The sequence below is a fragment of the Emys orbicularis genome, chromosome 8 (assembly GCF_028017835.1).
Source record: "Emys orbicularis isolate rEmyOrb1 chromosome 8, rEmyOrb1.hap1, whole genome shotgun sequence".
Taxonomy (NCBI): domain Eukaryota; kingdom Metazoa; phylum Chordata; order Testudines; family Emydidae; genus Emys; species Emys orbicularis.
Genome location: NC_088690.1, coordinates 57472176 through 57759669, shown reverse-complemented (window position 1 = coordinate 57759669; position 287494 = coordinate 57472176). Strand labels below are relative to the sequence as shown.

At 49.2% G+C, this 287494-nt stretch overlaps 1 protein-coding gene across 3 annotated transcripts; it reads left to right on the top strand.

Moving 5' to 3' along the window:
- Positions 1–69010: 69010 nt before the first annotated feature.
- Positions 69011–279885, top strand: CACNA1E (calcium voltage-gated channel subunit alpha1 E). Of its 3 annotated transcripts, XM_065409006.1 has the most exons (48): positions 69011–69453; positions 88394–88499; positions 89082–89221; positions 118082–118185; positions 121121–121273; positions 124521–124702; positions 160956–161059; positions 196389–196504; positions 200344–200397; positions 200831–200920; positions 201310–201519; positions 203400–203512; positions 203865–203977; positions 204154–204285; positions 204670–204742; positions 206310–206427; positions 206930–206997; positions 210302–210399; positions 213638–213694; positions 218074–218697; positions 220264–220553; positions 223511–223670; positions 224358–224487; positions 226967–227026; positions 227792–227898; positions 232973–232984; positions 236999–237095; positions 238843–239003; positions 240172–240309; positions 241758–241959; positions 244133–244297; positions 245340–245450; positions 247324–247407; positions 247544–247669; positions 248386–248451; positions 250639–250730; positions 251382–251547; positions 253512–253639; positions 262880–262976; positions 264823–264928; positions 267577–267684; positions 268272–268372; positions 268787–268893; positions 270130–270238; positions 272652–272780; positions 274850–275030; positions 277316–277506; positions 279346–279885. In XM_065409006.1, the coding sequence occupies exons 1-48, from the start codon at positions 69188–69190 to the stop codon at positions 279883–279885; spliced, it is 6885 nt and encodes a 2294-aa protein (XP_065265078.1). In that variant the 5' UTR covers positions 69011–69187. The 3 variants fall into 3 exon arrangements, with proteins under 3 accessions (XP_065265078.1, XP_065265075.1, XP_065265077.1); XM_065409003.1 differs by lacking the exon at positions 272652–272780 and having other exon boundaries at positions 69188–69453; XM_065409005.1 differs by lacking the exons at positions 213638–213694; positions 272652–272780 and having other exon boundaries at positions 69188–69453.
- The last annotated feature ends 7609 nt before the right edge of the window (positions 279886–287494 follow it).

The following is a 287494-nucleotide window of genomic DNA, read 5'->3' as shown; positions in this document are numbered from 1 at the left end:
TTCTAGACAGTCATGTTCCTGCTTTTCTGTCTCTGGTAGCAGTGTAGCTGGATTAAGGGAGGGACAGATCTGTAGGGTGACTTCAGGATTCTCTAACAGCTTCACCTGGTACCGAGCAACCCGAGCCTGTGTGAGCCAAAGACCACCCTTAGTGTCCAGCAAGGCTCGGACCATATGGGGAACATACACTTGCACACTTCCTCCCAGTGTCAGTTTCTCAGCTTCCCCAAGCACTAGAGCAGTAGCTGTGACCGCCCTCAAACAGGCTGGCCATCCCTTTGAAACTTGATCAAGTTGTTTAGAAAAGTATGCCACAGGACGCTTCCAGGCACCTAATAGCTGGGTAAGCATTCCCAAAGCTACCCCTTTTCGTTCATGCACATACAGTTGGAACGGCTTAGATATATCGGGTAAGCCCAGGGCTGGAGCTTCCATTAGCTTCCTTTTCAAGATCTTAAATGCCCTGTCCGCTTCTGGGGACCAGTGAAAGGGGTCATGTTCCGCTCCCTTAACACATTCATACAGAGGTTTAGCCCACAGTCCAAACTCTGGAATCCATATTCTGCAAAAACCTGCCATGCCCAGGAATGCCCTAAGCCGTTTACGGTTGCTGGGGATGGGAACTTGGCAGATAGCCTCCTTTCTTTCGTTTGAGAGCTGTCTCTCTCCCTGCCTGATGTGAAATCCCAGATATTGAACCTCTGAAAGAGCAATTTGGGCTTTGCTTTGAGATACCCTGTATCCTCGCAATCCAATAAAGTTTAGGAGACTCACAGTAGCTCTGAGACAAGGGATTAGACCCACAGCAGCAATTAACAAGTCATCTACATATTGCAGCAGGAGGGCTCTGTCTGAATTATCCCACTTCTCCAAGTCTCTGGCCAAAGCCTGTCCGAACAGAGTGGGGGAATTTTTAAATCCTTGAGCCAATACTGTTCAGCAAAGCTGCTTTTTAACCCTTCTGTTGTCTTCATTATGCCTTGCAGTATTTTGCTGATCTCACAGTTGCTTGGGCACATTCAGGCCCCCCTTTCTCTTGGTTGTCAGCCAAGTCTTAGCTGTGTACACTGTCCTTGGATGAGCCTGCTAGCTGTATTTTCCTCTCAGTTAACTCATTCTGTGCTTTTTCCTCTTCTCCCTTTCTCAGCTTCTTCTAACTTCCAAAGGAACCTTCCACTCTTCACTTATACACCTTTCCTCCAACCATTAACACATACACATTGCCATCATACACCTTTCCAGTAACATAACTTCTATACAGAGCTTTGAAGCAACAAACCAGGATGAGCACACTCACTTCTGAGGATTCCACTCTGTACAACCTCTGGAGTCCAATAGCTTTCCCTTTTAAACCTTAAATGCCTTCTCTGTCTTCCTTCTTAGCCTTGGCTATAACCTGAATCCGCTCCACTTCAGACAACAGGGTTCTCATAAGTATATTGCAGTCATCCCAGTCAGGCTTATGGCTAGCTGGACAACCTTCAAAGATAGAAATGAACTTGCTTGGATTCGTTGAGAATTCTCCGGCCTCTGCCTTAAAAGCAGCCAAATGTACAGGGTTAAAAGGTACATGCGAATATACAGATACTATCTGTGCTGGCCGTTCTTGTGTTCCTGGACGGGCTACCACACTCTCAGTAATCAACGGATACAATCCCACGGGGGGGGGGAGGGTACTCTCTGAAGCCTGTGGGGGTGGAGGAGCCGAAGGGGACACCGATTCTGGCATTACAACAGTGGGAGGGTTCTGGGGTTTAGCAGCCAATACTACCGAGCCTGTCGGAGTCAAATGGCACTTGAGCAAAATATCAGTCCTATTTCTTAACACCATAAACGTATACGCATAGAGATGTTCATTCCATTTACCTGTTCTCTGACAAAACAAAAGCAACTGAAGGATCGTGTTGTAATTAAATGATCCTTCCGGTGGCCACCTTTCTTGGCACTCCAGCTGGTACTGAGGCCAATCAACTGTACAGAACCTTTTCAATTTACTTTTAATCAACTGATCAGATCCAAACACTTTCCAGTTCACCAGAATGCATTCTAAGGGTGTACACTGTACCCTGCCGGCTGTACTCTGTCCCTGCCCCATTCTGAGGGAGACTCTGGGCGTCCCCAGGTCACAACAGGCAGACACTGGGCGTCCCCAGGTCAAGACAGATAAAGTCCCCACTGGACTGTTCCTACCTTATCCAAGGGTCCGGTTCTGCACCGTCGCCCTATCCACGGGACCGGTTCCCCACCGTCGCCCGCAGCTGCTTCTCCACTGTCTGTGTGCGTTGCACCGTTGTGCCCTCCGGGGTCGAACAAACCATGTCTCTGCCGAGGCCCCCGATGAAGTCACCGGTGAGCGCTCTGGGCGTCGGTCGTCGTTGTAATCCGTCGGCCACCAGGAGGGATCCGGGCAAGGCTAAATTTCAGCCTCGAGCCCACCCAGGGACGCCAAAACTGTTGGCCGCTCAAGGGGCTCGAGGAGACATCAAAGGTCCGTGGCCCGGTGTGCTTAGCACCAATAAAGACACCGAGGGGAGAAAGCAAGCCAAGTTTATTTCAGAGCTCTGAAATGGCACTAGGAGACCAGCATGTCTCAAATCCAGTGCAACAAATACAAATAACTTTTACCTTTTATACCCCAAACTGTTTCTGTGTAAGCCTTTGTCTGGCTATTCCCCCACCCCTCCCTTCCAGACAACTGTTACAATAAGCTTGTGAGAAAACTTTCCCAGTCTCTGCGACCTTGAATTAGACATCTGCAAACTAACTACCCCTGCTCCTTATCTCTATTATTTCTGCTAGTGTGAGTGAAACTGCAGCCATCTGCTAGAAACGCTGACCAATACATTTCTGCTTCAGCCTACTTCAGAGCATGTAAAGCAGTAAACACAGAAGTAGGTGAGAGTTCACAAGATGGAGTTTGGGGGTTCAGATAGGCCCAGAGCAAGAGAGTTTCATCGACACTTTGGTCTTCCGCTCTCCCGAGTTACCTGGTAGCTATGCCTAGTGGACCCCAACAGAAGCGAGTTGCTTAGGGGTGACTGGGAGCAAGAGGTCAAGTTCCCAGCATGCAACTTTCTCCATCCCATAATGTCATCCATATCCTATTATTTTTATGCCTTTTTAAACAAATCCCATGAACCCGTGCGGTCCACCATTTCTGACAGAAGCATGGAGCCTGCACAGCTCTGCACCATTGTCATAAGCATTGCAAGCACAGGACTCATCGTTCTCTGGTATTTGCAGAGCTGCAAGAAGAATCGCATCAGCAGGGAACATGACTATTTCTTGGAGAATGATAGATTGCTGTAGGAGACAGTGAGAACCAATTCAAGGTGATTGGTGGCATTCACGGGGAAGCTGCAGATGGTGGAGAGCTGCTTCTGGGCCTGAGAAACGAGCACTGATTGGTGGGATTGCATTGTAATGCAGGTTGAGGACGATAAGCAGTGGCTGCAGAACTTTTGGATGTGGAAGGCCACATTCCTGGTTCTGTGTGCTGAGCTCACCCCAGCCCTCCAGTACTGGGACACCAGAATGACAGCTGCACTGACAATGGAGAAGCGAGTGGCGATCACACTGTGGAAACTTGCAACACTGGATTGCTATTGGTCCAGTGAGAAATCATTTTGGAGTTGGAAAATCCACTCTGGAGGCCGTTGTCATGCAAATATGCAGGGCCTTTAATCGTTTCTTGCAATGCAGGACTGTGACTCTCTGCAATATGCGGGACATAGTGGAGGGATTTGAAGCAATGGGGTTCCTGAACTGTGGTTGATTGATAGATGGCATGCATATCCCTATTTTGGCACCAGCCCACCTTGCCCAGAGTATGTCTGACAAACCTTGGATTCACAGAAGTAGTGAGATCAGAGGAGGGGTGGGTGCATCTCTAAGGTCTGTAACTCTCTAGTGCTTATTAAGAGTAAAGTGACTGTGGTTAAGAAACCCTTTTGCTAAGCTTATTGCTTTTCTTGCTTTCCTGCCATGTTAATGCTGAAGGGGTTAAAGTAGAAGCCAGAGTGCCCATGGCTGGGTGATGCTCTAGGGGCGCATGTGTAAGTGATTGGGGGGCTTGGGAGGCCTGAGGCACTGGTTTTGGGTTCTAGGACAGCTGGATGGTGGCGTTCCGTGTCCCGAGAGGTCTGAGCCTGAGCATGCACCCTAAAGTCCCAGAGCTAGGAGCAGTGACTACGCTCTATCCAGCCCCAGTTGGCTTAGAAGCACATGGGACCCACAGAAGCTGTTGGGTCCAATCTCAACAGACCGGTGTCTGTACAGTGCAGCACTGGGCCAGGTCGTGCCAGGAGGTGTCTCAGACATCCATAAAGAAGGGTTTGTAGATCAATGCCTAAGCCTGGATTTGTACCCAAAGCCAAATAGGAAGCCAAAGTAATTGCTGAGGACCATCAGGCAGCCACATTCTGCACAAGCTGGGGCTACCAAATGGTCCTGGAGGGTGGCCCTGGACAGAGCAGTAATACAGTCTAGGAGTCGCACAGACATGGAGAGCTGTGCTGAGATAGATACCTGCAGCTTCCTTGCCATGTGCCAATTAGCTCTTACAGCCAATAATGCCACCTAAGATTCCAGCGGCAGAAGGGGATTACAAGCTACCAACCTCTTAGACAAAGGGTGGACAGACCCCGTCCATTGCCAGGGCAGGAGCCGTCCTCAAAAACCTGCCTCAACCCCCTTCCTCTTGTCTGCATTCACCTTCAGCCGCATCCCAAGCATAGTCGGGCTGAGACACCTCACGATCCAGGCCTGAGGATAAGGAGTCCTTGAGCGGTGTGTCCTGCGCACAATCAGGACAATGCCACCCAGGCTGTCCCGCTGTCTCCTCCAACAGCCTCACAGGGCTCATTTCAACTCTGACTTGAGAAGGTGGCTGAGGGTTAATCTCCCTGCAGCCATCCCTTTCTGCTCCAGTAATTGCTTTTCTGGAGAGAAAGGCCTCCTTGCAGCCGCCTGCTCTCCCTGCGGTACTGTGCCTGAGATGAAGGGCTGATTTCCTTGACATACATTTGTATAAATAATAGTGGGGTTGTTTAACAGTTATTCTTAAAGGAAAGATGAGATAATTTCATGTTTTGATATTCTTAAAATTGATTCCCTTGAATCTGGAGCTTGGTATGTATTACAGAGAGAGCTCTCTTCTTTCCTCCCTCTCTGAGAGGGGGAGGGCAGAGTCCCAGATCACTTGGGGAAGGGCACTGGAGAGAAAGGGGGCAGTTGAGGAGGAGGGGACATGGGAATCTAGATGCTATTTGGGGTTGGTTTGGAGCAGCTGGAGAAGGGAGTATGGGGGAGCGGAGTGATCATGGAAAAGAGTTGGAGTAGTGAGCGGCCCAGGAAGGGCATGGGGGCAGAGGCCTGGGTTGGCCCAGGAGGAGGGTGGGGGAATAGCCTTGGGAAGGCATAAGGAATTGGCCTGGGAACGGTGTGTGGGAGCAGCCTGCGTGTGGCTCAGAAAGGGAGGAGGGTGGAATATTCGCATCATTTCCCAAAGCTGAGCAAAACTGACAGTGTGTCACAGAACGTCAACCTGGTGCCATTTTGTGTGTTCCACACCCCTTCTGCCTCTCCCACATCACATTTACTGTATTTGCAATTTGAACAAAATTAATGGATTCCAAGGCCAGACGGGACCATTGTGATCACAGAGTCTGACCTGCATAACACAGGCTGGAGATCTCCCCTAGGGATTCCCGCAGCAAACCCATCCCTTCTGTTTGAGCTACAGCATCTCTTTTCAAAAGTCATCCGGTCTGGATGCGTCTATCTTTGCTTTGGAAATGCAAACAGTCACACTGTTTGGATGAGAGCTTTCTCTGATTTCTATATAGGTTCTTAGGCCACACTCATCACCATAGTATCTGGGTACCTTCCAGTACCGCTTTAAGCATCGTGACTATCATCTGTCATGTGCTGTTTGTTCTCTCTCCCTCCCTCGGGGGAAAGTGTGTGCAGTGGAGTGTCTTCTTGTGGTAGAGTTTTTTTTAGCTACAGTGCTCTGTATTTATGTTAGAGAAGGTCAAGGTCAAGGAAATGTACCTTGCGCTTGGAGTGGAAGGTGATAAGGTTTGTGATAGTCCTTAGTTCCTGGGGGAGTTCATTCCACAGTCTAGGGCCAGCCCCCGAGAAGGACCTGTCTCTGACACAGATGAGATTTACCCTTATTGCACAGAGTTCCATTGTGCTAGAGGAGTGTAGTTGACCACTGTCTTCATCCCAGAGGTCTAAATGGTCTTTTAGATGCCCTGAGCCCAGGCCTTGAAGATAAGGACCGAGACCTTGAACTTGATTAGATTATTCTGTAGGAAGCCAGCGTAGGGAGCAGAGGACAGATCAGATGTGCTCACGGTAGCCAGTTGTTGAGGGGACATTCTGTTGTGTTCTGGACTAGTTGGAGTTTCTAGGCACTTCATGCCCATGAATATTGCATCACTGTAATCCAGCCAAGAGGTGATGAAAGTGTGAATCATTGAGGCCAGGTCTGTTGTCTGCCAGCATGGGACTGAGTCTCCTAGCTAACTAGAGATTACTTGCAGATGCTGCTGTCATACTTCCTAAGCAGGAGCTTAGCCTCAGTGAGGAATCCAGGCGTACATCTAAACTACAGATTGAATTGACCAACTGTACCTTCAACCATTAAGAAATTGGGCCTCTTTCCCCTTGGAAATAGCCTGAGTTCGTTCTCTCTCTCTCTCATAAACTTTCCCCCCCACTTCATGAGATTTCTGAGAAAGGAGGTTTGTAACTGACCTCCCAGTTTGTCTGGCTCTCCTCACACCTGGCCTCCTTGTTGCACTGTTTGCAGATGAACAAAGCAGCCTCTGACTCTTTTGTACTTCAGCCATTGTCCATTTTTGATTCTGCCTTCCCTGAGGTCAGTTTCCTTTGAGATGCCTGCCAGTAATTGTGCCATCCACAGTCCAGTTCCAGGGATCTAAAATAGAAACAGACTTTCCTGAGAAATAAGAAGAGTCAGGAAGTAAGATCGGTCAAACACACCTTCACCTGGCTGGATGCTTTGCAAAGTTCTGCTGTGCAGGCCCATGGTTTAAGTCAAAGCATTGTATAAGATACATGAGAAGTAATGTACAGTAGAACAAAGGCACTTGCCAAGACTAAAGGCTGTCTGGATGTCTAGTCCCAGAATATCTCATGTCCCAAGGAGAAATGTCAGGTAATCAGAGCTCCTTCTTCCTTTATCTGATCTATTTTAGTTGGTTATAGTGCAGGGGTCGGCAACGTTGGCACGCGGCTCGCCAGGGTAAGCACCCTGGCAGGCCGGGCCAGTTTTATTTACCTGCTGACGCGGCAGGTTCGGCCGATCGCGGCCCCCACTGGCCGCAGTTCGCCGTCCCGGGCCAATGGGGGCGGCGAGAAGCTGCGGCCAGCACATCGCTCACCCGCTCCGCTTCTCGCCACCCCCATTGGCCCAGGACGGCGAACCGCGGCCAGTGGGGACCGCGATCGGCCGAACCTGCCGCGTCAGCAGGTAAATAAAACTGGCCCGGCCCGCCAGGTGCTTACCCTGGCGAGCCACGTGCCAACGTTGCCGACCCCTGTTATAGTGCCTTTTATTGTGGAATCTAAGCACTGCCCAGCTTGGCTCAGCACCAAGTAATTTTTTACCTGAATGTTCATAGAAATATGAGCTGTCCCTTAAAAATCAGGTTTAATGGCCTCTCGTTTCGTTCTATGCAGTTCCTGATTCCAAAACGTGGTTGTATATTTGGCAACATCCTCTTTGAGGCCCCAGTTCAGCAAAGTGCCTAAGCATACACTGACATAACAGCCATACTCAATCAGACCAATGCTCCGTCTAGCCCAGCATCCTGTCTCTGAGTGGCCAATGCCAGGTGCTTCAGGTGGAATGAACAGAACAGGGTAATTTTGAATGATCCATCCTCTGTTGTCCAGTCTCAGCTTCTGGCAGTTGGAAGTTTAGGGACACCTGGAGAATGGGGTTGCATCCCTGCCCATCTTGGCTAATAGCCATTGATGGACCTATTCTCCATGAACTGATCTCATTCTTTTTTGAACCCAGTTATACTTTTGGCCTTCACAACATCCCCTGGCAAAGAATTCCATGGGTTGACTGCATTGTGTGAAGTAGTACTTCCTTTTGTTTTTGCCTTTAAATGGGCTGCTTATTAATTTCATTGGGTGACCCCTAGTTCTTGTGTTATGTTAAGGGGTAACACTTCCCTATTAACTTTCTCCACACCAGTCACGATTTTATAGACCTCTATTGTATCTCCCCTATCGTCTCTTTTCTATCCTGAACAGTCCCAGTCTTTTAAATCTCGCCTCATATGGAAGCTGTTCCATACCCCTCATCATTTTTGTTGACCTCCTCTATACCTTTCCCAATTCTAGTATATCTTTTTTGAAATGGGGCAACCAGAACTGTATGCAGTATTCAAGGTGTGGGTGTACCATGGATTTATATAACGGCATTATGATATTTTCTGTTTTATTATCTGTGCCTGTCCTAGTGGTTCCTAATGGTTCCCTTTGAAATGAGTGGGATTTAAGAACATGCTTAAGTGCTTTAGTGAATTAAAGTCTAAACCAGGTCTATGCTAGAAAACCTTTTCTGGCATAACAATGTCAGGGTGTGATTTATTTATTTATTGTTATATTTCTATGCCAGTAGAAAAGCCCTAGTGCGGATGCAGTTACGCTGGCATAAAAGTGCTTTTGTTGGTATGGCATAGGTCTGGTCTATACTAGAAAGCTTTGCTGGCATAGATATGACTAGGGCCCTACCAAATTCATGGTCCATTTTTTGTAAACTTCACCATCATATCATTTAAAAAAAATCTTGAATTTCATGGTTACAGATATTTAAATCTTAAATTTCATGGTGTTTTAACAACTATGAATATGTATTTTAAAACAGCAAAATATAAACATGTAAAGTCGTTAAGACTCAGCATTTCTCAAACTGAGGGTCCCAACTAAAAAGGGGGTTGCAAAACTATTGTAGGGGGGTTGTGGTATTGCCATCCTTATTTCTGCGCTGCCTTCAGAGCTGGGCAGCTGGAGAGCAGCGGCTGCTGGCCAGACGCCCGGCTCTGAAGGCCGCATCCCCACCAGCAGCAGTGCAGAGTTAAGGGTGGCATGGTATGGTGGCAGCAGTATTGCCACCCTTATTTCTGCACTGCTGGTGGCGCTGCCTTCAGAGCCGGGCGTCTGGCCAGCAGCCGCTGCTCTCCAGCTGCCCAGCTCTGAATTATAGGGTAAAAATACATAAAAGACCAGCTTTCACAGGGGAGACCAGATTTCACAGTCCATGACATGTTTTTCATGGCCGCAAATTTGGTAGGGCCCTAGATATGACTGTTAGGAGTGTGAAAAAAAATCACTGACTAATCAACATAGTTAGCATAGATGCTTTTGCTGGTGTAACCTATTCCGTTCATGGAACTAGCTTAAACTGTTCTGGCAAAAGAACTTTTTTGCAGGTAATAAGCTGCATCTCCACTAGGGAGGTTTGCTGGTATAACTCAAAAGGTATAGAAATACCAGTAAAGTAGAGAGACGACCTTATTTTGTTTACTGAATTGGTATAAGCTATAACAACAAAAGCAATTTTTGCTGGCATGAATTGCATCTATGCTAGTAAAGCTCTACAGGTATAGCTGCACCAGAAAAACTTGAGTCTACATGGAGGCCTGTTCTTCACACAGATTTTGTACCCATGTTGATTCGCGGTGTGATTTTCCTTTACTGAGATAGTGATACTGGTAGAATCCCTAATGTGAATGCAGTTATACTGGAACAAAGATGCCTTGTACTAGTGAAGCTTATTCCCCTTTCCCATATGGGAATAGCTATATTTATATAAAGCACCTTTATATTGGTGTTACTTCATCCATGCTAGGGGCTTGTATCTCTTTATCTCTACCAGTATAGTTAAAATGGTACAATTTTTGTAGACAAAGCCCTTAGGCCTAAATGCTCACTTCTGCTATCGCGTATAGAGCCTCAACAATCCCAAACACCGGTTGTGAGAGAGGCCCTTTGTTAACCAAAATCAAGCAGCTTTTGTTCAGGCTCAGGTAACAGCCATGTGACTCAAAATTGTATACATCATCAGCTGAAAGTGACACCCACATTTACCCGGAGGTCATAACTGCAGACACAGCTGTCTGCTACTTGGCCAGTTTTTGAGTTTGTTGTTAAATGAAACTAAACCTTGAATTTCAAGTAACTCTAGGTTTTGTTCACCCCCTGCTACATCGCTATTGTGAAACACAAGCGCAGACACAAGAGGAGTGAAAGGTAATTTACAACTAAACATATTAAGATGGTAAGAGACATAGTGAAGCAATGAGAATGAATCACTCATTTGAGAGTCCACTTGACTTTGCTCTGTGAGGCCCTGTATTTAATTTACTGTTATCATGCTAACCTTTTGTATTCTGCTTCTGAGCACTGCTTTGCATCATTAAATGAGTTCCCCCATTTTTCTCACATCTCTTTGACCAGGGACTAACATTCTGCAGCTCAGATAGAGTGAACACTGCTCAGGGAAGGAAAACAGGTGATAATTAAGTGGCCTGATGTTAAGATAGAGGGGGTGAGTTGGAGTGGGCAAGAGGGGGTGAAATGGGAGACTTAAGGGGGTGGTGGTCAGAGGGGTAGGCCAGAGAGAAAGAGAGCAGAAACTGGGAAGGAAGGTGATATGGGTGTGAAGTCTCGGGGTGGGGGGGAAGTGGGGTGGCTGGGTGAAAAGATGCAGAGGGAGCAGGAGGAGTGGGCGAAAAGGGGAAACACATCTCCAAAGCTGCCTTCATCAACTTTTAAATCTGCCCCCAAGCAAAGATCTCTCTTCCTCTGTGCCTTACCACCTTTGAGGTGACTGCCCCTTCCCCTGATTCTGTTTGGTTTCTGTGATTGACTGGAGTATGACTTCAGGGATGCAAAGTGTTTGAATATTTGCGTTCTTGCTCTGAGGCTGGATGAAACCTCTTCCCCACCACTTACCGTCTTCATCACCTGGTATGAAGAGGACTGTGCCTTGCAGTGTTGCCTCTGGAAGGGGTGCTGGTTGTAGTCATTCCGTGATGGACTCAGTCAAACCAAGGGGACCTGACAGATGTCTAGGAAAGCAATAATCTGGTGTTGCATGTGCACTAGATGAGACCCCACCTTAGCTCTCTCTACCGCTAGTGATAGGGTGAAGGGAGACAAGTGGCCCAGTTTTGCAGACTGTATTGCATTAACCTATGAGCCATGGCCAGTGGCAGCATGCAGTGCCCAAAAGAGAGAGAACTGATACAGAGTGGATTTTTCAGGATGGCATCAGCACGACTCAGCAGCGGTGAGGGTTATTCAGAGAATAGATGTAAAGTGCTTTGATCATTAAAAGTACTACCTAAGCGCTCAGTATTATCATGATGGTAATACATGGGTACTTGGATAAGAGATTGTATTGATGTCATTGCAGCACATGCACTGAGGCAGCAGAAAAACCTCTGACATGACCTCCTCTTTCTAGACCAGCAATAATGCATGCAGGCTAGAGTATGGCTCAGTGTGGTTTGCATTTATTATCTTGCTTTCTCCTCATTTTGTTTAATTCGGGTTCTAAAACTGTGAACAAAAGTTCTGCATATTATAGTCTCCCATCTTCGTAAGTTTCTGGATGTGTCTTGTATACAATCAAAACAATGGGCCAAGTTTTTTTGTGGGTGTTGATTGGCACAGCTCTTTTGAAGCCAATGGAGCTGCGCCAATATACACAGCAGAGTGTTTGGCCTTGTATCTCTAGTCAACTGGATGTGAGTCATCAGGTTGCATGTGGCTACTCTCCAAATCAGACTGACTACTTCTTCTTATGGGCTGTCTTTCAATGACTGTAACAAGTTGGGCTCCAAAAGAATTCCTGGTAATTTCTCTTCCATAACTTGTTCTCTGAGATCAACGTGTTGAGAGATTTCCAAACAGCCGTCTGCCCCCGTAAAAGATGTCTGGCATGCATGTTCATCTGGTGTCTTCTCTCATGAATCTGTGCATCCATTCTGCATGTACTTGAAGCAAGACCTTAATCTTTTTTCTTTTATGAGCAAGGATATGTTATTTAGTTTCTTGATGACTGTGTAATGTCCCACAAAATGGAATCAATTTAGGGTTTCCTCCAGTTCTGTCCAGTGATGTAGCCAAACTTTTCCCCCCCACTCCTGGCATTCTGACCCTGACTTGAACACTTACTATTCACCTGTTTCACTACCCACTAGAATGAACCTTGCACCTCAACCACCCCTGTGCTTCTTCCCAGGTCTGTTACCGCCTGATGTCTGTATGTCAAGTCACAGAAGTTTAGCTTTGAAAATCTCAACCAAGTTGCCTTCACCACCTCTTGTTCTTTACTGGCTAAGAGTCTGAGCAAGGAACTGATGGCAGGGTTAACCATCCTGCAGTGGAGCCAGGAGAAAGTAACATTTGGCTACCTGGTGTTTATGGTGAACCTTACTCAATGCTCTTGACTCATATTCCTTCCCCCAATCACTGCAAATGCAGGAGCAATAAACTTCAGCATCGTGTATTTTTAATCCTTTTATCTTTCAGGAACCGTACTATCACATATGTTGAGGCAATATCGTACACCATAAGCATTTCTGGTAGCAGTCCTCCTAAAGAAATGTGTATGATCATTTCCCCTAGGGGAGAGCTTTCTTCCTTCTGGTGCTTTCCTTTCCTGACATATAAGCCAAGTATGTACCCTATTAACAGAACCAACCACCTTCAGCCAAAAGAACATCTGACATTCGGATTATTTTTTTCAGAGTCCATATGACCTGCTACTTCATTATCCAGGGGCTAGTCCCGAGATGTTCTTTGTAAGCCTACTGGCAGGGAATCCTGCTACCCTGTAATAAGTGGGTCTACAAATTTACCCTAAGTGTAAGCTCAACTGTGAAAAGTGAGTACAAGTTCCTAAAATGTCACAATAACCCATAACAACAAATGTTGATGGGAAAAAGTGCTCCCCCCCCCCCCAAAAAAAGACAGACTGAATTAGTCCAAACAAGAAGGCCTACTGATAGAACGCGATGACTGCGTTAAGATCATGCCAGGTATACAAAAACTGTACTAAACTGAAAGTCAATGAACCAGAATTGGTGTGTCGGAAAATAGGCCTCTGGGAGTATAAAATAATAAGAGGATGGACTCTTCTTCCTGTCACTCCCTTTTGGGGGTCTTTAAAATGAAAGCGACTTTGGAAGAAAAGCTGGCTACTGTGCTGCTGGCTGGCTGAAAGAGAGAAGGGGAAGAAGTGAGCTTCACCACCATGGCTGCCACCCCCACCATTTCCTGGGACCCTCAAGCTTCTTCATCTTACTCCTAAGAAGTGTCCTGACTAGACTGGGCCAGAGAATGGGAGCCAGATAACAAACCACCTTCCCCAGCTCCAGCTCAACCCCAAATATCACCTGGGATGTGAGACATTGTCTGTTCCCCCTCCCGTGTGTTCTTTTCCTTCCCTACCTTATTTCTTTTCTTTCCTCTCTCTCTCCCCTTCTGTCTAAGGGTATGTCTACACTACGAGGGTATTTCGATTTCACTTAAATTGAATATGTGGAATCGATATTGCAAAGTCGAACTTGTGTGTCCACACTAAGGACAGTAATTCGACTTTGTGAGTCCACACTAACGGGGAAAGCGTCGACATTGGAAGCGGTGCACTGTGGGCAGCTATCCCACAGTTCCCGCAGTCCCCGCTGCCCATTGGAATTCTGGGTCGAGCCGCCAATGCCTTCTGGGTAAAAAAAAAGGGTCGAGGGTGGTTTTGGGTAATTGTCGTCATCCGTCTGTCACTACCGCCCTCCCTCCCTCCCTGAAAGCGCCGGCGGGAAATCAGTTCGCGCACTTTTCGGGTCAGTGACAGCGCGGACGCCACAGCACTGCGAGCATGGATCCCGCTGCGACCATCGCTGCAGTTGTGGCCCTTGTCAACGCCTCGCAGGTTATCATCCGCCTTTCCCAGAGGCAGATGCAGATAAACCAGGCGAGGAGGCTACGGCACCGCGGTGAGGGCCTGAACTCTGAGAGGGGCACAGACCTCTCACAAAGCACGGGACCCAGCTCCGAGGACATCACGGTGACAATGGGTCATGTGGATGTTGTGGAACGGCGATTCTGGGCACGGGAAACAAGCACGGACTGGTGGGACCGCATAGTGCTGCAGGTCTGGGACGAATCCCAGTGGCTGCGAAACTTTCGCATGCGGAAGGGGACTTTCATGGAACTTTGTGAGTTGCTGTCCCCTGCCCTGAAGCGCAATGACACCCGGATGCGAGCAGCCCTGACTGTCCAGAAGCGAGTGGCCATAGCCCTCTGGAAGCTTGCAACGCCGGACAGCTACCGGTCTGTCGCGAACCAGTTTGGCGTGGGCAAATCTACCGTGGGGGTTGTTGTGATGCAAGTAGCCAACGCAATCGTCAAGGTACTGCTCTCAAAGGTAGTGACCCTGGGAAACGTGGAGGTCATCATAGATGGCTTCGCCGCGATGGGATTCCCAAACTGCGGTGGGGCTATAGATGGAACTCACATCCCTATCCTGGGACCGGACCACCAGGCCAGCCAGTACATCAACCGAAAGGGCTACTTTTCAATGGTGCTGCAAGCACTGGTGGACCACAGGGGACGTTTTACCAACATCAACGTTGGATGGCCGGGCAAGGTTCATGACGCTCGCGTCTTCAGGAACTCTGGTCTGTTTAGACGGCTGCAGGAAGGTATTTACTTCCCGGACCACAAAATAACTCTTGGGGATGTGGAGATGCCTACAGTGATCCTTGGGGACCCAGCCTACCCGCTAATGCCCTGGCTCATAAACCCCTACACTGGCGCCCTGGACACTGAAAAAGAACTGTTCAACTACCGGCTGAGCAAGTGCAGAATGGTGGTGGAGTGTGCTTTTGGACGTCTCAAGGGGAGATGGAGAAGCTTACTCACTCGCTGTGATCTCAGCGATACCAATATCCCCATTGTTATAGCTGCTTGCTGTGTGCTCCACAATCTGTGTGAGAGCAAGGGGGAGACCTTTATGGCGGGGTGGGAGGTTGAGGCAAATAGCCTGGCATCTGATTACGCCCAGCCAGACAGCCGGGCGATTAGAAGAGCCCAGCGGGACGCGCTGTGCATCCGGGAGGCTTTGAAAGCCAGGTTCCACAGTGAGCAGGGTAACCAGTGACTTTTAAGTTTCTGTACAGAGAAGCTGAACCTGCCCCCGTTTCTTTACCCAGTTAAGGATGACTATCCTCTCCAGTTACAGACCCCCTCCACCCCCTTCCAAAAAAATAAAATCAGTTTTATTTTGTTATTGAACACCGTTGTCTTTAGTACTGTTTTCGCGGGAATCTTTGAAACCGGGGACGCAGACTGTGGTGGGGAGCGGGTGTAGTGTACTGATGCAAATGATTCTTCTAAACTCCAGGAATGACAGGATTCGCAGGGGCGGACTGGTTGTTTCAACGGAGCCTGCCAGCCCTCCTGAGCGGGACTGCGTGTATGTGGGGGCTATGTGACTTTATGGCAGGGGGAGGAGGGTTACAGATCCCCTGCTGCGTGGCTCTGTGATCCAGGACAAGGACCGCTGCATAAGATCTGTAACTGCCCTCCCCCGCCACAAAGTCACAGAGCAACCAACCCCCCCCCCGCCCCCCACAGAACATGAAAACCACCTCCCAGACTGACCAGGGTAACTAGTCACTGCACTGTGTATGTGCCCTGCTGCTGGACCTGCCCCCGCCTCTGTACCCTGCTAAAGGTGACTGTCCTGTCCAATTACCAAGCCCCTTCCCCCCCTGCAGACAGACTCTCCCTCAAAACAGCATGACTGAAACAGTAATGAACAGAAACGTATTTTTTATTAACAACCAGACTGGAAACTCGGGGGTGAAAGTTGGACGGGGGCTTGGGTGAGGCGGGCAGGAAAGGACTTTTCAAATTTTGGGGAATGACAGCCTTCTGGTGCTTGAGCAGTCTGCAGGGGTGGAGTGAGAGTTTTCCCGGACTCTGCCGCCCCTCCTTCTTTGGACTTTGGGCGAGGGGGGTATGGGACTTGGTGGCGGGGGAGGGCGGTTACTGATAGACTGCAGCGGGGCTCTGTCCTCCTGCCTCCGTTCCTGCAGAACATCAACAAGGCGCCGGAACGTGTCCGTTTGCTCCCTCAGAAGTCCAAGCAGCGTTTGAGTCGCCTGCTGGTCTTCCTGCCGCCACCTCTCCTCACGTTCCATGTGTGTCCGGTGCATTTGGGACAAATTCTCCCTCCACTGGTTCTGCTGTGCTGCCTGGGCTCGGGAGCAGCCCATTAGTTCTGAGAACATGTCCTCTCGCGTCTTCTTCTTCCTCCGCCTAATGTGCGCCAGCCTCTGGGAGCGTGATGCCAGGCTGGGTTGGGAGACAGTTGCAGATGTGGCTGTGGGAATGAGGAAAAGGCAGTGAATTCCTCCGAAAGATAAATGTAGTTGTGAATCAAGAACATAGTCTTTCTCTGTGAACAAGACCATGAACCACACCTATCACATGCGCACTCAGGACAAGGTCGAATTTTCGAACCTCGCCTTCAGTGCCTGGGCTTTTGCACTGCCGATCTGGGAAGCGGGGCAGGACACGGTACTCTCTGTAGCAGGCAAACATGGTAAGCCGTAGACTTGTGGCTGCTTAAAACTTTAGGAGTACCACTGGCCTCCTTTCACATTGAAAGCACTGCCAGTCTGTGCTGCCAGCAATCGGCCAAGCAGGAACTCTGGCCCTGTCCCACCCCCTCGCGGATGTGCCAGGGAAAGATCCCTGTATGCTGCCCCTCTCCCGCCCCCACCGCGTGGCTATAAACCAGCGGTCACAGTTCTGTAAAGGAACTTGTTGCAAGCAGTCCCAATACTAACAGTCCCCTACCTAATTCAAAGCAGGTCATCATGAGCGACATTACTCTCATGAGGATCCCGGACACCGAGATCCAACGGATGCTTCGAGAAAGCCTGCAGAGACCGGGGCCCTATGCCGCCATGCTATGCAAGGCAATGATACCAGAGTACCTGCTTGTCTCCTGGCGCGGGAATGTCTCGTACTTCGGAGGACCAAGTAAAGCCGCTCTCCCCAGGAACCTGATGAACAGGCTATCCCATTACCTGCAGGAGAGCTTTGTGGAGATGTCCGTGGAGGATTACTGCTCTATCCCCGGACATATAGACAGTATTCTAATATAGCTGCAGTAGCAGGGACTAAAGAGTGGAGCAGCTTGGGCAGCACAATCATGCACAACCGGACACTGTTTGATTTTTTTAAAATAGTTGTTACTGATTACTTAAGCGCCCAGGGGGAAGAAATCATGATTCACAGATTGTTCTTAGTCTTAATATTCAAGTTTTGTAAAAAATAAAGGTTTATATGTTTAAAGCACTTACCGCTTGATCCTTCCCCTGAATCTGTGTCCGGGTTAAATGCTGGGGAGGGTTGGTAGGGGATCTCTGTAAGGGTGATGAAGAACTCCTGGCTGTCGGGGAAATCAGCTTGGTAAGAGCTGTCGACTGCCTCGTCCTCCTCATTTCCTTCCTCATCTTCCCCGTCCGCTAACATGTCCGAGGAACCGGCCGTGGACAATATCCCATCCTCAGAGTCCACGGTCAGTGGTGGGGTAGTGGTGGCGGCCGCACCAAGGATGGAATGCAGTGCCTTGTAGAAACGGGATGTGTGGGGCTGGGATCCGGAGCGTTCGTTTGCCTGTTTGGTCTTCTGGTAGCCTTGCCTCAGCTCCTTGATTTTCACGCGGCACTGCGTTGCATCCCGGCTGTATCCTCTCTCTGCCATGGCTTTCGAGATCTTCTCATAGATCTTTGCGTTCCGTCTTTTGGAGCGCAGCTCGGAAAGCACGGACTCATCGCCCCACACAGCGATGAGATCCAAGACTTCCCGATCAGTCCATGCTGGGGCCCTCCTTCTATTAGATTGCACAGCCATCTCTGCTGGAGAGCTCTGCATCGTTGCCAGTGCTGCTGAGCTCGCCACGCTGTCCAAACAGGAAATGAGATTCTAACTGCCCAGACAGGAAAAGGAATTCAAATTTTCCCGGGGCTTTTCCTGTGTGGCTGGTCAGAGCATCCGAGCTCGGACTGCTGTCCAGAGCGTCAACAGAGTGGTGCACTGTGGGATAGCTCCCGGAGCTATTACCGTCGATTTCCATCCACACCTAGCCTAGTTCGACATGGCCATGTCGAATTTAGCGCTACTCCCCTCGTTGGGGAGGAGTACAGAAGTCGAATTTAAGAGCCCTCTATGTCAAACTAAATAGCCTCGTGGTGTGGACGGGTGCAGGGTTAATTCGATTTAACGGCGCTAAATTCGACATAAAAGCCTAGTGTAGACCAGGCCTAAGAGTCTGGCTTAGCTGGCCAAGACTGCATATTTTGCAACACTGCTGTGAGCCTGTTACCAGAGAGGCAGCTAAATGCAATGCTCTAAACAGCCTGATGCTGGTACAAGTTTGCCAGGTCTCAGAGTGGCTGATCCGACCCTGTGCTGGGCCTGTGTTTTTCCAGCAGTGCGGTTGCAAGTGAAAGTCAGTGCCAGAGACAGAAGCTGCATTTTCTATCTTTGCTGTTCTTTTCTCTCCCTTTTCGTGTGTGTGTATTTTTCATTTCTTTCTAGAAAATGGGATCAGACTTTAACTGCAACAATGACAGCCCCAGCCCATAGCAACTAATTTTTTCTCTTTTCCCCAAAAAAGGACATCACCTCCTACACAAGCAAATTGGTACCAGGATTGATGGATGCTGTGAGCTCTTCCCATTCTAGGTCTTCCTCCAGCAGATTTGCTGGGCTACTGAAAAGTAACTCAGGGTATTTAGGCTACTTTTCTAAGATGTCTGAACAAGACTAATTGGAGGCTAAGAATATATGCAACCACATGGCTAATCCATGTCCACAAGCGCAAGAACCTGCAGGGCTGGAACCTAGGTGTATGTGGGTTCTGTGCCACTGATGCCTCCGCATCTCCACTGTAGGCTTAGGCTGGGCTCCCACAGGAGGACCCTGTGAGATTGGGCTTGACAGGAAGTACCACCCAGCGGGACCTGAGTGTGGGCCTCTTACAGACCACTGATTGGCCAGTACCAGTACTTAAACCGGGAAGACATGAAAGGGAGCTGTCTGAGCAGCAACACAGAGTGCCTGCCTGTCTCTGCTCCAGACCCTGCTTGCAATGGGCCCTAGACTTCGGTTTCAGACCCTAGTTTGTCCTCAACTTCACTCCTCAATTGCTGTCTATAACCTGGCACCTGTCCCTGGTCTCCTGGTAACCTGACCCTGCCTGTCTCCTGACACCTGAAGCTTGGTCTGTCCTATCTCAGACTCTGGCCTCCTGGTATCTGACTCCTAACTCCTGCTCTGACTGCCCTCATCTCGGCCCTGACAAAAAGTGTCCCTCTGGATTGGAGCCCTGGTTGTGTATATGCTGTGAATTCTGCACCTAACAAATTTGCAAGTTGGGACTAAATAGCCAGATGTTCCAGTAGTTGAATACTTGATCTCTTTCTAATTCAATTTGCAGCCCCCAGAAACCTCTGGTCAGTGTTTATCAAGGTCATCAGTCTTCTCCAGCACAAATCCAACAGCAGACTGTCATGCATCTTGTTACCGTTAATGAATGAACTGGAGTCTAAAAGTTAAAAGCCTCCAAAGATCTTATTAGCTAATAATGAAACAATCCAGAGTGTGTCACAAAGGCAGCTTTTCCTTAATCTGCACTGTCTACATTGGCGCTTTACAGCGCTGAAACTTGCTGCGCTCGGGGGGGGGTGTTTTTTCATACCCCTCAGCGAGAAAGTTCCAGCGCTGTAAAATGCCAGTGTAGACGAGCCCTTAGATTCTCCACAGCTTTCCATTCTTTTTACAGGTGCATGATGACTTAGCTTCATAGCAACTTTACTCCAGGCCAGGAATGGTACAGGACAGTTGATTTGGTGATCCTGAGAAGGTTCTCTCTCCACCTGTTATGGTAGTGGGACCTCTAAGCTCCCAAGAGCTTCTTCCTGACCTCCTCACAGTGTGAGCACTTACTCCTACCAACATCCATCAGGAATACATGGATATTGTGCAGGGAATTGTGCTGAAGATGGGCTACCCTGGTAACTGTAACACATCGGCAACCTCCACTCTTCCTAACTCCTCTCCTCCTTTCCTTTGGGTTGGGCAGTTATTTCCAAATGGCCTTTACCTCCCCTGTAAATGTCATGTGGCCCAACTGGGGAAGAGTTAGCCACCCTCATCTGATCAAAGGGTGGCTTGTGAGCTGCGTGCATGTCTGCTTCCTCTAGTTGGGCGAGTCAAGCAAGGCACTCAGTGGCATTTCTCTGTTTGTTTATAGTGTGATAACTTGTAGATCACATCTGATCAATTCCAAACTCTCTCACTAAAACCAACACCTGGTGGGGAACAGTCACTCTGGATGCAGAGGTCAGACAGTGACCTCAGAGTTGAGGGTCAGGTTTAGTGGGTCTCTCGTCCAACTCCAGCTAGCCTCCCTACTCCACCCAAGGTTTCTCCTCCCTGCTCGCCACCTACCCCTCCCCGCCCCCCCCCCAAAAAACCAAAAACCGGGGGAGCCCTTTGCTGCCACTCCTGCTACCGGCCTCCTGGTTAGAACCCTCTTGATTTTGATGGGAAACTGGAAAAGCCTGGAACACGTGACCAGGGGCGCCAGTTTCGTACCTGAGATCTGCTCACTGCATGCGCCACCGTACAGCTTGAGTGTGATATATGAGGAGTTCAATGCTGTTCCCAACTTCTACCTTTGGGGCAAGGAGTTTGTTTATAAACAGAGGCAGGGTGATTAAGACAACAAAAGGCTTGTCATGATGGGGTCTAAATTAGCTGTTACCCATCAAGAAAGAGATCTTGAAGTCATTGTGGATAGTTCTCTGAAAACATCTGCTCAATGTGCAGCAGCAGTCAAAAAAGCAAACAGAATATTGGGAATCATTAGGAAAGGGATAGATAATGACAGTAAATATCATATTGCCTCGATATAAATCCATGGTATGCCCACATATTGAATACTGCATGCAGGTTTGGTCATCCCATCTCAAAAATGATATATTGGATTTGGAAAAGGCACAGAAAAGGGCAAAAGAAATGATTAGGGGTATGGAAGAGCATCTGTACGAGGAGAGATTAAAAACACTGGGACTTTTCAGCTTGGAAAAGAGATGACTAAGGGGGAAATGATAGAGGTCTATAAAATCATGACTGGTGTGGAAAAATTGAATAAGGAAATGTTATGTACTCCTTCACATAACACAAGAACAAGGGGTCACCAAATGAAATGAATAGGCAGCAGATTTAAAACAAACAAAAGAAAGTATTTCTTCACAGTCAACCTGTGGAACTCTTTGCCAGGGGATGTTGTGAAGGCCAAAACTATAACAGGGTTCCAATAAGAACTGGATAAATTCATGGAGGATAGGTCCATCAATGGCTATTAGCCAGGATGGGTAGGGATGGTGTCCCTAGTCTCTGTTTGCCAGAAGCTTGGAGTGGGTGACAGGGGATGAATCACTTGATGACTGCTTGTTCTATTCATTCCCTCTGAAGCACCTGGTATTGGCCACTGTTGGAAGACAGGATACTGGGCTAGATGGACCTTTGGTCTGACCCAGAATGGGCATTCTAATATAGAACTCAGATGTATCTGCCCCCTGCTGTAACCTACTAGACCCCACTCCTCTCCCAGAGCTGAGACAGAACCCAGGAGTCCTAATGGGGTCTTTCTCTCTCTCCACAGAGTTACAAAGTCAGACTATACATTAAAATTTTAAACTTAACCAGTGTCCCTTAAATGACTTGCCACAAGATGTCTGAACATGTTAGTATTGGAGTGGAGTGGGTCTAATATTTATTTAGATTTCTCTCTTTTATTTAGGAATTAGATAGCAGTGCTCCTGTCAGCTATTTGCTAAGTTATCTACCAAAAAACTAGAGTTTTCAAGTTCTTAAGTAGCCCCTGGAATAACAGTTAAAGTTGCCCCCCCTACCAAAATGGCGACCCTGATGCAACTGAAAACTAATAGCTAACAGGCTGGTCAGAATCAGTCTGTCTGCTTGCATGTTTGTAACCCTGCTTCTACTCTGACCCATCAGCTTATTCATGGGTACGTTATCTTCTTTCACCAGCAGATCGGGAAGTTTGCTTGTTAAGCCATTTATAACCTGACTTTCCTAACAGGGCTCCGTCATGGGCGGCCGGTGACCCAGCCTTTGGGGGAGGTTACCCCCCAGCCCCTCCATTTGTGCCCAAGGCCCCACTCCTCCCTCTTCCGTTCTGCTCCACCTCCCCTGCAGGAGCCCAGAGCACCCCCACCACAGCCCCCAGCCCCAGTGCTGGGCGGCTGGGCAGCACTGCCACAGTGCCCCCAACACCAGTGGGCTGGATGGCCAGCCCAGAATGCCAGGCAGCAGCACCCCCAGTCCTGGTGCTCTGGCCCGCTAGCCCCAGCCAGCCTGGGCCAGGGCAGAGCACAGGGAACTGCAGGAGGAGGTCTGGGGGTGGAGCTTGGGCGGGACCACGGCAGGCCGTTTGGGGAGGCACAGCCTCCCCCAGCCTATGATACCCACTGCCTGTGGGCACCGTCACTGCCTGCAGCATAGGATCTTTCTAGCTTGCTGGCTTCGACATTCAATGCAGCAGCTTCTGCTTCACCTGCATCATCTCCGATTTGGGTGTGAAGCTCTGTCAAAGCCTCTGTCAAGTGCACAGGTAGTTATCGAGGGGCTGCCTGCCTGGTGTATCCTGGCCTGCTATCACTTGTGGCATTTCGGAAGAGCTAGTCCTCCTTGATAGTGACTCTTTCCTTTGTTACTTATACTAGCTGTTTACTTATACTAGCTGTTTATGCAATCCCAGTCAGCAATGGGAGGCTGCTGACGAAAGGCCTTTGCATTGCCGGGGTGCTCTGATGCTTTCTTCCCGGACTGCTTGTTCACCCAGATGGAAAGTTATTCCACAGTTCTCTGCGTGGCCTTGTACTCTTAGCAGGCAGCAGTGTTGTAACTGCTGCCCCTTTCCTTTCTGTGACAACGCTGCAAATCGCCGCAACATGCACAGGTCAAAGAGGAAACCCCCAACAGGAGCCAGCAGCAAAGCCACATGCGCTGGGACTCGCGCTCTAGTTAGGGAGACATCACCACCTACTGTCACAGATGCTACTTGCATTTAGCATTGCAGCCTGAAGTTTTGTCAAACTCCCTCACCAGCCGCTAGAATGTGGGAGTGGGGGCAAGTTGACTACTTTCAGCCCTTGGAAGAGCAAGCGGTGGGGGACATTTGATTGTTCTTGGCCCAGGGCAAAAGAGGGTTAATTCATCACTGTTCGTGGAAGGTTTGGGCCTGTGATTAAGCTGGATTTAGACTAGAACTGGGAGTCCCTTTCCAGCCCAGGCAAAGGGACTTAGTAAAAAAATCAAGATGCGGAGAGATTCACCTGCTCAGGCAAAGGCCCTGAGAAATAGGGTGTTGCAGGTATGGAGTGAACAGCCATCTCCCACTTTGCAGCCCTCCTCCCCCCGTCACATCCAGGTACCTGGAGATGACTAGCTTTTTGTTAAACTCTTTGGTAGTGGCGGCACAACACACGGCCACCTGGGGATCACGGTTCCCGTTTCGTGCTCTCTTCCTCCCCGGGCTGGTTGAGCATGGGTGGGATGGCTGTGCTACGGGTGGGTAGGAGTCCTGCACATCTCCCTTGTACCCACCTGGTTTGGTGTTAATAGGCTGTAGGGGAAATCCTGCTCGGCCCTCGCTGTCTCGGAAGGATGGGGCCTATAAAAGTGAGGAGTAAAGGAAAATATCGGGGTGACTCTAAAGCACCCACGTTACTTCTCACTGATCAGGAGCTTGCTATTAATTTCCCGTCTGTCTTGTGCCCTCTCTAGAGTGATGTACCGCAACGGCGCCGAAGATGCTTGGACTCGGCACATGTTCTCTCAGCGCTCACACGCTCTCCGAGGCCAGCTCTTTCACGGCCAGTGGGGTTGCCGAGCTGGACTCCGACTCCCAGAGATACGTCCTGGCCCTTCCAGAGGAAGAGACATGGCGCAAGCACCAGCTTGGCCTGATGCAAGCCACCCAGTCCTGCAGCCTGCTGGAGCCCGAGGCCTTGGGGGACGCTCTGGTCTCACGCACGGCCAGCTTTGACATCCTCTATGAGCCAGGATCCCGGGAGGGGGAGGCCGGCTTGGGCTTTGAGGGGAGCAGTACTTTTGACCTGGGACTGAGCCAGTACATTCCGGTGAGCCCAGACGTGATTAAGCGCCGGAGGGGCGGGCTGATCGAACAGCGGGACATCATCAAGGCGCACGAGGCTCACAAGATGCAAAGCACGCCGCAGGCGAGGCGGAAGGAGTGGGAGTAAGTACCCAGCAGGCCCTGTGGTGGCTGCACAAGGCAGCTCTAGATAAGAGAAGATGTTACTTCTCACTGCTCATGGGTGATTGGAGCTCAGACCCCTGACTCCACTGGCCAGCAGGAGCTCACAAGGGTTCTGGAGGCAGCATGCCCAGCCTTGCGGGGAGGAAAAGCCTTACACAATTGCCCTCCCTCAATGACTCCAAAAGGGAGCCATCATCAGCCAGAAAGATAGGTCAACCCATTGCGCAGGCCCTTTGGGAAACAGAGAGGAAGAGCTGGAGGGATCATGGAGGCCTCATCTGCTAAACTACCAATGCCAATGTCTTCCCGTGCCCCACCCAGCCTGCTCTCCCCTCCTGCAGGGAGTGATTCTAAAATAGAATGAAAACATCCCTGTCTGGGGTCTTTTCTCTCCCGTTTCCCCTGGGAATGGGCCAGATCCTTAACCAGCTTTTTGAACCCAGGACATGGATTCCAACCTCCCTTTGTGTTGCCAAACAGTTTTGCTCACCGTTAGTTGCCATCCTTTCTTTGGTCCCTTCTCTGTGTCCTCCCCACTATTACTGCATTCAGTGCTCTCCCGGCTTCATGGCTGTTACCCTTGGCGCTACACTGACAGTGGGAATTTCTGGACATGTTGTTCTAAGGGCCTGGATTCCTTGTGCTTTGATGGGAGGAGGTTGGTATGTGTGCCATAGTGGACTGCACCATATTAGGGAGTTCAGTACTCATCAGTCAAGGCCAAACAGAATTCACCCCCCTCCCGCTCCTGCCTGCCCTTGTCTCTGGGTTGTAGCAAAGTGTCTGACTGTAACTACACTAGAGTGCCAGGAAAAAGCTCTCTACAGATTACCTTGGTGTAGCGAAGTGAGACACTCTGGTGCAGCGCCTCCTTCTGGTCATTTTGGGAATTAGCTCAATTCCAGCCCAGAGCACCCTCTGCAGGCCAGTGGCTCACCTGCCTCAGGCCCCATGCCCCTCCTGGACCCCGGTGCCCTTTACCTCAGGGTTCTGCCTCAGCAGTACTCCACAGTCTGGGTCTCCCCTCCCAGGGGAACCCCCAACCCTCTATCCCCACCTTGCCTCAGTGGCTACTGCTAGTCATCATCTAGCCTCCTCTCACTGGGGCAAACTACAGTCCATAATGGCCACTCATCATTGGCAAGGGGGTTGGACCAACTGCATCTGCCTAACCCCAGGCTGCACCTCTGTAGCCCCAGTACCTCTCTAGACCTTCACCAAAACCTGTAACCTGGGGGGTTACCAGGCTGGAGCTCCCCAGCTCCTCTTGCCTTTCCCCAGCACTGCTCTACTCCCGGTACCCTGAGCTCTCAAGCAGCCAGATCCTTCTCTTTCCACTGCTAGAGAGAGAGTCTTTAGCTCCTGGCTCACAGCCCTCTTATCAGGGCCAGCTGGGCCCTGATTGAGCTGGCCACACCTGTGGCTGCTTCCCCAATCAGCCTAGCTTGGCTGCTTTTAACCCCTGTTCTGCGGGAGTGAGACAGCTGCCCCATTACACTTGGTTTCCTTGGTGATGGGTATTTAGTTGTACTATGTAGTGGGGAAACCCTATTGGCATAAAATCCCTGGTGTAAGTTTGATCTCTAGACACAGTCTCCAGGGGCACAGGGCACAATCTAACCTAGTGACGCTGAAGGCACCAGAAGCTCTAAGACCAACCCTGAAAGGGTATGATTGTCTGGTAGGACAGACACAGGGAAGGAGCTAATATCTCTGGAACTGGGGACCTGAAAATGATGCTGCAGGCAGTGAGTTGGGGCAATGTGACCCTTCACCAAACAAGCAGATACAGTTTCCAGGTGAGCCTCGTTGCATCCTGGAAGTGATTTATTTTAAATGGATCAGGAATGGAGACGTTCCTGATGCTGATTGTCTGGCTTCAAGCTTTATTGCTTATGTAAATACCATGCAGCTTAAGTGTGTAGGTTATTAGCTTGTCAACCACATCTTCCTTATGCGGATTTTAGTCCCCATCCCACCCCGGTAGACTCATGCCAATAGGATTCTGTTTGCCAGCACTCATGCCTTGCCTGTTGTCACATGTAGCGTCTATTCTGGACTTTGAGCTCCTTTGAATTAAAATGGGGCTGTAATGAGAAAAGGGATTGTAACTACAAGTGATGCTGTAGGGGCCCACACTTACTGTCCTATGGAATGGGGTCAGTTTGCACATCCAAAGATAGCCTTTCTAATGGCCAGGTCATCACTGCAGAAATGGTACCTTGTGTTTGATACTACACCTGGAATCTCCACCTCTGTGGCCTGGGGCAAGTCTCTAACTTCTGTAAAATGGGGTAATAGTTACTCACCTCATATGGGTGTTGAGGGATAATTGGTCAGTGTTTGCACAGAGCTTTGGAAAGGAAAAGTGCAATATACATACTGAGCTGTTATAAATGCCTCACCCTGTCCACCCTCTGTGTATACCCACTCTAACCACTAGGCATTAGATGCATAACATCTCTGCAGGACATTTCTAAGGTACGGCGTTGCTAAAACTCTCATCGTCTTGATGACTGCAGTGTCCTCTTCTCTGGCCTGGACAAATGCAGTCTTGCCCTGCACATATCCAAGATCATTTTCCTAGCCTGTTGCTTTAACCATATCTTTGCATCCCTCCACGGGCTCCCCTTTCTCCACAGCATCAAATATAAGCTACTTGTCTTCACTTTCAGGACCCTTTACGGCTTATCCCCATCCTATCTTTCATATGCATCAGGTCCGTGATGCGCTTCATCGTCCATTTGTTACATTTTCAAACAAGCACCGTTGTCCTTTTTCCCATGCTGCCCCTGGTGCTTGGGAGGCACTCCCTGTAAATGTCTGCACCAGGGGCTGTGGAGTGCCATTGGAAGTGTGTGTGTGAGGGAGGGGGCGCATGAATTTCCCTGCACCCCCCCGATCCTTCTCTTCTCCTCTGACTGTGGGCTCTGGGGCCCAGGATTACAGCAGCTGCCAAGGCCAGGGGAGAGTAGTATCAGGCAAGACCTGGCTTGCTTGGGGAGCGGGGTGATACGTACCTCCCTGTTGTAGCTCCAGGGCCACGGGCATGTGCTTCCAGCATGCAGCCCAGCTGGCAGTGGGGGAGACCTGGCATGGTGTAGATCCGAGTGCCAGATCTGGCGGCAGCTCAGGTGGGGCCCAGCTTCTGGGACTGGGCTGGAGGCAGATTCCTCCACTGATATTCTCTGCTCCGCTCCCAGCCTCCTCTTCCTGGGCAGGCACTGTCCCCATGCCCCGGATGAGGGGCTGCGAGGTGATGCTTGGCAAAGGCAGTGGGTCTTGGGGAGAGGTGCCTCATCATAGGCCCTGACTCTACAGCTGCAAAGCACCATTACGAAGAACATTTCCCCAGTTATTGCCAGGCATAGAGTTTCCCGAAGGCCTTGTCCCCCCAGTGAAATTGAGCAGAATTGCTGCTTTGGAGGCTCAGTTTGAGATGCCTAGGACCTGACTGAGTCAATCACAAACTACTAGCCCTGCCTATAATAAAACTCACTAATAGCCGCACTCTTCTGTAATTGGCACCTGTGTCCCTATTAGACATGTCCATCCTTTTCCCACTTTGTGCCACCTATACCAAGAATGTGTACCCAGCGTTCACCGTGAGAGCAACTCATGAAACTGGGCACAGGAGATTGGAACTGACACGTGGGCTTTGCAAGTGCTGAGTGCCTCGTTATCTTTTGAGACCCACCTGGGACACCAAATTAATAAATAATGGACAAGCAGGAGCAGAGGGATGGAGCCCTTCATTGTCAGTGAGTGTGCTGAGTACCTAAAATAGTGAAACAGTAAAACTGACCTGATTGTTTGCAGTTTTATTTCAGGCCAGTGAAATGAGTCCCATTCCTCACTGCTTGTTCTGGTGCATGCATGTATGCACCAGGGTAAGAGTTGTGCCTTTCCCCCACATGGGTATTTGCTACTCAGTCTAGTAGTAAGTCTAGCATAATACAGATGGGCTTTCTCCCTTAGACCCACGTATGGGAAGTACACAGAAAAATCCTTCTTGTGTGTGCATCTTTTTTTGCTTAATCTGCTTGTTCCCCCTAGTGGCAGGTTTAGGTAATGCAACTACATAACTTCCCGGAGAGACCTGGTTCTAATCCCACTTCCACCACTGATCTGCTGTGTGATCTCAGGCAGCTCACTTCTCCTCTGTGCCTGGTTTCCCCTCTCACACTGCCTATTTTGCCTGTTCAGACTGTAAGCACTTAGGGGGAGTCGCTGTCTCTAACGCAACAGGCCTCTGACTTGCTTGTTGGGTCTGTAGACGCTGCTGTAATTACAGGCACGGCTGTGATGGACGGCTTGTACAGCAGGATCCTTCTGCTCATTCTTTCTCCAAATCCTCATGAGCTGGGCCCAAACAGCCTTTTGCTTAGTGCAGCTGCATCCTTAAGGGATCAGTCTCTTATGTGAAAAGGCCGGCTGATATTTTAAAGGTTGATAGTTGGATGTGGCTGGTTAATATCGTGGATTTTTTAAAACTTTAATTATTGAGGAGAGGGAATGATGCTTCTGGGCTAGTGGTAGTTGTGTTAGGAATCATCCTCATGGTTTGTTCGGGGTCTAAAAAGACCCCTTCCTCCCTCCACTGGCCCTCTGATCCTTCTCTTGTGCATGGTATGTGCTGATGTTACCCCACAGAATAGCAAATGGAAGTGGGACACTGCGGGAGTTAACGCAGCATGGGACCAGACACTTGGCTGGCAGTAGTAGTGAATGATGGACTTATGCAGACATGGGAATGAGAGGAACTCCCTCCTGGCTGGGAACCAACATGCACATACAGCTATTAAAAACAACGAGGAGTCTGGTGGCACCTTAAAGACTAACAGATTTATTTGGGCATAAGCTTTCGTGGGTAAAAACCTCACTTCTTCGGATGCAACAGCTATTAAACTACAACCAGCCCGCTGAGCTACAAACTAACCTTAGCTTTCCTGTGTAGACAAGGCATTGTTCATTGAAACCTAAGGCCTGGTCTACACTACGAGTTTAGGTCGAATTTAGCAGCGTTAAATCGAATTAAGCCTGGACACGTTCACACGGCTAAGTCCCTTTTTTCGACTTAAAGGGCCCTTTAAACCGGTTTCTTTACTCCACCTCCGATGAGGGGATTAGCGATAAAATCGGCCTTAGCGGGTCGGAATTGGGGTAGTGTGAACGGAATTCGACGTTATTGGCCTCCGGGAGCTATCCCACAGTGCTTCATTGTGACCACTCTGGACAGCACTCTCAACTCAGATGCACTGACCAGGTAGACAGGAAAAGCCCCGCGAACGTTTGAATTTCATTTCCTGTTTGCCCAGCGTGGAGAGCACAGGTGACCACGCAGAGCTCATCAGCACAGGTAACCGTGATGGAGTCCCAGGATCGCAAAAGAGCTCCAGCATGGACCGAACGGGAGGTACGGGATCTGCTCACCATATGGGGAGATGAATCAGTGCTAGCTGAACTCCGTAGCAGTAAACGAAATGGCAAAATATTAGAAAAGGTCTCCAAGGCCATGAAGGACAGAGGCCATAACAGGGTCGCACAGCAGTGCCGCGTGAAAATTAAGGAGCTAAGGCAAGCCTACAACAAAGCCAGAGAGGCAAACGGAAGGTCCGGGGCAGAGCCGCAAACATGCCGCTTCTACGCGGAGCTGCATGCCATGCTAGGGGGTGCAGCCACCACTACCCCAACCGTGTGCTTTGACTCCTTCAATGGAGAAACACACAGGGAAGCGGGTTCGGGGGACGAGGAAGATGAGGATAAAGATAATGTAGATAGCTCACAGCAGCAAGGAAGCAGAGAAACCGGTTTCCCCAAGAGCCAGGATATGTTTATCATCCTGGACCTGGAACCAGTAACCCCTGAACTCACCCAAGGCGTGCTCCCAGACCCTGAGGGCACACAGGGGACCTCTGGTGAGTGTACCTTTGTAAATATTACACATGGTTTAAAAGCAAGCGTGTTTAATGATTAATGATTAATTTGCCCTGGCAATCGCGGCTAGTACAGCTACTGGAAAAGTCTGGTAACGTGTATGGGGATGGAGCGGAAATCCTCCAGGGACATCTCCAGAAAGCTCTCCTTCATGTACTCCCAAAGCCTTTGCAAAAGGTTTCTGGGGAGGGCTGCCTTATCCCGTCTGCCATGGTAGGACACTTTACCACGCCAGGCCACTAGCACGTAGTCTGGAATCATTGCATAACAAAGCATGGCAGCATATGGTCCCGGTGTTTGCTGGCATGCAGACAACATCCATTCCTTATCGCTCTTTGTTATCCTCAGGAGAGTGATATCATTCACGGTCACCTGGTTGAAATGGGGCGATTTTATTAAGGGGACATTCAGAGGTGCCCGTTCCTGCTCTGCTGAACAGAAATGTTCCCCGCTGTTAGCCACGCGGTGGGGGGGAGGGGTGAAGTGATCATCCCCGAGAATTGGGTGGGGGGGAAGGGGGGTTAGTTGGGTTTGTGCTGCATGTTAACCCGGAAACTGCAGCCCCTCCTTTTACATTGCAAACCCATTTTAAATGGCCAACCCAACGGGTGCTTGGTATGGGAAATGAGGGCGCTACTGTTTGAAACCATTCCCACGTGTTAAGAAGGTTAAAAAAGCCAAAAGACTGTGGCTTACCATGGCTGCCTGCAAGCCGAAATCTGTTGCCTGGCACTGCGTGAGTGATCTCTCACACCAAACCGGCAGGCCCTCAATATAAGAGGGAAAATGCGACCTTGTAACGAAAGCACACGTGCTGTGTAATGTGAACAGCAAAATTTAACGTGAAAGAGTGTACCCATTGTTCTCTAAAATGTGTCTTTTTTAACCACCTCTCCCTTCTCCTCCACCAGCTGCAAATGTTTCTCCTTCACAGAGGCTAGTGAAGATTAGAAGGAGAAAACGGCGGACTCGGGATGATATGTTCTCGGAGCTCCAGATGTCCTCCCACGCTGACAGAGCACAGCAGAATGCGTGGAGGCAGTCAATGTCAGACTACAGAAAAGCACAATATGAACGAGAGGAGAGGTGGTGGGCTGAATCGCGGGATGAACAGAGCAAGTGGCGGGCTGAAGATAATAGGTGGCGTCAGCTTGCAGACAGAAGGCAAGAGTCAATGCTCCGGCTGCTGGAGCATCAAACTGATATGCTCCAGCGTATGGTTGAGCTGCAGGAAAGGCAGCAGGAGCAGAGACCGCCGCTACAGCCCCTGTGTAACCAACAGCCCTCCTCCCCAAGTTCCATAGCCTCCTCACCCAGACACCCAAGAACACGGTGGGGGGCCTCCGGCCACCCTGTCACTCCACCCCAGATGATTGCCCGAGCATCAGAAGGCTGGCCTTCAATAAGAGTTAAAGTTTTAAACTGCAGTGTGTCCTTTTCCTTCCCTCCTCCCCCACCCATCCCGGGCTACCTTGGCAATTATCCCCCTAGTTGTGTGATGAATTAATAAAGAATGCATGAATGTGAAGTAACAATGACTTTATTGCCTCTGCAAGCGGTGCTCGAAGGGGGGAGGGGAGGGTGGGGTGGTTGGTTTACAGGGAAGTAGAGTGAACCGGGTGGGGGGGGGGGGGCGGAGGGTTCATCAAGGAGAAACAAACAGAAGTTTCACACTGTAGCCTGGCCAGTCACAAAACTCGTTTTCAAAGCTTCTCTGATGCGCGCCGCGCCCTGCTGTGCTCTTCTAACCGCCCTGGTGTCTGGCTGCGCGTAATCAGCGGCCAGGCGATTTGCCTCAACCTCCCACCCCGCCATAAATGTCTCCCCCTTACTCTCACAGATATTGTGGAGCGCACAGCAAGCAGCAATAACAATGGGAATATTCTTTTCGCTGAGGTCTGAGCGAGTCAGTAAGCTGCGCCAGCGTGCTTTTAAACGTCCAAATGCACATTCCACCACCATTCGGCACTTGCTCAGCCTGTAGTTGAACAGGTCCTGACTACTGTCCAGGCTGCCTGTGTACGGCTTCATGAGCCATGGCATTAAGGGGTAGGCTGGGTCCCCAAGGATCACGATAGGCATTTCAACATCCCCAACGGTTAGTTTCTGGTCCGGGAAGAAAGTCCCTTCCTCCAGCTTTTGAACAGAGTGCCTGAAGACGCGAGCATCATGTACCTTTCCCGGCCATCCCACGTTGATGTTGGTGAAACGTCCCTTGTGATCCACCAGGGCTTGCAGCAGCATTGAAAAGTACCCCTTGTGGTTTATGTACTCGGTGGCTTGGTGCTCCGGTGACAAGATAGGGATATGGGTTCCGTCTATCGCCCCACCGCAGTTTGGGAATCCCATTGCAGCAAAGCCATCTACTATGGCCTGCACGTTTCCCAGAGTCACTACCCTTGATATCAGCAGGTCTTTGATTGCCCTGGCAACTTGGATCACAGCAGCCCCCACAGTAGATTTGCCCACTCCAAATTGATTCCAGACTGACTGGTAGCTGTCTGGCGTTGCAAGCTTCCACAGGGCTATCGCCACTCGCTTCTCAACTGTGAGGGCTGCTCTCATCCTGGTATTCTGGCGCTTCAGGGCAGGGGAAAGCAAGTCACAAAGTTCCATGAAAGTGCCCTTACGCATGCAAAAGTTTCGCAGCCACTGGGAATCGTCCCACACCCGCAACACGATGCGGTCCCACCAGTCTGTGCTTGTTTCCCGGGCCCAGAATCGGCGTTCCATGGCATGAACCTGCCCCAGTAACACCATGATTTGCACATTGCTGGGGCCTGTGCCTTGTGAGAGGTCTATGTCCATGTCAATTTCCTCATCACTCTCGTCGCCGCGCTGCAATCGCCTCCTCGGCTGGTCCTGGTTTTGCTTTGGCATGTCCTGGCTCTGCATATACTCCAGGACAATGCGCGTGGTGTTCATAGTGCTCATAATTGCCGCGGTGATCTGAGCGGGCTCCATGATCCCAGTGCTATGGCGTCTGGTCTGAAAAAAGGCGCGAAACTAGTATCTGACGGACGGAGGGAGGGAGGGAGGGGCGAGTGACGACATGGCGTACAGGTACAGGGAATTAATATCAACAAAGGTGGCTGTGCATCAGGGAGAAACACAAACAACTGTCACACAGAATGGCCCCCCCAAAGATTGAACTCAAAACCCTGGGTTTAGCAGGCCGTTGATTTCACGGAGGGAGGGGGAAGCAAATGAATACAGAACAAATCTATTTTTTACATCTTAAGCTGGCAGACGACGGTGCAGCATGACTGATAGCCCTCGGCATCTTCTGGGTGCTTGGCAGAAAATACTGGGCGCTTGGCAGAAAATAGCATACTACGACTGATAGCCATCATCGTCATTGGGAAGGCAGCAACTGGGGGACATACGGAGTTTCAGCCAGTGCAGTACGACGACGACGGATACCAGTCGTAATACACCATCTTCTACCAAAAGGCAAGGGGCTGCTGCTGTGTAGCAATGCAGCCCCACGTCTGCCAGCCCCACGTCTGCCAGCACCCAGATCGCCGATGAAGGCTTCCAGTCATACTGCACCGTCTACTGCCAAAAGGCAATTAGCTGCTGCTGTGTAGCAATGCAGTACCACGTCTGCCGGCACCCAGAGGACATATGGTGACGGTGAGCTGAGCTGAGCTGAGCGGGCTCCATGCTTGGCGTGGTATGTTGTCTGCACAGGTAACCCAGGTAAAAAGGCGCAAATCGATTGTCTGCCGTTGCTCTGACGGAGGGGGAGGTGCCTGACGACATGTACCCAGAACCCCCCGCGACACTGTTTTGCATCATTCAGGCATTGGGATCTCAACCCAGAATTCCAATGGGCGGCGGAGACTGCGGGAACTGTGGGATAGCTACCCATAGTGCAACGCTCCGGAAGTCGACGCTAGCCTCGGTACTGTGGACGCGGTCCGCCGACTTAATGCACTTAGAGCATTTTATGTGGGGACACACACAATCGGCTGTATACAATCGATTTCTATAAAACCGGCTTCTATAAATTCGACCTAATTTCGTAGTGTAGACTTAAACCAATCTAGTTATACTGGTATAACACCCTGTGTAGACACTTATTCCAGTATAAGAGCATGTCTGTAGTGCAATCAGAGGTGTGGCTGGAACATGTGTAGGCATGCCTGAGGTAGCTAACTTGGTACCAACAGCAGTGAAACCGTGGCAGTATGGGCTAGACGCTCTAGTACATATCCAGCATCACCGGTGAGGTGTAACCCGTCCTGCCGCAGCTTCACTGCTGCTGTTATTCAAACTGGATAGAACAGAGCTAGCTTGGGTATGTTGACATGTACTGCAGTCACACTTCTGATTGCAACATACATATATCCTTAGTGGTTTTTTTTTTTTTTAATTTAGCTTGTGTCCCTTGGGAAGGAGTTTAAGCTAACCCCTGAAAAGGTGCTCACATTGGAATAAGAGTGCTCATCCGGGTGGGGAGAGGGGGAGGAGGGTTGTACCATGTAATAATATTGGTGTAACAAGTAAACGTTCTTGCGTAGATAAGGCCTTACTATTTATTGGCCTTATGCTACAGTTTTGAGACAGTGCATTGAATAAACCCAATTTTCCTTGCATCCTTTGGATCTAAGGGATGCAGTCTGCATGTGGCCTTTGGTTGGTCACATAAATCCTCATTTGTTCATTAATTGTCTTCAGCAGTCAACATGTCTTGAGAGGAGGTGCCGTTATCATGCAGGTAGAGGTGGCCTCCATTGCAGGTGGCCTGATTTCTACAGAGAACGCTTAAAATATCCAGCCTTTCTACGCCGGGTACAATTCACATTATACAGGCTGGGTCTTGTTGGCCACAATTTCCTTGCCATCTAATTGTTACACTGTTGAGGCACTGTCATTACGGTGGTGATGACTGAGAGCGGTCAGTCATATGAAGGCTGTTGGCCATTTGGTCACATCTAGCGAAGTCCTTGTAACTGAGTTTAAGAAGTATAATTAAGCACAATTCAAAGTCCATTGCTGCCCACAGGGTTTTAATATGGCTTGGCTAGCCAATAAGGAGAGGGCTAAACTGTGTTCTAGGCTACAGGCAAGATTCCAGGTCCTATTCTGGCTGCTTTGTGCTGTTCCAGTAGCATAAATCTGGCAGATCAGGGTCTTCTCTCTGTTTCTCCTGGCTAGGGGAGTCCTTTGGTGGTGTAGAGCCATAGTTGTGGCCCCTGTGCCATCCCCTCTTGTGGCCCTCAGTGAAGAGGTGTTCCCAAGAGGAAGGGGGGTGGCTGGGGCATCCATGGGCCAGAATGGTTCACCGATGCCATGGACACCCTCAAGGTTGCACTAATTGACAGCAGGACTAGACCAGACCCAGGTCCGGGGGAGCACAAGAATGGCTTGAAAGCCACCTTTTGTAGGTTTTGCTCCAAACACAGTTTGGCCAGACAGGTGGATCCAAGTCTGTCTACCTAGGCTGGAGCATGGTGGTTCTGTCTGCATTGTTCACATGGCTAGCCAGTAAAACTGGACAAATGATGTCTGTGAGTAGCTTACTTGATGGGGTTTTCCTCTTGAGTTCTCCAATAATTTCCCTGCTGTTAGACCAGCTCAGTAAATGGTTGAAGACAATTAGTTGGATCATCTGCAATGTTTTTGTTATTTGTCCCCCTCTAGTGAAGAAATGGTGTTAGATCTCAACTTGGCTATGCTAAGGTTTGAACTAAGGTGTAAGCACTCCTTTTTATGTTGGGGTTGTGAGGCTGGTGTACTGGGGGCCTTTAATACACTTTCCTCCTGGCTGGATTCCAGGGCATACCTTCATTCAGGGGAGGAGTGTCCCATTTGTATGGAGACGCTCTCAGGCAAAAGAATTATTTTGCCCCAGGAGGGCAGCATGTATTCCGATCAGGAGGTTGCAGATGAGGGAAAGGTGCAGGGCTGCAGGCTTTCCCAGAACCAAGTGCCAGCTCCATCTTTTTAAAGTTTCCCTTTCTCAACTTCGTCAGATCTGGTGGGATGATTTGCACGATGGGAATGTTTAAAATCGATGGTTCAAACCTATTTTGGAAGGACTGAGTGGGCAAAAGGGGAGGAGAGAGGCACTGTGTGTCAAAAACAGCATTACCTGTTTCTGAGTCACTGAGAACTCTGAAGAAAATGATCTTGAATGCTTATGGATCAAAGTCCTAACAGATAAAACACAAGACAGGGAATTAGTTGGTGTCTGCTATAGGCTGCCAAAATCACACTAGGGATTAGGGTAAGTGACCATTTGTCCCGTTTTGGCCAGGACAATCCCCTTTTTAAGCCCCGTCCCAGCCGTCCTGACTTTTTTGGCAAAAGTGGGCATTTGTCCCATTTGCTCTTGCCAACTGTTTCGTTGTTATGTTGCTGATCAATTAGAGAACATGCTTGTTTAAAGTTGTGCAATGCTCCCTTATAATGTTGTTTGGTAGCTGCTTGCTTTGTTCACTGCTTGCAGAAAGAGCAGCCCATTGGAGCTACCTGGTGGGGGCTTGGAACCAGGGTGGACCTGCAGCCCCGCTATCATCTCCCCACTCTCCTAAGTTCCCTGTGCGGCAGTCACCCAGCAGGCTAGCAATTGCCTGCAGTTCAGCTGTCCCTCCCCCCCACTGCCATGTGCGGCTTCTGCCCTCTGCCTGGGAGCTGCTCCCGGGAGCCTCCTGCTTGCTGTGCAGGGAAGGGGGGAGGAGAGGGGCTAATGTCAGGGTGTCCCCCTCCCCCCTGCTTCTACCCCCCACTTACCCCATCTCCATAGAGCGGGGGTGGGGGTGGGGAGGACAGACACAACAGGGCTCAGGACCCAGCAGCTGCTGTCTCAACTTGCTGATCTACTTAAAAAGGCAATGTACTTAGAGTGGGGTCAGCACCCTTAAAGGGGCAATGTGCATTTCTCTCTCACACACAGGGTATGTGTCTCTGTCTGCCATGCTGTCTCCCCTCCCTCCATTTGTGCTGCCTTGTAGAGTGTGAGGCTACATCAGGCGTCGGCAACCTATGGCATGCGTGCCAAAGACGGCTCGCGAGCCGATTTTTAATGTCGGAGTCCCGGCAGGCAGCAGCGTGCCATTAGAAATCCGGCCCGGCCCGGCCCGGCCCAGCCCGCTCTTCTCCGCCCTCCACCCCCCCCTCCTGTGGGGGCAAGGGGCAGGGGGCAGAAGCTTGATCTTGCCGGCTCCCCTGCCTCTTCCCCTAGTGTGCTGGGTTCCTGCCCCTCCTCCTCCTCTCCGTCCCTCTCTCCCTGCCGGCCGATCAGCTGATGGCCCTTGTGAGGGAGGGAAGGAGCAGAGTCAGCGTGCTCGCTGCTCCCGGCGGAGGCAGAGAACAAGCGGGGGCAGGGCCTTGGGGAAGGGGGGGTGGAATAGGGGCATATCCCCTCCAGCCCCCTGTCCTGACCCCCCCTCACACACACCCAGCCCTCTGCCCTGAGCCCTGCGCCTCACCCCCCCAGACCCCTGCCCTGAGCCCTGACCCCCCCCCACACCCAGCCCTCTGCCCTGAGCCCCGCAGTCCCGCACACACCCCAGGCCCGTGCCCTGAGCCCTGTACCCCCCTCATACACACCCAGACCTCTGCTTGACTCCTTCACCCCCCCCACGACCCCAGCCCTGACTCTGGCACCCCCACACATACCCAGCCCCCCCACCCCATGCCCTGACACCTGCACCCCCCTCACATGCCCCCAGCCCTCTGCCCTGACTCTTGAACCCCCCCACATACCCAGCCCCCCCACGCCCCATGCACCCCCCACATCCCCACCCTGAGCACCAAACGGGAGCTCCTGCACCCCACCCCCATTCCCACCTGCACCCCTCGCACCAAATGGGAGCTGTCCAGGTAAGTGCCCCACACCCAAACCTCCTGACCCAACCCTGAGCCCCTTCCCTCATTCTAGCTCCTGGCCAGACCCTACATCCCAACCTGCAGCCTGCTCCTTCACCCCCAGCCCTGTGCTCAGTGCACTCCCACCCTCAGCTCAGTGCAGAGAGAAGAAGAGACTGGGTGAGAACCAGGGAGAAGGTAGGTACCACACTGTATGTGGGCAGGGCTGGGACCCCAGACCGGCAGCGGGCTGAGCGGGTCCGGCAGCTGGGATCCCGGCTGGCAGGAGCCAGTGGATGGAACCCCTGAGCGGCAGTGCCCTGAGCCGCTCAGCCCACTGCCGGTCTGGGGTCCCGGCCGCCGGCCCCGCACAGCCCGCTGCTGGTCTGGGGTTTTGGCTGCCGGACCCTTGCCAGCCGGGGTCCCAGCCGCAGGCCCCGCTCAGCCCGCTGCTGGCCTAGGTGAACAGAACCCCAGACCAGCAGCGGGCTGAGCGGGCCAGCAGCCTAAGATCAACATTTTAATTTAATTTTAAATGAAGCTTCTTAAACATTTTGAAAACCTTGTTTATTTTACAATACAACAATAGTTTAGTTATATAATATATAGACTTATAGAGAGAGACCTTCTAAAAATATTAAAATGTATTACTGGCACGTGAAACCTTCAATTAAAGTGAATAAATGAAGACTCGGCACACCACTTCTGAAAGGTTGCCGACCCGTGGGCTACATTAACAACAATGTGTTAACCCTTGAGGGCTCAGCCGAGTGCTAGATCATCATTTAGCAGTAAGGCATTCCCTGGGAAATATCCCACCCGCTTCCACCCTCTGACTTCACCACCTCAACCAAGCTTCACAATCATCATTGCTGTGTACAGTATTAAATTGTTTGTTTAAAACTTATACTGTGTGTGTGTGTGTGTGTGTATATATATATATACATATATATATTAGTCTTTTGTCTGGTGAAAAAAAAATTCCTGGAACCTAACCCCCCCTATTTACATTAATTCTTATGGGGAAATTGGATTCGCTTAACATCGTTTCGCTTAAAGTTGCATTTTTCAGGAACATAACTACAACGTTAAGCGAGGAGTTACTGTACATCCTGGAACAAAGAATGTAGGCCATACTTGTAAAATGGGGACTCTATCCTGGAAGCAGTGACTCTGAAAAAGATTTGGGGTCATGGTGGATAATCCGCTGAATGTGAGCTCCCAATGTGATGCTGAGGCCAAAAGAGCTAAAGCAATCCTGTGATGCATAAACAGTATGAATAGAGAGGTTGTTTTATCTCTGTATGTGGCAATAGTGTGACTGCTTCTGGAATCCTGTGTCCAGTTCTGGTGTCCACTATTCAAGAATGATGTTGATAAATCGGAGAGGGTTCAGAGAAGAGCTGTGAGAATGATTAAAGGATTAGAAAACTTGCCTGATAGCGATAGGCTCAAAGAGTTCAATCTTTTTAGCTTAACAAAGACATGGTTAAGGGGAGACTTGATCACAGTCTAGAAGTATCTACATGGGGAATAAATATTTAATAATGGGCTCTTCAATCTAATAGGGAAAGGTCTAACACAATCCGCTGGCTGGAAGTTGAAGCTAGACAAATTGAGACTGGAAAGAAAGCGTACATATTTGACAGCGAAGGTTATTAAGCATTGGAACAATTTACCCAGGGTCATGGTGGATTCTCCATCACTGGCAATTTTAAAATCAAGATTGGATGTTTTTCTAAAATATCTGCACTAGGAATTATTTGGGGGAAGCTCTGTGGCCTGTGTTATACAGGCGGTCAGACGAGATGATCACAATGTTCCCTTCTGGCCTTGGAATCTCTGATTTGTACCCTTTTCTGTCTCTTTATTAGCAAAATGTAAGGATTTATTGGGTCAGACCACGGATGTCCAAATTGCAGCCCCATGGATAATTTTGGATTGCAGCTGTCCTCTCCCTGTAGCTGCAGAGGACAAAGCTGATCAGCTGCAGGGTTTTCTACTTGGGGAATTTCAGACGACAATTTATATGTACTGTATCTATCAGGAAAGACAGGGGGACAGGCAAAGCACAAACGGTGTTAATACATTTAAATACATTTGTGCTGGGACCCTCAGGCTTCTGGCAAGTGGCCAGCAGGGCTGCTGCTTATGTTGTGGGAGAGGACCCTGGGTTGGAATGGTTTTGTTCGTTCCATGTTTAGTAGAGTCCAGTGTTGCCTTCTTCTGTGTATTAGACCCTTAATACTGTATTTAATCATTTAGGGCTAAATCCTACCCTGCCCAGAGCCAGGTACGCAATGGTTGAGGGGGTAATGGAGCCTTCCTCTTGCACAGCAACATAAGGTCTGGGTGAACTGCATTCCCTGTGCTCAGGAGAGTACAGTGTACGCAGGGGTGCCCTGTGCCCCAAAGGGGGGCAGGGAGGGGTGGAGAGTAGTGGAGCTGGCTCCACCTAGTCTCTGTTGGTGCTGCCCCTCTCCTTACTATCCCTTCCGATGGTGGTTCCGACCCTTTGCACCCAGCCTTCTCTAGTGTCTTTGTCCACTTGCACTGGTGGTCTGCAAGAGGAATCCTCACTACTAAGCTTCTGCCTGGCTGTCTTACTGCATGTGCTGCTTCCAAGTTCAGCAGCAGAGAGACAGGTGACTTCATGGCTTCTGCCAGTCACTTTCCTACCTCCTGGCACCAGGAAGAGCTTTCTGCCATGGGGGGAGAGGATTTGGCAGCTTTCCCCACTCTGCTGGTCCTCTGTTCTCCCATTCAGTGATGCCTGCTGCTTCCCTTCTGTTCAGGTGCTTCTACAGTATTCATCACACCTGTAGCTTCTCACTCCTCTCTCTCCCTACAGGCCAGTTAGACAGTGGGTGGAACATCTCGGGGGGCGGGGGGCTGATCCCATCTGCAACAGATGTCCCGGAATCATGGGCCACCACTCACTGCTGGAGTTGCTTGTGAGGCTGTGCTTTGATACAGTACAGTTAATGCAGTCATGTTTTGGTGGTGGAGGAGCCCATGTCATACTGGGAGGGTAATGCAACTGTGTCTCGCTGCTGGAGGATCTTGGGTGCTGCACTCTAATACTGTGGGGGAAAATGCCATTGTATTTCAGTTGCTGGAGGTTTCACGGCACTGTGACACAATACAGTGGTGATGCAGTTGTGGTCTCAGTGCCGGAGGGTCTCTGTTGCTACACTGTAGTTTAGAGAAGGAGGTGTGGTCATTGTTCAGTGCTGAAGGACCCTGCATTATGTACTATGATCTAGTGGAAAACAGAGGTAATGCAGCTGTGTCTCCCTGGTAAGTGCTGTATAATATAGTGGAGAGTGGAGGTAATGTGGTTGTCTTGGAGCAGGAGAACCCAGGATGCTCAAGCTATCATAAATGGCAGAATGCAGTCTTTTCTGTGTCCAGTACACAGTGCTGTATTCTGATCACGTTATAGTACAGCACTCCTGGATAGGGCTATTATAAATGATCTAATTAATACAGCAGACCACTGTTTCATTATTTAGACTGTGTTCTCCTCTGCTCATGCAGCTAAGAATTATTGCAGCCATTTCTTCCCTTTTCTGGTATTCATGTCACTAATGCACTACTTATGGCTTCCAAGACTTAATTAAATCACCAGAATCCTGTGTTAAAGTGATGTGTAATCTGGCTTGAATTCCCCAAAATGGAAAATTCATGGTTAAATAGAGCAACCTATTCAGAAACAGCACTCGGCTTGCTCCATGTTGCACCTCAGTAAGTTCTGCAACATGTGAGATATCCCTGCTCTTCAGTGACCCCTCGAGTGGGATTTTGGGAAGAACATCTTAGAGCTGAGAGCAGTTTATAACTAGCTCTCCTTTCACTTGCCTGTTAGAGCCACTGTCCCTACAGGGCCACCAGACCTGTGTGTCTGTGTGTGTTAGTCATGCACTCACCATTCCAAGCAGTTTGGAGGATGGGTGAGAATAGTTTGGAATTGCTTATGAATTGACCAAGTCAGCTTAGACTCTTTTCAGGCTCTAGGTTGCAAAAGATGAAGATGAATTTTACCCCTGTGCATCACTGAAGTCCCACATATGCCCTGCTTTTAGCTTGTGGGCGTTGTGCTCTGCACCGGTGTGAATTTCACCCTGTGTGGAAAGCAGTGCCATGAAAGACTTAGTGGGTTTAATATCTTGACTTTGCTCGTTCTCCCTTCCGTCATCTGGTTAGTGATGGCCGATGAAATCCCAGTGGAACATCATGATGCCTCTGGTACGTGGAGTAGGCCTGCAGGAGAACATTCCACTTCCCAACCCAGTACAGCATCTGGCGTATTAACCAGCATTCAAATGATTACAATTTAACATTTGTGTGTTTGTGGGTTTACTAGGAACAATAAGGGAATAAAACAGCTTGAAAAATGCATGAGATGTATCCAGTGGCTCTTTTGGAACTGGGACAGTCTGCTTGGCATGTGTACACTGCGCACACTGGTATAAATACAGTTCAGCACCAGGAAATCAATCATTTTTAAAAGAGTCTTTGATGTTTATTGATCAGTCAACTCCAGCCGCAGAGTCTTTTTTTAAAAGCAGACATCTAGTCTGGCCTTGATCAGGCATGACTTGGTTAACTGACATACAAGGGTCTATTGTCTAGTATATCATAGGATTAGAGGTGGAAAGTTAATAGAGCCTTCTGACCATGCCCTAGAGGCCGGTCTAGAATGGTTGCCTGCAGCTTATTCCCCAGGGCTTTGTACTGTCTAGCTTTAACTGGTGCGAGCGACTGACAGGTCATTGGGTTGAGACAGGATGTCTCAGCAATTTAGTGGGTTCTTGCACTGCTGCACATGAAGGGCTGCACTGCTAGCATCAGCTCATTTGCTCCAGGGCCCAGCCCCCTTTCCCTTCTGATTTCAGCTGTTGAGCATCTTCAGGAAGGATTTCAGCTGTTGCTGCTGGCCGTTGGTGAGAGGGGACAGGCAGGGACGGCCGGCTGTAAAACTCCCTGTCACAGATGCCCATACTTGTCAGATGTGATTCTGCGAGACATCGGGTCAAGAGGACACTGTCAGTTTAATAAACGTGTATTTAAAAATTGGTGACCCCTCTTACTGATAAACAAATCCTTGCTGAGAGTGTTGTGTCTGGTGCCACTTCTCTCTGATTGGATGGCCCAAGTCACTGTGGCATCTCACAAACGTGAATGAGTTCCTCCTTTACAACACCCCCATGAAATAGGGTAGCATTGTCCCCATGTTATGCTTGGGGACCTGAGACACCAGAGAGATAAGGGCAAGATTTTCAGCAAAGCTCAGCCGGGGGGGGGGGGGGGGGGGGAGATACACCAGATCCACAAAACAGCTTGGCTCCTATTTAAGAACCAGAATAAGGGGGCAGATTTTCAAAACACATCAGTATATTGCGCATGAGGCTCTTTTAAAAATTTCACCATGATCCAGGGAATCTGTGGTAGATGTGAGAATTGAGCCCAGATCTCCTCAGTCTTGGACTGCTGCCTTAGCTCTACAAAACTAACCTTCCTTTTAGTCACTTTCCAGCTTTGGCTTTCATGCACTAGCCCCATGCTCTAAGTTTCTGGTAATGTTTTAAAATGCAAACAAGCCTTTGTTTTCATTGATACTTTTTATTTTAATTTCTGTTCACGTTAATTTTGAACAATAGTCTTCACAAACCCAACATTTTGGGTCCAAATTACCTGACAGGTCCCTTTAAATTGAGCTCCTTCAGTGCCTTTCTCTGTGCAAACTTACCGTTGCCCTTCATACTTTTCCTTTATGGTTTTTTTTTTTTGGTAAATTTTCTTTGGGATTTGAATTTGTTTGGTTTCTCCATTGCTCATTTCTGGTTTAAAGCTTCACATTGGGGAACCTGAATTAATGACAGAAAGAATACAGTATGTTGGCAATTTCAGATCCACTTTATAGCTATGTAATTTACCCACCAGGTAGCACATTACTAGAAAGCAGTCAGTAGGCCTAGCTATCTCTATATTTATCAATAGTGTAAACAGTTTTATTTCTGCTTTAATATCTTTGTTTGTTTGGCATGATATGGTGACAGACTGCCACTGTGAATGTGATGCCTTGCCCTTTGATTAGCCCAGAATCTGATTTAACAGGATTTCAGGTTGTTTACTTGGTTTCCAAGCGCTGGCTTCTGGGAATTTAACAGCAGCCCTGGTTCTGCTTTTCCCAGCTGGCCCTGCTGCTGTAGGGAATGTCAGACCCTCATTATCCGAGAGAGATGGCAGTTTTATCTTTGGTGTCCTGGTGCTGTCCATTCTCTGAGTCAGAGAGGCTGCAGTTTGCTTCTTGGTGCCCTCTTGTGCTGGGCCCTACACAATTGAGGGAGGCTATAATGTATGTTTTAGCACAGCAATGTGTCGGAATCAGGACAGCATGAGGGTCAGTGCCTGTCTCTTTCTAGCCCTGGACCATCCACAACTGATCGAGACAGGGGCTCAAGCCTGGTGCATCAGATCCTCCATTATCAGGAGAGGCTGTGGTTAAGTGGCGAGAATCAAACCACGTCCTTTCTGTCATTCAGGGTCCAAAACACCAGCGCTCTGGGAATCAAACTGCAGTTTCTCCCAATTGCAGAGGGTTTCTCTAGCGCAGGGCTTCTCAGATTTCTTCATCGTGTGGACCATGTCTCCACAGTGAGAGGGTCTCGAGGCCATCTCCCAGCCTCTCAGTCATGAGCGCTTTCACAATCATACAACATCCCTTTGGCAAGTACAGCAATCGCCTTCTCAGGAAGGTATTGACTAACTGTCTTAAACGTGAATGATGAAAAGCGCTATAGAAGGGTTGCTGTTTATTATGAGAGTATTGAAGTACAGAACTGAGTGCCCTAAACTTGGCATCTGCGTTTGAAAATTAATCTGATGGCGTGACTCCCTTTACCTCTGGCAGCGCTGCCTTCTGTTTTCCTTGCCATGTGAGGTAAGGATAAATGCTGTTCGGGAGTGTTTCTCTCTCATCCTTCTAGCTGATGCAGGAGTGAAATCATAACTCTGAATCGGTGACTTCCTGTTCAGTATGGCAGATGATGGTACCGTAAACATCCTAAACCAGGGGTGGGCAAACTTTTTGGCCTGAGGGCCACATCGGGATGCGAAACTGTATGGAGGGCCGGGTAGGGAAGGCTGTGCCCCCCAAACAGCCTGGCCCCCGCCCCCTATCCGACCCCTCCCACTTTCCATCCCCTGACTGCCCCCCTCAGAATCCCCCCCATCCACCCCTCCCCGCTCCTTGTCTCCTGACCTCCCCCTCCCGGGATCCCCGCCCCTATCCAACCCCCCCTGCTCCCTGTCCCCTGACTGCCCCGACCCCTATCCACACCCCTGCCCCCTGACAGGCCCCCCAGGACCCTACTTCCTATCCAATCCCCCCTGTTCCCCATCCCCTGCCCCCAAAACCTCTGCCCCATCCAACCGCCCCCTGCTCCCTGCCCCTGACTGCCCCCAGGACCCCCTGCCCAAAACCAACCCCCCAGCCCCTTTACCATGCCACTCAGAGCAGCATGTCTGGAGCCGCGCCTCCCGGCTGGAGCCAAACATGCTGCCCGGCATGAGCGTGCAGCCCCGCTGCCCAGAGCGCTGCCGCGTGCGGCGTGGCTGCAGGGGACGGGGACAGCAGGGGAGGGGCCAGGGGCTAGCTGCCCAGCCAGGAGCTCAGGGGCCGGGCAGGACGGTCCCGCGGGCCGTATGTGGCCTTCGGGCCGTAGTTTGCCCACCTCTGTCCTAAACCCATCATCCTTAAAAGGACGAAAACTGGGAAACAGCCTGGAGTCCTGGACCTTTGTTTTCTTTTCCTTGGTAACTGTAGTGGAAATAGGATTTTAATGAAAAGATGGGTCCAGGAGCTACTTACCTTTACCTTTCAATAGGTTGTTTTTCTGTGAAGTTTGAAAGAGGACCCAGTTTAGTGTGCTTTTATAGATTCATTAAAAGAATAAGTAAATAAAATGAAGCTATGTACCAATGTTACTAATGAATTTACTTTTAATTTTTCTAAACTAATTAAATATAACACAATGTAGTGAGTAAATTAAAGTTACAATTTAAATTTAATTAATAGATTGATTATTTAATTTATTTGTCTTACCAGTTACTATAATGAGTACGGTATATACTCGATCATAAGCCGGTTTGTTTATAAGCTGACCCCCCCACCCCCCGCAAGATGGATAAGTAAAAATGGAAATTTTTTATGATCCGTTCATAAGCTGACCCTATAATTCAGGGGTCGGCAAACTTTGGCTCCCGGGCCATCAGGATAAGCTGCTGGTGGGCCGAGATGGTTTGTTTACCTCAAGCGTCTGCAGGGACGGAGGTAAACCTAAGTAAACAAAGTGTCCCGGCCCGCCAGAGGCTTACCCTGATGGGCTGGGACAGCAACTAGTGGGGAAATTTTGGGGAGGGGAGAAGCTGGGGATCAGGGGAGTAACCGCTGTGACCGCCCCCCACATGACCCCACCCCTAGCCTGGGGCCCCCACTATCTCCCCATCCCGTCCCTTCCCACCTTAGCTGGGGCAGGCCAGGGGAGGATGTCTTTGGCCTGGCTGGAGCTGCTCCAGCCTGCTCCGGCAGGCCAGACTGGGCGGCACGGCCACAGCCTGCCAGCCCCGGAGCTGCAGCTGCTTCGGAGGCTGGGGGGAGAGCAGCGTGGCCAGAAGCGGAGAGACTCTGGCCCCGCCTCTTCCCTTCTGTCTCTTCTGGCTGTGCTGCCTCTCCTTGCCCCCTCGGCTTATGAACGAGTATATACGGTAATTAAATTAGTTTATAATGTTAACATAAGAATTACTTTAATCGTTTGCAGGAAAGTTAAGGAAGAACATTTTTAAAATGTAGTTAATTGGGCTAAGAATGTGTTAAAAGCAGAAGCTGACTCTTGCCTTTGTTTTAAGGGAGTGTAACTTTTAGAATGATTTTTTAAATAGCTTTTCACTTTGGTATTTTACCTTTAGTTTTTTTAACATGTAAACTAACCTAGATTTTATTTGCTTGGCTTATTTATTTAGTCTTTTTACACCAATACAGTGTTTGCATTTTTTGACACTTTTACACAGATGTCAAAGTGATTTTTAAATTAGGCACTTAGCGGCTTTGGAATAACATGCTTTTAACCCAAAATAATGTTTTACTGATTAAATAAAAGACTGTGGGTGGGGGTTCTAGTATCAACCTGGGGGAAATGGTTAGTGACACAAAAATGCACACATTTTCATAAAATGTTAGAGAATTCAAACTTTTCTGAATTCTATAAAAAAGCCCTTTTAGGTTGTTTGTTTTTGAGTTTTTAACATATGTGATTTGGTTTTAGATGAGAACTAGTTTTGATGGTGCAAATAACCTGAGCTTCTTTTGCACATCAGGAGTTGATCAGTCCTTTTTTTCTTTTCTTTTAGTTGTAGACTTTAGGTTTGGCTTAGCAGATGGTTAGAGTTTTTTCTTTTATCTTTTTTGGATGTCTGGTTTCGGGAAGAGAGCAGAGTACAACTTTAGCTGCCATTGGTGGTGCAAGAGAGCCTCCTCTTTTTCCCCCCCTTGCATGATTTGAGTTTTTTTATAGGGTTTAGTGTTCCCTTGCTCTGCCTTAGGAACCACCCTTGTTTAATTAGAGATTTGAACATGTTCGTTACAGCTTATTGTGGACCAGTAATTTGGTACCTTGATTTGAGGTTATAGTAGAAGCTTTTAGTTGGAGGTGGACATTTCTTTTGCAAGCTCCATTCGTGGTCACAAGCAGATGTCCTCTTTGTAAGCAGCACATGTGAGAGGCCCGTGTGAGAAGGCATTGGCAACAGACTTCTGTTTAATGGAATAAGACCCATATTCCCTTTGTAACCGTGTAAAGCATCACAAGGGCTGAGACTGGGAGCAGCATAGAGGATCTGGCAGGAGCAAGAATCTGGAACATAAGGGTAAAAACTACTGATTGGTGCCAGTGCCCATAACTGCAGAGGGAGTGCACACAATTACAAAGTAAATAGCTTTTCGTTTAAATGCTCTCTTCCCTCCCCAGTGTGAATATCTTTCTGTAAAAGAGCTTGTGCTGATTAGTACCTGGCTGCTAAATGGAAATGAAGAGGTGGCTCCCGGCGGATGTCACAGCTCGGGACCTGCTGTCTAGCGTTTTGTCGCTATTTCCTGGCATATCTTTTTATTGCCTTCCCCTTGGAGCCTCAGCTCCAGCTGCCAGTGTCAGGGAGTTTCATTAGCACATCTCAGTCCTGTTTGGAGCAGCATCGGTGCTGCTGCGGGCGGCTGGGCTTGTCAGCTGGGTTGTTTGTCCCCCACACCCTTTTCCTAGGAATCATCCTCCAATTAAACCTTGTCTCTCCCTCGCTGGAGTACACGGAGCATAGACTCAGGGAGAGGAGGCTTGGCAAAAACAGAGAGGGAACGGCTATGTTTATTAACTCTCCTGCCTACTCCCTCCCCTTTGGGTACCTAGCACTTTTCTCCTTTCTTCTCACACTCTCTCTGTCTCTCTTTCTCTCACACACAGTTCTCCTGTCCCTTGCTATGTTTCCTGTTTCCCCCCTATGCTCTCTACTCCTCCCTCTGCCTATTCTGTGCACTCCAGCGGTCCCAAGCAGCTGTAATGCTGGCTGAGTCAGGGAGGGACCGTGTGGGTGACACATCCCCTCTCAGCCTCCAGCAGAGGGAGTGTTCCTGAGAGAAAGGAGATGGGGCCGATCACCTCAGCACTCAGGCACTTCCTGGTGACCCTTAGAGCAGCCTTGCGGGCATGAGCCAGGTCACGGAGTCACTGTGGCTAGGAGAGAAATGGTTCCAGTAGTCGTGCCAAACCAGATGGAAAAAAAAAGCTTTTTTGGTCACTATTCCCACCTGGGCCTGCCGGAGCAATTGAGGGTCTAGAAGTACCACGAAGTAGCAGATCTCACTGACAGAATTATAGACGGTCCCACGCCATCCCCATCACATTTTCTAGATGTTACCCACTGCCAAGCAGCATAATTTCCATCTGATCTGGACTGAGCCTCATCTAGCTTGCTCTCCTCCCAGCCCCTCTCTGAATCAGGCACCGGAGCCTTGGCGACATGGAAAAGTTGGCCCAGTCTAACCTAAGTTGTGAATTTAAACTGATTTAGCTAACCTGGTGCAACTCACCCATGTAGACAAGGCCTGGGACAGTCAAGACACTGTGTGCCTTCTAGGTCTGATGCAAGAGAGATGTAGAACTGCAGGTCATCCTCAAACTGCTTCATCTCCCCCAGCAGCCTAATGTACAGGTGGAACAAAAGAGGCCCTGCATGAGAGAGGACTCTGGGTGGGTAAGTGTTTGGCCAACGTTACTCTTTGGCACCCCTTAAAAAGAAAGGGAAACATTCAGATGTGGTCTTGCTAGGGTCCACAATCCAGTCAACAGACCTTCTGGCCAACAGAAGAGGACAGGACAGTCCTTGAGCCCAGGTAAAATGAGTGATGTAGCGCAACAGTATCAGTGCCTCATTTCCTGATTTCTCTCCCTGCCCTTGGCAATGGAACTGGAAGGGAAGGACAAATCCAGTTTTCCTGGCCTGCTGCCCCCTGCCTCACCAGTGGAAGCTGGAGACCCTGCCAGACAGGACTACACTGAATGAAGAAAGATTTCTGTACTGTGTGAATTACTGCCTCTGGTGGGAAGTAGTTATTTCTAGCTGCATGAGAAATGTGGGTGTGGGGAGCAGGAAGGAGAACAGAGATTTTTCTCTGTGGCTGAAACTGAGAGGTCTTGTTCCCTGTTGTGGTCTCTGCCTGAAATCTCTCTGTGACCAGCCATAGCACTTTTAGTGTTATGTATTATAGCACTTAGAAGCCCCAGTCATGGACCTGGACCCCATCGTGCTAGGCACTGTACAAACACAGAACAAAAGGACAGTCCCTGCACTGAAGAGCTTACAGTCTAAGTAGGCAATACAGACATTGGGTGGGGGAAGGGGATAGAATGCACTAGCAGAGCAAACAATGTGATGGTGGCAAACGACCCAGCCGCGGGTTTGAGAATCTGGAACCTCTTTCTGTAATTCCTCTCGGTAATCAGACTATGGAAATGTCATCTTCTGAGATGTCACATGTGCCCCTCCTGGCTCTTCTGGGAACCTCTCCCTTCCCAGCCTTCTAGTGAGAGCAGGGAATTTGTCTGAGCATGCCTGAGCTCCTTCTTCAGAGAGCTGAATCACCCAGTGACCCAGGCTGTTGGGAAGGCAGTGAGTGCTGAAGTTTCTCATTCCATTTGTATTCTTCTAGGGGAGATTTAGCTGAAGAATTAGTTTCTGAGCCAGGAGCTGAGACTGAGGGGGGTGGAGGATGCGTCTCCTTCACTGCTCCCTCCTGGTGGAGGAAAAATGCAACCACCCCAATGACACAGTTCAGATGAGGAGGCTGGAGTGAGGCATCTGTGGGGGTTTCCTTCCCTCCTTGTCCAGAGGCTGAATGGTGAAATGAGCTTGGGAAGTGGCTGGGTTCCGGAGTGGGTTTTTTTGGATGGTGGAAGAGTAGACTGATGAGGGGTGTGGGCATATAGGTGTGTCGGTGAAGACTGTTAGCTTCTTAAGTGTGTGGCCCCAGGCTACCAGAGAATGAGGATCAGGTTGTGAGTTGCCGTCCCATATGGTTCTTCTGTTGGGGAGGAGGGGTGTCTGATGGGGACTCAGTCCCACCAACTTTAGTCCTGCTGCTGGGGAGAGAGGCCGGCAGGGCCAGCCTTGGGACTGCAAGCCCTCGCTTTCCTTGAGACAGCTGCTCTTTCTTGGCTTGTGCTCATGGCTGCTCTTAGGTGGGGGTATTTGTGTCAGAAAGGCTTTAGGTGGGCCTCTCAGTGTGTTACCTTGGTGTATCCCAGTGTGCAGGGCCAAATGTCCTGTAGGGAATGGCCCATTGCATTGCTCACCAGCTAACCAGCCCCTCTTCCTTGCCAATGTAGGTTCACGCAGGGCCTAGGGAGAGGAGGAGGGAACATAAAAGAGGAGGGGAAGAGAACTTCTCAGGGAAAGGGAGTCTCCTCATGAGAGACCTGTACATGTGATCTTGGCCTCTCCCCGGTCAGGCATGGATGGATACGAGACGTAACCTCAAACAAAGGGCCAAATCCTCTGCTCTGATTGAACTGTACTCAGCCTCACAAGGGATGGGGGCCAGGGCTAGCCTTAAGCCACCCTTTACACTATCCTGGTCTCTGGGCCTGGCCTGGTCGGGTCTGCAATGTGAGGCTGTTCTAACTGATGGCTGGCCGGCCATGGCCCAAGGAGCTGTTCTATCAGCCAGGGGTTGGCAGGTGGTAGGGACACCCCAGTCACACACCCTTTCCTCCGTGCAGGCTCCTGTGCTGGGGCCAGGATGAGTGCCATAGCAGGCTCTAGAGTGCCACGCTTTCCATTACATGTCAGCCTTATGCTGCCGGGGTGGGGCTGAGGATCTGGCCCAAGCTATCCTACTTGTTCTTTGACTTGGCAGGCACTTCCTTAGCACCTTCCGTCACAGGACCTCGTGCAGGGTTTGCAAAGCACAGAGGTAGGTGAGTGCTGTACTGGAGAGATTTGAAATGACGCTTAGAGCCTGCTTGATTTTTGTCTAAGGAATTTTTTTTAAAAGACCCCTGATCCACTGTCCAGTATGTTGTCCCTGTTTTGTAGCTTCCTATCTAAGATCTGGCAACACTTCACATGCCATCCCCGTACAATTTGTCTAGTTGTTCAGCTCCTCTGATAGGATCCCCCCTCCCAACAAGTAGACAGCTTGTCTGGGAGATTCATGAATGGTGCTTCCACGTCATGGGCAGGGGATAAAGGGGGTGAGGGTTGGGGAAGGAGGAAGAGGAGACAAAGGGATGTGTGGCGGGGAGTCACCGGGCAGTCAAAAGGAGACCCTCTTCTTCCTGAGCTAAACAATGCAAGGGGGTGTGGTTGCACCTTGCAAGGGGCGTGCCTTGCCTTTAGGGGTGGGACAAGGATGATGCACGATTTATTTTTTATCCAGAGGAAAGGTGACTTCAGCAGCAGGGATGTGACTTGGCATGCTAATTAGAGACCGGCACTGAAAGCCAACTAAAGCAGCAGGGCACTTCGGGCAGTTTATTAATGGCTGATTATTTCATGCCTCTTTGGACGTGTTGTAAAGCACAGCAGCCTAAGGCAGAGGGAGTGAGCCCAAGAAGTGCTACGCTCTTCAGTGAACATGTAGCCTGGAGTGTCCTATTCTTGTTGTGAAATCAAAACTAGAGCAGGAGGCGTGGAAGGGGAGAACCAACCCCAATCTTCATTCCCTGGGTTTGTTACAGAACTAGAGACGGTCTGAGTGGAGGATACAGGGAATTAACCTCTTATAGAGACAAACCCTGTGCACTCTGGTAAAGAGTGAGAGTTTGTTTTGGATGTATGAATTGGAGAGGTCATTTTGTTCACAAGCCTGAGAGCCAGGTGCTCAAGGGATTGAAACTGCATGTTGGTTCTTGGAAAGAGGCTAATGTATTGAGTATAAAGTGGAAGGTTTCCACCAGTTACTGATAGCATGGGAGAGACCAGGGAATGTCCCCTCGATCATCGACACAATGGGATAGTCATCACTAGCAATGGGCATCACATTGGGGTGGGGGAAGTGGGTATCTGGGTAGGAGCAAATGCTGCTGCCAGCTCCCAGGGGTGTGAGGATGATTGGTTACAGCTGATCAATGGTTGGAAATTTAATTACCCGAGTTGATATTGCACCCATGTCTGTGTAAGCAACTCAATGAGACCACTTAATTGACCGCAGTTAGGCCAGGTCCGCACACAGAGCTACATGGGTTTAACTAAAGGTGTGGTTTTAAACGGATTTATTTAAATTGGTGCAACTCTGCATGGGGACACTCTCTGAAACTACTTAGATTGAAAACTCCGTGGGGCAGAAACCATCTTTTTTTGTTCTGTTTGTACAGCACCTAGCACCATGGGATCTGGGTCCATGTGTGGCGCTCCTCAGGCACTACTGCAATACAAATAATAATAGTACATTGATTTAAACCTGTCAATGTTATAGGTGGGGCTAGTACCGCTGCGTATTATCAAGGAACCCAACGTTTCCCATTATAAGACCCTCTCTCATTTGCTTATAACTTTACCTAACTTTAATGATTTGGGGTGACATTTTCCTTGCTGAATGTCTACCTCAGGCTGAATTTTTTGGAGTAAATTCAGCCAAAATGGGTCAGCCATTTCCAAGACCAAGGCTAGGAACAAATATGTTTTGCCCGTGTTAAAAAAATTCTTGAGACGTTTTCTTTGAGAAGCTGTTACACCCCCAGGCTTTGAAGCAGGGACTTGAAGTGTGCCAAGATGGTGGCTGTTGGGGTCAGGGATGTGCCCTTTTGCTGTTCCTGTGAAAATCCACCCAAATTGGACAACTTATAAGCCTTTGAAAAATTGCAGTTTGTACATGCTCGGTGGAGATGTCTACAATTTTAGCAGCTAAAAAAATCTCCAAATATTCTGTCCTAACTGAGCATGCATGTGCAAGCCTCTCACAGCTCCTGTGTGTGACCATATGGTGCACAAGCCATCTCTACAGAGCAACTGAGCATGCACCAGCTGAGGGATATTGGGGCTCAGCAGGACTTTCCCTGCAATTGTAGTTTCCAGCTGCTCTGGCCCAGCGTGGGGTTGGGCACTGGAACCCAGCCCAAGGATCCTGTTTCTCCTGTGACCCCATCCTGCTGACACCTTCAGCATGGAGGAGGCAGCTGCCTGACTCTCGCACAAGGGGAACAAGAGCTGGACCAGGAGTAAGGAAAGTAGAAGAATGGGACAAGGACACTGGGATTGGAGTTGGGGGGAAGAGAAACTGTGATTGGGAGCAGAGCCGTAAGTAGGCATTTTAGTGCCGAGGGTGAGCAAGCTTATTTCGCCCCCCACCTCTTTTTTGGTCATTTTTCTGCCCAGAGGTGATGCGTGGGGGTCATGTGCCCCCTCCGGATATTTTGGTTGTGCCCCCCAACCCAGACAGGCTGGGTGGTCCACTGAAGTGTATCAGGGAATGCGGGTGTCACTCCCTCCCCGAGCCCTGCTGTGTGGCGCTTTACGTGTCGCCTTTGCTTGTGCCCCATTGTTCTGCCTCTGCACCTTGGCGCCCTGCGCGGCTACCCCACTTGCCCTGCTCTGGTTATTACCCTGACTGGGAGTTGGTGGGGGGAAGAGACTGGGACTGGTTGGTCAAGGGGACTAGGGCAGAAATCCAGTGAGGAGAGGAGGGGAGGGGAGGAATGGCTGGGCAAGGAGAGTGGGGCTGAGAGCTTGTGAGGGGAAATGGAGTGAGGGGAACTGGGAGCCAGTTGGCTGATGGGGGCAGGGGGAAGATGACACCAAGATTGGACAAATAGCTGGATACTGGTACTGGCTGGACAAGGAGACTGGGACTAGGAACCAGTGTGAGAGGGAAGGGGGTAGAGGAAGAAAGATGGGATTGAGAGGTGAGGTATGCGGGGGTGGGGGGGACTAGGGCTGGCTAGCTAAAGAGACTTGGACAAGAAATTGGGGAGCGATTAGTGTGAGGGGAGATGGTGAGACTGGAAGGGGAAACTGAGGAGGAAGACCAGGTCTGGGAGCCAGTTGAGTGGAGTGAGGGGAGAGAGACAGAGTGGATGAGGAACTTGAGGGAGAAACTGATTGGGCAAGGAGACAGGACAAGGATGTGGGGTGGGGGAAGCACCTGGGACTGAGACTAGGGAGGGGCAGATTGGGATTTGGGACTTGGAAAAATATCCCAGAGGGGAGACTAGGATTGTCTTGGCAAGGAGACTGGGACTGGCATGAGAATCGTGAGTGGAGACTGGGACTGCATAGGCAAGGAAAAATGAGACTGGGGCATGGAACCAAAGGTAAGGAAGAGACAGGGTCCCAGACAGGTACAGAGCAGATGAGGTCAATCCTGTGGTGGGGAGAACAGGTAGAAGGGTCTGTGACTACGAGAGGACACCCCCCTCCAGAACCTGGAATGGAACCCAAGGTCCCTGAGTCTCCCCATTCCTCTGCTGTCAGCAACTATCTGTGAAACTATCTGGCAAAATGTGTGTCCTCCCCCTCTACTGCTGATCCTCATAGAGGATGACAGCCTACTACTGCTATCAGCTACTTTGTTAGCTCCAGTGGCAGAGGTCTGTGCAGTGATCCAAAGTTTCCAAGTGATCCAAGTTTCCAACCCTGACAAGTGGGTGTCAGTAGGATGTCACATGATGGAATTTGTGTTTTTTTCAGTTTGTTTTTTCTAAAAACAGAGGAAATTACACACAAGAACTACATTAAAACAACATTATTAAGGTTGCAAAGTCAAGCACTCAAAAGCTGGGAAATGCCAGAATGAAGGTTGCCTCTGCAGCCTTAATTTGCCTCCCTTGTGCATATTCATTAGGCTACAGTCTTTAATTACATGGTCCAATACTATTTTTTCCACACGGCCCCTGCCTCATTCAGTGCACAGAATGGACAGTGTTCATTTAACTATTCAATATTTTGTTTTCTCGTCATTGCTCATCATGTGGCCCCTGCCTTATCTGCTATTCCAATCGGAATGCTAGAGGGCAACTTTGAAGAAGTTGAGGGTATGTTTGGCTTTTGGGTGTGTGATGGAGATGGAAGTGAAAAGCCTTATGGAGCGCTGGAATGTGTCATCAGTAGTGTTCAAGGCAATACCAAGGTGGAAAAGAATGCACAAGCCTTTCCTCTTACCTTCTTCTTTCCATGCTTTTAAGGGTTTGGGTGGATGTGGTGTGTCCTGCCACAACCTTAACTGTCACTAAATGTAGTTCTTGTTTGCCAGTATATACAGCTACCAGACAGTTAACTGTGAACAGCAAGGCTATAAATATTCAGCTCAGCCCAGCCGCAAGCTATGTGCAGATCCCTAATTTCCACTTTCCCCTTGCCATCCGTGTTTTATATTCTTGATGTATAAGATTCCATTGTGAACCAAGTTCCTACTAATTTCCATGCAGAGGCACCAAGCCCTCCTGAGTGCTTATTTTAAGTAGCATTCTGTTTTTTAAAGAAAACAAAGACAACAGGACAAAAACCACTGGGGATGGTGTTAAGCATGAACTGGAGTGGCTGGAGGGTGGAAGGTACAGAGGACGCGCTTTCGATTGTGACGTTTGTGGTAACACACCTAACCGTGATGCTGGTGACCTTGATGTGGCACGGTGCAGTTCCGATTGTTCCAGTGCTGAAAAAGCTATTCAGTGTTCTTCTTTTAACGTCAGGACACTAGACTGGCAGATTTTTCAGTGTTCCCTTTAAAGCTGTTTAAATTATTTTAGCCCTTGAAAAATCACATTTCTTGGCTTACAATTTATTTGATGACAGAATGTATGTAAAGTCCCCTTTTTGTTTGCAGGTAGAGGTGCTCTGATATCACAGTGATGGGCAATCTTATAAAAACTTAGAGAGATAGGCAATGTGCTTATGGGCCTTATTCTCATTTACTCTAGTGCCCCTTTACACTGCTTTAAGAGCCTTTAAACTGGGTTTAAAAATATAATTCACACCCACTTTAGAGCACCATCACAGTGCCAGAGCAGTCTGAAGGGGCCTTAGTGTAAATGAGAACGAAGCCCTCTGTGTCTCATTGGCATAACTTGCAAGTTGTTACAGGTTCAGCCGTATTTGGAGCCTGTGACTTTTACATCTTCCAAACACTCCTGACCCTACAGCATTTTTAGTGTTGAAGAACAGTGAGGAGGGGGAAAATGGTAGGTTTTATAGTGACTGACTCCTGTACTGACCTTTAATTTGACTTGTGGAACCATCCTTGTCATAGCATTTCTTTCTCATGAAGGTGAATGTCATAAGAAACCGGGCACGGTGAGGTGTGTGCATGCGTGGCTGAAGGAAAGAGAGACTCATGAATTCTGTTCCCAGCACTGGCATTGGCTAACTGCACAGCCTTTGGGCAAGCCACTTAACCTCTCTGTTCCCCAGTTTTCTCACCTGTACAAAGGTTATAAGACTTCCTAGTTCCTATGGGTGAGTAAAACTTCACTCACTCTTTGCAAAGTGTTCTGAGATCCCTGAGTGGAAGGGACTCCTAGAAGTGCCTAGGATTGCTACACCAGCAAAGAATTTGGCCCTTTGTGTTTCCCCCATGGCTACAGAGTTATCTGTTTTCTCTCAACTCTCGTCCAAGAAAGGTGCGCGTCTCACTATAGCTAAAGATCCTACCATTATAGCCCCAAGGCTCTGGCAGTTATGTTTAAATCTCAGTTAGTATTTAGGGGATTACCTCATCCCATAGTTCAGATCAAGACGGGTATTTCCTTTTTGCTGTCTGCTCATTAAAACACATTCCTCTTTCAATAACAGTTTGGTCTGACTCATGTTACTTCCTACGCCCATCACGCCCCCAGGAACTGCCTACATAATTATTAGACTTTCCTTTGTCGGTTTTAATGACTCCTAAACAGCATCCACTTGGATAAGTGCCTGGACATGTCACCTAGGAAAACCCAAGAAACTGACTTCCCAAGGTCAAAAGCATGCATTTATTCAAAGAGAAATTGTACCTATAAGAGATCAGAGAGGCCTGTACATTTAATTCAAAGCTATAAATTATGCATCCATATTTAACTAACTGCCACAATCTCCAAAAGCCCCACGGAACAACCATGCCAGGCAGTGAGGCCAGTGTCAACAATGGGGGAGGGAGAGGAGTTTCAAACCATATTAAGTGAAATGTATAATTTGCTGTACAAAGGTGTGAAGCATACTGTAATTCACACACACTGCTGCTTTTAACTGGAGACATCCTGGGAATCCAACTTCTGACCGTGGAGTTTTAAAAATGAATGGTATTGTCCCTACTGATGGGGGGTGTGTGTGTCTTGTAATGGCTTTTTTCTTATGATGCTTGTGATAAGCACCGCACCAAGGTAACATTGAAGGGTGGCTTTGTGGTGTTCATTGGTGCTAAGACCATACCTGCTCTGTGCAGACAAGGGGTGGATTTGAAGAGACACAGATAGCAGCTAGGCACCCAACTCCTATTGACTTTCAGTGGGAGGTGCCTAATTCCCTTCTGTGCCTTTGAAAATCTTCCTCAAGGAGCCTGGTTCTCCACTGCCTTGCAAGGTCATTTGCACCTTGGCCACATGGCTATAAAATGGCTACCAGCCTGATCTGTTAGCGTTTTATACACACTGGGCATGGCTGTAAAATGTGTTCTGGACCCGATTGTTTGAAGTACACCTCTACCCCGATATAACGCGACCCGATATAACACAAATTCGGATATAACGTGGTAAAGCAGTGCTCCGGGGGGGGGGGGGGGGGCTGCGCACTCCGGCGGATCAAAGCAAGTTCGATATAACGCGTTTTCACCTATAATGCAGTACGATTTTTTGGCTCCCGAGGACAGCGTTATATCGGGGTAGAGGTGTACCTTCATTATATATACACATGCCCATACACCGTTAACTTGATGAGATCCTTGCTGAAACATAGCAGGCCTGAAGAAAAAGGTCCTGCTAGACCTGAAGAGGTACAGATCTTCAATATGTATCGGCTATTTTATACTCAACTCCCTCCTTGTTGTCTTTATCTATTTGTTTGTGTTTGTGTTCACGTTACAGTGTAAGTTAGACAGATCACGTAGATTAGATCAGCAGATAGCAATCTGGTATCAACATAGCAATCGAAGTGACTGGAGCTGCATCATGTGTCCCATATACACCAGCAGAGAATTGGCCCAAAGGCTCTCTGCAGTGTAACTTTAAGTTTAGGGCCAGGCCAGTGATACTTTCCATAGTGTACAGTTGGCAGGGATATGATGACATTTCAGGGTGCAATCCAGACCAGTGAGGGGCAGTGTCACCCTGCCCTGGACCCTAGGGAACCTCACAATGCCTTGCTGCTGTAGTTCCTACATGGGCCACTCACAAACAGCCTGCCACCATGCAAGTCACACCCTGAGGGTCAGTGTGTAGCTGCAGCCTGCCAGCCACTCTTCAGTCACACTCTGGCTTCCACCAGCCTTAGTTTCCACTTGCAGGGTGACCACATCACACTCCGAGTCCTGGATTCCCCCTCCCCCTCCAAACATGTATTGTGTATTGCACTGTCCAGCCCTCTCCTGGACAGTTCAGATAACAAAGGTCTGTTGTCCCTGTAAGGGAATGTTACACAGCAACTTGCCCCCCTAAATGAAGTTACCCACACAGTTCAGAACACTGGATTGATGTTGATTAAAGAACAAAAACAGTTTATTTAACTACAAAGAGAGAGTTTTCAAATGAGTGCAAGTATTAAGGCATTAAAGCCAGAAATGGTTACAAGAAAATAAAGATAAAATGCTTCCTAGTACTAAATGTAACAGACTAGACTTGGTCTAAGGTGACGTTCTGATCACAGGTTCCCAGTATCATTGCTGACCAAGTTTCAGGTCAGGATCTGCACCCAAAGTCAATAGGCTGTTTCTTTTGTCGTCTTAGATGGAAAAGAGAGAGATGGACAGGGAGAGATCACTTGGGGTGTTTTTGCTCCTTATTTTCATAGTTCAGTCACCCTTTGAAATGCATTTCCCTGAGAGTGACCCCTAGATAAAGTTCTTTCCAGCTGATAGCAAGGAGACATGGAGTTTCATGGTGGGGACATTTCATGCTGTTCCTGAGATGCAGATTTCCTTTGTTTTCTTCCTTCTTCCTCTGGCTGTCTGAGGACTCTATTTACAATTTATATACCAATTGAGGTAAACACACATCCCTTTGTTCCAGACCTGCTTAATCAGTTTTACCAAATCAGGACTATCTGAGTTTTGAACATGTGCCTTCAACATCATACTGGGGAGATTTCATAACTTTACACACAGTGTTGCTATATACATTTCACCATGATGATATTGACCAGCAAGTTACTCATTTTCAAATGACACTTCACAAGGCATATTGTGTACAAAGATTATCACAATAGTGTGTATGGTGTGAATACAGGGGTGCATTCGGTCAGAGGTATAATCACAGCTCTTTATTTAAACATTTTCCATCTATTTCTATAGACAGCCAGTAACATTTTATTTAAAACAACCTGTTCAGGTCTTGAGGGAGGCAAAGCCAGGAGTAGGTAATTGTCTATGTGCAAGCTTCAGGGCACAAAGCAGGAAGGGAATCTCCTTCCCCACGCGGTGCCACGGGTTGGTAAGTCATCGTAGGTGCAGGGGAGAGTTAAATGACCTGAAAGGTTCTATACATTGTTACAGAAATAAAATAATATCATAGGATCTTCTATACCTGATCGGATCCATAGTCCATGAATTCTGGAGTTCTGCCTCTGACTGTGCCTACTGTCTGATACTTCACAGAAGGGTGTGTCCCTTCAGAGGGAGAAATGCCCATAACCCATAATGCACCTGGCCACATTCCTTCCTGATCCCTGCCAGTAATCAATTTATGCCATGAAGCAGGAGGTTTGATTGCCTGTATTGCTGCATATTTTGTTCTTGGTGATAAAATTATCTTGTCCCTTTTAAAATCCAGCACCGGTACCTTATATGACTCTAATTTGACACTGAGAATTTTTTCCTATAATTGAAACATCATTTTTTAAGAAAGTGTTGCTAAAAGTCAACTTTTAATAAGAGGGTTTAACTCATCAAACATTCTGGCAACATCACAAATGAGGAAAGCAGAGTCCTCCACCATCCACAAACATGAGTCACTTTGATCTGATAGTTTTCATTCTTGGCTTTGATAGCAGCTGCACCTTTGTTTTACACTTTAAAAACATCAAAACTGAAAAGAGGGTCAAATCTGAAACATCACCAACATTTTGAGTTACTGCTTAACTGTCGGTGTCTCTCCCCTTCATTTTACTGGTTCTGAAATTGGACTTAGTCATAAATATGTATGAAAATTCTGACGATTATGATTAGTAGGCAGTATCAAGATTTGCATCCCATTGTGCTAGGCTTTTTACAATAACATATAAGGGACAATCCATGCCCCCAAAAGTTTATAATCTAACTAGATGAAACAGAAAAAGGGTGGAAGGGAGGGGGTATTATTACTTTCATTTTATAGAAGGGGAACTGAGAAACAGAGAGATTAAGGTATGTCTACACTATGGAGCGTATGTGGGTATAGCCCCCTACTGTAGATGCAGACTACACCGAGAAAGGGAGTTTTCCGCTGGTGTAGGAACACCACCTTCCAAAAAAGTGCTAGCTACACTGAGGGAAGCACTCTTCCAGTGACACAGCTGCATCTACACCCAGAGTTTTGTCAGCATAACCATGGCACCAGGGGTGTGTGGGTTTTTCACACTCCTGACAAGGCCAGATAGTTCTGTTCTATTCTCTGTAGGTTCTTATAACACACTCATTACTGTCTTATCTGAATGCCTTCCAGTAGTGGTTAAACAACATGACTAACATCTGTCACGTGTTTCTATCATACTCTCCCCATGGGGAGAAGCATGTGTAATGGAGTTGTATAATCAATCATACATGTTTGTTAGAGAAGGCAAGGGCAAAGAAATATGCCATGCACTTAGAGTGGAAGGTTGGTCAGGTTTGTGGTGGTCCTTAGTTTCTCGGGGAGTTCATTCCATAGTCTTGAGCTGGCCCCCGAGAAAGCTCTTAGCTTGACTATTTGAGGAGGAGACATGTCAAAGCCAGTAATTGAGCTCAGATCTCCTTAGTCCCTATCCAGTGCCTTATCACAAAGCTATCCTTCATTTTATAATGAATCTGATCCAAGATACTGTGGTGTTAATGGAAAAACTCCTAATGACTTCTATGGGCTTTGGTTGGGTTCAGTTTGCTGTGGAATTCACCCCAGTGGCTCATTGTGAAGTTCAGCCTTTATAAGCGTGAAGAAAATGTTTAGAAATGTGAACTGACTCTTTGTGCTTGTCATACACTCAGCCTCTGTGTTTGTATGTTTTTATCTATGGTAAAATGGGCCGATGTGGAGATAACACTATTTTTGCTATATTCATGCATTGCATAGTAAGCGCAAAAATATTTTAATCACAATTAGCGGAATTGGGTAGAATCTCATGGAGTATTTGTTACCTCTGTGGATTAGTGCGAAATTGACAGAAGGAAAATGTAAAATATATTGTAGGCAATAGTTGCCTTTTTTGCGGCATTTTGTATCATCTTAGAGTAATTGCATTTAATAATGGGCTTTTTTTTCTGGGAGGAGAGCAGCCTTTGATTTACATTCCAAATTCTTCAAAAAGGAAAAAGTTATTTTTAGGCTGATTATGAAGTCCTAATAAGTAAAATGCGTGCCTGTAAAATGTCCCGTTAATTGTAATGTCACTCTTTTTGGAGAGGTATGTGGCTCTGTTGGTTCTCATTCTGTTAGAGATGTAACAAATAGCCAGGAGATGGCGCTGTGGTAGCAGAGAGAAGTTTTCAGGAAATATACAAGCCAAATCCCGTTTCTCTTATAACAATACTTCAGAATTCTACAGTTATTGTTCCAAACAAAGCTATAGCACCACTGCAAACTGCCCCACCATTTTGGTTAGATCTTGCTCCTTGTGAAGTTGATGGCAAGCGCAGGATCAGACCATATGTAATACAATGGCATTTTTAAAAATAAGGCCCTATGCTAAAATATTCTCTTTCAAAGTCAGGCTATAAGGAAACCCATATTCTGGCAGTGTGCTGCTCCCTGCCAGACTCTTGGATTGGTCAACGTCTATTTAGGAACTAGTCGGTGCTCTGTCTAGATAGATTCCCCCACATTGTATTAATTTGGATGGAATAAATGGGCCAAAGGTGTTAACATAACCCAGTAACTGTCCAGCATTAAACAGTGTGTTAGGGTTTGGTATACAGAGGCTTCAGCCTGCTTAGTACCTTGGCAAACACACCATTAAAAATCCTTTTCACCTTTTATTAAAGATAAAGAAAAGAAAGAAAAACAGTTAAAGCAGTTGAAATGTGAAGTATTAAGTGAGGCTTTCATTTTAACAGCATCCCTTGTTCCCTTTCCCTTGAGTTGGAGAGAGTTTTTAGTAGGAAACCCTACTTATTTGACCATCTCTTAGAGCAGTGTTTTTCAAACTTTGGGTTGTGACCCAGTACTGGATCATGGCATGTCAGGCACCGGGTCGCCTTGCTCTGGTCAGCACCACCGGCTGGGACGTTAAAAGTCCCGTTGGCGGTGCTGCCCAGCTAAGGCAGGGTAGTGCCTACTTTTTCCGACACCACGCTGCACCCCAGAAGTGGCCAGCAGCGGGTCTGGCTTCTAGGCAGGGAGGCCACGGGACTCCGCGCGCTGCCCTCACCCCAAGCACCAACTCCGCACTCCCATTGGCCAGAAACCAGCCAATGGGAGCTGGAGGGGGGGGCGATGCCTGCGGGCAAGAGTCGCTCAAAGCCGCTTGTGTGCCTCTGCCTAGGAGCCGGACCTGCTGCTGGTCACTTCCGGGGCACAGCGCGGTCCGCGGTGTCAGGACAAGGAGGAAGCCTGCCTCTGCATCCTGGCTGCACCACTGACCGGGAGTTGCCGGAGGTAATTCTATGCTCCAACCCAGCTCCCCAAACCCCTGCCCCAGCCCTGAGCCCCCCCAAACCTGGAGCCCCTCCTGCACCCCAAACCTCTCATCCCTGGCCCCACGCCAGAGCCTACACCCCCAGCCCCAGAGCCCTGATCCCCTCCCGCACCCCAACCTCCTGTCCCAGCCCAGAGTCCCCTCCCACACCCCAAACCCCTCATCCCCAGCTCTGTTGGGTCACGGGCATCAGCAATTTTCTTCAACTGGGTCCCCAGAAAAAAAGTTTGAAAACCACTGTCTTAGAAGGTAGCAAAGTGGTAATCACCATTCTTGTGGGGAAAAGAGAAGTTAGCTGAGATGGGCTGGAGCTGTTGCTGCTGCTGCTAAAATTTAATCCTGTTTCATCCCAGGGATTCAGCTGGAGCCTGGTCTGGTCTGGTCTGGTCAGGACATCTCTTAGGATTAGGGCACAGAAGGTCTGTGGTCCCAGGAGATGGTGGGGGTTGTAGCCATGATGATGAAGCTTGCTCCAATAGCCAATTTTTGTCCCAAAGGTCTCTTTTGTAAGGACCCCAAAAGGGGAGTGGTGGGTGGAATAGCCCATCCTCTCATTATTTTGTCCACTAAGTAGGCCTAATTTCTGACACACCAATTTAGATTCACTGATTTCTGGTTTCACACCTTTCCTGTTTACCAGGCATGATCTTAACACAGTCCTCAAGTTCTATCAGGGGGCTCTTTTTGTCTGGACTAATTCAGTCCGTCCACCCCCCTTTCTTACCTTGTCCCATCAACATTTGTTATAAATTATTGTGACATTTTATGAACTGTAACTCACTTCTTGTGGTTAAGCTCACAATTCGAGTAAATGTCTAGGCCTGATTATCACAACACCCCCAATCCTGCTACCCTCAAAGCACTCCCCATGCCCCTGTCTGTCGGTAACACTTTATCCTGATCTTTTTCATTCACAATATATTTAGCCAGCTCATACCTGTTGGGCCTTTGTACTGCTTAAACATCTGTATGCTCGTCACCTTTCCCACTGACCAGCAAAACGCTAGCAGAGCCGTATGCCAGAGTGGGAGTCATTAAACAGAATAGTAATGATCCTCATGGGAAATAAGTTCTGCAGCTCCTTGCCTGGCTGGGGCAATTTTGTTTCAAGCATCCTCTGTGTTCCCTGGAGGAGTATCTCTCTCTCTCTCTCTCAACACTGGCATTCCCTTTGTTCCGCACTGGGACAAGTGAGTGGCCCGTCGCACTGTCATCTTGGGCCATGTAGGGAGATGTAGCGAGACTTCTTGGTCCCACTGGCATAGGGAGGTTGCTTCAGAAGCACCCCATCCCATGAAGGAATTCCCATCTTATAGATCCCTGTTGCACACTGGGAAGGAGGAGAGGATGGGGAGGGGGAAATGGCTACCGGACTGTTCCCTTGCCACTGGGAGGCTTGGAGGGGAGCAATCAGGAGTTCCTTCTTTGCTCTGATGGGAGAAAGGAGCCTCTAGTTGACCCTGCCTCCCTGGGTCTCGCTGGAGGGGAAAGAGCCTATTGTTGTATCCTGCCACCCTGGGTAGTTTATTTCAATTGTAATAAAACACAGGTTATATACTGGGATAGTAGATTTGAAAAGAAGTTTAAACAAACATCCCTGTGGCTCTGGGTGGTGCTGCAACAAAATACCCTTCTCTCACTCTTCCTGCTAAGAGGCAAGTCCCACACCTCTACATTTGTTCAGTATCAGACAGTTTTACTAGTGCTGAGGATGAGGAAATCATTTTGCATAGTTACTTGTGAAGTTAGCTATACCTGGTTAGTAGCTGGAGCCACAAGCATTTGGCCCAGCGAGAATGTTCATACCGAAACCCAGAAGAGCTTTGCTAACTTGACATGAATGAGAAAACCCTGGGAGCACCTAGCAGCGCAAGCGGGAGGGCAGGGAGCTTGGCTGGGCTGGGGATCGTTATTTGGCAGTTTGCCATACTACAGGCTGAATTAACATAGTTGAAAGGTAGGAACAGCAACCTCATTCCTAATGCGGTGCTGGGTAGAGGGGAAGGGAAGGATCCACAAATCATAATTGATTCAGTCAGGGCAGCATCTTGCCTGAAGTGAATCAATTGTACTGTATTTAGTCATCAGTCAGTACTGCTTCCACCCCTTCCCCGAGCTAGCAGCATATTGGCAATGCCTAGGAACCACTCCAGATTGCACTGAATCTAGTTTGCAGTGCAGCCACACCTCTAAGACAGCAGGCCAAATCCAGGGCTGTGGTGCCTCTGATTTCAGCAGTTATGGCAGGAGTGTGCTGACCTCCATAAGCCCAAATATTTGCCTTTCTTCCCTACTTAGACCCTCTAAAATCCAGGGGTGTTGGAACAGTTTGTACAGTGAGGGTACTGAGAGCCATTGAACCAAACTGTAAATCCTGTATATGGTGGAAACCACTTTAAGCCAGGGGGTGCTGCCACACCCCCAGCACCCATACTTCCAGCACCTCTTCAGGCTGTGGTTTTTTTTTTTTTTTTGCATCTTCCCTGTGTGGGGAAACTGTGTGGGCAGGTGGGGGAGGGTGGGGATGCAGGACAGGAGTTTCCAGCCTTGCAGACATATTTAGACATATTAAGGGGAAGCCTCTGGATGTGTCTTTGCGCTAGAGCAGAGGGAAAAGTGGAAAGCTGTGGCTAAGGAGTACACAGCACAACACGGGGGAGGGAATGGGGAGGCAGAGGGAATAAAAGGTGGGTTTAAATCCATCTTTGCTCTCCTCCAGCCTGGTTTGCTCTGAGCTTTGCCCAAAGGAGGTCAGATTGTATGGCTGGTTGTTGATTTTACAGTTTGCACACCCAGGTTAGCTACACGTGTCCTGTCCAATCAGTGAGCAGAATCAGTGGCAGTGCCATGTGATTATATAAAACTTACCAGCACCATGTGAACTGTGAATATTCACCACACACTGCTCACCCTGCCCCCCACTTACTGAAAAAGCTCACTCACTGGTTTGAGGAAAAGATTAGACTTTCACAAGCAGTTCAAACAGTTAGCTTGGAGGAGGAGGGGGGAGGGAATGAAATCCATTGGATTGCTTCTGTGCTGGGAATTGCTTGGGTGGCTCTGGGAACCTATTAACTCCTCAGGATGGGCCATCTGCTCTGTTCTCTTGGGGAGTTGGAAGACAATGTCAATGGCATAGTTCTAAGGGGTCTGGTAAGACCATACTGAAACCACCAATTATAACTCAATTCCCTGGTGAGATCAGTGCTCTCCGGAGCAAAGGTGATTGGAGACACAGCAAACAGGAAATCTAAATGTTAACAGGCTCCTAACAGCTGTTTGGGTTTAAAATAAACCCAACCCACACATCCACCCCTTTTAAAAAAACCACCCAGTTTCACTCTGCCTGCTGAAGCAGGCCTGTGCGCTAAGGTTCTTCTCTGCACCCCCCACCAAACCCTCCTTGTTTCTAGCAGGGGTGATCATTCTGCTTAAAAAGAAAACTCAGGTGTTGTGGTTTTTTGTTTATGACAGTAGCACTTTGGGGCCCACTGTGCCTGGCGCTGTCCAACCATACACTGGAAACAGCTCCTGCCTTAATGAATCTATAATTTAAGCATTAAAGACCACATCTGGAAGTGGGCTCAGTGGGGCTTGTGGCAGATTGGGGGCCAACGATAGAGGGCATTAAAACAATGTTTTCAGGAGTGGCCCCTGAGTTGGGTGGTGCTCTGTTTTTGGGTGACCAACTCCAGACACCTGGGCCTGGTTTTTCAGAGATGCTGTGTACTGGCAATAGCTTTTGATGCCGGTTGGAGTCCTGGGGACTCAGCACCTCTGGAAAGGAGGCCAAGGTTTCCAAAGCTGGGCAGGAGGTGACCAGATAGTAAGTGTGAAAAATCGGGACACTTTTTTTTGGGGGGGGGGGCGTAGTTGTGTATATAAGACAAAGCCCCTAATTTGGGGAGGTCTGCTTACCCTCCTTGGCACCCACTAACTGAAGCACTGGAGATCAGTGGCCAGGCACTGGCTCCAGTGACCCACTGGTTGCTGGGAGGGTGCGAGAGGCAGCTGTTGGCACATCTGGCGCTGGCTGGCCTGGCTGGTGGAAGTGAAGGATGCCAATGGGATCCTGTGGAGCGGGGGCCGGATCTAGAGCCCATCCAAGGCAGCCAGGGACAGAGGGCACCCGGCCTTGGCTCGCGCCTCCGGGGGTGCGGAACTGGGCCCAGCCCCGAGCTGGCGCTGAGTGCGCGCAAGGCTTAGAGCGCAGAGCCTCAGCCTGCAGCAGCCAAACCCGCCCGGGGCCCCTCCGGCGCTGCGGGTGAGTTGGTGCCCAACAGGCCCGTGCCGGGAGCCCGGGCGGCCAGACAGAGGAGGTGCGGCTCCCTGCGGGGGCGCGTGCTGCTGGCTCCGGGGCTGTGGCTCCAGGGGCGGGGTGTGTGGGGGGGTGTTGCTTTAAATCCCTGCCCTGACTCAGCGCTTGGGGACTGCCTGGCCGGGGAGGGGTTTCCCCACGTGGCCCCGTGGGGAGAGGGAGAGTAGCGCGAGCCAGCCAGGCAGCAGCTCCTTGCAGCGGACTCCACTTCGCTTCTTTGTTCCCTCCAGAGCCCCCCTCAGCCTCCTTCCCGCGGCTCCGTCGCTCGCCCGCCCAAAGAAAGGCGCGGGGTGTAATTTTGCCATTGGCTCCCTGAGCGCTAACGAACGCGGGGGCTGCAGAGCCGCCGCAGCTTCCCCGCCGCTCGCCAGTCCGCGCCGGCCCTGTTCGCTGCATCCCCCGCCCTCCGCCGCGCGCGGGAGTGGGGGGTGCGCTTTGCTCCACGCGCGCCAGAGAGCAGCTGGGAGGCTGAGGAGGAAGATGGAGTCCCTGGCGAGGAAGTTCAGCGCTTGACTCTAGCGGGGCCGGCCTGCCACCTGTGCTCCCCGCGCCCTGTTGCACACTCCGCCCGGCTGCATGGCCCGATGGCAAGGCTTGGAGGCGTGGAGGCTCTGAGAGGCCGGAGCAAAGCGGGCTCTGGAGCGGCTCCTGTGCGGGGTTAAAGGCGGCAGCAGGGGATCCGACCTGGCCTTTTGATTTGCAACAAAGACCCGATACGATGCTGCGTCTGGTTTAACCCCTGGCTCCGGGGTAGAGCGCGCGGATGCTGCCTAGGGGCTGCGCCAAGGGACTCAGCCTCTCCGCCGCTTCCCCCCAGCTCCGCAAACTGTTACCCTCTGGGACAGCCGTCTGCCTGCAGCCTGCCTGCTCCCTGCCCAGGCGGCGGGGCGGTCGGGAGAAGAGCTCTGTCTCGCGGGCGGCCAGATCTAAAGCATGCCTCGGGGTTGGTGCTGAAAGGCTCCCTGGCTCCAGAGGAATGGAGGAGACTCAGAGCGCTGGCCATTAGACTGAGCAGCTCCGAGAGGGGGCTTACCGACTGGGATCGCTTCACCCCTTTCCCCTTCCACTGGCTCTGTTGCTTGGTAGTTGGTGGGTGCCTTGATTGGATCGCCTCTCTGTTTTCTTCCAGGATGGCTCGCTTTGGGGAGGCGGTGGCTGGCCGCCTGGGATCCGGAGATGCGGGCTCTGAACAGAACAGGATCCGCCAAGGACCCCCCGCGCCTTCCGGAGCGACCCCGGGAGCCTTCAAGCAAACCAAAGCGCAGAGGGCCAGGACTATGGCTCTGTACAACCCCATCCCAGTCCGACAGAACTGCTTCACAGTCAACAGATCCCTCTTCCTCTTTGGGGAAGATAACATGGTCAGAAAATACGCCAAGAAGCTCATCGACTGGCCATATCCTTTCCCCCCTCATTGCCCTGGTGAAAACCCTTGCTTCTCATGCCCGGATTTGCATCGGTGCAATTCCACAGCACATGTATGTTGCATTAGCTGGCAGGCACGCAGCAGTGTGTCTAAGGTAAGCGCCTGCCTTCTGCTTTCAGTCCAGAATCGATGGCACATGGAGACAGAGTGCCTAGGTTAATCGGGTGCGCTCCTCTCCATCCCCTGTCCCTCCAGGCTTGCATTCATTTCGGTTTCCAGGCTGTCTCTTTCTCCCCTTTCCTAGGTTTGGCAGGGCGAGCGGAAGTTGAGTGTATTGTCTCGTCGGGAATAAAGGCTTCAGTTAGTTGGTTTAAGAACTCTGGGCTAGAATCAAATTGGTCTCTGCAACCGACTCCAGAGACTAAGTTTTGGATCACCCATGGGACCATGTCTGGCGAGGAAGTGTGTGTGTGTGTGTGTGTGTGTGTGTGTGTGTGTGTGTGTGTGTGTGTGTCCGCATTCGGACCTACAACCAACTCACAGTTCAACTCCTCAGCTTCTCCTCCAACTCTGTAGACACGCAGAGAAACTTAAGAGGGGTCCCCCTTAGCTCATTGATGACTCTTCCCTCCTTCTCCCCAAGCCTCAAAGATCTTGAAATCTTTTTGCTCTTTGTTACTTGCTAGAATGGAGGAGGCATTGTGCAGAGTGGATTCTGTGTTCCTCTTTATGGGAACAGTCCCCTCCTTGCCCAGGCGTTCTGCAGGACTCTGCTTGGTGGTATGTTGCCTTCTAATAAATCCTTAATTTTATCCTCTCTCCCAGGGGCTCCCATGCCCTCCCCACGCCCCCACTGAGACATGCGGGAAACCTCTGCCTGTTTCAGTGCTGTGCTGGAACTGCTAAGGGACGGCTACACTGTTCTGGCACCGAATGGCCCAGAGCGCATAAGAAACTAGGTCTCCCTGCACTTGTGGCAGAGGGAGATGCTGAAAATTTCTGGAGGAGGCCTCCTCCGCTCCCCCCGCCTCAATTGGGCTTAGAACCAGAGCTGAGGTCGGCTGCCTTCTTATTCCACAGGGGCAGGGGGAGTGCAAATCCTTTGGGTGGGTTCAGGGCCTCAAGAAGCTTGTGCACTGCTGTCCTGCTGCTCCCCCACCAGGGTGTGTATTGCTGTTCCCCCCCCCTCAGCCATCCCCTTCCCTGGCTTCACCCCCCCCGCTGCTGTTCTGTGGGTGCTCCCCGTGCCCCCACTGCTCAGCCCCCTGCAGAGCTCCCCAGCTGCCGGCGGCCCCTGTTTTGAAGGACGCTCCCCTTTCAGCCCCTATGATAGCTCTGTGGTGTCCAATACTGCAGAGAACTTTGCCTCGGGTTACCCCAGGAGCCCCTCCCTTGTGTCCAGCGCCGGGCACTGGCTGAGAGAGCTCTCCTCTCCTTCCGTGTGATACCCAGGGGAGCTTCGGCGCCGCACAAAACTCCTAGTACCGCCGCAGAGACCTCCCCCTCCCTCCTTAGACAGCAGCCCAGACTCCACCCTGCTCATCAGCCTTTCTCCAATGCACGCGTTCAGCACCATAGACAGCTCCCCACCGCGCGGCGTTCCCACCGGCACTGCATGGCACTCGCCGGGAAATTCTGGCCGGGGCACGGTTACAGTTCCTGCTAGTGCTTCAGCCAGGACAGTTCCCTCTCCGTGGTCAGCCGTGTGCCAGGAAGGACGCCCTCTGTAAAGAGGTGGCAGCACAATGGAACCCCTGGGCTCACCCTGCATCGCTTGCTGTCCGGTGTATTGCAGAGGGAAGATTTTTGTGTAGGGTTGGGTGGGATGCAGGGCAACCTGGAAGTTTTGCAGTAGGATGTGGTAGATGGGTTGCTTTCACACTGCTCTCTTCTTAGCCTCCTTGCTGCAGAAGGTAGCCAAGCTGACAAGCTTAGAGCTGGCCATGTTCACTTTTACCTCTGCCCTATATTTTGCACTTGCAGTTACAAATGTCCATAGTTTCAGCCATTACTTTTCTCCCCGGACCCACTACTTGGCTTGCTTGAGGGATCTGACAACTCCTTGCTTGGATGTAAAGGAACTTGCCCTGGTACCAAATGAAAATTCCCTTTATCTGCTGCAAAGGGCTGATTTTAGAAAGGCTATAATATGAAAGGAGGCTAGAGGGATTGATTGAACAAAAATATGCCAAGAAAATAGTCCTGCTAACTCTGAGGTCCCAGTTCAGCAAAACTCTTAAGCACATGCTCAAGTGCTTTGCTGAAGTGGGCCCAATCCCCATGAGTGACATGATGAAAGATGTTAGGCCATTGGCAGTGCACATGAGGTAGTTAAGGCAAATGAAAGGGCTTTTTGATATTGAAGGAGCAGCTTAAGTCTATTAAATACTTCAGATGCTTTATGGTAGGTTTAAATCTCATTCTCCTAACTATCCATATAATGTATTACTCATCTCTGCAGTCTGGGCTGAGGTGTCTGAGCATAAGCATCAAGAGATATCTACAGCCCAGGAGTAGCTGTGCAAATTTCTTTGGGCCACTGCATGCCCTTTCTTAGATGAATAAGCCTTATTTTCCAAAATATGTCAAATTATTAATAAGCTTTGTTTTGTGAGATGGAAGGAGGGGCTAATTAATTTGCTTTATCATAATTTATTTATATGCTGCTGATGGCTGGAATCCCCAAGTGGGTCCCCTTGTATTAGATGATGTTCACATACATAATATAAAAACAGTCTCTGCCCCCATACAGCTTACATTCATAGTGCTTTCCTGCTATACTTAAACCCCTCCCCCCACATTATTCTTTCCAATAATTTACAAAGCATAACAATAGTTTAGATTTTAGTTCCATTTGTCAAAGTAAATACTATATTCCCATGCAAATGGTAGGCACAGTTCTAATTTAAATATTGGAATCCTGGTCTCCTTCTGATCACTTGTCCATTGAACAGATGGAACAAGTGAAGGTCTCATCTTTCCAGGGAACTCATCTGCCTGAAAGAGTTCATGCTGTTCTTCATCACATGACCTGGTAGCTTCCGCTACCACTTACGTTGACCGGGTTTTTTGACGATAACCTTGTACAACGAATGTGTGTCTTGGACAGAGTGGAATATGCACTGAGACTGAAAACTGAAATGTGGTTAAAGGCAAAGCGCCAATGCTGTGTACATTTCATCTTTTCAATCTGTCAACATAATACTGTGATCCTTCTGTTTTAGACAGCATGGAGGTACCATCATCTTGTGTTGTGGCAAAATGTCTGAAATGACAGGACAGTTTATATTGCACTTCAGTGGAGTGAGAGCTAAAAGTGCAATAATTTAGGACAGGGCTAAGCTTATAACAGAGTCTCCTAATGAGGGGGCATAGTAATTGCATACTATTATCAGATAATGTAAAATGCTTGTTATTTTCTCCCTGTAATTGTACACTGGTGCAATCAGTTAAAAGGGATAGTGCCTTTAACCAGTGCTACTGACTTCAAACAGTTGTGTGAGTGTCTCCACAGTCTACAGCAAAGCCTGCTGTTTGAATCCCAGAACTGCCTCTGAGCTTGCAATCAAACTAGTTGATGGAGGAGAGTCTTAGATCTTGACCACAGTAAATGAGAGGGTGACTTGCCCAAGGTAGGAGGCTGGCTATTTTCAGCGGGTGATTGGTGCTGGTTATCACGGGGGTGACACAGAGAAAAACCAACTTGGATCGGGAGGGTGTGGGGAGGAGAGGTGCCTTCTTTATCAAAATCCAGTTGACTAGGTAATAGGGATAAAAATAACTGGGAACTGGTGATTCAGGCCTGTATATCTGCTGGGTAAATGTGTAATTATAACCAGCAGCCTCTTCAGTTTTGCTTTTCAGTGTAAACAGGGATGATACGTAAGGAGGAAGAAAGAGAAATATGAGACAAGGGCTTTCTTTTCTTGTGGGGGATCCAATCCTCTCAATCATACAAAACTGAAAACCAGATTTATTAGCTTCAGGTGGAATTGCCCCTTTTTGGCTGTTAATGTGCAAAATACTAGGCAGGAGCCGGTTGTATTTTAGCTAAAGGAGCATTAGATTTGTTTTTCTTAAGTCATTTTTAAAATTCAAATGAAAATTGAATTACATCTGTTAAAAACAAAGCCCCATTCCTGCTCCCTTGACTGCACTTGTTCTGTCAGGGGAGCAGCTGTCAATGCCCAGACCTCCTGTTTTTATTTCATTTGCCTGGCTGCCTGGAGAACTACAATTCAGTTAGTGTGAGATGGGAAGCAGCTTATCAATATCTGCTCAATTCATCTTCTATTAATCAGGTTTGAGCACAACTAGACCAACTCCCACCTCCAAAAAAAGAAAAGAAAAAAAGTGTGTTGGGGAGAAGCAAACAAAAGCTGTGTTGTGATTATGGCTCCTTTTCCCAAGGACTGACTCGTGTGCATCTTCATGAATTATGCATTGACCATGCAGGCTTTCCTAGGATTACTTGGTGAATGCTGACATGTAAAGCTGTTGGGCTGATCTGAAGGTGCATGAAAGCTACTGCAGAGGGTCAGCTGGAGAAATATCCTGGTATTTTATTCTTTAACCCCAGTGTTGCTACCTATGGGGCTTGATTCTGCAAGGTTCTAAGCTCTCTGGCCCCAATCCAGCAAAGCAGTTGAGCATGTGCTTAAACTTTAAGCATGTGAGTTGTCCCATTGGCTTCAGTGAGGCCCTATGGTAGGGGAAAGTCAGCTGTAGAAATCTCCTGATTTTATAGTCGTCTTTCTTCTGCCATACTTCTCTAAGAGAGACCAAACCAATGGGTATGAATAAAAAGAGAATTTATTCTCTTCTTTCTCACCCTCCGCCCTCAGCTTGTCTGGACACCGGTGCAATAAATAGTGGGCACTTTTTCTGCGGGTGTCTTATCCCAAAAGAGAAATCTCTTTGTGTGTGATCTGCTGGTCCCTGGTTCCAGTCCTCTGTCTGCTTCTTTCCTGGTATCCCTGTTAATTCAATAAACAGCAGGGGGCATAGGGTCCCCCTTGATGCTTGTATGTATCCCCTTGTTAATATTTATCCATCCACACTGAGGGGAGAATGGCTTTCCATGAGACTTGCAGCTGACCCTCTCTTCTCCAACATCCCTATGCTAATCAAGGCCAGAACCCTCTATATAACAGTCGCTTACCTCAAACCCCTCCCCACAGGAACCCTGTCCTAGTCTGCGACAGAATGGCAGTGAATTTCCACATAGTTGTAATTTACAGGATAGCTGTAATTGAAATACATCCCAGTTGCATTTCCACATTTACTGTGTTCCTAACCGGGGACAGAAAGTCCAGAGCTAAGTTTTGGACATAGCAGCCTAGCTGTCCCTCCACTAGACTGGAATTGGAATTAGTCTGTGGATTTTGTTCTGTAGGAGACGCACATGGTTTAATTTTCTGCTCACATCACTGATACAGACTGAGGACGCATTCCTGTTTGCTGGCAGCATTGGCACTGCCTGCTGAAAACCAACAAAGCCGGAAAGAAGCCTCATTGAGACGTATTAGATTGTTCAGATGAAGGACAGTTGTGTTGATTGTGGTTGTTTAAAACCTCAGAAAGTGCTAGTTAACCCTGTTCGACTCAGGAACCATCTGCCGTTGTGCTGGGAGTAATGACCTAGTGGCAGTGTGTGTGCTGTATCATAATCATCCTGCTTAACTGGAGGAGTTCACACTACGGCCCAAACGTGCAGGGCTAAGCTGCAGTTGCTGGCCTCCGGACAACATTTCTCTCTCTCCCTTTGCCTTCATTTCATCTTCTCTGTTGCGCTGGCTCTGATGTCATCTGTATCAAAAGTTCCTGTGGCAGAGGTGGTCTTGTGACAACCACTTTGCAACAGTGCCCATTGAGATCCCAGATAGTGGGAGCCACATTCTCCACTGCCTTGCATCCTGTGAGGTCATTTGCACTTTTTGCCCCCATTATGCAGTCACTTTGCACAGGCGTACAAAGCAGTGGGGAAGATCCCTGAGGATCTTCGGGCTTGTCTACACTACCGCTGGGGTCAATCTAAGATACGCAACGTCAGCTATGTGAATAGCGTAGCTGTAGTCAACGTACTTAGATCTACTTACCGCGGTGTCTTCACTGTGGTAAGTCGACAGCTGACACTCTCTTTCTGGTGGCGTACCGGAGTCAATACTAGATGTGATAAATCAACCCCTGCTGGATCAATCGCTGCCCGCTGATCCGGCAGGTAGTGTAAACAAGCCCTTAGTTGCATTACTCTGTCTGGACACAATGGGGACTCTAGCAACGCCATGACAATGACCAGTGAGGACCTGCTATGCAAGCTTCCTTATGCAGTGCCCTATCAATGCCCAGCTGTTCTATGTCAGTGCCCAGCCAGGGCCATTGGTAGGCACTTCCTTACTACAGTGCCCTGTCAGTGCACAGCAGAGCCCTCTTAGTACCTAGCACGGATCAGCTGTGGGGGGATGCCTGACTGCAGTTCCCTGTCTCTCGTGCCCAGCCACAATTCCAGCATGCTGGCTTATGTACTGCAGTGCCCTATTAAAGGTGATTAGGGCCCAGAAAGGAGCCTTTAGAAGAGCAGTAAAAGTTTTGCAAGGACTTGTTTAAAACAAAACTGGCTAGTACTGGGAATTTCCTAATGGGAGTAACTTCATCCATTGGCTTATGCCTCGGGACGGTAGCATGGCCATGCTACCTGGGAGAAACATTCTGAGCCTTCTGACATCTTTCTGATGTTCTTTCAGTGCTGCTTTCTTTGCCTTTCATTCATTAGATTTCAAGCCTGCTTTGGGAGTAGGTGTAATGGCAGGTCCATCTTTCTGACAGCTGGAGAGAGAGAGAGAGGCTGCCTGTCAGATGGTGAATTTAAACAGAGGCAGCTGTTGTCATGGTGACGCCAAGTTGCATCCCATTGCTATGGCAACCAAAGTTAAAAAACTGATGTTAAGGCAGCAAAATCACATGATGTGATTCTTTTTTGTTTGAGAAAGAGAGAGAGAGAGAGAGAGAGAGAGAGAGATTTGGTTTCCAGTTAAGGCAAGGCTGGGTGGAGAAAAAACTATTTGTATACAGATATGATTGCATATATGACAGGTAAACAACCACATGCATACATTACAATGGCAAATTCAAACCTTATGTAGGTGGGGGCAGGCAGTAGAGTTGTGCCCACTTACACAGATCTGAATTTGGCCCTTAATGTAGATTTAGAGCGTGAACTTTTAGAATTGTATACCATGTTTTTTTAATGCTTCCAGATACTAAGTCTTATCTCCCTGTAACATAGACTGGCCTAAATCAAGAATAACTCCATTAAAGTCAACTAAGTGGCACTGATGTGAAAGAAGGAGAATTGGGTTCAATAGCCCGAATCCTCCGGTATGATGGAGGTCTCTTTGCTGCAAGACATCGGTGTGAAGAGATGAGGAGGAGGGGCTAGGGTGGTTGTACACCACATCTGTGCTCCCCCAATAGCAGGGGGCTGCTGTCAGCTTCTTTGGCACACACTGCAATTTAGAGCAGCCTCTGCGCTTTTCTAGCTTTCATTGGCAGTAAAAGCCCTGTCGAGGGCACAGCTCCAGTTGAGGATTGCTGGAGTGCAGCATGCATTAGCCATACCTCTTCTTTTGGCCATGCTCTGACAGGCTCCCTACAACTGGGGTGCTCTAGCTGCTCAATGTAGGCACTTTCACAGTTCTTTCGTGCTACTGGAGACAAATGGACCATATCAGAAATGTAGGTCTGGCCCATTATTTGTATCTATATCACGGTTAGGGCATGGGCAGTCATGCCTAGTGGGTAGGGCTGGAACTAAAGGTCAGAGCTGGATTTGGAAGCCAGGAACCAAAGCAAGGTGAAGGAGCAGGGTCTGTAACAGCAGCCAGGTTAGGATCTGCCTAGTTGCCCAGACACCTTCCTAGTGTTCCCACCCAGCTTAATAATGTGCCTGGACCAATCAGGGACTCCGGGAGCACTACCAATCAGGCTCCTTGTGGGTGACATATCCTGTGGTGTTGGGCCCACACGGCTCACAGCCCATCAATTGCGGTGCTGCCAGAGCTGTCAGGTGGTGGTGTGAATATGGCAGTTGCTTAGGGACCAGCAGACCCATGTTCCAGCCCTGCAGCTCCTCCCCATATGGAGACATGATTCAAATGCACATACCCACAAACACACATTATATAAATATATATTCTATAAGGTATATGCATAGAGTATTTTCAGTGCTATTTGCGTACCCAATGGCAATTGGTGTGTGTGGGTGATAGGTTTAGAGAAGTAATTCTAGAAGGAGCCCAGTCTTCTTTCAAGCATTAAACCAGACTTGAACAGGACAGAGGCATGAATGTCACAAGACTGAGTATGTTCATGAGACCATTATCGAAATTCCAGTGTTCAGAGCATTGAACTAAAGACAGCACCAAACAACAAACTTCCCTACCCACTGTAGAAAGGTGCTTCACTTTCTTGTGTCCCCTTTCCTTCCCCCATCAGGGTTAGTGAAGTGGGGATGTGGAGAAGCTCTGGGCTGAATTTGGGACAGTACCCTACAACTTTATTTTGGGAATAGGATCTTTCATGCAAAATGTATCCCAAAATTCCTTGCAGCGTCTACAGGAGAGGGGCAGGGAAGAGAAGAATTGCTTTCAGCTGCGATTTGGAATTAGATGGAGTGCTGGGGAGTCAGAGAGAGGAAGGGTTTTCAAGTGGCAGGGGCTGCGAAGGAGAAGGCTCCTTCACAGGGGTCACGTGCGGAGGGAGAGAGAGGAGATTGGTGGTAGACAAGCAGAAGGAATAGGGGATTGGGAGCAAAGAGATGAATGAATGAACATAGAGGCTGAATTCCCTCTCATCTCAGAGGGGAGTGCTTCCTCCAGGGTTTGGATTAGGGTCTATCGATGGGGGAAGTCAGAGTTAAATGAAGATGGAGACCGAGAAGAAGCCTAGGAGAAATTGGTTCCTTGACTGCAGGGCTGGGGGATCATTGGTGAGGCGGTGTAGCAAATCCTGATTTAATAAACATGGGAACTGAATTCCTTTCCCTATCAGCTGGTTTCTCTAAGGCAGACTTTTAAAAGGGTCCGGCCTCTATGCAGATGCTAGGATAGCTTCAGCCCCCAGTCCTCTCAATCCCACCCTTTCACCAGCATATTTCATTTCTGAAGGCAGGGAGGGGGTGAGGAAGCTAGCATGATCTCACTGCTTTCAGATCACTAACTCACAGATGCTGCAGGTGAATCTGTGAAGGCTTTCTGCAGCACTCAGCCAGGGTGTGATTTATGTCCTATCCAGCCATTTGGGTATATTGCATCAGCATGCTGTCAGAATCATAAATTCTCCTTCAGGGCTTGGATCTGGGCGTGCTTTCTGCATGAGCAATAGACTCTGAGTGAGTCTGGTTTTAGCTCTTATCCTAGACCTGTTCCCTTGGTGGTTCTGGTGTAGGTGCACACTCCCTTGTGACCAGAGGGAAGCACGCAGTAGCATAGAGGCTGCTCCCCCAAGGCCCATATTCCTTAGCTAGCTGCTCTTCCTAGGAGAAGGGAAAGAGCTCCACGTTCCCTTCTGTTGCTCTGCTTAGCTAATCCCCACGTGGTAACTTCAAAAAAGTTCTGCCTCTATCGCTCTGATGTAATTCAGTAGATGATGGAGGAGAAGGGGGCACAGCACCGAGCACCATCCCTACTATTACACAGACTTATGGCTCAAGCAAGACCAGGTCAGAATCTAGTGGAGTGCTTCCAGGACAGGATATAGCTGGGGGTGGGGGAGAAGAGTGGGTTATTGCTGAAGCCTGGGCTAATTTCTGTCTGGCTTGATGACTAACAACAAGTCAACACTGCTTCCACTGGCCTCTCATCTCCTTCCCCATCTTGAAATTCACCAGGAAGGAAATTAACAAATGGCAGGTGTGCAGCATGGCTGGAATTAGCTGAGTTGCTAAGGAAACAAGTCAACTATTCAAGGGAGAGAGCATTGGATAAAGGAGATAAATCAATAAGAAAACCTATTTTTATCGTTTCCTTAATGATCTTATCCAAGAAGCTAGATGAAGGTAAAATGAGAGAGCTGGAGAGAGACAGGCTCTCATTACCAGGCTCAGAGGGAGGCAAGTGTTACTGTGCATTTTGGGTGACTGTAAGTTTTGTATAATTAGACACCTAACAAGGAAGGAAGCGGGAGAGAGACAGGGCATCTTCTGGGGATCCCCAACTCTGAGCTGGGAGGATCATCACCTCCTTGGCAGAATGAAAGGCAGACTGATTTTAGTGTTTATTGAATCTCCCCTCACACTTTTGCTAATAGTTTCCAACTCTTATCTCTCTTGGGGTGGAGCAGAGGAATTTGGGGATCTCCAGGCCATTTACAGCCCAGTTTTCCAAAGTGTTCTCTTGGGTCCAAAACTGAGAGACCATGGGCCTAATTCTCTGAGGTGCTGAGAGCCCAGAGTGGCCAATGATGTCAGCTGGAACTGTGGGTGCTCAGCCCTGCTGAGATGTAGGGTCAAGGTGTCACACGGTGGGCACCTAAAGCATGAAGCTTTGAAAATGAAAAGCCACTTTTGAAAATGTTGGCTCTAACTCCTCCCCTGATCTGAGTGAAGGAATCTTGTCCTCACATTGGCTGGGCCAGCTTACTCAGGGACACTCGCTCAGTGCTAGGTGTTCTGGAGGAAGGGGGGTAACACAAAGGCAGCAACACCCAAAGTTGACCCGTTTGAGGGCTTCATTGATAACTTGCCCAAGAACCCCACTTCATTTGTACAGAATGGGGCCAAGCAAAGCTGCCCACTTCGGTCTGGAGGTATGGGGCCCATGGAGGCTACAGATCCCTGCATGCAATGCTCAGTGTCGATCTGAATACTTGCACTTGGTGTAAGAGCAGTATATGCTTGGGCCTTGAGGGTGGGATTCCCAAAGGAGATGGCCTAATACTATTCCCTTTGAAGTCAGTAGTGAAACTCCCTTTGACTTCAGTTGGGGAAGAATTGGGCCAACACTGTGCTCTCGAACCCCCCACCCATCGTCTCTGTGCACCACACCTCTGTGTTAAGGATCAGGCGGCTACAAGCCACTTCTCCCCTCTTAGTGGAATTGCTCAGCTTGGGTCTGTGTTCACAGAGATTAGAGAGCGCTGCCCTACCAGACACTGCCATTGCCTCTGTCCCACTCTGTAATGCCCCAGCCACAGCATTCATGCCTCCCTCTGGCTCCTGCCTCTATCAGAGCTACCTGGTTTTTCCATCTGGATTTTTCCATCCTGGGATAATCAAATTTAAAGATTGCATGAAGGAGAGAGGGGCATTAAATGTCTGGCTCAGAAAGGAAGGGAGTGAGAAATAGCAAGCACCACTTGTCAGGGTGAAACAGACCCTGCGGGAGGAAAGGGACTCCAGTGCTGCCAGCCAGCTCCACACTTCTCATCTAGGCAAGTGGATCTAGCGCCTAGGGACTTGTCTTGCTCGCTGCAGCACCACTGCTAAAGCACTTGTTTTCTTTGAACTAGTGTTAATTGCTCACAGGTTTTCAGGAAAAGGGAACAAAAGACCCAAAACAGGCCAGTGGCTCATGTCCAGATATTATTTCTTATGTAATTGCTAGAAGTTGGCGGGTGTGGCTGGGGAACAAAGCAACGTGTGGCCTTAACAGGAGCCTTGAAGGGAAATCACAGCTGATATAAAGCCCCCTGGGAAAACTTTTTGGTACCTGGTTGGTCAGCTCATGGCAGTTTCCATCACTCTCTTCTGGCCCCACCCTGTAAGGTAAATGTTACGATTGAGCACAGAACATCCCCAGTTTGCGGGGTGGTGGCACCATAGATTTATATCGCTTTTCATCTGAGAATGGAGAACCTGCCACGCCACTCAGAGTGTCCTGCCTCTAGTAGTGCCCTTGTCTGATGAGACCCACCCTCCCCCAAGGCCCACCACTGTGCAATGCTGCAGGTGGCCGACGCCTTCCTGCCTGACTGCTGGGGTGCCCAGCATATGCTCTGTAGCAGGAGATTTGATCCACCTCAATCTTATCCTTTCTAATGACAAGCGTAATTAATGCTGCCATAGTTAATATCAATAATAGGATGTGACTTCACGGCAGTTAATTCCACAGGATGACTATGTGCTGCATAAAGTAATATTTCCTTTTATTTGTTTTTAAATTATCGGCCATTAATTTCATTGAGTGGCCTGGCTTGTCCATACCTCATCTGAATCCCCTTTGACTCCTCTCTGTACCAGGCTAAAGAAGTCTTAACTTCTGCAATTGCTCATCTTGGCGAGATCACTGGAGATATGGATTGAAAGCCTGTCTTTGGTCACCAGATAGGTGATACTCCTGCCCTACTTTCACGAAGCTGCAGAAGTGAAGGGACATGCCCAAAAAATTGCTCAGGTCTTAGACCAAACCCAGAGGGTCAACTCTCCCTGCACCTCCAAAGCCCTCAGCCACAGAGTCATGCAAGGCTCAGTCCTAGCTTCGTATAGGCGTGCCAGCAGTACCCAGCCCTATCTCACCTCTCCCGCAAAGGTAGATGTCACAATGTTCTAGTTCTCCCAGTGGCTATCCAAAACCAGCACCTGGATAGAAGAGCAGCTGGCTGAAGCTTAACCCAGGCAAGAATGAGGCAAGGATGGTAGCAAGAGGGAAGTGCTTTGAAGAGCCTCCCACTTCTATAGTCTCACCCACGATCTGGGGCATCTGGCCTCAGATTAAGTTGGTCTGCAGCTTACAAGTCCTTTTGTACTTCTCAGCTTCCCTGTGTCTGGCCAGAAGATTATGCCCCATGCTATGGGACACAGACCTGGTTATGGTGATATGCACGTTCATGATCTCCAGGCTTGAGTAGGGTAATTTAGTGTGTCTAGGAATGAAGCCACAGGCCCTAAAAAAGCTCCAGCCGATGTAAAGCACAGCAGCCCATCTGCTTAGCACCGCAAGTCACTCTGGTGCTCGGCTCTCTGCATGGGCTCACTATTGAATGGGAGTCCAGTTCAAGGTCTGTCTGGCCCGCTATTCAAAGCTGCCCACAGGTCTGGCCCTGGATTGCCTCTTCCTCATCACAACCACCCCCAAACCACCAGCTGTTTCAGGGAAGCAATTATACTGTTGACCAGCAGGGGGCGGTTCTGAGAGCTGGAGGCAGAACTACCCAGGAGATGGGCCTAAACGGTGGACCTCACTTCTGGAACATCTGCCAAGGGAACAGGCCTCTCCACTTTCAGAGCTAAATGCAGACATCACTTCTGCTTAGCTTTAAGTCACATTCCTCCTTCCCTCCCTCCCTCCCTCCCTCCACACTGATCAAACTATTCTCCTACGGGCTGGGGAGAGGAAAGCAGACAGAGAAAGATTGTTGCTTCCGACTTTAAATACTTGGGAGAAGTTCAGTTTCGATGGGGATGGGGCACTACAAAGACCTGCACAGAAAGAGAAATGGTGGAAATGAGTAGTTTGGTCTCAATGTAATCCCTTGCCAGTGGATGTTTGTTCAGATCCCAGAGCCATCCCCACCCCGTGACAGTCCATGCTAACCAGAGAACTGGAGCAGCCCAGGGAGTGCAGGTCGGCATTGAGGTGGATTGGCAGAGGAGACAGTGCAGGGCACTGCAGATCAGGACTAAGGTACATGACTGAGGGTGTGGGTCCTGGCATAGCAGGAGGGGCGGTGGGGTTGGTGAAGTGCGGTGGCAGAACCATGCCGTGGGATGGCTGCACAGCGCATGTGCTTCTATCTAGACATGCATGGCAGGGCCAGACGGTGGGCAGCTGGAGAGGAGAAGTTGATTGGGGCTCTGGTTTAAACGCACAATCCCTCCCTGTCAGGATTATTTCAGGAGTTCTGCTTTAACTCCAGTGGCACACACTTGGCAGAAGTCCCTGGCTGCTCCCTTCCTGCCGTGCAGCTCTCCAGCCAGCCAGCTCCAACACAAACATACAAACCAACTTACGGGACATCACTTCTGCTTCCCCAGGGCTCCCTATCCTGCCTCCTGGTCAGCAATCCCCTCCTGTGTTTTTCCCAGGGGAGTAACTCAGCCCCTCTGTGAAAAGTGCTGAGCCTAACTGAACTCAACTGGGCCTAATTAGCTCTCTGAGCTAATGCTGAACCCTAATTGCTAGGCTGCTGCCTGGTGCAATGGGCCCCCCTGGGCACATCACTGCGTTGCAGGGCAAGGCACCAACAGACCTGTCCAGCCTGCCCCACCATGCTCCCAAACTGTCACAAGACCTAGAATTCACCCAGTTTCTTTTACAGGGAAGATCAAGCCCAAAATTAAACGAGGCACCTGTGGAGACCTCCTGCCTGCTGTGTAAACAGCCACTCCTATTCACTTTGCCTGGGATCTTTATTCCCATAACACAGCTGGTACAGTGAATTGGTGCACTGGATCTACTGCCTCCTCTTGAACTCTGGGAGGAAAATGTCCCCCAGGAAGCGGGAGCATGGCAGTTGATTCACTCACCTGCCGGGGTAAAGAGGTGTCTGTTCTCCATTAGTATCTCACTGTTCTTGAAATATGACTCTCCATCCCGAAACAGTGGTGTATCTAAGGTCCCCTCCTTCTGCCTCCCAGCTGCGAGGTAGCAGGGGCTAGGAAGCATCACCCGTCTCCTCGTGTTCATTGATGACAATTGTACTTTTATTACAAAGACGCGTTAAAGATCAGTGGTCACTGACAAGGATTTAGTCATCTTTTTGCTCTGAAGGGAGCTTTGTTTTGGCTCTGCTGGGCAGCAGGCCAGATGGGAGGAGGGAATTCTTTACATGTCCGGCTTGTTTAACACAGCCGTCTTGAGATCAAAGGATCAGGGGGCTAGGCTTCATGCTCTCTTCTAAATGCGAAGAACCCTCAGTTTATTCCTCCTCCCCCCAATTAAGAGAATGTTAATATCTAGGTGATTTGTAGTGGGGTCAGTCTAATTTGAAAGCTAATAATCCTAATAATTAATTGCCATGTGTATGCTATATCACCTCTCTTTGCCAAGGACCCTAGCTGCTTCATGATAAAACACATACAGACTCAGGCCCTGCAGTCAGATCAATGCGCCTGGGGCCTTACACCTGGGTGGGCTCCCTTTGAAATCATTGATCCAGATTTTTCAAAGAGACCAGTGATTTTGGGTGCCTCCATTTCAGGGTGTCCAACTTGAGATGCCTTAAAGGGCCCAAATTGTCACCCACTTCTGAGACTTAGGCTCTGCCAAAGCATCTCGAGTGGACACCTGTACTTGGAGGCATCGCTTTTTGAAAATCTTGGGCCTCCTTGTGGGTGTCAAGGTGCACCTACACTGCTTGGAATCTAAATGCTGGGCCTTACAGAGTTCTACACACAGCTCCTTACTCCTGGCTGAAGTCCCATTGATGGTAGATTGTCATCTTCAGGGCAGGGAGTGTCCATTTCCTGTATTTGTCCCGCATGCTGGGTCCCCTATCCTGACTGGGGACTATCATGTTATAGATATTGGATGGTGATACTGATTTTGAGGGTCCACAGGGCTGGGGCTGTTTTCAGATCAGCCCCTAGAGGTCAGATCCTTGGAGAGTTGCCCAATGTGGCTCAGGTTCATGAGGCTGAAATATGGTGATTAGCACCCATGTGCCAGTGCAATCGGTGTGCCAGGCCACAGGCTTTTGGAAAGAGAGAGGTGCATTGATGTGCTCTGGAAAGGCCTTACTCTGTGCTTGTGTTTGGGCTAAACGGGGGGAGGGAGGGAGCTCTGAGATCAGAGCCCAGCAGCCATATCTCCTTGGATCCCAGAGGGACAGATGGAACATACCCCAGGGAGTCAGATGTGGCATCTAGGACCCAGACCATTAATGGCCTGAACAGTCAACCCCCCAACCTTTTAAAGTCGATCCCTGCCCACGCTGCCAGGTGGTGAAGGGCACACAGCAGCAGGTAATATTAATAACAATAATAATATTAGTACTTGGTCCCTACATAGTACATTCCAGCCCCAAAGCTCCGCCTTGCCTACCCTCCAGCAATAATGGAGTTGCTACATAATGGTAGGAGTTGACAGATCAGCCTTTTCAGTAGCCCACATTAAGTGCATATTGCACAGTCTGACCTCAGCATCACAAAGGGCCTCCTGCGTAACAGTTATCAGATCAGCATGGGAGAATTACAGCTGCAGTTGAGCTGGCAAAAACCAGCCTGCACTGTTGTTGTTATATAATGTGCAGCTTACAGTAGTGCCTAGAAGCCAGCCAGGTCAGGCTCCATTGTGCTAGGCACAGGACAAATGAATAGGTAATGTCATTCTCTGCCCCAAAGAGCTTACAATCTCGAATCCAAGCCATAACAGGTGGGCTGGGGGAACCAGGGGGATTGATATGCCAGGTGTACGCCATCCTCAGACAGTCAGCAGCAAAGCTGCTAGCTGTTGTCAGAGGGCAGAGTCCTTATGCATTACAGCAGAGGTGAGTTTTGAGGAGGTCAAGGCAGCAGCTGTATGGATTTTGCCTGGGAGCACGAAAGTGCTTGTGGGGGAAGAGGAGAATCAGGCAAGCTGGGCTGGCAGCGCTTGCAGAGCAAAGGTGGGAGTCGACCTTGTGATCCTTGTGACCACAGCTAATGCCAAATCTTCCGAGATCAGCCCCTGCTCTAAAGCTGTGTCCAGGATGAGATTCCCAAGAGCACTCACCATCAGCCTCACTCTGCTCCCATTAAAATCAACAGGGAAACTCCCATTGAATCCGACAGGAGCAGAGTTGGGTCAATGCTGAGTGCTTCTGAAAATCCCACCTTTAGGTTCAGAGTATGCTGCCCTCTGAGAGACTCCCCTTTACACCCCCTTAAACCCGGGGGTATGCTGCCCTCTGAGAGACTTCCCTTTACACCCCCTTAGACCCTGGGGTATGCTGCCCTCTGAGGGACTCCCCTTTACACCCCCTTAGACCCTGGGGTATGCTGCCCTCTGAGGGACTCCCCATTACACCCCCTTAGACCCTGGGGTATACTGCCCTCTGAGGGACTCCCCAGTACATCCCCTTAGACCCTGGGGTATGCTGCCCTCTGAGGGACTCCCTATTACACCCCCTTAGACCCTGGGGTATGCTGCCCTCTGAGAGACTCCCCATTACACCCCCTTAGAACCTGGGTATGTTGGCCTCTGAGAGACTCCCCATTACACCCCCTTAGACCCTGGGGTATGCTGCCCTCTGAGAGACTCCCCATTACACCCCCTTAGACCCTGGGGTATGCTGCCCTCTGAGAGACTCCCCATTACACCCCCTTAGACCCTGGGGTATGCTGCCCTCTGAGGGACTCCCCATTACACTCCCTTAGGCCCTGATTGCTGCCCTCTGAGGGACTCTGCATTACACCCCCTTAGGCCTGGTGGTATGCTGTCCTCTGAGGGACTTCCCACTACCGAATGGCTGACTTGTGGAAATTCTCCTCACGTAACCTCTTTGACCCATCTAAGATAATTTCAGTCTTGCCGTATTTTTTGTTTCTGATTCCTTGATAAGTGCTGACAGCATGCTCTGTGCTGGGCTGTGTGATCCACTATAATCAAACGAGCCCCTGGCCTGGAGAGCTGTAGTTCAGTCTCCAGCCAATTCCAAGCCACCCAATATCTCATTTCCTCACTGCAAGCACCCAGATGCCTAATAACCTTCTCAAAGGCTGGAGAGGGGGCAATGGGTATTGTTTGGTCCAAACCTCACTCAGAGCTCCTAGCGATACCGTGCAGAAATGACAGCACATCGGAAGCTGCATTGATCCCTAAGTGACTGCAGAAAGCATCTGAGCTACAAGGTTGATGGGAATTGAACCAATGATACCAATAGGGAATGTTCTATCAGGCGTGGCCCAAATGGGTTCCAAACATCCCCAGTCATATCCAACTGACCAGTGGGGCAATGCAGTGGAATATGATGAGCAACGCGATAATAGCAGCAAGGAAGGACAGATCTCCTCTGTCCATTGTAGGGAGTGCCTCATTTATGACTCTAACAAAGGTAGATTCAGCCGTGTGTCCTTGCCTGAAACCAGACTGAAATCAGTCAGATGCACGAGTAAGCCCAGTGTTTCTCTGCCATGGGTCTTAGCCAAAAATGGCAGAGTATGGACTGGTCTATAATTCCCAAGCCCAGCTGGGCTGAGCTAGGCTTTTATAAATGCAGGTGACTGATGTTAAATTCCATATTGGGGGCTGTATTTAATGCCAGCCTGGGCACTTATTGGCTAGAGAGGCCCCCAAGGAAATGGCAGGTTGGGGGCTTGCCTGAGGATGGCAGGTAGGACTGAGCGGGGAAGGAGGGGTGTGAGGCTACGAGGGATCGTCGAAGCACTGGGGTTTCTCCAGATTCTCAGCAGAATTTGGTGAAGGAGAGTTGGCTGGGTTGGACCTTTATAGAGAAGATAAAGCCCTTCCCTCCCGGCGAAAGTATGGGTGTGTTTTGCATTTATATTTTGCAGCCCGACCTGGTAGGCTTGCTGGGTCACATCGGTTTTCATGTGGGCTCTGAAGGAAGCTTGTGGGCAATTTTAAACCTTTGTACTTATTCATCTTTGTATGTGTATTCCGGCCCCCCAGCATCCTGCATCGTCCTAGTTCAAAGCTACCTCTGGCTGAGGAGCTCACTATGGGTGCCCAGTCCCTTGTATTGCATCGGCTTCCTTCCATCACCAGTGCCAGCATTGTAGTTACCAGGTGGAGGAGGAGCGCTGGGGACCACTGGATCCCTGGCGAGAAGCTGCTGATGGGCTTGGTGCTCTTGGCTGTCTTGTCTCATTTCCAAACAGCTGAATCAGTAAGTCTCACCCCACTAGCTAGGAGCAGAGGAAAATGGAAGCTTATCTGGCTGCTGTGTGCGTGCGCGCATGCGTGAGGAGAAATGGTAATCGCTTCCTGAGCAGTCACAAGTAGCGACAAAGGGGTGAGAAAGGAAGGGAGTCTGTGGATTAGAGACTTGTTCCATCTCTGTTATGTCATTTCTGCTCCTTAACTATCCCCTCCACGCCGTTTGAATACATGATCCTGGCCACCATCATTGCAAACTGCATCGTTCTAGCGCTGGAGCAGCACCTCCCCGAGGATGACAAGACACCCATGTCCCGACGACTAGTAAGTGCCTTTCTCTCGTATCTTCCTTCTCTCCTGGAAGCAGCTGCAGCTTTCTTACGGGCGTGGATGTTAGCTGGTAGCAAGCCCGTTGGCGAATACAGTTGCTGAGGTTTAAGCCTCTGGTGCCTACAGCTTCTCAGAAAACTGGAGGTGTGATCTCCTTTCTGTCTCTCTGATGGTGGTGATCCCAGAGTGCCTTTGGGGAAGGACAGAATGTGGCTGGAGCTTTCCTTTGGGCTCTTCATGCTCCTGAAAGACTTCTCCAACTCTGGGGGGTTGGGCAGGGATACTTGCTATTAATGGAGGTGTCAGAAAGGGTCTTCAGCTAGAAAGTGGGACAGGGAGGGTTATTGGGGAACAGAGATGAGGCCCGAGCCCTGCAGTTAATTATTCAAGGGTTTTGTGGGGCCTCAGAGTGTGCTGAGAGCAGAGCAGGCAGAATGAGGCCCAATGTCGAGTAGTGAGCATGGTGGAACAGCCAAACTCCAGCACAATGTTAAATAAAAAGGTATAAGCAGCATTCCCCTCCAGACGTTTGCTGCGACTCCCTCTCTAACCAATCTCTTTCGTCCCTTCCCACAGGAGAAGACAGAGCCTTACTTCATTGGGATCTTTTGCTTTGAAGCTGGGATTAAAATAGTTGCTCTGGGATTTGTTTTCCACAAGGGCTCATACCTCCGGAACGGCTGGAATGTCATGGACTTCATCGTGGTCCTCAGTGGGTAAGTTCTCCTCGGTGCGTGAAGTGGTGTGGCCAAAAGACTGGTGAGGAGGGTGCTGTGTGGTAGGATCCAACAGCAGGTCCCAATGGTGTAAAAGCAGAGCAGTAGGGGTCTAATGTCAGGATTTTGGGACAATTGCCCTATTGAATCCATTGTCAGGGATTAAAATATATCCCCAAAGGAGGGAAAGTGCACAAATGTTTGTGTTGCAACCTCATTAACCAAATGCTGTGCTCCTTTGAGGCCTGACTTTGACTAGTGCTACTTACTAGTCCTTATTAAAGGCTGGGAGCTGCTCTTCAGTCTGCTTTAATCCTGGGCCTCGCTCCCCCAGCTTGGCAGGGGCTGGGCATGCTCCACTCGTGACATGCTTACTCTCAGGGGCAAGAGAATGATCTCATTCTAACGTGCTAGATGGAGTCATGTTCAGCTCTCCTCAGCTAGAGCAGAGGTGTCACCCGGCCACTGGGACTCTGTGATGGAAAAGCAAAATAGGAAAGTGGGAGTATGTGTGGGGTTCCTGTTCAAAATGAAGGGCAGATAGTTTTGATGAGGAGCTGGTCAGCTCCGGTATTGGAAGCAGGGGCTGTGTTAGAATTTCAGAACTGGGGCATGGAAATGTTCTTTTACCAGTCACTCCAAAAGTGCCTTCTGGGGCCCAGTCACCAGTGTGCTGGCTTCTGCTTTCTCAATACAAATAAATAAATAAAATGAAGAAAAACAGAAAAGAAAGCAGTTCCAGGTGGGAATCCATTTCCACATAACGCTCCACTCTGCAATCCATTATGCTGGGGCGGGTGCTGACTTCACGGATGGTCATCTACAAAGCACTTCTGGACTACTGTGAATTGTTGGCTGTGCCATATGTCACTGGACTGGTGGTTAACCCTGGGTTCGTGACTCAGTCTCAGGTTTCACCTCTGGATTTGATGTCGGGAGATGTTAACGGTCTCCACACAGATAATATGAAAGCAAACAAACATCATTTTTTTTTGGTAAATTTGCTAGAATGATGATAATTTGCAAAGACAAATCAAACGAGCAGGACTCCTTAGCTTCCCAAGTGCAATCCCTCTTGACAGGGACCTTTGGAAGTGGAGTGTATTCAAACTGGTGTCCACAGAGACTGGGGCTTCAAAGAGGAGAAAAAACCCATCCAGACTGCAGCTCTATTCCTTTGTACGTGTTGTGCTGATTGAAATATTGCCAGCCCATGCAAAGAAGCCAATTTAGTATATAGAAGCAGGTGGCTCCTGTCATCTGTGGATCTCAATGCACATTATTAATAACAATTAATAAAGCGCTTCATTAATAAAGCTTGCCATATCCCCTGTGTTATTACATCCTCCCCTTGTTGCAGGGGAGGTAACTGAATCACTGAGGTGAAGTGAATTGCCCGAGGTTTATTGCCTAATCAGAGACCGAGCTAGGAGTAGAGTCCAGGAGACCTGAATCCCAGAGCTCAGTTACATTGTCATGCCTGCTGGGGAGGTTTATGCTCGGGTACAAGGTCCGAAGAGGAAGGGCTGGAGTGTTGTTGAAGGTGGCAGTTCCCCACCATGTGGGCAGGCTGAGGAGATGGGATAAAACAAGGCTAAGGGTGGCACTGGCCATCTTGTTCAGTGTCTGCTGGCTAGGTATAGCTCATGGCTGCAACTGCCCATCCACATCTCCTGGCAATGAATGCTGATGGGCCGGTATTCCACGTTGCATTTAGAGAGACTCCATGTTGGGACTGTCCATGCAGGAGCACCTGTTTGATTGCAGTGAGTTCCGTCACTTGTCTGGCTGCTAAAGCCAACGAGGCAGGTCCAGGGAGTGCATCAATGTGTGTGTCTCCAAGGGTACGCCGTCATGGGGCAGTATCAATCACTCACTGTTCAGTGTCCACCAGGCAGGATGCATTACATGGGGCACTGTTGGTTCCCTGCTTTGATAGGAGGGAGACAAAGGGGGTCTTGCCAGAAGTACAGTGATGGGCAATTCTGATTGGTTGCTGGCATCTTTGACAGCTGGTCTGCTATTTAGAAATGTCTGTTTGGTAGAAGGAGAAAGGGACTGTGGCCATGGATTCTGCTTGCCCAGTGCCAGTAGTGATCACGGGACCTGGAGGGATTTGATGGGAAGTGTGTCCATCTCTGCTTTCTGCTGGTTGTTTTCTGTTTGTCAGTGGACGTGCCTCACTCTTCAGAGAGTAACAAGCAGAAGATAGACTGTTTCCTGGTGGATTTGCAACGTCTTTTCAGGTGTGCCATAGGTTCACACTGTAAAGGGTGCTGGGTCACGCTGGACGGGGTGCGACTCTTAATGGCCCTACGATGCAGAGGCATGAGGGGTGGCCCCGTGCCCTGGGGATTGGGTGTGTGTGGGATTGCAGCTGGAGATGATCTCATGGGCTTGTCTTTGGTGTCCCTTTCTTAATGGCTTGGCCATTTGCCAGTTGGAGAGCAGCCCCTCAGGCTCTGCTGTCCATCCCCTTCTTGTGCCATCGCCCAGTGCTCACCCACTGGCACATTCAGGCCATTTCCCTCTGGAACTTACTCCGAGTCTGTTCTCGCTAGTACCCACGCTAAGGAAGCTAAACGGTTACTATGAACCAATGAAATCCCATTGGCAGGCTGTGCCATGTCTGGCCCTTCTCCGGGACTGCCTTAAGCAGCTAGCTCACTTCTGGGCTGTATGTACAACAAATACTCAGGCTCCGAAGGACTGCGATTTAGGAGGAGCAGCTGGGTGTGTGCGTGTGGGGTATTCCTCCTCGCTTACTCCTTAGCGATGTTGAACACAATGAGAAAACCCTCTCCAACTGCTCTGAGCCATCGCTTTCCCCAGGCACCCTCCTCTCCCTCTTTGTCAGGCTGGGGAGGGCATGGCTGGCTGTGCTGCTCCTCATTGCAGCCTGGTCAGCTACTGGTTTCTCTTCCCCACGACCCAGCAGTGCTTGGCTTGCGGAGGCAGCAGGGGTCAGTGAAGTTGATCCTATCTCGGAATCCTCTAGGGAGCTTTTCAAGCTGGCTCCTGGGCCAGGTGAATGCTTGTAGGGAGCGGAGCAGTTGCCTCTCTGCTGGGACAGATCATTGTCTTTCTAGAGTAATTTTGCATCCCCCTCCTCTTTCCCCAGTGACGGCCATGGCTGTGATTCGCTGCCCGTGGGACTGGCACATACATAAATTGTAGACTTGCACTGTGGCAGACCTGGAGCAGCAAGGAGATAGCCAACTGTGCTGAGTCTGCAGACGCCTCAGGGCGGCTGATGTCCCAGAGAAGTACAACTCCCCTCACCCTCTGCCCTCCCTGGGGTGGAGTGGGCAATCCTCTCTCTTCTTCTTCCAGGATGGAGGTTTCCTGGTTTATAGCCCCTGAGAAGCAGGCTTCCAGATGAGCCCCTGAGCCCCTGCAACTGGGCTGGTGCATGTCGCCGGGGGGTGGGGGGAGGTGGAGGGGGGTTGCAGGGATATTTTCCCCCACCCCCCCAGTCTCCTGGAGAAAATGGAAGACAATCTCACCCCCTATTTACACTAACACAAACATGGAAGGGAAGCTCCCAGGTGGGCTTTGGATGGGGCAGGCAGCTTCCCAGGTGGAGGGGAATAAGCAGGAGGCTCTGGCTTGAATCTGTCAAAAAGCCAGGCATGCCCTGGGATGGGAGAGGGGGGCTGCATGGGCGGGAGCTATGGAGACAGCCCTCACCAGACCAGGGCCCTTCAGCGGAGAGGCAGAGGGGGTTTCTGGCACAGGCCTCCTCTCAGTGTGGTTAGCTCCTCTCACTGTGGTTACCAGTGGTTACCAGTCACCTTTCCCCTCTCTCCCTGCTGACCGTGACTGACAGGAGGCTGAGTCAGCACTCAACAGTTACTCACCTATGAACACGTTCCTGATTTCTTTCCGAGCTTCTCCGTGCTCTGGGCATGGTGCCAGAGAATCAATTGTCCAGGAAGGGTTCTGAGCTCCATACAACCTGACATGCTGACAAATATCAGGAACCCAGTTACCAAGCACATAGGCCTCAACAGCAAGTGTCCTCGGGGTTTATTTAGAAAGTGCTCCCTTTTCTGGTGGTGGTTCCAAGGGCAGCACCTCCCCTTGCCTGCCTCACATGAGACCTTGATCTTGCCAACTGTTGCATGGCTTTTACCCTGCCAGCTATGCGCCTCTCCCAGCCCCATTCTTCTGTGGATCACTACCTGTTATAACCATTGCTGGACACTCCTGATGTTTGAACAGCCATCCTGTGTCCGGATTTTCACTTCAGCAAGACAAAACCTGGGCAGAGCAATAGCTGTGAAGCAGCTGAAAGCGCCCCCAGAGTTTCTGCTGGTGTCTCAGTGCTGGCAGATAGTTGGAGAAAGACAAGAGTTTTGTGCCAACAATATTTGATGTTTGATGTATAAAGGATCTTCTAAGGAAGCAACTGCAATACTTGAGCCCATCTCTCCCAACCCATCCAAGGCCTGGTTCTGTGTTTGGACTAAGATCCATGCTGTCACATCTGAGAAGTAAAAGCTTGTGTAACGAGGAGATGAGGTAGGCTGAGGTTTGAGTGCTGTAGCATGCTCAGGACACTACCATAGGTGTAGTGTTTGCCTTCACACCATGTTACCCTACGGGATTTTGTGAACCCCTGCTGCTCTAGGCATTGGGTTGGAAGGAACTGTCGGTAAGATGCAGATCAAGTTTTGTTGTTCTGTGTAATTGATTTGTCAATTGATCATGAAATTCCCAAGTGTATTTGCTGTTCTAAATTATTAGAGGATTTCTTCAGCAAATAATTCTTGGGCTGCCAATCGTTCATGAATAGCTTGTGAATATTTGCACTGTGAAGTTCATGCTGGGTTGGTTAGTTACATAAGTCAGGTAATATTGTTTCTGCCCTCTGCCTAGGTGACTTATATAACTAATCAGCAGAGCTCAAATGCAGGATTTTGCAATGAAATATGCAGATTGAAATTTGCTTTCAACAAGTATTTGAGTGTTTGAGCTTAAAAGTCTCTGTTCAGGAGGGTAATGGGGTATACAGGCTATTCAAGGCTTATCAGGTGAAGTCTCCGGGTACCAAAAAAATTCCTGGGGGAAAGAGGACACTGTCATTGAAGTGGAAGATGTGGTCCTTGGGAACTGCTCTGGAGTTTAGAAAGAAGCCCATCCTGTTGATCTCTGAGGAGCTAAACAGTTCAGGAGTCTGGATCAATGTTAACCAATCAGAATGAGTACATAATTGACTGCATCTTGACTAGATAGTGATCATTCTTTGACGAGCCAATCAACACACACAGATATCTGGTTCTTGACTGGCTCATCAGGAGTTAAGACAGTGTTCTTTTTCACAGACCTGTAGCTCATTTCACTCCTTTACAAAGTGTCTAATAGAAAAAGCTGTTACGCTTTTGAAATCTGTGGCCCTAATGTAGGGCTGTTCAGATCTTTATGGTAGAAACATTTGGATGGTATGGAACAATACATATATTGGATTCATGTTTCTGGGAACAAGCTGAGAATCTGTCCTGTTATTGTGTTGACATTGACTTTGCCTCAATCAATATTTATTTCTTAGATCAATAAATCTGGATATTCATCCCAACAGAAACTAATAATCAGAATTGACTAACATTCTAGCTTCTACTTGGTAGCTAAAGTCATGCTATCTGGAGTGGCTCATGACAAAGAGTGCCAACTTCAGAGCATGAAGAAGAGCTCTGTGTGGCTCAAAAGCTTGCGCCTCTCACCATAGATGCCAACTTTTCATTGTGCCGGGGGGTGCTCAACCCCTGGCTTTGCCCCAGGCCCCACCCCCACCCCACCCCTTCCCTCAATGCCACACCCCTGCCACACCCTGCCCCTCCTCTCCCACCCCTGCTCCACCCTGCCCCGCCTCTTCCCGCCTCATTCCTCCCCCTACCCCTGAGCGCACCGCATTCTCACTCCTGCCCCCAGCCTCCTGCATGCTGCGAAACAACTGATTGTGGCGGGCGGGAGACATGGGGAGGGAGGGGGAGGCGCTGATTGTGGGGCTGATTGTGGAGTCGGCGCCTATGCCTCTCACCAACAGAAGTTGGTCCAATGAAAGATATCACCTCCCCCATCTTGTCTCTCTAACCTCAGGGCAGGCTGTCAAAAAGCAAGGCAGACACCCCAAACTGGTGGTATTTCCATAATTAGATTTCACCAACCTAGTAACAAATGTGAACTCCCAAAGAACTACAATAGTCTTGTAATGCAGTCACAGACAGTCCCTTTAGACACTCTATCTTGCCACCCAGGCAAGCTGGACTATGTGATAAATGAACTGAAGAAGAGCTCTGTGTATCTCGAAAACTCATCTCTCTCATCAGCAGAAGTTGGTCCAATAAAAGTTATTACCTGACCCGTCTTGTGTATGTGATAAATGGTCACTTACACCGAAGATCACAAAATATTTAGGTTGTTCCCAGTCTCAAGAGACAAGTCATTTTCCTGAGGTCAATTTGTACCTTAGATCTCACACCAGAGACAACACTTGTAGCCAATCTTGTTATAAATAACTAAAGATTTATTAACTAGGAAAAAGAAATGAGAGTTATTTACAGGTTAAAGCAAGTGAGCAAACGAGTTTCAGTCTGTGATTCAAAAAGTGACAGAGCTGTAGTAATCTGTCAATTCAGAATGTCTTTCAGGGCTAACTCATGCCAAGCCGCATGGTGATCTCTTTGCTTATGTTTAAGAATCTTTACCCTGCCAGATAGAATGAAGGAGATTCAGTTTCTTCTTGTCAGAAATTTTTATCCCCTTCACTCCAGAGTCCAAACTGATGGGATGAGTTCATGCATAGATCTCTCCTTCCTGGAGGGAGTTAGGAATACAATCAACAGGGCCTCTCTCTTTGGTGCTACATCATACCTCATTTCACTTCAATAGGCCATCTTGTATGCAGGGTGAGCCCTTTAATTAATGCTTCTTTTCCAGTTTGGTGAGTTACACAATTACAGAGGTTTACAATGCAAACACTCACTATAACTTTACACCAAGGGCTATAGAGGTTATAAATGAGATCAATACATGCAGCATCCGACAAGCATTTTATAAAGTCTAAACATGGTAAGCACATTCTTATCAACTTAACATCTATATCAATTTTGATAATGCTAACACACAGGTGAGTCAGAGAGGTTTCCAGCTATCCATTTGTAAGTGTTCAGTGAGGCCTGGGGTCTTGGCATGAGCTGGCAGCTGGTCTGACAGTGTCACAGCTAACACTACAGTTAAGTATATAATCTTTTTCTGTTTCTAACCTGTACTGCCATATAATCATAATTGTCTGAAAAAAATGCTTTTTTTCCATGCTTGCTTTTCATCTGAAAGGATGGTTTTTTGAGAGCAAAATTCTGTCCTTCATTTGGAGGTATGAGTGTTTGTGTGGAAAATGTGCTTTTCCCTGTTGGTATATATATATATATATATATATATATATATATATATATTCATTTTTCCCCACACACAACTAAAAATTGGCCAGCCTTTGAAATTTGAATTGACAGCTCTCGTTGAGTAGTATGTCCAGGATCAAATATGGACAAATATTGGCTGGAAATTAGCATAATTATCAACATTAGAAAACTGCCTATTGAGCATATGTAGGATCTTAGCACTCATCATTTATGTAAACAGGGACACCACTACTGACACCAATTACCATCTTTACTGCTAGTCTCAGCAGAGACACCAAGGACTGAAGGGGTCTGGAGAATCAACTCCCTTCTTCCCCCTAATGGTGGCCTATCCACCTGACAAGACAGTGGGAGAAGCTTGCACTGCCAATGCCCAGCCATGCAGTACCTGCTCCATGGACTTAGAGAGGACTTTTGTCCCTAGAGCTGTCAGTCAGGGACCTTTCACCTGAATTAAATTCACATGAAATAATTTTAGAAAGCAGGGAAGGAGAAAAAAGGGGTTAACTCCTTGCAAACGGTTAGATGGGTGTGATCTGCACACTGTGATTCTTTAGTATTATAGAATTTGTATTGGATTTCCTATAGCAATTACAATAATAATACAATAACAAGTCACAGGAGAGAGAGAGAGAGACAGAGTTGGGAGAACTTTTTTAATATTCAAAAAGAAAGTCTTTGCAAACTTGTATGGAGACCCAGCTTTTGTTAATTGCAGATGCTAGCAAAGAGATTCTGTTTTTCAAATGGCCAGGCTTCCGTAGTGTGGTCCTGCTGATCCCTCAAGCCTCGCTGATACCTGCCAGATCCAATTCTTTGACATTTACACCCGTCGAATGCAGAGAATAGACTTGCCTGGGGAAGGGCTTAGAGGACGTGAGGATCGATGTAAACCAGCTAGATTTTGTTGGTCCTCTGCTCCCACAGCCTTAGTTCTGTGTGAGTGATGATGATGCGGGAAGCAGCAGATGAATTATCGACTGTGTAAAACCAGGATAAATAAATTGGGGTCAATAAAATAAGTACTAGCTTCAGGCCTTTTAACAAGAGTTTAATAATGGCTGCTGCACCTGAATGCCTCTTGGAAGCCCGGGGGGCTTTGTGGTTTTCATTAAGGTACTTCATGTGGTGGAACGTGGCCAGGGCGAATGAATGAATGAAAGAATGAACACCGGCCTTTCGCTGTGCCAGGGGGTAGTGCCATGCGGAGCCTGCCACTCCTGAGCTTCCTTACACACGCGCTGTGCCACTAACCACCTCACAACTGGCCTGACAGAACCAGCCTGCGCTGGAGTGAGAGATGAGTAGCCTCTGAGTCACAGACCTTCCATTGTGGGGTGCCGAGGGTAATTCTGGGTCAGAGACCCCCCAGTGTGGGGTAAGCAGCATTTGCTGGTGCATCCTATCCCAGCTGTGCTGTTCACTGGGAAATCCTCTTTGCAGTTACAACCCATGCTGTGCCATGGCTGGGCTGAGGTGCAGGGGACAGTTGTTAGACAGCTGTGTTTCTATTGTTGCTGCAAACCTCTAGACAAGACTGAGAGGCAGAGGGGCAGCTCTGGAGCATTTGTTTCCCGTAGCTGGTGACACGTTTCCTACGTGATGGTCATAGGCCCCATCCCTGCTCTCCTTCTGGGAATCCCCTGGAAGGGTTAGCGCAAGGCAGGGAAGAAAGCTGTTAGGTTCCCGTCCCAGAATTTCCTCCATATTTTTATTTATTGAAGGGGCAGGCTTAGGGGAAGGGCTTTTCCCTTGTCCTCCCTCAATAATAGCAGAGTAGCAGGCAGCTCAGCCCCCACACTTTGCAGATCCTTTGAGATGTGCTTGCATGTCTAAGGGTCTTCCTGAGAGGCAGTGTCCTGTGCGCGGCGGGCTGGCCTGTATCTCTGCCTGCTGCTCCCCTTCCCCCAAGCCTCCAGCTGTGCGGTTCCAATGGAATCCTGCCCAGGAGGCTGTTGCTGGCACCCCCATGAAGTGTGAAGCAGCTCTGCACAAGAGACTTTGCATTCTGGGGCTGATTCACCTTCAGGCTTGAGGGAGGATGATGTGTGTCCTCCAAGTCCATGGACAAGAGAAGATGGTGCCACAGCGGTGGCTGTGCCGAGCCATGGGTGTATTTGTGCATGGGTATATGCGTGCATGTGTTCTCTCGCTCTCACCCACACAAACACACATACAGAGAATTGCTAGCGAGTTGTTTCCCAAGAGCAAACATCTCCATTTCCACAGGTGAAAGAGAACATTGTTACCCAGATGTCTGTCCACCTACAGCTCCTGCTCCAGTCAATGTCCTTTTACCCTGGGGAAGAATATCATCTGTTTCTCCTAAATGGATCTCCTTGCTTCCTGTGCAGCTGGGCTCTACCCCTCCTCTGTCTAGCACCTAGCATCCAATGACATTAGCAGTTCACACGTATTAACTAATCCCCCAAACTCCTGGGAGGCCGGTGTCGTACTCTCCATTGTACAGACGGGAAACAGACAGAGAAGCTGTCTTGTCAAAGTCAACATAGCATGTGGTTGGCAGAGCTGGGATTAGAACCCCAGAGTTCCTGGCTCCAAGTCCTGGACAATCCATTAGACACGCTGTCTCTCAGATGTTCCCCACTTAAGGGGACTTGCTTTGTGTGCTCTTCCCATCTGTCTCAAGCTGACAAATGCTACCTGCAGGTCTTTAACTGAACACCCAAGCACGGCATAAGGTACATTCTCTCTGGACCTGATCCAAAACCTATTGAAACCAAGTCTTTCCACTGACTCCCGTGGGCTTTGGATCAAGCCCTTAATGCAGGCTCTGTATTGAAGACACCACTCCTTGTTTCCTTCCCCCTCTCTCCTGGGTACCCTGTTCCTCCTCGCAATAAGGGAGCCATCAGAGAGCCTTGTATCTATCCATCTGTATTCAGCCTGTGCCTCTGCTGAGAAATGAACCCATTAAAGTTTGATGCACTGTCAGGAGCTGCCCAGCGGGGAAGGGGGCGGGGGAGGATGAGCAGGGAATCTTTCCCCTCCTGTGGAAGCTGGGAACTGACGTCCCTATTTCTGGGTATGTGTGTGTGTGTGTGCATGTGCAGCCTGGCATGCTGTGTGTGTTATCCCATGTGAAAGCACCTCTGTATCTTCACCCAGATGCTGGTATCTCCCTGTTTTTGTATCCAGTGGAGAGCTGTGAGCACAAACAGCGCAGTAATTGTGTCCCTTTAGCTGTGTTTTCTCTTTATTACCAATTTGGCTTAAAAGGCTTTAAAAGCCTTTTCTCTCTTTGGGAGAGAAAGTATCTCATTTGTATGAATTGCTCTAGATTAGATTCCCTCCTTTCCCAGCTCAGAGCATTGCCTACCTCCCTTTGGCACAGGCAGCGATTTTGGGGTCCCCCCAGTGTGTTTGCTGGTATTCCCAGGTGTGTGCTGCCATAACAACAGCTTCATGCACTGGGGATGATGGCTCAGAGACCCACTAGACCAATGTTGTCGTGGCAGGTGTCTCACGATTGTGGATCTCTCTTCCACCAGAACTGAGAGTGTTCCCAGACCTTCCTAGCTAGCAATGGGTCCAGTCACACCTACCAACAGCTAAATGCATCATGACTTCAGTTCTGTTCACTTCTTAGGTGAGGGTGTCCCTGAGGATGTGCAATGGGTCTGCGCCTGCACTGCTTTATTCTTTCTGTCCTTGTTTAAAGGCTGTCAAAACACGACCTACTCCGAACGGGAGCCCCTGACATCCACTCTGCAAGGTGCAAGGCCTTGCGTTTTTAACCGACCTGCTGCCCGCACAGTGGGAAGGGCCTTTCAGGGCTGCTCTCCTTTCTCAGAGACAGGGTGGGGGGTGGGTACTGTGAACCTCACGTACATTCCTCGGCGAATATCCATCCTTGAAGGCAGGTTACAATGTGGGTCTAAGTTATCGAGGGCGTTTCTTGACTGGAAAGTTGGAAGGCATGGATTGAAAGGCCCATGAGAGAAGGGATACACCATAACATCAGGGAGTCCCTATCTAACGGCGAGACCCTGAGCAGCAACATCACAACGTGACTGTCATGAGGAAGTCTGCGGCATTATGTGGCCGCAGAAATGTGGCTATTTGCCGATGCATGAGGTTGTCCTATTAATTCTGAATACAAGCTAATCCTCTGGTCAACGCAGACAAGATACCCCCCCCTTTCATTAAATCAGTGAATCTTGAATGCTGCTGGTTACCTACATGATGCCTTCCTGATCTCCCTCCCCCTCTCCCCTCTTTTCTGTCTTTCCAGGACAATTAGGAAAGTGTTTAGTCTTTGGATTGGATGAATAATTAATTCCCAGGCTTTGTGAATGATTCATGTGCCATATGCTATGGTGACAGGATGTGTGCGACACTGTCACCTTGTGCAAGGGCCGTGCCATTTTCCCGGCCTAGCAGAGGGGATGGTGTGTGGGAGGAGAGGGGAGGGTTCGCGCTGCGAGTGGCTTGTCTGGATTCAGATAGTTTTGGGGAAGTGGTGGGAGCACAGGAGAGGCAGGGATCGGCTTCCTACAGGCAGAGCTGTGTGTGTACTGGCAGCATATGGGCCGGGTCTCCAGGGGGCGCCTCCTGCCAGCTTCATTGAATGAATGGGGTCAGAGAGTCCCTGTGTGTGTCTCCCACACAGACATGACTGAGGCCATCTGGTTCCTGCAGTCTGAGTCTCTGCCACGTTCCTTTCTCAGCCCACGAGGCGACTGTAGAGACAACTGATTCTCTGTCGTCATCTCTGGGCTTGATCCTGAGTGGTGCTGGGCATCTGAAACTCCCATTGATGTGAATGGGACTTTCGACTCTTCTCAGAATCAGGCTGTCTTTCTGTTGCTGAGCAATGCTTTACCTGCCACCTTCCGTTCGGGCTTTTTAGGTACAAACCTGCAAGGTGTTCGAGGGGAGGGGGGGTACTACTCCCACCAACTCTAGTGGGAGCTGAGGGCTCCTGGCACCATCTCCCAGGAGGCACTCGGCACCTTGCCGGATAGAGTTCTCTCAGAGCCAGCCAACGTGCTAGGAAGCTGGGAATGGGCAACAGGGGATGGATCACTTGATGATTACCTGTTCTGTTCATTCCCTCTGGGGCACCTGGCATTGGCCACTGTCGGCAGACAGGATACTGGACTAGATGGACCATTGGTTTGACCCAGTATGGTCATTCTCATTTTCTTAGCTTATCATTCACCTGGAAACACTTCCACTTTGTATCGTTCTGGCTGGCAGCTTGTCTGCCTGTCATTCCTCTCCTCCTTCCGTCCACTCTAACTATTTCTGGGTTAGACAGTCTGGACAGGCTCCCCAGTTCTGCATAACACCCCCCACCCGAAGCAGCTCTTATATTTAAAGCGGGTGAATGAGAGAATCTTTTTGCCTGCCAGTCGTGCCTGTGTTGTCTCGGGAGAGAATCAGAATCGTAGGACTGGAAGGGACCTCGAGAGGTCATTTAGGCCAGCTCCCTGCACTCATGGCAGGGCTAAGTATTATCTAGACCATCCCTGACAGGTGTTTGTCCAACCTGCTCTTAAAAATCTCCAATGACGGACATTCCACAACCACTCTAGGCAATTTATTCCAGTGCTTAACCACCCTGACAGAAAGTTTTTCCTAAACTGCCCTTGCTGCAATTTAAGCCCATTGCTTCTTGTCCTATCCTGAGAGGCTAACGAGAACAATTTATCTCCCTCCTCCTTGTAACAACCTTTTATGTACTTGAAAACTATATCATGTCCCCTCTCAGTCTTCTCTTCTCCAGACTAAACAAACCCAATTTTTCCAATCTTCCATCATAGGCCATGTTTTCTAGACCTTTAATCATTTTTGTTGATCTTCTCTGGACTTTTTCCAATTGGTCCACATCTTTCCTGAAATGTGGCACCCAGAAGTGGACACAGTACTCCAGTTGAGGCCTAATCAGAGTGAAGTAGAGTGGAAGAATTACTTCATGTGTCTTGCTTACAGCACTCCTGCTAATACATCCCAGAATGATGTTTGCTTTGTTTGCAACAGCGTTACACTGTTGACTCATATTTAGCTTGTGATCCACTATGACCCCAGACCCCTTTCCGCAGTACTCCTTCCTAGGCAGTCATCTCCCATTTTGTTTCCCAGATATGTTCTCTCCCCTAACCCTCCACTCCCAGTGTCCTGATGGAGAATGAGATCACGGGATAGGGCTGCACAGAGGGTCAGTCGCAAGTTTCCCTTTGGAAATATGAGCAATGAGGAGTGGCAAATGGTCCAGAGTCATCTGGAGAGGTAGGCAGAAAGGACCAGATGTGGGGAAATTCACCCTCTGCACAGCTGGTCCTGCCTCAGGGCAATTAACTCTTGACCCTGTCAGGCCAGCTCTGGGGACAGGTTTTCAGGGAGATCAGGACTGGGGTACAGTCCAGAAGCAGAGATGGGGGTTCAGGGAACAGAAGGGGCTGGTATCATAAGGCTGGTACCTGCAACAGGAACACACTGAGTTTAGAAGGCTCTTCTTTATTTTTAAATCCTGTAGGAGTTGGATTCCTCAGGTTACTAACATTGGGGGCCAGATCCTCAGCTGGTGCAAATCAGCCTTGCTCTACTGAAGTCGGCAGAGCTACACCAACTGCCTCTCCTGTGTTGTCCATGAGCTTCACGCCATCCCCACGCATCACCTCAGGCAGCGTTTTGAAATGTGTGGGCTGTTCGGAAATGAATCTCTGTCTCTTCTCCGCAGCCCCTTGTCTTCTGGGTTACCCTCCCCTACTTCACGGACCCACCAGACCTTATAGAAAACCTTAGGCCTCTTCTCTCCAAACCAGCACGCCCCATGCCATGGCCTCTGAGATTGCTGAGATGGGATTGAGGCCTGAATTCCTACGTGCTAGAAGTCGTAGGTCACACGGGGAGCTGAGTAGGAAGCAAAGCCCTCACGTCATGCCAGCAAGGAAGGAATAAAACCAAACTCTGTCCCTGTTCTCTGACTTCCATTTATTTGTGTTAATACAGACCTCTTCCCCTTAAGTCACAGGCTGCCAAGTGGCTGGTGGAAGCTTGGATCTGCTGACTGGATGGAGTTCTGATGAGGAACGTGACCCACGGGGGAAAGAGGTTAAAGGGTTTATTCCTAATCAGATGTCTGTATTGACAGACAGTATTTATTGCTAACTATAGGCTAAGTGTTAGAACTGGGCTCAGCCGGAGCATTGTAGCTAAACTCCCCTCAGGCTTTGGATCGGGATCTGAACATTGTGATCTAGGCCTGTCTCCTGACTCAGAGCTCACTGAAATCAAAGAGGCTCCCATTGAATTCATCAGGCTTTGGCCCAAACTCCGTAAGAGCTGCATGGAACACTGCAATTTTGGTTCACGTAGGTGCATCTGAATATTCCCTGTGGTTTGATCCATGTGGACTCTATGCCCCAGTTGTTGCTTTGAACTGTGGGTTCAAACAAGCTCCAGAGTGAAACTCAGTCAAAACCACTGTGTTTCTCTCTTAGTTTCAAAGTCTGACTCAATGCTGTGTGGTCTAAATATGTGCATCTCTGGGGCAGGGTGTAGGGTCGGGGGCGAGGTCGGGACACTGATTTACAGCCCTAATCTGTGAGGATTGGTTTTCTTGATAATGGATGTCTTTAGACCCTGGTTTGAGATATCCTTGCTACGCAGCATCTCGGAGAGCTGGCTTTAAAGCTGCCCCTGGTGCCAGCTCGAAGGAGGTATAATGAACTCCTTCAGATGCTGGGTGCGTCTCCTTGTTGGTGGAGACATCATGCTGGATGCAGCTGGCCCTCGGGAATGATTGCTGTGGGAGCAAAGGGCCTGTGCCTGGCTGCGCCTCTGGAGCGGGCTGGTGACTGTGCTGTTTGCGTTGGGGCTAGGCTCCAGTCTCCCTCGCAATTAGTTTAGGAGTTCACAGGATCATTTGTTTAAATAACATTGCACAAACATCAGCTCATGCAGCCAAATCCTTCATTATTAACAATGCGTTGTGCAGACAAGGCATCTTGGAGCTTAATGGCTTTAGGAGCCTAGCAGTATGGCGAGGAGGGGAGGCCTGGGGGATTTCATACCAATCAGTATCAGCCCAGTCCTCTGTAGGGTGTGATTCTGGGGGGTGGTAGTGCCCCTCTTGCTGGCATGTACACAGGGTGTTTTTGTGGAGAGAGAAGAGGGGGCTATCGCCTGGGTCCGTCATGCTTGTGGGAGGGGATAGTAATAAAGGGGCAGGCCTGAGAACAATGGAAGAGATTCAACCCAAGAGACCAGGGTCTGCCCCTGTGAACTGTGACCCCTCCCAGCATTCCCAGGGTCAGATCACCTGCCTGTCATCACAAGACCCAGCAACGGGGGCAGAGCACTAGGGATCGTTCAGTCCTGCTCCCCCTCCCCAGCACCTGCTGAGTACCAGACCCTAATGTCCTCCATGAGCTTGTGGGGGCTGGTTGCACAAGAGTCTGCATGGTGTTCTGAGACTTGATTTCCTTCTTTGCCATGCCCAAAGAAGGCTGTTCTCTTTTCTTGTGCCCTGCCCTGGTGGGGGTCACTGCTAGGGCTGAGAGGGTAGCTCAGTCTCTGTGCCCAGTCAGTCTTCTGCATCTCTGCTGAGGTCTTGTCTACACTGGGGTTTGCCCTGGCTTCAGCCATCACTGACCAACAATCAGTATAACAGCACTGGTGAACCTCTAGAGTATGTCTACACTGGAAGCACTACAGTGGCACAGCTGTAGGTTATTCTTCCATCACTGTGTAAATCTACCTCTATAAAAGACGGTAGCTAGACTTCTTCTGTCGACCTGTGTCTACACTGGCGCATAGGTCGGCTTAACTGCATCTCTCAGGGGAGTGAATTTTTCACATCTGGGAATGACGTAGCTAGGCGGGCCTAACTTTGTAGTGTAGACGGGCAAAGCTGCTATTTGCCCTGTTGGGGACCTTGGGAAACAGCATCAGTGCAAATCGTGGTTTATCCTGACACACTAGGGGTCAGCAGGGACTGAAATCAGGGCACCTGCCCCCAGTATAAACACAGCCAACCAGAAAGGTGCCAGTCGTGGTGTCCCTGTGATTTGGTCACCGGTGCACTGAGCCAACTAACTCATTGTACGTATGTTAATGAATAGTCATCAGGTGGCAGGAACCATCCTGGGCTTGATTTGCACCATCCCTCCAGAGGTCTGTCTGCTATAAATGATCTCCTAAACCCTCTTTAGGTGAAATTGGCACTCTCAAAAGTACAGGGTCCTGTTATCCGTGACTGAGCCAAAATGACTGTTGCCAAGCTCTAGTTAGACCTATGATATGCTTGAACTCCTCTGTTTTTAGTTTCCAGGATAGGAAGCACATGTGAAAAGTCCTGTTAGGAGGTGTAAAATTCACAGCCATTTTCACAGCTCACACAGGCTTGTTAATACATGGCTTTTTTAATTCTCTCAGAAAAGGTGAGATCAGCTGACACATTTGCAACATCACCAGCTTCATGAACAGGAACTTTCAGCAGGAGGATACTTCATTTTCACAGATGATCTGGAGCTGTGTGGATCAGAACTTCCCCGCAACTCAGGGGTGCTGAGAGCCAGGGTTTTGGTCCTCTTCCATACAGATGGCCTCTGGAACTCAAAGCCAGATCCAAACTCCCCCAAAATTCAGAGTTTGGGGTTGAGACGTTTCTATTGATTTGTTAAAGAAAAAAATGAACACAAGAATATTAATGTCTCTCTCCACAAACAAACAAACTCTTTACTGGAGCCCGTGGGAGCCCTGCCTCTGGGATACCTCTGGTACTGACCACCAGTTCAGTCTTTACAGTAGTAACCATATTTAGTGCTATGGTTTTGCATGTGAGAGAAGTGCCCTGTGAAGGGGGAGGGGAGGTGGCAACTGAAACCCATTTGCTCCTGTCTGAATGGTTTATGTTGGGGTTGGAATTCCTTGAACGTTGGGTGACCCTCGCCAGCATAATGCCCAGTACAGCCGTTCCTCACCAGCAAAACTGCCAGCAGTCTCAAGGCTGCTCTAAAATGTGCAGGAAGCTGAATTGCCCCAGGCTGGCTGCAGGACCAGTGGACGTAGCATCACCGTTGTACTACCTCTCCCCTGGCTTGCCAAGCAAAGCTCTAGTACATCTCAGCATCTAGCCTCAGGTGCTGTCACACCATGGTGCTGCATCCCCACATTGCATGAGCGTAAGTATATTGGATACATTGTAGCTGTGGGCAGTAGGCCTGGCCCACAGGGTATGGGATGGATGCTCCCCAAGCCCTGATTGCAGTGCTTTGCTCAGCAGTTTGTGCAGTTTCAAGCCAGCTCTCAAGCAGTACGCCTCTGAAGAAACTGGTCACTTTGCTGTTGACTGGGGTTAAAGTATCCAGATACAGAATAGCTAAGAGACTCTAAGAGGGTGCAGAGCCAATGGGGGTGACTGTCTCGGGAGCAGGCTGGCAATTCTGTGAGCCAGCCCTGTCAGCAGGTGTGGTTAAGGAGATGCTAAATGAATCTTGCTGACTCAGTGCTGCAGGTGTGGCTTGTTTATAGGTTTAATGGAAGAGGGAGTGGCCTTCTGTCTACAGAGATCTTGTATCTGAGGCAGAAAGGACCTAGGGTGTGGACTGACCAGTCCTGAGGTAGGAACCTAAGAGCAGTAGCCATGCCTGAAGACGAGGCTTCGGCTGAACATCATTTTATTTTTGTTAATAAAGTTGAACAAGGAAAGGTGAGCCTGGACTCTGCATAATGGGCTAGATCTCAGCTGGTGTAAATTGGTGTAGTTCCACTGAAGCTATTGTAATTCATTAATGTATACCAGCTGAAGATGTGGGCCCATTGTGTGGACTGTGTTTTAGGGCAGCTTGGGAAAGGTGCCTGCTACCAAGATGATCTCTGGACAACATAAAACAACATCTAGAGAGTATCAGAGGGGTAGCCGTGTTAGTCTGAATCTGTAAAAAGCAACAGAGGGTCCTGTGGCACCTTTAAGCCTAACAGAAGTATTGGGAGCATAAGCTTTCGTGGGTAAGAACCTCACTTCTTCAGATGCAAGTTCTTGCATCTGAAGAAGTGAGGTTCTTACCCACGAAAGCTTATGCTCCCAATAATTCTGTTAGGTTTAAAGGTGCCACAGGACCCTCTGTTGCTTTTAACATCTAGAGAGTCACTAGGCCATGGGGTACAACTTTATTGGCATTTCAGAGCTGAGGAGTAGTTCAAGAGGAATTTGATGATGAGACTGTTGGTGTAGGAATTGCATCCTTGGGGAAAAGGAGTAGGAACGTAGACAAATGTCAGTAATTTCCAGATGTTTACCTTTCCCTTCTGTTTAACTGTGTGAGTGGGTGAGCAGCTTGTTCACAAACAGTCATTTGAATTCTGAGTAGTTGTTTGTGTTGTCCATGCCCATACCCTCTCTTAGTCTTTCTTTGTGGAGATTCGCAGGAGTGGGATTTTATTTGCACAGATGTCTGGGGAATGTGAATTCACTCATCATTATTTTCTCTTCCCCTGTTCACATGTTTCAGTCAATCCAAGCAGGGACTGGTAGCAATGCCACGTGGTTTAAGTGAACAATCAGGAATAACATATAATGGAGAGTCCAAGTGAACAGTTTGCAAACATTCCCTAGCTGAAATTGGTTTGTCTGAAGTACTGGGCAAACATGTAATAATAATGGATCCATTTGCACAAACTGGGATTGACTCACCAGCAGAAAAAAAGGGCTAAATTAATCTGGTAATTTATTTGCAATGAATAATTTGACCCGCTCTATTCATTGTGAAGGAGCCTCCCTAGCAGAATAAGTGGCTGAGTAACCCTTGAGGGGCCTTTCCATTTCATTATAAATGTAATTTGCTCATTGGTCAGTTGACAATCCTGGAAATAATAATCTGAAAAGAAAATGGTAGTGAATCTCAGTGTGCAAATCTAATCAAGGAATATCTTTGTAGGTATCTCTTATCATATAGCCGACAACAGGGGCTGCCACCTGCCTGTTTTAAAATCATGTGCCTGTACTGAAACCCTTTGCAGGTAGATTTCCATCTATCTCGCTAACCCCTCTGCCTAATCCCAGGATAAGGATGAAAAGAATGTTGCCCTTATTCTTAGCTTTGCAATCAGGAGAAGGGAAGGAGAGGGGGAGACGGGTGTGTGAATAACTCATTTAAGGCTATGTCTACACTGCGCACCTTACACGGCATGGCTGTGCTGCTGCAGCCAAGCCATTGTAAGGTGCACTGTGTGGCCGATCTTTATCATCTGGAGAGAGCTCTCCCGGCGACAAAATAAAACCACCTCCATCAAGGAGTGGTAGCTTCATCGCCAAGAGCGCAGCTCCTGCCAACAAAGCACTGTCCACACCGGCGCTTTTCGTCACTAAAACGTTTGTTGTTCAGGTGGGCATAATGAGTAAAACTGGTGTCATAAATATAAAGGGAAGGGTAACAACCTTTATGTATGCAGTAACATAAAATCCCTCTTGGCCAGAGGTACAGAATCACTTACCTGTAAGGGGTTAATCAGTTCAATTAACCTAGTTGGCACCTGACCAGAAGGACCAATGGGGAAAGAAGATACTTTTAAATCTGGGGCGGGGGGGGGGGAAGGTTTTGTTTGTGCTCTCTTTGTGTGTGCCCTCTCGGACAGAGTGAGGGACCAGGGCAGGAAAAAACATCTCCTAAAAAGATCGTGAAATAATACATCTAAAATTACAGAAATTGTAAGTAATAGCAAGGAAATGCGTTAGATTATGTTTTGTTTTAGCTTGTGAATTTTCCCTATGCTAAGAGGTAATTTTATTCCTGTTTTGTAACTGGGGAGCAGAGTCAGAGGGGAATCCTTTGGGTTTTAAATCTTTTTATTTACCCTGTAAAGTTATCTTCCATCCTGATTTTGCAGGTGTGACTCTTTTACTTTTTTTTTTTTTAATAAAATTCTTCTTTTAAGAACCTGATTGATTTTCAGTGTCCTAAAAAAACAGGGATTTGGTCTGTGCTCACTTTGTTAACCTATTGGTTGGTATATTATTCTCAAGCCCCCTTCCCCCCCCAGAAAGGGGGCTTGGCGGCATATTTTGGGGGGGGGGGATAGGGCTCCAAGTGGCCCCTCCCTGAATGTTTGTTTAAATCACTTGGTGGTGGCAGCAATACCGTCCAAGGACAAGGAAAGGAATTTGTGCCTTCGGGAAGTTTTTAACCTAAGCTGGTGGAATATAAATTTAGGGGGTCTTTCATGCGGGTCCCCACATCTGTACCCCAGAGTTCAGAGTGGGTAGGGAACCCTGACAACTGGACACATGAGGCCTGACACTTTGTTTAGTCATTTCTGCCAGTGCAAAATGAAAGCAAATAGGGTGTGAAATGCTCCCAAATTAGAAATTTGCCCTTACTTGAACAGCTGTTAATGATTATCCAAGTGCAGGGCAGTGGGGTATCAGGAACAGGGATGTTTTTGTGTGTGTACAGCTGCACACTTAGATCCTGCTTCTGACCTCACAGACTTTGGTGTCAATATACTGAAGTACAGTAGATGCAGTTTGCACCAGAATAGAACTTGTGTGAGTGAGAGGAGAATCAAGCCTCCAGTCAATTTTCTTGTTTCCACAGAGCCCAGATTTGTTGATCTTCAGAGCACTTGTGAGACACTGATTTTTTTCTGTCTTTCCCCAAGCCGGTGGTTTGAATGGGATATTGAGGGGAAGAGCTTTATTTGTGGTGGGTCGAGAGCTTTGTTGCAATGAAACTTTTTATATACATTTTTGTTCTTAAGCAAAAGGGGCCTGACTTTTTTCTCCCTCACCCTGGGATAGAACAGGAGTAACAGCACTGAAATCATTGGGGCCAGGTCCTCAGCTGGTGCAAATCAGTGTCGCTCCATTGACTTCCATAGAGCATCGCCAATTTGCAGTAGGTGAGATCGACCCGATGGAATTACACTGGTGGAGGGTGATCAGAGTCAGGGCCAAAGAATGTGCAAGCACACAGTTACAGAGTGGAGCTTTCTAATTAAACTGAAATGCTGTAAATAAATAATCACCCAGTTGCGCACACAAAATATCAGATTTGCCAAGGCGTGTTTTTTCTGCCTGTGATTGCTCCCTAATCAGTTGCACTTTGCTCATTAGCCCCTCCTGCCTCTGCCCTCATTTGCATCATGCAAATAGATTCTCTCTGCTCTTTTCTCACCTGAAATCTTTTTTTCCTTTTCTTCAGGAGTTAAAAACTAACCCTTTGCCTGCATGGCCTATAAAACGCCTTCGCTCTCTTTTGTCAGTATGTGTGATGAAAAGTATGAGATCACTGGGATTCTTATAGACCAATCTGGCAGCTTTTTCAGATAACTTGGACTGTGAGATATAATTTTAGTTTGGGTCTCTGTCTAAAAATAAGGAATAATTATTGGTGCTTCAGCCTTGGATAAATTGTGTTTATTATAGCTGTTAGATAGAATTTAAATTGTTCTAAGGACATTGGAATTGCCAGACTGGATCAGACCAATGGTCCATCTACTCTAGTATCTCTCTCTAACAATGACGAGCACCAGATGCTTCAGAAGAAGGAGCAAGGAACCCCGTAATGAAAAGTTATGCAACAAGATGTCCATGGGAGACTAGGAAAGGAAAGTTCCTTCCTAACCCCAGGCAGTGATTGGTTGTTTTATATCCCAAAATACATGGGTTGATAGTCTATATACAGCTTAGTTCTAGCTTGTTTTCTATATTGCCTTAAACAGGTTTCCATGTTTTTCTATACTCAGGTTTGTTCCTTATTTCATTTTGGTGTATTTGGTACAATTGCTTGAGCTCTTTAAATTGTCTTTGTAACATTGCAGCAGCTTAGCATGGAAAAAAGGAAATAATAAAAAATAACCCAAAGAGGATTTTTCCCAAATGATTTCAGATTCAGATCTTGCCCTGAGTAATTTGATTTGTAGGAAATGGAGAACAAAATGTCATACAGATGAGATTCTTTTCAGTAAATCAGAATTGCATACACATGCAAATATGGATCAGTCTATATAATAAGGTTCCAATTAGAAGTAGTTTTGAAAAGCTTAATACATGATTAATAGATGTTGGGTAAATTTTTTTATAAATGCCTAAGTTTTAGGACTGTATTAAGTATTTAGGTGCCTAAAGATGCCGATAGGTGCCCAGTGGGATTGTCAAATAGGAAGATACCTTTGGCTCTGAAGTGCTTATGAAAATTGTACCTGTTGTAACATACTTGACTTGAGCGTGTGTTAGATGGTGACACACAGCTCAGTAGACGACATTATGGGAGTTCCTAAACTATGGTTCTAAAAAAACCGAGTGGTGTGTTGTATTCTAGTCTTGATTAGTCATTTACTGAGACGTCTCTGAATCATTTCTTAACCCTTTACAAAGGGAATCTTAATATCAAATGCGACCTAAATAGTCTCCGCCTAATGAGTGGAGATGAGCCAGAGGTACAAAGGTTCAAGTATGTTTGGATCTGGGGGGTTGGTTCACCCAGCTTTTGACTAATTCAAAAGTGCGTGTTCCGAGGGAGGCCACTCATTTTAGTCCCAAAGCTCCTGCATTCTGCACACATTTGGCATCTACTCGCTTTTATTTTTGAATAATATTTGTGCCAGAAACGAAGAACCATGAAGTGGAGGATCTAGAAATCATTATTTATACCCAGAGAAGAATCCTGCAACATTTGAAGTACCCTGAATGATTTTTGTTTCTGACCCTCATTTGAGTCTGCCACATGTTGCATCCCACCTCGGGCGTGGCAGATTGAGAGGTGCCTTGGACCCACTTTGGACTCAGTGCCTCCTTCGTGCTTGGAACAGCTCCCTGGTTAATGGTTGCCACACCCCATTCCTCACCTCCTTTAAGAAATGTCTAAATACCACCTCCTCTGGTGGTAACAACCACATGGATCTCTGTGTCAGTCCTGGTCCATGTGCCTTCTCTGATTTTAGACTGGGTGGGGGTCAATTCTTCACCTGGTACTGAACATCTCAACCAAAGTCTCTCTCTGCCTCTGTTTCCTCAACTGGAAAATAGGGGTAAGAACCTTTCTCTGCTTTGCAGGGGTGCTGGGAAGCTTAATTCATTCATTTATGTAAAGTGCTGTGAGATCCTCAGATGGAAGGGGTTACAGACATGCAAAGGAATATTCCTATTTGAGTGCGCTACTAATAATTAGAGATGGTCTTCAGAAATGGGTCAGAAACTTCTCCAGAGTTTGGGGGTGTTGAGATGGGGATCCATGGGTTTGGAGACAAGTATACGCTTGCATGCTGGAATGGATGCTCAAGAGCCTGTTCAGCAATTTATCTGAGAGATCCAATCATTTCTTTACTCTTAAGTGGCACCTGTTGTGAATATCAAAGTCTGTGCAAGGGCAGTTGCATACTCCATTGGGTGTCGACTCTCTGCTTTTGTGTGTGTAGTGCAAGCTCATCTTTCTGACAGTCAGACCCTAGAAGGAAAAATACCCAGGGTGATCCTTTCGATTGCAAGCAGATTTCAGAGCTGTCTGCTACTCGGCACATCAGGTGTCTTGCTTAAATAATCTGTTCAAGCCTGCTCTGAAATGATCCATGGGCCCCACACTCCCAAGTGGGGACAGTGAGTATTTCACATTGCCATAAGAGAATCCCTCTCTTAGTCACTAATTGAGAGCAGTGTGTATCATCCTGATACAGGGTTTCCTCAGAGAAGGCTCATCTAAAGGTCCCCAATGCTTCAAATAAATTGGGGTTAATTTACGGCTTTGTGTCAAAAGTATTCTATATAGGTTCTTATACTGCACTCATCCCTGTAGTATCTGAGTGCCTTCCAATAGTGTTTCTGTTAGAGAAGGCCGGGGAAAGAAATGCACTTTGTGCTGGGAGCACAAAGTGGGGAGGTTTGCCATGGTCCTTTGTTCCTGGGTGAGTTCAAGTCACAGTCTCAGACTGGTCCCTGAGGAAGTTCTGGTTCCTGCCCAGACTAGCTTTACCCTTGTGGCAAAGAGTTCCATTGTGCCCCATGATATAGATGGTCTTTTAGATACCCTGGGACAAAGCTGCTGAGAACCCTGCAGATAAGACCCTTGAACTTGATTTCATGTTCTATGGGAAGTCGGCGTAGGGAGCAGAGGACAGGTTTGATGTGCTCATGGTGGCCTGTGTTGATGACGAGATGCACCGCAGTGTTCAGTAGCACTGGAATTCCCTAAGCACTGCGGGCTTCCTGCCCAGGTATATCACACTGCTGTTGTCCAGCCGACAGGTGGGTGTCACCGAGGCTGCGTCTTTGTCTACTGGGATGCAGGTTCAGATAGTTTAGGTGTAAAACTGTATCAAACTTGGTGGTTTCACATTGGGTTTTGCTTGGACATTTGAGGCTCATTCGGACCCCAAAAGTTGCAGGCATGTGAGGCTGAAGGAAAGGTTCTTCGGTACCCCTGCAACCTAAAGCATGGATTTGGTACAGCTCTAAAATGCATGATAAGTTGGCCAGAGTGTAACACTAGAATTCCTTCTGCAGGAGAAGTGGAGAGCCAGCCGTGACTGCCTGGGCTCTAGTTTCCAGTCAAAGGAAGGGGAGAAATCTCAGCTTCTCTGCCTGCCCCCTCCTAGATACTGTACTACAGTGCAACCACAACTTACAATGTCTATTGATTTTGACTTTACAGCCAGTTTAACAAAGCAGCCATCCTGGGCTTCTAGGCACCCTTGACTTAATTAAGGCCCCCATTCAGTGAGATATTTACACCTGTGTCTAATTGTAGTCAATGTGGCGACTCACTTAAAATAAGGTACGTGCATAGGTGCCTTGCTGAACTGGGGGCTAAACGCACAGTGTCAAAACAGGCAAAAGCCAGCAGCTCCCGTCCCCTTCAAACTGGAAAATAGCCAAGCAGAGATGAAATGAACCCCAAACTGTATCCGACCTCAGCTCCTGTCATGCCCTTCCTTTCTCAAATACCTGTGGGGGGGGGGGAGGGGAGGAGGCTACCAGCATGCCAACAGAGTGGAGCTGTTGTGGATCAGGGGAGGTGAGTGCACGGGGTGAGGACCTCTCCAGGAAACACCCTCTAAGAAACTCCTCTTTCTGTAGGAGTATTGGATCAGAGGAGAGGTGCAGGTCCCAAACCTCTTAGTTCTCTGGGCTTTAAAGCAAGGACTCACAGTGCAAACCCACCTCCTCCTCTAGAGGATGAGGGGAGCCCATAACCACCCAAAGAGCAACAGCTGGCCACATCTCTGCCAGGTCCAGGCCTCTGCATAATGCAGCATGTCACCACTATGACTGTGGGAGGTTGGAAAGCAAGGCCCATTAAACACACACATGCCATCCTCATCAGAAGCTGCCTGGCTATTTGCCACCTCCCTGGCTTTGTTCCAGCTCCCTTCTCTGAGCAGTCTAGACCGGATGTTTTCCAGTCTCTCTCGTTTGTTTGCTATCAAGGTTTTCTGGAAACCATAACATTAGAATCCTCTTCAGGTTTTTTAAAATGGCCTTCGTACGCCTTTGCTGTGGAGCCTCTAGGGCAGAGCGGGAGGTGCTAGGGAGGCATTGTGGGAGACCCCAGCGGCAGGAGAGACTCCATGGGTAGGGCACAGTGGGGAAGTCCAGAGAAGGATCTGGGCCAATAAGGCCTGTTGATGGCGGCTGAAGGGGGAGCATCGGGCAGAGCGCGATAGGGTGCTTTGGGAGTGGACTAAAGGCTGTGTCGGTCAGGCATGGTGGGGATGGCTGGGGTTACATGGCGAGGAGGGAGTGCTAGTGGAGAAGTCTGGGAATGGCTGCGGGACGTGTTTGGGGGGCAGAAGTTTCCTTGGGCAGGAGATGCAGGGATGGACAAGTCTAACATGGGGAGACAAAGTTTCTTGGTGGCTCATTTCTCTGTAGCCTGAAGCCAACCCCTTTGCTCTCTCCTTCACTCCCAGTTCCCACCTGCTTCCCACTCTGTTTTCCCTTTGTCCCCTCTTGCTACTCATTTTTCTGTTCCTGTCTTCCTCCTCATTTTGCCCCTGTGGCAAGGTCTGCTACCTGATCCCTCCCCACTGCTCCTTGGGCTTTCTCCCTCGCTCCGCAACTCTGGTGTCAAGTCCTGCCTTTCGCTACTCCATGTCCTCTCCTCCCATTTTTCTCCTACGACACCCTCCCTGAGGCTCCCTGTGTTCCACCAGATCTTCCCTTTTCACGGCTGCCTGGTTTCTCATCCAAATTCCCTCCCTGGGGCGTGTTTGGAGGGGAGGAGGACTAGTCATGACAGCAGAAGTGCACCCACCCCCAGGGTGGGAAGGGGAGGCTGTCTCTAGCCTGGGGCCACATGCAGCATGTCTGGCCCCTGATGGAGCAGCTGAAGCCGGGTTCTGGTTGTGGGAGGGTAAGGGGATCCTTTGTTCAGCCACGCATGTGGTAGGAGCCTATGGATCTTACCATGATTCTGGATGGGATATTGTGGGATTAGGTGGCCAGGCATGAGACTGTCGGACCAGAACACCACCGCTGCAGCCATCTCCCAGATTAAGCAGGCGCCTGGCTCAGATTTTTCTCCTGGTGCTTGTCACCCCTTTCGAATCCAGTATGATAAACAGAAAGGGAGAAAAATCAGATGCAATGAGCTATTTTGATGATGTTAGATCATTTCTCCTGTCTGTGTATCCTAGGAAACAGAACTCTGGTTACTGAAGGGGGTAGGTTTGTACCTACTGTACATGGGGGGGGGGGGGGGAGAGAAGAGAGAGAGAGAGAGAAGATTGCTAATTGCGCAGCACACAAGAGACCTAGCACAGAGCTGCTCTGGCCTGTAATTAGGTGAATTAGTGGAACAATGACCCAGTTTTTGGATTGCTGCAAACAGCTCTGAGGTCACTGCCTCCTCCTGCCCCACTCTCCATCTGTCTTCCCTGCTTGCCTCCCTCCTCCTTCTAAAACATCCTGGGCAGCCTTGTGAGCTCTATGTCTGTCAGGACCCCAGCTCTGCCCCTAGGTGCCCTCAGCCAGCAGGAGCCAGGGCTGAGCAGTCCTGGCTTTCCAGCACTACTGTTGTGGTTGACCCTTGGGTGGGGTTGCTCAAGAGGGAATCCCCACCACCTCCTCTTGCCTACCTGTGAAAGTCTAATTCCAGCCTGGCCCTCCATCTTGCCTTGTGACACGCAGCACCCACGATCCAGCCTGGCACTGCCAGTCACACCCGTGCGGAGCGTGCCATCTGGGGTCAACACAGCTGAGGCCGGGTGGGTATATAACTTCCCTGCAGAAGGAACCCATCCCAGTTGTTGCTTCCCCTGCCCACCCTGATTGCTGATTACATTTTAATTCTTAAGTCTCCTCTCCATCCTTGTCCTGCTGTTCTGTGGCACTGCCAGGTTCAGGGAGCCTGGTACCTTGAGCCTTCGGAGCATTAATCCTGAGACGTGTCGCTAACCACCCGGCAAAGACTCTGAGCTTCTGAGTGCTGTCTCTGCTCCAGACTGATAGTGCCCTGGAGAGAGATTAAATTGATCCCAAGAAGACAAAGTACAGATCTGAAGAGCACCATCCCGGCAGTCTAAAAACCCAGAGCATAATTACATAGCATTGCTAATGGTTAAAGCAGCTGGGCGTGAATCGCGGGGCCTGGTTCTCCATGGCCATGCACTGTGATCACTTGCTTCTGTGCAAAGCGGGTGTCCAACATTACCTGTCTGATTTGGGGGTGTTTTGCGCACACTTTGCACAGATGTAAATGGCTGCATGAGCTGAAAAGCAGCAGTGAATCAGGCACATGTTGTGCTCTAGTGTATGGCTGGTTGGGCCCACTGAACTCAGAGACTGCGTGTGACTCCTGGCACTGATCGAGGGCCTGATCCTTGCTCCAGCAGCCACCTGGGGTTGGTCTGCTAGTGAAAAAACAGACTTAATTGGCGCCCTATGCATTCCCTTTGTGATGTAGTGCTGGCAGCTGCTGGGCCACCCCTCCTTGTTCTTGGTGTAGGGGGTGTGGTCAGGGAACTGCTATGTCTGGACGATCTCTTGCCTGTCTTAATGAATTTGGGGGGCTAACTTAAGTCAGCCTTGAGGCTGCTCTGAGTTGTGTCTTGGGACCCAACTGATGCTCAGCGGCTCCAGGAGCAGGGAGACATGAAGTTGGTTTAACATCCCCACCCCGTTCCTGAGCTGCACCTGATGCTGACCGGCCAACGCTGAGGACCTAAGCCAAAGGCTGAGTGTGACTCCTCACCTGGTGCAATGTGGGGTGGGTTGCATGGCACTGCACTCCGGCTGGGAATGCAGATCCTGGCACCAGGGTGTTTGTTTTAGTTATTGTCTTTATCACTCTGTAAACACTGCTAAGTTTAGACCCCAGCAATTGCTGCTGACTCACCGGAGGGTAAGGTGCGCCAGTTCAGGCTGTCAGATGCCTTGTCTGTGATGGCCTAGTCACGATGCCTCCCTCTCGCGGGCACGTTCGCACTGCCAGGTCTCTGTGGCTAATAACTCCACTTTCTCGTTGTCTGGCTGCAGCATCCTCGCCACGGCTGGAACTCACTTCAACACCCATGTGGACCTGCGGACCCTGAGGGCGGTGCGTGTGCTCAGGCCTCTGAAGCTCGTCTCAGGCATTCCCAGTAAGTTCGGTCTCCTACTCTTTGGCGGAGCACATGAGTTGTGTATGTCCCTCGGGCTTGGGAAGCACTCATGCCACCACTGGAGACAGAGGGTGAAATCCTGGCCTTATGGAAGTCAACGGTAAAACTCCCATGGACTTCAGAGGGACCATGATTTCACCAGCAATATTTTCCAACAGGGAGGAGTGCACCCTCTCCTAGCTTTCTACAGGAGAGGTGCCATTGTTGATGTGGAAGGGAGAGGGGTAAACTCAGCGTGCAAAGATTTGGGGCCCACCCCTGCATCTAGATCAGGGGCCACACAGAGGTGTTTGGGGGGCCAGGGGTAAATTCTGAAACTAAGCTCCCGCCCTTTCCAAAAAATTACCACTGAGGGGATGCTGTGGGGGGGTGGGAGTGTAGTGGTGGTGTTAGAGTGAGCACGCCCTGCTCTCAACCCGCAGAAGTGGCTTGGTTCCCATGCTGTGGGGATGGGCCTGGCTCCCCATGCTGGGCGTTGCGACCTGGCACACAAGGTTTGGCCCTGCTGCCCCACTGTTGTGATGGCGGGGCTGCTGGGCCAAACAAGGGTCACCAGGCCAAACCTGAGTGGCTCAGTGACCCCTCACACCAAGTCACAGCGCCCCATGGTTTGGTGGCCCTCTCAAGCTGGGGGAGGGCTGGGGAAATTGCCCCTTTTGCCTCCCCCTGTCCCTTCTGCCCCAGGAAGCCCTGATCTAGAACAAGGCTGAATGCTCTTTGGTGGAGCACAACTGGGAATCCCAGGATTCACAAAGGCCAGAGACTCTAATTCCACTCCCATCCCAGAAGGCAGCGGGTGGATTCCTCCAGGGCTGTGGTTAGGTATTTCCTCTCTCCCTCCCTTTACACAGTGGGATAAGTAAAGGAATCAGTCTATTGGTGCCCCTGATCCACCCCCGTCCTGGGCCCTGAATGTACAGCTTGCTGGGTTAATAAACAGGGGTGGGACGGGGGCAGGGAGGGGGACTGTGAGTAAGTGCCTGAGGCTCCCCCTTCTGACGAGAGACCTCTGGGAAGCAAGGAATTTGGTCACGAGCAGAATGGCCTCAATGGGACTGGATGTGACTTGGTTTATGGTCGCAGGGATTTGTCATGGGATATGACGCCTTCCACCTCTTGCTCACCGGGTGGTAGGGTGACCAGACGTCCCGATAAAATCGGGACCATCCTGATATTTCGGTGTCTGTCCCGCGTCCCGACCGATCTTTGGTCGGGACACAATTTGTCCCGATATCCACCGGCAGCACTACTGGGGTTTTTTTTTTTTTGCTCTCTCCCCCCCCCCCCCCCCCCCCCCCACCAAGTGTCCCAATATTTTCTTCCCCTCATCTGGTCACCCTACCGGGTGGCCTCTCTCCCCTGCATACTGTATAAGTCAATTTCCATCTGAGAGCTGGTCAGTGGTCTATGTAAGATGGTCCTGGCCCAGATCCTAGTGCACAGAGGGCCATGTCACAGGATCCACCCTCCCGCGAGTGGTTCTCTTGACAGCCTCAAGAGAGAGGCCGGGAGCTTTGTAGTCACAGAGACTGAGCCTCTCATCTCTTCCTCAAAGATGGTCGCGCAGTTGCAGGGCAATAGTGGGAGAGATTTTCTGTGCCCCTCATCTTTCCCATCTCAGTCTGGCACTTTTCACCAGGACAAAATCCACTCTTTAAAATATGAATTTGACAGCAAGCCAGCACTTGTGGTCCCTGCTCAGGAGAGCCCTGAAATGGGAGAACAGGTCAGGAGCGAGGTGCTGTGACAGAGCTGGGTGTGGAGAACATACACTGTTGCATTTGGCCCACAGCATGCCTAGCTCCTGGCACTGCCGTCAGCACTCCTCTTGCCCTGTCAAAGTCAGGTGGGGAAAATTCTTAACCTCCCTTTCTGCAAGGTACTTGGCAAAACTCTTTGTGCTCCCGATGGCTTTCCCCCATTGTTATCCAAAGTGAATGCACGGGTGGGCAGTGTAGAGGGAAGCAGTCAAAGGCCACACACAGCATGGGAGCCATGTAGGATGTGCACTTACCTGTTGTACATGCACAAATGCGTGCATTTGGATGCACAAACTAGATATCTGCACATGGACACTGGCGGCTGTGCGTGCAGTTTCTTGATTTTCTTTCACAAACAGTTGCATGCAGGTGTGCTTTTGCAGTGGCTATTGGGTGATTTTTCATCCGTTGCGGCGGGACTTTGAAATGTGGTCCTACCTGTTTACCTTGGAGTTGCCACTCGGGAGGCAAATCCGAACGAGTAGCGGATGTTTTTATATGGTAGCACCTTGAGTCTCCACCTTAAATCAGGGCTCCATTGTGCTGGGTTCTGCACAATACAAAGTAAGAGACTATCCTTGCCCTGAAGAGCTTTCAATCTAAATAAACAATACAAACATGGGGTTGAGGGTAAACTGAGGCAAACACAGGTGAACTGACTTGCCTGTGGTCATGCAGCAAGCACTGCCAGGAATAGAACCCATCCTGAATCCATTGTCCTGTCCACTAGCTCATGCTGCTCTTCTAAGGGAAAAGTTCTCCTCTCTGATCCTCCCTGCATTCTCTATCGCCCATTCTACCCTTGCTCCTGGAGCAGAAGTCTGTAGATCTCAGTGGAAATTCCATAGGCGGAATATGCCCAGAGAGAGCTGCAGTGGAGAGAAAAAAGTTGCCAAAAACCCAGAAGTCGATGCTGGGCGGTTATGGGAGTGGCAAATGGGAGGAGACTATATTCAAATTCCCAAGCCTATTTGGCAAAGGTTTCTTCACTCTGTGCTTTGCCTGGTCCCATTTGGCAGATTACTGATCCTTCACCATCTCTGTAGCTCACCATCCTCCTCTCCTGTAGGGAGAGGGAGAGATGTCGTCTCTGCTGTTCACTGGGCAAGGTGGTGGGAGGGTCAGTGAGCTGTGTCCTCTCTCCTCTTCCCCAGGCTTACAGATCGTGTTGAAGTCCATCATGAAGGCCATGGTGCCCCTTCTCCAGATAGGCCTCCTGCTCTTTTTCGCTATTCTGATGTTCGCCATCATCGGCCTGGAGTTCTACAGCGGGAAACTGCACCGAGCTTGCTACACGAATAATTCAGGTAGGCAGGATGCCATCCCACTCTGTCTGTTGTGCATGGCAAGCTGTTGTGAGCGATGCCCTTCTCAGCTCCGATGAGTTGGTTTACTGTGCATGAGCCACTCTGTGGCCTTGCCACGCTGAACCCCAGCTTGTCTGGTTCAGGCTGCAGCAAGGCATAAGCCATGCTGCGGGATGCAGGTGGCATGGTGGCATTGACACTTAAGACTGTAACACACAACTGTCACCACACGATGACAATGGCTGAGAAAAGACTGAGCTGCTAGTCCCTGGTGCATGGTGGGGAGAAATTCCATTTCCACACAATGCCCGCTGGAATCAGAGTCAGGCGGTCTCAGGGGTCACTCCCTGTTCTCGCTGCTATGTTCCTGTTGGAGCTCTGGGCTCAGTGATTTCCTCTCTTCTTTTACTGAACGCCACACTCTGTCGTCCTCTCCGTGAGCCTGCTATCAGCCAGGGAGGGTGGCAGTAAGGTAGAGCTGGTTGCAAACGTTCACGGTTAGAAAAATGTCAGCCAAAACAGATTTGTCTTGACTATATTTCCCATTTTCTGGCCCGCTCTCCAGTGGGGATGGAGAGATGGGTTGGTTTTGTAATAGATTCCAGCCAAGGATAACCTTACTGTGAGATAATGGGCAGCTTCACCAGCCAGGGATGGTAAATACAAACAATTATAAGTCACTTCTAGTAGGGTTACCATATTTCCACAATCAAAAAAGAGGATACTGGGGGGGGGGAAGCTCCGCCCTAGCCCCGCCCCCACCCACTCCCTCCCACTTCCCACCCCCTGACTGCCCCCCTCAGAACCCCAACCCCCCCTGCTTCTTGTCCCCTGACTGCCCCCTGCTGAGAACCCCCCACCCTAACTGCCCCCCAGGACCCTACCTGTCCCCTGACTGCCCCGACCCTTATCCACTCGCATGGGTGGCAGGGTTGTAGAAATTTTGGTGGTGCCCAGAACCCACCCACCCCCACCTGCCTAAGGCTCTGGGAGGGGGGTTGGGTGGGGGGAGGAGGTCTGGGGTGCAGGTCCTGGGCTGGGGATTAGGGTGCAGGAGGGGTGCAGAGTGCAGGTTCTGGGATAGAGTTTGGGTGCTGGGTGCAGGCTCTGGGCTGGGGCAGGGGGTGGGTGTGCAGGAGGGGGTGAGGGGTTCAGGCTCTGGGATGGAGTTTGGGGGTGGGAGGCGGTGCAAAGGGAGGGGGTACAGGCTTTGGGAGGGAGTTTGAGGGCAGGAGGGGGTGTGTGGGAAGGGGGGAGGGGGTTTGGGAGGGAATTTGGGGATAGGAGGGGATGCAGGGGTGAGGGCTGTGGGTCTGAGGATGAGGGGTTCATGATGCAGGAGGGGGCTCAGGGATGGAGCAGAGGATTAGGGTGCGGGGGGATGAGGACTGGGGCTGAGGGGTTTGGGGCGTTGGAGAGACTCAGGGCTAGGGTGGAAGGGCAGGGTAAGGGCAGCCTGTCTTCCCATTAATGGATGGGGGACGCTAGGACCCGGGGGCAGCAGACAGCAGTTGCTGCTGGCTCTGGCAATACAAGCAGGGAAGGGAGAGGCAGGCAGGGAGGGGAGGGTGTCCACGGGGGGGGGGCGGGGACGCGCGGAGGGGAGGTGGCAGGTGGAGTCCGGGGACCCATCCAATACTCCCCCGCTCCCTGACTGCCCCCCCCACCGGACTCCCCTTACCATTCTGGCTCCACGTGTTTGCAAAACACGCTGCCCGGTGGGTTGGTTTGTGCGTTACACAGGGCTGCAGACAGAGGGAGGGGGGAGCAGGGGCGGGCTCTGCCTGCTGGAGGCCAATGGGAGCGGTTTAATCGGCCGAGCTGCCCAATCAGCAGCCGCACTCTGCATGGAAGGGAGGGAGGGAGGCGAGGGAGAAAAAAAACCCGGACATTTTAACCTTGTTACCAATTCCTCCTGGATGGCTATTTAGAGACGCAAAAGCCGGACATGTCCGGGGAAATACAGACGGATGGTAACCCTACTTCTAGTCTCTTTCCTCAGGGCGTAACAAAGTAAAATCCAGCTAAGAACAAAGCAACTCAATCCCCTCTCAACAGCCCTTCCAGGCTCAGCCCTCCTCTTTCCCCATATTGCCCTCAGGCTATCCCTTAATATAGTTCCCAAAAGCTGATTCTCTGGTCACGTGACCTCTGGACTCTCAGTCCTTCCTAGAGAACTATGTTTCCCGGAATGCCAGCTCTTAAAGGGCCCAAGGACCATAATGGGCCCACATGTGCTCTGAGGCCCAGTGACTGATGTTGTTATGAGTGGTTTCTATCAGTCAAAACCATCCCCAATATCTGTCTTGTCTTCACATCCAATACCAGCTGATGTCATTTAAAGAGAGAGGGTTCCCATTCCTGAGACTTAGCATGGGCAACTGTAAGTGTTCCAAAAATCATGAATAAGGACTCAGAAATCATGAGAGTGGCATACAAATCATTTATTTAAAATAAGAATAATAATACAATGTGGATTCTACTTGCTTTGGGTTTTTCACCCTCTTGGGTTCACTTGAGTCACATTTTCAAGATTTTCTTCACAGTTATAAGGGCTAGAAACTTGCTTTACAAAAAAACCCTGAGATGCTCAAGTAATCACAGGATTCCAGGAGCTGGGGCTTTAAGGAAAACACCAAGCATCATGAGACTCGCCACGAAGTCATGAGGGTTGACAATACTTCAATACAGAGAAGAAAAGCCGCCTCTTTATTATTATTAGTTGTGCCCACTGTGTACTAGCTGCTTTCTAGACAGGCAAGAAGGGAGAGGTCCCTCCCCCAAGGAGTTCACAGCCCAAGGTTTGGGGGGGAATGGGACAAAACATACTGACATATGTCAACACAACCAGCCATCCCTGCTCAGGAGGTGCCAAATCCAGAAGGCCCAGCATTGTTTCAGGTCAGGAGTGAGGTGCATTAAAAGAGGCATGTGGGCTCTGGGGCTGCAGTAGCAAGAAGTGCTTCAGGTCAAGCCCGAGATGTATTGGCAGAGCATTGAGGGTCAGAAAGTGTGGGAGTAAATCGGGGGGACTGGAAAATCATGGTACTGCAGGTCAGGATTCCATGAACATTCCAGTGACCTAATGTCCCCCCATATGTGAAAGCTTTAATAACACAGCTGGATGCTCGTCCCACCTCGCCTTCCACTGGCTATCCGGGCTGGGCTCTGTCTGCTTCTCTGCATCTTCTCCTCCGCCCGTCCCTGATCTCTGTGCCCTCCGGGCACTGTTTTTTTGTGATTGCAGGTGAACTGGAAGAACTGGATCCCCCACATCCATGTGGGGTGCAGGGATGCCCCTCGGGTTACGAGTGCAAGGAGTGGATTGGTCCCAACGACGGGATCACTCAGTTTGACAACATCCTCTTTGCTGTGTTGACCGTCTTCCAGTGCATTACCATGGAAGGGTGGACCACAGTGCTGTACAATGTGAGTGAGGCTGCAGTGGTGCACTGTGCTCTTGGGAGCTCCGCAGGTTGGAGAAGCAGAAGTGTGTTTTTCCTGGCTGTGGAGCTCTCTGTGCTCCAAGGTCTCCTGTTTGGGCTGATGATGGAAACGGGGCTGCTCGTTAGTGGTAGGATGTACAATTACGGGTGAGCGCAGGCTGGACTCAGTTCTGGTTCCACTGCACATCTGGGTACCTTTGAGAAGGAGGAAAAACTAATTAATTAGAGAGGCACGTGCGACTTTGCACTCATCGGTGGTTGGATTTGTGACATGTTGCAAAGAGCTGGTTAAATGGCAAAGACCTGTCCCCTGTGCTGGCTCTAAGGAACCTTCAGTTGAGGGTGGGGCTTTTGGAAAAGTGGGTGGGATCAGAGTCAGCCCTACACATCATTTCCTCCCCCACCCCTTCCTGCAACCAGCACACCATGAGCACATTTCATGGCACAATTTATCCCCAGTCCCAGTCCTAGTGGAACAAACAGACCTGCAGTCACTGCATATGCGAAACTTCATTGAAGATTGCAGCTGCAGTGCCATGACTGTAGATGTGCTTCACTGCGCTCGGCAAGGGCTGGAATTCAATAACACGTGCAGCCTCCTGTGAGTGGAGCGATAATTGCATTAGCCGTGCTGCTTCACTGGAGAGCAGGAGAGGGGGTTGTGCGATGATGACACAGGGGATTTTGTGCCTTACACATTTGTGGAGCAGGTTCCTTGATGCGCTGATGAAGCTGCCAGAGTTTTGAGGTTGTTTCTTTGTAAGGGAGCTGTTACTGTCAAATGTTAGATACTGACAGCGTCTCAGGTGGTGTTGCGACCAGTGTGTCTTGTGGGGTTGGGGTTTTACGTATGGGTTTTAAGGTATGGATTAGAAACAACTGGGCCAGATGGGGATAGCTCAGTGGTTTGAGCATTGGCCTGCTAAACCCAGGGTTGTGAGCTCAATTCTTGAGGGGGCCATTTGAGGATTTAGTTGGGGATTGGTCCTGTTTTGAGCAGGGGGTTAGACTAGATGAGGTCCCTTCCAACCCTGATATTCTATTATTCTATCCCTGGTGTAATTTCTGCTGACAGCAGGGATGTTTATGTCCCATTTTGTCTAGCCCATACAGAAGTTTGTAGAAAGGCATGTATCACGGGGAGATCTGGGAATAGCAAACCCCAGTGACTGGAGAGCAGCACATCATGCAAACTCTGCTGCCTGGATGCAGAGGTGCCCTTAGTTTGAATGTGTATTTTGTCAGCAGAGTTGCTAAACTAAGCCTATGGCGGCAAAAGACACAATACGGCCTATCCAAACTTTAGAAGGGTCCTAGTCCATGTATATAAGACACAGGGCTTTTCTGGGAGGGAATAAGCAGTTGAGTGTGTGTGGGGATTGCAGAGGACTGGGTAAAACAAACACGGCAGGAAAACAAAGAGATAGTAAGTTAAATCCACAAAGGGGCTTTGTTCTTCCTCCTTCTAAGAAGCTCTTCAGTGTCTGGAATTCTCTTCCCTGGAAGGGAGTGGCAGAATCCACCTTCCTGGGATTTAAGACGGAAAATTTTCTTGGACACCAGTGGTGTCTCAGGGTATAAATGGGATTACAGGCTTAACTGTAGTGATGGCTGCCCACGCAGAACTGACTAGGAGGTGGAATGAGATTTTCTCCCACAGAAAGCCTTGAGGGGGTTTTTCCGTTCCTTTGAAGCATTTAAATAGGAGCTGCCTGTTAGAATTATTTAGCCGTCTCCCACACAATGTCCTGCAATAGCATGGGAAGATCAGGGTGAATGCTGGATCTTAGTGTGTTGCTCTCTTGTGTGTGTGGCTCTCACTCTGTGATGCACGCACATATGAGAGATTGAGCTAATGTACAGATAAGATATACATATTCCTCCTACACACAGCTTGAGCTTGATAGGGAATGTGCCTCTCTGCCTCTTAGCCTATTGTTCATTTAGGAATATTGAGACTGCAGCACATCTCTGTCCCCCTGCCTATCTCACTAGCCTTTGTGCTCTGCAATCTTGTTTTCTGCTCAAAGCCTTGCTCTTATTCTCAGTGCATGTACATGCACAGCTCCTCTTGCTGCCTTTGGCACATTAGTAGCTTACCCTCTGTGTAAGTCAAGCGTTTAGTTTAAATGCCTCTCATGCCCAATCCATCCTTCTCTTCTCCTGGCGCACTCCCTTCCTGAACTGATTTTGTTTCTCTAGAAGTCCTCAGGATTGTATGCCCCTCTAATTCTTGCCCTCTTTTGCGCCTCTTTCCTAATGAATGCAGCCAACCTGGCTCTCCTAACCTCTCCACATGGCCTTGTACATAACACCATAGACCTTTTATCTGCTTCAGGACTGTGTCCAATTGTCTTTACTAATCCTCTTGTAACAAGGCACCTAAAACAGAGACCACTACTTCAGCTGCCCCCGCAGCCGTTTCTGTGCTGCCCTTGTGATAACTAAGTTCTTCTTCAAGTGATTGCTCACGTCCATTCAACTTAGGGGTGTGTGCTCGCCACATGCACCGGTGCCGGAAGCTTTTCCCTCAGCAGTATCTGTGGGGGACTGGCTCTGGTGCCCCCTGGAGTGGCACGTGTATGCTGCAGCATATAGGGCACCACCGGCCCTCTCCACCCTCAGTTCCTTCTTGCCGCCAGTGACGGTGCATGGAACTTGTCCGCTTCAGCTAGAGCTGTTGCGTTTCATTCATTCGAACTCATTTGCCTCTTGCAAATATTACTGTATATAGTTTCCCTCTAGTTTAGTTCAACCTGTTTGTTAGGTTAGAGACTTAGTAGGTCCCTAAAGGGACTTTGCCTTGGGCATGCCCCGGTCCCCAGGCTTTAAACCCTGCAATTGCTGTAAAGGGCCCAGGCCCTTTAGCGATCCACATAATAGGTGTTTACGGTGCGTGGGCGAAGTCACATTAGTGACAAGTGCAAAATCTGCAAGTCCTTCAAGCCCAGGACGAAGAAGGAGCTTGACATTCGTTTGAAGGTGCTCCTGATGGAGTATGCCCTTACCCCGATGCCGGAGCAGCAGTCCGATTCAGCGCAGAGCACTGTGACCTTGGTGTGCAGCGCCCCGCCGGTACCGTCTACGAGCCGGTACCAGTCTCCTTCTGTGGCTCCAGCCAAGAATCCCAGGAAGACAGGGCGAGGAAGGTCTCCAGTTTCCTGCAAGGGAAAGGACAAGTCTGGGGTGGACCAAGGCCCTGTCTCGGGTGCCTCTTCACCCGCTTGGGGATCCCGGGCCCCAGCTCAGGTCGAGCAGTGTAGCCCAGCCCGCTCCTCGCCGGCTACCCTGGATAGCGGCGGAGGTCCTCGTCAGCTCCGGGTGCTGTCCACGGCAGAGGCCCTCCAAGCGACGCAGGACATTATGTACCTCCTGGTGCCACCCATTCCGGCACCTGCGGGGTCCCGGTCCCAGGATAAACCCACATTGGGACCATCACAGTCTCCACCTTTCTGGCAGTGCTCCCCGTCACGGGGGACATCCCACCAATGATCATCTTCTCGTAGCTGACATGCTTCTGACCGTGATGGGCAGAAGGTTCATAGCCCCATCTGGTCTCCAGACCTAGGACAAGGGCAGAGAGGCTCGAGGCGTGGCTCGCCAGTAACCGGGCGCAGACCTCTGAAGGAACGCACCTCCTGGCAGGAGTTTCGGAGTTGGCTCCCGGAATCTCCGTGGCACCGGTACCGCTCCAGGGACAGGTCGAGAGACCAACTGTACCGTTCTCCGGACCGTTGCCAATCCCCCAGGGTGGCGGCAGCACGTGCGGCTACATCTTCACGACGCCAAGCCTGCTCTAGTTCCTGATCCCGCTCCACATCCCGCGCCCGCTCCTCAAGTGTGAGGCGTAGAACGCCAGCCCAGGTGCCATCGTGGATCCACCTAGCATCACCGGTCACCGAGGCCCTGATCCAAGTGCTTTTCGAGGTCAGCCAGATCCAACTCTGGGAGGGGCGACCGGTACCAATCAGGACAGAGCCACCAATCAGCCCCGTCCTGGTCGCAGGGGAGTGACCGTTCGGGCTCTGGCTCAGGTTTGGAGCAAGGTTCCCTGGCAGCAGGACAGGCTCTGGCACCTACGGTGCAGACTACGTCGGCGGCACCGCAGCCGGACCCATGGCCTCAGGCTCTGTGGCCGGCACAGTGGTACCCATGGGGCTTCACTCAGCCCTCCCAGGCCGCCCGCTCGGTGTCCGGAGCTTCGGAGAGCCCGGCTACCACCCTCTTCCGCCCCCCACCCACTCAAGAGGCTTCGTCTGAAGGCACCCACAGGCACAGGAGGAAGTGGGCGAGCAAGCCCCCAGACTACCTAGGGGTGCGGAGGACCCCTTGGTACCGGCTTCCTCCTTGTCGTCACCAGACGAGGCCATAGTGGGGCCCCCTCCACCGGTGCCCCAGGATGATGCTAAGGTGCATCAGGAGCTGCTAAAGAGGGTCACCGCCAACCAGGGCCTCCAGGCAGACAAGTTACAGGAACCTGCAGACTCCCTCTTTAATGTTCTCTGCCCCGTGGCCCTGGCCAGGGAAGCTTTGCCCCTACATGAGGGGGTCTCTAAAATTACAAATGCCCTCTGGCAAATCCTCTCCTCCTTGCCTCCGATCTCCAAGAGGGTGGCGCACAAGTACTTTGTGCCATCTAAGGGTCACGGGTACCTTTATACACACCTTGCTCCCAATTCCCTAGTGGTAGAGGCGGTCAACCACAGGGAGATACAGGGTCAGCCGGGGGCTACCTCTAAAAATAAAGACTCAAGGAGACTAGACTTGTTTGGGTGTAATATTTATTCATCCTCCAGTCTACAGTTGCGAGTGGCCAACCATCAGCCCTTACTAGGCTGCTATGATTTTAATATGTGGCAGGCCATGACCAAGTTTGAGAACGCCCTTCCTGAGGCTTCTAGAAAGGAGTTCCGGGCGATTCTGGACGAGGGCTCGACTGCAGCCAGAGCAGCTCTCCAGGCAGCATCGGACGCGGTGGACACTGCCGCCCGTACCATGGCATTGGCCATCTCGTTGCGCAGGGCTTTGTGGCTGCTCTTCTCTGGTCTTTCCTCGGAGGCTCAGCAGTCAATGCAAGACCTTCCTTTCGAGGGGCATGCCCTGTTCACAGAACAGACAGACATTAAGCTCCGTGTCCTGAAAGATTCCTGTACAACCCTAAAAACACTGGGCCTGTACGTCCCCGGCCCTGCCTGCAAGTGGTTTAAGCCGCAGCAGCCTCAGAGCCAGGGGAGCCACCCTCACCAGGAGTCTCCCCACAAAAGATCCAGGGGCTACAAGAGGTGCCCTGGCCACCAACCCCCGTCTACATCCCAGGTGGGCTCAACCTGCAGTAAGCAGACAGGCAAGCACCCATTTTGAGGGTACGCCCGAGGCCAACCTACCGGACTGTTCCCCGGATCCTTCCTCCCCTCTGTTTGCCAACGCCTTTCTTCCTTCCTCCCTGCGTGGGCGTTTGTAATTTCAGACCGATGGGTTCTCAATACGGTGGCACAGTGTTAAACCCTTCAATTACTTTCTACCCCCTCTGTTCACCCCCCCATCCCTCTTCAGGGACCCCTCTCATGAGAATCTTCTCATACAGGAGGTAGAGGGTCTACTACAGCTCGGTGCAGTGGAGGTAGTTCCAGTGGAGTACAGGAACAAGGGGTTCTATTCCTGATACTTTTTAATCCCCAAGGCCAAGGACGGTCTGCGGCCCATACTAAACCTGTGGGACTTGAACTGCTACTTAGCAAAACTGAAGTTCTGCATGGTCTCCCTGGCCTCCGTCATCCCCTCCCTGGATCTGGGAGACTGGTACGCCGCCCTTGATCTGAAAGATGTGTATTTCCACATCGTCATCTTCGAGGGACACAGATGCTTCCTCTGGTTCACGGTAGGTCCTGACCATTGTCAGTTCATGGTCCTTCCGTTTGGCCTACCGACAGCACCATGGGTATTTACCAAGTGCATGTCAGTGGTGGCGGCTTACTTCAGATGTCGGGTATCCAGGTCTACCCGTACCTCGATGACTGGCTCGTCAAGAGCAACTCCAGGTCCAAGGGGACTTCGCGGTGCTGCTAGCCACGTGCCGTCACCTCAGCCTGTTGGTGAACAACAAAAAATCCAAGTTAGTTCCGGTACAGAGAATAGAACTTATTGGAGCGGTGCTCGACAAGACCTGTGCCAGGGCGTTCCTGCCACTGGAGAGTTCAGGGCACTGACGGACCTCATTGCGGAAGTCTCCGCATTTCCCCTGACCACGGCCAGGGTTTGCCTACGCACACTAGGGCACATGGCAGCATTTACATATGTGGTATGCCACACCAGGCTCTGGGTGCGACCCCTGCAGCAATGGCTAGTGACGGTCTACTCCCGGTCCAGGGATCACCTGGAGAAGGTCGTCACCATCCCCTCGACAGTACTTATCTTGCTGCGATGGTGGACCGACCCGGGAAAGTCCTGGAAGGAGTTCCCTTTGTCAGCACTTCTCACTCAGTAGAGTTGGTTTTGGATGCCTCAGACCTTGGCTGGGGGAGGGCGCACCTCAGCACCCTCCAGACGCAAGGTATGTGGTCCCCAAAGGAGTCAACGCTACACATAAACATGAAAGAGCTCAGGGTGGTGCGCAGAGCATGCGCGGTCTTCCTACCTCACCTATCTGGCAGAGGGGTCAGAGTCCTCAAGGACAACACAGCCTTGATGTTCTACATCAACAGGCAAGGCAGAGCACGATCATCTGCCCTCTGCCAAGAGGCACTCTGTCTCTTGGACTTCTGCATCGACCACGGAATCCATCTAGAAGCGTGTCACCTTCCGGGTGCCAGGAACATGCTAGCAGATCACCTAAGCAGGGACTTCTCCTCTCATCACGAGTGGGTGCTCCACCTGGAGGTAGCCGGCATGATCTTCCAGAGGTGGGGAACTCCCCAAGTGGATTTGTTTGCCACCAGGCAGAAGAGGAGGTGCCACAGGTTTTGCTCCAGACGGGGTCTGGGCAAGGGCTCCCTCTCCAACGCCTTCCTCCTGCCCTGGGCAGGAAGCCTGATGTATGCATTCCCTCCGATTCCATTCATTAGTAAGGTCCTAGCGAAAATCAAGAGAGACAAGGCTCAGGTTATCATGACCGCCTCGGCATGGCCTCGCCAGCGCTGGTTCGGGACGCTATTGAGCCTGTCAGCGATCCCTCCCTGGCCCTTGCCGAACTGACCAGACCTGCTGTCACAGGATCACGGCCGACTCTTGCACCCCAACCTTGCGTCCCTCCACCTCATGGCGTGGATGTTAAGTGGCTGAACCAGGATGAACGGGCTGTTTGGATGGGGTCCAGAAGATCCTCGAGAGTAGAAAGCCCTCGACTAGGCAGACCTACCTGGCAAAGTGGACGAGGTTTTCCCGCTGGGCGGCTGAATGGGGCATCTCCCCTTTGCGTTCTTCGGTGCAGTCGATATTGGACTACCTGCTTCATTTAAGGAACCAGGGCCTGGTGCACTCCTCTATCAGGGTGCACCTGGTGGCCATTTTGGCCTTTCATCCGCCAATCCAGGGGCAGACTGAGTTGTCCCATGACATGACAGTCAGGTTCCTTAGAGGCCTTGAGAGGCTCTTTCCTCAAATACGGTCCCCAGCCCCTCAGTGGGATCTCAACTTGGTTCTGTCCAGGCTCATTGGTCCGCCCTTTGAACCTTTGGCCTCGTGCTCCCTGTCTCACCTATCATGGAAGGTAGCTTTCCTGGTGGCAGTGACGTCGGTGAGGGGAGTCTCCGAGCTGCAAGCCCTGACCTCAGAACTGCCATACATGGTTTTCTATAAGGACAAGGTCCAGCTCCGTCCCCACCCGGCTTTCCTTCCCAAGGTGGTGTCTGCTTTCCACATGAGCCAGGACATCTTTCTTCCGGTCTTCTTCCCTAAGCCCCATGTGACTAGTGAAGAGAGGCTCCTTCACGCTTTGGATGTAAGAAGGGCTCTGGCTTTCTACCTAGATCAGACAAAGCCTTTCCGTAAGTCAACTAAGCTTTTCATCTCTACAGCTGATAGGATGAAGGGCCTCCGAGTGTCCACACACAAGATTTCTAACTGGATCACCTCTTGCATTCGGACCTGCTACGAGTTAGTGGGAGTCCCTCCGCTGCCGATCATCAGAGCCCACTTGACTAGAGCGCAGGCATCCTTGGCGGCCTTCCTGGTACACGTTCCGATCCAGGACATCTGTAAAGCCATGACGTGGTCCTCGGTACACATGTTCACGGCCCACTATGCCATCATGCAGCAGGCCAGGGACGATGCTGGGTTCGGCAGAGCTGTGTTGCAATCTACACGTCCGTGAACTCCTTACCTGCCTCCAGGGGTACTGCTGGGAGTCCTCTAAGTTGAATGGACATGAGCAATCACTCGAAGAAGAAGAAGAAAAGACGTTTTTCCGTAACTGGTGTACTTCGAGATGTGTTGCTCATGTTCATTGCACAACCTGTCCTCCTTCCCCACTGTCGGAGTTTCCAGCAAGAAGGAACTGAGGGTGGAGGGGGCCAGTGGCGCCCGATATGCCGCGGCATACACGCGCCACTCCAGGAGGCACCAGAGCCGGTCCCCTACGGATACTGCTGAGGGAAAAACTTCTGGCACCGGTGCATGTGGTGGGCACACACACCTAATTGAATGGACATGAGCAACACACCTTGAAGAACACCAGTTGTGGAAAAAGGTAACTGTATTTTTCTCTCTCTCATAAGAGAAGCATAAGATTTGCTTACCTAATTAATGTTGGTCTTTCCTCCCTGGACCTTCGGAGTCACACTGCTAACAGTGCCCACCAGAGCTGAAAGAGTAATAAAAAATCTGCTAAACCTTTCAGTTTGGTTCGAACCGAAACTGAACATTTTTTCTCGCCACCACAAAACATTTTGTTCAACCCAAAATACATTTCTTTGGGCTTTTTGTTTTGCTTGGGGTAGTTTTTTGGGTGTTTTCCCCTCTTCCCCCCCCCCCACACCTTTTTTTTGGGTTTTGTTTAAATTAAGCTAAAATTGCAAATGAAACGCCGTTTCAAAGTGAAACGTTAAGACGTTTTGTTTACAGAGGGCTTAACTGAAACGTTTTGACACTTCCAAAAAATATTTTCAGCTCTTTGTGTGGCCCAAACTGTTCTCTGAATTCACAAATTGTTTCAGTGCCCCTAAATTACGCTTTTGCTATTTGCCGGGAAAAAAATGGCCTAGCTCTAGTCCTCACTTGTTTGAATCCGGCTGAAGTGGCTACTTCTGGAAGTCCCAGCACAGAACAGGAGAGGCACCCTGGGTACAGTTGGCACTGGGACTGCTCTGCCAGGGGAACTGAAGGGACAACTACTTTTGGTGGACGGATGCCCTCAAGGCTGTGTTCAGCAGGATGGCACTCCATAGTGCAGCACTTCAGTGGGGAGGGAGGAGTTTAGCTACATTCCCTGCTCCTTTCTGCTCCTTTTCTTCCCCCAGTGACTGAGGGCCTCTGTAGTTCCCTCTGCAGGCAAATGAAAGGCAGGGCAGGTTCAGGGAAGGCCGACCACTGACACCTCGTTTTAGGTCCTCTTTGGCACTGCAGCTCTGGCAGCTCCTTGCTGGGTCCACCCAGGCCTGAGATTCTAGGGGGTGAGAATTACACTCCTGCCTATTTCCATCACAGCCCACCACCTCCTCTGCCGTTCTGTTCCCAGTGACACTACTGGCTCATTGGTCATATGCTGTGATGTAGCCTGGAAGGTTTTTCCTCCATCTGCTCTTGGAGCTTTGGTGAATCTGCCCCTTCTCCTGTTGCTAGTGGTTCTTGTATGCTTTTATTATCTCACTTGCAAAGGTGCTCTGACTTATAGCAATAAGCCTGATCCAAAGCCCATAATATGGAGATCCAGACATGGGGAAAGTTTGGATCGAGAGCTGAGCTTCATGGTTTGAGCCCCTCTCTTATGCACAGCTCTTTTCACAAGCACCCAGAATCTCCTCGCACACCCATGTAATACACAGAAGCAAAGAAACATAGCAGCAGGGCCGGCTCCAGGGTTTTGGCCGCCCCAAGCAGCCAAACAAAAAAACAAAACAAAACAAAAAAAAGCCGCGATCGCGATCTGCGGTGGCAATTCGGCGGGAGGTCCTTCGCTCCGAGCAGGAGTGAGGGACCGTCCGCCGAATTGCCGCCGAACAGCTGGACGTGCCGCCCCTCTCCGAAGTGGCCGGCCCTGCATAGCAGGCCAATGGAGACAGCCCCAATCAAGCATTGTACAAATTGTTCTCCAAAAAGCAGTTGGACCAGTATCCTTGCAGGCTTTGTATTCTAGTATGCAAGCACCGCTGGTTACCTATCTACAGTTAAAAAGTGCTGACTGAGCCTCAAAAGGCTTGGAGACTTGGCTCAGCTCAGCATCCATTCCCATGAGGCTTCCAGTACCCCCGAATTCCAGCTAGACCAGAGATCCCATGGGAACTCCATGGAACATTTGCAAAGCTCAGAAACAGAGGATCCAAACCGAAATCTTGGATCTAAATAACCGTGGATTTTGTGGAAACCCAAATATTGATCCAAACGTTGTGGCTCAAGCCCATCTGTGCTCAGAAAAGTTTTAGTCCAGGTGCAGATTTGGGCTTAGTTTGGGGCCCAGTTCTTGTTTCCGAAGGCTGTGCAGCTCTGATAGATGTCCAAGGGGTTCACAAAAGTTCCACTGCTCGGTGATCTCGCATCTTTAACTTCAGGAGTCAGTGTTTATATAGTTTACATTGTGAATGGAATTCACCCCCACGCACGGTCAAATTATCACAGTGTTCACTAGGACTGAGACTTCCATTTGCACCTCTCTGCATGTACTACGGCCATCTCTGGTTAGGGCGCTGGGCTTCAGTCAGCAGAGGAGTAAGGGAAGAGCTGCATATTCAGGGGCCATGCTCTTTAGGGCTTCCCAGGATGCATTCTTCCCATCATGCACTGCAGTCTTGGGCACATCTGCACTGCAGCTGGGAGGTATCATTCTGAGCATGGGCAGACATATACATGCTAGCTTTGATTGAGCTAGTGTGCTGAAAATAGCACTGTGGCTGCGGTGGTGTGGGGCGGTGGAGCACCTACCTAGGATTTTGGATGGCATTGTACTCAGGCAGCTAGCTTGAACTGCTGCCCGCATTGTCACGGCCACAGTGCTAGTTTTAGCATGCTAGCACAATCAAAGCTCGCACGTGTATGTCCACCCAAAGCCTTTTTCCCCAGTGGAAGGAGATGTGGCGTTTGATCCATGCTCCAGGAGACTCTGTTAGTCTCCTTCGCAATGATTCAAACACCAGGCACTGCTGATGGTGAGATGCTGCCCCTGGCATGTACTTTGGCTCCCAGAGGGGCAGGTAAATGCCTGCCTTTGGGCCAGCCCGCTGTTCTGCCAGCGCCTTGCAGCACAGCCTGTTAGTCTGTGCAGCTCCTGTCAAAACATCCACGGAGCGGGAGATGGAGAGGTGCACACACGGGTACACAGAGTTCAGGCTCCTGACAGCACGCGTCTGCCTGACACGGGCAGAGCTGGCAATTAGCTAACTGACACTTCTCAACATTCCTCATCCAGCCCGGCCCACCCCTTCCCTCAGCTTGTTCTCTTCTCCTCCCCTTCTTTAATCACACACGCGCTGAAGTTGGATAATTGCGTTCTGTGGGGATGACACAACTCCCGTGGGACCCGCGTCACATGGCTCAGATGAAAGCACCAGCAAACGCCCACGGGTGAAGCAGGTGGTGGGAGAAGATTGCCCTCCTTGGAGCTGGAGTGCCCGGCAGCACGGGAGGGTGGGTGTGGCAGCTCTGCTCCCCCTGCTGGGAGGGAATGGGGCTGCCTAGCTGCTCTCAGCCACACGCGCTGGGTGCCACCAGCCCCTTCCGACAGAGAGACAAAGCCCTTGCTTGTCAGCTTCTGTTGCCTGTGCCGCTGTAAATACCAGCCCTCAATGCCTGGGGAAGGTTACTGCAGAGAATAATTACTGGTGTTTAGTCTGTGTGTGAGACAGAGCGCGTGCCTTGCTCTAAGACTATACTTATTTTTTGCATTCAGCTTCAGACTATCCTCTTTGACCAAATAAGCCACAAGCCAGGGTATTTCTACAGGAGCCCGAGCAGCTTTCACACAGCTCAGGGGAAAGGGGGTGGGCAGTTATCATGACTGAAGAGGCCGGTTGTGGTTAGAGACTTCAGAAACAGGACCAGCAGAAGGCATTTGATCTTGAAAATGTCTGACCATGTGTCCGCACCTGCTTGCAGGGTTTCTGCTTATCCGCACACAGCTGCAGCCCTCCCGGGTGTGGAGAGGTTTGGAGCTGGGGCATGTTGAACCACAGTCCCAGGATGGGGCGGTGTGCGTGGCGAATTTTACCTTGCTGACAGCAAGATGGGTGGTTTCCCTCAGAGCTGTATTTGGGGTCCTGCCCAGACACAGGACCGAAAGCTGAACAGAAACCCCAGCAAATGCAGCGTGGTCTGCCTGCCTCTCTCTAATACACATATGCAGTGTAGTTGTAGCCGAGTCGGTCCCGGGATATGAGAGAAACAAGGTAGGTGAGGTAATATCTTTTATTGGGTCAACTTCTCAAGGACCTAAGAGCTCCATGTGGCTCGAAGGCTTGTCTCTCTCCCGAGCAATAAAAGATATTCCCTCACCCACCTTGTCTCTCTCTAATACACACACACAAGCCCACACGCCACCAAGCAATGTATCCTCCTCATCCCAGCGGTGGTGTGTAAAGCATGCATGGTGGGGTGGGCTGTGATAAACATGTTATCAGCATGAATATAGTATTTCTCCTGCACTCATGCGTGGTGAACCATGAGCAAAACGAGGAGCTCATCCCAAATTCATGCTGAGAAAGCCGCACCTTCTTGTATCCTATTGGCCACACATTTTGCAGAGAAAATGTTTTCGAGTGTTGTAGATCTGTGCGATGGGTTTGGAGCTGCCCTATGATAATGTATGAATACTGTATGTGGGCCTGGTTATTGGGATGTTTTCGGTATGGCTGTGTTGCTTTAACTCAACCAGGGACTATCTGGAAGGAAGGAAAAGATTGGCTCAAGCAAATGCTTGAGAGTTGGTAAGGGACAATGCTGGGACTGTTAGCTTTGATGATTTGCCTGCTCTCCAGCCAAGTAAAAAACTGGCTTGGACTAGGACAGGAGAAGGCCCCCAGTACAGGGCGAAAGAACTGTGGCAGGATTCAAAGGGGCCATCTCTCAAGAAAGTGATAGTTGTTTGAGGGAATTAGGTTGTGACACAGGCATCTGCTGGGGGTGGTGTCTGGTGAAGCTAGGCCTGTCTAGGTCATCACCACAGGATGGTAGGGCTGCGGGTAAGATAGATGGTTCTTTTGAAATCCCTTTTCTCTAGATGCTTTTTTCCTACTGCTAATGTAAACAAGGCTTTACAGAGACTGTCTGGTCACTATGCATCACTGGTCATAGTCCACCAAAGGGAAGAGCCATAGTGGCTGAAGCCAGTCAGACATGCTGGATAAGCAGGTTGGATACTCAGGGTATTATAGGCCAGGGCCCAGTCTAAACATGGGGAAACTGTGGAATTCCACCCCTTAGGGGGGTGCACTCAAAGACCAGAGAATTGGACAGAGGTGCAGCTAGCCCTGTAACCATGACAATATTTACTGGTTTGTGGGGGTTTTTGGTATTCTTTGGCCTGTTAGGCCAGGGCGCCCTGTTAGCTACCAGGGGCCAGAATGTGATACCTTTACTCACACTATATTCTGTGCCATTCACCGAGTATGTGGTACTCCCTGACTGCAGTGGGACTGCTGTGGAGTACCTACTATTGAGCAGGAGTACAGGGATCAGCATCTGGCTCCATGAGGCTTGCTATGTGGGTTTTGGAGGGAGAGGAGAATCATAACTAATACATCCTAGAAATCTCTAAGAGTTACCTACAATAGTTTTTCCAAATATAACAATATCATGATTTTAAGATCCACTCTCATCACATGGCTCCAGGACCTGGGGCTTTAAGAAAAAATACCAAATCTAGCAAGACTTCTAGGAGTTGACAACTCTGGACTTGTCCATAGCCAGAGGGGGAGCTGGGATTAGCACTCAGGAGCTCCTGACTCCTAGTCCTTTGCTCAGGCCACAGAACAATCATTTCCTAAACCTTTGGAGCTGGTGATTGTAGCATTAGCCACAGCCCAGCCTTGGCATAACCCAGCACCATGTTGTGTGATACAGCACTCCTCTGTATCACACCTTTATTATATGGTGTCAGGAGTTAGCTTAATCTGTGTCCTGGACTCTGAAGTCTCACAGTGGCAGTTAAACATGTGTGCTTGGACAAACCCACCTTTCTGTCACTGCTGGAGCAAATGCAGCCACCTGAATCTGGAAGGGAACCTGGCGGAGAATGGAGGGGGTGGATGAAATACTTTCAAGAGTTCCCGGAAGCAACTGAGGTTGCAGAGAAACCGGGGAGGCTGAAAACCTCTACACTGTTAGGCTGGGCAGGACCAGAGGCATTGGAGACCTACCGTAATTCCAGTGGGAGAATGAAATGCACTGCAATCTGCTACACAGTCATTCAAGGATGTCAAGAATGCCATGATTCTGGCAAGAATGTCACTGGAAAAGGCATGTTGTCTTGACAAGTAACTAGCTGTCAAGTGTGCCTCTTGATCGTTATGTTATAGAGCTAATACAGCTAAGCGATGTGAATTGTTCAAATTCACAGATTAGACTAATTACAGACTGAGTTATCTGTGCAGTAACTGATAACCAAGCTACAGCAAGGTTATTGCAAGAAATAGATTTGACTTTGCAAAGAATAATGGCTTTTTGCAGGGCAAGTGAAACACACTTCCCAAATGGGAGTGCTAACAAGCAGTGAACGAGCAGATGGGCCTCTAATTAAAAAATGCATGGCAAGGCATAAGCACAGGATACAGACCAGATTAGCTAGCAATAAAAGTGGAGGGAATCGGAGCATGATGCAGAGGTGCCCAGCAAAAGAGCTGCAATGGCATTTGTGCCACAAAATGCAACCATGTTTCAAAAGCATGTCGCTTTCAGCACAACCTGCAAAGAAACAGAAAAGCAAAATGCATTCATGAGGATGCAGAAACTGAGTTCTTGGCTGGTCCTCTTAAATTTCCTGAGCAAGATGCTATGACAGATTAATGGTTGACATTTGACATAGATGGACAAAAGGCAAGTTTCAAAATAGATATTGAAACTGAGTGAAAAGTAGTCAGGCATAGTGCATGCATACAAAAAGGGGAATGATCCCCTGTTGTTAGAGATTGTGTCAGATCGTGGACACACAAGGAGACCACGATAGGAAAGCTATGCTGGCTGGTAAGGCCAAGGAGGGATCCCACTCGGTAGGGTTGAAGCTGTGGAACAGGAAGTCCCGCCTGTGCTGGAGTTGAACAGTAATCTGTAAATGATCATGAAATGGCAAATGTTCTTGTGAAATATGAAATCCAAGCCTGGTATGGAGCTGCTTACAGCAGAAACTCCTTTCAAGATTGCCTATAAATAGGGAAACAAGTTGCTGCAGGAAGAGGAATTTGAAGTAAATATGACTCAAATGCTACACATTTCTGCCACCAAACTTGACAAGCTGAAATGCGAAACACTGAATGAGTCAGCCTTAAAAGAGAGTAATTCTAGATGGATGCCCAGCAGAAACATCCCAGACGTTTCCATGCATAAACATGTATTGGGAGCTAGAGTTGAAATTTCTGCCTATATTGGGATTATGCGTAGAGGACATCATGTTGTAATACACAGCATGAGGTCAGCCATGATCCACAGTGATGATCTGAGTGTTGAAAAGCACAAGAACAGAGCCCCAAATGTCCTCTCCTGGGTAGGCATGAAGGCTACTAACAAAGAGAAGTTATCCAAGTGAAACTGAAAGCATGAGGACTACTGAAACCATGTGAATTTAGGCTTATACTGGCTGGTATGAGGTAAATCTAGGCACACACACAAGTCCAGGTTTCATATTGAGGCCAAGATTATTTAAAGTGATCCGTGATTTGGGTTGGTTTAAACTCTTGAGTGCCCAACTTGAGGCACCTTTAAAGGAACCTGATTTTCCCAAAGAGCTGAACACCTTTGAAAATCAGGCTCCTTCTTGTGATCTCAGATGGGGCACTCAAAAATGGAAGTTGCCCAAAATCACCATCACCTGCCCTGGGTCTGTGCTGAACCACTGTGGTTCTCAGGTGACTACAGTACGGTGGCCTTACAGGGACATAACATTACAGGACTTAAGTTGTGGATCTGTTTAAAATTCAATGTATTATTTGGTGGGTGTGTAGATTTTTGGCATGACTTCGCAATCCCAATTTGGGGAACCCTGCACGAGACTATGCTGCCGCTCTCCTAGGTACTTCTCTGGCCCCATCACCACGGTATCTGAGCTCCTCACAGTTGGTAACATAGTTATCTTCACATCTCCCCTGTGATCTCCTGAGTCTAGCCCATTCCTCTGGAATGGTTGAGATGGGTGATGCTCGGCCCTTCAGTGGTGCAAATGGCACAATTTCTTGCCTTGTTGTTTCTGTTGGGATGAAATCTGCCAGAGAGCCATTGTTTTGAAGTGATCATATCCAGAGAGAGAAGGATTCCTTGTCACCGCTTCCCTGCATTCTCGTCATAGCATCAGCCCCGCTCCCTCTGCATCTTGGCAGAGAAAGAAGGAGAATGTGTTGTTGGATTTTTCCTCCTCTAGTAGCTGCTTTCTAGGTGTTGGGAAGTTTTCCCTGCCACGGTGCTGACAAAGCTCAGAGCCATGCTTCTGTGGTCTAATTGAATACCAGTGACTGTGAAGAAGCTCACAAGAGAGAGAGGTTTAAAACCAAGCACAGGCAGAAAATGGACAGTTAAAGCAAATGAAGAGAGATTAACCCTCAGTCACAAGGAGCCTGGCACTGGGAGGGGGAGGGGGAGTTCCCCCCCTGCCCCCTCCGGTCACAGCCATACCCCCTTGAAGTCTGGAAAGTTTGCACCTGTCTCTGAACATGGTGGCTCAGCCCCATCTCTTTTATGCTAAGGGCCCCTTTAACCGCCCCCGCAGAGAATGATGTGCTTGGTGGATCCAGGCTTCCCCCTCCAGGCCCCGGTGTGCACAGTCTGTCTCCCCAGCTTCTGTTCCTCTCCGTCGTGAGCTCCCAGGACAGTGCTGTGCTGGGAAATTTGCACATTCATTATTAAACCGTCCTCCTGCTGCAGCCCAGAGCCTCACAGCACTGCCCATTCACTGGGGTAGTAGCGGCCCTAGCTGTTTAGCCAGCCAGGGTGGAAAATGTTTTCGGTGCTCCCCACCACCCCACTGTCAGAGCCAAAATACCCCAAAACTGTACAGCCAGCCAATCAGTGGAGGGGGAGAAAAGACCACCCAATCAGAGTGAAGCAAGAAACCAAAAACAACCCCCGTCCCGTCAACACAGCCCCCTGGAAGTTGGTGCCCAGGGCACCCGCCCTGCTTGCCCATCCCTAGAATTCGGGGGGTGGAGACTGGGAAGTTCCCTGTTTTCCATCTTCCCCAGTAGTCCCGTCTTCAGAGAAGACAGTGGGCCAAACTCCCTGCTCATGCATCTGCGTGGAGGTCAGTGGAGTTACGCCAGCAGAGAGCTTGGCACAACATTATGTCCGTGACCCAGCAAACCAGCCGCCTGAAGGAGCCCCTGGACATTTGAGCTGGTGCCACTGATGACAAGCTGGCCGAGCTCCGGTGAACCTCAAAGACACCTTGCACCCCCCCACCGCTAAGCCTGGCACTTTCTCTGAGGTTTCCCCACCCCTGCCATCTCTGCATGAGTTCTCAGGAGAGCTCGCCCCTACACATGGAGCCAGACACACAGGGCGGTGGGGGGGCGAGACAAGGGTGTCGCTTTGTGGAGGAGTGGGCACCCTTTCCTTCTCCTCATGCTTGAGGTGCTGAAGCCCTCATGTGCCCGCTTCTTTGTCTTCACCGAAAGCCCATCCTCTGCATCCCCACCACCCCAGCTGTCCCAGCTCAAAACGCCAGACCCCCTAGCCTAGAGTGAAGGCTGGGAGGCAGTGGCACGGAGAGCCAATTTCTGTCCACAGAATCCTGCTGTGCTTCATGACCCGTCACATCCCTGCTCCTACGAAAAGTACGTGCAAAGCAGAGACCTCCGTTCTTAAAGTTGCAGCTGAAATGCCCACCCCGTAGTAAACTGCTTGGGGCTTCGGAGGAGAAAAGGCTTGGCTTAGCCTTTTAACAAACCCTCTGCGTGGCCTGCTAAGCCATCTGCTTTGGGGCTGGCTGGGAGCTTTCAGTCACCCGGTTGCTCCAGCAGCAGTGAGGAGGTTAAAGGGTTGTCTCTGTAACAATGAAGAGAGGAGGAAGCAGTGGCTAATTGCTCGTGGTTTCCCGAATGGTGTGCAGGCTTGTTAGTATGCCCTTTCGTAATGCAAAAAATAGAGGGGTGTCTTTGGAGAGAGAGGCAGTGAAAGTGAGAGCAGCATGGCTGGGAGAGAGAAGTGGCAAATGCAGAGGAGAGATGTATGTATGTAGGGGAAGGAGAGACAGGTGGGGGGAGAGATCCAGAGGGCGGGAAGGAGTGTGCTAGGTTTTTAATGCATTGCCGCATACATAAAGGGTCCTATGAGCAGCAGGAGCAGTGCCCTGGGGCTGCGCCAGCTTCTCAGGCTGGAGCAGCTACAAAAAGAAAAGAAAAAGCCCTTCTTGTGCTTAAAACAAAAAAGATACAAAAATCCCTGTCTGGGAGGTATGAAAATTTAATCAACACCCAGTGCTCTTAGCAATTCTGTAGCAAGCACAAATCTTATTACCTATGCAGCTATTTCTATCAGATCCCAGCCCTCTCAGCAGGGCTGCTGCCCAGAATGTGTGAGGCTCTGACTGCTGACTCTGTACCAGCAAGAGCAGCAGCTAGGGAGAAGGAGAGAGGAAATAGAGTGAGTGAGTGTGTATGTACGTACAAGAGAGTAAAAAGACTAGGAGTACTTGTGGCACCTTAGAGACTAACAAATTTATTTGAGCATAAGCTTTCGTGGGCTATAGCCCACTTCATTGGATGCGTAGAATGGAACATATAGTGAGGAGATCTATATACACATACAGAGAACATGAAAAGGTGGGAGTTGCCCTACCAACTCTGAGGCTAATTAATTAAGAGAAAAAACTTTTGTAGTGATAATCAAGGTAGCCCATTTCAGACAGTTTGACAAGGAGGTGTGAGGATACTTAACATGGGGAAATAGATTCAATGTGTGTAATGGCTCAGCCATTCCCAGTCTCTATTCAAGCCTAAATTGATGGTATCTAGTTTGCATATTAATTCAAGTTCAGCAGTTTCTTGTTGGAGTCTGTTTTTGAAGCTTTTCTGTTGCAAAATTGCCACCTTTAAGTCTGTTATTGAGTGACCAGAGAGGTTGAAGTGTTCTCCTACTGGTTTTTGAATGTCATGATTCCTGATGTCAGATTTGTGTCCATTTATTCTTTTGCCTAGAGACTGTACAAGAGAGTGTAATACATACAGGCACACGTGCACACAGAGAGACAACGTGCTGGTGTGGCATGGTAGGAAGAGTTTATTGATATGGGTTTTGGATGGCTATGTTGCTTGCAAGTGGCAAAGCAAAGTGGGTTATGCAAAGTAAGCAAGTGCCAGTACAGCCTTTATATCATCACATGTGCTGTGTATTCCCCTCTATGGACGGGAATAGTGGTGTTTATTAGTGCGAGAGGCCATTTGGCTCCAGACTAAGGTTTGTACAGAATCTTTATAGCATTGCAAGCCTATTAGCTCTAAACCCAGGGACTTACAATATCTGATGATTAAATCCTAGCCTGACGCATTCCAGTCAGACGTTTTTTGCATGCATACCTTGCCAATGGCTGAATGGATCTTGTACAAGTTTGGCTTGTATCTCAGATCTCATTGGAAGCTAAGGAGTAAACCAAGTGGGAAGGAAATTGATTTGGTAGTTGTAAAGTTGGGAACATTTTGGGTTTTTTTCACATACATACTTTAAAGTTAGGCTTCTCTTATTTTTCGTTGCTTGATCTACAGTTCAGAATCCTGGTGTGTACACATGCAGTAGGTTTTACTGTCAGGCGTACTTCTCATTTTAAAGTGGCTGTGAACCTCTGAAGCGCTTTAACATGATATAAATTTGCAAGGACTTTAGCAAGTTCCAACCTGAAGATTTAAAATCTTCATAACCTCTAAAATGACAAAACCAATCTTCTTCAAACTGGGCCCATTCTGATGCTCTCACTGAGCGTGGTCTCATTTTAAACATGTTGAATGTAAACCAGAACTGCCCCGCCCCTTGGTTCAATTTTTCCTGGGCTTTGCAGAAGCTTGCATCTGACCCTGGTCTCTATTATGCTTTGAACCAGAACCTGGATCCAGACATCCCCAAGCTTTTGTGTTCAGGCCCATCTCTAGTGAGTCACGTGTGGCTAAAACCTGCTTGAAAATGGTTTCAAACATGGGGACAGGGTCTGCTTGCTAGATTTGTGGGACGCAATACAGATCGGTGCAAATGGACTGGCCCACAATGCCATGCTGCGTGGCGGGGTAGCCTGGGCAAAGTACATATATCTTTCGCTGTTTGGGCTCTCTCCTCTTTGGAGAACTATTGGTCCTTGTGAATCCATGTTTAGGCTGGTAGAGGAGCCTTTAACATTTTTGCTCTTAAACGGCCAGCTGTTGTCCCAAAGAATGTGTGTAATCAGTGGATCAGATCCATCCCTGCTTTTTTTCCGCTGAAGTCAATACAGTTAGAAAAGAAATGAATTTGGCTCAATGTTGCTCAACCTGCCATCCCCAGCAGTTCTGCAGGGCGACAGGAGAGGGAGAAAGTGTGTGGCTACCTAGCAAGAACAAGGAAAAATATGTTTTTTTTTCTTCTTGGCTCATTTCTGGTACTTAGCACTCAGTGAAGTCAGAGCCCTGTGTTGGGCACCAAATGCTCCTGCTTTTTGCTGAAATGACACAGCAAGAAACACACGGTCTGTTGCATCCATATATTTAAAGATCTGTTCTGTCAAAAACTCCCTGCCATTCCCCTTTTATAATGCTCTTCCCTTAGGGAAGGCACTCTCTTGAAAAGTCTGAGTAAGAGTTGGTATTTTAACGGGGAGAAATGCACAAGGAACTTTGGGTTGGCACAGCAGCTCCTTTGGGAGCAGAATTAGGGGGTCTCGGGTCAGTCTGTAGCCCAGCAGCTACACTTCATTATCTAGTTCAGTGTTGAGGTTGGAACATATCACTGAGGATTCACAAAGTTGCTCTATAAATCTCCCTATAATAATTACTATCATGTGTATGTATTACAAAGGGTCTAGAGGTCTCAACCAAGATCCCCTGTTGTGCTAGGCACACACAGTAAGAGGCAGTCCCTGCCCCTAAGAGATTACAATCTGCATAGGCAAGACAAAGGTGTAAGAGATGAATTATTACCTCAGTTTTATAGATGAGGAACTGAAAGATTAAAGCCACGATTCAGGAAAGCATCTCCACTTGAGGACCGCACGTAAGTGCTTTCCTGAATCAGGGCCTAAGTGGCTTGCCCAGGATTGTACAGCGAGTCTGAGATGGAGCGGGGGACTGAAACCAAATCCCTTGAGTCCTTGCACAGAGTTGTAAATACAAGACCACCTTTTCCTCCCTAGATACACAATTGATTGACTAATATGGACGAATCATTCCCAGACCTTAATTTTAAAGCAAAGCCATCAGGGAGGCCTCTGAATGTACCAAACTTACCAGTCAACACCATTTTAAAGAGATAGGCCTGAGCCAACACCTCTGGACGTTCAGAACATTAACATTCCAAATGTTCTGACTGAATGGACCAAGCCCCAGCTACGTCAGAGACCGAATTCCGACCTAGGAACCCCCATGACAGCTGCAATCCCCTGGGACAATGCAGAACATGAAGCAAGTGAGAACTGGGGACAAAGCATTTTCTGTCTAGGGGATCTGGCTGTGAAACAATCTTCCAGGGGAGATCAGGCAAATCCAGAATCTGACTATCTTCAGAAAACGTTTCAAAGCCCTCCTCTTTGAGAAAGCTTTTCCACCATAAGTGATGCTCACAGTTCAAACACCCCATTTAGTCCCAAACTCCCCACAAAAACCCTGCTCTAAGCAGATTTCTGACCCTATAAAGGGAGAAATGCCAGGGATTCCATGAAATCTGATAGGGACTTTGCTATTGATTTTATGCAGAAAATGCTCAGATTTGATGGTGATGGGAAGCAGTATGAAGCCTTGCAGTTTGGGTCCATCTCTCCTTATAACTGGAAAATGGCCTGAACTTATTTTACCTTTTGGAAACTTATGGGATCCATCCTGCTGGAAAAGCAAAGTATGTGCTTCAGTCTGAATCCTGACATTCAAGTTTCAAGCACCCAATGACAGAGCTTTAGAGTGGAAACAGAGACACCACCCCAAGCTGTCAAGTTTAATAGATGATGAGTGCAAAGGACTTCACAAATATTGCATAATGAAAACCTCGTCAGCCCTGTAAGTATGTAAATATTAACTGCATGGGAATAGTCAGTCTGAGTTGGCAAGGCTTCAGGAGGAGTCAACTTTAGAGCAAGGATTAGAACTCGGGAGTTCCTGGCTCCTGGGTTTGTGTTCAGACCACTAGGTGGTACCTCTTTCAAACTTCCTCTGCATAATAAAAAGGCTGTGGGGAGCCAAGGAGTTGTGCATGGGGAAGGTATTAGTAATGGCTGTCAACGGAGTCCCGAGTTAGAGCAGAAGGGCCTTCTAGTGCAGGGGAGTTGTGTTCGCTCCTTTTAGAGTTCTGAGAACTAGGGCAGGGTGGGAGTCTGAACTCGCTAAACCCCGACTGCCAGCTCATTGAAATGTCTGAGTCTGAGCTGCCAGGTTCTAGGGTGATCACAGCAGCCTTGACGCGTGGGAATCCAGTCCCCAGTGAGTGGCCAGGAGGAGAGGCCTGGCCTATAGGGGAGCAACCTGCACAGACTACCCCATTTGGGGAGCTGGAGGGGAGGCAGGGGCCCAGCTGCGAGTGGAAGCAGCTAGCTATGGGGACTCAAACCCAAACTGTGCAGAAGGATTTGGGTTAGAATCGGCCAAATTTTAGATGAACAGCAGAGCCTGAGGCTGACCCACGTGAAGATTCCTAGAAACATCCCCCTGCAATTCCTCTGCTTTAGCCCCCACGTTGCGCCAACCAGAGCCAGCCACCGCCCCTACAGAATCAGCCAGAAGGATCACAAGTAAGCCATGAAAGGGTCTTCCTCCAGTGCCAGAGCTGGGATGGCTGCCTCCACAGGGCTTCCAGGTCCTGCCAGAGTGAAACCGAGGGAGTAAACTTAAGTCCTAAATTCAGATCCCCTTGAAAGTAGGAGGAACCTGCATTTTGCCTACAGTGGCCAACTGTCAGCTCAAAGGAGAAAGTAGAAACTCAGCAGCTGAGCACAGCATCGCTGGCTCTGGGGCTCTGGCAGGACCCTGACTCTCGAATCCTCAGAGTAGCGTGTGTATTCTTAGTCATATGACACCCATAATTGACCCTCATGCCACAGCTATGTACTCATGCCTCAGCGGTGCTCTGTAGAGCAGCAGTCCAGCTCCCTAAGAGCCAGCAGCCCTTGTTCTGCAAAGGAAATTTACCAATTTCCTTGTTAAGCTAATTTAGAAAAGCAAAGCATTTTCATTCAAACCATGTACAGTAACTGGGGAGCCGATGGATGCCAGGCACCAGCAGCCAGGAATAAAGCACGGCCATGCATACAGGAGATCAGATTACAGCTATTAAAGTGAAGAAGTAAAGCTGCTTCCTTATGGACAGCTCTGCAGCGCGTGGCAGGGTCTTTGGGGCTGGGAGGGGGGGAACGTCGTGACTTTTGCTTGTAATATACCAGTCATGATGGTTTTTCCTACTTGGTCTCATTTTTGTGTGCTCGTCCATCCATGTGTCCATCCCCCTAAATGGGATCCATCTTCCTTGGGGATGTGTTACATGTCAGGACAGGCCAGAGTGGAAGAGGTTTGAAGATGAGGTGGTAGGCAGCACTCCAAGTGAAGATTGTAGAGATGGGTCTGAGCCATAGAATTCAGACCTGGAGCCCAACATCTCCAAAGTTTGGGAGTGTTTTGCCCAATTTTGAGAGAAGACGGAGTTGCAAAGTTTGGGACTGGATCTTACTCTTGAGGTGCTGGTGGTTTCATACCCAGTGTTCCTGTTTGGGCTGATTGCTAGAAAATACCCTTCCTCTAAATGAGATGTCATTATAAAACCAGCTGTGAACTTTAAGGCAGACAGACTTACGCGGGTGTTGGACAAGAGACTACTGGAAACATCTGCCTTTCTCTCTTCCCTCAAATCCTCTTGTTCAAATGTATAAACGGGAAGGGTGAAAGGCTGTGGATCTCTTTAGTGGTGATTTTGACCTTAGCGAATATCCTTAGTTTAAAACCTTTCTTCTGTTACTTTTGCTTTATATGACACTAATATCCCTCCTATTGTGATGAGATTATACAAGAAACTCTCCCTCGTCAGCCACTTCCACCTCACTTTGCCCTCAAGCCAGGCAAGTATTTGGCATGTCAACCTGCTGCTGAGTTTATTTCTGACCTGGAATGAGATTATCTCATGTCTGAGTGATGCCATAGTGTCCTGGAGAAATCCCCCTCCTCATTTCTAAGCCAGACTTTGAAATGCCCCAACTAGAGACAATCCCTGTGGAATCTTTCTCAGGTTTCTCACCAGGCATACTGGAATGAGATACTCTGGGCAGATCTCCAGCCAAACTGGATGTAGTAATTAAAGATGTTAGTTAGTTATTGTAATACTGAGCCTTAGAATATTACTTAAAGGCTCCCCGCATCCTGGGACATCACAGATGCTACTTATTCATGGCAGCAATTGTGTCTCTTGCTGGAGTTATTCTTGTGGACAGGTGGTAGCATTATTGCCAGTAGCATGGCAGTATTAATGGGTCTCTGTGTGGGTGAATTTGAGACTGGGTGGAAAATTCCTAGAGGTCTTGCCAGAGGCATGAAATGAATACAAGCTCTCCAGCGGCCCATGGCAGACATGACTAACCATGAGGTTTTCTTTGCAGAAAGGTACAGATTGGCACAATTATAGGCCAAGTTTGTGTACACATCATTTTTTTCCACCACAGCACAATCTATTCCATGAATAGGTCATGGAAAGCTGGTGATGGTAATGATTGTATGTTATACCAATCAAACTCTGTGCATCTTTGGCCTGGATTCCAGCACCAGTGAGTGACTATCTGCTAATGTAGACAAGTTTGTGCAGGAGGGTCCATTGCATACAGGCTGCAGAGACTTTTGCTTGTGTTTTGGGGGGATAGGTGGATTTGGCTACTTTTCTGGTCAGGAAGTTTAGGCTATAGAAATTCTGAGGCAGGGACTGTCTGTCTGTGTAGGCCCAGTGGAGTCTTGATCCCTGCCTGGGGCCTCTAGGTGCTACCGCAGTACAAAAAGTAACTCAGAAAAGGAACAGAGACTACCTGCTAAAATGGCACGTTTGTATTTATTTTTAGGTAGGAGAGGGTCCCTCCACCCATGGCAGGTGCATCCCATATGAACACAGATCGAGGAAGGATACATGTAGGTTGCAAAATTGCTCTTGAATTCCACTTAATATATTGATTTCTTTGGATTTTTAAAAGCCCAAATGAGGCCTTATTTTATATTCTGCATGTCCCTTACAGTTAGTTACAAATGCAATCTCAAGAGAAGGGTTCCAGCAGCAACCCCACCAACTATGGAGGTAGGCATAGCTAATAGAACTGTACAGGGTTCATGTAAATAAATCCCCATCCCCTAGACATCCACTCCTCCAACAGCGATTTCCTCCCCTGGAAACTGAATTAAAGAGACTAGACTTGCAGCGAGCTCTGAAAGGCAACAGGATTGGGCTCTTTCTGATCAGAGGGTGAGCACATGCCAAAGGCCCATGTGAAGACCACCCTGCGAGGAGCCCCCTTTCCATTGCACTGTAGGGGATTCTGCTCAAGCACTGTTGCGCAGCTCAGCAGTGTTAGCATGACACAGGGAGAGGGTCAGTCAGGCCATTTATAGGTCCATGGCTAACACCCAGAGAGCCAGTGCAGATCCCCAAGCTAAGTATCTGAATCCAAAAATCCAGTGCTAAAGACAGAGTAAAATTTGGAGCTGGTGGGGTGAGGGAGTGGGAGAGAAATGCTAACAAAAATGAAATACCATGGTGAAGGCTGGTCCTGATTGATGCTGAGCACTCCCCGCTGGCCATGAGAATTGCAGGGGATCAACCCCAGTCAGGATCAAGCCCGTCTCACGTGTGTAAATCAGCCCAGGCAACGTTCTGTGCTAGCACTAGATTCTCTTCCACTAGAAAACAAGTTACTCTTTCTTCTTTAATTGAAAGGAAAAAAAGTTAAACTTACAGTGCAAAAAGGGATCAGAACCTAAAACCACCATATTCAGCTAGCCCCTAAAAGCGTGTCCCTTCTCCCTCCAGCCTACCAATCTTCTCTCAACCGTCACAGGCTGCTCGGCCTGTCCTGGGCTCGCTTTTCTAACCACTGTCTTTGCACATGAATCATTGATGTTTGCAAGGATTATATTGTAGATCGAATGCAGATCATTTGGGTTTGGTGGAGACATGACAGCACGTGTCAAAATATCACAAACACAAGAGGTCATATGGCTAGGGTTAGGACGTGCTTGGTTTCCTGTCGTGATGGGCTTCAGTTGAGAGGTGTGTGTTTGTAATATATGCACCGCAGTCCTTTATTATCCTGTGAAAGCTGTGCTTTTGTAGCAGTTCTCTCTGCTAAAGGGCCAGAGAAGGAGCTGTCCATTTCGGGCTCAGTCCTGCGAGATGCTGAGTGCTCTGGCTCAGATCTAGCAAAACACTGAAGCTCCTACGTACCTTTAAGCACCTGAGTAATCTCAGTAACTTCTGTTTAAGGATGGGTGTAAGTGCTTTACCGGGGGAGAGCCAGGTTGCTCAGCACCACGCAGAATGGAGGCCTCAGCTTTGCCAGTAGAGGAGGTGAGCTTCAGAGCTGCTTGACCAGAACTTAGATCTTGTTAATGGCTGTAAGGATGATGACAATGTTATGTAGACCTGAGCAGCCGCCACGGGGACTACAGCTGACTGGAACCTTTCTGGCCCCCACTGTGTGTGTTGGCAGCTGCACTGGCGCAAAGTGAGCGTTAAACCTCAGTGCTAGGGAATCGCCCCGACTCGGCCCTTGCAAGGGGACCCTGTCCTGGTACAAAGCAGGTGCAGTTACACCAGTGGGCTGTGTGAGACAGAGGGCTGGCTGAGCCAGTAAGGGGCGGGCAGCGGCTTGGGGTTGGGGAGCACAAATCCATCCCACATGTATCCCCCAGCTGAGGGCCTTGGCAAAACTGGTGTGAACTAGGGGAACTACGATGCTACTGTGCTCCCCTTGAGATGGGCTGGGATCCAACTCAGCAGCAATATCTAACAAAGCCATGCTCCGTTTCTGCCCCCTGATGAGACATGCCCCATACCCAGTGCCAAAGCAGCTGAGCTGATTGCTGGTGGGTGAGGTGGGGTCCTTGCCCCGCCCCCGACGGCCAGTGTTTATCAGGAGGGGGAAGGGGCATTGCAGGTTAAGATGTGGGTATGGCACTAGTGCAGATGTGGGGGGCCTTACGGCGGCTGTGATGAGAGAGGGAACGTGGTCCTAGGGGAGCTGTTCCACTGTGAGTGTATTCAGACTTTTCCTTGGGAAACGCTTGTGCCCATTTTCAGGTGCAGCAAACTGAGATTCTCCTTTGCCCATGTTCTCCTCTCCCAGTTCCCTGAGCAGTGGGGGCAGGACCGTCAGACTAGAGATCACCTTAATCTTGCCAGGTTCTGCCACACCTGCTGATAGCCCTGGCTAGGCTGGGATATCTGCAGAGGGGCTGTCAGAGCAACGTCTCAGGGCTTCTGAGGATGAATTGGAATTCCTTATGTTTGGGACTCAAGGAAGAGCAGTGTGGTCCCATGGAGAGGGCACTGACCTGGGGCTCAGGACCCCTGGGGTCTCTTCCCCGCTCAGCTACCATCCACCCATATCAGACACTCCTCTCTGGTACCCCTCACAGTCTAATGTATTTATCCTCTACAGCCCTGTGAGGCAGGGCAGGGCTATTGCCCTGCTACAGAGGGAGAAGAGAGGCCCAGAGAGAGTGACTGGCTTGCCCAAGGTCACCCAGGAAACCTGCCCTGCTCCATGGCCTTGGGGTGAGTCCTTCATCCTGTGCCTCGGTTTCCCCAGTTTGCATAAGGCCAATAATCCTGAGCCACCTTTATACAGCGCTTTGAATTCCACAGATGACAACGTGTTCTCTGGGCGTTATTATTAAGTAATAATCCTGGTGAAGTCGCTTGTAATCTGCAGCTGAATGCCGCTCTATAAGGTTGCAAAAAAAAAAAAAAAAAAATTCCCAGGGTTCTGAATTCCCTGGGAAGCCTCGCTCCAATTGAACTCCCATCTTTAGCCTCACTAAATCTCTTAGCTGGTTTCCAGCGGCTAGAGAGGGCTGCGCTCCCATGCGAATGTTCAGCGTGCCGTCTGAGGTCTCTTTTCAGCGAGTCAGTCAGGGAGCAGGATGTGTTGCGTTGTTGAGCTGAACAGCTATTTTTATTTCCCCAGGGGATAAAGTAAATGCCTTTTACTCAAGCGTGGGCCGTGCCCAAGTACAGCGTGCAACTGCCATAGAGAGTGTCCGGCTCACCAATCAAAATCTTTCCCTTATTGTCTCCAACATCCTTCTCGTTCCCCTGCTCGGTCTTGACCCAATTTACAACCCCCGCCCCCAATTCCATCTTCCCAACACACTGTATGTAGTTTGCGCTAAACTAGCTGTGGGGGGGAAGAGAGAGTGCAAATCGTGGGGAGAGGTCTATCTAAATCTCCCCTCCTCTAGGTAGTTTTAACTCACCCTCCATATCAAGTGCAGGACATGTGTAAATAATACAAGCAATCCGTCTTGTTCCCTGTGTGATCCTGCGCGGTTCTGCTTGCTTGGTCGGGAATGTTTGCTCGCTGTCCTTGCCAGCCACAGGGAGCTGGTGGGAGGAAGCGTTGAATGATGAGGCAGAGCTCACCTTGTATTCTGATGGTGGGGTGATCCGCGGCCAGGCTGGTAGCTGGTGGAAGGGAGTTTGTAGCTGTGGCCAGCTGCAGAGAGAGCCCCGATCCATCACCCAAAGTGTAGTTAACGTCAGTATACCTAAGGCACAGAGCTGCCATGGTCCTGGGGAAGCAGCTGACCCCTGAGATTGCCAAGTCCCCATGTGCTGGGGACTTCCAGGAGCATCTGAATGTGGAGCTTGCTTGACTTCGAACCTGCAGCCCGGGAGTGTCCCAAGGCTTTGTGACAGTGACTCCTCCTACCACGCCTCTCCCTCTTGGGATGCTGAAGCCCCAGGGCAGTCAGGCAGCACTGGCATGGCTGGAAATCTTTTGGGCACCCAACTGCCCCCTGAGCCCATAGGCTCCCAAATGCCTATCTGCACCTGGCCAAGCTTTTGAAGATGTTTCCTTTAGCCCCTCTATGCCTCAGTTTCCCTGTCGGAAGAACGGGCGTAATACTTTATAATGCGGGGGCGCTGACGAGTGAGCGTAAAGCAGTTGGAGATCCCCTGACAGAAAGGAGGGTGGGGGAAAAAGCCAGGATCAATCTTCGTTAAAGGCTCTCGCTGACCTGGGACTCCACAAGCCTGGGCATTGCCAGAGTCACTTTGCATGTCAGAAGGAAGCTTGTGTGGTTTGTCTCCAAGTTACTGCATTTCTTGTCTCCCTCCCCCTTCCCCCCACCCCGGCTCCCTGTCCCTTTGGCACGTCGGGCAAACACTGTCTCCCTCCAGCTGGTAAAGTCCATGGTGATTTTTCATCTCTGCTCCTGCTCTGAAGAGCACTTCAAACACAGCTGCAGATGCTGCCGGCGGTGTGGCTGGAGCGTCCTGGCAAATCCATGAGAGGCTGGCATTTGGGGGAGCAGCAGAAAGACTGGAAAGGAGACTGCTCAGTGGCCTGGCTAATTAGAACTGGGGACCTGGGACTTCTTGGGAGGGGTCAGGCCAGATGCTCTGGGTGATTGGGAAAGGAATAGAGAGCTTCCAGATCAGGGGTGAGAATCTGCCCCGGGTCAGTAGTGACAGAAAGTTCTTACCTATTTGCTATTGAGTCTGTTTCCCATTTAACGGGTGTCTGTCGCTCCCACACATGTGCACCCCTCCGGCACTGACATGCAGAATGCCCGGATATGCCCCCTGCCTAGAGGAGTGTGTCCTCCTCCATGACCGGAGGGGGATGGCTGCATGGCTGCTGCCCATGCTGTGCCTCTTTGGTAGATAAAGAGAGGACTAAAGAGTCCAGCACTATAAATCTGGCACTGGCCCCCCTGCAGTCAGTTCACATAAAAGCATGAAGGAAATAAACCAGCCAGTCCCTTAGGCTGTGACCTGGAACCCAGTTCTTCTTGGCAACTTTGTCCTGATCTGTTTTACCTGGAGTCAGAGTCCCCAGCACTGTCTAGGCCAGGTGCATGATTATCTAGGTCATAGTAGTGCATAGAGGCCCCACTTGAGGTCAGGGCCACGTTGTGCGAGATGCTGTCTGAAAACAGAATAAGTCAGTCCCTGCCCCAAAGAGCTTACAGTCAAAATGGGCTAGACAGAGAGGGAAACAGAGATGTGAAGTGATTTGCCCAAGGTCACCCCATAGGGCAGTGGCAGAGCTGGGAATGAACCCTAGTCTAGTCCCCTACCCACTAGGCCATGCTGCCTTAAGCATCTAGTAATGGCCAGGGTGTCTCGTCATCTACACTGGGGTGGGGGAGAAGGTGGCTTAATGCAAAAGGCAATGTCAATATTAGGGATGAGTGAAACAGTTGTCACCCCAATCTCAGACAGAACCTCTGTGCTTTCAAGCTTTGATAGATTTTGATCAATTCTGCCCTTCGTTGTGATTCATTCCTGTGCACCGTTACCTTTCCTGGTTCTAGCTGGGGCTGGGAGTGGCTGAGTGGGCCCAGATGAGGGGGCATTGGTAGGGATCCAACCACTCTCACGTTCAGCACACCCCAGACTCCTAACTTCCCAGAGGTTTGCTTCTATCAGTCGTTGTGGTTCCTGGAGCTACCACCCAACGCCCGTGTCTACCCTCAGATACTGCCTCTCGTTATAGACTCATGAATGTCAAGGCCAGAAGGGACCATCATGATCATCTAGTCTGACCTCCTGCACATTGCAGGCCACAGAACCTCACCCACCCACTCCTGTAACAGGCCCCTATTCTTTGGCTGAGTTACTGAAGTCCTCAAATCTTGATTTAAACGCTTAAAATTACAGAGAATTCCACCATTTACATTAATTCAAACCTGCAAGTGATCTGTGCCCCATGCGGCAGAGGAAAGCGAAACCCCCCAGGGTCTCTGCCAATCTGACCTGGGGGGAAATTCCTTCCCAACTCCAAATCTGGCGATCAGTTAGACCCTGAGCATGTGGGCAAGACCCACCAGCCAGACACCTGGGAAAGAATTCTCTGTAATAACTCAGAGCCCTCCCCAGCAAGCTCCAGTTAGGAGGCAGCTATCTGGCTTAGCCCACTGCTCGGGAGGGTTTCACACCAGCTAAGCTTTGTGAGGGCCTCAGGCTGATTCCCACAAAGAACATGTGTGAAGGGGGAAGCTTGGACGGCTGGGAAGCCAGCTGAAGGTGAGATTGCTTGTTACCATGGGGGGTGGGGGAGTGGGAGCTGTTATGAGAGTTAGGCCATTGGGAGGAATCATGATGCTTGTCAGTAGGGGCAGGGAAGGGATGGCTCCCCAGATCCATCTTTCCAAGCCATGGTGAGCAGCAGGGCACAGGGACATGCTGGGAAGGGAGGATACCAAGGGAAGCTCTCAAAATGCAGGGCCTTTGGAGAGACGTGTGAAGGACTGGAGGGGGAATGAACCTCTGCCTCGCACCCAAGCCCAGCCTGGCTGAGGGCAGATGCCTTTGGAGAGATAGGAGCTTTGCTTCCATTTTTCCAGTGCTTTACGAACTGGGCTTCTCCTCTCATCTGGCTTTGATTTCGCGTCTTCCCCAAAGGACTTGGGAAAGGCAAGAGACGCCCCTCTTTGCACTGCCTGCAAAGTGTGGAGAGACACGGGTTCTAATCCCCCCTCCGCCACCGCCTCCTCATCCATCCGCCCATCTCTCCCGCGCTCCTCTCCGGAGGTTAATGTGATAATTGCCATGTGTGACTGTTTACTTCAAGAGGAGGTGGCACCGCCCCCAGCTGGGCAGGTTCGTCAAAGAAAACATTGCCGCTGCGTCACGGCTGAAATTGCTGGTAATTGAGACCATTTTCCCGGCACAGGTGCACCACCGCCCCCAAGCTGCTTTCACCGTCTGTCATGATCCCCCTCTCGTTTGTGTGTCACTCTCAGTAATTAGAGTCTGCAGGTGAGGAAAGCGAGGCAGAGACAACAAGAGAGCGACACAAAGCCTGGGAGCATCAGCAGGCAGGTCTTAGGGCAGAGAGACAGGCAGTGACTGTATGTCACTTGGGAGGGATCAGGGAATGGGCTGTCTGCCTCCGTGGCAGGAGACGGCCGGGCAGCTGGCTTGGAGAGGAGCCTCCTTCTGATTCGGGCGTGTTTTCCACCCACTTAGCACTGGAGAAACGGCTGTCGGGTGCGGGGCACTGGAGTATTAGGCCCACGTTCGTGAGCGGGAGGGCTCCTGGACGGTGGATGTAGTCCCATCTGGCCCTTTTTTACTACCTCCCAGCACTCAGTGTCACAGTCTGTTCTGGGCTGACGGCAGGAGCTGCTTCAAAGCCTTGATTCAGTCTTTTCAGGAGCATTTAGTGCATTTGAGTCTCTTTCAATAAAAGCCTTTGGGAGGCAGGGCAGGGCTGGGGGGCACAGAAAGTGAGGAAGCAATGTCACAGCTCAGGGGTTTTAGCCAGCAATTTCTCATCTCCTGTTAAGAGGGTTTTCCCCCCCCCCTTGCAGATTTTTTTTTTTTAGGCCGCTCTTCCAGTCTTTGGAGATTACTTTTCTTTTTGAAGAGACTCACGGTGGTCCCTACACTGGCCGATCTGGAGATGCGCTGCTGATGACTCAGATGAAGATGAGGGCTTAATTAGCGTTAGGAAAAAAAAATTTGTTCATTCCAACAAGATTGATGCCACCTCCCCCAGACGGTCACGTTCTGCCGCATCACTGCTCGGGCCGGCGTCATGCGCAGATGACTTGACAAGAGGACGAATGGGAACTGGGAAGTGGCAGGGAGGTGGAGAGGGGGCACTGCTTTATTAAAAGGCTCAGTGAATAATTGTATTGAGATGTCATGGAGCGATGCTCGCTAGAAGCCTTTTAAGCTGATACGGTTTGGCCCTGTGGTTAGTGCTCTCCTGGGTGCTGGCATCTTCTCTTTCTGTTTCTCTGAGTCTCACCAGTGAGGCTGTAATGCAACACGGTTGATATGCTATTAACAATGACACGGTCAGACTAGACGTATGCTTGGAATAACCCCAAACTGGAAGGACAGATGGCACTCTGGGACTGGTGGAGGAGGAAAGGGGAGAGGCACAACATTTCAGCCTGGGTTTGGCACTGTGAATCCCTGTCTGTACCGAGCGAAGAGTGCCAAGAGCGTGCTACCGTCGTGTGGGGCAGGGGAGGACGACCTGAGATCCCCTGAGGTGACTGGCTCAGGCAGACGCTGTCAGCTGTCAGAGTCTCTGCTGCTTTTCAGTTGGGGGAGGCCTTCTGAGGGGTTCTAGGTGATGGAGTGGGGAAATGGCTTCCGAATCTAAACTCAGTGTGTGAAATGAGCTGGCTGGCCTTGGTCCTAGGTATTCACCCACTTTCTCAGCTCACTGGCACCATTGTCAGTCCCTGTGTAGGAGAGGCTCAGCCCTGAAATAATGGGTGATTGAGGTATGTTATCAGAAACAACAGGGCTGGAAGAGCAGAGGGTCCTGAAGGTCACGATGGAGATGTATTTATACAGCAGTTTTGAGGGGGCTGGCCCTGGAATAGCAAGGAGATGCTGCAAGTCAGCCTTGAGGGGCGCCAGCAGAACAGTGTGACAGGGCCAGGACTGGAGAAGCAGAGGCTGCTCTGTGGGTCAGGCTGACAGAGCTGTGTGGGTGAAGTTTACACGGCACTTGTCTGCTCCATGCCTGGCCTGAGCCAGCATTATCAGCTGCACATCCGGAAGAGCAATAAATGAGTCAAACTGCCACCTTTCTCCCTCCTCTCAGACAGTTCTTGTCATCAGTCAATTCCTTTTGGGATAACGAGGAGAGGAGCAGTGTGTCTGTGCCCGTTCCCTCCTTTGGCACAAGTCCTGGCTCCATGTTCCAGTCCAGAGGAGGAAGGTTGTGTCGGAGGAACGCTAGAAGTCCCAAGCCAAATTGAGACTGCTGCTTTCTTGCCACACTAGAGCAGAGAGCACAGAACTGCAGGAGAGGTGGGGAAGAGAAGAGAGGTTCTTGGTTCGTGTGCATGGGATGACCCATTTTAGGGGAAGGCTGGGGCTGTGCCCGTTCTGCCCCTCGGAGGGCAGCATTTGCAATGTGTAAGGAGACTGAGAACCTCCCCTGGTTTGCTTATAATGGAGCAGATTGCAGCTGCCTTCTCTAGTATGCCAAGGCACGGCCTGCTGAGACATTCTGTCTCAGGGTACGATTCTCCATCCTTTATTTGGATCAAGATGAAACATTGCTTGGTAGGACTGGTAGTGTCTGTGGCCATACTCCAGCTCATAGGCTCATAGACTTTCAGACCAGAAGGGACCATCGTGATCATCTAGTCTGACCTCCTGCAGCTAAATTGGTGCCATTCTCTCCAGTGGCCCATGCCTGGCGTGGGTTTCCAGCCGCATTAGTTCTATTCCAGGAGACACAGACATGAGCGATATTCATTTGTTTGTTATTTGACTTGTGCTTCAGTAAGGCAGTGCAATAGCCAAGGCCCCTTGTATTGTGGGGTGAGGCCCCCTAAATTCTCTGGCACAGCCTCCAGCCCACGGCCTGCAGTATTCGTCCCCTTTGCACCCCAGCCCAGCTCAGCAGACAGCCTGCTGCGAGGAGCCAGCCCAGCTAATGAGTCAGTTTAGCTCCCCTCCCTTCCCTTGGGACGTGGCTGGAGGGAGCGGCTTGGGGAGAAGCACTGGAGCAGAAGCAGAGGAACTGGGACTCTGGAAGAGTTTGCATGCAACCCCCCCAAGTGCCCAGCTCCTGATGTTTGTGTAAAGATTTGGGATAAAGACTCTTCCTCCGCCAGAGCCGGGATTCTGGCTTTATGCCACGGTGTGCAGTGTCAGAGCAGGCACTGAACGCTCTCTTTCCCTCCAGGCAGGTGTGGCTCGGCATGCAGATCTTTGAGCATTGACTGTCCAGGAAGCTCATAAGCCAGCAGCAGCTCAGTACCATGTAACTTGTTCTGTGCTGGGCCAGTTCTAATGCTCACAGCTCCAGTTCCCTTCTCAACCTCGCCACCACCTGGCCCAGCTCTGAGCCCAGCCCCTCAGCCCCACTGCAGGTGACTGCTGCACATTCCCTGGGGAAACAAGGGCAGCTGAGCCAGTTTAGAGCAGCTTCCCTCCCACACCTCAGTTCTCCTTCTCAGGCCTGCTGTGGTGCCGCTCTGCAGATATCCCGGCTCCCCAGACCCCTGCCCATATCCATCAGGGCAGCGTGGGGAGCAGAGCTGTCTGAGCATGGCACGGCTCCTCAGCCTAATCCAGCCTAGCGGTGAGAGCTCCAAACAACACCTCTCCAAGGTGCTACAAGTGGCTCCTCCCTGGTTGGATCAGGGCAGGTCTGGATATGCTCTTGGCTCAGGACAGGAAGATGCCAAGCCAGTTTCTCCCTCTCTGGCTCCTGCTCTGCCCTTTAAAGTGCCGTACAAGGGGGCCTGTGCTGGTGAGCTGCACCTGACAAGGACAGTACAGGACAGCACAGGCAGGGTGGAGGCAGGGGGCAAAGGCTCCCATCCAGTGCTGGGTACCAAATGGCAACTTCAGTGAATTACATGGGGTGGGAGGGTGGCATAGTCAGTTCTATGGCACTTGGGCAACATGCAGGATTCTGCAGAAGGCTCCGTGGCTGTGGAATCCCGGGGCACACAGGGCCCTGGTTATAGACCCTGGGGGATGAAGTAACCGGAGCCCTTCATGGTCACACAGAGGTGGAATACAGTGTAACGTTGTTGTTTTTTCCCTTTCAGACCAATGATGCCTTAGGAGCCACCTGGAACTGGCTGTACTTCATCCCCCTCATCATCATCGGCTCCTTCTTTGTTCTTAACCTTGTCCTGGGAGTGCTTTCCGGGTAAGCAAGCTGCGTTCCCCTTCTTTTGGGTCCATTAGCCCCTGTTAACCCTGCTGTGTCCTGATCCAATCACTGGTTGCTCTTGGATTAGCACTGGGGTATTTGGGAGCTTGCTCGTGCTCAGCCCTCCTTCAGCGACTCCTCCTGGGAAGGCTTGGTCTGCAATAGTGTTTCTAGTGGGGTCCCAAAGAGATCTGTTCTTGTCCATAAGCTACTTAACATTTGTATCATTGACCTGGAAGAAAACATAAAATCATCACTGATCAAGTTTGCAGATGACACAAAAACTGGGGGATTGGTAGATAATGAAGAGGACAGAATGATCTGGATTGCTCAGTAAATTGGCACAAGCAAAGAATGTGTTTTTTTTTAACATGGCTAAATGTAAATGTAGACATCTAGACACGAAGTATGCAGGCCACATTAGGGGATGCAGGACTCTCTCCTGGGAAGCAGAGACCCTGAAAAAGATGTGGGGGTTGCGGCGAATAATCTGCTGAACATGAGCTCCCAGTGCGGCACTGTGGCCGAAAGGGCTCAAGTGATCCTGGGATGCGTTAACAGGAGAAGCTGGGGTAGATAGACTCAAGGAGCTCAGTGTATTTAACTTAGCAAAGAGAACATTAAGGAATAACTTGATGACAGTCTCTAAGTACCTGCACGGGGAATAAATATTTCATAATGGGCTCTTTAAACGAGGAGAGAAAGGTCTAACACGATCCAATGGCTAGAAGTAGAAGCTAGACAAATGCAGACTGGAAATAAGGTGTACATTTTTAACAGTGAGGAATTAACCTCTGGAACAATTTCCCCAGGGTCACAGTGAATTCTCCATCAGTGACAATTGTTAAATCACAATGGGATGTTTTTCTGAAGGATACACTCTAGGACAGGGGTAGGCAACCTTTCAGAAGCGGTGTGCCGAGTCTTCATTTATTCTCTTTAATTTAAGGTTTCGCGTGCCGGTAATACATGTTAACGTTTTTTAGAAGGTCTCTCTCTCTAAGTCTATATTATATAACTAAACTATTGTTGTATGTAAAGTAAACAAGGTTTTCAAAATGTTTAAGAAGCTTTATTTAAAATTAAATTAAAATGCTGATCTTACGCCGCCAGCCTGCTCAGCCCACTGCCAGCCTGGGGTTCTGTTCACCTAGGCCTGCAGTGGGCTGAGCAGGGCGACTCGAGGTCAGGGCAGAGGGCTGGGGTGTGTGTGGAGGTGCAGGGCAGAAGGCTGGGTGTTGGGGGGGACTCGAGGTCAGGGCAGAGGGCTGGGGGTGTGTGGAGGTGCAGGGCAAAAGGCTGGATGTGGCGGGGGTTCAGGGCAGACGGCTGGGTGTATGTGGAGGTGCAGGGCAGAAGGCTGGGTGTTGCGGGGAGGTCAGGGCAGAGGGCTGGGGGGGTGGGGGTGCAGGGCAGAAGGCTGGGTGTGTGGGGGGGTGCAGGGCAGAAGGCTGGGTGTTGGGGGGCAACTCAAGGTCAGGGCAGAGGGCTGGGTGTGTGTGGAGGTGCAGGGCAGAAGGCTGGGTATGGGGGGGGGTTCAGGGCAGAGGGCTGGGGGTGTGTGGAGGTGCAGGGCAAAAGGCTGGGTGTGGGGGGGGGTTCAAGGCAGAGGGCTGGGGGTGTGTGGGGGTGCAGGGCAGAGGGCTGGGGGGGGGTGAGGGTGCAGGGCAGAAGGCTGGGTGTTGGGGGGACTCGAGGTCAGGGCAGAGGGCTGGGGGGGTGTGAGGGTGCAGGGCAGAAGGCTGGGTGTTGGGGGCGACTCGAGGTCAGGGCAGAGGGGTGTGGGGGGTGCAGGGTAGAAGGCTAGGGGTATGGGGGTGCAGGGCAGAAGGCTGAGTGTGTGTGGGGAGGTCAGGGCAGAAGGCTGGGTGTGTGGGGGGTGCAGGGCAGAAGGCTGGGTGGGTGTTGGGGGGAGGTCAGGGCAGAGGGCTGGGGGGGGGGTGAAGGGCAGAGGGCTGGGGTGCTCGGCTCGTGGGGGTGCTCCCAGCCCCCTGCCCTGAGCGGCTCATGGCAGGGGGCTGGGAGAGATATGCCCTGTTCCACCCCCTTCCCCCAGGCCCGTCCCTACCTCTCTCTGCCTGCTCTACGGAGCTGTGTGCAGCCTGCCGCTCTTCCCCCTCCCCCTCGCAAGGGCCATCCCGGCAGGGAGAGGGAGGAGGAGGGGCAGAGGGGCCGGAATGCACCAAGCTGTGGGAAAAAGCGGGAGAGGAGGGAAACTTGGCTGCCGCAGGACCAAGCTTCTGCCTCCTGCCCCCGCTTCTTCCCCCAGTGTGGCGCTTTCCGGCCCCTCCTCCTCTCACCGGCAGGCAGCGTGCCATTCAGAATCGGCTCGCGTGCCGACCCCTGCTCTAGGAATTATTTTGGGGAAGCTCTACCGCCTGTGCTGTACAGGAGGTCAGGCTAGATGATCACAATGGTCCCTTCTGGCCTTGGAATCTATGAATAGCTGTGAACTCACTCATAGCTGCATTGTTCCCTCCATGGCTGCCTGCTCAGAAGTGCAGCCACTAGTGGAGTAAGGAAGGCCCCCTTGATGCAGCTGTATCAGCAAGACTAATGTATCTCACGCCTCCTGGTCCCTCCCAACTCATCGATGTGATTGCACCACTGCTGCTGCTGGCCAGTCCTCTTTTGGTCTGGGCAGGATGTTTGGTATTATGGTATAAGTGTCTCTGGAGCTTCAAATGCCACTTGAAGTTATCGATCACGCACAGTTCCCTTGACATGGCCCCAGTCTCACCAGACGTTTACTTTTCCAAAGAAGAAAACACTAGGTTTAGAGTTGGCTTTGTCTCGCCCTTCTGGACATTCTCTCTACTGGGCTTAGTGCACAACAGACTTCTGCCCTCCACACCACCTTCCTTACTAATCCTCAACACATCAGCTCTACACATCTCAGCAGCTTCCCCGGGGGAGGAGGGTGCCACAGGTTGGTCACACAGTCGGTCATTTGCCTAGCAGGCGGGCTGCTGGGCCCTGTCACTCATTCCAGCCTCTGGTATGATGTGAAAACTCAGCCCATTTCCAGCCTTCCTGAATCTCTCAAGCTGTGCTAAGCAAGAGACAGACAATGTAACGGGCTCTGGTGCCATATAGCCAGCTGCTACTGCCTCATTGTGGTGTTTGGAGGCTCACCCAGACCAGGAAGGGGTTCTGTCACCACCTGCCCTGTAATCTTGGGGTGACTTAATGCTGTGCTGCCGTGGCTGAAAGCGCTAACACCAGCAGCCTGCCCACAAGCACAAGGTCTCATCCTGGCTTCCACCAGCCCAGTTACTCCTGGCGGGGTGACCCCAATGGCCATTTCAGTGCCGAGTCTCCCCAAATCTGTCCTCCCCAAGTTCTTAACTACCAGACACTCAGACCTTTCCCCTCTGGTTCACTCCCCCCCCCAAAGGTGTGAAACCAGCCCCCCAGTTATCAGTTGCTTTGGCTCCCACACTCCACACAGTTTGCACACTGAGACCTGCTTGGGATAAAAATAAACACAAGATTTATTTACTAGAAAAACCACAGATTCAGAACTGAAATAGTAGGGGAGAGCAAACACATACCGGTTACACAGAAAAGAAACATAAAAGATGCAACCTCAGACTTTACACTTCTGTATTAGATAAAATCCCTTTGCTAATAGAAATTATCTATTACCATTGAACAATTTCCCAGCGTACCCACCAGCCTTTCATGGATAGCTTCCCGCCTACAGGCTGTGCCTCAAGTTCTGAATGCCTTTTACTTCCAACCCCATCCATATTTAAGGGATTTGCAGGTTTATTTTCTTCAGTCATTATAGATATTCAAAGTGGGGAAATCCTCAGGTGTCTCAATGTCTTTCCATTAACTTCAGTGGCCCAGCATTGTCTTTTCCTGGATTGTTCAATGGATCATTATTCATTACTTGTCTGGTGTTGTGTAAATACCTGGTTTGGAGGGTACCTCACCTTCTCTGATTGCTCACTGCCCTGCTGTGAGGTGGAGCTGAAGTTTATGAGCTCAGTTCTCTATATGTACATGAATTCATAACCATGCCCTGCACATGTCTCATAATGATCATTAAGTTCAGATACAAGCTTTAATAAAAGACCTTACTCGATACATTTTTATAAAACAATACCATTGGCTCCAACCAGTTGACTCAGCTGCTTATTCTTTGGGGTTCAACTCCCCTGTTCTCCACTTGGGGTCTCTGGACCTGCATTGTCACTCGTGTCTCGCTGTTATGATTGATGCAGTGCCACATGATGCTTTGTGTTTGGGGGTGAAGATATGTTGAGTCATCGAGATGGGACGCTGTCTTGGTACCACAGGATCATCATGGAGGGCGGTTGCTCCAAGTAGCCAGCCAGAGCACTTATAGTTCCGTCACTACTAGCACTACATATGTACTTTGCTCTCTCTATTCTTGTCTGGCTCCTCAACCCCACCTAGACAGGGACAGTCAGCACAATGTGAATGGAAAACACAGTCTAGGGGGACATTCAAGGGCTGGTCTGAGCCAGCCATGGTGCTGGGATCTCTTTTAAAGCCAGGAATGGCATCTCCTTTGGCTGGAGAGCTAAGCGCTGTAGTGACAGATGCCTCATGAGCTTCTGGAGGAGCCCGTGAAGCTGCAGCGGCCAGGGGCAACTGGTGTGCAGATAAATCCTGAACTGCGAAGTGGCATTGGCAGCAAGAGGCTGAACTGGAGTGTTTCCTTCTCTTGCGGGCTTTTACCCGGGTGGTTCTGGCTGAGCAGCTGAGCCATCTCACTGTGGGGCAGAGCAATGACGGCAGGAAGGGCTGGCTGTTCTCTCCTTGGTGTGAAGTTTGTATTTTAATGTAGCCTGCCATTTGATGCCAAAAGCCGTCAGGGAAAATTGTCTGGATCGTTGTGTTCCTGGGGGGAGCTGACGGGAGGGGAGCGAGTGTGTGATGTATAGTTTGGGTGTCAGGTGGGGGGGTGTTTGAGGTGTAGGGTGTGGGCACACAGAGAGAGTGTTGGTAGGCGGGGCATAGAGGGATAGACCTGTAGCGTGTGCTACTGGCTGGTTAGCTATGGAGCTTGTGGATCAGGATATAGGGCATGGGCGTGGCTATGACGTGTATGGCTGTGTCTACAGTTGGAGCTAGGGGTGTGATTCCTAAATAGACATACTCGTGCTAGCTCTCCTAGAGCTAACATGCTAAACAGAGCAGTGCAGCTTGGGCAGGGGTGAGCAGCAGCTCAGGCTAGCCATGCTGAGGGGGCACCCAAGGTGGCTAGTCCATGTTACCTCTTGCTACTGCCTGTGCTACCGTGGCTACATTTCTATCTTCAGCATGCTAGCTTGATGGGACCTAGTGTGAGTCTGTCTATGTGAGCTGGAAATCACACCCCCAGATCCAAGTGAAGCCATTGCCTGCGTGTGAGAGAGTGAGGTGAGTATAGGATGTGGCTATGTGTGTTTGCTCCTTGTGTGTGGGAGTGGAGGGGGTGACTGAGCTGTGTGTGAGTGGGGGATGTGGCTAGGAATGTGGGGTGTGGCTGGGAGAGCATGCTGTGCCTGAGCAGTATGTGAGTGCAGGGCATGACTGTAAGCGTGGGGTGTGGCTGAGCTCTGTGTGAGTGCAGTGTGTGGCTGTGAGCGCTGGGTGTGGCTGAGCTGTGTGTGAGTGCAGGCTGTGGCTGTGTGTGCAGGGTGTGGCTGAGCTGAGTGTGAGGTGTGGATGTGCTGTGAGTGAGTGCGGGGTATGGCTGTGAGTGCAGGCTATGGCTGGGTGTGGGGGATGTGGCTGAGCTGAGTGTGAGTGCGAGGTGTGGATGTGTTGTGTGTGGGTGCAGGGTGTGGCTGTGGGTGCAGGGTGTGGCTGAGCTGAGTGTGAGTGCGAGGTGTACATGTGCTGTGTGTGAGCGAAGACTGTGGCTGTGAGTGCTGGGTATGGCTGAGCTGTGGGTGAGTGCAGGGTATGGCTGTGAGTGGGGTGTGGATGCTTTGTGTGTGAGTGCAGGATGTGACTGTGAGTGCAGGCTGTAGCTGAACTGTGTGTGAGTGCAGGGTATGGCTGTGAGTGGGGTGTGGATGCTTTGTGTGTGAGTGCAGGATGTGAGTGTGAGTGCAGGCTGTAGCTGAGCTGTGTGTGAGTGCAGGGTATGGCTGTGAGTGTGGGGTGTGGATGCTTTGTGTGTGAGTGCAGGATGTGACTGTGAGTGCAGGCTGTAGCTGAGCTGTGGGTGAGTGCAGGGTATGGCTGTGAGTGTGGGGTGTGGATGCTTTGTGTGTGAGTGCAGGATGTGACTGTGAGTGCAGGCTGTAGCTGAACTGTGTGTGAGTGCAGAGTGTGTCTGAGCTCTCTGTGAGTGCAGGGTGCGGATGCTTTGTGTGTGAGTGCAGGATGTGACTGTGAGTGTGGGGTGTGGATGCTTTGTGTGTGAGTGCAGGATGTGACTGTGAGTGCAGGCTGTAGCTGAACTGTGTGTGAGTGCAGAGTGTGGCTGAGCTCTCTGTGAGTGGGGTGTGGATGCTTTGTGTGTGAGTGCAGGATGTGATTGTGAGTGCAGGCTGTAGCTGAGCTGTGTGTGAGTGCAGGGTATGGCTGTGAGTGTGGGGTGTGGATGCTTTGTGTGTGAGTGCAGGATGTGACTGTGAGTGCAGGCTGTAGTTGAGCTGTGTGTGAGTGCAGGGTATGGCTGTGAGTGTGGGGTGTGGATGCTTTGTGTGTGAGTGCAGGATGTGACTGTGAATGCAGGCTGTAGCTGAGCTGTGTGTGAGTGCAGAGTGTGGCTGAGCTCTCTGTGAGTGCAGGGTGTGGATGCTTTGTGTGTGAGTGCAGGGTGCGGCTCTGAGTGCAGGGTATGGCTGAGCTGTGAGTGCAGGGTCGGGTGCGTGTGGACAGCAGCGTTGTAACCGTTTTACTTGTCTCCGAGGACATGAGAGTTTAATGAAACCCATTAGCTGGGGATTGAAGAGAAGCAGAGCTTCTTGTCTCCATGGTGATGAACCATGGATGCACCAGCATGTCCTGAAATACTGTCAGAGGCTTAGAGCATGAGATGAGCAAGAAGAGAAAAATTTGAGCAAGACAATCTCCTCCTTAATCCTCGTTTTCCATCATTCCGGAGGTCTGCACAGAAGGACTGAACTGGGGCTGTCCAGGGACAGCCATGTGGGGGGCAGAACATGTATCCCACAAGCTGACTTTCCATTAGTAAAGCCCAGGGAGCTCAGTGCAGGTGTGTGGGCTTCGTAGCCCAGTGTACTGCTCTGCATTGTGACACCTGGCGTCATGCTGGTAGGACAATAATGACTTGACACTCCAAATGCCTGGGAATGAATGGATGCAGCCTTTCTGGTTTCTGGGGTGGCTCAGTGCTTGGAAGGGCCCTTTTCTATCCTTAGTCACCTAACACATCCAGGCAGCTGGAGAAGGAATGAGTTATGACAAGGACACCACAGAAACAGCAGTGTCTTTTGTGACATGCATAATGATCATTTTCCTGTACTATTTGATGTCGCCTCTGAACACCATTGAGACACCATGAACCACTAGGATAATGACTTGGATAGTAAATAGGGGGTTATGGAGGGAGTATAATAGCTGTAATGTCAGATAAGTGTTCCTCAGGTGTCATAATCAGCCAGTGGATGTCAAACCCAGATGTTTATTCCTCTTCGATATTAATGTCAGACAATCAACTCAGTGTCCCAGCTTAGTGCTAGTGGGAGCAGTGGTAGAGATGCTATTTTTCATATGAAACATTCCCATCTCACTGTAGAGCTACTTAAGTAAGAGTTGGGATATTGATCCTAGCATCCAGGTTGGCATTATGCCTAATTCATTTCTCCTCAAGTTTCAATCCATGGTGGTACTCTTCTTCGTTTCCCGTTCTAGGTGAGTACCGCTGAATTGTTGTTGGATACCACCCCACAGGCAGCTATTACCCAGCACTAGATGGAATAATTCCTGTTTGTGAAGTTGGTAAAATGCTCTGGGATGTTTCAAGGTTCAGGTTCGAAAATTGGAACTGTCCTTTCTACTCTTCTCTCAGATTAGCTTACAGAGCTGGGCGAAAGTTTTCAGTTCAATAGTAAATTCACTGAATAATGCAGTTTCGGGGTGTTTGAGACTATTGGCGAATTTGTGTAAAATTTGTCGTATAGTTTCAGCTGAATAAAACAGAGGGGAAAAAATTCTTAAAAGTCTAAATGACCCATTTCAACATTTTGTTTTGAAATGAACTGTTTTGTTTCAAAACACCATTTTGAAAGGAAGTTCAAACAGTTAAGTTTGACCAAAACTAAACTTTTTCACTTTTTTGTTTTGGCGAGAAAAACCAAAATATTCAGTTTAAGTTTGAAGCAAACCAGATATTTTTGTTTTTTTGATGTCTTGGTTTGGTCACCGAACTAAATAACACTGCTGTACAGCCAAAATGCTTCTGAAATAAATGTAGTCAAACTTTACTAATTCTGGGTCACTGAGAACGAAAATGATGCTTAAAATTGTTGATTGGCTCTAGTTTTCAAGATATGCTATTGGGTCAGTATATACGACCCTTGACTTGGGAATGGCGGAGGATAAGTGAGTTATAAAGGAAAGGGATCTCAATTTAAACCAGAAATGACTAAAATACATCTTTGACTGGATCTATGAATAAATCTATGACTGGGTTTGGACAGTACTTGCTTTTTAGGCAAAACAATGAATGATGCAATCTGAAGCTGGTATTGCGTCATACATGATGTGAATTGCATCATGTTATTCCTAGAAGTCATGGATGATGCAATCATAACGAAGCTTACATCACTCTGCTGAACAAATTGCCCTATATCAGCTCTAGAAATCATACAGTGTCGTGCTCTCTTATTTGTCAGTGTTTGATTTTGCAAAGGGACACATTTCTGTTTAGCCAAAGTGAGCAGAGATGCCTCGTACTTGTGTGAACAGTGCAGATAACTTCTGCTATGTTCGTGGTGAAGTGACTTTTGCATCCCCAAAGCGCAGTATAACCACTATGGTTAAGAAAGCCTATCACCTTTATTTTGGCTGCAAAATTGGAGATCAGGACAAGAGGTGGGCCCCATACATATGCTGCAACACTTGTGCAACAAATCTTCGCCAGTGGTTGAACAGGAAAAGGAAATCTATGCCTTTTGCAGTGCCAATGATTTGGAGAGAGCCAACAGACCATACCAGCAATTGTTACTTCTGCATGGTGCCTCCAGTTGGGAAAGGTGTGTCAAAGAAGAAAAAGTGGACTGTGCATTATCCAAACAGTCCATCAGCTATACGCCCAGTACCCCACGGAGAAGGACTGCCGGTTCCTGATGCACCAGAATCATTCTCACTTGAGTCAGACGAGGAAGAGGAAGAGGATGAAACTTCTGGTCCTGAACCATCAATGTCACAGGACCCACATTTTCTCCCATCCTCCTCCTCTGAACCACACCTCATAACACAAGGTGAACTGAATGACCTTGTCAGGGATTTGGAACTACCCAAGAGTAAGGCAGAGCTGTTGGGCTCCAGACTACAGCAGTGGAATCTCCTGGCAGGTGATGTTAGGGTTTCCATGTTCCGTGACCGTCAAAAGGATCTTGTCCCATTCTTCTTCATGGAAGGTGATCTTGTAGCCTGCAACAACATCGATGGTGTGATGGCAGCCCTCAACATCGTTCACGATCCAGATGAGTGGAGACTGTTCATTGATTCATCGAAGACGAGTCTTAAAGCTGTTTTACTGCATAATGGCAATGTTTTGCCATCAATTCCAGTTGGTCATGCAGTCCATATGAAGGAAACCTATGACAACATGAAACAACTTTTGAGGTGCATAAACTATGACCAACATCAGTGGCAGCTTTGTGGCGATTTGAAGGTTGTTGCTCTCTTGCTTGGTCTGCAGACTGGATACACAAAGTACTGCTGTTTTCTCTGCGAATGGGATAGTCGTGCAAGAGATTCCCACTACATCAAGAAAGATTGGCCACTCCGACAGTCATTGGAGCCTGGGAGGAAAAGTGTTCAGCATCCACCACTTGTTGAATCGAGGAAGATTTTGTTACCACCCTTACACATCAAGCTGGGTCTGATGAAGAACTTTGTCAAGGCCATTGACAAAACACAAGCAGCTTTCAAGTACCTCCGTGGAAAATTTCCAAGGTTAAGTGAAGCTAAGATAAAGGAAGGTGTCTTTGTTGGTCCTCAGATTCGTGAACTTCTTCGAGATGATGCATTTGACCATGCACTGCGTGGTAAGGAAAAGACGGCATGGAAAGCCTTCCAGTTAGTGGCAATAAATTTTCTCGGAAACAACAAGGCAGACAACTACAGATTGTTGGTGGAAAACCTCCTCAAGGCATACAAAAGCCTTGGTTGCAACATGTCACTAAAGATACATTTTTTGCACTCTCATCTAGATTTTTTTCCACCGAACTGCGGAGCAGTGAGCGACGAGCACGGCGAGCAATTTCACCAGGACATTGCAACAATGGAGAAACGCTATCAGGGCAAATGGAGCCCATCAATGCTTGCAGACTATTGCTGGACAGTGACAAGAGATGGTCCATTTAATGAATACAAGAGACAAGCCAAGAAGCGCCGAGTAGACACTGAATAGGACTAAACTATGTACAGAATAGTTTTTTGCCTTTTGTTTCATAATAAATTTTATTTATATAACCCTTTTGCTGATTTTTAAAGTGTTACATAAACAGGACAGGTGAAATATTATCATGTAAAGAAACCATAAACACATGAAAAGACCTAGGTTTACAATTTATGATTAAAACTCTACTATCTACACAATATACATAGACATAAAATGTAAAAACTTAAATATCTTAGAAACAGTAGCCAATCAGTTGTTTTAATTGTCATATTTGAATTCAGCACATCAAAATACATAATAAATAGCACATTTTATCTCTGAAGCAGACGACTTCTCAAAAATTGTAGACCAGTGTAACCAGTTATTCCCTCAGCTCTCGCTGATGTCGGAAGTGGTCCCACTTTCTGCTTGTTCCTGGTGGTCTGTAAAGTAATTCCATATGTGGGTGATCTTCTCTATGTGGAAAAGTAATCCCTCACAACAGTAGGCTCCGTGGGGTGTAAATCTGTGGTGGCAAGGAAGAGGTATGCTCTCTTTGCCTCCTTCATGGCAATGATGGAGGTTTCTAGGAAAGTTGGTCCGAATTTGTCTGTATCAGACTTCATTTTTTCATCTCTCATGCTTAAGCTTTCTTCCTCCCGTCTTTTTCTGTCATAGATCGTTCAAGAACGGTGGCAATCTGTGTGCGCAACGGGATGGATGGGAGTGCTTTATAGCAGCTATCAGAGATAGTGGTTGTATTGCTTCATTGACTCTTCTCTGTGGCCTCTTGGCAGGGTAGAGTTTTCCATAATTAAGTTCTGGAATCTGGCCAAGTCTAAGAGTTTTTTGGGGGGCAGACCATAGTGGGGGTTGGGTGGGTTTCTCTCTATCTTGCAATAAGGGAGAGTTATTTCCTCCTAGAGGAGGAAGTGGTGCTACTGGAACTGGGTGGTTCTTGCATTACTAATGTTCATGTCCAGCATTAGGATTCAGGTCAGAGTGTGTCCAGGTATCTGTTGATTCAGAGTATGCCTATGAGAAACGTAGTGTGGAAGGTTAGGATAAGAGGCTTGGGCTAACCTGTCAGAAGCATCATCTACACTGACGTTAAAATCTTTCAAGGCAGTGAGTTTTGTGAACTTAATCACCATGTGGGTTTGTGGAGATCTATAGATTTCCTAGGTTAGTCTAGTCTCAGGAGTCACAGATTAAGTAGATGCATTCAAAGGATTTTGTTTTTAGTGCACTTTTCGTGCATTTGAGCCCAGAAGAGAGGGGAATGGCTATTCTGCTTCCATATTTGCCCTCCTTTGCTCTGGGTGTCTGATGACTAGAGTACCCTAGGTAGATGAGACAATGTGAGCTCACCTGGTCCAGCAGTGTCAGCCAGCCAAGAGCCTGTGATGCAGACCAGGTCAGGTGACCCATCAGCAGTAAGACTGTGGTTGGCAAAGGGTCTGCTGATCACAGATCTTTCTTTGCTCTGTGTGAGGCTGAGGTCTTGGTGTTTGTCTGTTCTGGGCCTGTGTAAGGTAACTGGTTGTTGATTGCATTGGATTGGAGATAGCTGTCTAGTGATCTTCCCAGGCACCAGCTGGCAATTCCACTGTTTGTTTATTCTTATGAGGATTTGTATTGGGGCGGGATGCAAGTGGGTGGCTGTTCTAATTGGCAGTGGTGATGATCTAGTGGTGTGCCAGATACCTAGGGAACAGCAAGCCTGTTCAGCTCCCAGGAGGATGGAGATAGGTGAAGATTTGGGCTTTTGCAAGATGCCCAGGCAACAGACCGAGAGTGTGACATTCCTGCACACGTTGCTATTGCAGTGCTGCAGGAGGGGGCGAAGCTTCACTCCAGAGCAGCAGAAAGTCAGATGGCTGCGGGGAGGAGGGGCATACTGTGCATCGCTGTGACTTGAGCCAAGGAAGAGAGCACCTCCACTACCTGTACAGGCCTAGTGTGACAGGGAATCTGGGCTGTTCCCTTAATATCAACTACTGGAGCATTAACAGGTGCCCAGTGGAGACTTTTATAGAAAAAAATGTAGAAAACTCTTCATCTGGGACGCACAGTCAGATGAAGTCTGATTGTCATGAAAATGCGCATGCGTTAGGCTTTGGTTAGAACACGTGTTGTTTGACTTCTTTAGCCTTTATTACATTTATAATACGTCATTTGTTCCTAGGGTTTCTGTTGTGTTAGGGGAAGTATTTGGGGCATACTCCAGAGGCCAAAAACCTTGCTTTAAACTCCCAAGTGTCATAGTTAGACTGCGTAAACCTAGGGAGTCTGTCACGTCTGGACTCTTGCACAGGTCTAGGTTTATTAGCAGTCAGATAGCTTGGGACATTGAGGTGCTATGGTGATGAAATGCCTAGTGTGACAGACCCAGACCAGTGGGGTACAGGAGTCTGGTAGAGGGCAAATTTACTGGTCACTGGATGAGTAGTTTTCTGTTCCCTGAGTGACCAGAGCAGGGGCTGTACTAGAGTAATCAGGAACCTGCTAGAACCAGTTAAGGCAGGCAGGCTAATTAGGACACCTGGAGCCAATTAAGAAGAAGCTTCTAGAATCAATTAAGGCAGGCTAATCAGGGCACCTGGGTTTTAAAAGGAGCTCACTTCAGTTTGTGGTGTGAGTGTGAGGAGCTGGGAGCAAGAGGCGCAAGGAGCTGAGAGTGAGAGGGTGTGCTGCTGGAGGACTGAGGAGCACAAGCGTTATCAGACACCAGGAGGAAGGTCCTGTGGTGAGAATAAGGAAGGTGTTTGGAGGAGGCCATGGGGAAGTAGCCCAGGAAGTTGTAGCTGTCATGCAGCTGTTACAGGAGGCACTATAGACAGCTGCATCCACAGGGCCCTGGGCTGGAACCCGGAGTAGAGTGCGGGCCCGGGTTCCCCCCAAACCTCCTAATTGACCTGGACTGTGGGTTCTTCCAGAGGGGAAGGTCTCTGGGCTGTTCCCCAACCCACATGGTGAATCTCTGAGGCAAGAAAATCCGCCAATAAGCGCAGGACCCACCAAGATAGAGGAGGAACTTTGTCACACTAAACATAAAATAAGTATTTCCATCAAGCTATTGTACTGCTTTGTGGAATAGCATCTGAGACAGTCGGAGTGAGTGTCAGTCTGAATGCGTCTGAGCTCTGGGAAAGTAGAGTCAGGGACAAAGAAGGAAGCCACGTCTCCTTCCCCGACTGATTTTAGGCCAGCTTTACAAGCAAAGATTCTGAAAGCCACTGGCGAAGCCATGACATGGAATGTGAACCGGGACATTTTCCCTTGTGACTCATGGAACCCAAACGGGTTGTTTCTAACAGAGCCCTGCAATGCTTTCCTCTGAAATCACATACTCTCAGCATCCCAAAAACATGCACTGATCTGGTCTGGGCTCAGGAAATCATCATCTGATGCCAACAAACCTGCCAACTAATGCCCTGTCTCTAACCGCTCCTTCCCTGGGTATGATCCATCAGAAACTGATGGCTGGCTAGCTCTAGCAGTACAAACACCTCTTCTGAGATCCAAGAGCCCTTCCAATCTCGCTTCAGACATGGGTTTGGCACGAAGACAAAACTTGTAATGCTGACGGGCACTCTCCAGGGGCCAAACTTCCACACTTAGCTCTATTATGCTATTGGCAGCATTTGACGTATTCAATCATGAGCTGTCACTGACCTGTTGGACCTCTCCAGTGGTAGATGGAGTCAAATTAAGCTGCTTAAGTTACATTAGCTCCTTCCTCTCAGATAGCAACTCCTTTCTGAGAGCTGTCACGGGCCCAGTTCCTCAGGTCTCAGTCCTATCACCTGTCTTATTACACACGTGTGTGACTGCTGTGTGAAATCGTGAGAGGATATGGAATACAGTGTCGCCAAAGAGCTCCCAACACTCTGCTGCTCTACCTCTCCTCTAGGTTGTGCAGTGCTGTCTCACTGCTCTTCCAGTGTCAGAAGGGGTTAGCTATCTTGTGCGTCCTCAGGAGAAGATGATGCCGGTGGGAAGTGGGATGCATTTGAAGGAATCAATGAAAATTGTGATCTCACCCTCTATTGAGGGTGGTGCCATCCTGTAAAGGTGGTGCACAACCTAATGGCTACCCAGATAGCGTGTAGATCGGAAACAGCTTCTTTCACCTTTAGCTGGCCAAGAGGCTCCGTCCTAACCTCTTAGGGTATGTCTTCACTGCAATTAGTTGGACTGGCTTAGCATGAGGGGAGTGTCCTCCCTGCAAGCGCTTCCTGTGTAACGGTGTCCACAATGGTGCTGTACTAGCCCATGTGCTGGCATGGATTGCTGGTGGCATATTACATGGTTCTTAGTGGTGTATTAAACTTGGCCACTCTATGATTGCCTTTGCAGGGTGTGCCCTCTCTCTCCCGTAACGTGAGCTGCTGTCTGTAGCACTGACATGGGAACAATACTTTGGGTAAATAACCTCAAAGTGGACTTACTCATTATGAATGCCGACAGTTCTGAAGGCGAAAGCCAACAGCATTTGGCAGCAAGAGCTTTTACTTAGGGATGTCAAACAATTAAAAAAATAATCTCATGAGATTATTTTTTTTAATCGTGATTAATCACAGTTTTAATCACACTGTTAAACAATAAAACACCATTTATTTAAATTAAACATTGGATGTTTTCTACATTTTCAAATATATTTATTTCAATTACAACACAGAATACAAAGTGTACAGTGCTCACTTTAGTATTATTTTTATTATAAATATTTGCACTATAAAACAATAAACAAAAGAAATTGTATTTTTCAGTTTACCTCATACAAGTACTGTAATGAAATCTCTTTATCATGAAAATGCAATTTACAAATGTAGAATTATTATATTTTTATATAACCACTCAAAAATAAAACAATGTAAAATTTTAGAGCTTGCAGTCCATTCAGTCCTACTTCTTGTTCAGCCAATCGCTAAGACAAACAAGTTTGTTTACATTTACGGGAGAGAATACTGTCCACTTCTTATGTACAATATCACCTGAAAGTGAGACCAGGCGTTCGCATGGCACTGTGGTAGCCGGCGTTGCAAGGTATTTACATGCCAGATATGCTAAACGTTTGTATGCCCCTTTCATGCTTCGACCTCCATTCCAAAGGACATGCTTTCATGCTGATGACGAGTTCTGTTCTATAACAATCCGAAGCAGTGCAGGCTGACGCACGTTCATTTTCATCATCTTAGTCAGATGTCACCAGCAGAAGGTTGATTTTCTTTTTTGGTGGTTAGGGTTTTGTAGTTTCTGCATTGGAGTGTTGCTCTTTTAAGACTTCTGACAGCATGTTCCACACCTCGTCCCTCTCAGATTTTGGGAGGCACTTCAGATTCTTGAATCTTGGTTCGAGTGCTGTAGCTATCTTTAGAAATCTCACTTTGGTACCTTCTTTGCATTTTGTCAAATCTGCAGCGAAAGTGTTCTTAAATCGAACATGTGCTGGGTTGTCATCCGAGACTGCCATAACACGAAATATATGGCAGAATGTGGGTAAAACCACAGACCAGGAGACATACAATTCTCCCTCAAGGAGTTCAGTCACAAATGTAATTAACACATTATTTTTTTAACAAGTGTCATCAGCATGGAGGCATGTCCTCTGGAATGGTGGCCAAAGCATGAAGGGGCATATGAATGTTTAGCATGTCTGGCATGTAAATACCTTGCAATGCCAGCTACAAAAGTGCAAATGTAAATCTACATTTGTGAGTTGCACTTCCACGATGAAGAGATCGCACTACAGTACTTGTATGAGGTGAATTGAAAAATACTATTTCTTTTATTTATCTTTTTTACAGTGCAAATATTTGTAATCAGAAATAATAATATAAAGTGAGCACAGTATACGTTGTATTCTATGTTGTAATTGAAATCAATATATGTGAAAATGTAGAAAAAATCCAAAAATATTTATAATAAATTTCAATTGGTATTCTATTATTGAACAGCGCGATTAAAACTGCTACTACTTGTGATTAATTTTTTTAATCAAGTTAATTTGTTTTGAGTTAATTGCTTGAGTTAACTGCGATTAATTGATAGCCCTACTTTTAATGAAGATTGTCATTAAGGAATCCAGTCTGCACACCACAACGTAGCGCACCTGATGGACTCTCTGTTTCTTTCCTGTGCACTAAACATAAAGGTGTCATTTGGGGGCATTTCCCCAAGTGAAGGGCTTTACTGATCTCACACCCCAGCTTATAGCCAACTGGTAGCACAGGAAAAGGATTTCTTGGATGGCACCTCTACCGAAATGCTGTGGAATCACAGCAGAAATGGAGCTGGCAAACATGGGGTTAAAAGCAATGGAGAAAAAGGGAGATGTTAGACAAGAAAGCACAGCCCGGGTGGAATTGTGGGATAGCACTGGTGGGCTAAGCACACTCGTGCATGATTAGCCAGTGTTCTCACTGCAGAGTATTGGGGGTTGCCAGGCCAGGCTGAAGCAAAACCCAACCTCAAGCCTGTACCTTCAGCTGCACCTGGTAAATCAGGCTTAATGCCAGGTTAGAGCTTGTTCTGTGTGGACGGCAGAAGGGTTTGGGGCAAGACCCAGGCTAACAAGGTGCAGGCTAACTCTCTGGTGAAGACATACCCCCAGATTGGAGTTAGCCACAGTGATTAGGGTTTTTCACACTAGGAGACTGGATTACTTACCTGACAAAGAAGAAATGGTTTCTATCATTTAGAGATGGTGCAACACACAACAGCGCAAGCTGCTAAGCAGAACAACTCAGCAGGAGAATGTTACTCTAATACTCTACTCTCTGCTAATCCAATCCTGGGGTACAGTTCAAGGTCTTGCTCATTTTCTTTCAAGTCCTACATAGGCTAGCTAACTCAAAGGCTGCCCCTCTCCTTCACTTCATCAGGGCAGCTGCTTTCATTAAGGACACAATGGGTGATAGAGCTGAGATTTGAATATGCACAGGCTGGAGAAAGGGCATTGGACCAGGTAATTTACTGCCACCAGAAATCCGACTGAGCCCAAATCTTATAGCCTCTAGGTTATATTACTCATCTCTTTCAGCAGTCAGCCCCCAGTTGTTAAACCGTGGCATGACCTCTGGGGTGTAAACAGCCTAGATCCATTTGCTCCTAAGTGCCTTCAAAATATGTGGAAGAGAAAGAGAATTAGGGTATGTCTACACCCAGCCGCTAGTTCGGCGGCTGGGAATCGAAGTTCCGGGTTCGATTTATCGTGTCTGGTCTGGACGCGATATATCGATCCCGGAAGCGCTCGCCGTCGACTGCGGTACTCCAGCTCGGCGAGAGGAGTACCGCGGAGTCGACGGGGAGCCTGCCTGCCGCGTGTGGACCGCGTCTGAACCGCGGTAAGTTCGAACTAAGGTATGTCGACTTCAGCTACGTTATTCACGTAGCTGAAGTTGCGTACCTTAGTTCGAAGTTGGGGGTTAGTGTAGACCAGGCCTTAGTCCCTTCTTAAGATTCTTGACTTTCTCTAAATACTAAGGCGAGTGGTGTCTTGGAAATGTGCATAGTAATGCTAATAATAGCAGATAAAGTGTCTCCTTTTGTACTGCAAAGATCTGGAGTTCAAATCCTGTTGAAGTTTTACTTCTATTAAAATTCCTATTCACTTTTTCTCCATCCATGCAATTACAGATCAATTCATTCTCATCTCAAACAATCAAAAATTAAAAAAAGAAATCACCTTTCTTCCAGAACATTTCCCTGGCATAAAATCCCAGGCAGCGTGACGATTCAGCCATATAAAGTTGTGATATCCACCAAAACTGTCCCACTAGGAAAGATTTAGTCATTTAAATAGTCAGGTTAAACAAGACCTAACTTAGACTCATTTGATGTCCCCTTTCCCATGATTCAGAATTTGCTTTGGGTTTAGGAACCCTCTGAATGAAAGTAGGTTAACTCAAATTGTGTATTGTTTAACCAGATCATAGAAACATCTAATCCTTTTCTAAGGGTAATATGGTTATTACTGTCCAGATTTTCCAGTGTGGTGTGATTATTGTACACCCACTGCTGGTTAATTATGGCCCTAAAGTCACCGGGGGATCTGCTGGTGGTGTAGAGTGTTATAACGTCTGTGCCACCTCATTTGCTGTTGGTGATGTGTGCGGGGGAGTGGTGTGGCTAGGAAGAAGGGGGTGTGTCTGTGCTGTTCCTACATTCTACTGATCTCCGGCGATGATGTTGGCCCCTTGGAGTTCTTGGCCAATGTAACGGGACTGGCCTGGCACAGAACAAGCTGATGTTGCTGTTGCACCCCACTGGAGCTATGCTTTGTGTTCCTCACCTGTAGCCGAGGCTCTGATCCTATGTCTTTATAGGGCAGGTCTGTAATTTTCTAATTGTGCTCTTTTTTATGTGAAAAGTTTTGGATCAGATTAATTCTTGCTGCTTTTCTACAAATCAAAACTAACAAAAATCTGATCACCAGAATGGCCAAATTGGGTCAGGCCAATGGCCTGTCTAGCCCAGTACCCTGTCTTCCGGCAGTGGCTGGTGCCAGATGCTTCAGAAGGAATGAACAGAACAGGGCAGTTGTGAGTGACCCATGTCGTCCAATCCCAGCTTCTGGCAGTCAGAGGCTAGGGGCACCCAGCATGGGGTTACATCCGTGGTCATCTTGGCTGATAACCATTCATGGCCCTATCCTCCATGAATTTATCTAATTCTTTTTTGAACCCAGTTTTACTTTTGACCTTCACAGCATTCCCTGGCAACGAGTTCCACAGGTTGACAGGGTGTTGTGTGAAGAAATACTTCCTTTTGTTTTAAACCTGTTGCCTATTCATTTCATTGGATGACCCTTGGTTCTTGTGTTATGTGAAGGGGTAAATAAGAGTTCCCTATTCACTTTCTCTGCACCATTCATGATTGTATAGACCTCTATCAGATCCACCATCTCTTTTCTAAACTGAACAGTCCTGGTCTTTTTAATCTCCCCTCATATGGAAGGTGCTCCATACCCCTAATCATTTTTGTTGCCCTTCTCTGTACCTTTTCCCGTTCTAATACATCTTTTTTCATATGAGATGACCAGAACTGCACGCAGTATTCAAGGTGTGGATCAAAAGCAATGTAGCAAATTCCCCGTCCATTTGGGTCCTGCACTGATAGTGCCATCAATGCTTTCTTTAATACCTAAATATAAGTTATCTCCCTGCAAGCCAGACCCTGGAGAGGTTCTTATTCCTGTGGTCTAAGAGTTGCTTTGGTTAAATCCTAGGTGTGTGAAAAGATGCCAAACTAATCAGCTTGTCCTTAAGAACAAAATAGATTAGAATAGGGAGAAGAAAGGAAACATGAACCATGCTTTGAGTGAATAATTTTCAGGATCCATAGAGTTTCCTGGCCCGAAAGGGTGGTGGTGTCCATGTTCTTTCCTGCTATTCCCACTCCTGCAGAAAAACTCCTTGTCTTCCCATGCCAAGCAGGGCTCCCAGTCTCCCCATGTGGTTTGCAGTACAGTTCCCGATTACTTCCATTCCCCTAAGTACAACACATGGCCCTGTCACTGCCTGCATTACCTCTGACCATCCACCCATTGACCATTTCCTTTCCTTTACCCACAATCTCGGACTTCCAGCTCAATACTGTCTGGAGCAATAACTTCAGTCTATAGAGGTGTGATGGGCAATGGAGTTCTGCCTGAATGAAGAGGGAGACAGGATCTGCAGGTCTGAAGTGGCTCAGCTGGGAAGTAGGAGCCAAGAACAGCAAAAAAAGTTAACCACTAGGGCCAGAAAAGTCCCGTCCAACTGCCATGCACCAAATGAGAGAGTAATTTAAATCCCCTTCTAATTGCCTGCAGTCATTCCGGTGATGTTAAATCTAATTTTCTCCATTTTTAAGTCTTTTCTGAAACACCCCCCCCCCCACACACACATACATACACACTACTAAGCCTTTGAAAGAAACGACTAATGTTATAATTAAAGGATCAATTTGGCAACGTTTCTTTGTCTTAAGATCTTCTTTCTTTCAGGTTGGGTTACTGTAGTGTTCTCAGTCTCCGGAGAGCATTCTTCAGCTTCTTCAAGAAGCTTCTGAGCCATCTCTGAAATCTTTTCACTTCGTCTAATTTAAAAAAAAATATTTCCAGCCAATTTTGGAGGCATAACAAATGGTGAATAAGATTAAGTTTTAGCAATTAATAATAAAGCCGTTAAAGGAGTGAGCGCACATTTTTGACAGAAGCTGGGGTTTGGGCTGGCTGTGTGCAAAACCTGGGGCCAGCGGTGTTCCAGCTGGATTGGGAGGATGAAAAAGAAATGCTTGCGAGATAATAGTTCACTGGGAAAGTGAGTGGGTGGTTTGTGGCGGGGGAGAATTGTCTCTAGAAGATGGAAAGGTTATGTGGGGAGAGATCATGAGAGATGTGAAGAGGCAGAAAAACACAACCGAGGAATATCTTATTGGACTGATTCAAGGCACTAGCACTGTGTTTTCTTCTCCTTTAAACAATATAATTTCTGGAGAAGCAGCTTTGATGAAGCCCACAAGGGTGTGTGTGTGTGTGTGTGTTTGGGGAGGGGTGATGGTGAGTAGAGGGGAGGGAAAATAAACCTTGAAAATTCCAGTTGCCATGACAACTTAATGAGTTGTGAAAGTGGCCTCTTTTAACTACTTTTGAATAGGAAAGGCAGGGGGAAGGGGGTAGAGAAACACTTGCATCTGAAGAGTTCTTCCCACTTGTCTCAGAACATCCACAGTAAATAGCCACTCTCCAGGTTATTTCAACTGACCTCTCAAGGTGCATGTTGGATTTACCGAAGCAAGAAGCTGATCTGCTCTATAATATCCTGAGTAGTGGGCAAAACGCACCTGGATAATTCTGTTCTATTCTAGCAAGGCTCTTATACCATCACCATGGTATCTGAATGCCTTCCATAATTCAAGCAAAGGAACCTTTGAGATGGTCATCTATATTCAGTAGACAGGTGGGCATCCATATTCAATAAGCTGCTGAATGCTTTGCACTTCTGTAGCACCTTTCAGCTGAGGGTCTCCGAGCCTGTTACAAACAAGGAGGGTCACAATAGCTTTGCGAGGTTGGGATGTGTTATCCCCACTTTACCGGAAATAATAAGTCTTCTTACAGCTGAGTGGAAAAATCCACAGCAAATAATTGAATTGATAGTTTCCCTCTTTTATTTCTGTCCATGAATTATTCACCAACGGATCTTGTCTTTCAAACATGTTCGTTACTGAGAATTCCTTGTGAATCTCTTCGGCAGATAATCCTTGCTCTGCTGATTGTTTATGAAAAGCTTGTTGGAAATGTTCACAATTTGTGTTGTGAAGGTTAGTTACGTAAAATTCTGCGGCATTGGCCTGATGTTGAGACTTGACTAGTGGTTTTGGGTGTCTCAGCCAGGGCCGGATTAACCTTTTGTGGGCCCAGTGCCAAACATATTTGTGAGGCCCCATAGTACCCAGGCTTAAAAATCAGGCCCAAGCCCGTCTCAAACCCAAATCGGCATTTTTCAGTGGAAAAAAGTTGGGGTTGGACAATTTTTCCCAGCCCCCCTGTGTTAACCTACCCTCCTAAGTGCTTCGGAGCCCTGGAGGAAAATGAATTCTGCATTGTTTGAAATATGCTGGCTCTGTGTCTCTGCAAACATGTGTTGTCACAGGCTCCGGCAGGGGAATGCTCCAAACCCACCTGGGCCTGTGTCATTAACACAATTGCAGCCCCCTGGTTCGAAGCCTCAAGATCCAGCCAGAAAGTGGCTGGGCTGGATGATTCCACCTGGGTCACCCAATGAGTGTGCAGGGGAGGGACCACAATGGGTGCTGCTTGCTCTGCAGCTGTGACCCCAGCCAAGCCACATTTGTAACACACCAGGCAACAGCGATTCAGGACCATGCAGGTGGAAGGAGCAGAGGGACTGGTCACTCTGGCTTGGAGCAGGGTGGATATTTCATTGTGAATCAGGGATAGGGCGAGACAAAGATCTTTGCGCAGAGATGGGCCAGCCAGTTCTGGAGAGTGTGTGTCTGGCCCCTGCTCGAGGGAATCAGACTGCTCTGTACGTGTGACTGACTGAATTAATGAATCCCCGCGTTAGGGTCATGGATCAGCCACACCGGTATCATTGCTCCTTCTCTTCACATGCTTTTTTTCTGTGATTTAGAAGCACGCTTGGGCACTCGCATCTCTTGGGAGGCAGTGCAATCTGGTCATAGCAGACGGGAGAGACTCAGAGTTAGGATTCCTGGGTTCTCTCACCATCCCTGGGAGGGGAGTGGGCTCTAGTGGTTACAGCAGGGGGGCTGGGAGTCCCCTCCATTGACCATTGCCAGCTGAACATCTCTCCCCCAAGTCTGCTCAGCTCCCCATCCCACTGCTCAGAAACCCCATTGCCCCACCCCCTGCTTTCCAGGATCTGCAAAGCGAGGGACTACATCTCCTTTCAGCCCCTCCCCACTGTACATCCCCCTTCCCCTGCCCAGGTAAGAGGAAAGGTCCTGAGCCAGGGAGTGGCTGGGCTCTATCAGGGGGTGGGAGCCCCGGGAAGCATGGGCAGAGCCGCACGTGGAACAGGTTGCACCTGCCAGACATCACAGCTGGTGCTGCTCTGTGTGGGGTTTGTAGGGGAGCAGCAGCGGCTGGGCAGGGAGCCAGAGCAAGGGGGCCCAAGGAGAGCCACTAACGGAGCCTGGCTGGGAAACCTGCAAGTGCTTCTTTGCAGGACTAGAGCCTGGACTGGGCAGGGCATCCCCAGGCACTAGGCCTCGTGACCGTCTGCTGCCTGCCGGTGATGGGGGCAGAGAGGAGCCCTCAGCCGGCCAGCTGAGAGGAGCGAGCAGTGGGTGGGGGGAGGGCCAGGGGGTGGAGAAGAGCCGGCGGGTGGGGCCAGGGGGTGGAGAGAAGCCCTGGGTCAGCTGACCAAGAGGAGCGAGTGAGGGAGGAGGAGGGGGAGGGAGGGCCAGAGGGTGGAGAGGAGCTGGCGGCTCGGGAGCAGCGCAAATTCGAGTGGGCCGGGATGGGGCCCCTTTTGAGTGTGAGCCTGGCACTAGGGCACCACTGGCGCCATTATAAACCCGGTACTGGTCTCAGCATTCAACTTGAGACTGCTTAAATGGCCCGATTTTAAGAGATTGGGTGTTCAGTACTTCAGAAAATCAGACCCCTTTAAGGCGACTCAAGATGAGCACCCAAAATTGAGGCACTAAGATTACTGGTCACTTTTTAAAATGTAGACCATTGTGAGTGTTCTGTGACAGGGTGACATATAACCAAAATAGCATGGATTGTGAATTTGTCGCTCAAATATACAATTCAAAATTCACTTTAGGTGACTAATGAAGTATTCAATTTGAGCACTCAAATGTTCCCAGGAAGCGAACATGAATGGGTGGTGAATGCAGTTGAATCAAAATTTGCTTTTGTAATTGCATGAATATTCACGGGCAATTTTCCCCACTAGTTTTCAGCTTTAATACTTCTACTGTGCTTTTCAACTGAGGATCTCTAAGCACCTGAAAAAGTTGGGTCCAATTGTTCTCAGTTTGAAGATGGGGGAAATTGAAGGAGATCACGTGATTTTCCCCAAGGTTGGAAGACACTGGAAGAGCTCAGAATAAAGCCCACAGTTTCTGAAGTCAATGGCGCTACATTGGCTTATACTGGTGAGGATCTGTAAAGACACCATGATCTTTGATGGCAGCAAGATGCACGTGACGTTCCCTGCTCTGTACCTCCTTCACATCAAACTTAAATAGCACCATTTGCTAGCGTCCCCTGTGTTTGAGGGAAATCAGCTCCTGGGGGAAGGACAGCTATCTTAAGCTAAACCCAGGCAAGATAGAGGAATGCGGATGGGAAGAGGGAGACATTTACAAGACCTTGACAATACCATATCATCACCCATAGGGTTCTACTCCCCATCGTATACCATACAAAGCCTAGGAGTTTTCTTAGACTCCTGACTGATATTAGATACCCAAATTGCAGCAGCTCTTGAAACTGCCACCTTCTACCTGCAGTTGGCAAGAAGATTATGACCTATCTTGACAGATCGAGACATGAGCCATGCATTTGTGACCTACAGGCTAGATTATTGCAACACACTGTACCTGGAAATGAAAGTAGACATCTGAAAAGCTCTAGCGGGTGCAACATCTGCAGCAGTTTGCCTCATGACCTGGGTAGGACAACATGAATACATCAGTCTGGTGCGCCTGTCACTGCTCTGGCTCCCCATCCAATATCAGGTTGTTAAAATTCCTGAATTTAACCTTCAAAGCGGTCAATGGGCTGGACCTGAGAGATTTCAAACAGCATCTCCCATGACAGCAGCACTCCTCAGGGACAGTGCAACTCCCCATACCAAGAGGGGGACCAAGAGAGACAGTCTCTTTGTTGGCTGGCCTACAGCAATGGAACTTCCTCTAATAAGAGCTGAGTGGCCTCCATTTCATTGCCTTTGTAACCCACACTAGAATGGAGTGGTTCTTTGTCCCCCTCTAGTGGCTGCTCTGCAAAAGTAGTTTGAGTTTGCTACAGCTGTCAATTAATGGAGTTAATCCTTTAGCTCAAGTGGGAGAGGCCCATGTTTTTACCACTGAAGTCTTGGTTTAAACATACAGTCAGCCCAAGCTTGGTCAGTTATGCGTTCAGGACAAAATTTAAGACCCATCTCTTTGCCATAGCTTTCCCACAATAATAACCCGAGTTTGGGGTTCAGATGCCACAGTGATAACTGAAGTATAAATACATAACTAGACAAATATATTGGAAAGAATAGTGTAGCAGAAAATCACTTGCCATCTTTCTGTAAGAGCTCACCTGACATCGAGGGTCACAGATGGAACCTGGGAGCAGGACTTAGACCGGGGCGGGCAAACTTTTTGGCCTGAGGGCCGCAGCAGGTTTCGGAAATTGTATGGAGGGCCGGTTAGGGGAGGGGGATGTGGCCCGGCCCCCACCTCCTATCTGCCCCCCCTCGGGACTCCTGCCCCATCCAACCCCCCCTGTTCCTTGACGCCCCCTCCCCCGGGACCCCTGCCCCATCCACACACCGCCTCTCCCTGTCCCCTGACCACCCCTGGACCCCCGCCCCTGACTGCCGTCCACCGCCCCATCCAACCCGTCCGCTCATTCCTGACGGCCCCCCCAGGCCCCTGTCCCATCCAACCACCCCTTCTTCCTGTCCCCTGACTGCCCCCGGAATCCCTGCCCCCTGCTGCCCCATCAACCCCCCCCCCTTCCTGACTGCCTCCCCGAGACTCCTACCCCCATTCAACCCCCTATTCCCCCCCCAACCGCCCTGACCCTATCCACACCCCTGCCCCCTGACAACCACCCCGAACTCCCCTGCCCTCTATTCAACACCCCCTGCTCCGTGCCCCTTTACCGCGCTGCCTGGAGCACCAGTGGCTGGCGGCGCTACAGCCATGCCGCCCGGCTGGATCCGGGCCACGCTGCAGCCACTGCCATCGCCACCGCCACCACGCAGCTCAGAGCACCGGGTCAGGCCAGGCTCTGCAGCTGCGCTGCCACAGGAGCTCACAGCCCTGCCACCCAGAGCATTGCGGCGGAGCGAGCGAGCTGAGGCTGCGGGGAAGGGACAGCGGGGGAGGGGCCAGGGGCTAGCCTCCTGGGCCAGGAGCTCAGGGGCCGAGCAGGACGGTCCCGTGGGCTGGATGTGGCCCGCGGGCCGTAGTTTGCCCACCTCTGACTTAGACTGCAAAAATGCCAGTCCACTTTTACCATGGCAGATGTGAACCCTCCATACACTAGATTCCAAAGATCTGACTTGAAAACTCCCTGTGCACATCTCAGCTTTAGCTTCCGAACCACTTTATGGAAGGGTGAAATGGAGTCCAAAGAACTGGCCTGGCTGGGATTCAGAGAGGTTTTATTTGTTTTGTCGGTGGTGCATTTGGTGCTGCTGAAAGGTGTTGTATCAGTGGCCTTGGATATGGAAGCTCTTTGTTCACAGCATGGATAGCGTTACCAGTGCTCATTGATCTACATGTGTGCACCAGCCCTGAAAGGGAGGGAAGCACCTGTAGGATCCCAGAGGATTTCAATCTCCATGCAACCCTTGGCTTCTTCGGTGCATCTACCAAAAAGGGAGCCAATTGTCATGGTGAGATTTTTTTTTTTTAAATATGAAGACACTTCTCCCATTGATCCCCCTATGCTCTTCACGCACAGACCTGGGGACCCTGATTTACCAAAAGAATCCCTCTCTCTCCTGTACCGCATATGTGCTTGTAGGGAAGGGGAAACACTCCCCGTTGCTGACAGTCAGGGTGTCTAGTGAGGTCTGTCTCCTGGTAGCAGATATTACCTAAGAGATTCTCAGAGCAGATGAAAGGAATGCCAAGGTTGTACTGGAGAGCAGCAAGGAGCCAGGAGAATTCACAGTGAAGGGAGGAATTGTACCATCTGTGCTCCGAATGCCCAGACAAACTGGGCACGCTGTTATGATGGTGCCCGCCTGTGTAGGGCAGATGGCATGCTTCTCCCTAGCCCCTGCTTAACAGAGTTCCTGTGCTCCCTGTCACAACCCTCAGTGTTTCTCTCAGTCATTAGTGAATGCCGTCAGTTTTACAGAACACAATCCTGAGGTGCTGATGGGTCGCCCTCAGCCCCGGCGCGTAAGTGGACGTCATTCCGCTGACATCAGTGGGCTTTCACCTCCTTAAGCCAGTGCTAAGTTTGACCGGCTGTCCTTCACCCACCAGAGAGGGAGGGTTATGGGATATCACCCACGCTAGGAACAGGGGCTCTGTTCATGCGCTGCAGTTTGGCCTGCAGGCTGGAGTGTGCTGAGGGGTGTGCGTGCTACCCAGCCATTGTTTTAAGAATGGGGCAGCCAGGATGGCCTGATGCTCTCAGTGGGCCCAACACATCCTAGGCTTGCAGGATCTGGGTACCTGCAGAGGCAAAGAGATTAGGCCTTGAGAGGAGGTGCCCTGCCTTCCTTGGCTGGGTTTGTCCAGTCAGAGGTATTTGAAGGGGAAAATGGAAGATCATAGAGAACTCCCCCCTCCATCTCCTCCATCTGAGGCTTTGTCTACGTACAAATGTACATAGATATAACTACATCGCTCAGGGGGGTGGAAAATACACGCTCCCAAGTGATGCCTCCCTAACCCTCAGCATAGACAGAACTATGTCAACAAGAGGGCTTCTCCCGTCAACACAGCTACTGCCCCTCGGGAAGGTGGAGTACCTGTGCCAATGGGAGATGCTCTCCCGTTGGCATAGGAAACATCTTCACTAAGCGCTACAGTGGCACAGCTGCATTGGTGAAGCTGCGCCACGGCCACGCTGTATGTGTAGACAAGCCCTTGATATGCCAATGGGAGTTGGGCACCTCAGACCTCTAGGCTCCTTTGAAAAGCCCCCCTCCATCTGGTTTGGAATGTCTCTAAATGGCTGTCAATCAGCATTGCCTGCCCGGTTCTTACTCAGCTACAGCATTATCTTTACCCAGTGCTGTAAATTGGTTCTGAGCAATCCTTGATCTGTCAATTTCGCCCACCCACTTTCAGATGTCACCAGCCTCCGCTGCTGCCCTGTTCAGTAATGTGTCTCTTTGAAATGAAATAATCCGTTACATTGAGTTTAACTTATTTTCCCCCCTCCTCCTAATGGACAAAAGCAATTAGCCCATATTCGAGATTCTCAATCTGACAAATTTTATTTTTGAAAATAGAGCATTAGTGGACTGGGCCCAATCCCTGGACATGCTGAACACCTGCCACACCCAGGAAAGCCCTCTCTCAGCATCAACCCCTAAATTAGGTCTTCCCAAACAAGGGTTTGACTGCAGTGGAAAGAGACCATCAGTGTAAACCCCACCCCCTTAATGAGGATTAAGGAGGGTGCACTGGACTGTCCTGCCTCATGCGCTGAGAGGGTGTAAGCTCACTGTGTCTAATAAAGCTGCAGAAAGGGGGATTGGGAAGGGGAAGTTTCCATTGGCTTCTCCGGGGATTCAGTCCTTGAAAACGGCTGTTTTCATTACCAAACCGCCTCTCTGGCTGGGTTTCTTCTTGGATCCATTTCCTAGATTGTAAAGCCAGAGGAGAACACTGTGAAGGTCTAGGTCTGGCCGCCTGTATAACACAGTCCATAGGACTTCCCTGAATTGACTCCTGTTTGAACTAGAACTTACCTATTAGAAAAAACATCCCATCTTGATTTAAAGATTTGCAGTGATGGAGAATCTGCCACAGCCCTTGGTAAATTGTTCCCATGGCTAATTACCCTCAGTGTTAAAAATTTGCACCTTAGTACTAGTCTGAATTTGTCTACCTTCAACTTCCAGCCATTGGCTCCTCTTACACCTTTCTCTGCTAAGTTGAAGAGCCCCCGATTATTCAATGTCTGTTTCCCAGATAGGTACTTGGAGACCATGATCAAGTCACCCCTTAACCTTCTCCTTCTTAAGCTAAACAGACTGAGCCTCTTGAGACGCTCACTTCCATCTCTTTCACCATTGTCGCACAGTTACGACAGCTTCTCTCGCTAAGCAAGTGGCTCCTTCAGATAAAGAAGGCAAGGCCACCTGCACAGCCAAAGTGGGAGCTGCCAAGCATTTCAGAAGATGGCAGGGACAGGCAAGAGGGAAAAGAGATGGGGCCAGATTCTCAGCTGGGGTAAATCAGCATTGTTCTATTGACTGCGGTGGTGCTGAAGTATCTCACCCAAGATGTGTCTCCTGTATCTTTCGTGCAGTGGAGGGCCCACTATTGGCACTCAGTGAATGAAAACCAGAAAGAGACCTCCTAGCCAGCTCATCCACCTAGTGGGGGCCAGGACCTTGCAGAAACTGATACTCCTTCCTGCTCACCTGAGCTTTTCATCTGGAGGAGAGTGGGTCTTAAAACACCAGCTTCCTGCAGCAGCAGCAGGGTAGCCACTTGCGCTCACTTTCACAAGATAGTTGGAGCTCTGCTGGCTTTTGCCCTGCACGTTGGGCTTGCTGGCTGTTACGTGGCCCTGAAGGTGAAGCTTTACCCCATGAGGTGGTATCAGACGATAACAATGTTGTGACAAAGCAATGAGCTCAAGCAGCAGAACAAACTGGGAATCGTGGTAGCCCGACCTTTGACCCAAATTAGCTTAGGCCCGGTCTACACTAAAAATTAGCTCAACTCAGCTACGTTGTTCAGGGTTGTGAAGCGAAGTTGACCTAACCCCCAGTGTAGACAGAGCTGTCGCCTGTGTGGGAGGTGGGTGGAGAACCCCTCCCGTCAGCATTGGTAGTGGCTACACTGAAGCAGCTGCAGCACTATAGCATGTCAAATGCAGACAACCTCTTAGTTTGTTGGGTGTCTCCCTGTTTTGTGGCACTCAGAACCTGCTGGTAAGCAGAGATCAGGAGGTAATGAATGATCCAGAATAGACACTTCTGCACAGATTATTTTTACTGCCCTCTGCAATGCTGCCCACACACCTTGTTCCCAAATGTTAAGCCAAGAGCTGTGAGCCTATCTGCTGATTGGCTGTTAAAGATTCTTTCTTATCCCCTCTCCCATTCCTTTTCTCCTCTCATTCCCTCTTTCTCCCATTTTCAGTCTCCTTTTCTCTCAATGCTCTCCTCCCTCCTGCTCTAGTGTAGGAGTAGAGAAGGTCTCATTTTAGTCTGACGTCCGCAGATGGAGGGGGAGAGCCGTTTGATGCGAACGCCAGACCGGCAGGAAACTTAACCTTCCTGAGATGGAATTAAAAATGCTTAAACAAGGGATTCTGGGAACAGTCAGAACTTTTTTTTCCCCACAAAAAAATACCCACACAATGTTAAGTGTGTAATGGTTCTGCCTGGGTAATAAACTCAAACTCCCTCTAAAGCAGACATACAATTCTTTAGATTCCTTTGAATGTTTTGGGGAGAGAGATGGCTGCTGGGATCTCAGAGGAGTGAGACACTTGTCTTGTAAAAGAACACAGCCATTTGTTCTTCATAATCATGCCTCTTTCATGCTGTAATTAGAATGCTGCGGGGCCAGAAGGGGGGTGCAGTATATGAAGTGAACTTCTTTGTGTCTTATTCTTCATGCATCATGGGCTTTTGTACCTGCTCAAGTATTGTGACTGACATTTACCTTAGCCATGTGCTCGGTGTGTGTGTTTGTATACATGCCACACACCCGCATGTGTGTGCCTATGTATGTCTGGGCACAACGTGCAGAATTCATACATTTCACACATGTGCATACATTTCCTTCAATGGAGTTACAGCAGAGATTAATTTGGCCCACTGTGGGTATGGGAGTGGGAGTCTACATAGGCGTATGGTTGTATATGTAGGTTTATATCCTGAAAGTATTGTGTCTATGCAAGTGGCAACACAGAGTGTGTGTGCGTGCATGTGTCATCTTATGCTTATGACTAAACATGCATGTGTGGGTGTGTAAAGCAAATGCATCACTTTGTACAGTGTGTGTAGTCATGTGAGCTTCCATGCATATGGGTCCTGTATTGATGTGTGTGCCATGCCTGCAGGCAGTATGTTTATGAGCCTGTGTATTTCAGTTCCATAGGTGTGTTATTTGGCATATTTTCCCATGTTTCTATTTCTGCATCGACCTTTTGGTCTATACATACATAAGTGCATGTAGTCCTGCATGTTTGTTCATATTGGTATGGTGGTCATTCTGTATAGCAGCATACAGGAAAGGTGCATGTTTGCTTATGAATATGGTCACTGATGTGTGTACACAAGTATGTAAACCAGAATTGTCAGCATATGATCATGCATTTTGAGTGAATGTATGTATAGGTATATAGTTCTATTTGCGTATTAGCATATGCATATCTATATATAGTTATGGGAATGTATGTATGCAAGTTTGCACAGGTGCATGGTGTGTTTATGTGTTTGTGTGTTTTCCTGCCTGTGTGCATACATATTGTTTGCATGTATGTCTTTGATCATGTGTGTGATTGCAGAAGATTGTATTTATGGATTTATTTATTTCATGTGTTTTCATACATTTGGGTAGGGTCTATGTGTGTATTGCTGTCTGAGTAATCTGGGGCGTGAGTGTGAAGCCTCAGGTGTGTGCGTGGTTTTTTTTGTGAAAGATGGGGCATGGTGTATATATGTGCTAGTATGATCACAAGTTTGTCTGCGTATGTGTGCTTTTCTTTGTCTGTGTATGTCCAGCATGTGCGTGTGCAAAGCATACAGATGGGTGAGCCTCTGTGTTCCAGTATGAGCATTAATGCTCATGTGTGTAGACTTGTAGAGCTGTGTGTGTACCTAAGTATGTCTTTGAATCTTGCAGGCTTGCCCATCCCGGAGGGGTTCATTTCTCACTGGGTTACTATGACAACAGTGAGAGACCCTGAATCCATACACAAAAGCTTTATTTGTACTGAATCGGAGGAGTGTGCATTGCTGATCACTAAAGCAAAGCAGTTTCTACAGAGAGAGGGGTCTCCCTACAAACCCTTTAGAAGTTCTCCCTCACGTAGATTAATCCTTTGACCCTCCATTCAGGTGCATCAGGGATGGGGATGGGTGGAAATGGAGGAGCAGCTCCTGCATCAGGCATGGCTGCCGTGGAGCAGGGAGTTAACCCACCTGGTGGTTGGGTCTCCAGCCACAAATGCCTCCTGTTCTAGTGCCATCAAGGGGTTAACCAGTCAGGAGTAAACTAGAGTTGATGCAGAAACTCCATTTTCTCTAGCTGTCCCCTGCTGTGCCTAGGGATTGCAGTAGGTACGATTCCCAGAGTGTGGTGAGCCAGCAGCATGCAAGTACAATGGTGGTGGGTTAAGGAGGGAATCTCAGCCTTTACTCTGAGTTTCCTGATATTTATAGGTGTATGCTGGAGTCCAAAGGAAATCCACTCATAGATTTTAGCTTCTGTGGTTTCCTTTTATGATAGTAACTACAGGAGACACCAGATCAGACCCAGTAGTCCAGTGTCCTCTCTCTGGACACAGCCAAAGCTGGATGTTTCAGAGGAAGGTTGACCTCTCCCCGCCACACACACATACACTATTCTCAAGGTCAGAATTTTCAAAGGAGCTCAGCACCCACAAACTGGGCCAGGTTTTCAAAACAGCTCAGTGCATTGAGTGCTGAACTCTGGAAAACCTGGCCCAATTGTGCAGGTGCCTAAACAGGAGCTGAGCTCTGTTTGAAAATCTAGCCCCCGTCATGCAACCTTATCCCACGAAGGGGAAATCTCCTCCTGCCTCTTGAGTGAGGAACTGCTTAGACTATGAAGCACGAGGGCTGATCATTAGCGGTGCCCCGGAGGCATCCCTTACTTATGTGTCTCAGATCTTCCTTTGAAACATACTAATCTGTTTGTTTCTTCTTAAAGATAGTAGAGTATTAAAATAGGGAGGGCTACTCCTCTGTTTCCTTTCCCCACCTGACCCTGACTGATTGCTGTGCAGGGGCTCCTGCTGCAGGACCTGATCAGATTTAGTTGAGCTTTGAGCATTATGATCATTGCACCAAATGACCCAGTGCGCTCTGTGCTGTACGAGTAAACCTGAGGAAAAGAAATGACTTCCCATGCAGCCGAGCCACCGTAGAGTCTGCCCAGATGTATAGCTGTGTATTTTTGGCTTAGAAAATGTCCCCAATCCCCTGTGCTAGTGCACACGTGATCAACAGCCTTCCCTCAAACAAGGAATGGGTGACTAAATAAGAACAAGAAATAAGACAACAGAGATAGGATGGTCCAGCCCTGGACTGGGACTCAGGAGAGCTGGGTTCCCAGCTCTGCTACAGCCTTCCTAGGTGACCTTGGACAAGCCCTGTTGAGGTGGAAGGGGACCCAGTCTCAGTGTTTGAGAGCTGTCTGGGAGCAGAAGGGGCATGTGGATAGCCTCAAAGGATAAACCCCAAAACCCTTGGGCACTTGATCCAGAGCAAACCCATGAACTGTCAGTGACTCAAGTGGCATGCCGAGGGGCCCTCTGCCCATCCCCCTCAGACCCCTGCTCTCCTGACAGAAGGGGCTGTGAAGTCAGGCACTGAGGAGGCTGCACACTTAAAATATCTGTCCGATCTGTTTTCCATGACTGAGAGATGGAGAGTCTCTTTGGCCGGGTGGGACCACAGCGCTCAGGCAGTGCCGTGCAGCAAGGGTGGAAAAATGTGTTCACCTGGGTCACATTGGTCATTTTTGATTCTTCGCCTCATTCCCGTGCTGGGCTGTCAGCTCTGTGGGGGGGCAGAGGGGGAGTTCCCCTCCTCTCACATCTGCACCCTGGCCTTCCCCAGCTTGCACAGATCCATGGAGCACACAGCAGGGCTGCAGTGGAATAAATTTTGTCTTAATAATGCATTCTACCGCCCCCCCCCCAGCAACACTGCAGTGTGTGTAAAGAGGAGCTGTGCCTACTACAAGCCAGCACATAGTGACTGAGTGGGGTTTTAAGCATCTCTCTGGGAGATGGGCTGAGAGAATATCAGTTCATGCAGCAGGAATGCTCTCACCTGGCTTCCTGTATCACGCACTGCAGGGTCTGGCTCTACCTGCCCCAGACTGCCCACCCTCTGGGGTTACCTAGCGTTGGCTCTTCACCCACTGCGCATGCCCCTTCTCAGGTCCCATCTGCTATTTCTTTCCTCCCATCCAAGTGGAGGGACGCTAAGGAGTCTACAGAGCATCTGCATGTCCCGCCCACTCGTGCCTCCCACACCTTTGAAAGGGGGTCGGGGGGGGGGCAGACCTTGGTGAGCACTGGGAGGAGGGAGAGTTGAGTTAATATCTGGGCCATAACCTGCCCCTCTGGACCATTCACTGGTGCTGGGCAGGGCTGCCCCGGTCAGGGATGCTGGAGAACATGGGGATTTCATTGCACATTCATCAGCTTCACTCCTCTCTCCCACACTGACCCCTTCTTACTTTTCCTACTGATTCACCCCCCTCCATGCACCACACTGTAGATTTGCTCCATCTGTACCTTGGTCCCATCCATTGGTCCCTTTCATCCCAGTTATACTGATGCTTTGACTCAGTAGATCTGTTCATCTCACCCATCTGCTCCAGCCAGCCTTCCTCCGTGTGCCTCAGTCCGAGGGCAGTGTTTCCATCTGCATCAGTCATCCCTCTGACTTCCCTGTGCCCTAGCCGGCCAGCTGTGTGACCACCCCTCCACCGCGCTGGCTCTCCTCCCAGTCCTCCCAAGTATTATCCTTCTGTCCATCCCTCGAAGCCTGCCACCCCACATTGTGCCCTGAGAGCTGTCCCCTGTCCCGGCCATGCTGCTCCATGCCCACCCTTCTACCCCAACTGGGCCAACTTGCACAGCACTGGCCCAGCCCTGTCCCAACCCTGCCACTGGCCCTGCTGTGCTGTCCTGCACACACACACACACATACACACCATGATCCCAGCTGTGCCACCCTGCACACACTGTCCCCCCAATGGTCCCAGCCATACCACCCTGCGCTTGCGCGCGCACACACACACACACACACACACACACACACACACACCATGGTCCCAGCCATACCACCCTGCATGCACACAAACATACACCATGATCCCAGCCGTGCCACCCTGCAAACACCACCCCACTGATCCCAGCCATACCACCCTGCGTGCGTGCGCACACACACACACACATCAATGGTCCCAGCCATAACATCCTGCTCACATGCGCATACACACCATGGTCCCAGCCGTGCCATCTTGCACACACACACCCTTGCCCTAGCTGTGCTGCCCTGCTCGCTCTCTCTCTCTCTTTCTCACACACACCTCTTTCTTATCCCAGCCATGCCACGGTTCTTCAATAAAACCAACGTTGCCCTTCTGTGTCTACAGGGAATTTGCCAAAGAGCGAGAGCGGGTGGAGAACCGCAGAGCCTTCATGAAGCTGCGTCGCCAGCAGCAGATCGAACGGGAATTGAATGGCTATAGGGCGTGGATAGACAAAGCAGGTAAGGCTAGTGGCAGGCCTAGGGTCAGCATTTCAATGTGAATGACGGGGTGACCCCACTGGCTCGGGGGAGGGGAGCTGCTGCTCTCACTCTGTAGTTCAGCAGATGCCTGCGAAGTCGGAGGCTGCCATCACTGATGAATGAATTAGCTCCGTATTGTACAGCTTGTGGGTCCATACGGTTCTCTGCCCCTCCCCCACACCCAGACTGTCTCTGCTGCACGCTTCCCCCACAAAATATTTCACCGGGGCAGAAAATGTTCTGCTGAGTCGCATGCGACTGAACTGCGCGTTGGAGGCCAGAGTGCATGAAAGGTGCTATGGTTGGGCTGAATTTCACCTTTGGTTACAAATGCGTACGTCCACTGCCATCCGAGGAGGTGACATGGGTAGAAGCGAGGGCAGGATTTGGCTAAGGTGTGTATTCCTTTGGTACACTGTGATACTGAACGTGCAAACAAGGCATATCTAAATCCCAGGCGGAGTGGGTGGGACAACGTGTTTGGTAGCCTACGAGCATTGGAGCTAACTTAAGTGGCCATTAACACAGCTGCCCAATGACACAGCTAAAAGATTTTCGCTCTTCTCCCATAAGGATGCCCTTTGGAAATCAGAAATTCCGACTTATCCTCCAGTACTAAGTAGTTTGGCCACAATTCTAGTGTTCCATACAACCTCCACCCACCAGTCCTGCAGGGAGCTCCCCCAGGGAGATCCCTGGGCCTGCACGGAGCTCCCTGCAGCATGGAAACCAGAGTGGTTATGCTGCTGTATGACCACCTTGGCAGTCATGCACAGCACACGGACAGGAGTCTGACAGATTGCCGTTAGTATGTTAGCATTCCCCATCCTCAGGAAGGAGCTGATCTTGGGAGATGCTGAGCACAGGAGGAGCTCAGCACTAATGCGTCCATGGGGCAGCCGTTTGTCCAGGTGTCATTAGTGACCGAGCTAACACATCTCCATGCGCACAACCCTCTCAGCCTCAGATCATGAACTCAGAGCTTTCAGGAAAACAGCCTCAGCAGGTGTGATGACCCAACATAGCACTTAGCAGCTGTGTTGAAAAGGTGGACGTACAAACCAGATTATCAAGCCCACATTCCGGGGAGCGTATTTTTAATATTGTGCATGCAAAGAAGGGCCAATGATAGGTGGACAGAGTTAAGGCAGTTTGGTAACATAGCTGTGAATGAGATTTGGATTTCTAGTTTAACTTTAACCCTGAATTTCCTGGGTTTCTAATGTTTGTTTTTTGTGATTTTCTTTTAACTATCACATTACTGAAAGGTCGTATACAAGTCAAACCACCAGCATGTGCTTCACTTCACTCTAACAAAGATTTGTGTGTGTACGTATGACTTACATAGAGGTGCCAGTTCCATATGTTAAATATTGAAACTCTGTGTGGTTGGACTTCCCGCCACACTGAGAGGCCTGGGTGGGGCTTTTCATTTTCTGAAGTTATCTACTATGGTGGGGCCATAAATTAGAGTAGGTGAGGGTCAGTTAGTCACTTTCCAGCCAGTTCCACCCCTGCAGGGTTTTCTGACTGGATGCATGGTCCCTTTGATGAGAACTTTTTTGATGAGAACAATTCCATCCCCAGCTCCCGACCTGTGACTGCATCTAAGAGAATGAAGGCTTTTTCTGCACAGCTATAGATTTCCAAATAGGCACGATATAGACTTTGGATATCATACCTGTTTTCTAAGTTGTCACCAGTGTGTCACTTATGTCCTCGTTTGTCACCGAAGAATTTAGCCAAAGGATTCTGTTTAGGGCATGGTGTGTAGGAAGGGTTTTTAAATAGGATTGGGGGAATGGATTCAGATAAAATAAGAAAAGACTTGCACCTTCATTCAAAACTCATACCAACAATGTGTTGAGATTCACAGAAGTTTTATTAACTTCAAGATGAGCCTGAGCCACAAAGTTCAGCTGTAGATCTAGTTCCAGACTTCTCCAGTGTTCGGGGGAGTTTGGATCTAGGGTTTTGGTTCATGCCTATGTGTTTTCTGGTTCTGGCTGGGACAGAAAAGGAAGCCCCAAATGCAACAAGAAGTGTTGTTTCCATAGTATTTCTGCTCTGAGTGGAAGCAGGGCGTACTGGGAATCCTGCAAGGCAGAGTGGAGATTTCCAGACATGTTTTGGAGACCCAAGAATTTTGGATAAAAAAATCAGTTCTCATCAAACCGAATCTGAAATTTTTCAGAATTTTCGGTGAATTTAAAAGGTCCCGTTTTGCGTCTGTTCTAGAGTGGGGATTTGAACCTGCATCTCCCACAATCCAGGGAGTGCCCTAATCACTGGGCAAAAGGCTATAATGGAGGGGTGGTAGCATGACCATCACTTCCTCCTATGGCCATTTTGTGACTAACCAAAATTATTGGTGTAAACATTTGTGAATAGTTTAAGGTCAACTGAAAAAGCATTTTTCATCAAATAAATGAATAAACGTTTGTCTAAAAACATAGCCCGGCTCTACTTATTAAACATCTTTGTTGGCCTTTAAGAGAGCTTTCTTCTTGGAGGAGGCAGCAGGACAGTGGATTGGAAGTCATTTTTCTTTCCGATTGGCTGATGTAGTGTTGTGTAGCTGACTCTTTCCACTACTGTCAAATTGTATCTGCTCATTCACAAGGTGCAGGAAGCCATGGTGGGGCTCCCAGTCTCCACTGCACATTAGTACAGTTCTAATCAACACTAATGGCAGTGTAGCAGCATCTCCTGACTAATCATGTGTTATCTCATGTTGCTGTCATATGGTGGAACTGTTCCATTTCACTACATGGCTTTCTCATGTAATGGATGCTGCCTTTCCTCCATCGTTTCACCTTCAAAACAAATTCAAAATGCTCTTGACAAACTGGAGAAATGGTCTGAAATAAACAGGATGAAATTCAATCGGGACAAATAAAAAATACTCCGCTTAGGGAAGAATAATCAGTTGCACAGATACAAAATGGGAAATGACTGCCGAGGAAGGAGTACTGCAAAGAAGGATCTGAGGGCTATGGTGGATCACAAACTAAATATGAGTTAACAGTGTAACACGGTTGCAAAAAAGGCAAATATCATTCTGAGTTGTATTAGCAGGAGTGTGGTAAACAAGACACAGGAAGTAATTCTTCCACTCTACTCAGCACTAATAAGGCCTCAGCTGTAGTATTGTATCCAGTTCTGGGCACCACATTTCAGGAAAGATGTGGACAAATTGGAGAAAGCCCAGAGGAGAGCAACAAAAAAATGATTAAAGGTCTAGAAAACATGACCTATGAGGGAAGTTTGAAAAAAATTGGTTCGTTTAGTTTGGGGAAGAGAAGACTGAGGGGAGACATGGTAACAGTCTTCAAGTACATAGAAGGTTGTTATGAAGAGATGGTTAAAAATAGTTCTACTTATCCACTGAGGCCAGGACAAGAAGCAATGGGCTTAAATTGCAGCAAGGGAGATTTAGGTTGAACATTAGGGAAAACTTCCTAACTGTTATGGTGGTTAAGCACTGGAATAAATTGCCGAGGGAGGCTGTGGAATCTCCATCATTGGAGGTTTTTAAGAGCAGGTTAGACAAACACCTGTCAGAGATGGTCTAGATAATACTGAGTCCTGCCTTAGTGCAGGGGACTGGACTAGATGACCTATCAAGGTCCCTTCCACTCCTACATTTCTATGATTCTGACGGGTTCTCTGTCTCTTTCTCCCTCACTGCCCTTCCTCCTCCCTCTGGCTGGGAGCACCAGACGTGAAGTCTGTGGGAGCTCTGAGCTTTCTTTTTTTCATTCCCTGGTATATCAGACACTTGGAGACAATTTACTAAACCATTTGTTTTTATGCAGAGGAAGTAATGCTGGCTGAAGAGAATAAAAATGCTGGGACATCAGCCTTGGAAGGTAAGGAAAACAATAAGCTAGCTAATGTAGCTGCATTCCCTTTTCTGTCTCCAGCTACAACCTCCAGTTTAACTCACTAGAGCAATGGGAACTAGATACGTGATTATGGGGAGTGCTGGGAACTAAACCACTGTTTCTGCTGGTTAACAGGAGGCCATCATGTTAGAGCAGTGGGGCTCGACAGCAGCCTCTCCTGGTTAGGGAGGGTGCAACACGCCAGAGAGCATGGAGCCAATCTGTAGCCTCTCTCGGTACAGAGCGCCTGACTTACTTTAGTGCTGGGAACTGGACGGCAGCCCCATTCAGTTACTGAGACCCCGATTACCGGGTTAGCTGGGTACCAAGTAACAGCCTGGATAGGAGTCGGTCGAACAGTCTGCGGGCAGCATTTAGATGCAGTGGTAACTAGAGTTCCCCTCTTCTTCATTTCCAGTGCTCAGGAGAGCAACCATCAAAAGGAACCGGACAGAAGCAGTGAATCGTGACTCGAGTGACGAACATTGCGTCGATATCTCCTCCGTGGGTGAGTGGAGGCCAGTTCGCCAGCCTGTGTGATAGACTCTTTCTCGGAGCCCAATGCTAAGGCAGTCCAGAGTCTCCTCCCCACAAGTCCTCTAATGATGTGGAGCATCTTGTAAAATCCTGAGGGGAGTAAAGCCAAAGTGGAGATGGGCTAAGACCTTATGTTTCTGTCCGTTGTTAGCACAGAGAATGGAGCCCCCACACTGTTTCTGCTGCTTTACAGAGCTTGTATAGGAGCTGGCAGGTTAAGCCCATCCTGCCATAGTGGAGCTCTTGAGTGAGGAAATAATTCCTCCCATCCCCTGGTCAGAAGGGAGATTGACCTGGTCAGGTCCTCTGCTGAGCAAAACCACTGTGTTCCATTGTTCTCTTCTGGCCTCTCCCCCTCAGGTACCCCTCTTGCTCGTGGCAGCATCAGGAGCGCTAAAGTGGATGGCGCCTCCTATTTCCGGCACAAGGAGCGACTTCTGCGCATCTCTGTTCGCCATATGGTGAAATCCCAAGTGTTTTATTGGACCGTCTTGAGCTTGGTGGCTCTCAACACTGCCTGCGTTGCCATTGTCCATCACAACCAGCCTCCGTGGCTCACCCACCTCCTCTGTGAGTTCCAGGTCCCTCTCCTTGTTTGGTTGTGTTACAGCGACAGGCTGTACAGAACACCAACCCCACTGACCCCGGGTCAGCCATCAGTGCAAGTAAGACGTGGCTGCTTGGAGCCCCAGGAATATCAGCATATGGCATGGTTTGCTGCCTTTCCAGGAGGACTGGAGAGGGCAGCAACTCACAGCCTGTTACAGGAAGATCTTTAGCTGTTGGCGGCGCTGGGTCTGATTCTCTTGTCACCCCAGTGTAAATCAGGAGTGAACTCCATTGAGGTCAATGGGATCAGACTGGCATGAACCTGGAGGGAGATCAGAATCACGCTTGCCATCCTGAATATTGTACACAGCCCATTTCCACTGATGCCCGCTGTCTTGCTCATCATCACTGAAATCATTTTCAGTTCTGCTTCCCTCCCAGCAGATAAACAAGAATGAGTTTGACTGGACTCATGTCATTCAAATCCAATACAGATTGCAAGGGAGGTGACTGTTTTGTATCAGTGTGAAGTGGGGACATAATAGTAAGTTTACCCTGCTGTAGTAATGTAATGAACAAAGACTAATTAACACCCTTCTGAGATAGGTCGGAGTGGAATCCTTTGTCCCAGCATAGAAATGCAGCCATCCTTGAGTTGTTTAATAGAAACAATGACACTACACAAGAGATCTGGGCACAAATGAGAAGTGTTTTACAGCCAACTGAATCCAATGAGGATTGAAGGGAGACAGAATATAATTCCCAATTAGAGTTTGTCCAGGGCACCAGAGTTAAAAAAAATTGCTGTAGATCTGACAGCCGTGAACTAATGGCCATGAATAATCAGAACCTCAGTTTTACATTTTGTCCTACAGACAGCAACATAGTGCTCCTGGGGCATTGGTTCAGTACTCACACGGTAGGATGAGTAACACCTATTGAATGTATACCACTCCTGCTACACCTTGAAAGACTCCCATTCAAATACGGATTCAGCTCAAGTCTATGAAGCTGTCTGCTGAGATGTCAGCACAAGATGGTGTGGTATGGCAGCTGGTTCTAATGAGAGCCACCTTTTGGACAATATGGAAAACTGACTTGGCCACTAATGTTCCTGAAAGATCCTGTGACACTTTTCACAAGCGTACAGCTGATAACTGCATGTCCTGCCCAGACTTCAGCTGTGGAGTAATTACATCAGGGCTATGAAAGTTCCCCTGCAGTTTAATTTGGAGAAGTTCTTCATTTCTGCCCCTAAAAGTGTTTTGTAGTGTTTGTTGTGTGCTGTTAAACCACAGCTGTGTTCCACTGCAGAAGTGACTTCACTTAAGTGAGTGCACCCGTTCTTCTGTGACACTCTCCCTAATAACACACACCCTTTGAAAACTTAGTTTGGGGGTCCAGTTATCTATGATTCATGAAGGCAAGCACCTTAATCCATTCTCTGCGTACCAGCTAATGATGCACAAACTTCCTAGATCTCCAGAGAGAAGCAACCAATTCCACATTCCTTCCCTACAGAGTCAGTGAAAAGGACCTTGATCCCCCTGTCTGGTTGTCCTGTCTCCTAGAATGTGCTGAGTGGATTAGTGAGCTCTGTTTGAGGACTCTGCTTGTCTTTGCACAAGGTCCCATAAAATCTAGTATCAGCATAACACATTGGTAAAGTCTGTCATGTCCCCCTGCAGTGGCTGGGCCACTAGGGGTTAATAACCTACAGCTGCAACCAGCTAATGGAGTTATTCCTTTAGATCAAGTGGTAGAGGTTCTCCTGGAGTGTTGAAGGTTTGTCTGCTGACACCCCATGCAAGGGTCACTGTATCAGCTCTTTACACTGTTTTCTAAGCACAGATAAGGAGAAGCAGATGTGTAGCTAATGCACCTGAATTTCCCTGTTTCAGACTATGCAGAGTTCCTGTTCCTTGGGCTCTTCCTCCTGGAGATGTCCTTAAAGATGTATGGAATGGGGCCGCGCCTTTACTTTCATTCCTCTTTCAACTGCTTTGACTGTGGGGTAAGCAGTGCATGAAACTAGAGCAAATGTTGTAGGCAGCAGAACAGTCTGCAGGTCTCTGGGGGGAGGGGAGGGGTTACAACATAACTTAAAGAGGGGAAGGGGAATGGGACAGTCCTTCCAGAGGGCTGTGGGGAGGGGGTGTTCCTAGTAGAAGGGTTAGAAAGGCAAGCAACATAGTATGTTACAGCAGTACTGAGATCCAAACTACTAGCTTCGGATTACATAGGGCTGGCCATCACATGGAGTTGCACACCTGAGAGGGACTTCCTGTGATTACTATGGTCCTTGACACTCTAAGCCCATGTTATGTACGCAGGCTCTATTCTCATGTGTGTTTCTGATCCCCCAGGTCACAGTGGGAAGCATCTTTGAAGTGGTCTGGGCTATCTTCAGACCAGGAACCTCTTTTGGGATCAGCGTCTTACGAGCCCTCCGTCTTCTGAGAATATTTAAAATAACGAAGTAAGTAAAGAGGAACATACGTCCCTGCCTATTGGCTCCCTACCCCTCGGCCCACCTGGCCCTTGCCCTATCCCCTTCTGGCTCCTAGCTTTCGCCTGGCTGCCATCACAGATCCAGATTCCCCTTGTTTTGCACAGTCCTCCTACTAGTGCTACAGTAACATCTGCATTTTCCAGGTATTGGGCATCCCTGAGGAATTTGGTGGTCTCCCTGATGAGTTCCATGAAGTCGATAATCAGCTTGCTCTTCCTCCTTTTCCTCTTCATTGTTGTCTTCGCTCTGTTGGGAATGCAGCTGTTTGGAGGCAGGTAAGTGCATGAAAGGCCAGGGAAGATTGGAGCCCTTTTATTTACAGTGAATAATATCATCTCCCACCCTTTCAAGGAAAACACTGACCCACCAGCTCTCACCAGATTACCAATAATGTTCCTTTTTCTGAAGGACCTTAGATCAGGCTAGTTCAGGGCACGATGGGCATGATGTCTGTTCAGATTCCTGCAGAAGTGCTCCAGGGTCCTTACCTGTCTCATGATAAAGGTGAAATGGGGACAAAGAAGAAGGGAAAGTCGAGGGAAGTGGTGAATGGATGGGGTAGGCTATTATAGGAGCAGCAGACCTAAGAGGACAGAAAACAGTGATGTGGTGCCACCTCCATATTCCAGCTTGTGCATTTCCCTTTGGTTCGTTTTCAGATTTAATTTCATGGATGGGACTCCTTCTGCAAACTTTGACACCTTCCCTGCAGCCATCATGACAGTGTTTCAGGTAGGGGCCTGGTAAAAATGAGGCAGCTGGATTTTTCTACCATACAGTCAATACCCCCGGCTATCTGATTCTTATCCACCACCCGAGGTGGTTCATGTTCTGAAGTTTTCTTTACAACCAAAAGATCTAGAAGCTTGATAAATGCAAAGTAATGCACCTTGGAAAGCATAATCCCAACCAGGGCCGGCGCAACCCATTAGGCGACCTAGGCGGTTGCCTAGGGTGCTACAATTTGGGGGGCGGCGACCTCAGTGGTATTTCGGCAGCGGGACCTTCCACCGCCTCTGTGGGGGGCAGCATTTCAGGGCGGGACCTTCCGCTGCCTAGGGCAGCAGAAAATCTGGCGGCGCTCCTGATCCCAACTATACAATGATGGGGTCTAAATTAGCTGTTACCACTCAAGAAAGAGATCTTGGAGTCATTGTGGATAGTTCTCTGAAAACATCCACTCAATGTACAGCGGCAGTCAAAAAAGCGACCAGAATGCTGGGAATAATTAAGAAAGGGATAGATAATAGGACAGAAAATATCATGTTGCCTCTATATAAATCCATGGTACACCCACATCTTGAATACTGTGTGCAGATGTGGTCGCCCCATCTCAAAAAAGATATATTGGAATTGGAAAAGGTTCAGAAAAGGGCAACAAAAATGATTAGGGATATGGAATGGCTTCCATATGAGGAGAGATTAATAAGACTGGGACTTTTCAGCTTGGAAAAGAGATGGCTAAGGGGAGATATGATTGAGGTCTATAAAATCATGACTGGTGTAGAGAAAGTAGATAAGGAAGTGTTGTTTACTACTTCTCATAACACAAGTACTAGGGGTCACCAAATGAAATTAATAGGCAGCAGGTTTAAAACACATAAAAGGAAGTATTTCTTCACACAACACACAGTCAACCCATGGAACTCCTTGCCAGAGGATATTGTGAAGGCCAAGACCATAACAGGGTTCAAAAAAAAACTAGATAAATTCATGGAGGATAGGTCCATCAATGGCTATTAGCCAGGATGGGCAGGGATGGTGTCCCTAGCCTCTGTTTGCCAGAAGCTGGGAATGAGTGACAGGGGATGGATCACTTGATGATTACCTGTTCTGTTCATTCCTCTGGGGCACCTGGCACTGGCCACTGTCGGAAGACAGAATACTGGGCTAGATGGACCTTTGGTCTGACCCAGTAGGGCCATTCTTATGTTCTTATGTTCTTAAGCTTAAGGCTTGGTTCTCCATGCAGTTACATGGGGGCTTATGCCAGTGTATCTCCATTGCCTTCAGTGAGTTACACTGGCATAAAGGAGTGGAGATCCACGCCCCTACATTAAATGAAAGCTGGTGTTCTGCTGCCACACGCTGTAGATTCCAAAAATCTCTGGAAGACACCTAATTCCTCACCACAGAGCAGATCCCTTCTCCCCATGTAACCCAGCTGTGGGGCAGGATCGTCCCTGAGACAGGATCTCCATACTTGGACCACCTCCTGCACACATTTGCAGATAGAAAACTGGTGGGTTATATATAAAATAATAGCGTGGGTGATAGTGCCGCCTGTTTGTTTGTTCAGATCCTGACGGGCGAGGACTGGAACGAGGTGATGTACAACGGGATCCGCTCCCAGGGCGGGGTCCGCTCAGGCATGTGGTCCTCCATCTACTTCATCATCCTCACCTTGTTTGGAAACTGTATCCTCTTGATTGCTATGTTTTAGTGAGAGCTCCCTCTGTCCTGTCTCTCTGTGAGGGGATAACTCCTCCCATTGCTCATCAGAGACTCAGTGCTCTGTTCATATTGAGGGAGTGGGTGTCCCAGAGTTCCTTTCCGCATCTCACATGGCAGGGGTAAGAGCCTGGTCCTACCCCCCTCAGACATGGAGGAAAAAGTGTATCCCTGACACTCGGCACTCCTATCTCCTGCTGAGGAACCATGCTATAGGCTGGCCGTGGGACCCCTCCCTCCCACCCTGGTTCAAATTCAGCCTCTTTCTGCTTCTGAAAAGTAGAGGGTTTATCCCTGAAGTGAAGTAGGGCCCCTCAGCTGCCTGGTCCCTTCAGTGGTGCTGGTTTCCTCTCTCTGAAGCCGGCATGTTCCTCTGTGTCAAGGGGGGTGGGATTGTGTGTTCCCCTATTGGCCGCTGTAGAAGCTCAGGCCATTATCACATGACGTGTCGACTCTTAACGCGCCCAGACACCCTCCTGAATGTGTTCTTGGCCATCGCTGTGGACAACCTAGCCAATGCTCAGGAGCTGACAAAGGTAAGGGATGCTAATGCTCTCCCTCCTCCCCTCCCACCTTACTACCCAATGAGCCTCGTTCAGACTGTCCATATGGACCCCACACAGGGTCCATGCCATATGGCCCAGGAATCCACTTCTGAGTCCTTGTCATGGTCACCTGGAAGCCCATTCCCTATTTTTTTTCCTTCTTTGATTTTAAATTTGTGAGTAAACATAGTGCTTATGGAAAAGGAGGGCTAGTAATGCTGCACTGAGTCTGGCCTCTGTCTGCTCCTCAGTGCTAACCTTGCCCCACACCTGCTGTTCTAGCCCAGTTCCCCCTCAGAGCTCTATCAATACATCTCTGTCATGCACTGCTCTTCCAGCCTTGGGCCTCTCCTGGGCAGTAGTTTTGAAGAGTGTGATGGCTATGACCACCAAATCTCACTTCCACTTGGGACCTAAGCAGGATTTGAACCTGTGTTTCTGTTGGTGAAGGGCAAGAGTATCAAGACTCTGCATCACTGAGCTCCTGCCTTGAGAAAAATGGCATGGCTTGGTGGGCTGAGGTTGGAGATGAAAGCCTGATTTCTAATCCTGGTTCTACCACTGATTTAGGGCTTGTCTACATGGGGAAATTGACCGGAATAGCTATTCCACAATAGCTATTTCACTTCAAATTCCCACCCTACCTTAATCTGAAATAACTTTCAAGTGTAGACAAACCCTTACCACTGGGCAAGTCACTTAGGCCCTGATTCAGGAAAGCACGTGCTAAAGTCCATCCCTGTTCCAGAAAGCACTCACACACATGGACTCATAGACTTTAAAGCCAGAAGGGACCATCATGATCATCTAGTCTGACCTCTTCACATCACAGGCCACAGAACCTCACCCACCCACTACTGTAATAGACCCCTAACCTTGGGCTGAGTTACTGAAGTACTCAAACCCATGCTTAAACTAAAGCATTTGCTTAAATGCTTTCCTGAATCAGGGCTGTAATCTCTCCACCTCAGCTTAGCCTATCTCCGACTCCCAATGTGTGGTGTGAGGATTCATTAGCTAAGATTTGTCCAGCATTCTGAAAATTGAAAGTGCAAACAATTTTAAAATCATCTCACCTATTACCTGTCTGACACTGGTGCAGTTATCATTAGTTAACCATCGCAGCTTGAGACAATGCCAGACTAGACTTCAGTGCCCTGCTGGGAAGTCTTTGGGCTCTGATACCATCTGGATTGCTGTGTATAGGTAAAAACAGCCAGGATCATTGTTACTCTTAGGATGGGTTGGTCCCCAAAGCATAGAGGCTCCATGCTGCCCATTTCCAATGTGGTCTGTCTGTTCCTCACGCTCTCAGGCTCAGCGAGTAGCCTCCAGCACCAGTGTAAATCGGATTTGTTTGAGGCGAGTGAAATGGAGCAGAATAATCCATTATGTTGTCTAACTTTCCTCGGGGGACACACACGCAAATGTGTATCTTCCCATTGGGGAGCAGTGCCGAGAGGACTTCATTTCCTGGTTAGTGCAGATGGCACCTCAGAGGGAGGGGGAAGGGTGACTGTAGGGTGACTCACGCAGGGAGATTTCCGCCTCCACTCTCTACTGTCACTGCCTCGCTAACTTGAGAGGGAGGAGACTGGTGCAGCTCTAATGCTTTCAGGATGGTGTATGTGGCCGAAGTGGGGAGCGAAGCACCTGAGATATTGAAATCTAGGCTTTCCCATTCACCTCCATTTCCTCACATCCTTGATTCTGGGCAGCATCAATGAAGGAAAGAGTGTGCAGGGTTTTAGTGGGGCTGAATGGACGTAAGGCCACAAATGGCATTTCTTGCTGCAGTAACTCAGCCAAGCTCATGTGGGTAATATGATCCCATGTGGGGTCAGGAATGGACCCTGACCACTTTGTCAGACAGGCAGAGAAACGTCAGTGCTGCCCAGTACAGAGACTGCAGCCTTGGATCAGACCCACTTTGGCTGGTAGTCCAGGCCTGGCCCATGCTTAGGCAGGGTTGGCTGCTGCTGCTGTTGGATTTCCTCTTTTAACGAGAACAGCTTCCCCCTGCCACTAGACCCCACTGTGCGGATACTGGCAGGGGCAGTAGCTGACTGGACAAGACTCAGGGAAGGAGAAAGAAGGGGAGAGTCAGAAGTTGGGGCGAGATACAGGGGTCATATGGGGCATTTGCAGATATAGATAAGCACCTAAATATCTAGTAATTTGTCCCAGCCCCAAACTTTTACAATCTCCTCAGTAGTCTTAGGGAAAATCTGCTAAAATTCACTGGGATACACAGAACTGCCCCAGGCTTATGCTGAGAATTGTCCCGGGAAATATTTGTTCAGATGTTAGCACCAACATGTGCCCCCCCTGTGCACCACACCCCTGCACACACACCCTATACTGCATGATCACACATGCACCCCTTGCGCTCCCCCCTGCACACTACGCCCCCCCCCCAGCACTCGCATGCACCCCTGCACACACTGTGCTCGTGTGAACACCCCCACACACACATTATGTGCTTGTGCACGTATATATCTCTATACACTTTGGGGGCAGGGTGAGCTCCCTTCTCCTCAGATCCTCCTCACATACTCTGGGGGCGGGGTGGCATCAGGCTTCCCCACACACCTATTGAAGCAGGTGGTCTCCCAATTTCATCCTCATGCACACCCCTCTGTCCCCCCCACCCCTCCATTGTCCCACTTGCTTGGTTTGGAGTCAGAGAGTGCCCCATTCTGCCCCTCTCAGCTCCCACACTGGCAGTGCTCGGGTCTGTTAAGTGCAGCGAGTGTCCCATTCTCCCCAGTGTAGCCTTTCCCCCTCACACGACTTTTGGAGGGAAAGAGGTACAGTACACTCCCCCTCTTCTCTGCAGCAGTATTGAAGGTATCCTGGCTTCTGGTCTTTACATTCTGGTCATGATAAGTCAGGAGCACTATGGGTTTTTTTGTCTACTTCCTGATAAACATCATATATTAGCGACTGCCAGAGTCAGAATGCCAGACTGGGTAGGTCCTGCTATGGCAAATACTATGTGATGGGGCACTGCTGTGGATCCTAACCCGCTGAGAAAACTCGTGAAAAGATTGGGCATAACGAGGAAACCATGTCCGTTTTTACTGGGTTTTGTGAAAATAAAAACCACACTGGGCAATTCAGAAGGCTCATCTCAGCTCTGGTGGCTTCACCCCGAGCCTTTTCTTACTGGCTGCACGGGGCCTGGTTTGCAGCATCTTGCATCCAGCATAACCACGCAAATCCCCTGCAACATCTGGATGGATGTAAACTCCCTGGTGCTCCCTTGTAATGGACATTTTTGTTTAACATTTAGGATGAGCAGGAGGAAGAGGAGGCTTTTAACCAAAAGCATGCCCTGCAGAAAGCCAAGGAAGTCAGCCCGATGTCTGCTCCAAACATGCCCTCCATTGAGTGAGTCACCCTCTGCATGCACCGTGTCAACAACCGCTTCTACCTGTCCCTGAACTCTTTATGGTGATAGCCACTCATGCCATGAAAGGGAGAGGGGACTATGCAAGGGGTAGCACCAATGCGAGGCATGTACATATGCATGCACATCTAGGGTACAGGTAACACAGGGGTGTTGCTCTCATGCAGGGCAATGGCACCGTTCATTGATGGTGTTGAAGCAACACAATTGGATCAGACCAATAGAAAGGGGCCAGGTCTGCTGTTAATTACGGAGGATCGTGGCAGTTTCAAGGTGGTAGCTACATCAACAGACAGTGCAGGTTACTGATTGTGCTTGCTGTCCTAAACATCCCAAGCTCAAGTCTTTATATAGAAGCAATAAGAAAGGCTTTCATCTCTGAATGTGCTAAGAGTGTGAAGTCAGAGACCCACACCCTCTGCAAGAGGCCTGCACTGAGTCCTCTGATAAAGGAGAAGACCCCACAGTCATCCCTGGAGGAGGAGGAGGAGGAGGAAGGAGCCCTGTTGGCTCCTCTGTAAGAGGAGTTCCCACTAGCTATTCCATTGTTGCAGGGGTGGGGGGACAACCTCAGTGACTCCATTATGGGGGCAAAAAAGGGGATTTAATAAGTGAGTCTCTGGATTAGATGTGGTCAGAACAACGCCGACAGAACCATTTCCCATCAGAAAAAGCAGTTCCATAGAAATCTAAACGCTTTGGGAAATTGTGTCAATTTTGCTGAGATTTTGTTTCAGGGGAAAAAAAGCAAAAAAGTTCTGCCAGTGTCAAAACGTCCCATTATGTCACTTTGGGGACAGAACATTTCCATTTTTCATTTTGAAATGATTTTGAGTTTCAAACGTTTGTACTTGGTATTATATATTCTAAAATGAAGTCAAAATGGAATGTTTTGATTTTTTTCAAGACAAATGTTTTGATCCTAAAGGAAATCTTTTTGGAATTTTCCTTCCGTGGAGGTTTTTGAAATTTTCAGGTTTCATTCCGATTCTAAACAAAGCCAAATGCTGAAATCCTTTGCAAAATGGAGTTGTCATCTTCTGGTCAGCTGTACTGTGAAGGTTCAGGGAAGCTCCTGACTTCATCTGTTTCTCCAGATAGCATCCAAACTATCTGAACTTCTTGGGTCTGCAACACTGGGCTGAGATTGTCATGAGAACAGGCTGCTTTGCTGGATTTCTGGCATGTCCTACTTCTAGTTGGGCCAGAGATGCTGTAAGACTTGCCCATTCCCTGGGAAAGGAACTGCCCATATGACTCTTCTGTGGAGATGGAAGAGGCTATATTAGGGGATGGGTTTGGGGAGAGAACTCATAGTCTGACTGCTGTGATGGGCCCTCCAGAGCCATGCTGGCTGTCAGTGTGTGGGAAGCTGGCCGCTGGATGTAGTGTGAATGACAGATTTTAAGAAACAAAGGGATTTAGACTGTAGCAGAGGGCTAGAAAATGAATGGATATAGGCAAATTGGAAGGAAGTGGTGATAGGTGGAATAAGTTTGATACTCAAAGGTTATGTCTACACTATACTTTTCCATCAAAGGTTACCAAGCATTGCCAGTACAGTGTACTCCACTAGCGCGAACGATGGCTGGGGAACTCGAATTTGGCCAGAGTTCTAGACAGCTGCTTGTGCCTTGTCTACTCTAGCACGTCCATGGTTGCTAGTGCTGGAGTATCAGTGGTAGAAACGGTGGGAATTAAAGTAGAGTGTAAACAAAGGTGAAGAGGAGAAGACCTAATGCTAAAAGGATGTGGGGAAGAAGAGTGAAATTATGGAACTACGTGTATCTGTGTGCACACATGTGTGGACAAGGGTGGATTTGTATGTATGTGGGTGACTGGGTGACTAGCATGAAGGTAGGTTTGAGTGAATGGGATGTGGATGCCTACCATATGGACAGGTTTGCATGAGTGTCTACAGTGTGGATGAGTTTGCATGTACAGTGCACGGGTGCCTTCCATGCAGATGGATTTGTGTATGTGGTGCATAAGTTCCTACCATGTGGGTGGGTTTGTGTGTAAGGTGCATCATGTGAGTGCCTATTGTGCAGATGGGTTTGGGTGTGCGGTGTGGTATGTCGGTGCCTAATGTGCAGATGGGTTTGGGTGTGCGGTGTGGTATGTCGGTGCCTAATGTGCAGATGGGTTTGGGTGTGCGGTGTGGTATGTCGGTGCCTAATGTGCAGATGGGTTTGCAGGTTTGGCACATGGGCATGTTTATGCTTTTGCCACTGTATGTAGGAATGGTCACATTAGCATGTACTTTTTATGTCTGCATTTGTTCTGGCATATAACCGCACACATATGCATTAGTGTTTGCACATGTGAATATTAGTCATGAAGTCACCATGTGGGCACATATGCCTTTATTAATGTGTAACTCTGTGAATATTTCTTTGCATGTCTGTATACCTTTGTTTGAGTTGTACAAAGAGGACTAGCATTCTTATCCCTGGTGATGAGTGTATAGTTACGCAGTTGTGTGCATGCAGTCATTTGCTTCCTTGCATGTCCTGTGTGTATGTACTTTGTATGGGTACCAAGTTCTTGCTTGTGTGCAGTCTGTGAATATATCCTTGCATATATTGTATGTATACACAATATGTATTATTTGTATATGGGTTGGCAAAATGTGTACATTTTTGTACATATTTTTGCATATGTTTCATTCACATGTATTCTAGGTGGCATGTGTATGTATATGTGACTGAATGCTACAGTAAGCGTATGGGCATGATTCTCCATAACCCTCTTTAGGAATCCTTTATACTGTCAAAGCAGTGTAAACGGCTCTTAGTGTAAATGAGAATCAGGTGCTGTGTATTTAAGGCTCAGTGAGTGCATGTGTCTGTATATATATAATGTCATATGCCCCTGTTGTGTTGGCGGCCCAACACCTTTGAAATGCCTATATCAGTGTGTGCCTATCTCTGTATAAATCTGTTTGCGTGTGTGTGGATGGATGAATTTGTTTGCAAAAGTATTTGCTCCATGATCTCTACATGTTTATGTAGAAGTTTGTGGGTGTGATGAACCCCTTTCCATTTGTACATATATACGCATGCTGTGCAGTTACGTGCGCGTGCATGCTAGTGACGGATGCCTGAAATCACTTTATGCACATACATAGGAGTGCGTGAGTTTCTCTGCTTGTGACTGTTGGTGTGCAAGTCCGTGCAAGGTTGAGGTGGACTGAACCCATTCATTTTTCTTTCCCAGAAGGGACAGAAGGAGGAGACACCACATGTCGATGTGGGAGCCACGCAGCAGCCAACTGTATGTGTGCCATATGGTTGCGTGTTGTGTGGGGCTATGTGCATATGTGGCTACATGTATTTTTGTGCGTGCTAAATTTAGGCCTCTACATAGCCTATTTCGGAGCGTATGTTTGCTCCTCTGGGCATATGATTTGTGTGTGCTCCTGCTTCTGCACATCTGTTAGTGCGTGTGTGGGGGTTTGTGTGTGTCTAAACTAAGTGTGTTCTCTTGTGCTGCCGTTTGCTTGTGTCTGTGTGTACTTGTGTAGGTTAGCACTTCCGTGTGTGTGCGGATACTGTAGATACATGTGAGCTGGTGTCTGTTTATTTGTGTGTGCCGGTGTGTGTCTACCCATGCATATATTTGTGCCGTATGAGTGTGCTTGCTTGTACGTGCGTTTATTGGTGTGCGTCTGTGTGCCTGTGTGGGGTGTCTGTCCTTTGAAGCCTGTTTGTGTGCACATTTGTGATATTTTAAAAGTTTTATTTGATCCCTTAAAATGCACCCATCAGCCCACCCTCTGAGCGCGTCTATGAGAATGTACATGTACAAGCCTCCTCCCCCAGAATTTAGCCCTCCCCTGCCAAGGCACTAGGCCGAGCAGGCAGATGAACATTACTGCCACCCGGTTGGCCAAGAGACTGTGGCTCTGTCAGACCAGGAGAGAAGCAAGCACAAGAGGTGAGAGCCCTCCACTCAGAATGCCCTGCCACCAGCCATTCAGATGGAAAGACTGTGAGTAAAAGCTGATCTCAGCTGGTGCAGTGGTGTCTGTGTGTGTGGGGGGGGGGCACTCAGGGGTAAAGTCCCCGACAACACGGGGCATTGTAGATCAGTAAAATAAGCCCCTTTTTCACCTGGCAGGGAAGCGGCAGCTCGTGCAGATGTTGCAGAACAGGTGTAGCACGCTCCCTATGGCTATAGCTCCCTGTACTGCTCAGTGAGCGGGCACCTGGGTTCTACGCTAGCTTTGAAGATAGCCTCAGGTAGGCCACATTGCAGCAATCCAAGCTGAAGGTGACAGGTCTGGATCGCCGGGATGCAGTTCATGTCCAAGATAAACGTTTGCCATTGTTTCAGCTGAAGCGGATGGGATAAAATCGCACCATGCTCCCAGTTCTGTAAGAGCTCCCTTTCCACAAGAGAGGCAGACCGTTTACCTGACGTCCGTTACCCGACCACCCTACATCTTGGCTGGACTCTCATTCAAACTCCTCCTGTTTCAGCTACACAGCGAGTCAGCAAGGAGACTGTGCAGTTTGGGTCTGATGCCAAAGACCTCAGTCTCTTTATCATTTGCATGTCGATGGCAATGGAGCCCAAACACACTCCCGCTCTCTCCCACTGGCTTTACGTCCACGCTGAAGAGGAAGGGTGACAAACCTGAATCCTGTGAATGAGGATAAGTGAGCAGTTGCCCAGCACTATCCTCTGGAATCTCCTCATCAAGGAAGAATGGAACCACCGAACCAGAGTTTGCAAGGTGACGAAGGCACATCTAATTAGCAACCGTTGTTTAATTCCTGGCAGCTGGAAACTGAGATGTTGCTCTCCTTCCCCCTCCTGGTCTCTCCCTTCCTTTCCTTTCCTTCTGCTCCCATTCCTTTACTCTTTTGTTCTTTTGTCTTTTTTTTCCCCTATTCTCCCCTTATTTTTGGAAGAAAAAAATTCAATTTTTTTTTAAAAAAAGGGTGGGGAAAGATAGCTCTGAAAGAATCAACATGGACATCTGCCCGTCAGCCTTTGCTAGAGGCAGGTCAACTACCAGGAAGACTACCAGTATCTCAGCCACGCAGTAGAAAGCCAGACTCAAAGGAGTCAAGGAAATCTGAGGATTCTAAATGACCCCACACCTGCCTTGGAACGCCTTTCCCAGTGACCTTCCCCACCAGGGGAAGGTTAGAGACAGGCAACATTAAAAGATGGTTTTCTGAGCTGAATCCTGAGAATATTCACTTGGAGAAGGTTGACATCCTGCCCTCCCCAAGGGAGGTGTTTATACTGTTATCCACTAGTAGGCCCAGAATTCCCGGGCTAGATTTTATCCGTCTCAAGGGCCGTTGGCTCAATTAGAGCTCTCCTAGCAAAACAGGCTTTAAATTCAGCCAGAGAAGATACTGCCTTTGTCCTCTCCAGATGCTGCCCTGCTGCTGTGGAGGGAGTCCGTTTCAGTCCAGATCTGATCTACACTCCCTAGGAAGTAAATGAAGAAATCCTTGCAGCAAAAAATACTTGGCTCAGTCCACCTTAGAATGGACAGATCATAAGAACGGCCATATTGGGTCAGACCAAAGGTCCATCTAGCCCAGTGTCCTGTCTTCCAACAGTGGCCAATGCCAGGGGCCCCAGAGGGAATGAACAGAACCATTAATCATCAAGTGATCCATTCCCTGTCGCCCATTCCCAGCTTCTGGCAAACAGAGGCTAAGGACACCATCCCTGCCCGTTCTGGCTGATAGCCATTGGTGGACCTATCCTCCATGAATTTATCAAGTTCTTTTTTGAATCCTGTTAATGGGATGATGGCTCCTTCTGACATTTAATCCATCACAAGCCACCTGGATAACGCTGTGGTCTGCGAGGAAGATCTATGGAAAGAGGACGTTTAATAGACAAAACATAATCATACTTTCCTATCAGGTCATTGCTAGAGTGGGCCATTGGCTGCACAGTATTCTGCTTAGAGAGATCTGAAACCCAACCAAGTCCGTCAGTCCAGTAAAAGAAATCCTCTGACCCGGTGGGAGTCATGGAGGGTTCTGACTTCAAACTGGAAGGAGCAATAATGAGAACATGACACAGGAGTTCATCCTCCTCACCTCCAGTTATCTGTGCAGAGCCAGAAGTCAGTGGGGCCAGTCCGATAGTACTCATAGCAGCTCTGAGATCCCACAGGAGCCCCGAGTACAGGCCTGATTCTTATTTACATTAAGGCCCCTCAGCACCATTCTGACAGGGAACAGAGGCCCTGATGTGGGTGTCAGTGTAAATGCCAGAGCGCTGATTAAGGGGCTGTAGTGTAATTCCAAAGCCTCAGTGACTCCAACACTGATCTAGACAAATACCCAGGCAGCAGGCATGGGAAATCTGCGATGGCAGCCTGTACATTGTGATCCAATTTCATTCTCTCCTGGGACATGTATGCCATTGAGGCCACGTCTACACCACCACTTATGTCTGCAAAATGTAGGTCGCTCAGGGGTGTGAAAAAAACATCCCCCTGAGCGACAAAAGTTTCTCCAGCACCAGTGGTGGTGCGCACAGAGCTATGTCGGTGGGAGAGCTTCTCCTGCTGACGTAGCTACCGCCGCTTGTTGGAGGTGGTTTTAGTATGTCGAGGGGAGAGCTCTCTCCCGCCGGCACAGAGCAACTACACAATAGATCTTACAGTGGTGCAGTTGCAGTAGTACAGCTGTGCCACTGTAAGGTCTCTTGTGTAGACATAGCCTAAGACGAATCTATTTCTGAACAGGGCACCTCCTACCTCTGGATCAGATGCAAATAACATGACTCTACTATTGCCCTGACTTCTCTCAGCTCATCCCGAACTGGGGGAAATCTGGGTCAGTGCAGGGGCATCTGAGTCAGCCAGCCATGTCTTGGTGATACACACAAAGCTGAGCGCTTTGCTAGGACTAATCTGGGATAGCAATGATCTTATTATCCACCAACGTCACCCTGAACAGCATGAACCAAACAGCACAGTCCCCGTCAGCGGATGCACTGCGTTCTCAAGATGAGACCTGCAGACTGCTAACAAACATTTGTGCATGTCTGCCCACGATTTTGCATGTAGCGGCCTCTGGATTTTGCATAGAATAGCCCATGCATATGTGGCCATGTGCGTTTGTACATTAGGTGAATTGTATGTACCGATGTGTTTACCTCGGTAGATCTGCAATTGTAACATCCATATTTTTGCGTACATTGTTCCACACATACTGGCCCCATGGGTTCAAGTGTTCATGTAGTTGCGTGTGTGGGCTCATGCACGCCCATGTTCCCTTGTGTCTGTAGGTGTATGGTCTTGTGTTTGCATATGTAGGCTCACACATGCTTTTGTGTATGGGCCTGCCCAGCAGTGGGGTTCTGTCTTTTGATGTACAGAGCCTATGTGTCTGCATGTCTGAGCTCTCCCATACGTTGGGCCTGATTTCTCAGAGCCCTGCGTCTTGTGTAGGCGTTGACACCAGTGCCGAGTGGGTGTAGAACGCTCCCAAGTCAGAGTGGTAGCATTGCACGCCTGCTGCGTGGGAAGCGACTGCCCAAGGAGCAGGGTGATGAGGGTCTCCGTGTGGGTCCGTCTGGGCCCAGGTGCATGCTGTATGTCTAGGGGTGGGTTTTCGGGTTTCTGACAGCACAGAGGTGGCCTGAACCCCTTTGTTTTCCTTTCCCAGGAGGGACAGGAGAAGGCGACACCACATGTCGGTGTGGGAGCAGCGTACCAGTCAGCTCCGCAGGCACATGCAGATGTCCAGCCAGGAGGGCCTCAACAAGGATGCCCCTCCCTTGATCAACCCTCACGCCAGCATATTCAGGAGGAAAATGCCTGGGGAAAATGTAACCCTGGAGAAGAGTGAAGAGGATCATGGAGGCAGCGCAGAGCACCCGCAGGCGGAATGCCTGGACCAACCCATCGCAGGCACCAACTCATGCCCAAGCACCAAAGAGGACCAGAAAAGCCCATCCCCTCGAGCCAAGAGAGACAGGGAACAATGGCATCAGAAATCATGCCATGGGAACTGTGATCTGACTGAGCAGGAGGGGGGAGGGAGAGGAGGCGGAGGGGGAGGCGCAGGGATCGAAGACCGAGCACGGCTGAGGCAGAGCCAGAGGCGCAGTCGGCACCGGAGAGTGAGAACTGAGGGGAAGGAGCCGGCTGGGGCCCTGGAGAGCAGGTCAGCCAGCCAAGAGGCCAGCCTGGAGGAAGCCAATCCCACGGAAGGAGAGCAGGCCAGAAATGAAGGGGGGAAGGAGGACACGAATCAGGAGGAGCCACTGGCGGGCGAGGAGCTGAACAGGTAAAGGGCGCACCATCCCTGATGGCTATGATCCGCGGCTCCTCCTTGTGGAGAGATGGCAAGCCTGGCGCCTGGGGGTGGGAGGGCAGTGTGGGTGGGCCGATCTCCCGATGGTTCTGCATCTCCAGGCATGAGCCCTTCCTTTCATCTGTCATCCAGCCTTGGGCAGCCTCTAGTCCATTTTTGCTTTGCTTCTCTTTCCCCACCCAGTCTGTCCTGAGGAGCCAGTCTGTTCCTTGATCCTGGTCAATAGCGCCCTCCCCAAGACAGGAAGCGGTGATCAGAACAATGCTCCAGACAGTGCCCCAGTAATCACCCGAGGTGCAGTAGTAAACTTTCTGTAAGCCGTCATGTAGAATACCATCATCTGCTGGCTTTTAAAAAAGGCACTGATTTGGTCTGTAATCCTCATTTCTCCAGGGTCTGGGAAGTCTCCCTGTCTCCTCCCAAGGTGATAAAGCTCTGACCAGGTCTGTGTCTAGTTTCTGGCATAAGAGAAATGTTTTCAGATTGGGATCAGGGACAGCAAATCTCGTGGCTCCTGATTTAATTGGGACCCCTCCCTCCATCTCCCTACAAGGTCCAACATGAAATGTAACGTTTGTGTTATGGCTGCTATGCCCAATCCATTAAATCTAATAGAATACAACAGCCTATTCAGATTTTCCCACCTATGCTCTCCAGGGCCTCCTGGATATCCCGCAGGGAGATCGTTTCTCTCCTCATCCTCGAGACTGGAGATCAGCAAAGGCAGGAAAGGATCTGCTGGTCCCTCCCAACCCCCCAGCAGCTTGTTGCAATCCCAGCTGTTCTGGTCTTCTCTGCTGGCATGGGGTTTCAGGGACACAGGGCAGTCCTTGCCTTAAGAAAGAGGAGACTCCAGCAGTAGGACGTTAAAGAACTTGAAGAGCAGTGGTGGATGAAAAACGCTATAGAATTGTTGTTGTTATTTCTGCCTTCATCAACTGGTGTCACTGTAGCCAGAGGAACTTGCTGAGAAAAGTTCAATGCACACAAGAGACAAATCCAACAGCTGCCAATAAATATGAATATAAAAATAATATAATAGTCATTATTTCCAGGAGTGCCTCAGATCCCCCTTTACTGACGAAATACTGGGAAATCCATTTTAACCAGCCATGCAAGGGACCAGTGAAAACTTGGTTGCTTAGCAGAGGCTGATCTTTAACCAAAGAATATTGCACAGAAAACTTTTGGAATACATTAAAAGGGTTGCTTAAGACAGGGGTTTGCTTTTTGGAGGTCGGGCACTGTATCCAGTGTTCACTATATTCCAACTGAAGCCTTTCTAACGTTGCAAAAACAATCATTCCAAAAGCACACATGGTTTCATTTCTCTTTCTCTTTCTCCCCGTTTTATCTTTACTTCCCAACCTCCATTTCTCCCTCTTTATTCTCTCCTTTCTGTCTTCTCCATTTCCTCCCCATTTGCTCTCCCTACTCCCCTCTGTCATCTTCACTTCTGTTGTCCCCACATCCCACCTCTTCCCACCCCATCCCATCTGTCCTTCTCTCTCCCCTTGCCTTCCTCCTTTCTTCCTGTAGAACCAATGAAATCCCAGCCGGTGATGCTGCCTTTGCTGGGGCTATGCAGGAAATGAGCCCCCTCAAAGTCCCCCATGAGCTCAACGAGGAGAAGAACACTAGCTTGACAGAGCAGGACTGCAGCGGCCTGGACACCAGTGACCAAGCCCTGCTGGGCAGCTTGCAGATGGAGATGAGCAGAGCCGTCAGCAGGAGCGAACCCGAGCTGTCCTCCGTCACGGCCAACACGGAGAAAGCCACCGAGAGCACCACCATCATGATTGATGTCCAAGACTCCACTGTGGTACAGAGTGAGGACCTGTCTCTTTTGCTGTTTGCCTCTCTCTGATCTGCCTTCCTTCACAGTGGCCCCAGAGGGCTGCTGGGAACACTGTGGATTCCCCAGAGGATCCTCCAGCATTCATGCAGCCCCAGCACTGTCAACCCTCCACCCCCATCCCATCGTCCCTCAGACCCTGAATTCATAGCCAAGGCCCCATGTCCTGTGTGGCAAGTTGGACCTAAGTCCCGAAAGATGCTCTGGATGGGCTTAGATGACACTAGCGCCCCACTGTTGCTACCACATGTGGAAAGCCAACGCCAGGGCTTTTCTGTGGCAGAGTGGTTACCAGGCTGCCTCACAGAATAACGGCACTTGCAGCTCTGATTCGCCATGTTCACATCCATTGCTTCGTGGTTAGGCCACGTCTCCACTGAGGATCTCAGCCATTAATAGCCAGGGCCCAGTACAGGGGCACTAACGCACCTCCCTAGTGTAGACAGCCAAAAACACTTTAAACTGTCATTTGATCCAGGACAGTTTATCCCTGCTTGAACCCCATCCCCACACACACAATAGGAAACATGCGGGGCGTGTCTCCCCCCTCCCCACCCATACACTCCATTGTGGCCTTGGGGGAAAATTGCAGAGAGCAGCCAGCCAGAGACTCTAGCCGTCAGGAGCAGCCAAAGCAGAGACCTTCAGCGGTTCCAGTCAAAAGACTCAAACCTGTTCTCTCCCTTCCCCTGCCCTGCTGACCAGCTGTGTGCTCCCACCCTGCCTCCCTCACCAAGCATGTCTGTGCTGGAGCTGGGAGGTGACTGCTAACATGACATTATGGAACTAACATGACACTTGCTACCATCCCATTGTTCACTCTGCTTGTGTGTTAGAGCCCTTCTCCCACCCTGGGTCTGGTCTAGTTCAACTGCTAGCTCTTCCTGGTGGGGCTGTCTACCACTCTATGTTTGTACAGTGCCTAGCACAGGGGTGGGCAAACTACGGCCCATGGGCTGGATCCGGCCTGCCAGCTGGTTTAATCCAGCCCTCAAGCTCCCGCTGGGGAGTGGGGTCTGGGGCTTGCCCCACTCCGGCGCTCCACATGCTGCCCCTGCCCCAAGCGCTGCCCCTGCATCTCCCATTGGCCGCGGCCAATGGGAGCTGAAGGGGCGGTGCCTGCAGATGGGGCAGCGTGCAGAGCCACCTGGCCACGCCTCTGCGTAGGAGCCGGAGAAGGGACATGCCACTGCTTCCAGGAGCTGCTTGAGGTAAGCGCCGCCCAGAGCCTGCACCCCTGAGCCTCCTGCTGCGCTCCAACCCCCTGCCCCAGCCCTGATCCCCCTCCCACCCTCCAAACCCCTCAATCCCAGCCCGGAGCACCTTCCTGCACCCCAAACCCTTCATCCCCAGCCCCACCCCAGAGCCCACACCCCCAGCGGGAGCCCTCACCCCCTCCCCCATGCCCCAACCTGGAGCCCCCTCCCACAGCCTGAACTCCTCATTTCTGGCCCCACCCCGGATCCCGCGCACCCAGCCAGAGCCCTCACCCCTTTCCACACCCCAACCCCAATTTTTTGAGCATTCAGGGCCCGCCATACAATTTCTATTCCCAGATGTGGCCCTCAGGCCAAAAAGTTTGCCCACCCTTGGCCTAGCACAATGGGGCCTCAGGCACTGCTGTAATAGACACAACTAAGCAGACGAAGAAAAGTGGCACGGGAGTGAAACACGATTTTTCCTTTCTACATGAGGGGTTTGCATTAGTACAGCTACCCTGGAGGTTGTAACTGGGGCAGATCTCCAGGGTGGGCAAGGCCTTCTTTCCACTAACTACGGAAATGCAGGAGGAGTCTCTCAGCCATGCTTTGAGCCCACAGGGAAACTCTCCCCGCAAGAGCTGTGCTAGAATAAAAGCCAGGCCTGTGCCACGAGGGCGGAACAGCCTGATGCACATTGCTCAGGACAAACCCTCCAGCAAAACATAGCATCTCCCCTTTGGGCATGTGCTGTGCTCAAATGTGTAACTCGGCCCCTGATTCTGCCCTTGACTCCTGCATTGTGCGGTCGTGGCTTACTGTACAGGGGTTTTTAGTTGCCCAGTTTCTCTTGTGCTGTGCCTTGTCTTTCTCTCCATCTCCATTTCTCCTTCCTACTGTCTCTTTCATTCCCTCCCCTCTTTCCCATCCATCTTCGCTCATATGACTTCTTTCCCCTTCTCTTTTTCCTTTTCTCTCCTTCCCCCTTTCTCATCTCTATCCTGTCTCCTTCTCCCTACTCCCTCATTCCCTGTCTCCCTCCCCCTCTCCCTCCTCCCCTTCCGTCTCCTTCCCTATTGCCAAGGCCTATGCGAAACACTAAATTAAACTTTATGTACAGTGAACCCATCCCACTCTGATTGTCTGTCAATCAAACCCTAAAAACAAGAGGAACATTTCCCCTCACCTTCAAGGTGAGAGATTTTAAATTGGGTTATTAATTAAACATCACCACAAAAATGTGTCTCTGCTTGACAGTCTGTGTCTGTCCTTTCCTTTTCATCTGTCTCTCGCTAACAGCAGAACTTGGATGTGGGAATGTAAAACAGCAATCTTGCCATTCACAGTCCCTCTCGCTGTGGAGAAATGATATTCTTAGGTGGCTGAGTAGTGTGCATCATTCTTTTTGTTGTTGCACTCACAAGGCAGCAGCCAGAGCAATCACTGAGGAGCGTGAAGTTTTACAGCAGCCTCGGTGTGCAATACTCTCTTGAAAGTGCTCATGCAAGGGAGCTAATTTTGGGAATGACAGTGTATTCCAGGCAGGGAAGCCATCAACCAGTTGCCAGTTCCTTGTGGATAACCCACCACTAGGCTCTTCAGTCAAAGCTCATAGTAGCTGTTGATGTGGTCAGCCCATCTCCTGGGAAAATGTCCTGTACTTTCATCCAGGGTAAATGTCCCATGCAGCTGTTAACCTGCTGGGTCAGTAAAAGGACTGATTTCTTTGCAGTTAGCAACAAGACGGATGGAGAAGCCAGCCCCTTAAAGGAGGCAGAGACAAAAGAGGATGAGGAGAAAGAGAAGAAGAAACGGAAAAAGGAGAAAAGCTCAGAGACGGGCAAAGCGATGGTGCCTCATAGCTCCATGTTTATCTTCAGCACGACAAACCCGTGAGATATTCTTTGGTCTTTGTACAGGAATAGCTGAGCCCTGGAGAAGGGAAGGATCTGATGGGGCAGGGCCTTGTAGGTTTCAGCCAGTTGGGTCTCTGGAGGAGCTGGGGAAGCCTGAGCCAGCATGGGGGCCTCCTACTTGCACCCCACCAACTTCCTGTATTTGCTGCTGCTTTCTCAGCTCCAGGGGGGCAGGAGCAATACTGGCCCAGGCTTCCCCACCCACCTGCTCAGCTACCGCAGCACCCCCAGATGCCCAGCTGGCTTCAGCAACACAACAGGGCTGGGAGATGCATGAGCAGCCTGATGCTTGCTACCCCTGAAGCCATACAGGGGTAGAGCTCAGCTCCTACAGGTGCATGGACTCCTTGTGACTCCAGCTGCCCAGCTCCGACAATGCCTGACTCCATTCCATTTGTTCGCCATTCAGCCCCCTTGGGCGTGTGCATTGTGATCTTTAATTACATTTTCATTGACAGTTTTTTCCCCACAAGATCCCTGCCTGATTCAATGCACAGGGGGCCAAATTAAGGTTGCACAGGCAACCACAAATCTGGCATTTCCTAATTCTGAGTGCAACCGAACCAACAACCGTTTAATGCAATTTTTTGTGTGTAGCCTTGTCTAAGGCCTGGGTAATGTAGACGCACAGCTAGTGATTGCTCTGAACTATATCTCCTGCAGAGTGCGGAGGGCCTGCCATTACATCGTGAACCTGCGCTACTTCGAGATGTGCATCCTCCTGGTGATTGCCGCGAGCAGCATTGCCCTGGCAGCAGAGGACCCTGTCCTGACCAACTCGGACAGGAATAAAGTAATTGCGCACTTTCTTACTGATCTCCCCACCCCCTCCTGCCCAGTACATCAGCTGTGCATAGACCAAAGTGGGGAGAGGAGGAAGAACAATTGTACTTGCTAACTTGTCTTGCTCCTTTGCAGAGTGGTAGCAGATGGCATGCTGGGATATATTCCCCATCATCCTCTTTGCTATTGCATGTGCCCATCCACATGACACCCTCGATCCTGCCTCAGCGTCAAGTACAGAACTACAAACCCTCAGAGCAACCAGATGCTCACGTATCATTTCCAAACCCTGGCATTCTTTAGTGTGCAGTTAGCGAGAGGGAGATCTGAAGTCTAGGAATATGTGTGGGGGGCCCCAGAGTCAGTTGGGAGGGAAAGATACATCTGGGTACCAAGGGTCAGGAAGGGTGTGTGTTTGATGGGAGAGGATATGGTGTCAGGCCAGAGAAGGAAATAGGGTGGTTGAGGCAGGTTGGTGGTACTTGTCCGATGTGATGGATAGGTGAACTGAGACTGCCCAAGAGGTGGGGTTTTATATAGCGAGATAATGAACGCGTGATCGTTATCCCATTGTGAAATCCTGGGGGAGACAAAGCACCTGTAGTTTTCCCCATGACATAGCAAGGTAAGGTTGGTGCTATACCTTTGCCTGTAACTGACCTCGCCTAGTGTATCTTGTAAAAGTGCAGAACCTGGCCTCCAGTAGGAAGCACAGTGAGATAGCTAGTGCACATGACTTTCCCGCAGTAAACTGCACCTTTTCTTAGCAGTGAAGACATAACCTGAGTTAGGCTGGGGGATGTCAAGGTTAAAGGAAAGGAGACTGAATGAGGGGGCGTGCAGCAAGATGGTCACAGGAACAGCATGAGCAGAGGCCGGTGGTTTGACAGGGCTCACAAGAAAGAGAGGGAGCAGGACAGAGACGGCCATTGCTGTGATGTGGGTCTCATCTTATCACATCACGTCACCCAGCAGGAGTGAGGCTAGGAAAAAGGTTTTGTGTTGTTTTGTCCAAGGAAAATTGAATCTGGGGCTCAGTTGTTGAATGAGAAATCACAGTTTGTTCCAGTGTTATTGTAGTCATTACTTTGTCGCAATGTAATGGGTGTGTTACATCCGTCAGTCCCTGGAGGACAAGCTGTTGATCAGATCTCACCTGCACTTAAGCAGCCTGGGTGCATTGACAGACTGAGCAGGGGATGAAAGCACAGACCAGCCTCTGTTACTTTGTAAGCCGCTTAGAATGGCCATCATGCCTGGAGGGGCCCTTCTACGAGAGCCTACCTGAAACCAGCCGTTTGTGCTGCATGGGGCAGAACCAGAGTTGGAATTTAGCAAGCTGGGATGGCAAATCCTTACTTGTCTCTGTTGTTGGTGACAGAGACTGCACAAGGAAATTGAGTCAGGAAGCTGGCATTAGCGAGCCTCAGCTCAGGTGGGCCGGTCAGTCACTGCCCCCAGGATACCATGTCACAGTAGTCAAATCGTCCCCTTTCTACTGATGTTCATGCAGGCAGAAATTCATCCCTGTGCAGAGTGGCAGCCCAAAGGCTGTGCAGGATCTAAGTCGTTTTTGGGGGGCCTCAGTTGGATGTAAGAGGACGCACGCCTGGTGCTGGCCCAGCACAGCAGTGAATTTCACCCCCAGCTAGCAGAGTGGCGGGGATCGCTGCCCCTTTAACAGGAGAAGGGACGGTCTGCAGAAGACTCCATGGCAGAGAGGAGGAAGGAGTCTGAAGTGAGTGCAGCACCGGGAGCAGCAGGGAGCCATGGAGCAGGCAGCGAGGGAAGATTAATGGGAGGCAGAGTGAAGTGGGGGAGCAGAGCAGGGTCAGAAGGGAATGGAAGCAGGGAAGGGGAAGGATGAGCGTGCCTCCAGTTATTTCTCACTGCTCTGCATGGACAGGGAGGATTTGAATTCCTGTCACACTGGTCTGAGTTAAAAATCAAACCAGCGTTCGCTACTGCACAGGCCGCTGAAAATCCTCCTCAGCTGCCCCCAGCACTGAATGATTTCTAGACCCAATGGCCGTGATTGGTTAGCTCTGGCGGGGTACATTAGCTGGAGGGGAGGTGACAATGCTAGTGGAGCAGAGGGCTTTACCTAAGCAGGGGTGGGAATTGGGTGTCCCAGCCACAAGTCTCTGCAGAGAGGCCTTCAGCTCCTCCTGGCTGAGACACAAAGGCACCCAAGATTTTATAGCATGGGTAGTGGCTTGATGAATGGCCAGGAAGTTTTCATGGGATACCTGGATTAAGTTTCCGGCTGTGCCATGCTCCCGGGTAATAGGCTCTTTCCTAGCGTGGCTCCAGGACAAGAATGTAGGCCCTGCTTTTGATCTTCAGCGGTGGAGGAGTTAGTGTGGGTCCATAGGAGGGTGCACGAGTGAGCGTCCCAGCGTGCAGCCCCGGGCGCGTGAGTGCTGTACAGCTGCCAGCTGCGGGGGTGTTCCTCCCAAACACCCACTGCCTCTGCTCTGTCTTCGCAGGTCCTGAGGTATTTTGACTACGTTTTCACGGGTGTCTTCACCTTTGAGATGATTATAAAGGTAAGAGAATCACTCGGAGGAGCTCCCGAAAGCCAGTGTAGTGTGCTGGAGAGGGGAGCGGGAGGACGGGTGTGCATTGCTTTCCCAACAGGGTCCCCTTAAATTACAGCTGTTTCCTTAGTGCTGCCATCTGCTGGCTAGCAAAGAGGCTGTCAGGGCTGTCCCACGGGCCGCTGCTCTACCTGCACAAAATTCTGCACAACATATTTGGTCAGAAGAAAGTAAATGAGGGTGGCTGTCACTTTAACCCCTGGAGCTGCCCAGATCCATTGCTATGCCTTGCCCTATCACTGCCTGGCGTGCTGAACTGCAGGCTGTGCACCACCGTTGAAGATGAGGGTACTCCAGGCAGCAGAGCTTAGCCCTGAACTATCTCTCCCGAGTGAGCCTGGAAAGGTCAGGCGGAGTGGGGGGGAGAAGGGCGGCTGTTGTCACAATCTCAATTTACTGTGACTTCCTTGTGGGTGGAAATTGTCTGAGCATTGCTGCGAGCAGAATGTGAAATCACAGCTTGGGGTTAGTTCTGTCTTAAATTTGGATTAAAAAAAACCCTTTATGGAACCTCCTGCACATCCTGACCTGATTGCATCCCAACAAGACAGAGGCAGCAGAGTCCAAGGGCTGGTCAACCACGACGCTCCCTGAAGTCAATGGGGCCAGTGGGGCGCTCAGCAACCCTGCAAATCAGGCCCCTTGTGGGGTGGTTTTTACTTGATGATGCTACGTGAGGTATTTACTGCCTGTGTTTTCATCCCTTCCCTGCAGATGATAGACCAGGGCTTGATCCTGCAGGACGGCTCTTATTTCCGAGACCTCTGGAATATCCTGGATTTCATCGTGGTAGTCGGGGCACTGGTGGCTTTCGCCTTGGCGTAAGTGGCTGTCTCCCATTTTACCCTGCTTTCCCAGGATGGTGTGTCGAGCCGCTCTCGGCAGGGCAAGCTTAGGATGGCAGCAAGAGCCAGCTGGGTTTCTCTTGTGAATCCATTCCTTCTTCGGTCTCCTTCACTTTCTGAATACCTCCCATTCCTTTGGCAGTCCACAGTCACACTGCAGAGACAGAGTCCTACTAGGTTGGCCTGGCCGCCCAGCAACGCAGCTGCTGGCTTCTCCCTGTCGGCGTTGGTGGGGACGTCAGCCAGGGACATCAGCCTCCGACATGGAAGAAAGGAGGAGACAGAGGGGGGGAGAAGGAAGGAGAGCAGGGGTGGCAGAGATGGAGTTAGGCATCTGCTAATTATACCTAGGGTGGACGGAGGTGACACAAGTACGGTGTGAGGCAGAGCTGGTACTGGCAAACAAACACTTATTCCCATGCAGTGATGACATCCGCTGGCCAGTTCCCATCACACGCCTCCTGGTGGAGGGGAGGGCATTTCCCTCAGGATATGCTACAGGCCTGTACTCCTCATTAAAGATAGCAGCACAACTGGCTGTTTTAACCCCTTTGTCCTCTGTTCCACCAGCTGCATTATCAGGGACATCCTGGGAGCGGTACATTAGCCAGCAGGAACAGGCCAGTCCCAAGGGGCAAAAAATTCTGCAGTTCCTTAGCTTCGCCTTGATCGGCATTCTCCATTTTGAGGCGCAGGCTTGTGGCATGCAGTTTCTCAATCTCAGAGGGGTATGGTGTGAGGACTGGCTTGCCGTTTCAAAGCCATTCGGAGCAGGAGAGATGCTTTGCACTTAGCACACAGGACGGGTGGGGAAGAACCTGACATGCTGACCTTCCTGAAAGCTCAGAAGCCAAGTGGTTTCAACCTAGACTGCTACCAAGGCGATGGCACTACAACACCAGGATGGCACTGCCCTGCTTATTCTGTGCGCTGTGATGGGGACAGAGAAAAGGAGCATATCTGCTCCTCATGCTGACCTCATCGGGGCCTCACCCCAGTCAGTGAGGATCTGCCTTTTTTCCTTCTGTTTCCAAGGGAGCTATTGGGGGTTGGAATTAATTTCTGCCGGTTTGCCCAGCCCCCTCCCTCCCATTGAGTGAGTACATGCGCAGGGGTGAAAGTAAAATTGAAAACTTACCGGTACGGGGGCCGGCTCCCCCCCTGCCCTGAAAGGGGCGGGGCTGGGGGTCAGCATCCCCCATTGGCAGCCTTGGGGGGGGGGGGCAAAAGGGGCAGGGACGATAAAGCGCTGCCGCGACAGCGCTTTAAGCAGGGTCTTTGCCGCGGCAGTGCTTTAATGTCGTTGCCCCTTTTGCACTCCTCCATCGGCGTCCCTGCTGCTAGGGACCCGGCGGGGCCGCCGACAGGGGGCACAAGAGCAGCAGCGATGTTAAAGCACTGCTGCAGCAGTGCTTTAAGCAGGGTACTTCCCTGAGAAGGGAAGGAGCGGAGAGCAGGGTCCTGTGTGCCAGCATGCTGTGAGTTTGTCATGTTGTTGTTCTTTCTTTGTGCCTTTGAAACGTGCGCTCGTGGCTTTAGTGCTGGTGGAAGGGGAGGGACTGACAGTCGTGGAGAGCGAAGCCCTCTGTTTGTCCACAGTTCAGGTACTGTGCAGGGGGCCTCAGGGGTCCTGAGGCCTGAGGTCACTCGATGGATTATGGGCCATAATCCATCACTCCCCTTTCTGTGTGTCACTTTTCCCGCTCCCCCCAGCACATACACCTGCTCATTCTCACTCCCTCTCTCTCACTGGCTCATTCACTTGCTCTCGCTCTCTCTCTCACACTCTCTGGTCCTTTCAGTCACAGCTCTCTCTTCGTGAAGAGCCCTGGAGAATTCAGCTGGCTCTGCATCTGGCCAGGTTAGCTCATGCACTGGGGACCCAACCAGAAAGTGAAGTGGGGGAATGAGGTCAGCCCTCTGGACCTACCTGGTGCCATATCTTGGGGATTGAGCCAGGCTGCCAGGTGACTGAGCAGGTACTCTGCTAGGTGGGGATATGACTCTGACTCCTTGGATAGTCTTCAGGTGATTTAGAGTCAGCCATGCCACAGGAGCTGTCTAGCGGCTCTATCAGCTGGGTAGAAAATACAGGTCTTCCTGCCTCCTGTCCAGGTTCTCTCTCTCTCGTGGAGATTGAACTCATCCCCATTTGAGCTACTGTTCTGGCTGTGGCTCCGCCCTTAAGGACAGCTGCTTGTACTGGGGATACCAGCAATGAAGGATAGGCTGCGCAGCTCAAGGGATAGGTAGTAGGGTAATGGAGCCTTTCACGTCTCGGTCGCCATTCAGATCCAGCCCAGCTAGTAGTTACTGAAAGTTCTTACCATCTGCTGGCTGTTGGTGGCTTCTCAGTCCATTTCCCAGTGGACAAGTGTCTGCATCACAAAAACCACCGCCACAATTAGCACTAACCAACCCCCTACTTTTCAGCCTCAACAGAAAGGACAACGATGGATTGAATGGCACGTGGTGACTATGCTGCTCTCACCCACATTGGTGGTCCTTCTTGGTCAGTGTTGGGGCCCATCGGCCCTGCAATGTGGGGGAGCTTGCATTGTCACCGCGTGGGCTGTGTCTGTTCTGTGGATAAACAGAACTTCAGTCTGCAGAGCTGTCAGCCTGACACTGTCACCACCACATCCTCTCCCTCCCACCAACCCAGACAATGCCCAGGTTCTGTCCCCAGTGTTTTGCAGGCCCAGCTGGCTTCCTCAGTGACTGGCAACTGGCTCCTTTACAACTATGGCCATCTCTAAGAAGGGGAATCTATCTTTTGGCACTGGAGAGCAGCTGAATTCTCAATGGAAAGCACTCTGTCCATTGGTTTAGACACTCAAAATTCCAACACAGAGAAGGCCCACATGCCTTCATGTATGTTTGCAGCAAACATATATGTTGCCCTACGTAGTAGTGCTAGATATATAGCTCAGTAGCTGCTTACACCATGTACAAGAGCTCTTTATAATGTAAACCTGCAAATTTTTCCCCGGGCAGTTGTCTCCTGTTTTTGAGAAATGATCTGATGCTCATAACCTTGGGTAGGGAAAGAAGACAAGAATTGCCTCAGCATAATGACGGCTGCTCCTTTGTGATTTCCAATCGGCTTTTACATTATAAAGCATTTATAAGAACACCTGTCTCTCCTTTGGATTGCCTGTCACCTCCTCAGCCTGGTGGGTGGAGCTTTTTCTCTGGCACTGGGCACTGCCAGGCATTGGCACATCTGCTGCCATCCTCTGTTCCTGCGGAGATGCAGAATGTTCACCAACTATAAATGTCCATAGCTGCCTGCCTTGCTCCATTGTGGTTTCAAGGGGAAGCGTCTTCTGGATTGCTCTTGAATTCACTTTTCTTTTCCCTGGATGATCTTCTTTGTACGGAATTTGGTTTTCACACAGGGGCTATGCACCCCTCTCCCTCGTCCACCTTTGCTTTTTGGGGGAGCAAAACAAAGGCACACAGCCTTGGACTTTCTGGGTATTTGCACATCTAGCTGGGTTACTGCCATGCCATTTGTGAAGGAGGGGCTGTTTTACGGCCTTGCTGTATATTTGTGGCGACCCATAACGCCAAGTCTCCGGGTGATGTCAGTCTATTATGTTTATTATCAATCTCAATGTGGTAGAGTCCTGAAATCGGGAGACTTGAGCTTAGTGAGTCAGAAATGGAACACTGGATCCAGGTGCGGGGGGAGGCGGGGAGCGGAGGTTGTCATGTATAGAATATCCTTACAAAGGTATGTCATCACCTTCAGCATTTCTCATGGGAAGAAACGCTAGAACACTCACGGTATTTGAATGTTCTGTAAATTTGTGCAAGCTTTGACACCTTCTCTTCATTCAAGGAGGTTTGCCCCAGGACGCTCCCCTATGGTTGTGGAATCAGCAACATGTATCTGATGCAATCCAATGGGCACAAGGCCAGAATTTGGAAGAATGGGTTCTCTAGATACACAGCATTCAGTCTATTGTTTGATGGCACACTGTTGTCACAAAACAGCCATGCAATCCTTGTGTGTTCTTGTGAGGTTTCCAGAGAAATAACCACAGCCCAGTTGTTATTAAAAACTAATCCAGACAAACCCAGATCTGTAAAGCCACAAATCCATAGATCACCTGCTACTTCACCATGTCACCTAAAACTCTGGTATGCCATCAAAGAGAGCAGCCAGCTTAACTCCTCTTACTCAAACTCTGCCTGGAGAGCTAATGTATCTAACTAAATGCAGCCTACATAAACCCCCCAACATACCTACAAAGGTCTCTATTTAATAAATAATAAATAAATAAAGACCAATTTTCGAACCAACGGGAGAAGCCTGGTGCAACAGCAGTTGCAGAGAGACCACAGCTCCAGTGAATCCCCACAGTCAAACCTTTAGGTTTGGAGGCTATATATATAAAATAACTAAGCTAAAGGTTTGACTGTGAGGATTCACTGGAGCTGTGGTCTCTCTGGAACTGCTATCCCCTTCAGGGACTAGACTGGGATGACCACCACATTCATTCCACGTTCTGTCTATTTTATTCAGATAGGAGAGGGGTAGGGCTTGTGCCCATTGTGTCATCCAGAATACCTCGCTCCTCTGGCTTCTCTTGTATTAGTGACCACACCCCAGCTACAAATCAACTTCCTCTTCTCGTCTGAATTTAGAGTATGTTAATCAAGATCAAGAGAGGTGGGTGGCTCCAGGTGACATGTAGATTAGTCATTCCTGATTTTCCATGGAGAAGAGGTTAATGTCTGGAATTGTGGTTCCTGGTAAAGGGAATCTTCTTAGTGGTACAGTGGATATACAGATTGCCTTTTAAATTCAGGTTGGGTTGGGTTGGGAGGAGGGGGAGAAGCAAAAAAAAGGCCTTGTAGTGCTGAAATGTGTAGAATATCAGAATGCCAAGGCTGTGAGACAGGCTTGTGATTCCACTCTAATGCAAATCTCGTTCCCTGTCATCCTTGGCTCTCTCTCTTGGATTTTCTTATCTTCTCTGTTTTCTCCCCACCTGTTGTTTGTTTTTGTTTTGCGGCTGCCTGACTGGATCACCCACAGGAATACATTGGGGTAATTATACAGTTTGATTCTTTTGGGGGTTACGAGCCAGGGAAAATGGGCTTTTGGGGAAGGTGGTTTGTCTGACTGCGTAACTGAAGTTTTCTTATCCCATATGACTTCCTGCCTGCATTTGTCCTTTCCACCTTGCAAAGTCATCAGCACTTCATGCCAAGGAGGTAAAGGTGGAGAGAATTTGAGTGGGGTGGGGATATCAAAATCATGTGTGTGCACACATCAGAACATTGTAAAGAATGCAAGTTCTGTGCCCCATACTCAATCCTTCCAGCTGTGACTATCTGGGCCCAATGAACTGGGCCTCAGATGGAACATCACCAGGTGTATATGGGAGATCCTCACAAGGAGAGAGAGAGAGGGGTTTGTATTCCAAGACAGATAGAAGAACACACAGCAGTCTCTCTCTCTCTCTCTCTCTCTCTCTCTCTCTCTCTCTCTCTCTGTGTGTGTGTGTGTGTGTGTGTGTGTGTGTGTTGGAAATAAACACACAGCGGAGATCGATGAAGAGTACCATGTCCATGGTACAATAGGAAGCCATGGTTATATGCCCTGTCCTTCTTTTTTCATAAAGCAATAGCAGATGCTACCCCAATCAGAGGGATCAATTGGCTGAGCTTTCCAAACCTTGCATTCTGCTGTTTGGACTATTCCATGTTCAAGTGGTAGAAGGCGGAGTGAATTATCATCTTCAGCTGGGTGGCATAGATGAGCACAGCTCCAAGATCAGGTCCTGTATGTTTAATTTTGGACCCCAAAATGAAAAGAAACCTGAAGATCTCCAAAAAACATTTGAGTTCCTTTCCTCTGGAAAAAGTGATTGATAACATTATTCCCAGGTGCCACTTTAATAGCTAGTCAAAATGCTTGTGAGCCAGCCTGTGACTTTCCTAGAAGTATTCTCTGGGGACCATGTGATAATAGAGTGTCTTGTGGAAGAGACCCCCGTGTTCTCACTAGGGTAACCAGATGTCCCATTTTATAGGGACAGTCCTGATTTTTTGAGCTTTTTCTTACATAGGCACCTATTATCCCCCACCCTCTGTCCCGATTTTTCACACTTGCTATCTGGTCACCCTAGTTCTCACTGAAGACATAGCACTGTTCAGTAATGGGTGTTCGTGTTAGAGTAGTGTGACACACAGGGGCGGCTCTAGCTTTTTTGCCGCCCCAAGCACGGCAGGCAGGCTGCCTTTGGCGGCCTGCCTGCGGGAGGTCCCCAGTCCTGCGGCTTCGGTGTACCCACCGCCGAATTGCTGCCGAATCCGCGGGACCGGCGGACCTCCCGCAGGCATGCCACTGAAGGCAGCCTGACTGCCACCCTTGCAGGGACTGGCAGGGCGCCCCCCGCGGCTTGCTGCCCCAGGCACGCGCTTGGAGCGCTGGTGCCTGGAGCCGCCGCTGGTGACACATAATGGTTTTAGTTCCATTGGCCCTTTTAAAGGGTCGCTGTGTGTATGTGCACCCCTTGTGTTTTAGACACACGAGACAACTCTGCATGAAATTACTGAGTCTTGCCAATGACCAGGTTAAAACTCTACATACTTTTCACCAGGCACCATAAATCCCTCTCCCTCTCTGGCAGCCCCTTTCCTTGGTCTCAGCAGGGACAGAGGGAGAAGATCCCTGACATCCCTTAACTCTCCCACACCTCAGGCGGGGATCACAAGCCCCCAGACCTGGGCTTTCTACCTACACTTTGCCATCTCCTGTGTAAATCTTGTGGCTAGCTAGCTCCCTCTTCTCCCACTGACTTTTCAGGGATGGCTGTATGACCTGTCCCCCTCCCCATTCTGCTTCAGAGAGAGGAACAAGTCAAACACTTTTCCTTTCCCACTCCTTGCAAATCCTTAGCAGGTAAATTCAGGAAATAGGTGCTTTGCCCTGTCCTCTTCCATCCTGCAGCAATAGGAATGAGAAATGATCCTCCGGTCCCCCTTATGCTGCTTCACACTGCCCTTTACCTTGGTCTGGGGCTGAGATCCCCAGGGTGCACTCGGCTATTGGCGTTTCAGTCCCAGAATAAAGCAAAGGGCGGTGCACAGCAATAGGGTCTGAGGACCATTTTCTGGTCCCACTGTGAGATGCCTGTCTTACTGAGCATTTGGCAAGAGCTGGCTTGTCTTGCCATTGCTCCACCTCCCTGAAGAAGAAGAGTTAGGGGCAGGATCTGACTGCTGCCCCTGAAAAGCTCCTGAGTGCCACCAAGGTTTCCCCACTCCTCCCCCCAGCAGATACCAAAAGATCAGGAGGAAGCCTGTTTGGAGATGGTGACCCAGGACCTGCCAAGCCAAAAGAAACCTGAGACAAGGCAAAATCTTCCTGGTTTCACATTTTGGGCATAACCCTAAACTCCCCAAGCTTTGTTGAAACCCCTCGTGAACTCTTGGTTTCATTAGAAAAAGCTCACACAGTCCTAGTGTCACATGTCAGCCACTGACAGCTAGATGTTCCCTCCCAATCCCTTTCACAGCATATTCCTTGTGAGAACATCTCACCGGGGGGCCCTCACGCTGCTGGGCTGAGAAAATGGGCTGCAATTTGCCTTCCAAATAAAAAATAGTCTGTCTCCCAAAGGCTTTTAAAAAAATAGGAGGTGAAAATTGCACAGGCAGCGCCACAGGCCAGGAGAGTCTGATAAATGCTTCTGCGAAAGGTCTCGATGTGTTGAAAAATCTCCTACAGCGTAACAGTGCCAAAGCATGAAGTGGGTTAATTCCAATGTTTGTGCAATCGCGTTAAATGTGGTGTTTGTGGGGTTGTACTGTTGTTAAGGAGTTTTAATTAGTGTTTTTCTTTGCATCTGTTTATGGTTAGGTCTGTTATTGTGCTTTCTATTGTATTAACCCTTACAAAAGGAGCCGTGCAATTAGAAGTACCCTTTGTCGTAAGTCTCCTTCTAGAGGTTTTCAAGTACAGCAGATGGATGCAAAATGTACTGAAAGCCTTGTCTATTTTACTAATACAAAATAAGATTCTGATTGTTCTCAGATCAGAATATTGGTAGCTACCCACCTAGGTTTTTGGGTTTGGATTTTTTTTTAAATCACAGTTTAAATCAGGGTTTTAACAACATTTCCCTTGACAAAAATCTGTTTTTTTCCTTATAACCATAGTATAAAGTTATGCTATAGATTACCCGTCAGACTGATTAGGGAAAGCATTCCTCAGCCCAGCAAGCCACAACTAATAGCAGGCTAGTTAATGGTGAGTGAGCCCCGGTTTTTCAGCCATGAAACAACTGAGGACATGGCCTAAGCTTATCTAGAACCGAGAGGGCAGATACTAGAGATGAGTGCAATGGAAAAATTTGTGCTAGATACCAGTAGATAGAGCACTTTGCCAACAAAGGAAATTTGCATTCTTCTATTTTGTACATTATTGTTGTTATAGCGATGTAATTTGCTTACAGCAGAAGCAATTGTTTAAAAATTGCAACATTGGTGGCATTTTGTTCTTCGCGTTTGTAAATTGCACAGAGCGGAAAAAGCGTTTACATTAGGAAAACAAACTCAGACATGCCAGGCAGCATGAGTTTATGACATTGCAGGAATGCTGCGTGGCGTGGCGCCTTTGAAACAGATGGCCCAGCACAGCGAGAGTGTCGGATCACCCGCTTTAACCTTGTTACCTCACTCTTTCTCACAATAACAAGATCTGCTACTGCAGTTGATCCTCGTTGAAGGGGGAATGCACTAAAGCTGATGTTGAGCTTAGTGCTCTGCTTGCCGTCCTCTGATCCAGAGAGTCCTAATTTTTCATTTGCAAACGTTTTCAGTATGTGTTTTGAACACCCATTGCTTCTGGAGGCAGGTACAGCCCCCTGGACGCTAATGGATTGACACCGGCTTTCACCTAGGCTGCCTGTGGCCCTAGATTTCTCATATGTGCATGTTTTGGGAAGTAGTGAATGCTGTTGAAAATCTCCAATGAGTTCCTCCCAAACTCAGGAAGTTTATTGCCTCTCTTTGTTTTGTTTTTGGATGTGTGTGCCTCCTTCCAACTCTGTAGGACTAACAAAGGCCGGGATATCAAAACCATTAAGTCTCTGCGTGTGCTCCGGGTCTTGAGGCCTCTGAAGACCATTAAACGATTGCCCAAACTCAAGGTAATGCTTAAAATTCTCTGTCCTCGGTTCCGTTTCTCCCCAGGTTCAGAGAGAATCCTGGTGAGGTAACAATCAGAGTATCCCCCAACGTAGAAGAGAGATCCTTCCTCGTTCCTCTCTCATTGAATTTGAATTCCAGCCTACGGAATTAGGACCAATTCCCTGGTTAGGAAGAGATAGAGTAGTGCTTGCGCTTTATATCAATTACCTTTCGTTCCCAAACCTCAAAGAAATCAGCAAACCTTACAGATTGGTTTACAGGTCTCCTACAAACTCAGTCTTCAGTCATGGCACCTTACTAATAATAGACGGCTTAAATTTCATATATGGATACTCAGTCATGTAAAGCAGGTGTGGATTCTTAAATGACCATTTGATGTGGGACTGGGGAACCCTGTTTCGGCACCCACAACATACAGGAATCATTTAACCTGCCACTGCAATGAAAAATAGCCTCAACACGAGCCCCCAGATCCTGGGTGCTGATTCCGATAGGCTGATCGAACCCCCAGACCTGGATCCCTCCACCAACAAACTTCGGGAAAGCTCAGCTCTTGATCTAAGTGTCTGTCTTTAGATCCCACCAAGGCTGCCTGAGCTCCTTTTGCACTGAGAACTGATCCTTTTTCAGCATTGCAGGTAGTTCTGATGCTTCCACAAGGCTGGCTGAAGTATCTATCATACCCCCTGCAGTTCTGACTTAATTAGGCTGGCGGAGTCCAGAATAGAGTCCAGAATACTGCAATGGAGCCTGCATGAAGTGTAGACAAAATAAAACAAAATACTCCATTGCAAGAGTAAACTCACAGGGCCTGATTTTTAAAATCAGCCTTCAACTGCCGCAAATGATAGTGCAGAGGTCTAACTATCTCATTTGCCAGTATAAGTAGGAAGGTAGATGTCCAAAGGATTCATTCGTTTTCACAATTATTACTACTGTTATCATTTGTATTACCGTAGTGTCTGGTACAGTCATGGACTAGGACCCTGTTGTGCTAGGTGCTGCACAAACAGAACAAAAAGACAATCCCAACTGCACTGGCATTTTCACACCCTGGGTTGATCAGAGAACACATAAATGGAAACTTGAGTTTTAAAAAAAACCAGGCTTATAGTATACTAAAAGCAGCTGAATGCTTTTAAATTAATGACTCATTTAAAAAGTGCACTCCGTTGAGAGTAAGCCTTCTAGAGGTTATTTTTGAAAAGCATATTTTATAAAACAGCAGCGTTCTTTTATCTGAAATCCCTGGTAAGAATGATCACGCTGAAAGAATAATCATCTAGTGCAAGTAAGGTTATGGATCTCATATCTGTCTGGGGCACCTACCTACCTGCCATACAGGACAGTGTCTTTCTATTGTAATTAGAGATATCCAGTCTGTCTTGTTGTTGGAGGTGAGGCTAAATAAATAAGTGTTCACTAACTGTTCTTAAGTAGTGCTAATTGTACTATGGTGTCTTGTATCCTGCCCTGAGACATGGTTGTGAAGAACCTTTATATGGTATAAATATCCTTTGTGCCTGTTGGGGCAATGCTTTCCCATAAGTGATTTTGGGATGTTCTGGTCATTTATAAAATAGCGTATTCTGCCTGGGACAGTGTCTGCTTCTGGCACCCTTTTCCTACCAGGAATGAGACACATCTCCTCAGATGTCCTTTTTAGGTAGCTTTGGTCCCACCCTCTGACAAAATACATAGGTTCTGCATGGTGAATCATGCCCTTGGGTTTGCCTTCTCCTGCAGGCTGTCTTTGACTGTGTAGTGACTTCCCTGAAGAATGTCTTCAACATACTTATCGTCTACAAGCTCTTCATGTTCATCTTCGCAGTCATTGCTGTCCAGCTCTTCAAGGGCAAATTTTTCTACTGTACGGACAGCTCTAAGGACACAGAGAAGGATTGCATGTAGGTACACCGTGCAGCATGCATGATCCAGTCTGCTTCCCTGGCAAAGGCATCCACTCCTGCCCGGGGTGTGGAGAGAAGTAGATACATGAAGTGCCAGTAGTGAAAACTCTGGTCTTTCACTCCCTCAGATGCTGGTTAATATCCAGTTTGGGTTGTGAAGTCCTTGGTCATGGGTTGGAGGCACTCCTCATTTCCCAGGGAATCAAAGCCACAAAGCATTGTTTAAAGGACTAGTACAGATGTCTGGACTCCGTGAGGAATGAACTCCTTTCTCATCCTTTAAGTGAAATTTTGCTGCGTTTCAGAGCATTGTCCTTGCCATTCTGGGGAGAAGTCCACTGTGGGATCAGTATGGGAAGGCCCGTCTTTAAATGAACAGTGAGCTTCCCGTCTCACTTAAAGACAGACTGGTCTCCTCAAGCCAGAGCTGTGCTTCCTTTGCTCCAAGAGCATCTCCTGCACTATCACTGCTGCTTTCTAGCACATTTTTCAATTAAAAATTCTATGGGGAAAAAACTGATTCTGAATTGCTGCCCTGTTTAAAATGTTCACATTAACTCCTGTGATGGGCTAAGAATCTGGAGGTGCTGCTGCCTGAAGAATTACATGAGCTCTGAACTCTCCTTCTGACACATTCTCTGTTACAAGCTCAGCCTACCAGCTTTCCCTTTTTCCTTCTCTCTTTCATTTGTCTCTCAATCTTTCCCTGACTCTTTCTCCCCACTCTTCTCCCAGTCTGTTTTCTTCTTTCCTTCTCTTTTTGATTGCTTTTTCTCTCCCCTTCTTTCTGTCTCCTTCAACCTGTTCATCTTGTTTCTCCCCACCTCCAATTTCCTTAATTTTCTCTCCCCATCAAGACTTCTCCATCCTTACAAGGGGAGAAAAGTGTCCCTGCTGCCCTGCAAAGTTAAATCCTCTTCAGTCCTGGCAGTATAAAGAGGTCCTGATGTTAGGGATAGTTCAGTGATTTGAGCATTGGCCTGCATAAACCCAGGGTTGTGAGTTCAATCCTTGAGGGGGCCATTTATGGTTCGGGGCAAAAAAAAAAGTCTGGGGCAAAAATCTGTCTGGGGATTGGTCCTGCTTTGAGCAGGGGGTTGGACTAGATGACCTCCTGAGGTCCCTTCCAACCCTGATATTCTATGATTCTCTCCTAACCTTACAGAGGCAACTACGTGGACCATGAGAAAAACAAGATGGAGTTGAAGTGTCGTGAATGGAAGCGCCATGAATTTCACTATGACAACATCATTTGGGCTTTGCTTACGCTCTTCACTGTCTCCACTGGAGAGGGGTGGCCACAGTGAGTATTGTGCTTGGTCCTGTCTGCTTCCAGGTGTCTGTGGGCACAGGATTCACGAAGAAACCTCACGTTCCCCTTTTGAAGAGCTGTTTAAATGGTAGGGCTAGTAACTGGGTTTCTCCAGGTGGGAAAGGGGTAGAAGGCACTGAGAGACGAGTTGGGGGAAAGGAGATAGGTCAAGAAATTATATCAGTATGTGAGAACTCTCACCAGTTAATGGGTATAGGAGCCTGGTGGAACCAACTTCCTTCTTGGGAGGTGAATGCTGGGACAGTCCACTGCCCTGAGTGGGCCTGAGGGGAATTTGAGGCCAGTCCATCTCCCAGCATAAGTCAGAGGGGAACTCTGTGAGCTAGTCCACTCACCATGTTGGCAGAACTCGGACAATCCCCTACCATGTGTTGAACAAGGGGGTGTTCTGGGATACCCCTTTTTATGAGGGACGTATGTTTAACTCTGACAAAGCCCACCATCCAGGGTAGACAACGGGAAGAGCTCTGGGACTCTTGTAATGTAGGAGAGGGGAATATCTTGTCATGAAACAGGTAGCCAGAATTGTCAGAGTATGTCCATGACTGAGCAGGTTAGGTAGAAGGTTTGCTTTATCACCATAACCAGTATGCACAGTGGGGACAGATGGAGGTGAATATTAAAGGTGGTACCATTCAGTACATGATGTTCTCCTAGTCAAGTACAATGTGGAGAGTGTGACAGACCCAGACCAGTGGGGTACAGGAGTCTGGTAGAGGGCAAATATACTGGTCACTGGATGAGTAGTTTTCTGTTCCCTGAGTGACCAGAGCAGGGGCTGTACTAGAGTAATCAGGAACCTGCTAGAACCAGTTAAGGCAGGCAGGCTAATTAGGACACCTGGAGCCAATTAAGAAGAAGCTGCTAGAATCAATTAAGGCAGGCTAATCAGGGCACCTGGGTTTTAAAAAGGAGCTCACTTCAGTTTGTGGAGCGAGTGTGAGGAGCTGGGAGCAAGAGGCGCAAGGAGCTGAGAGTGAGAGGGTGTGCTGCTGGAGGACTGAGGAGCACAAGCGTTATCAGACACCAGGAGGAAGGTCCTGTGGTGAGACTAAGGAAGGTGTTTGGAGGAGGCCATGGGGAAGTAGCCCAGGGAGTTGTAGCTGTCATGCAGCTGTTACAGGAGGCACTATAGACAGCTGCAGTCCACAGGGCCCTGGGCTGGAACCCGGAGTAGAGGGCGGGCCCGGGTTCCCCCCAAACCTCCCAATTGACCTGGACTGTGGGTTCTTCCAGAGGGGAAGGTCTCTGGGCTGTTCCCCAAGCCACATGGTGAATCTCTGAGGCAAGAAAATCCGCCAATAAGCGCAGGACCCACCAAGGTAGAGGAGGAACTTTGTCACAAGAGGCATCCAGAATGGACCAGCCATTGGCATCTATGTGACCCTTTGTGCCTTTCTTTTTCCCTGTATATCCAGGGTGCTGCAGCATTCAGTGGATGTGACTGAGGAGGACCGGGGGCCCAGCCGCAGTAACCGCATGGAGATGTCCATTTTTTACGTGGTATATTTTGTGGTCTTCCCTTTCTTCTTTGTCAACATCTTTGTGGCTCTCATCATCATCACTTTCCAGGAGCAAGGAGACAAAATGATGGAGGAGTGCAGTCTGGAGAAGAACGAGGTAACACATAAAAACAGGAGAGCAGAGGGCAGGATGATTTTGTTTTGCATGTACTGTGGCAACAGACAGCTTCAGGTATAGACCATGGAGTGGTGGAGCTGAGGGCTAAGGCATATGATGTGAAAGCCTGGCTGGAATCCAGTAAAGTTCTCTTCAGCCTAGACTCCAGCTTATGCGACATCTGCCGTCCCGTAGCATTTGCTTCTGGAACGTAGGATGTTTTAATCACACCTGAGTCATTCTCACTGATTACATTTTTGTCCTGACCATCCAGCCAGCAATAGTTCACCAGGCTTCCCAGCTATTTGAAAAGGAGGCTATCGTTATAAAGGAAACCCATCTGTGGCGGCTGTGAATCACCCCTATTGGCAATCAAACAGAAGAGCTAGGGAGCCATGTTCCCTCCCCCACCTGCTTCCTTGCCAGAGAGGCTTTGCCCTAGACTGGAAGAGGAAAATGATTTTCCTCATCTGCATTTTATCCGGTATTATTGGTCCATCTAGCCCAGTATCCTGTCTTCCGACAATTGCCAACACCAGGTGCTTCAAAGGGAATAAACAGAACAGGGCAACTATCAAGTGATCCATCACCTGTCATCCAGTCTTGCCATCTGGCAGTCAGAGGCTTAGGGACACTCAGAGCATGGGGTTGAATCCCTAACCATCTTGGCTAATAGCCATTGATGGACCTATCTTCCATGAACTTACCTAGTTCTTTTTTGAACCCTGTTATACTTTTGGCCTTCACAGCATCCCTGGGCAAAGAGTTCCACAGATTGACTGCCATTGTGTGAAGAAATACTTCCTTTTGTTTATTTTAAACCAGCTGCCTGGTTGGGTGACCTCCTGGTTCTTGTGTTATATGGAGGGGTAAATAACACTTCCCTATTCACTTTCTCCACACCAGTCATGATTTTATAGACCTCTTTCGTATCTCCCCTAGTCGTCTCTTTTCCAAGTTAAACAGTCCAGTCTTTTTAATCTCTCCTCACATGAAAGCTGTTCCATCCCACTAATCCTTTTTGTTGCCCTTCTCTGTACCTTTTCCAATTCTAATATATATTTTTTGAAATGAGGCAACCAGAACTGTACGCAGTATTCAAGGTGTGGGCGTACATGTAACTGCCTGGATTTCCTGTGCTGTTACTGCCCAAATGCTCCCAAATAGTGGGTGATTTTCAGATGGTAACTTGAGGCCATTTCCTGTCCATGTGGCAATAACCATATCCTGGCCTAAAGAAATGCCAAGGTGGAAGGACACACGTGTTCATTATTCCAGGGTATGGCTATTACTGAGTTCACAGGAAGAACCCTAGTCTGATTCGCCTAGAACGTCTAGCGAAGAAACAATTTTGAGACATAATTCAGTTAAGTTTGATTTTTTTATGTTCTGTCAGCTGGATAAAATAAGTAATTGGGGCCGCCAGGTTTGGTGTGATCATGTGGTTTGTAGTGAGCATGTGCATGTGGAGGGCAGTATAGGACACGGGGATCTGTATAGGAGACAGTTTCTGAAAACAACTGTCGCGTAACAGCTCAGTAACTGTACAAGGTCCCTGTGCTCTGATTGTCTAAGTTTATTCCATCTGAGTCTAAACCACAGTAGTAACGTCATTAACTCATGCCGTTATTTTATGCTGAATGTGAATGGAGTGAAATTGATTACAATGCAGTCATGGGAAAATCCTGCATTGTTTCACTACATCACAGGGTATACATTTTACTGCAGATTATAGTGACCTTCTGCTTCTTGGGACAGATCCGTTCCCCACGTTCAGCTTGATTAGCTCAGCTGGGTGCTGGGGAACTCATCATCCCCCAAGATCTCTGAAGGCAGAAGAGTTTTTGTAGGGCTGCGTCTCCAGCATAATGACTGGAGTAGCCTCCATGGCCCCAGGCAACCCACCTAACTCGAGGGGAGGAAGGACCTGAGGATCCTGATAGCGGCAGATACTCTGCCCAATCTCTCCTCAGCCCATCTATCCGGCTGTCAACACACTTCTGCATAATGACGTACAGGGAACCCCCAGGGACTTGGGATTCGCACAGCTCAGGAGGACAATATTCACTCTCTTCCATTCACCTGTAGCAGAGAACCAGTAACAGGGCATCATGGGTAGTGGGAGGAAAGACGAGAAGCTGAGTGCAAGCTAACAGACTTTGTTTTGTTTCAGAGGGCATGCATTGACTTTGCCATTAGTGCCAAACCTCTTACGCGCTACATGCCTCAAAACCGACACACCTTCCAGTACCGCGTCTGGCACTTTGTGGTTTCCCCATCCTTTGAGTACACCATCATGGCCATGATAGCACTGAATACCGTGGTGCTGATGATGAAGGTGAGCTGACCGGGTGTACCAGAGGCCCAGGATGGCATGCCTCTGTGTAGGGAATTGGAGAGGAGGTGAAATAGACAGGGGGGATTTAGAAACTATGTTATTTGTTTTAAGAAGATGCTGGGGTCTTGGCACCCAGGTCGCATCTCATATCATGTCTCTTGGCATAGATGACTAGGAAAGCTGATGGGGTCACAGCCTCAGCTCTTACACCGGTGTCTTCATTATTCAAGCAAATATTTCCAGTTTGCACTCAATCCATCGAGCACAGTGCTTGCTGTGGAACCTGAAAGGCAATTAATCCCGATGGCACAAGGCCAGATTTTCAAAGGGACCTCACCCCAGCCTCTGAAACTGCACCTGCGTTTTTCACACCCACGTTAGGAATCTGACTAAACGATTTGCTTGCCCAAATGCAATTCTTCCACCTAAGGATAATTTTTTTTGTCTTCCTTGTGCAGACACTTGCATGTTCTAGACTGAGGTGCCAACTTCCATCTCCTCAAATCTTGAGGAAGATGGCTAATACTCTCCTGTTTTAATATGGACCATCTCTGTTGTTGCTTTCCCCATAGCCTGTAGGAAATTCTTTCAAGAGCACAAACACATACTTGAAAGTTCAGTACACCCTTACATTGTGAACAGTGTAGGTAACAAACAGTGATGCTGCAACAACAATTGCCTTCAACAGGAGGACCTCATGAATTAGTGGGACACTGGCAATTATAATGTAATCTGGGCTGATTCTGTGATCAACACCTAGGAGTGGTTGCCACCTGGATGACCCTTCTTCCCCTCAGCTCCATCCTCTTTCCTTAACCTCAGCAGAAACAAAGCAGAAGGGCAGAATGAATATTACTGGATATGTAGCGGGCTTAAAAAAAAGGGTGGGGAGCTTGTCACTAGCCAGTCAATAGTAAAACACATGGGATAAATCTCAGGAGCTTGGGCAAAGTCTAATCCCACCATGGAACTAAAGATTCCTTGTAAGATCCAATTTTGGTAGCTGACTGTAGATGGTTCTGACTCTCTCTCTTTCTGGCAGTACTATTCCGCGCCCTACACATATGAGCTGGCTCTTAAGTACTTGAACATCGCATTTACCATGGTGTTCTCATTGGAATGCGTCCTGAAGATCATAGCTTTTGGCTTCCTGGTAAGTGATTGGTACTAGTGCTTCATACCAGCTTTGGGTACTCAGTTCAACTGGCAGTGGTAGTGGACTTTGGCTTCCTAGTGTGTAGCTAAAACTCTGTTCTTTTGGCATTAGTAATGGGATTTAGCTTCCTAGTATGTAACTGGTATTGAGTTCTGGCATCTTCTTGAGTGCTGTACTTATTCTGGGTGTTGGAGTCTTGCTTTGGATTCTTGTTAAGCACCATGACACTGGATGTCTACCAGCTTTCTTGGTCAGTCCAGAGCTTTCCAGATTCCCGGCCCAACATCTGGAGCTTTCCAGATTCCTGAGTTAATATCTTAGAGTGAAGTCTCTGGGGTTTTCATTTAATCTGAGCAACTGAGAGTCACCCCCACTGCTGAAACCAAATGGTGATGTTATTTTTAATGGACTTTTTTATTTTCTGTGAATTTACTGCTGGTGACAGCTTTCAGATTGTCACCACTCCCCACCTGGGCAATTCAGTGTCTAGACCTGTTCAGCCTTTGGCCTTTCTGCTGAGGCTGCTAACCAGGGCGCCAGTTTATTACCAGTTGTGTTGGTGACTGATATTATGTTGATGCCTGTGCACTAGGAACTGGATTGAGTCCACTAATTCCTTTCAACCAGGCCATGAAATACCCATTCATTGATAACTGTTGATCCCAGATTGGAACTGGTGATATAATGGTGAAAGGCTTCATATTTAATTAGCATTCCCTTGAGTCTCAGCCATTCACCACTAATTATCTCATTATTCAGACCAAGGAATGTGTTGTTTGTGAACATAACACTTTTTCTTGTCTTCAGCTACTCTTAGGAAAAGCTGATTCTGTTTTTTCTTTATTTCTTTTTCCTTTTGTTTCTCACCTGTTCTGCTGGATGACATCTGGTTGCTCTCCACTATGGCAGTCCAGCATATGTCACACTTACATTAAACTATTTCTGTTAGATTGCAAGATGCACGGGGCAGTGACTTTTTTGTTGCAAGCTTATGAGGAGCCATGTACACCTATTGCACTTGATAAATAATAATTAATAGTGAATAACCAACCTCCGAGACATGGAGACAGAATATTGAGCCAGTCAATGGACAGTTCTGTGAGTGCAAAGAGCCCTCCTCTATCCCAGCAGCATGTGTGCTTGGGGTGCACAGCTCACCAGCAACCCTTTTCTGAATCATGGATCTATCTATCTAGGAGGCAGCATGGTCTAGTGTTTAGAGCAAAGGACTGGGAATCAAAAGACCTGGATTCTGATCCTGGCTGCATGTCTGACTTCCTGGACTCTCAATCTCTCTCTGTCTCGCTTTCTCTATCTATCAGATGGGAACAATGATACTTATACACCCCTTTAAAACACTTTGATTTCCTCAAATGGAAGGTGCTATGTAAAGGCAAAGTGTTATTGGTAGGCCAGTTCCTGAAGTTCTTATTCAGGGAAAACTTCCATTGACTTCAGAAGCTGTAGATAGCCATTTAGGCACCTGATTGTATTAAATATTCTGCTGCATAGTTTAAATAGACAACTGTGTCTCTGGGCTCATCCACTTGTGATTGTGCCTTCAGGCAGGATTGCAGTAGTTTCTCTGTTCTTATAGTCCCCTTTTGACAATGCAAGAGAATTCTGTGCCTTCTTTTAGCAGTTTGGCCTATTCAACGCAAGAGTTACCTTATAGAAAATCTGCCTCACCATATATATGTTCTGGGCGACAACCCCCTGAGACACAAGACAGCATTCCAGAGGCTGGTTGCATAGAAAGAGGACAATATCTGTGGTGGTGGTGATGTGTGAAGACTTGGCATGTGCTTCAGCGTTGCCTGAATCTGAGATCATTGTGCTCCCCATCCACATATTTTTGATCTCTTTGCAGAATTATTTCCGGGACACCTGGAACATCTTTGACTTCATCACCGTGATTGGCAGCATCACAGAAATCATCTTGACAGACACCAAGGTGAATATTCTGACCTTGGACATTCGTACCAGTGATTAAAGGTGGGAGGGAGGTGCCTTGCTCCTTTCCTCTCCTTGGGGGTGGAGGATAGACGTGGTGATTTTTGCCTTCTTCTGATTGTTTGATCTTCTTGCAGCTGGTGAACACCAGCAGCTTCAACATGAGCTTCCTGAAGCTGTTCCGGGCTGCTCGCCTCATCAAACTGCTCCGCCAGGGCTACACCATCCGTATCCTGCTGTGGACCTTTGTGCAGTCCTTCAAGGTAAAGGACACATTAGTCTCCCCTGTGGGGGGCAGGTGTGGTGGTGGAACATTTACTCAACTTGTGTCATTCTTAGAATCATAGAATTGTAAGACTGAGAGGGATCTTGAGAGGCCATCTACTCCAATCCCCTGCACTCTTGGCAGGACTAAGTATTATTCTTATGATATTTATGAACTGTTGGGGTTCAGGAAGAATGAGAAAATTTTGGATCAGCATCCAAATTGTGGAGAGTTTATATGAACCAACCCTCTGAACTTTTTAAAATTAACCCACCTCTAATTCTAAATGCAGAAGGGAGAAGCAGTAAAAGCTTCCTTGCAAAAAATGGAGGGGAGGGGACTGCACCATTCAAGAGGGTCCTTGGAGGTCTTTTTGGATGTGCTCATTTGCATATCAGTACCCAGCATGGTATGCCAGCTGTTTGACAGCGGCACTGTCTGGTGTTGTGCTTTTGCATTGGCTAAATTCTTTGTCTGTATTTTGTAAATCACAATTATGTGGCATTTTAATTTCTAGTCCCTGTATTTGTTTTGGAATTCAACAGTCAAGAAGATGTTGCACCATTCCAGCAAGGAGTGTGATTCTGACTGGTTCTTTGCAACTAATTGCAATAGGCCATAGGGGGCTTAGCACAGTTCACAAGCTATTGCATTTTACTAATATTCTGAAGCCTCTACCTTGCTAAACCAGACTATTGTGTATTTCCCTTTCAGGCCCTCCCATATGTCTGTCTCTTGATCGCTATGCTTTTCTTCATATATGCAATCATTGGGATGCAGGTAAGCAAAAGCGTCCAGGTGTGCGTATGCTCCTACAAGGCTGCTTCTCTCTGGGGCAGACAGTGAAGAGTGGTCCACTCTGTCACCCACTTTAGCATTATCCAGTCTAGCATCTGCTTACTGTGTTGGAGTCTGTTGACCAGGACAGGTGCTGAAGAGGTTTGAAGGCTTGCGCAGTAGGAGCTGCAGTGTTTAATACACCCACAGGTTGCAGTGTGTGTCCCCCAGAATCCTCTGGCAATGTACATATCCAGACTGCCTTCTCCAGGATTATGTCACCATGACTCCTGTGATGTAGTACACATGGATGGAACCCTTCCTGTGGATTACATCATCAGAGATCTCTCATGTTATGCTCAGGTGGGCAATCCATGTGGACAGCTCAGTTTACCTCTTTCTTTTCAAGCAGAACTTTATAGTGCCTAAAACCTTAGGAATGACTCAAGTCCCACTAATGTCTGGCCCCAACCTGCAGAATCCAGTTCACAACTAACGTCCTGCCTGAGAGGGTCTTTGTGAGAGCCCTTGTTGATTTGGTTCCTCTCGCTAATCTCTGTTGCCCAACATCCTTGTATTGGTTTGGGAAGGCCTCGTGTTGCAGAAACCGGGGCTAGGGCCTGATCCTGCAGTTGAAGTCAATGGGAATTGAGGGTACTCAGCGCTTTGCAGAACCAGGGTTTTAGGCCCCAGTCCAACAAAGCGCGTAAGCACAGGAGTAGCCCCACTGTAGTCAAGGAGGTCGCTCGTGCATTTAAAGTTAAGCAGATGATTACGTGGTTTGCAGGATTGATCTTGTGGTTTGAAGACTATCCAAGACCCACACTCAATCTCTGGGAAGGCAGCTTTGGCTATTAATACTCAGGGCTTCATTCTACGGTGATCGAGGCATTGTGACAACTAAAACTGCCTAATGGTCACAGCTGGGAAGTGCTTTGGGTGGGGGTGGGGGGTTGTTGCTAGGGCTGTCATTGCCACCTTCTCTGGATAGAGAATCTGGTTTTCTTTGTTTAAGTGGAAATTTATTTGTTTAGTGGGCTTTCCCCAAAAAATTTGACTGACTATGCTCTATTGATCTATTTTTGGCCACTTTCCCCTGCCTCTCCACCCCCCATCCAGGCTTTCTCAGCCCCTCACAATTGCCATCAGATTTAATCCCCCTTGTGGTGCGATAGTATTTGATTTGTTTTAACACCTTTGTGAACAAATTCCCCAAGCAGTGGTGAGTGGGCGGTGTTTGAGCAAAATAGCTGGAGGCAGAAAATATTCTACAATTACACATTCTGAAAACCTTTGTGGAAAAAATAGTCAGCGGTTAGTGTATTTTTAGGTATGCTGAAAGTAGAATAGATATGTAATGATACTAACACAATACTTTTCCTCTCCAAAGTACTTTCCAAACACAAACTTATTCAGCCCTACAACACCTCAGGGTTGTAGGTCACTACTATTTTCCCCATTGTACAGATGGGAAACTGAGGCACAAGTTAAGTGTCACTGTCAGAGTCAAATTTAGAATTTAGGACTTCCTGGCTCCAGTTCTGTGTTCAGACCATGCCTCTTTCTCAAGAGGCATGTACTCAAAACACACTGAAACACACACAAGATGCACCAAAAATCGTATCTAGATGTCTTAGATACTTACACGGCTCCAACTGCCATAATATCTGAGCACTTCACAATCTTTCATGTATTGATGTGTACCAGAAATGTCTGCACATATATTCAATAAGCCGGATTCTCCCGTCATTTATTACCGATGTGTTGGCTTCGTGGAGTTGCACCAACGTGCTTTGAGAGAGGGGAGAATTTAACCCAAGGCGTTACTACCCTTTTACAAAGGGAACCTCTTGATAGCATAGCGTGAAAAGCATTTGACGGCTTTCCTGATCTGCTTTTCTGAAGGAGGCAGCTGCTGGCCAGATGGATTCCTCACCATCCCCGCATATGTGTGTCTGTCTGTGTTAGTGCAGTCCCTCCCTTAGTGGCAGCCAGCAGAACTGAAGGGTGCACTCCAGCAGAAGGAGCAGCCTTTGTGATGTATAATCCTCACTGAGATCAGACCAGCTGTCTGCTCCACGGGCAGGTGGGAGGGAACATAACCGATTCCAGTCCCTGGCTGCACAGGTCGGTGCACTTCCTGGCTTGGCAGTTCTTGTGTGTTGAGTTTTCTTTCCTTTTTGCCCTTAGGTTTTTGGGAATATCAAATTAGATGAAGAAAGCCACATTAACCGTCACAACAACTTCCGCAGCTTCCTGGCCTCCCTTATGCTCCTTTTTAGGTACACGTGCATTTTGAATCATAACTAAACATCTCGGTTTTCCCCATTTCGTCCCTACCTAAGTCAAAATGCTGAAGGCCTGCCTGGCTGCATGAGTGTCTGCCACAGCAGATCAGCTCTGGTGCCCCAGCTAGAAAAGCGGGTGGGGATCACAAGTCACCCTAGCTCCACACACACAACAGTGGCTTTTCAACTTTACACTTGGAGCTGTTAGTCTCCCTGTCCTATGTGGGCTGCTGACATGCAGGCGTTGGATTCCTGACTTGTGGAACTTGCTGCTGCAGGATAGAAATGAAACAGCTGTGTCTGAACAGAATCTGCAGTCATGCCATCTAGGTCGGAATTCAAGGGTCCTTTCTCCTTTTGCTTTAGGGCATAAGATGATCACTAGCTGGAGTCAGGAAGCCACCTTGCCTCCCACTGTGATACAGTGCTGTACACTTTAGTTCATTATGGGGGCTTTATGCCATCTTCAGAAGCCGCTGGCATTGGTTATTGGTAGAGACCATAAGTTCTGAGGTGGCAGATTTTATTTCCAAAGGGGGAGGTGGCGCGAATTTCCAAGCATCCCGCTCATATGTAGTAAAGTTGTGGAGCAGTGAGGGGCTCTGCTTTGAGCAGCTGTTAATGGTGGGTGTGTTTTGGATGCAGGAGTGCCACGGGTGAGGCGTGGCAGGAGATCATGCTGTCATGCCTGCAAGGCAAAGGCTGTGAGCCAGACACCACAGCAACGTCCGGACAGCACGAGAACGAGCACTGTGGCACGGATCTGGCTTACGTGTACTTTGTCTCCTTCATCTTCTTTTGCTCCTTCCTGGTGAGTTCACCTCCTTCCACCCCATTGATCTCTCAGTTCTCAGGAGGACTGAGCACTGACTGCTCCCAACCCAGGGACATCCCCACTCCATTCTACACTACCCTACCCTCCACTACTCCACGATGGGTGGGATTCACTCTGCAAAGAGACTCGGAGCGATCTCGCCTTCTGTTCTCTGCTCCAAGTTCCGTTACCCTGGCGTGACCCCTGATTGCTAAAGAAGCTAGCACTCTTACACCAGGGACAGCAAGAAATGTTCAAGAAGGGTTTTATCACTGTAAGAGCCATGCCTAGCTGGTTTCAGGGACTGTGGTAAGGAGGGGCTGTTCTGACCCAGAGGCCTGTCCCTTTCATCATAAATGCAACTCAGCAGGATTTTGCCCTGCACCTAATTTAGGATTTCAAATAATCTGCCATGTGACTGTCAGTATGGAGAGCAGGCCCACCTGCTCTCTGGGTCAAGGTGATGTACGTGATCTATATCTGCCTCCTATCCCTATTTTTTCATTTAACAGAGAAGTTGTGGTTGAAAAGATAATGTATGCTCTCTGAGGCAGGAAACTGTGGGGAGTTACAGTTGTCCCCCCACCAGTGTGCGCATGCACACACACACATTTGAGCCTACTCATGGAGGGGGGAAGTGATCTCAATTGTTTTGTAAAAAGGGGGTGCAGTCAGGAGGGTGCGTGGGAAAGGCACCATTCGGGCTTGCACTGAATCAGTTGACACTCAGCCTGTAGCTCTTAGCATCCCTACATGTAGCTGATCAGAGCGGGTGGTATCAGTCCGTGTATCCAATCAGAGCTCCACTTACACTGTCTGGTCTCAGTTCGCAGTTGCTTACTGGTAATCCATTCAATGGTAAAGTAGCTCTCCAGGTCCTCAAGGCTGGGAACCACTATGCCTCCAGGGAGACATGAGCTACACTGGAAAAAGGCCATAGTGGTGCCAGAGAAGAATATCCAGATGGAGAGTATATAGCCATAATAACTATAGCACCAGTTACAGTAATGCTGGTAAATTTCCCTGTACAGTAAAGCCCCTAAGCCAGAAATGCGATGGAGAACCCCAGTTACAGTTGGCTGTCTAACTCTGCCCATCCTTCATAAGGAAGGCAAAGGTGTGGTATAGCGAAACTGCGGGTGAGAGGGACAGACAGAGAGACAAGAGGGGACATGGTATGTAAGGGAGTGGAAATAATAAAGAGTAGAGCCCTGGGCATGAAACGCGATGCTCCAAATGTAATGGTGAAGTATCCTGGTGGCAAAAGGTCATTGCCCCCACTGTGAACCCCTCAGCTAAAGAACGCTGTGGGGTTTGGAAGGCACTTCAGAAGGCATTGGCTAGATCTCCTCACTTCTGTGCTCCTTGATCCCTGGCTCAGCCAAGTCACTGTTGTGAGGAGAGCCCAGATGCTGCTCAGATTCTCACTGGTTAGCTAGACACAGCCCAGGGGAGTAATGCTGATGTACTAACCCTTTCTGCCTGCTTGCCTCTTGCCCAGTGTGGTGTGGTTCCTTATTCATGCTCTCAGCTGCCTGAAGGTTAAATGCTGGTGTTTAGTGGGACGTTCAGATCAGCACAATCCACAGCTCCCAAGCGTAATGGGCGCAGGTCGACATGTAACGTGTCAGAGAGGAGTCCTCTGCCTGGTGCTACTGACACACCAAAGAGAGGCTATTTCCATTGTAATACACTGTGCACCTAGTCAGCTGCTGTGTTTGAAAATATTAGTATTGATCTGTGTGACAATTAAGCGTCTGATTCTGTAGCTGCTCCATGCATGCACTTCAATAGGAGTTCTGTGCATGGGGGAGCTGCCACAAAACTACCATGCTATTTATTTACAGATTCCTTTTTCTTCTGTCTTCTTCCATATATTACTCTCCCATCTTCCCTCCCTCTTTTATGCTCTGTCTCTATCTCTCCATCCCTTTCTCTGTGTCTCTTTCCTTTTCACTTAGATGCTCAATCTGTTTGTGGCTGTCATCATGGACAATTTTGAATACCTGACTCGGGATTCCTCCATCCTGGGGCCTCATCACTTAGATGAGTTTGTCCGGATCTGGGCGGAGTATGACAGAGCTGCGTGGTATGTAGCCAACTTCCTCCTCCTTTCCCTGGCCTCTCAAAGCCCCTTTTTTGGGGAACCCATTTGGCTGTAATACCTGGGACAATCAGGGAAGGGAAGGGAATCAGAGCTGCTGGAACACACAGCCGTGAGAGGAAAATACTGGCTGGCTCCCGGGAGGTCCAATGGCACAGAGCCACTGTCCTGTTCGTGGGCTGCCTTATAGCCCGCTGGGCATCCTGCTCCTTTGATAACTAGCAATGGGCTGAAGTCCAAAGGTTTTGGCTGCTTCTTTTCGGAGAAGCATGATAAGTACAGTGTTTATCCAAACCTTTGGATGTTCCTACTGCATCCCTCTCTGTAGCTCCTCTGGCAGTCCCCAGCTACCTCCGCACACTGCCACCTTCCAACTGTTGGCTCTGGATCTTCCTCTTTTCCTATTTTCCTCCTGCCAATCAGATTCCCACACCCTCAAGACAATCTGCAAGCAACTGTCCATCCTCCAGCCCCCAAATACTTTGTGCACCGGAGTGTGCAAAATCACCATTTGAATCCGTGTGTGAGCCCAGCAGAGAGGCTGCGGAGGTAGCTGGACTCCTGCTAATTTAGCTGCTCAGGACCTTTCAAACATTGAGAAAGGGTTGAGATGCTTTGGATGGGGATGAGCCTGAGGACAGGGCTAGATTTAATACGGCCAATGCACTTCCCCCCTCCTTGCTGAGACGAGAGAAGGCTTTTGAATCCTCTAATGATTCCTCAGGCAGCCTCTCCAGGATCCCTCTGAAAAGAGACTTCCCACTTGGGAGAGCAAGTTAGTCTAGCGCTGCCACACTGGAGAAGAAGCATTGCGTCAGGGTGGTCTCTCACATGGCCATTGGGGTGGAGCCGAAAGTGCTTTAGGGTGACTGCTCCAGACACAACCCCCAGCAGTGCTCCAGGAAGGCTGCTTTCAGCCTACATGCCTGAGATCACTGGGAGTGTTCCTGGGGCAGCTTACTGAGGTCTAACCCTCAGCAGCACTGGGAGTGCATCAGGGCTGCTGGTCACATCATCAACCCTTCTTGGCATTAGGAATACTGTGAGTGCCCTCTCTGGGTGCAGATCCTCATTGGCACCGCAAGTGCCACAAGGCTCCGTCTCCTGTCGGTGTTGGGTCAGCACTTTGGGCAGCCTCTTTGAAACCACGTACACTCGGTGCTGCATCAGCTTCAGGCACGAGATAATGTCAGCTCCGGAACTCTGCTCCAATTGGAAGCTCACCATTTGGAATCAATCCACCTTCACATTTTTGCAACCTGATTTATTGCTTACTGAGAGCTAACCCAGGCAGTGATTGTTCCTAACGTTATCTGTCCTTAGCATGATCCACTTCAGCACCTTTTCCAGCCTGACTCAAGTTAGCCATCTCCCCAGGACTGCTTCTCAGCGGCAGCATCCCAGGCTGTGAAAGCATCACCAAGGCTGGAATAGGCAGGGCTGTCCTCTTATCAGATGCCCATGCATCGTACAGTTCTGAGACTTCACTGTGTGATGCTGTAGAGCAGAGAAGCTGTGGTCATGTAGACCTGGGAGGTCCAAGCAATGCAAAGCAGGCTCATTCTCTCCTCAGAAGGTTGGGAAGGGCGACATCTTGATACCAGCACTTTCTAGTGCCCTTTGACTGGGAACTGGGTGCTACGATGGGTTCTTCAGTCCAGTCACAGAAAGAACCTGCTGTCAGGCCCGGTGGATGGCATTTTCCAGATGTGGTGCAGTGCCTGCTCTCACTCAGGTCTCACAAAGCAAGAGAGCCCAGGCTGTTTTGTCATGGAGTCTAGCCGGTTATTATGGGAAACACCAGGAGGAAACAAGCTGCTCTAGGCTAATTTTAAAATTGATGGCAGCTCTAATCCCCGTCGCTGAGTGGGGAAGGATTACCAGATGTGAGCGGGTCCTGTCACCTGAATAGGGCTGCGAGTCTAAGTGTTGAGAAGGGGATAGATCGATAAATACTGTAAATGAATGTCATCAGAGGCCCCCAGCTACACTAAATAAAGAGACCCATAGGGATGCCATGTGCTCTGTCCAGTTGCCTGCACTCTGTTATGAATGGTTTTGCATAGACAAGTTGGGTTATCCCTGGCCAGTGATGGAAAAGTACCTAGGGTATGGGAGGAAAGTGAGGCAGGACCAGAGGAAATAACAGACAAAGCAGCTTCACTCCATGGCTTTCCTAATAGTGGCCAGGGAGACTGCAGTGGTCTCTGCCACTGAGCAGCTGTGTGGCTTTGGGCAAGTTACTTTAACTCTCCATGCCTCAGTTTCCCTATCTGTAAAATGGAGTTAAAACATACTCATCTACTGATTTCATAGAATAGAGGATTGATTAACTGATTTCTATAATGAACTGACCATGTGGGGGCAAATTCTCTGCTGGTATAATTGGGTGCAACTCCATAAAAGTGCAAAGATTCCTAGAACCCCAAACAAGTAGTTGTGTACTGATGTACAATCATGTCCTTGGATTTCAGATCACTCTGATCAGTCGTAGGCTTTCGATATGGCATTTTTGGGACTTGGGGTATCTGAGCTAGTGCACATTTAGGGCAAGCCTTTCCACGGGGAATCCCCAGTTTGGGTGAGAATGAGGGTGCTAACCCCTTTGGAATGGAGAAGGTGGTAGCTATGCTTATATGGTGGTGACTTTTCACAGCCTTCTCCAGTCTGGGTCTGTTGGAGCCAGAAGGAGAGAGACATGGACCTGAACTGGGTCTCTCACCCCTGGTTAAGCTCTCGTTTCCTCTTCTCCATTATCTCAGTGTCCTATTAACCCACGTGTGCTTCCTTTACAGCAGCAGGATCCCGTATAAGGATATGTACAAATTAGTACGGGTGATTTCGCCTCCTCTGGGCCTGGGAAAGAACTGCCCCTACAGGGTGGCGTGCAAGGTTTGCCTCCCAGTCCCCAGCCATAACCTGGCAACGGGACGCACCATTAACCCCTCCTTCACCCTCCTCTGCTCCACCACCACTGCGTCTCACAAGGGAACCCTCACGTTGCTTTCCTTCGAGTTTAAAGAGGTCCAACCCCCCCCAGAACCAGCAGCTGTTACCTTCGGGAAGGGGGGAGGGGTATCCATCTCAGAGTCCCATTGATGTGGAATTAGACAAATTTATTCCCTTGCCTTCCTCCCTAAAGCAGAGAACCCTGGAGTTCCCAAAACACTTGTGCAGTGTGTGAATGTTGCCTGTGGCACAGAGAAGGCACCTTTAATTCCAAGAATCACAGAGCTATCCCAATGGGAACTCTTTCCTATGATGAATGGAGACCAAATATTGTTTACAGATAGGGGATGAGGATGAGAAGGAATAAAAGCCAGAGGTGCGGGGATGTCACCGGAAAGAGGGAGCGCAAACTAGAAAGGAGAACGAGGCAGGGGGCTGAGGCAAAGACCCTGTTGATCAATCGCTGGAATCCTGTTCAGAGGTTTCGTCGCTGTGGTAGCTCACAGGACACTGCAGTCTTTTACCATGGTGCACAGTGGCTATGAAGAGCTGTTACATAATGGTGACAAATGGGGACCACGGCTCTTGGTTTGCCATGATGCAAAAAGAGGACAACTCAATGGAGCAGGTGACCCATTGGGACTCCAGCAGCTGGACTCAATGGCTTCTGGTTTATTCTGATCTCCCCCCCCAGTCCAAGACATCTGGGCTGTGCCTCTCTTCCAGCAGCAATTCAGACTTGACCATGAGGCTCTTGGCCATGCTCTGCCACTGTTTGTGCTAAATTCTCTGCCTCTGGCAAGGCAAACAAAGCAGCCACTCGGCACCCCAGCCAGATCCTTTGCCGTCCCATCTTTTCAAGCTCGTTTTGGGGCAGCAGTGAGCAAAATCTTCCTCCCATCTGCCTCCTCTTCCTCAGGGGGCCCAAATTTCTGCATCGGAACAGGACAACCCTCTGAGCTCCTTCTCCACATTTATTCTCTCCCAACTTGGCAGAACAGGTCAGGTGGAACAAGCAGAAAAACCAGAGATGCTCCTTTTGGGAGGAGACTCTCTTGGGAGTTGCAAAAGTGGTGCTCTGTGCCACCATCGTTCCCAGTCTACAGTCCCTCACTCCACCAGGGAAGGGGGTTCAGAGTTTGGATGACATAGTGTAGCCTCTGCTTCCACCCCCACCTCCCCATCATCAGCTCAGGATACCTTCACGAGAGTGTGAGTCAATCATCTTCAGCGCCTGGAATTCAACAAACGGGATGTTCCTCAATGACCTTGGGGATAGCACAAAAGTCCCCTCAACCACTGTGGTCCAGTCCAAAAGGGAAAATCCCCAGTGGCTTCACCCCTATGCTCAAGTGGATAATGGACTTGCATGGTGAAGAGGCTGCCGTTCTTTCCAACTTTCCTTCTCAAGCGGGGGATCTCGGCTTTTTCAGGGTAAATGTATCCCAGCATTTTCTCATCAGTTACAGAAGCCCGTCCCACCCCACCAGGGGCTGAGCCCCAATGAAGAAAATAGACTTATCTCTGATGTGGTTGAGAATCCTCCCTCCAAAAGGCAAAAGAGAAGCAAAATGGCTAGAAAACACAAGAGAGGCCAGAAAGCATCCCAGATCCTCCTCTTCCTTCACCAGCTCCTTCGCCACACCATGGGAACTCTTGGCTTCCCAACATAGCCCTGTGCCAGAGAAGCAGAGAGGTTCTTTCCCTGGGCATGTTTGAAACCATGGGGAGTAGGCTAAAGCCAAGAGCAAATCTCTCCTGTCCAGAATTACAAGAAAAGTTGGCATGTCCCTTCATCCCTCCTTTGCAGAAGTCATTTGGAAAGAGTGGGAGATTCCTGACAAAAGGCTTGGTTGGTTAGTCCTGAAATTCCACAGGGGCTGAGAAGCCAAAGACTCTATCTTCATCTTCCTTTCAGCCAATGCACCAGTGGCCTTCCTGGCAAAGGGCATGGTAATTTTTGCTGAAGGTTCTTTCTTCCCATAATACCCTGCAGACAAGAAGATAGAAGACATGATCAGAAGGGACTTCTAAGCTTCTTCAGCTGCCCTAAGAGTCTCACTGACAACCACCCGCTTCACAAAAGCCACAGTGTCCTGGTGCAACAACCTAAAAGGCATCAACCTCCTTAGATCTACGACAAATGGAATTCACTGCTAAAGAAGTTACATTCATAGCAGGTGGATTCATGGGCATTACACTTTTCAAGCCTGAGAGTCTAGCTGACAGGTAGATACGGAAGAGAGTTGCAGTATGAATACTTTGGAGCCCCAGACTCTCCCCCTATCCATCCCGTCTTCAGTCCTTCTCCAACTTCAAGAGATGCTGAGAAGCATCGATCCATCCTGAAGGAGATCTTTCACATCCCAGAGCTAGGGACAGAACAGCCTGTCTCTCAGCATGAAAACTGCTTGGAACTCTCCCCTCAATTCTGCATAGTCAAATAAAGATCTGGGGGAGTGTGGGCTATCTTAGAGCTCTAGAGCTGGACCGGTCAATGAAGGTGGTGAAATTCAGGATGGAGACACTAGCTTCCACTACCTCCACGGTGTCAAGGAACCCAGCATCTTCCATCCATCTTCACCTGCAACTCCTGGGTCTTCTGGGCTTATACATAGAAATCACTTGATGGGCTAGAGTGCCCATGAGAGAGCTTCAGGGATTCCTATTACAGGTCTGGAACCAGTGCTTAATTTGCAATGAAAGAGGGGCTGGGGCTCAAGCCATTAAGTGCAGGGACACAAGCAATTTTGGGCTGTAGCCCACGAAAGCTTATGCTCTAATAAATTTGTTAGTCTCTAAGGTGCCACAAGTACTCCTGTTCTTTAAGCAATTTTTTGACTTTCGTAACTGGCACAGCAAGTCCAGAGGTGCTGGGGCTATGAACTGCCAAGCTGAGAGGTGCTGGGTCTCAGCCCCAGCAAGCCCCAGCACAAATTAAGTACTTCCTAGAACCATTCCCAACAAGAGATGCAAAGGAAAGGAGAGGTGCCACCCACAATTGGTGAAAACAGGAGGCACACATGATGGTACCATTCTCCCTCCACAATCCACATCTAAAAATTCTGACCACAAACACCAGCCTTTCAGGTTGAGGAGCACACTTGGGACCCACGGGGCACAAGGAAACGTATTTAGGATCAAAGAGAAAAAAGTGATCAGGCTCTTGATGACTCAAGAAGAGGTGAAGAAGGAGCACACTCTGATTCATTTAGATGGGACAATGGCTATCCCATGCATAAATCCACAAGAAGGAAGGTCTAAATTCTAAAGGGATGGAGATAGGCTCCTGGGCAGATGTTGCTTGGCCTCCATCAGGACAATGCACAAAATTGGGACACTGAATACAAAAGCTGTCTGGCTAGGCCATCAGCAGACAGACACATCAAAGTGGTCACTGAAACGAGAAGTATTCTAGCTGAGATCCAACAAGCTAGGTTCCCCCAGAGGTACCTATTCACATTCAGTCAGAACATGAAAGCAAAGCTCTTCATCAGCAACATAGACCAGAAATTGCTGGGAACGGAAGCTCTGACTCACTGATTAGCCAAATCTGCTTCTCTGTGCCACCCACTTCCCTTCTACTACTACCAGAAAGAGAGATTAAAAGATTATTTTTAAAAAGGTGGAAGTGATGGTCATTCTTGCCACAAATTGTCCAAGATGGTCGCCATGGTTCAGCCCTAGTGGAGCAGTCACAGAAGCCTCCAGTTCACCTTCCCAACAGACTGGATCTTTTATTCTGGAATCCACTCCTGCGTCACAGCCCAGACTATCTGAGCCTGACACTTTGGCTGTTGAATAGTAATTCCTAACCAAGATGGGCAGTGCAAGGCCGTGTATAATCTCCTAGTCCCCAGCAGGCTTTCTGCCCTTTCCGTTTATGCAAAGCATACAAACAGGATTCTCTTAGTGGTGCTAAAATGGGAAACAAGGTATGCCTGTCCTGGATTTCTTACAGGTCAGCCAAGATTGAGCCTAAGACCCTCCGCCATCACATTTTGCATCTCATTCATAAACAGTGCTATAAAAGCAGAAACATCCAATTACTGATGGATTGCCAGATGATCAACGTCCCTTCCATCCAAACTAGCATTTAGGCCTGTCTGAGATCTGCCCTCCGTGCTACAAGCCAATTACCCACCCCATTTGGGTTGATGGCCCCGGTTTCCCTGTTCTTCCTGCCATAAAGACAAGTTTTCAGGTCACGATCGTGTTGATAAGAAGCCTGTGAAATTTTTGCTGTGAGAAGACACAAAGCTTACAGCGTGTTCTGTGAGGATAACATAGCTCTCATACATCAGTCATTTATTACCAAGGTAAACTCTTCCTTCCACACCTCACAAGAAATCATTTTTCCTTCATTTTGCTGAAAAGCTCCGCACTTCTGGGAAGGAGCAGGATGCATGCTAGCTATGAAAAGAACTGCTAAAATTTACCCAGATGGAACCAACCCATTCAGGAAACACCATCTTCATTTGTTTACTTTTGCCCTAAATGCCTGGGCTTGAACACATCAAAATCCTCCATAGCCAGCTGGATCGAGGGCTGCATTTCTGAAGTATCTACAGACGCTAATATGCCAATTCCAGGATGGGACAAAGCTCACTCATTACATTCCTTGATGGTGTCCTGGATAGAAAGGTCATCAGCTGCTACAGAGATAACCTGCAAAGCTGCCCCCAGGTTATGCAGCAAGACCTATAGAAAGCATTGCAGGCTGTACCTCCAACCCTCGGTGGTAGCATCATTCAACAGGAAGCTGCTCCCAAGCTAGACTAATACTAGAGAAGAAGAAATATTCTTCCTCTGTCCTCCTTATCTGTCTCTCTCTACTAATATTTCCTTATTGCTCGCTACATCTGATTGGAAAGAGGTCAGGATCCTGAATGGAATGTTGTTACTTGACAATTTCCTCTCTTGAACTGACCACTCTCCCAGTCAACCCTACCTGAGATACCTTCTTCAGATGCCTCTGCAATGGCTGCCTTGCTACTCCATGTGTATAGTTAATACAGTCACTGTTAAGCGTTTGCATTTATCCATTAACCATCTGGTGTTTCAATACAGACGTTGAAGTGTTCATCTGGTGCAAGGGCAGAAGAGAAGTGGCCAAGCCCGGGGGTTCTGTGAGACCTATCTGAACTACCTTCAGTATTTACAGGAAGAGAGGTACAGCCCAAATGTCTCATTGTGGAAGAGGTCAGTCCCAGAAAGGAAATCCATCAGATGACAAATTTGTGATACTGTTCCTCAGCTCAACAGATCTGGACAGGTCATTGCAAGCAGAGGAGCACAAGGTGGGAATCCATCAAGGAAGTAATCCTAGTAACTGTTCCATTTGGGGGAATCCCAGTGAGCTCCAATCTTGGACGGCCAAACAGCTGCCTCTGCTGAGACTCTTTAAACTCCAACTTGGTGGAACTTGCAGTCGCATGTGGGAGAGAGCCGGGGTGGGAGCATGGCATGCCGAACTTTCCTCCTGGTTTTCTTTTCTCAGCCACTAGCATGCCTTTTGCACTGGTGCATGGTGGGAAAGTGCTCCATCCACAGGGCCAGACGGAAGCAACTGGGCATATTTCCTTTGACAAATGACCCTGGCCCACTGCCTTCTATGCAAGACGCTGCCCCCAATTGCATAGACATTACAAGATGGGGATATACGACGTTCCAGCCATGGGTTATGTGACATTTTGAAACAGTGCCTGGGACCCAGAAAGGGAAGAAACTACAGAGTCCATGGAACACTGTTGGTTCCTCTGTGTCACAGAGGTATGTGCCACCACATCTCAAATAACCCATTGCTTCAGCGCCGTATATCTGATTTATGCCACTTGCACACAGCCCTGGGACTTGTGGAACAACTGTATTTTGGAGGGGCGGGCAGGGTGGGTTCAGACTAGGAAGTGAATGCCAAGACTGCAGGGAAAAGTAGAACTAGCCAGCAGCAGCAGCAGCAGAGAGCTGGAGAGATGAGTGGTTTAAGCTGGCATTCCTGGGTCTGTGTGCGGAGTGATATAAATCCTCATCAGGACGGACACTTGTGTATGATTTGCCTTGATTAACGGGTTTCCTGTTCTTTTCCTGTTTGTCCATTTGTTTTTTCTCTCCTGTTTCCCGTATTATTATTTTGTTTGTTTGTTTTTGCTCTCTGGGAATGCCTCTTCTCCTCTCCTCTCCTCTCTCTCTCTGCATCTTCCTTCCTCTCCTCTTCCCCACCCTCCCTTACTCCTCCTCCCCATCTTTCCCATCCACCCCTTCCTCCTCCATGAGCAGTGGCCGCATCCATTACACTGAGATGTATGAAATGCTGACTCTCATGTCACCACCGCTAGGCCTCGGCAAGAGATGTCCCTCCAAAGTGGCCTATAAGGTAGACCAACCCTTCCTTCCTTCCTTCTGGGCTAGCACTGAGCAGGGAGTGGGAGGGGGAACTGTTGAATACTCAGGAAGCTCCAGCCTGGTTTGATTCAATCAGAAATCACATGCCCCATAAGGAGAGGTACTGTCCACTCTGACAGAGCTCTGTTTTGGGTACGACACACCCACCAGGACACCCAGGGATGTAGCATTCCTATTATGGGAAAGGATGGAAATCTGGCTCTGTATAAGAATGGGAAGTAGAAGGATAACACAGCCCCTTTGCAGTTGGGACAATTGGACAGCCCCCCCCCCCCAGGTGGGATTGATAGGGGTTCTCTAGAACTAGGCTTCAACCAAGTGGTGGAGGAAACTCCAGGATGGCCCATCCCTACATGACCCTGAACCATACTGCTCCCAGCCCAGCTCACTTGGAAAGGTTGAAATAAGAAGATGGTAGGCCATGAGGGTTCCTCATGTAGGCCTGGACAGGCAGTGATCACGGTGTGCCAGCCTGGCACTAGTTCCCCAGGGAGAGCTCATGCAATCTGGAAAGAGAACACTCCATGCTGAGGTTGAGCTGGTGAGAGTACCATCCCTTTGCCCGCTGGGGCTTTTTACCTTTGGGCACTAGAGTGACTGTCTTTAACTGACCCTTTGATTGCTCTGCTGTTGCAGTGCCCTGTGCTCCTGCCTCTGGGGAAGCACTCTAGAACCTGCTGGCCAGCTGCATGGGATGTGGGAGGAAGCTGTGAATGGGTCAGGAGCTGTGCAATGTTGAGCTCTGGGCAGACTGGCCCAGAAAGGTATTCAGAGTGAGATACCCTGTTGCAATATTGGAGACAAAACTCAAAGAGAATTATGAGGGAGACTCCAAGATCTGGGGCTGGGATACTTGGTTCGAAAGCAACTGGAGGATATCCCCAGAACTTGGCTTCCAGACTTCCCCTACTGAATGCTGACAGTGTCTGTGGTGTTCTAGCTAGCAACAGCTTCTGCACCCACATATTCCTGTGTAGCTGCTCACACTTGCACAAGCACTCTCACTTGCTCCCGCGTACACCCCTGCTAGTGTTGTGACTGGGTGAGAACCTTTGTGCCCAGGAGAACTGCTGTGCATGATGCAGCAGGACGTACTAAGGACGGGACGGATGTGGGTAGGTGTGGGAGAGGGAAATCCTGATGTATACACAGAGCAAAATATACTCTCTGGAAAGTGGATCTGGCCATTTGAGTTTGTCCCCCTCTGGGTGAAGGGAGCATGGCCTGACCTCTCCTGCCTTGGTCGCCTTCCTCTCTCTCCCTGGCTGCCCTCTCTCTATCTCCCCATTGGATAAGATGGATCCTATGCATGTGTGATCATATGCCGGCAACTGTCATCTCTGAAAGACTCAAAAAGGGGGCGCCAGGATGTTACATACTAGGCAAGCCAGCCAATCAGAAGTGCCCAGGGTTTAGGGGTGTCCCCAGGGGATGGGGCAGAAGCTGGATTTCAAAGCTGCTCTGAAGCAGGAGATGGAGCGATCCCGCAGGGCTGTCTCCCCATCGGTAATTTCCAGAGCTGAATCCCTGAGTTTTCAGGAGTCCTTTCCGAAAGCACAGGGAACACCCTCTCACTCCCCAGGCCAGGGGGCTGCTCTTGGGCTGTAGCATAGAGTCCTGACAGGCATAGGAAGGCAGTGAGCCGGAATACTGGGGGAGGGGGATGGAAGGAGCTGGAATGGGAGGGAGGGGCCGATCCTTGCCCTTCTTTTTTGGCTGTGCTGTTTTACACGCTCTCTTGCTTTTTCCCCTCCTGCCTGCTCAATGTGTTTTTCGATATTGTTTGTCGTCTGCTGTTTTATCTCTTTCTTGCGCAGAGGCTGGTGCTGATGAACATGCCTGTGGCCGAGGACATGACGGTCCATTTCACCTCTACCTTGATGGCTCTGATCCGCACGGCGCTGGACATCAAAATCGCTAAAGGTGAGGGTGGGGAGCAGCAGCACAAGGATTCAGGAGCGGTCGGTGCAGACGGCAGGACGGGTGGTGGAGCTGACTTATTACATTGGCAAGGGGCAGGAGCCGTTCATTCAGTCCTATTTGCTTACTCTGGCAGGCTGAATAGTATGTGCTGCCATCACGGGGACATGAAGGGCAAAGTGTGGGATCATTGCTCTGGGGTCAGATGCAGGGATGGAGGAAATTGCTAGTAAGAGAGGGTGAGAGAGAAATCAACCCCAGTCTGCGGCTGGCTCTCTAACCTTTCCAGTCTGAAACTATCTTCGGCTCCGGAAGGAGCTGCTTTCCTCATAAGTACTGACACTGCCCTCTTCCATGATGGGCAGCTTTCCACTTAAAGCTGCGGTGCTCAGAAAACAGGAACATATCTCCTGGCTGTGACAGCCAGAGGGAGAGATGTAGGAGAAGAGTTCCCATCCTCCCAGCAGAAGAGAATCACAAAAACCGACCCCAAGCACCTTATGTTCTCTGGTGACCTCTTTTGCCCAAAGGGCAGAAAGCAGCACTCATAGGAGCCTGTGGAAGTCACATCCTGTGCTCAGCAGCCTGTGGGACTTTGAAAGGTGGGGGAGAGTGGGTGGAGCCCTGGAGGGAGACCCTTAGAAAGGAAAAAATTTAAAAATAACCCTTACGAGGATGTGGAAATTACTTCACTCCAATACACTGCCCATTCTTGGCCCATAACAAGAGACAAGTGGAAAGTCCAATGGACAGGGCATGGTACTGGGTGTCTCGAGGGCCAGGCGTAAGAGACCGAAAGCCATCCCCATTTCACAACTGTCAGGTGGCCTGTGTGAATGTGAACTGGAGTGGTGCTGTCAGCCACGGGCCCAGTGGAGAAGTATCCATGTCACCAGCAAATCTGGCATGAACTGGCACCATTCTTGACAGCCTCAGCTGAGAGGCCACGGTCTGAATGGGTCTGGGGGGTGAATTAGCCTCTCATCCCAGAGGTGGCTGCACCAGGTGAGATCTGAAGCCTGTGGGTAAGGCCATATAGGGGAGCTTGCAGTGGCTCTGCCTGGGTTACCCCTGTTCTCCCGGGCTGTCAATACTTTCACCAGCACTTAGTTTAAAGGAAGAGACAGTGGGGTAGCAGCAGGTGTGTGGGGGATGGAGGAAGGGAGATCTGCACTGGGTGAGAGGCTTTTCTATGAATGAGATTTCCCTTCTAGCACTTTATGCCATTGGATGTTCCCATTCAGAGTTGCCACTTGTTGGTAGTGGCTCTTTCTCCCAATTATGGCTGCATGGTGCCATATCATTTAAAAGCAAATCCATCTTAACTTTGAAGATGAAAAAGATTGTGTTCAGCTATGCCCAGGGCATGGAGCTGGACTCATAGGGTATGTCTACACTGCAGTTGGACACCAGCAGCTGGCCCCTGCCAGCTGACTCGGGCTCGGGGTAAGGGGCTGTTTAACTGCTGTGTAGACATTTGGGTTTGGGCTGTAGCCCGAGCTCTGGGAGCCTCACACTTCACAGGGTCCTAGAGCCCAGGCTGCAGCCTGAGCCCGAATGTTTACACCACAATTAAACAGTTCCTTAGCCCGAGTCCCATGAGCCTGAGTCAACTGGCACAGGCTGGCCATGAGTTTTTAATGGCAGTAGCAGTCAAAAAAGCTAACAGAATGTTAGGAACCATTAGAAAAGGGATAGATTAGGGGTCCCCAATGCGGTGCCCGCAGGTGCCATGTCGCCCGCCGGTGACGCCTCTGGATGACGCCGCTTGTCGGCGGCATTTCGGCAGATGCTCGTCCGCCGCCATGGTCCTCCGTGGCTCGTCGTCTGGCGCCCGCCAGACAAAAAAGGTTGGGGACCACTGGGATAGATAATAAGACAGAAAATATAATGCCACTATATAAATTCATGGTATGCCCACATCTTGAATACTGCATGCAGTTCTGGTCATCCCATCTCAAAAAAGATACATTAGAATTGGAAAAGGTACAGAGAAGGGCAACAAAAATGATAAAGGGTATGGAACAGCTTCCATGTGAAGAGAGATTAAAAAGACTGGGACTGTCCAGCTTGAAAAGGAGACGACTCAGTGGGGATATGATAAGAGTCTACAAAATCATGAATGGTGTGGAGAAAATGAATAAGGAAGTGTTATTTACTCCTTCATATAACAAAAGAACCAGGGGTCACCCAATGAAATTAATAGGCAGCAGGTTTAAAACAAAAGGAAGTACTCCTTCCCACAACACATGGTCAATCTGTGGAACTCATTGCCAGGGGATGTTGTGAAGACCAAAAGTATAACTGGGTTCAAAAAAGAATTAGATTGGTTCATGGAGGATAGGTCTATCAATGGCTATTAGCCAGGATGGTCAGGGACACAACCTCAAGCTCTGGGTGGCCCTAGCTTCTGATTGCGAGAAGCTAGAGTGGACAATGGGGTGGATCACTCAATGACTGCCTGTTCTGTTCATTCCCTCTGAAGCATCTGGCATTGGTCACTGTCGGCAGACAGGACACTGGGCTAGATGGACCATTGGTCTGACCCAGTACAGCCATGCTTATGTTCAGTGTAGACATACCCATAAAGACCTCCCTGCAGTCTGTCCCATCGGTAGTCTGTGTGGACCCATTCTGTCTCTGTGTTCCAGGCGGTGCAGACTGGCAGCAGTTGGATTCGGAGCTGCAAAAGGAGATTCTGGCCATCTGGCCTCACCTGTCCCAGAAGATGCTGGACGTACTAGTGCCCCTGCCAAAAAGTGAGTCTCCTCCTTCTGCATCATTGCTGCCAACTTCTCACAATGCCAAGGTGGGGGAGGCATCTCCAGCAAGAGGAACAGAAACATGGCAATAGCGGCTCGTTGCTTAAGGAGAAGCCCAGAGGAGATTTTCTCTAACACAAGCAAAATTTCTCCTTGCTCCACCCCAATACCCTGGACCCGCTTGAAAAATAAATAGCATGCAGTGATCTTCTCAGATCAAACCCCTTTGATCAGGGGGATCCTCTGACCCATATGTGTGTGTGTGTGGGGGGGGGGGATTGTTTGTTCCCCCTTTCTTTTGATGGTGTTACAGCAACTGTGTGATGAGGCTGCGTATCTCCAATGTTTTATTACTGTGATTCTAAGCTGTCCACCTCCAGACTGTCCTAAATCTGGAGGGATTTCCACCCACAGTACTTGGTCTTTTAATTCCATTTCTTCTAGAGCACTGAACAGAGTTTGTCTTTTAAGGCTCAGGAGAGTAAGATGGGTATCGTGAGATCGCAAAGGGTGGGCAATAAAGTCTTCAGACCTTCCCTCCTATTGATTCTGCTAACATAAAAGTATTCCTCTTATGCTTGCAGCTTCTGACCTGACGGTAGGCAAAATATATGCAGCCATGATGATCATGGACTACTATAAGCAGAGCAAAGCAAAGAAGCAGAAACAGCAGCTGGAGGAACAGGTGAGTTCAACCACTGCAAGAGTTGGCTGGTGCTTTTTGGCTGTGGGGAGAGCGGAGAGCTCACGACGCCTTCAGAGCGAGGATTCTGTATCAATGTGGCCTTTAGACAAGATACTGACCACACACAGATTCTCGACGTGGCTGGCACAGCACTAAGACAGTGACCATCTGAAGATTTAAGGGATGGGTGAGTGAAGGAGATGATGGGTAAAAGAAGAGGTGGGTGATTTAAAGCAAATGTATTCATAGCAGTGTAGAGTTTATACTAGACAGATAGAAAGCAGTCCAGAAGATGGATTCAGAAAGGGGGAGCATTGTCATGCTTTTAACCTTCTGTACAAGGGATTTCTTTTTTTATGCAGCAGAAATGTTTTGCACTTTAAACGGACTCAGACTGTTTATTTTTTATTACAGAAAAATGCCCCTATGTTCCAGCGCATGGAGCCCTCATCTCTGCCTCCAGAGATCCTTTCTAATGCCAAAGCTTTGCCTTACCTCCAGCAGGACACCCTTTCAGGCCTGTAAGTATAGCCCTTAATACCTGTAGCATATCTGCTCTGGTGTTTCTGTTCCTACAGACATTCTTTTATTTCCTGAATGACTGGCACTGGAGGTGCAGATAGGGGTAGTAGGCAGAGCCCAAGGGAAAAAGAAATCCTGGCAGTTATCAGAAACATCTCAATCATTGTAGGACGAACGCAGAAGTATGAACTTCTGGTGTGTTTTTATTAGTGTTACCAAAGGACCACAAAGAGCTGCATTTCAGCCTATGGACAGCATCAGCATATATCCAGCCACATAGACGTAGAACTGTGAGAATAACTGTTTTTTCGGTTCGTTGGCAGTTTCAAAAAACTGGAAAAATATTTCCATTCGCGCACCAAACCTGAAATGTCTCGGACTGTTCAATGAATTGAAAAAGTTGGGAAACTTTTCAAATGTTTCATTTTGGATCTTTTTAATAAGAGCAAAGGAAATGAAGGTCTAGAGCAGGGGTTTGCAAACGGGGGAGTCACAAAATGGTTACATGGGGGTCGCGAGCTGTCAACTCCATTGGGCTGACAGCCCCAAGCCCTCGTTAAATTAAATTAACCCCCCCATTTTTATCTTTAAGGGGGGGTCACACTCAGACACTTGCTGTGTGAAAGGGGTCACCAATACAAAAAGTTTGAAAACCACTGGTCTAGTGTCACAGAAAAGGAGGAGGAAGAGCCCCCAATACATCCAATATCCTCGTGGTGGCAATGCAACCACCAGGCACGTGCATGTCACTTTAGTAATGCCATTCCCATAATCGCAGGCATCCCTGGGGAAGCCGTCGCTGTACCGCTGCACCACCATTAGCTGCAAAAGAATTGGACTACTTCACAGAGAAACAAAATGTCCAATCTAGGAACAGTAAAACTCTTGTGATTGTCAGCCAAGTATGACCGCCAGGTGGAGGCTCATTTTGGAACTGTCACTGAGCTCCCACATTGCAGGTGGCACAACGGCTGTCCCTTTTCAGTGAAGTGCCGGCTGTCAGGACAGTACTCAGCAATGCCAGGTTGAAGTTTGTATGGGAGATGAGAAGTTGTTCATTTCAATTCACAGCGTACCCACCAAAGGAGCACCTCTTGCCAGGAGAACTTTGAGAATGCAGTGCTGAGTGAAATGAGGTCACCTTTTTCTCTTTAAGAGGTTTAAGTCAGAGAGGCCGTCAGTGATCGCAGCATGAAGATTTGTTCTCTCTCTCTGAAGTTGGAATATTTTTGCAGGAGCAGCCGGAGTGGGTACCCATCGCTGAGTCCACTCTCTCCTCAAGAGATATTCCAACTGGCTTGTATGGATTCGACACATGGGCAGTTCCAGGAGCAGCAATCTCTGGTAAACCAATGTCCTGCCTTTAATGTACTTTGTTTATGGTCTCAGCACCACTGCCCTGCTCTGTTTCCAAAAGGTAGTTCCAATTTTATTGCCCCATCCTGCGGGCGTGGGCAGTCCCATGCACGTGCACACCGCTCAAAAATCTTCTTGGGTCCAGTGGTTCTCAACCTGTTTCCATTGTGGGCCACATATGCAGCCCACAACGAGTTATGTGGGCCGCATCCAATACTACCTGTATGGCCCTGAGGATGTCACATGGGCTGCAGCTCTGTGCTGATTGGACCGCAAGCAGCGCGCGGGCCACAGGTTGAGAACCACTGGTCCAAGCAATAATACCAACTCTCTTGCTACTTCTTTTCTCCACCCCCCTCCCACTTCCCTACCCCTACCCTGATTTTGGGAAGCAAATTCTCTGACAGCATCCTCCTGCTTGGCAGTGGGAAGTGTGGATCTCTTGTCACTGACACTGTAAGGTCACAATGTGCCAGCTTCTGCCAATAGGGGATCAATAGCAGGAGCAAAAGAGGGAGAACACTGATCTCTTAACTATCTTTTGGAACCCACTGTAACAAATTAAGATATATTCCTATCCACGGGCCTGATCCAAAGCCCACTGCAGTTAATGAGAGTATTTCCATTCATTGACTTCAAGTGGGGTTTGGGTCCGGTCCTAAAATAGGTCACACCAGGATGGCCCTACATAAAAGGAATATGGAAACCCATTTCATGCTAGATCCTTCTCTAGAATTGCTTTTAACATGGTTTTAACCTTTGAGTCCTTCCATTGTAAAGCAGGTGGGCTTCAGATGGCTCTTCACGCATGCAGCACTCTCAGGGCCCTGCTTCATCCCCCATGTATAGTGCGTGGGCTCCTGTGGCTACGTGACAAGTGGTCCAGTAGTCTTTTGGGAGAACGAGAGAGCCCGTGTTTGTATGGCTGCACTGAGCACGCGCGAGCGTTCTGAGCGCATCCTGGTGTGTTTCAGATCGTGCACAGGCCTGGTTTGTAGGGACTGTGGAGATGCAAAATGTACCCAGACCACATATTGAGAGGTGGACCCAGACGGCCAGCTGGTGTAAATCAGCAGGACTCCATTGGAGCTATGCCAGTTTACAGCAGCTGCAAATCTGGCCCGACATGTTTATCCAAGCTACTAAGGATGCCATGTGCGTGGTGCTGGTTAACTATGTTTCTAAAGAATGTCTGAGCAGCCCAGTGATCCTCCTCTCTCTGTTTCCGGGCCCAGGACACGAGTGCACAGGAAATATCACTGATTGGGAGGTGCTCTAAGACTTTGTGATGCTGTAGTACAATGGATTGATATAATGCAGTAAACTATCCTTTTCTTCACAGGTCGATTCCTTTTATTAAATACTCATTTCAGTGGGTTACCCTGTGCTGAACGATGGTATCGGCTGCTTTGGGATTCGTGTTCATCTTGTTGTCAGTGCTGGTGTCCATTATCAAAACTGAACTGTTGAACTGTGTCACACAAACGTGAACATACACATATGCCCACATTCCAGTCAGCAGCACTAGTGTCTGTGTATGTGTATATATGTACACGTGTGTGCATTGGGCACCACCCTTACACTTGTTGGACTGCAGTGTTGTATCACTGTACATTTCCAGTCTGATTTGTATGCTTCTCAGAGTTTGTAGCACTATCTCTGTGAATTCTGTATATCACACACGGCACCTCTCCATACAATTCAGCCCTTCAGCCAAAAATGGAAACTTCCCGGTCAACCTTTCATGGAGACTGCTGGCTATGAAGGAGGGGGTCTCTGAATTCATCCCTTCTATTGTCACTTCCTAGTGATGACCCACATCTATCTGATGTCACTTCCTGGCAACCCAAAATAATAGCACTTGCTTCCGTTTTTCCTCTTTGACCAAAACAAAAGAGATTTTTAAAGTCGGAAATTAACCAAAATATACAGATATGACATTGAGCCCTTTCTGATTCATTTAACTTGGACATGACTGGAATAACCTTTTAGAAAATCAAAACAGAAAAGATTCTGCAAGCTTAAAAAAAGGAAATAAAAGAAAACTAAGCAGTAGAAGGGTAGATATTCCAGGGACCTAGAAAAATCAGTCTTGGTTTTCCTTCTCTCATTGCTAAAATAAAAAAGTAGTGAAGTTTGCCTAGGTCTCAGCCAGGGCAGGAACCTGTGAGCTGGGTCTCTGTAATGGAGCCTGAGACTGAAACTGCTATTAATACTGAATCCAGCCATTCTCAGTGTTTGGCCAACCAAAAAACTGCACTCTGTTCCTGAGATTTGAAAGAGGCAGGTTCCCCTCCTGTCAAGTGGTTCCCAGTCCAACAGGAGCACAGACATTGGCAGGAGAGGAGTGGTGACCTAATCAAACAAAATCCCACGAGCTTGGCTGTGTGTTTATTTCCAGGAGCCAGAGGTTAGAGAGTTTCAAAGCGTGCAGCCCTCTAACCGTGGCAACTATCTCCCCGTGGACACTCAGGAGCGCGCTGTATCTGGGAGGGCCTCCTCCATGCCACGCCTGACTGTGGATCCCCAGGTAACACAAGCGAAACCATAGCCGGACAAGCAGAAGTGGAAGTACATGGCTGTAGCTATCTGATATGAAAAGAGAGCCCATATTTTTCCCTGTGAGATGTTTAGTGCTGCACTGCCAGGCCCTAGTGCGGTGTGCTAGGTATTGCTAGTGCTTTTCCAGCGGGTCTCTATCTGGATGGCATTGGGAAACAGTCTATCTTAGGGGATGACATGGCCCCTATTCCTACTGTACCTGAGCACCCCCCAGTCTGTACCGCAGTTATCCTAACAACACCCCTGGGAGGCAGGGTGATGCTATTATCCCCATTGTACAGATGATGAACTGAGGCACAGAGAGACTTGCCCAAGGTCACACAGGAAGCCTGTGGTAGACCAGGGAATGGAACCCGGGTCTCCCAAGATAGAACCCAAACCACTGGACCATCCTTCTGCTCCCCCTAGCCTACCCCCATTATCGTTCAGCAGGACTGGTTCATTGGTGTTTCATTCAACATGCAACATTTTCAAAGTATCCCTCCCCACCTGAGAAATATTTGTACTGACAATTACCCAACTTCTGCTTTCCTTCTTCTGCCGTTGTCCTGAAACACATGCACACTTGTCTGGCCCTGGGCAGTCTGTCCTGATCAGTCTGGGCCATGCTCCATCTCTTCGTTTGTCTGCCTGGTTTTTCTGTCTGTTTGTCTCGTATTCTGTTTTGACCGAGACATGAAAGCTTTACTTGGGTTGTTTTCATAACCCTTTGGCATGGAGTATCAGGACCTCATATTTCTTCAGTAGCGGGGACAGTATTAACAGGCCCTTCCGTGCCAAAGGGGGTGGGATGCAATGTTCCTAGTATTCTCCTTGGGTTAAATCCACATTGCTTGTCTACAGTGGCCATTTGGGGAGTGGGGAGATAAGGAGAACTTTTCTGTGCTGATGCTACTGAGTGAACTGGTAATTTGGCACCTGGTAATGGATGTCTTTGTTGTATCTTTCCCAAATACTGCCTGCCCGACCATCCCCAAATAGGCTGAGACAGTCCAAATGGATGCAGAAGCTGCTCTACCATCAGGCACAGAGGGGACTGACTACCTCTGGGAGGAGTGGCTGAACACAGTGTGGGGATGGGAGGCAACATGGCAACAGCACCGAGGGACTGGAGGGAAATGGAAGGAAATAGCTTTGTTTCAAAGGGAAAAACGCACGAGAAGCAAGGGGAGGCGGCAGGAAGCAAGTCAGAAAGAAGGCACAAGAAGAGATAGGGAGAGAAATACAAGGAGAGGGGATTGGGTGGGAGAGAGAAGGGAAGGAAAAGAATGGATCCAAAGATGGAGAAGGGAAAAGCAGATGAGGTAAGGCAAGAAAAAATACAAGCAGGGGCAACTGATGGGCAGCAAAGAACAAGAGAAGACAAGAGTGGAGAGAACAAGGGATGGATTACAGGAGGGGAAGGAAATGGTGAAAGGAGGGGAAGCATGGAAACTGTAAAGGATCCTTCGAGATGAGAGAGAAGAGGGAATGGGGAGGAATAAGGTGGCAGAAGGGAAGGAGGGATGGAGGAGAAATGGTGTAAGGAGGTGAAGGATATGGAGAGTGAATAAAGTTAGAAGGGCAGGTAGTCGGCTATGAGAGCAACAAGAGAGAGTGAGGGCAGATGGGGAAGGGGCAGGAGATGAAGGACAGGATGGTGGGCTGGTGAGAAGGGGACAGGCCCAGGAGAAGTACATGGAAATATGGCAGTAGTTACGCAAATACATTGAAAAGGAGAGAGACATGGGAGCAAATAAGCCAATAGGAGCTTTCCTTTCTCTTCCCTTTTGAATTTCCTATGCTCTTCCTTTTTCTGTGCTGATTGACACCAGGTGAGAATCTGGCCCTAGCTTTTTAATTCAGTGATAGATGCTGGAGCAGCTCTGGAGCCTTTGCTGTTAAATTTCCTGCATTCCCTCCTGGAAAGTGTCTGAGCAGGAGAGACTGTACTAGTCTTTCTCTGATATTAGACACCTTGACTTCGGAGTGGTCCATCTGCCTCCCCCTGCTGCTGCTGCTGACTTCCATTAATCATCCCATGGGGTGCATTTCCAGGTGGTTACAGACACGAGCTCTATGAGACGATCATTCTCCACCATCCGGGACAAGCGTCCTAACAGCTCCTGGCTGGATGAGTTCTCCATGGAGCGAAGCAGTGAAAACACGTACAAGTCGCGCCGGCGCAGTTACCACTCCTCGCTGCAGCTGTCTGCTCGCCGCCTGAATGCAGACTCAGGTGAGGGGGGTTCTTTCCCAGAATACAAGTAATTCGGGTGAGTAATTCACTACTTTCTGCAGTCGGCGCTTCAGTATTACTATTGGGTATGGCAGAGTCGTGGGGCACTCCGCCCAAAGACAATGGTAAAGAACTAGAAGTCCAATCCAATCCAGCTTTATCATCATGCATTGCTCTTCTCATGCAAGATGTGCCCTAGGACAGTATACAGGATTAAATTATACATTTGGAGAGTTCCACAAGGAGCAAGGAGGGGAGGGAGCTGCTAAGAAACATGGGCAAGGGAGACATATATTTTTATGAAATCTGAAAATAGATGGAGAGTCCATGAGCCAGAGAGATGCAGGAGCTGCAAAGAGGAAGGCTACCTTGTACCAGGTGTGGAGATGACAGAAAAGCGGCGGGGGCTGGACAAGTAGAGGGGGCAGTGGGCAGACCAGGGAAGAATAGTGTTCTATAAGAGTTACACCCGCAGTCCAAGAGTTGTCAAAACAAGGTGCCAGAACAGCTGCAGCAGGACACCTGGTGTCCCATGTTTGGGTCTTGGCCTGGGGTCCCTCCCACTGCGGTCCAGCATTCCTCCAGCTGGGGTGGGCCACAAAACATCTCAGACTCAGGTCCCTATGATTGGGCTACCAACCAGACCCTTGCTCCAGTGTCCATCTGGCTCAGCTCTACTCGTTGTGGGGTGTTCTTCCTCTGACCCTGAAGGAGGCCACCCCCATCCTGGTTTCCTGTTGCTCCTTCACACCGTCAGCAGCATGTACAGGAGTTGTGCTGAGCCACCAGCCCTCTTCTACAGCAGCAGTGCCATCCGTCCCCTGTCCCAGGCAGCATCAGGATTGGCAGTGGTATAAGTTTGCCATCCCTGCCTTACATGAGTGGCTGCAGATCCTCAACTCTGGCTCCCACTATACGTGCAAAGGATTCACTGCAGCACCAGTTGAGTTTGGTGCCACTGGCTTTCTGATTGGCAAGTGCTGTTTAGGTGAAGGAGAAGAGGGGTCTATGCAGGGATGGGCCAAAACAAAATGGCAAAATCGTTTGGTGTATATCCATGAGCTGTCCCAAGAGGGAGTGAGAAGTAGAGAGAAATCAGGTCTGTAAGCTAAGCTGGAGTCAGTCCGTAGAAGACTTGAGAACTAGGTGTGAACTGGATCCTGATGTGACCGGGGAGTCAGTGGAACTGTACGGAGACAGGGCTGCAGCATTCTGCGCCTCCTGGAGTCTGGTGAGATGGGGCTTGACAAAGCCATGGAGAAGAGAGTTGCCATGGCTCATGCATGGATGAGAATTTCAGCTGAAAGTGAGGCAGTAGCTTGCATTGGCATCGTTGCGGAGCTGTGATGGGCAGGTTTACAGGAATGGGAGATGTGGGAGGAGAAGGAAAGTTCAGATGCTAAGATTACAGGCAGTGGAGGCAAATGGGAGGTCTGTGCCAAGAAGGCGGGAGGTAGAGTTGTGTTTGAGGATGGCCAGGCGTTCCCCTGAAAGAAGCTGTGACAGAGTCCTGGGGTTTACTTGGTTCAGACAAGTCGAAAGTACATGGGATGGGGCTCACAATCCACTGACAGTTCCATCCAGCTGAAAGTGGTGCTGCAGGGAAGCATAAAGGTGGAGATAAGTTGACTGAGAAGGAGAAGTCACAGAACAGCAGCAGGCTGAGAATTGAGCCTTCTGGGGCTCAGTCAAGGTGGTGTCTTGACACAGGAGGAGTCACCACCAGAGACAGAGAGGAAAGAGCCTAATAAAACGAGAGCAGAGCCATTGTAGGAGGGAGCTGTACAGTTCAGAAGGTGCCGCAGGAGGAGAAAGTGGTCCATGGTGTCAGAGGATGCACTGACGCTCTGGAGAAGGAGGAAGGAGAAAGACTTTGTCAGCCCCAAGGAAAGAGGTCATTAACTATCCAGAGGGGAGCAATTTCCATGCTATGACCAGAGCCACCGCAGACTGAAGGAAATCTCAACGGCTGTCACAAGCACTTTGCTTAGGGGGAAGAGGAGGGTGTAAGAAGATACTAGGCAGTAGAGATACACTCTTCCTTTGATGAGGCAGAGGGAGCTCTTACAGGATCCTAGGCATGGGGACAGCCCCTCACCTGCCTGGCCTAGAGGAAGTGTTGGGTTAGCAGGATGGAGAGAGTATGAGAGAGAGGGAGCTCTGGACATTAGAATTAAGACGACAGCACCCTCCTAGCGTGGTTGTGATCTCTGGACCCCCACTTTGAACAAATTGCAGCAGGTGTCCCACTGGGGAGCCTTACAGTTTGACTTTGTCCTCCCCAGGCCACAGATCTGAGACACATCGCTCGGGCGGAAGAGAACGAGGGCGATCCAAAGAACGCAAGCACCTGCTGTCCCCGGACATCTCCCGCTGCAACTCGGAGGAGAGGAGTCCGCAGGCAGATGGCGAGTCTCCTGTCCGGCGCCAGTCCAGGTCACCCAGCGAGGGCAGGTCACAGACGCCAAACAGGCAGGTAGGGATGAAACCAGCAGCCCAAACACCATTGTTCCAGGCAGAGATCCTGGGGCAGGAATGGAGGCAAGCAATCATTCCCCCCAGAAATCTGCAAAAACACTGAGATCCCTGCACTCCTATCTCTGGGGTTAGGCAGCCATTGGTCAGTTATTCTGTATATTACGGTAGTGCTGAAAAGCCCTACCTGCCACTGGAGCCCCATTGTGCTGGGTGCTGTGCAAACACATAACGAGAGACAGACTCTGCCTCCAAGAGCTTCCAAAGTAATTAGACAGGACAGACAATCGGTGGGAGGGGAAACATGGGCACAGACAGGTGACGTGACCTAGGTCACAGAGCCTGGAACAGGATGCCTGAGTCCCCGTTCAGGGCTCTATCCACTAGAGCACACTGGGTGTTATTGTGTTATCCTAGTGCCGTTGTGAAACCACAGTGCCTCTTCTGTAAATCTAGCAGGGAACTGGTGGTGGTGATGTTAATAGTACCAGGTCCTATGCCAAGTGCCATCAGCTAGAAAGCTTATTGCAGTGCTACCAGTAGCTGAGGAACAGTCACCATCCCTCCATATGGCTCTTTGCCAGAGGAGCCCCAGCCACATTCAACCCACCCCTGTTTAAGTCTAAGGGTTTTTTGCCTTTTCTTCCATATCATCTGCCCCCCCCCCAAAAAAAAGACACAGGCCCAGCTTCTCCACAGCTTTGCCCCTTGTCCAATCATTTACACCCATGATACGTGGGTGTGAAATGGTACCATTCTTCTTGGTAGTATTTGACACCCCTTTTGCACTAGTGCAAACAGCTGCCCAAACAGCACGGCAGGGGAGAATCAGGCCTGTTCATGTGAACAGTTTCTTTGTCAGTGTGTTTGAGAACACCATTAATTACCACTGACACCATGTGGGGTTGCAGACGTCCGTCCCTGGCCTTGCCGGTGCACTTTTGTGATGCAACAAGTGTAGGACTGTGAATGCACAAATGGATGATTGTGAGGCCCAATGCACACCATTGTGAGATCACTGAAGGAAAGTGGGAGCAGCTGAGGCAGTTTCCACCTCCGTTTACTCTGTTCCGATCTCCTGAGGCCGTCTTCACTAGGAGCTGGTCTATGCTGAAGAGCTACATCGGCATAGCTATGTCTCTAAGGGGTGTGAAAAATTCTCACCCCTCAAAGACATAGTCAAGCCGACCCAATGCCTGGTGTAGACAGTGCTAGGTCGACAGAAGAATTCTTCCATCAGCCTAGCTACCGCCTCTCAGGGAAGTGGATTAGCTACACCGATGGGAGAACCCCTCCTGTCTCTGTAGTGATTGGCTACACTGAAGCACTACAGCGATGCAGCTGCAGTGGTTTGATGTAGACATAGCCATTGTGTTCTTAACTCGAGTTAGCTATGGGTGTGTCTACACTACAGGGGCACTGCTGCAGCGCTGCTACTGTAGTGTAGATGCTTCCCTGCATCACCAGAATTCTTCCATCGACCTAGCGGTGTCTACAGTGGGTTTAGGTTGATCTAACTCCATTGCATAGGGAGTGACATTTTTCACAGCCCTGAGTAATGTAGTGAGGAATTTTAGATGTAGCCCAGGTGTAACTCAAGGTAAAATCCCCGTGAAGACAAAGCAGATTGGAGTATTCATAGGAGTTTGCAGGTTGAGTTCAAGACCAGGCTCCCCCGTGGCTAACTGGAGTTAAGAAGACACCTCATCTCCTAGGGAAGACACAGCCATGGAGAGATTGCTTTTCATCAGGGGCTTCTGAAGGGGCAGGATGCAGCTTTTGACCAAACCATCCCATCCCAGCTGTACTGTACACGTGTTTGTCTCCTTCCATTTTGCAGGGCACGGGCTCCCTGAGTGAAAGCTCCATCCCCTCTATATCTGACACCAGCACCCCGAGACGAGGTCGCCGGCAACTCCCTCCGGTCCCCCCGAAGCCACGGCCGCTCCTCTCTTATGCCTCCATGATGCGGCACCCCGGTGACACCTCCCCACAACCCGATGAGAGTGGGGGGGGGTCCCCTCTATTCTCCCAGGCGCTGGAGACGAATGACACCTGCCTGACCGAGTCTTCCAGCTGTCCGCAGGGAAAGCAGAGCCGGCACTCCACCCCCCAGCGCTACATCTCGGAGCCATACCTGGCCCTGCATGACGACTCCCATGCCTCAGACTGCGGCGAGGAGGAGACGCTCACCTTTGAGGCTGCTGTCGCCACCAGCCTTGGCCGCTCCAACACCATTGGGTCAGCCCCTCCTTTGCGGCATGGCTGGCAGATGCCCAACGGGCACTACAGGAGAAGGAGGAGAGGGGCGGCGCAGGGGGTGATGTGTGGGGCTAGCATCGACGTGCTAAGTGATACGGAAGAAGATGACAAGTGCTAGAGGCCGCTCCCTCCCTCTGTTGCATGCTCTTCGCCACGCGTGGGAATGAAACGAACCCAAAATCAAATGCAGGAGAAATAAAATCTTTGTACAAAAAAAATTTGAACCCGCTGACCCCTCCCCCCCTTTTTTCTGCACAAAGAAGCATTTGATTCGCTTGCACGCCTCTGGTCCAGTAAGGCTCAGGCACCAGTGGGATGAGTGTGGAAACCATGGAAATGCCCCTCCCAAGCAAAACAGGACTTTATGCCTATGGGAAACCAGAGGGTGGATCCGCTGCCAAGCAAAACTCAGCAGAAAGCAGCCAGGACCCTGAGATTTATTTGTATTTGCCTTGGTCCCTTGAAGCTTGGCAAAAGATCCCAGCAGGCGGCTTTGGGCATGTTTCATTTTTCCCTTGGGAAGTCGGAGTGGGAGGATCGAGACAGATGCGGGGCCCTTCCAGAGAAACGGACACCATCACTGGGGTTCTCTTGTGCTGCCCGTGGCTTTTGGTTTGCTTCCCAGATGCATTAGTGACAAAACTGCCAGGAGGAAGGTGGGGTGGGGGCAGGCGGTGGCCCCGGGGCCCAGCGGACAGCCAGCCGCTGCTGTGCATGGTGGGAGGGGATGGGTTCAGGTGAAACCAAAACAAAACGGCTTGTACCATGGGGAGATTGTGGGAGGAGGGGCTGGGGGCAATGCTGCTGAACGTAACCACCTTGCTCGTACATATATTATTTATATACTGAGAACTATAGGTGTGTGTGTGTATATATACGGTATGTGTGTGTATATATATTTATATGCTGTATATATAAAGATATACACATGCAGGTATTTGTTTTAGTCAACTGGTGCACGCTATCTCCAGGGCCACCTTTCTCCCGCAGGACCTCTAGCCAGCAGGTGAACACTTTCTGTTGACTTACAATGCCAGGTATGGTATTTTTCCTACCCTGGGTCTTGTTCTGTTGGACAAACGAGGCTGGGTCAGGCCCCTCTTTCCCCCTGCCTGGAAGGCGGCAGACCTGTTGTCTGAAATGCAAAATACAGATTTAAAACAAAAGGAAACGCCTCCCGGGAGATATTAACATGGGTGGCAGTATTATTGCTGGGCTGTAATTTTTGCATGTGGTTGAGCACCAGCTAGACTGAGGATCTGAGCGTGTGCCAAAGAAGTTACCACTTCCCAGTTTACACTTAGCCCAGCGAGGAACTCAAATAGGTGTCCATGGGACTATGAAAATCTAGAGAAGGGAGTGGGAATCTCTCTTTACACCAATACCTCCCCACTCCCTCTCGTGTGTGTGGCTGGCCTGGCACCATACTCTCTTCCTTGCGGCTCAGGTGCCTCTGCGTTTCACTGATGCACGGACAGAGTGTGCACTAGGGGTCTGATCCAAAGCTTACTAAAGTCGGTGGAAGTGTTCCCACAAATATCAGTGGGCTTTGGATCAGGTCCTGATTGATGCCCCTTTGTACTGGCTGAGCGTGAAAGTGTTGTGCACTAGCAAACTGCTTTGGCAAACATGAGCAGATTTTTCCCTAATGAGCCACCCTAGTGCCAATTGAGCAGGGCTAGGTGATGCAGATAAGTACATAAATCTCTGCCCAGCCCAGTCCTAACCCAAGAGACCCAGAGGAAATGCATCCACCCTCTCGAACAATGAAACTGAAGGACTGAGCACAGTACTTGTCAAAACCAGACTAATTGGTTTAGAGAGGGGATGGAAGGTGCAGATGGAAAGCATGGCTATTGGGGGTGAACCCTTCTCCCCTCCCCGTTCCCCAAGCAGCTTCATCGCTGCATGGAGGGACACTTAGGCATATTAGCCTTTCAAGATCTCCTGCAGAGGCAATGCTACAGACTGAATCCAGTCCCCACGTCCCTACTGGAAAAAATGTGGGCAGCATCCTTTATTTCCCAAGTTCAGGTGCAGGAACTGGACATGGATTGCATCACCACAGCCATTAGAACCCCTCCTGGGCTTGACAAGCTCTCTCTGACCTGGAATGGAGGAGGGTTTTGATCTGACCGAGGAGACCGGGGGTTGAGATTTTCAAAGCCGACTGGAGGATTTAGCTTCTCATCTGTTCTCAATTTGCCATGAGCTGTGTGACCCCAGTCAGTTTCCAAAATCTTAACCTTCCTGCCTCGTGGCCTGCTACCTACTCTTCCACCTGCAAATTACGGGCACTCTGGAGCAGTTCCAGGCAGAATGTTCTCCCCCAATTCACAAACAGATTGGCACCGTCAATGTGCCTTCAATCTTGTATGGATTGAAGAAGGTTTGTTTGAGAAGCTTTAAAATATACATATGAAGTACCTGATGGGACAGTGTCATGCAAGCAGGGTTTTATTAGCATTGGCTTGAGAAGGTTACGTTACTCAGGGGTGAATTGTCAGCTCAACCCAAACCAAGGACCTCTTCAACCTTTCCATTACACCAACGTGCTGTATTATGCCATGCAGTGTACAGAAAAAATCCATTTGGAGCAAGTTTTAGACAGGTGTATTGGGACTGTTTATTGTATCCCTTCACCTGTTAGCCAGGTGCAACAGGACCTAAAATGAGCTTTATTAACCATAAAAACGTCATGGCTGCAAGACCCAGTATCTCGTCACCTTCCAGAGCTAGGAGCAGCATGCTGTGTATCTCGCTGAGAATCTCCCCTCTCCAATGGGATAAGGAGCCATGGGGGTTAGGCACCCACATCTCACTGGAATGTCAGTGAACATTGGGCACCTAACTCCCATTTGGGCCTTTAACAAATCTCCCCTTAAAGCTCCCATTTCTAGCACTTCAGCATTATGTAGTATTTGGCCATTGAGCTGTCCCTGCATCAGGAATGATGATCGCCTGTGAAGGGGCCTCTGCCCAGTCTAATTATGATGGGGAGAAATTCCACATTTGGGGGCAAGAAGAAATAATTCTGTGGCAGGTTGATTTGGGGAGCTGCTCAGGGTTTTCGGCTGTTAGAAGTCATCCTGGTGTGAGGATGGATTAGTGGACAGAGTGCAAGCAAGGGGAATGAAGGAGCAAGATCAATGCAGTTTATTGCATGGTTATGCCATTTTTCTCCCATGGCTCTGCCACCTATCCCATAGCTCTGCAATTCTGCATATGCATAGCACCTCAGTCTGTGGGAGAAGGACGGGGGAGTGCGTTTATTCTATATGACATGGCTTTCTTGTAAACAGGACTGATTTTCCCTCAGAAGGTGTGTTTTTAGGCACGTGCTCTGTCTTCTCTCTTTCAGCGATAATCTTCAAGGGAAGCACATATGTAATCAGCCGTGTGTGCTGTCCCCAATGTGCAGTACCTGGCACAAGTCCTTTAGAGGACCCAAAGAACAGATTTAGCAAATCAACCATTTCTTCTCCCATTCAGTGGCCTTTATGCAGAAATTGAGGTAGGAGTCTGATTTTCACTTCCGGTTTTAGGCTGTTCAGGCCTTGGTTCAGCAAACCATCCCTCTCCAGCAAAGCATGGGAGCACATGCTTAACTACGCTGAATTAGGATGGATTTAAGCATGTGCTTAGATGCTATACTGAACTGGGACCCGAATACACGAAGGATATGCGAGTGCAGACCAAAAGCTTACCTGGCAGGCAGGACTGGATTGGAATGGATTTGTCTGCAGTTAGTTTTTGGCTGGCCTGGTCTGCTTGAAAATTGAAATTTTCCTTTCCTAAAGTCCAGCTATGCCACAAAATAAATCCAGTCTGAGAGGGGAGAGCTGGCTGCCCACGCTTCCAATGTTCCCAGGATGGCTTGGCCCCTCCCTTCCACATACACGTGCAAATGGAAGGGAACAAACCAGCAATCAGCAGCTGGCAACAATAATATAATGGTGTGGGTATTATTATATAGCAGCTTTTGTCTTAAGGTACCTGTACAGATAAATGGGCTAAAATCCTCTTCCTGCTGAGAGTGGTGAGGTGGAGGGTGCGAGCGGATTCAGCATAAGGGGTGCTGGGGGACTCCGGGATTGTCTGGCTGTAGGAAGAGGGTTGAGCAGTGTATGGATGAGTAAGCCTGCCTGCAGTACTGCAGTGCAGCATATTCGGGACAAGTGTGCTTATCTGTAGAGTTCATGAAGTTGAGTCATCTGGGACAACTTCCTAATACAGGAACTGTACTATTTAAAATACAGCATGTGGCTAAATTCCAGCTCCAGTTGTAACTGCTCTGTAATTCTGTTCTGCCAGCCTGAATTCCCCCTGCGGTTTCAAATGTGTGTTCTCTGCTGTGCTCACTGTGGCAGAGGGATGCTAGTGTAGGGTAGCTGTTTTGTTTCCACCCCAGAGGTGGTTGCATTTCAGTAGGGTGAGGAGTGATCTTTGTACATACAGGGCCAAAGCCTGGTTCCTTTGAAGTCAGTGGGAGTTTTGCCATTCATTTCAGCAGGACTAGACTTTGGCTTGGGGGCTGTATAAATGCTTTGGGACCGAAGATGCTATGTAATAATAATACCCAATGTACTATATTACTCGAGCCAGTCGTGATGCCCGAATTGTGCATCTACAGTTACGTTGGTGTGCCTTGTCATACTAGAAGGGGATGCTGTGCTCTGAAGGCACATGTTTGGGGTGGCTAACTGGGAAGTGTGAGCACGTGGCCCTTAGCTTAGCTTCTTGCAATCATGCCCTCGTTTCTGTCAGAGGGTTATTGTGTTTTAGTTTGTCCATGTTGTGCAGCAGCCTCGGCCACCCAAAACCTAACTCTAGACAAGTGACATTTAATTCTGCACCACCCACTGGATAAGCTACAACTTGGTCCTTAGAAATCCTGGTGGCATTCGCTGTCCTGAAACTGAAAGTGAAGATCAGCCTCCCACATCGTTTTCTGAGTTTCTGAAAAAAAATGTCAATGAAAAATTTCAGCCAGCTCTAAGAACTATCAAGCCAGCCAGCTCTAAGAACAGTTATCAAGGGGAAAGATTGGGGAAAAGATCCGTATTCTAGGTGCCAAATGCTTTCACTGCCTATCTGTGCCCTTGTGCCTCACTCCAAGGAGTGACTGTCCCTCTATCCTGTGTGCCAAATCCTCTTGCCACCCCCAAACGCCCCCAGCAAGCTACCCAATTCCTCCCCAGCCATCCTACCCCTCTCTTAGCGATCTGACCCTCTCGCTGTCCCTAAACAAGTGATGAATCCATCCCTGCACAGCTCTTTCAGCTGCTTAATTCACACAAAGCATCCCTAAAAGTGACCTGGACCACCCCCTTCCAGTGGCTTAACTTCTCTCGGCAAGCAAGCCAGCTCTCCTGTCAGCTCCCATGCTGTCCGGTTTCCAGGTCTCATTCTGCTGGAATGTAATGAGGGTTAACCCAAGGTCCAAATGGCTGCCCAGTAATTCACTGCCATCCAAAACCTCTTTGCAGGATCTCTCTACCTCATTATGCTTGATCTTGTTAGCCCACCTGCCAAACCATACAGAAATGTAGCAGTTTCATTTATTGTGTTGCTTGGTTTTAATTTGTCAGGCACCAGATGATATGGGGATGGGTGCATTTACAAACAAACAGTGATTAAAGGGCTGGGCTGTCATTGCCAGGGCTAGGCATGTGGCTCTGACTTTCAGTGTTTTCGGGGGGTGGGGCATTTTGTGTTTTAAGCAGAGGGCCCTCTCAGGGGCTTTAGACTCAGGCTGGTAGAGATGGGCCTGAGTTGCTGGGCTGGGCTGTGTGAATTCAGCTCAGAGAGTTGGGGCTGTCTGGGTCTGGGGGTTTGGCTCAGGCTCATCTCCGATATGGAGCTTTCCCTTGCCGATCTGTTTGCCATTATAAAGAGCTTTTGGTAGCTTCTTGACAGTACGAAGAACGTCTCTCCTGCAATTTGTAGTACATGTTATTGCCCAGGAAGCTCACAAGAGCGTTTTCGAACACCAGGGAGAGGCAGGCAGCAGAGACCTTGGAAACATATCTGCTGGACCGGCTGTCAGCCAGGAGAATGCAGCACAGGCCCCGTTGCGTATGGGTCCAGGCCCATCGATTTCCTTTCACTCTTTTAAGTCCTTCATTTAGCCAAAATGTAAAGACTCGCTCAGGGGATTTCCTGACTCAAATATTTCCGTATAAAGTGAATCTAGAGAAGGTGCAGCTGTCTGCCAGCAGCAGCCACTGCCTCTGCAGCTCTGAGTCAGTAAGTACCTGAGCCCCTGCCCCTTTGGGGCAGCACACGACACCCCCAAGGAGACTTGAACAAAGACCCAAAGTCCATGGGCAGTGCCAGATGAGCCTCCACCTGGCTGTTGGGCTTTTCTTGGCTAGATGTCGCTCCCCCTGTGCATCACAGCTCCTTGGAGCTTGATGCCTCTCAGGTTAGGTGAAGTGCAGTGAGGCCCAGGTAGGGTTGCCACGTGTCCGGTTTTTGACTGGAACGCCCGGTCAAAAAGGGACCCTGGCGGCTCCAGTCAGCACTGCTGACCAGGCCGTTAAAAGTCCAGTTGGTGCGGAGCTGGCAGGGTCCCTACCTGCGTAGCTCCTCAGAAGCAGCGACATGACCCTTGGCTCCTAGGCAAAGGGATGGCCACAGGGGCTCCATGTGCTGCCCCCAACCTGAGCGCCAGCTCTGCAGCTCCCATTGGCTGGGAACCACGGCCAATGGGAGCTACGGAGGCGGCGCCTGTGGGCCGCGGCAGCGCACAGAGCCGCCTGGCCATGCCTCCACCTAGACTCATAGACTTTAAGGTCAGAAGGGACCATTATGATCGTCTAGTCTGACCTCCTGCACAATGCAGGCCACAGAATCTCACCCACTCACTCTATAATAAACCCCTAAACTATGTCTGAGCTATTGAAGTCTTCAAATCATGGTTTAAAGACTTCAAGGTGCAGAGAATCCTCCAGCAAGTGACCCGTGCCCCATGCTGCAGAGGAAGGCGAAAAAACCCCAGGGCCTCTGCCAATCTGCCCTGGAGGAAAATTCCTTCCCAACCCCAAATATGGTGATCAGCTAAACCTTGAGCATGTGGGCAAGACTCACCAGCCAGACACCCAGAAAAGAATTCTCTGTGATAACTCAGATCCCACCCCATCTAACATCCCATCACAGGCCATTGGGCATATTTACCGCTAATAGTCAAAGATCAGTTAATTGCCAAAATTAGACTATCCCATCATACCATCCCCTCCATAAACTTATCAAGCTTAGTCTTGAAGCCAGATATGTCTTTTGCCCCCACTGCTCCTCTTGGAAGGCTGTTCCAGAACTTCACTCCTCTGATGGTTAGAAACCTTCATCTAATTTCAAGTCTAAACTTCCTGATGGTTAGTTTATATTCATTTGTTCTTGTGTCCACATTGGTACTGAGCTTAAATAATTCTTCTCCCTCCCTGGTATTTATCCCTCTGATATATTTGTAGCGAGCAATCATATCTCCCCTCAGCCTTCCTTTGGTTAGGCTAAACAAGCCAAGCTCTTTGAGTCTCCTTTCATAAAACAGGTTTTCCATTCCTTGGATTATCCTAGTAGCCCTTCTCTGTACCTGTTCCAGTTTGAATTCATCCTTCTAAAACATGGGAGACCAGAACTGCACACAGTATTCCAGATGAGGTCTCACCAGTGCCTTGTGTAACGGTACTAACACCTCCTTATCTCTACTGGAAATACCTCGCCTG

What these genes read in the sequence shown, in the direction of transcription:
- CACNA1E (XM_065409006.1), top strand. Translation starts at nt 69,188, where the DNA reads ATGGCTCGCTTTGGGGAGGCGGTGGCTGGCCGCCTGGGATCCGGAGAT. An exon ending in AGACTCCACTGTGGTACAGA is followed by an intron (nt 220,554 to 223,510) that starts GTGAGGACCTGT and finishes ATTTCTTTGCAG; the next exon opens with TTAGCAACAAGACGGATGGA. An exon ending in ACTGGAGAGGGGTGGCCACA is followed by an intron (nt 240,310 to 241,757) that starts GTGAGTATTGTG and finishes CTGTATATCCAG; the next exon opens with GGTGCTGCAGCATTCAGTGG.